Source organism: Capricornis sumatraensis, chromosome 8, assembly GCF_032405125.1.
Source record: "Capricornis sumatraensis isolate serow.1 chromosome 8, serow.2, whole genome shotgun sequence".
Lineage (NCBI taxonomy): Eukaryota > Metazoa > Chordata > Mammalia > Artiodactyla > Bovidae > Capricornis > Capricornis sumatraensis.
In genome coordinates, this window is record NC_091076.1 from 49,171,847 (window position 1) to 49,432,500 (window position 260,654).

The 260,654-nt window shown below is 41.4% G+C and overlaps 6 protein-coding genes and 10 non-coding genes across 22 annotated transcripts; 6 read left to right on the forward strand and 10 right to left on the reverse strand.

Annotated features, from left to right (window-relative positions):
* Positions 1–75,726: 75,726 nt before the first annotated feature.
* Positions 75,727–119,847, forward strand: CEP295 (centrosomal protein 295). The gene is made up of 29 exons (XM_068978911.1): positions 75,727–75,834; positions 76,477–76,677; positions 77,693–77,817; positions 78,655–78,748; positions 81,173–81,265; positions 86,126–86,266; positions 87,914–88,097; positions 88,350–88,517; positions 90,093–90,314; positions 92,259–92,351; positions 92,499–92,602; positions 94,113–94,250; positions 94,723–94,820; positions 95,043–98,472; positions 99,468–99,621; positions 99,764–99,907; positions 106,403–106,555; positions 109,893–109,993; positions 110,460–110,562; positions 110,935–111,183; positions 111,996–112,117; positions 112,881–113,055; positions 113,623–114,269; positions 114,897–115,037; positions 118,838–118,931; positions 119,022–119,192; positions 119,274–119,432; positions 119,538–119,590; positions 119,681–119,847. Exons 1-29 carry the CDS (start codon positions 75,727–75,729, stop codon positions 119,717–119,719), a joined length of 7,704 nt encoding a protein of 2,567 aa, XP_068835012.1. The 3' UTR covers positions 119,720–119,847.
* LOC138084906 (small nucleolar RNA U2-19) lies at positions 110,068–110,147 on the forward strand. Its single transcript, XR_011145306.1, has one exon. It is a non-coding gene; the product is annotated as a small nucleolar RNA U2-19 (small nucleolar RNA).
* On the forward strand, positions 110,301–110,372 carry LOC138084903 (small nucleolar RNA U2-30). Its single transcript, XR_011145304.1, has one exon. It is a non-coding gene; the product is annotated as a small nucleolar RNA U2-30 (small nucleolar RNA).
* Positions 119,414–131,343, reverse strand: TAF1D (TATA-box binding protein associated factor, RNA polymerase I subunit D). Of its 4 annotated transcripts, none has more exons than XR_011145209.1 (14): positions 131,255–131,343; positions 129,751–129,893; positions 128,812–129,196; positions 127,642–127,817; positions 125,379–125,436; positions 124,954–125,127; positions 124,176–124,232; positions 122,465–122,516; positions 122,231–122,252; positions 121,524–121,558; positions 120,874–120,920; positions 120,520–120,579; positions 120,095–120,131; positions 119,417–119,861 (listed from the first exon to the last, which is right to left on the reverse strand). XR_011145209.1 is itself a non-coding variant. In XM_068978912.1 (6 exons), exons 2-6 carry the CDS (start codon positions 129,807–129,809, stop codon positions 124,984–124,986), a joined length of 822 nt encoding a protein of 273 aa, XP_068835013.1. In that variant the 5' UTR covers positions 129,810–129,893; positions 131,255–131,343; the 3' UTR covers positions 124,241–124,983. The 4 variants fall into 4 exon arrangements, 1 of the variants encoding a protein (XP_068835013.1); XR_011145207.1 differs by having other exon boundaries at positions 122,217–122,252; XR_011145208.1 differs by having other exon boundaries at positions 119,414–119,861; positions 120,516–120,579; positions 121,524–122,252.
* On the reverse strand, positions 119,937–120,063 carry LOC138084889 (small nucleolar RNA SNORA25). The gene has a single exon (XR_011145292.1). It is a non-coding gene; the product is annotated as a small nucleolar RNA SNORA25 (small nucleolar RNA).
* On the reverse strand, positions 120,368–120,489 carry LOC138084899 (small nucleolar RNA SNORA32). The gene has a single exon (XR_011145300.1). It is a non-coding gene; the product is annotated as a small nucleolar RNA SNORA32 (small nucleolar RNA).
* On the reverse strand, positions 120,716–120,788 carry LOC138084887 (small nucleolar RNA Z40). The gene has a single exon (XR_011145290.1). It is a non-coding gene; the product is annotated as a small nucleolar RNA Z40 (small nucleolar RNA).
* On the reverse strand, positions 121,028–121,161 carry LOC138084890 (small nucleolar RNA SNORA1). Its single transcript, XR_011145293.1, has one exon. It is a non-coding gene; the product is annotated as a small nucleolar RNA SNORA1 (small nucleolar RNA).
* Positions 121,638–121,774, reverse strand: LOC138084888 (small nucleolar RNA SNORA8). Its single transcript, XR_011145291.1, has one exon. It is a non-coding gene; the product is annotated as a small nucleolar RNA SNORA8 (small nucleolar RNA).
* On the reverse strand, positions 122,349–122,419 carry LOC138084931 (small nucleolar RNA SNORD5). The gene has a single exon (XR_011145326.1). It is a non-coding gene; the product is annotated as a small nucleolar RNA SNORD5 (small nucleolar RNA).
* Positions 122,564–122,694, reverse strand: LOC138084901 (small nucleolar RNA SNORA18). The gene has a single exon (XR_011145302.1). It is a non-coding gene; the product is annotated as a small nucleolar RNA SNORA18 (small nucleolar RNA).
* LOC138084914 (small nucleolar RNA SNORA40) lies at positions 124,377–124,504 on the reverse strand. The gene has a single exon (XR_011145313.1). It is a non-coding gene; the product is annotated as a small nucleolar RNA SNORA40 (small nucleolar RNA).
* A 242-nt stretch (positions 131,344–131,585) lies between the features above and the next one.
* Positions 131,586–159,517, forward strand: C8H11orf54 (chromosome 8 C11orf54 homolog). Of its 3 annotated transcripts, XM_068976954.1 has the most exons (9): positions 131,586–131,712; positions 139,254–139,339; positions 140,848–140,946; positions 148,927–149,000; positions 149,180–149,281; positions 150,276–150,452; positions 151,594–151,743; positions 157,414–157,530; positions 158,401–159,517. In XM_068976954.1, the coding sequence occupies exons 2-9, from the start codon at positions 139,285–139,287 to the stop codon at positions 158,572–158,574; spliced, it is 948 nt and encodes a 315-aa protein (XP_068833055.1). In that variant the 5' UTR covers positions 131,586–131,712; positions 139,254–139,284; the 3' UTR covers positions 158,575–159,517. The 3 variants fall into 3 exon arrangements, with proteins under 3 accessions (XP_068833055.1, XP_068833056.1, XP_068833057.1); XM_068976955.1 differs by lacking the exon at positions 139,254–139,339 and having other exon boundaries at positions 131,600–131,712; XM_068976956.1 differs by lacking the exons at positions 131,586–131,712; positions 139,254–139,339; positions 148,927–149,000 and having other exon boundaries at positions 140,843–140,946.
* A 4,282-nt stretch (positions 159,518–163,799) lies between these two features.
* LOC138084560 (motile sperm domain-containing protein 1-like) lies at positions 163,800–164,539 on the forward strand. Of its 2 annotated transcripts, XM_068978900.1 has the most exons (2): positions 163,800–164,352; positions 164,506–164,539. In XM_068978900.1, exons 1-2 carry the CDS (start codon positions 163,907–163,909, stop codon positions 164,537–164,539), a joined length of 480 nt encoding a protein of 159 aa, XP_068835001.1. In that variant the 5' UTR covers positions 163,800–163,906. The 2 variants fall into 2 exon arrangements, with proteins under 2 accessions (XP_068835001.1, XP_068835000.1); XM_068978899.1 differs by having other exon boundaries at positions 163,800–164,539.
* A 9,903-nt stretch (positions 164,540–174,442) lies between these two features.
* Positions 174,443–203,075, forward strand: MED17 (mediator complex subunit 17). The gene is made up of 12 exons (XM_068977859.1): positions 174,443–174,801; positions 178,181–178,347; positions 179,055–179,274; positions 181,182–181,318; positions 181,407–181,491; positions 182,667–182,819; positions 184,373–184,503; positions 185,573–185,757; positions 196,600–196,737; positions 199,304–199,421; positions 201,073–201,232; positions 202,581–203,075. Exons 1-12 carry the CDS (start codon positions 174,552–174,554, stop codon positions 202,790–202,792), a joined length of 1,956 nt encoding a protein of 651 aa, XP_068833960.1. The 5' UTR covers positions 174,443–174,551; the 3' UTR covers positions 202,793–203,075.
* An 11,060-nt stretch (positions 203,076–214,135) lies between these two features.
* Positions 214,136–242,029, reverse strand: VSTM5 (V-set and transmembrane domain containing 5). Its single transcript, XM_068979129.1, has 4 exons — positions 241,939–242,029; positions 214,691–215,017; positions 214,454–214,594; positions 214,136–214,344 (listed from the first exon to the last, which is right to left on the reverse strand). The coding sequence occupies exons 1-4, from the start codon at positions 242,027–242,029 to the stop codon at positions 214,301–214,303; spliced, it is 603 nt and encodes a 200-aa protein (XP_068835230.1). The 3' UTR covers positions 214,136–214,300.
* Positions 242,030–260,654: the final 18,625 nt, after the last annotated feature.

Here is a 260,654-nt window from a genome sequence, read left to right on the forward strand (position 1 = left end):
TCTCATGACAAGGATCAAGATCAATAATCAGCTGTTGCACTCTACACACTAAGCCCAGATCTTTGCCTCAGAATCTTTTTTAACACAGTGCTCTAGGAAATCACTACAAATAAGATAAAATTGCCACTTGAGATGAAACTTACTTGCCCTATGAGGCAGAAGCTGCTTGTTGCCTATCCAATATATATCTTCTTCCTTAATGAGACATCCTTGTTTTTATTCAATAAAAGCAATATTTTTTCACCTCTTCTCTCTAATACTGGTCAGTGAGACTTAGTGGGAGATACTGTTTGGATGATGCCTCATAAGAAGGACAATTATCTGGAATTTTCTATTTTGCCATCCTTCCTCCTTTCTGGAATGAAACTGTGATGGCTGGAACTTTAGCAGCCATTATGATTTATGAGTTGACAATGAGGATAGATGCTAACACTAAGAATAAAGGAAAAGAGATAAAAGGAATCTTTTCTCGTGATGATTATACCAGCCTTTGATTGCCTACATCCATACTCTTATCTGTTTAAACTATTATTTTGTTTGTTTTCTCAATGCATGCTGCCAGTCTTAAGATTTGACCTGAAACAGTGGTATTTTAGAGGCACTGTAAAACTGTTTACTCAGCAACAATTACCAACTTCTTCTCATGTGTGTCCTCCTATTACATTCTATTTTAGAGGCTGGAAAGCAAAAAATATAAAGATCTATGTTCCTTCCTTGTAGCTGGGGACCATATGAAATGTCAGCCAGTTCTGACCATGAAAATCTAAGTAGAAATCTGCTGGTGATTTTTGGAAAAGCACTTCCTTTTTCTTCCCTCCTCTTTCTGTCCAGAATGCAAATATGTGGCTGAGGGGCTCAGGAGCCAACTTCAACCATGAAGCAATAAGCATGAGGACAAAAGATGCCAACAAGTTAGAGATGGCAGGATGGAAATATAGGAAGGGCCCGGGTCCCCTAGAGCATGGGCAATTACACAGGCCCTGGACTGCTTGTCTCTGAACCTCTAGTCATGTGGAAACAAAGGAGCCTTATTTGTTTAAGCCACTTTGGATGGGGTTGTTCTTATTTGTGGCTGAACATGTTCCTAACACCATCTCTACTCTAGCCCTTCACATCTCAGTTGAGACATCACCTCCACTGGAATCACCCCAAACCTTAGGTTGTATTGATTTCCTAGGGTATCCAGAGCAAATTATCATAAACTGAGTGGCTTAAACCAACATAAATTTATTCTCTCATGGTTCAAGAGGCCAGAAACTCAGGGTGTCAATGGGGCTGATTGATTCCCATTGACTCTCCTAGAGGCTCTGAAGGAGACGTCACCCCCCAGGCCTCTCTTCCAGCTTCTGGCTGCTCTGGCAATCCTGGTGTTCCTTGGCTAGAGCTGTATCATGCCAATCTCTGCTTCTGTCTTCACATGCCCTTCTTTCCTGTGCGTGTCTGTGTCCCTTCTCCTCTTCCTGTAAGGACACCAGCCACTGGATTTAGCGCTTACCCTAATCTAGTTTGACCTCATCTTAACTTGATCACATATGCAGAGACCCTATTTTCAAATAAGGTCACAGTCACAAGTACTGGCGGTTAGGACATATCTCTCAGGGGGACACAAGTCAAACTACTACTGTGATGATAGTAATTGCTTCCTTGGGGACCCTTGGTATTATAATACCACATACCACACTCAGCTCATTATATTGCAAACAGTGTTAAATTGGGGCTTCAGAACAGGTTATAGGTCCAGAGACCTCACCAATCATTTTGATGCCCTAGCCCCATTTTAAACCTCTCAATGACTCCACTTCTTTAACAGTAACAGGGAAATAAAAATACCTGCTCTGTCTATGGGCTTGATGTGAAAAGTCACTGAAATAATAGAGATGATGCAACTTTGAAAAACATAAAGATTTTTCAAGAAGTAAGGGCTTCTGGACTTCTTTTCCTTCTTCAATAGCATCATCATTATTTATCTCTGGTTTTCAAATTTCTAAGGATGAAAAGGAGAAGAAGAGTGAACTTGGGTAGCTGGGATTGATAAGTAAAAATAAGAAAAGGCTTAACTTGTTTTCCACTTGCAGAGGGTATCGCCAAAGGCAGCTTGGAGAGCGGGTCAGAGGAAAGCAGCAGAGGAAACAGGCTGGAGCTCTGGCTGGACCAGGGCTGAGTCTGACGGATGTGCCTCTGGGACAGAAGGCTGATGGGCCAGCAGGCCATTCACAAGCGTCCCAGGCAGTCTACATCCTCCAAATTCTCTCTCTCATACCCACCTGGACCTCACAGCCTCTTTTTCAATATTTATTTATTTATTTATTTGGCTGCAGTTAGTCTTAATTGTGGCATGTGGGATCTAGTTCTCTGCCAGGGATCAAACCCAGGGCCCCTACACTGAGAACTCGGAGTCTTAGCCAATGCACCACCAGGGAAGTCCCCTTGGTATCATTATTCAGGGGTTCTAAAAACATTAACTTTTTAAAACATAAGAAAAATATAGTAATTTAATAAAAGCACATGTTACCCTTATTTAGATTAAATACATATTAATATTTCACCATATTTAGCCCCCTAAATATGATCACAATTATGATACAAATCATAAAGAAACATTTGAAGACTTTTATATCCAAGGAGTGGTGGCTGCATGGGCGCAGGAGGACCTAGAGGAGCTATCCTGTGTTGAAGGTCAGAAGGGGTGGCAGTGAGGAGATACCCTTCATCAAAGGTAAGGAGCAGCAGCTGCAATTTGCTGGAGCAGCCATGAAGAGATACCCCATGCCCAAGGTAAGAGATACCCCACGCCCAAGGTAAGAGAAACCCAAGTAAGATGGTAGGTGCTGAAAGAGGGCATCAGAGGGCAGACATCCTGAAACCATACTCACAGAAAACTAGTCAATCTAATCACACTATGACAACAGCCTTGTCTAACTCAATGCAACTAAGCCATGCCCGCAGGGCAACCCAAGCCGGGTCATGGTGGAGAGGTCTGACAGAATGTGGTCCACTGGAGAAGGGAATGGCAAACCACTTCAGTATTCTTGCCTTGAGAACCCCATGAACAGTATGAAAAGGCAAAATGATAGGATACTGAAAGAGGAACTCCCCAGGTCAGTAGGTGCTACTGGAGATCAATGGAGAAATAACTCCAGAAAGAATGAAGGGATGGAGCCAAAGCAAAAACAATACCCAGCTGTGGATGTGACTGGTGATAGAAGCAAGGTCCAATGCTGTAAAGAGCAATATTGCATAGGAACCTGGAATGTCAGGTCCATGAATCAAGGCAAATTGGAAGTGGTCAAACAAGAGATGGCAAGAGTGAACATCAACATTCTAGGAATCAGCGAACTAAAATGGACTGGAATGGGTGAATTTAACTCAGATGACCATTATATCTACTACTGAGGACAGGAATCCCTTAGAAGACATGGAGTAGCCATCATGGCCAACAAAAGAGTCTGAAATGCAGTACTTGGATGCAATCTCAAAAACGACAGAATGATCTCTGTTCATTTCCAAGGCAAACCATTCAATATCACGGAAATCCAAGTCTATGCCCCAACAAGTAATGCTGAAGAAGCAGAAGTGGAATGGTTCTATGAAGACCTAAAGACCTTTTAGAACTAACACCCAAAAAAGGTGTCATTTTCATTATAGAGGACTGGAATGCAAAAGTAGGAAGTCAAGAAATACCTGGAGTAACAGGCAAATTTGGCCTTGGAATACAGAATGAAGCAGGGCAAAGACTAATAGAGTTTTGCCAGGAAAATGCCCTGGTCATAGCAAACACCCTTTTCCAACAACACAAGAGAAGACTCTACACATGGACATCACCAGATGGTCAACACCAAAATCAGACTGATTATACTCTTTGCAGCCAAAGATGGAGAAGCTCTATATAGTCAATAAAAACAAGACCAGGAGCTGACTGTGGCTCAGATCATGAACTCCTTATTACCAAATTAGACTGAAATTGAAGAAAGTAGGGGAAACTGCTAGACCATTCAGGTATGACCTAAATCAAAGCCCTTATGATTATACAGTGGAAGTGAGAAATAGATTTAAGGACCTAGATCTGATAGACAGAGTGCCTGATGAACTATGGAATGAAGTTCGTGACATTGTACAGGAGACAAGGATCCAGACCATTCCCATGGAAAAGAAATGCAAAAAAGCAAAATGGCTGTCTGAGGAGGCCTTACAAATAGCTGTGAAAAGAAGAGAAGTGAAAAGCAAAGGAGAAAAGGATAGATATAAGCATCTAAATGCAGAGCTCCAAAGAACAGCAAGAAGAGATAAGAAAGCCTTCTTCAATGATCAATGCAAAGAAATAGAGGAAAAGAACGGAATGGGAAAGACTAGAGATCTCTTCAAGAAAATTAGAGATACCAAGGGAACATTTCATGCAAAGATGGGCTCGATAAAGGACAGAAATGGTATGGACCTAACAGAAGCAGAAGATATTAAGAAGAGGTGGCAAGAACACACAGAAGAACTGTACAAAAAAGATCTTCATAACCTGGATAATCATGATGATGTGATCACTCATCTAGAGCCAGACATCCTGGAATGTGAAGTCAAGTGGGCCTTAGAAAGCATCACTATGAACAAAACTAGTGGAGGTGATGGAATTCCAGTTGAGCTATTTCAAATCCTGAAAGTTGATGCTGTGAAAGTGCTGCATTCAATATGCCAGCAAATTTGGAAAACTCAGCAGTGGCCACAGGACTGGAAAAGGTCAGTTTTCATTCCAATCCCAAAGAAAGGCAATGGCAAAGAATGCTCAAACTACTGCACAATTGCACTCATCTCACATGCTAGTAAAGTAATGCTCAAAATTCTCCAAGCCAGGCTTCAGCAATACGTGAACCGTGAACTTCCTGATGTTCAAGCTGGTTTTAGAAAAGGCAGAGGAACCAGAGATCAAATTGCCAACATCCGCTGGATCATGGAAAAACCAGGAGAGTTCCAGAAAAAACATCTATTTCTGCTTTATTGACTATGCCAAAGCCTTTGACTGTGTAGATCACAATAAACTGTGGACAATTCTGAGAGAGATGGGAATGCCAGACCACCTAACCTGCCTCTTGAGAAACCTATATGCAGGTCAGGAAGCAACAGTTAGAACTGGACATGGAACTACAGACTGGTTCCAAATAGGAAAAGAAGAACGTCAAGGCTGTATATTGTCACCCTGCTTATTTAACTCATATGCAGAGTACATCATGAAAAATGCTGGACTGGAAGAAACACACGCTGGAATCCAGATTCTGGGAGAAATATCAATAACCTCAGATATGCAGATGACACCACCCTTATGGCAGAAAGTGAGGTGAGGTGAGGTGAGGTGAAGTCACTCAGTCATGTCCGACTCTTTGAGACCCTGTGGACTATAACCTACTAGGCTTCTCCATCCATGGGATTCTCCAAGCAAGAATACAGGAGTGGATTGCCATTTCCTTCTCCAGGGGGTCTTCCTGACCCAGGGATCGAACCCGGGTCTCCCGCATTGGAGGCAGACACTTTAACCTCTGAGCCACCAGGGAAGTGAAGAGGAACTAAAAAGCCCCGTGATGAAAGTGAAAGAGGAGAGTGAAAAAGTTGACCTAAAGCTCAACATGCAGAAAACTAAGATCATGGCATCTGGTCCCATCACTTCATGGGAAATAGATGGGGAAACAGTGGGAACAGTGTCAGACTTCATTTTTGGGAGCTCCAAAATCACTGCAGATGGTGACTGCAGCCATGAAATTAAAAGACGCTTACTCCTTGGAAGAAAAGTTATGACCAACCTAGATAGTATATTCAAAAGCAGAGACATTACTTTGCCGACTAAGGTCCGTCTAGTCAAGGCTATGGTTTTCCTGTGGTCATGTATGGATGTGAGAGTTGAACTGTGAAGAAAGCTGAGCACCGAAGAATTGATGCTTTTGAACTGTGGTGTTGGAGAAGACTCTTGAGAGTCCCTTGGACTGCAAGGAGATCCAACCAGTCCATTCTGAAGGAGATCAGCCCTGGGATTTCTTTGGAAGGAATGATGCTAAAGCTGAAACTCCAGTACTTTGGCCACCTCATGCGAAGAGTTGACTTATTGGAAAAGACTCTGATGGTGGGAGGGATTGGGGGCAGGAGGAGAAGGGGACGACAGAGGATGAGATGGCTGGATGGCGTCACTGACTCGATGGACGTGAGTCTGAGTGAACTCTGGGGTTTGGTGATGGACAGGGAGGCCTGGTGTGCTGCGATTCATGGGGTCACAAAGAGTCAGACACGACTGAGCTACTGAACTAAACTGATGTACAATTCTATTTTCCTTCCTCGTTTCCATTGTTTTGAAGTTGGTCTGTATCCTCCTGTGCCTATTTTGTGTTTATCTACATTGGGCTATAGTTCAAGTGGTTGCAAAAGAGTTGGCCAAGACTTAGCAACAACAACAAAACAATATATGTAGGTAACTATATTTTTTTAAGTTCAGTATCATTTCCTATGTTTAAAACTTTTCATAAAAGCCATAATCCATTGTATATATTAAATTGTTTTTTATTTATTTTTAGCTGCACGAGTACTCTGTTGCTGTGTGTGGACTTTCTCTGGTTGCGGCAAGCAGGGGCCACTCCTTAGCTGCAGTGTGAGGGCTGTCCCTTCTCGAGAAGAGGTGGCTTCTCTTGCGGCAGAGCAGAGGCTCCAGGGCGCACAGGCTTCCGTAGCTGCCGCACACAGGTTCAGGGGCTGCAGCGCACAGGCTCGGTTACCCTGCGGCATGTGGAATCTTCCCAGATCGGGGATAGAACCCATGTCTCTTGCATTGGGAGGTGGATTCTTAACCACTGGACCACCAGGGAAGCCCTCCATACCTAGTTTTTTGTGCTTCCTTTTTTCATTCACTATGATTTTAAGATTTATCTATGTTGCTAAATATAAATCTAGTTTATTCATTTTAACTGATAATATGATTACATTATATGAATAAACCACAATTTATTTTTCTACTTCCCTGCTGAAGAGCAATTAGACTCTTTCTAATTTTTTACATCACGCTGTTTCAATGAATAACCTTCTGTTCCCCCTCATGCCTACATGAGTTTCTCTAGATCTACCAGTAACTCAAGTAGCGGGGTTATAAGGTATATACATCTTAAATTTCATAGATAGTCTACACTTCAATGTCATTTGAATTAACCATTTTCTTCAATATGGTTTGAATGTTTGTGTCTTTTTTAAGACATCCTTTTCTACACTTAATGTTCTGGAAACAGTCACGTCTCTTTTTTTTGGCCTGTTTACAAATAGGCCTTATATCCACTGGGTATTTATTTTTGTGTATGTTGTGGAGTAGGGATCGAATTTTGTACCTCTCCATCGAATGGCTGGTTATCTAGAGCCATCCTTTGAAGGGTCCATGTCTTTTTCTTTGACTCATACTCTACACTGTTGCTATACCCATTCTTCTACATGTGATTCTGTGTGTGGGTAGGGCTGAGCATCAACTCTCTGCTCTGCCCGCTCTGTCTATTTTGGCAGGAATACTACATTTTCAGGTTAAGATAGCTTCATAATAAGTCTTTATAGTTACAGAGCAAGTACTTTCTAAATGCTTCAAAAATCTCTTGACTCTTCTAAGTGCCTTTTAAGGAAAAAAAAAAAACTTAACTAGGTGATTGAAGGCTGACAACTTAAAGGAATAACATGTTTGATGGAACAGGCTTACCTAAAAACTCTTCAGCACCTTTTGTCACTGAGCAGAAAGCACATTTGGATCGAATCTCATCATCAGACACCTTCAGACAAGGAGAGGAGTCAAGGTGTCTGACTGGTGTGGCCTAGGCTGGCAAAGAGCTGAGGCAGGCCCTCCCAGATGATGAGGGGAGGGGAATGGCACACAGAGGCAGCGGCTCCATCTAGCATCTCCATGGCTTGCTGCAAGGAGCCCACATTTACAGAGTTTCTAAGCCCCAGTTTTGTAATATGTAAGATGGATATAACAATAGCACGCATTCAGAGTAGTATTCTAGAAGATAGAGATAATGCGTCTAACACCCTGCCTGGCATACACGAAAGGAGATGCTTAATGAAGAGTAGTTTCACTTTTTATCATTATTAATTACCATCAGTTTATCCAGCACCCATTCAGCAATACTGACAACCCTCAACTTCCTAGAATATATTTTCAAGCATCAGTTCAGGGTGCATTTTACCACTGTGGCAGACATCTCCAAAGAAAATTGCTCAGTCATGTCCAACTCTTTGCAGCTTCAAGGACTGTAGTCCCCCAGGCTCCTCTGACCACGGATTTCTCAGTCAAGAACACTGGAGTATGTACTAAGGGATCTTCCCGACCCAGGGATCGAACCTGAGCCTCCTGCATTGCAGGCAGACTCTTTACCATCTGAGCCACTGAGGAAGACACCCTGTCCTAATTGTGCGAAGATTCTTTTCCCACCAAGAGGTGAAGTCAGCTTCCCTTTACCTTGAATCTGGGCTGGTGATGACACTTGCATTGACCAGCAGAATATGGTGGAAGTGATGACACTGGGCCAGTGCTGGGCCTTTCCCTTAAGACTTTAAAAGGTCTGGCACTCGACTTTCATGCTTTTGGAAGCCAGTAGCCACGTTGTAAGGCAGTCCAGACTGCCTTCCTGGAGGATGAGCCTGTTGGAGAGACAGACTGCCGGGAGAACGGAGGTACCCGACTGACTGTCAGCACACCCTGACCCCAGACATGAGTGACAGGGGCCTTCGTGGACCTACACCAGCACATCTGCCAGCTGAATGCATTTGCTGGGTGACCCCGTGTGGGGCTGGAGAACTGCCCAGTCAGCCCACAGAACTGAGGAAAATAAGAAATCTCAGTTGCTTTAAGTAAGTTTTAGGGTGCTTTGTTACCCAGCAGTTTGTTGTTGTTGTTCAGTCCCTCAGTTGTGTCCAACTCTTTGCAGTCCCACGGACTACAGCATGCCACTGTGCCCCGTCCTTCACCATCTCCCAGAGTTTGCTCAAACTCATGTCTGTTGAGTCAGTAATGCAGCAATAGATGACAAATAATTGTAGACACAACAGCTTAAATACGATGGTTATATTCCCCCAATACTAGCAGGAAAGCCTGCTTAATCCATAAACGTGATACATTTGCACCGAGAAATAATAGAAAATTGGACAGATGATTCCAGAATACCTAAAAAATCCAAGGGGACCCTGGGTATTGACATGCAGATGAAGATAAGAATTCCCCATCAGAATCGGACAAAATAGAAAAGGACTCACTGTCTACCTGAAATCCTATTCTTTCCCCGGGGCAATCTGTGTTTTAAAAAGGAAAGAAGAGAGAAAGAATCATTAAAAACAACAACAACAACTTCAGTTCCAATCACTCTTCAAATTTAGGCAGAATGACTTTCACAGCCTCAGTCAAGTTTGTCAAAAAGTAATTTTCGACCTAATTTACTTTCACAAGATTCAGAGCTTTTCAGAGGCTGGAGGAAAAATCCCTTTCCGACAAGGGTGAGAATGCAACTGGCTTGCATCCAAGGTTCCCCTCCTTCTGGCTACTTTGTGGGTGTCAGAGGCACCAAGGACAGGCCCTGCTGAACCCAGTAGGTGCCCTGCTCCTAGGCTGCCTGGAGAAACCCTCCGTGGCAGGACTGGGAATCTACTTTTGATTCCCTGCCATCGTTGGTCTGTTAGCCCCGTGGTCACGATAGATTAGAACCAGAAATCCTGGTTTCTTGGGGGCTGTTACATAGCTAAGAATATGAAGAAACTTGATGTGGTTTCTTGTTTACACAGGGGTCAAATAGAGGTGGAAGAAGCTGAAAACCAATTTTGACTTCAGCTTTACTAACTAATTTACAACAATACAGGCAGATAAAAATCTTCCCAGAAAAAGAAAGCAGGCAAGTAAATTACTGTGGCTTTCTAAGTGATCTGTCATTTTTTACTTATCTCCCCTCTCTGTCTTTTTTTCTTTTTAAAAGCTGCTCCTTTGCCTCATTATTTCTGGATATAAATGAAAGACTTTTTGTTAGTAAATGGCCCTGAGTGAATGACACCATTTCCCAGCACGATATCTCTGTGTTTGGTGTCCCCTCCCCATACTTGTACACCCCCAACCTTTTCCTTTGTTTCCCAAATCCAATTGCAGGCTGTCATGAAGCATTAGTGATTTTTAATTACAGAGTCTAATTACCGTGATAGAAATGGTCATGCAGAGAATAAGTCGGGCATACATCAACATTCTCCAACCATTCCACTGGGCTTCTTTCCGTGCCTTCCTGGACTCCCTTATTTTCCATCAAGAAGATGGCTGAATCCCCTTGCAACTTCTGGAATTAAGATGCATAAATTATGGGTCCATACAGTCAAAGCTATGGTTTTTCCTGTAGTCATGTATGAATGTGAGAGTTGGACCATAAAGAAGGCTGAGTGTCGTAGAACTGATGCTTTCAAAGTGTGGTGTTGGAGAAGACTCTTGAGAGTCCCTTGGACTGCAAGGAGATCAAACCAATCAGTCCTAACTGTAATCAATCCTAAATATTCGTTGGAAGGACTGATGCTGAAGCTGAAGCTCCAATACTTTGGCCACCTGATGTGAAGACCCAACTCATTGAAAGAGACCCTGATGCTGGGAAAGATTGAAAGCAGGAAGAGAAGGGGGTGATAGAAGATGGGATGGTTGGATGGCATCACTGACTCAATGGGTATGAGCATGAGCAAACTCTGGGAGATGGTGAAGGACAGGCAAGCCTGGTGTGCTGCAGTCCATGGGGCCGCAAAGAGTTGGACGGGACTGAGCGACTGAACAACAGCAAACTATGGGTAGCTTTGACATAACAGAGAAGGAATGATCTTGGCAGCCTCTAAACTCAACCTGATCTTGGGAAGACTTGCTAAGTCCCAGGTTGGTTTGCCACAGAAAGAAACAAGGGGAGAGAATAACAGAGTTGAGAGGGCAGAATGGGCCCCCTGAATTGCCTTTGGTCATCACCTGTCACAGACTGGGCTGGACACTTTATCCATGTGTTTTTCACATCGATTTCACAATAGATCTCTGAGTTAGGTGGCTCTATCCCCATGTTGCTGCTGCTGCTGCTGCTAAGTCGCGTCACTCTTGTCCGACTCTGTGCGACCCCATAGATAGCAGCCCAACAGGCTCCTCTGTCCCTGGGATTCTCCAGGCAAGAACACTGGATTGGGTTGCCATTTCCTTCTCCAATGCATGAAAGTGAAAAGTGAAAGTGAAGTCGCTCAGTTGTGTCTGACTCTTAGTGACCCCATGGACTGTAGCCTACCAGGCTCCCCCGTCCATGGGATTCTCTAGGCAGGAGTACTGGAGTGGGGTGCCATTTTGCGCCTCCACCTGGAATCTCCCCTCTCTAACCATCTGGTCTTCTCTTTCTCCTCTGGGATCACTCAGTCATCACCTCAGAGCGCTTTTCCCTGACCTCCCTCCCCTGGGCTCCGAACTCTCACAGTAGCCAGCCAGTGGCTAAGGCTATTACAGCTGCTATTCTATTCTGTATGCTAATCATTTGTTTGCTTTCTAGTCAACCTCAACTAGATACCTGGAAGGAAGAATTTGATCTTATTCATCTTTGAGGTTCTCAAACTTAGCAACATGCCTGGCATAAGGTCTACACTTAGAAAATGGTTGTGGAATGAGCTGAATAAATTACCTCCCTCCCTTCCCACACACGCTCCATGGTAAAGAATTTGCCTGCCAATGCAGGAGACACAGGTTTGATCCCTGAGTTGGGAAGATCCGCTGGAGGAAGAAATAGCAACCCACTCCAGTGTTCTTGCAGGGAAGAGAGGGGACTGGTGGGCTGCAGTCCATGGGGTTGCAAAGCGTTGGGCAAGATTGAGCACGCAGGCACTAGACTCTGGGGGAGTGGGCGGGGGAGCGGCATGGAGCTTCTGCAGGTCCTTTCGATTTCCAAAGTCTTATCACAATAGCTTCTGTTTAAGTCTTTTTATTAAGGAGTCGGAGTATGCAGAGCATTGTGTCTGAAAAAAGGAGAGAGAGAAAAACTCATTACCCAAGTTTAAATTGATGTTAAAGGTCCCAGGGAATTTTCTGGCACACTCGGAAGAGAGGCATCCAGTGATACGCTGCGGATAAGAACCAGGGTTTGTCTTGATGTCTGTGTAGAGTGAATTAGCTGCTTGTGTAGACATCAGAGCAAGCCCATCCATTTCCAACCCATCTGCACCCCCGGGGGTCACTAGGACAAGGGGAACACAGCACCTCCTGTTGCCTTCCTTCAGAATACCGAGATTTCAGAACATGTTGAAAAATATCCAAGCTGAAAATTGAATCTCATCTTGTTTTGAGCAGAATTGTGTCTCTAATTTTCATGCAGACTGAGAGACCTCACGAAATGTGGGACCTTAGTTTCCTGACCAGGATTCAAACCTGTGTCCTCTGCCTTGGAAGGCAGGTTCTTAACCACTGGACCATCAGAGTTGGGAAGATCCCCTGGAGGAGGGAATGGCAACCCACTCCAGTATTCTTGCCTGAAGAATCCCATGGACAGAGGACCCTGGCAGGCTGTAGCCCACGGAGTCGCTAAGAGTAGGACACGACTGAGCTACAAAGCACAGCACAGTGTCTCTAATGGATGCATGTACAAGGCACGGCTGAGGCCCTTTCCAGTCCACTTGAAACTGTCACAGCATTGTTAATTAGCTACACTCCAATACAAAATAAAAAGTTTAATTAAAAAAAACAATAAAGGCAGCAGGATAACTAAAAAAGTAAAATTAATGATAATAAAGCACACAAAAAAACAGCACAACCATATGACATCTGGAAAAGGCAAAACAATGGAGATGATTAAAAGATCAAAGGTTTCCAGGTGTTAGGGAGAGGGAAGGAGGACTAAGTGGAGCACAGAGGGTTTTTAAGGCAATAGATGAAACAAGTCCATAAGATACTGTAATGATGGATATATGTCATTATGCATTTGTCCAGACCCACAGAATGTACAATACTGAGTGATCTCTAATGTAAGCTATGGACTTTGAGTAATATTGATGTGTCAATGCAGGTTCATATATTATAATGAATGTGTCATTCTAGCAGGGGATGTTGATAACAGGGGATGCTAGGTATGTACTGGGGCAGGTGATACATGGGAAATCACTGTATCTTTTACTCAATTTTGCTGTGAACCTAAAACTGCCCTGAAAACAAAATCTATTAGAAGAGCAAAAAAATAGTATTGTGTTCCTACCTCCACCCCCTACTCCCTACCCCAGAATTCATATGTTGAAAACCTAAGCTCCACTAGCCTCAGAATGTGACAGTTTTGGAGATTCTTCAAAGAACCATTTGAGTAAAAATGTGGTCCTATGAGTGGACAATCCAACATGTCCAGTGTTCTTGTAAGAAGAGATTTGGATGTTACAGAATCAACCCTGATGCTCACCACTTACAAAACCAACACTCACAAAAGGCAGAAAGGAAAGGTGCTTTCGATCAGAATGCTGGCAATCTGGGGTGGATTCAGCATCTCCCAAAAACCACATCTGAAGATTCTGCTCACTGTGAAAGGTTTTGAAGGGGAATAGGGAAGTCATCTCAGTTAATGGCGGGGGGGGGGGGGGTGTCAGACTCATCACCATTCCCCACTGTGTGCAGGCTTGTGTGCAGGCTTGTTGATTCCTTGTAATCTTCATCTAGATGTTATCTTGCTCACAGTTTGGTCACACAATTTGCTGGGGAGGTTACTGAAGGGGAAACTAGGAAAGAAATCTAGTCATCTGTTGATTACTTATTTTTCATTTCTATGTCCCTGATCTTACAGAAAGAACCGACAAGTTAGGCAAGGTATTGTGAGATTAAAAGATTTGAAATGTGCACTTGGGCCAGAAAAGAGGAGAGCATGGGGGTGCCTGGTTTAAAAGTTGGTTACAGTATAGCTTTGAGAGAGTGACAGGAAAGGGGGCCCCCCTGCCAAAGCTGATTTCCTACAAAGAGTCTCTTATAGGCTCATGCAAAGAGAGGACAACATGAAGACACAGAAAAAGACGGCAATCTATAAGCCAATGAAAGATACCTCAGAGGAAATCAACTCTGCTGACACCTCAGTCTCAGGCTTCCAAGGTTCAAATGGTAAGAAAATAAATTTCCCTTCTTTAAGCCACTCCGCCTGTGGTATTTTGTTATGGCTGTCCTTGCAAACTAACGCATCCCCAAAAGGGAAAACCAAAGGTGCATACTCAGTCACTCAGTTGTGTCTGACTCTTCAGGACTCCACAGACTGTGGCCTGCCAGGCTCCTCTGAACATGGGATTTTTCCAGGCAAGAATACTAGAGTGGGTTGCCATTTCCTACTCCAGGGGATCTTTCTAACCTGGAGATCAAACTCGCGTCTTCTGCATCTCCTTTATTGGCAGGCAGATTCTTTACCACTGCACCACCTGGGAAGCCCCCAAAACTGAACAAACAACTTCAGTTTTCAAGCCCTGACAAGATGTTTTTAGTGGCCCAGTGATAGATGGTCCAAATGGGTCCATTTCCTACCCCAAGAAGGCGTGGGAAAGGAACTTAGGGAGACTGGCAGAACTCTGCATGGTAGGATAATGTTCTACTTCTGTCACGGCCAGTGAAACATCAGTTAATAGTCCAAGAAAGAACCAGAATTTTATTCAAGGCAAACCAAGGATTATAACCAGGGAGACAGAAAGCTCCAAGGACTGTTCCACCCACTAGAGGTCAAAGCAGTCTTAATACGTGTTCTTTTTCCTTTTTTAAATATTTATTCTCTATTTTTTGGTTAGGCTGAGTCTTAGTTGCCGCATGTAGTCTCTCTGTTGCAGCACGAGGCTCCAGAGCACGTGTAGTTGAAGTTGGGTGGCTTAGTTGCCCCACTGGGCGTGGGATCTCAGCTCCTAGACCGTGATCAACTCGGTATTCCTGCACTGGAAGGTGGACTTTTAACCACTGGACCACGAAGGAAGCCCCTCACACACCTCCTTGAGACAAAGGGTTATACATCAGAATAACATACTGACAATTTGCATAGCCCAGACCTGCACGTACCAGGCACACAGTGGGTCACTGTGACCCCCTACAGCAGGGCTCCCCAACCTCTGGGCCTCAGACCAGCACCTCCTATCAGATCAGCAGCGGAATTAGATTAGAAATAAGGGGCACAGGACTTCCCTGATGGCTCAGTGGCAAAGAATCTGCCTGACAATGCAGGAGAGTGGGTTCCATCCCTGGTCCAAGATGATCCTGCTTGCTGGGGAGCAACTAAGCCTTGTGCCTCGACTCTTGAACCTGTGCCCTCAGGCCCAGGAGCCACAACACTGAGCCCATGCGCCACAGCTAGAAAAGCACACACAGCAGCAAAGACCCAGCAAATAAAATAATAATTTAAAACAAAGAAATAAAGTGCACAATAAATATAATGTGCTTGAATCATCCCCAACCATCCCCCACCCCAGCCAGTCTATGGAAAAACTGTCTTCCATGAAACAGATCCCTGGTGCTAAAAAGGTTGGGCCTTACAGGATTGAGAAAAGAGTGCTATCTCCTAAGAAATTAGCTTGCTGGCACCAGGAGAAAATTGCTCTTGCCAGTCAAGCAGGCATTCCTGTGTCCTCTAAAATGTCTGGTTAAGTGAACGCAGGTGCAGGATGCACACCAAAGAGGGACAGTGGTTCAAACGAGTAGAGAGAGAATTTATGTTCAAAGTTTTTCTAGTCCCGCTTTCAAATTAGTTTTATTTCATCGAGGGGCAAGAGTACTTCAGTGGACCATGTTGCAAGTTAGAAACACGTTTCCTCAATGTGGATTTAGATTGTAACGTGTGTGTTTGTGTATTGTTAGTGTGCCAGTGTGTCCAAGTGCCCTAATAGTTGTATCTAGGATCACTCAGGAAGCAACAGTTAGAATTGGACATGGAACAACAGACCGGTTCCAAATAGGAAAGGGAGTACCTCAAGGCTGTATATTGTCCCCCTGCTTATTTAACTTATATGCAGAGTACATCATGAGAAACGCTGGACTGGAAGAAACACACGCTGGAATCAAGACTGCTGGGAGAAATATCAATAACCTCAGATATGCAGACGATACCACCATTATGGCAGAAAGTGAAGAGAAACTAAAGAGCCTCTTGATGAAAGTGAAAGAGGAGAGCGAAAAAGTTGACCTAAAGCTCAAAATGCAGAAAACTAAGATCATGGCATCCAGTCCCATCACTTCATGGGAAATAGATGGGAAACAGTGGAAACACTGTCAGACTTTATTTTGGGGAGCTCCAAAATCACTTCAGATGGTGACTGCAGCCAGGAAATTAAAAGACGCTTACTCCTTGGAAGAAAAGTTATGACCAACCTAGATAGCATATTCAAAAGCAGAGACATTACTTTGCCGACTAAGTTCCATCTAGTCAAGGCTATGGTTTTTCCTGTGGTCATGTATGGATGTGAGAGTTGGACTGTGAAGAAGGCTGAGCACCCAAGAATTGATGCTTTTGAACTGTAGTGTTGGAGAAGACTCTTGAGAGTCCCTTGGACTGCAAGGAGATCCAACCAGTCCATTCTGAAGGAGATCAGCCCTGTGATTACTTTGGAAGGAATGATGGTAAAGCTGAAACTCCAGTACTTTGGCCACCTCATGCGAAGAGTTGACTCATTGGAGAAGACTCTGATGCTGGGAGGGGTTGGGGGCAGGAGGAGAAGGGGACGACAGAGGATGAGATGGCTGGATGGCATCACTGACTAGATGGACGTGAGTCTGAGTGAACTCCGGGAGTTGGTGATGGACAGGGAGGCCTGGTGTGCTGCGATTCATGGGGTCGCAAAGATCGGACATGACTGAGCGACTGAACTGAACTGAGGATCACTCAGAATGCTGAAGAGGCCCATGTGCACCTTGCCTCAGCTAAGAGACCTCAAAGGGGACTGCTGCTGCTGCTAAGTCGCTTCAGTCATGTCCGACTCTGTGCAACCCCAGAAACGGCAGCCCACCAGCCTCCCCCGACCCTGGGATTCTCCAGGCAAGAACACTGGAGTGGGTTGCCATTTCCCTCTCCAATGATGAAAGTGAAAAGTGAAAGTGAAGTCACTCAGTCGTGTCCAACTCTTAGCGACCCCATGGACTGCAGCCTACCATGCTCCTCCGTCCATGGGATTTTCCAGGCAAGAGTACTGGAGTGGGTTGTCATTACCTTCTCCTCAGTTCAGTTCAGTCGCTCAGTCATGTCCGACTCTTTGCGACCCCATGAATAGCAGCACACCAGGCCTCCCTGGCCATTACCAAATCCCGGAGTTCACTCAGACTCGCATCCATCGAGTCAGTGATGCCATCCAGCCATCTCATCCTCTGTCGTCCCCTTCTCCTCCTGCCCCCAATCCCTCCCAGCATCAAAGTCTTTTCCAATGAGTCAACTCTTCGCATCAGGTGGCCAAAGTACTGGAGTTTCAGCTTTACCATCATTCCTTCCAAAGAAATCCCAGGGCTGATCTCCTTCAGAATGGGCTGATTGGATCTCCTTGCAGTTCAAGTGACTCTCAAGAGTCTTCTCCAACACCACAGTTCAAAAGCATCAATTCTGAACTATTCTGTTAAGTTTGAGTTGTTGGTACAACTCAGAGACTTTATTAATGTTATTAATGGGATTTCTGTGTTCCCAGTGTTTAGGGCCAGAGAAATCTCTGTTAAAAAGAAACAACAGGAGCTTCATTGATGGTCTAGTGGTTAAGAATCTGCCCTCCACACAAAGACAGACATATAGATCAATGGAACAAAATAGAAAGCCCAGAGATAAATCCACACACATATGGACACCTTATCTTTGACAAAGGAGGCAAGAATATACAATGGAGTAAAGACAATCTCTTTAACAAGTGGTGCTGGGAAAACTGGTCAACCACTTGTAAAAGAATGAAACTAGATCACTTTCTAACACCGCACACAAAAATAAACTCAAAATGGATTAAAGATCTAAATGTAAGACCAGAAACTATAAAACTCCTAGAGGAGAATATAGGCAAAACACTCTCAGACATAAATCACAGCAGGATCCTCTATGATCCACCTCCCAGAATTCTGGAAATAAAAGCAAAAATAAACAAATGGGATCTAATTAAAATTAAAAGCTTCTGCACAACAAAGGAAAATATACGCAAGGTGAAAAGACAGCCTTCTGAATGGGAGAAAATAATAGCAAATGAAGCAACTGACAAACAACTAATCTCAAAAATATACAAGCAACTTATGCAGCTCAATTCCAGAAAAATAAACGACCCAATCAAAAAATGGGCCAAAGAACTAAATAGACATTTCTCCAAAGAAGACATACGGATGGCTAACAAACACATGAAAAGATGCTCAACATCACTCATTATCAGAGAAATGCAAATCAAAACCACAATGAGGTACCACTTCACACCAGTCAGAATGGCTGCGATCCAAAAATCTGCAAGCAATAAATGCTGGAGAGGGTGTGGAGAAAAGGGAACCCTCCTACACTGTTGGTGGGAATGCAAACTAGTACAGCCACTATGGAGAACAGTGTGGAGATTCCTTAAAAAATTGCAAATAGAACTACCTTATGACCCAGCAATCCCACTGCTGGGTATACACACCGAGGAAACCAGAATTGAAAGAGACACATGTACCCTAATGTTCATCGCAGCACTGTTTATAATAGCCAGGACATGGAAACAACCTAGATGTCCATCAGCAGATGAATGGATAAGAAAGCTGTGGTACATGTACACAATGGAGTATTACTCAGCCATTAAAAAGAATACATTTGAATCTGTTCTAATGAGATGGATGAAACTGGAGCCGATTATACAGAGTGAAGTAAGCCAGAAAGAAAAACACCAATACAGTATACTAACACATATATATGGAATTTAGAAAGATGGCAAAGACAACCCTGTATGCAAGACAGGAAAAAAGACACAGCGGTGTATAACGGACTTTTGGACTCAGAGAGAGAGGGAGAGGGTGGGATGATTTGGGAGAATGGCATTCTATCATGTATACTATCATGTAAGAATTGAATCGCCAGTCTATGTCTGACGCAGGATACAGCATGCTTGGGGCTGGTGCATGGGGATGACCCACAGAGATGTTATGGGGAGGGAGGTGGGAGGGGGTTTCATGTTTGGGAACACATGTAAGAATTAAAGATTTTAAAATTTAAAAAAATAATAAAATAAAATAAAGTTTAAAAAAAAAAAAAAAAAAGAATCTGCCCTCCAGTTCACGGGACACAGGTTCAGTCCCTGGTTGGGGAACTAAGATCCCACATGTCTCACAGCATGGCCAAAAAAAGCCAACAGGCCCATAATAAATGGAGGCTCTTTGACCCTGAGGGATAAGATGGGGAGGGAGGTGGGAAGGGGGTTCGGGATGGGGAACAGTTGTACACCCATGGCTGATTCATGTCAATGTATGGCAAAACCACTACAATATTGTAATTAGCCTCCAACTAAAATAAATAAATTAAAAACAATTTAAAAATTAAAAATTAAAAATTCATGATACACACACAAAAATAAAGTGCCACCCAACTTGCTAGTAAAAAAATAGTGATAATAATAAAGTAATTATTGATATATGTAAAAAAAAAAAAAAGAAGGAGTCTCTTGTGTTTAAGAGTCCAAGTCAGCCAACCAAACCAAGACATAATACCCAACCTAACCACAGCTACAATCTTCCCTTGAAATGTAACCTTTAACCAGTCTACTTGGAATTACCCCAGTTAGCACCAAATAGGCCCCTTCCATTCCCCTTTGGAGGGCAATTCTGCCTAAAACAATGCATTTGGGGCTAATAATTTCCCTTTTCTGCCCCTTTCCACCATTAGAAAACTTTTATTTTCTACCACTCATTGGAGCTCCTTCTTATTGCTAGATGGGATGTTGCCTGATTCATGAGTTGCTGAATAAAACCAATTCAATCTTCAAATTTCCTCAGTTGAACTTTTATTATTTAACACCCCCAAGGGTGGGGAGCAGAATTCCCACTGAAAGGTGATGGTCTGGTACACTCTGAGCTTCAGGGGAAAATGTCTCCTCCTGAGGACAGCAATCCTGCCTGGGAACTGGGTGTGCCCCTGGGGTTCCCCTACAAAGGTGAGTTTTGCTCGAGCTTCACCATTGATGTCAAGGACAGACACGTGGAGGGTTATCTTGAGGCCCCTTCCCCTCACCGACCCCCGTCTCCTTTCATTATCTTTCCCTCCAGTTACTCTGGCTCTTTGGTGAAGCCTGATACACCCATTCATTGGCCCTTGGGAGATGATGTTGTAGAAAGGGAAGGGTTTGGACAGTAAAGGGCATGTGAACACTGCCCACTTGTAGTCCTCAGTGATGCCCCACACAGGGGCAACATCCTATGGGAGGCCTAGACCCTGGATAAACCAAGAGCGAGGTGACCCACCTCAGAGCTGGGACGTGGTGAGCACAGGTGGCACTGGTGGTGTTCAGTCCCTAAGTCGCATCTGACTCTTTGAGACCCCATGGGCTGCAGCACCCCAGGCCTCCCTGTCCCTCGCTCTCTTCCTGGGGTTTGCTCATGCTCATGTCTATTGAATCTGTGATGCCATCCTCCTCTGCCGCCATCTTCTCCTTCAGGAGGACAGGTGAGCAACGTGGAAACGATGATCCCGGTGATTTGGGGGACTTCAGGGGAGGATCTTGATTTTGGGGTTATAAGTATGGGTTGCAGGTGTGAGAGAAAAAAAGAATTGTCCTAACAAGCCTTTTCAAAAGTGGACTGAAACTCCCTCCTAGCCCTCACTCCCTGAATGGAAAGAGCTAGACTTAAGGTGACTTGTTTCTCCTGGATGTCTGGCAGTCTACTGCCTGGATGTTTTCAGAACAGCTCTTTTCAGGAGAGGATGGAGGCCCCAGAAGCACATTGCTCCCCAGGACTTGTGCGTAAACCCTCACTCAGTCACAGGTGGCCAATGGGGTCCACCAGGTGCCCTTCTCTGAGGCCTGTCTGGATTCACTAATGCAAGATCCAGGACAGCATCCACTCCACAGACACCCAGCCATCTCCACAGCCCTGATCCTGACCATCCAGGAATTAGCAAAGATTTGCGCTGGCTTTCACTGTCCCCCTATTCTTTCTTTCCTCTTTCTATTGCTGTAAAACTGGGGTAAACTTGTGTAATGCTGGTACTCAATAAACCATATACTTTATGTCTTCCATTTTCAGGGAAAAGAGGCAAAGCACAGGTAAACAAGTTAAGATCAGAAATTTATTATTTTAATAATTTTTTCAGGGCACAAAAGAGGGCAGAAATAATACCTTACTTTACAAAGCCTGTGCTTAACAGAGTGCTTTCATATCTGTTAGCTCATGGTCTTCACTGTCTTCCAAGGTCAGATGTTGTCTCCATGTAATAATTAAGGAAACTGGGGTTCAGAGAAACTGACTGATTTGTGCAGGCCACGTGGTTGGAAACTGATAAACTGGGCCTCAAATCCAGCGATGTGATTCCACGTTCCACAGTCTTTAATATTATATGAGCATTGGTTGAGTACCTACTATGTGCCAGGCTTCCCACTGAAAGTGTGGCTTATTATCTCATTAAATTGTGCATACCTCTCATTACAAACAGAACCTTAAGGTCACATCCAAGATTAGCAGCATTCCAAGAGTGTGCCAGGGTAGCTCCCTATTCAGAAGCTTCTTTTCTGATGGCTCAGGGAAAAGAAACAATGCTAATTATCATGACTCCTGGGCTTTGAAAATCTATTCTGGGCATAGGATCTTAAAGTTGAACTTGAGTTTAGACTTCAAGAGTTCAGATCAGTGCTGTCCAGTGGAACTTTCTGTGATGATGGAAATGTCCTAAATCTGCAGTGTCTAATATAGTAACCACTAGCTCCACATGGCTGTTGAGCACTTGAGGTGTGGCCAATGTGACTGAGGACCCAAATGCTTAGATTTCATCTGTATATATTGCTTTAAATTTAAATAACCACACCTGACTAGTGGCTGCCATATTGGATAGCATAGGATTCTAGACTATCAAATCATGCCAGTTCAGTTCAGTTCAGTCGCTCAGTCGTGTCCAACTCATTGCGACCCCATGAACTGCAGCACGCCAGGCCTCCCTGTCCATCACCACCTCCTGGAGTTCACTCAAACTCATGTCCATCGAGTCGGTGATGCCATCCAGCCATCTCATCCTCTGTCGTCCCCTTCTCCTCCTGCCCTCAATCCCTCCCAGCATCAGGGTCTTTTCCAGTGAGTCAACTCTTCACATGAGGTGGGCAAATCATACCAACTTGGATTCAAATCTTAAATCTGTATGTAACAACTTCTCCAAGCATCTAAGTACCCTAAACTGAGCATAACAAGATCTGCTTAATAGAGACAATGGATGTAAAGTGTCCAGGAGAAAGCCTGGCACCTAGGAGGTGCTTTTTGTTTGTAAAGAGTTGCAATCTTCTGGTTAATGTCTTTAATCCCTGCCAGATGGTAAACTCTATGAAAGCAGTGACTCTATCTTATTACCATATGCATCCCTAGCAATTAGCACAGCCTGAGATAATAAAAATAAATTTTGGTGTTTCTTCCTTTAAAGTTCAACATTCAAAAAACTAAGATCATGGCATCCAGTCCCATCCCTTCATGGCAAATAGATGGGGAAACAGTGGAAACCATGGCTGAGTTTAATTTTGGGGGCTCCAAAATCACTGCAGATGGTGACTGCAGCCATGAAATTAAAAGACACTTACTCCTTGGAAGGAAAGTTATGACCAATCTAGACAGCATATTAAAAAGCAGAGACATTACTTTACCAACAAAAGTCCGTCTTGTCAAGGCTATGGTTTTCCCAGTAGTCATGAATGGATGTGAGAGTTGGACTATAAAGAAAGCTGAGTGCCAAAGAATTGATGCTTTTGAACTGTGGTGTTGGAGAAGACTCTTGAGAGTCCCTTGGACTGCAAGGAAATCAAACCAGTTCATCCTAAAGGAGATCAGTCCTGGGTATTCATTGCAAGGACTGATGCTGAAGCTGAAACTCCAATACTTTGCCCACCTGATGCAAAGAGCTGACTCATTTGAAAAGACCTTGATGTTGGGAAAGATTGAAGGCAGGAGGAGAAGTGAATGACAGAGGATGAGATGGTTGGATGGCATCACTGACTCAATGGATATGAGTTTGAGTAAACTCCGGGAGTTGGTCATGGACAGGGAGGCCTGTCTCGAAGAGTTGGACACGACTGAGTGACTGAACTGAGCTGAACTGAACTGAACTGTGGCTGCTGACTCAGGGTTCCTGAAACCCTTGTAATTAATTTCTTAAGTGTTAAGAACCCTGGTGGTTCAGAGGTTAAAGCATCTGCCTCCGATGCAGGAGACCCGGGTTTGATCCCTGGGTCAGGAAGATCCCCTGGAGAAGGAAATGGTAACCCACTCCAGTATTCTTGCCTAGAGAATTCCATGGACAGAGAAGCCTGGTAGAGAAGCCTGGTAGGCTATAGTCCACGGGGTCACAAAGAGTTGGACACGACTGAGTGACTTCACTTTCACTTTAAGAACCCTGGGGGCATATTTTGTTCTAGTATTTGGTGTCTGGCCCTGTCCTGACGTAGAGCCCCTAGATCCCACATGAATTCCTAAGGGAAAGGAGCAGAGCGCTGGGTCCATATTTTGCTCTAATGGGTGGGTTGACTCTGGGTGGGTTTCCAGATGGCTCCTGGTTGGGCACTGGTCACTAGAAAGATCAAGTCACAATTAGAAACTTGGAATTTTTAGCCCCTTCCCCTCTCTCCAGAGAGGGCAGAAAGGCTGGAAATGGAGGCAACAATAGACCGTGTTTACATGCACAAGCTTCATTAAAATCCCAGTTGCATAGGGGGCAGGGGACTTCCAGGCTGGGAACAGATCCATACCAGGAAGGGAACAAACCCCAGCTCCATGGAGACAGAAGCTCCTGTGCTCAAGGCCCTCCCTGACCTCACCCTTCCCACCTCTTCATCTGGTTGCTCAACTGTATGCTTTATCGCAGGCGTCCCCAAGCTACAGGCCACAGACTATTATCTCCTGTCAGATCAGCGGCAGCATTAGATTAGAAATAAAGTGCACAATAAACATAATGCACTTAACTCATCCCGAAACCATCTCTCCAACCCCAGTTGGTAGAAAAGTTGTTTTCTGTGAAATCAGCCTGTGGTGCTAAAAAGGTTGGGGACTGCTGCCTTTTCATATCCTTTAATAAACTGATAAATGTGCTTCTCTGAGTTCTGTGAGCTGATGTAACAAATTAATTGAACCTGAGGAGGGGACAAGGGACACTCCAATTAGTAACCAAGACCGATGGAAGCTGTGGATAAACTGGAGACCTACTACTTGTAATCAGCCTCTGAAGGAGGAGGGGAACATTCTTGGTGGCCTGAGCCCTTAGCTTGTAGGATTTGACACCATCTCCAGATGGAGAGGATTAGATATGGAGTTAACTTGTAGGATACCTGGCTGGTGTCTCAGAGAATCACTTGTTGACAGGGAAACCCCACATAGTTGGTGACCTGAGGCATCAGCTCAGCTCTGAGAAGGAAGACTCACTGGGAGAAGGGAAAATTGTAGGTTTTTCTAGTATATACAGTATACATAGTTGATTAGGCTTCCCAGGTGGTACCAGTGGTAGAGAATCTGCCTGCCAGTGCAAGACATAAGACATGCAGATTCAATCCCTGGGTCAGGAAGATCCCCTGGAGGAGGGCATGGCAACCCACTCCAGTGTTCTTGCCTGGAGAATCCCATGGACAGAGGAGCCTGGCGGGCTACAGTCTATTGGGTTGCAAAGAGTCAGACACGACTGAAGTGTCTTAGCTTGTGCCCCCTGCTCCACACACAGACACCAATGTCCAATAAATATTTCTTAAAAAGAATTGAACACAGGATGTTAAACTGGGGTGAAGCAAGGCCACTAAAGGGTGATTGGTGCCCTCTGTCTCTTTTGCCTTCAAAATGCATTTTTCCTGGGTTGCGCTCAAGGTAACACCATCTGCCAGTATCGGAAGGTATTACAAGAAACGATGCTATAAAATTTGCATTCCATTGTTGTAAAGATGAAGCTGAGGATGTTGTTCACTCTGTTATGGTAAACTGTGAGATTTTATGAGGATATTCAGGATAAATCTCTGCCTTAGTAGACTATCACTTCTTGAGTAGTCACATTCTCTTTAACTCATGACTTTCTCAACTATATAATGATGAAGCTTCCATGTTCACACTGGCTACCATAGGGTATCTGAAAAGTCTGGGAATCTAAGATAAACTTATTTTTAAACTGTGTGTTAGTCATTTTTAACTAATATGCTTACTAATATGGATATATGCCCAAAATAAACGCACCAAAATTTTTCAGATTGTTCACCTGAAAAAAATAGGAGAATAAATACGTTGTCATCCCTTTGTATTGAAACCTTTATTTTTGACACTCTGTTTCATATTTATTGCACATTTTTCAGATTAACGATTGGACCCACTGCTTAAAATTTAGAGGTACTTCATTTACAAAGATGTCTGGAGCTTAAGCATATTACTTGAAAAAGTAGTTGACTTACTGTATAAAAATAAGCTTCCTCTACATTTCCTGACTTTGCACCTGCTATGGAATGCTTGCCTCGGAACTGTGGGCCACTCATGCACTGCAAGTAGGATAGCCCCTGCTTGCAGAAACTGGAGAAAGCCTGCAGGCAGCAACAAGACCCAGGGCAGCCAGAAATAATTAATTAATTGATTGATTAATTAATTAATTAATTTCAAAAATTTTAAACTGTGGTCTGGCTTATCAAGGATTTTGCTGTTGTTCTTGTAAAGAACAGAAAACACTCAAAATCATTTTTATTGTAAAATGAAAGTATTTTATTATAAAATAAAATTTATAAAAATTATAAAGAAATAAAATATAATACATAGATAATTTATTATTTCATTACAACATAAATAAATATCAACCCTGTGGACTGTAGTCCACCAGGCTCCTCTGTCCATGGGATTTTCCAGGCAAGGATACTGGAATGAGTTGCCATTTCCTTCTCCAGGGAATCTTCCTGATCCAGGAATTGAACCTGTGTCTCCTGCATTGCAGATGGATTCGTTACTGCTGAGCCACTGTGTGTGAAGTCGCTCAGTCGTGTCCGACTCTTTGCGACCCTGTGGACTGTAGCCCGCCAGGCTCCTCTGTCTAGGAAAATCCAAATAAATAAATTTATAAAAATATAAATAAATAAGTTATTATTTTATGATGAAATAAATATCCACATAATCCACTCAAACTAACTAAACCAAGAAAGAAGAGTTTCTAGAAGGAAGTGGCACCACAGTGACACTGAGAACTGTCTCTGGAGAGTCTGATTAGCCCCGAACCCACAGCACTCTCCTGGCCCAATCAGCAGGGGCAGCAGAACAGGGTCCACCGCAGCACAAAGGTGGCTACAGCAAGAGAAAAGGGAAGAAGTGGCTGAGACTGATTTGTCCTTAAACGTTGTCTCCTCCATTCTCTGTTTAAGGCGTCCTCCCTCATAAACTATCTTCAATATTTTGGGGAAAAGATGGAAAAGAGAGGTGGCAGGAGGGACTGAGGATTTGGGGAAGCAATGATGCAATTATCATTTATTTAACAAATATGTACTGAATGCCTACAATGTAAAACTGTATAAGACATGGTCTTAGCAAACCCAGGCAAAACTTACTCTCAATGCCAACTTTGAAACAAGTCAAAGGTTACAGCACCTGCTCTTCAGTCTTCATCCTTTCAGGCCAGGATGATAAAAGCCAACATTTGCAGTGATAACTCAGGAAGCCCAAGAGCTTCTATTATCACAGAAAGATGAACTTCTATGTTCATAGGACTGTCTGAGGACAGAAAAATGTATTTGCTCATTTGGAAATATTTTCAACAAGATCTGGACAAAAGAGGCTTCATAGTTAATTTTAAGTTAACCTTCTAATAAGTAGAACATGCCACCCTCCATCTAAGCCCTTTCTGTAAAAGATCCATGTCAATGAGAGTAGATAAGTAAAGAGCTGGGGAAAAAAAAAAAAAACAGAAAGGGACTCCATGGAGGAACATCATTTGAGGGTAGATATAATCTGAGAAAATGCTGCCTGCATGGTTTGTAGATTCCTGTAAAGTGTGTGAAAGATAGGCCAAAATAGGGAAACATCAAACCGAGCCCACATTAGACTAAGAAACTTCAGGAAGATCTTCCAGGGAGCTGCTGTTTGGTAATTACAATGACAGATAACACACCAGATACTACTATGCTAGACACTCGGTATGCATGCAAACTAAATCGTTTCAGCCATGTCCAACTCTGCGACCCCATGGACTGTGGCCCACCAGGCTCCTCTGTCCATGGGATTCTCCAGGCAAGAATACTGGAGTGGGTTGCCATTTCCTTCTCCAGGGGATCTTCCTGACCCAGGAATTGAACCCGTGTCTCTTATGTCTCCTGCATTGGCAGGTACGTTCTTTACTGCTAGCACCACTAGGGTACAGGATCTTCTTTAAATAAGATATATATATATATATACATATACACACACACACACATACATATACACATATGCCTTGTATATAACTCTGGGAAGTAAGAGTTATTATCACTCTGAATTTATAGATGTGGAAACAGTCTCAGAGTGAATAAAGCCTTTTGATTTCTCAACCCAGTCTCTTTTTAAGAAATTTGCAGCCTAATTTAAAGTCTAAAGAGCAGAACATAACGTTGAAAGTATTTTAAGTAATTAGTTAGTAGTTGTCCAGAGACTCAATGCAGATAATTCTGCACTGGAAATAGATTTTGGCCCTAAATTAGTCATTTATCTAAGTGGGTTTTAATTCTACGATTTAAATCACCAACAAATTCCATCCAGACTCATGCAGAGTAGTCACCACCACTTATAAAAATCCATAAGGAGTCTGACTCATGAGTTTAGTTGTGGAACTCAGCCAAGAGGCTTTTTAACTCAAGCACACATTTGGTGGGGTAGTATAAACACATTGAGTCAAGACCAAATCTGACAACACAGAGGTCATCTATTAAAGAAAATCATTCAAAGATCACTGCAGAATTGTTTAAAATGACCATAAATCATGATGCAAATATTGCTGCTTATTATTGTTTTTATTATTGTCATTTAAAGTGAATGGCTTAGCAAACCATTTGTTTGTCTGGGGACACCCCAACTTGCCTCTAATAAGTTGACTTGATAAAATTAGTGAAATCAACTTTGATTGGTAAATATTCATGGTATGTGAAGAAGTATGATACATAACTCTTCTCTTTTAATTACATAAAAATGGATGCTTAGTTGTGTAAATACACAAATAAGACCTAGAAGGACACATCAAACAGTAAACTGCTTGTAATTATAGATGACTTTGTTTTTTGCTTTGTATTTTGGTTTCCTATTATGCACGTGTTAACTTTTAAGAAATAAATATTATTTTCAGAACCTTTTAAAAAATAAATTAATGAAATCAGACTATGCTGTAAAAACCAGGGCTGAGCGGCCCGGTGAGGGCTTCTCAGCAAAATCAACAATCAACAACAAGGTTGTGTAATGGACCAGGACAATGCATGTGGGACCCAGAAGGAATGAAGTTGCCTTTGGCAAGAATGTAAGATGAGGTAGTTTGGGAGCAACAAGAGAGGAAAAAGCACTTGTGTTTTTAGTCTTGCAGTCACCAACGTAGGTGACACTATCCCCGGTACCCTTTTACTTTTTTTATTAACTTTATTTTTTTTAACACCAAAAACATTTTGTATGGGGGTATAGCTTACTAACAATGATGTAATAGTTTCAGGTGAACAGTGAAGTGACTCAGCCACACATATACATGTATCCATTCTCCCCCAAACCCCGCCCCCATCCAGGCTGGCACATGACATTGAGTAGAGTTCCATGTGCTATAGAATAGGTTTTTGTTGGTTACCCTTTCACTTTCTAGTTGGGTATTTCCTCCTGGCCTTATAGGCCTTTGCTCCACTCTTAAACAGAAGGAAAGAGTCTTTCCATTTCTCTACCATTAACTCTTGAGCGTGTTACGCTCCTCTCTCTTGGCTCAGTTCAGTTCAGTTCAGTCGCTCAGTCTTGTCCGACTCTGCGACCCCATGAATCGCAGCACGCCAGGCCTCCCTTTCCATCACCGTCTCCCGGAGTTCACTCAGACTCGCGTCCATCCAGTCCGTAATGGCACCGTATTAGTGTGATTCGGCGTTACCTTGCTTCACCGTGGTCCGCCCACTAGTGGGCGCTCTGCCCCCCCATCACTAGGCCTGGCGTCCTGTAGGGTTCCTACTGCTCAAGTTCTCGCACCGGATGTGCCCCTACTTGTGAGCAGCTGGCAGACACGTCATCCGACTCGCTGTGACAGTCCTGGAGGTTGTCCCCAAAAAAGGATAAAAAAGAACATATTCAGTTAGTTTTTAATGCAGGCTCAAAGGACAAGGGGATATTATGAAACAGGTTTTCATAGGCTAGAACATTTAGAATATATAAGAAAATGGATATGGTGATGGCCCCTTAGGAGAGAAACCAAGACTGGATGGAGATGTATAAATCCTCTCAGACATTTTTGCTATTGTATCATTTTTAAAAAACAGGGTGTTTTTCTTAATGAAGTATAGTTGATTTACAATGCTATGTTAGTTTCACACGTTCAGTACAGTTCAGTCCCTCACTGTGTCCGATTCTTTGCAAACCCAGGGACTGCAGCATGCCAGGCTTCCCTGTCCATCACCAACTCCAAGAAGTGGAGGTGGAAGTCACTCACTCGTGTTCGACTCTTTGCGATCTCATGGATTGTCCATGGAATTCTCCAGGCGAGAATACTGGAGTGGGTAGCCTTTTCCTTCTCCAGGGGATCTTCCCAAACCAGGGATCAAACCCAGGGATCAAACCCAGGTCTCCCACACTGCAGGTGGATTCTTTACCAGCTGGCCCACCAACTCCTGGAGTTTACTCAAACTCATGTCCATTGAGTTCGTAAGGCCAACCAACCATCTCATCCTCTGTCGTCCCCTTCCCCTACCACCCTCAGTCTTTCCCAGCATCAGGGTCTTTTCAAATGAGTCAGTTCTTCGCATCAGGTGGAAAAAGTATTGAAGTTTCAGCCGCAGCATCAGTCCTTCCAATGAATATTCAGGATTGATTTCCTTGAGAATTGACTGGTTGGACCTCCTTGCAGTCCAAGGGACTCTCAAGAATCTTCTCCAACACCACAGTTCAAAAGCATCAATTCTTTGGCGTTCAGCTTTCTTTATAGTCCAGCTCTCACATCCATACATGACTACTGGAAAAACCATAGCTTTGACTAGATGGGCCTTTGTTGGCAAAGTAATGTCTCTGCTTTTTAATACGCTGTCTAGGTTGATCATAGCTTTTCCTCCAAGGAGCAAGCATCTTTTAATTTCATGGCTGCAGTCGCCATCTGAATGATTTTGGAGCCCAAAATAATAAAGTCTGTCACTGAAGTCTGTCAATAAAGTCTGTCAATAAACATTGTTCCCCCAACTATTTGCCATGAAGTGATGGGACCAGATGCCGTGATCTTAGCTTTTTGAACATTGAGTTTTAAGTCAGCCTTTTCACTCTTCTCTTTCACTTTCATCAAGAGGCTCTTTAGTTCTTCTTTGCTTTCTGCCATAAGGGTGGTGTCATCTGCATATCTGAGGTTATTGATATTTCTCCCGGCAATCTTGATTTCAGCTTGTGCTTCATCCAGCCAGGCATTTTGCATGATGTACTCTGCATATATGTTAAATAAGCAGGAAGATAATATACAGCCTTGATGTACTCCTTTCCCTATTTGGAACCAGTCAGTTGTTCCATGTCCAGTTCTAACTGTTGCTTCTTGACCTGCATACAGATTTCTCAGGAGGCAGGTCTGGTGGTCTGGTATTCCCATCTCTTGAAGGATTTTCCATAGTTTGTTGTGACACACAACAAAGGCTTTGGCATAGTCAATAAAGCAGAAGATGTTTTTCTGGAACTGTCTTGCATTTTCAGTAATCCAGTGGATGTTGGCAATTTGATCTCTGGTTCCTCTGCCTTTTCTAAATCCAGCTTGAACATCTGGAAGTTCACAGTTCACATATTGCTGAAGCCTGGCTTGGAGAATTTTGAGCATTACTTTACTAGCATGTGAGATGAGTGTAATTGTGTGGTAGTTTGAACACTCTTTGGCATTGACTTTCTTTGGGACTGGAATGAAAACTGACATTTTCCAGTCCTGTGGCCACTGCTGAGTTTTCCAAATTTGCTGGCATACTGAGTGCAGCACTTTCACAGCATCATCTTTTAGGATTTGAAATAGCTCAGCTGGAATTCCATCACCTCCACTAGCTTTGTTCATAGTGATGCTTCCTAAGGCCCACTTGACTACACATTCCAGGATGTCTGGCTCTAGGTGAGTGATCACACCATTGTGGTTATCAGGGTCATGAAGATCTTTTCTGTAAAGTTCTTCTGTGTCTTAATATCTTCTGCTTCCGTTAGGTCCATACAATTTCTGTCTTTTACTGAGCCCATCTTTGCATGAAATGTTCCCTGGGTATCTAGCTTCAGGTGTACAGCAAAGTTATTTAGTTATACATTTTTTCCATATTCTCTTCCATTATAGGTTTTATGAACCTGTGCTGTACAATAGGTTCTTGTTGCTTATTTTATAAGCAGTAAAGGAGGGCATGGCAACCCACTCCAGAGTTCTTGCCTGGAGAATCCCCATAAACAGAGGAGCCTTGTGGGCTACAGTCCATAGGGCTGCAAAGAATTGGACACGCCTGAGTGACTAAGCACAGCACAGCAGGGTGTGCATCTGTTAATCCTAAACTCCTGATTTATCCCTCCACCACTCTTCCCCTTTGGTAACTATTAGTTTGTTTCCAATGTCTGTGAGTCTGATTCTGTTTTGCATAGTAAATAAGTTCATTTGTATTGTTTTTTAGAGTCCACATATCAGAGGTATCATGTAATATTTGTCTCTCTCTGACTCACTTCACTTAGTTTGATAATCTCGAGGTCCATCCATGTTGCTTCCAATAGCAATATTTCAGTCTTTTTAGGCCTGAGCAATATTCCATTGCATAAATATACCACAGCTTCTTTATCTATTCAGCTGTTGATGGACACTTAAGTCACTTCCACATCTTTGCTATTGTAAACAGCACTGCAATGAACACTGAGGTGTATGTATCTTTTCAAGTCAGAGTTTTCTCCAGAGATATACCTGAGAGTGGGATTACAGCATCAAGTGGTGGCTCTGCTTGTAGTTTTTTAAGGACCTTCCATACTGTCCTCCATAATGGTTGTACCAATTTACATTCCCACCCACACTGTAGGAGGATTCCCTTTTCTCTGCACCCTCTCCAGCACTTATTTGTAGATTTAGTAGGTTTCAAAAGACCTAGAGAGTCACCTAATTAAAGATGAGACATAAACCTGATTTTTTAATGGAATCCTGGACAGCTGTTGACCCGCTTCTCCCACAGGCCTTACTGGAGTCCATGACTGAGAGGCAACCCGTTCTCCTTCTCTGACATCTGCCCTCAGCCTGAAGGTAGTCGGGGGCACGTGTCGCTAGTGTTCATATTTCTTCAGAGCCATTGCTCATGTGTCTTTAAATGAGAAACACTTCTTCAAAGCTCTTTCCCACCAGGCAGTAAACGCTAATCATATTTACCTTTATTGAGCTTTTACTGAACATATAGCGTTCTAAGTGCTCTGGATGCGTAATATAATTTTTTCCCATTTCAGGTGTCAGTGCTGTCATAAGAGAAGTCTTCCCTGGTGGCTCAGAAGGTAAAGAATCTGCCTGCAAACAGGAGACCTGAGTTTGATCCCTGGGTTGGGAAGATCCCCTGGAGAAGCGCAAGGCAAGCCACTCCAGTACTCTTGCCTGGAGAATCCCACAGACAGAGGAGCCTGGCAGGCGACAGTCCATGAGTTTGCAAAGCGTCAGATATGACTGAGCGACTGACACCTTCACTGTCACAGGTGCTTGCAGGGCTGCCGTGCGCTGATGCTGGGATTAGACCTAGCTTGTGTCTGAAGCCCACCCGCAATCCCACCCTCACTCTCCCCTCCTACCCCTGTGTCACCCCCCACAGCCACTGAAAAGACACGGTATCTGCAGCCACTCCTCACTGCATCCTCATCCTGGGGCTAAAGGAGGAAGCTAGCGAAGGCAGGTAGGGAAGCTTAGAAGGTCATTCTGGGGCTTCCCTGGTGCTCCAGGGGTTAAGAATTTGCCTTGCAATGCAAGGAACATCGGTTTCATCCCTGGTTGGGAAGATCCCACATACTGGGGGGCAACCAAGCCCAAGTTCTGTAACTAGAGAGTAGTCCCTGCTTGCTGCAACTAGAAAAACTCAGCACAGCCTCAAATGAATCAATAGAATTTTCACTAAAAAATGGTCACTCTAGGTAGGGACAAGGAGGACAATCTAAACCATCAGGAAAAAAAAAAAATAATCAGGAAGATCCAAGCTCTGACTCCTCTTCATTCTCTGTCACCACATCTTTCCCTCACACACACACACACACACACACACACACTCCTAAACATAAACACACACACTCACTCCTAAACATAAACACACACACACTCACTCCTAAACATAAACACACACACACACTCACCCCTAAACATAAACACACACACACACACACTCATTCACTCCTAAACATAATACACACACACACACACACTCACTCACTCCTAAACATAAACACACACACACTCCTAAACATAATACACACACACACACTCACTCACTCCTAAACATAAACACACACACACACTCCTAAACATAATACACACACACACTCACTCACTCCTAAACATAAACACACACACACACTCCTAAACATAATACACACACACACACTCACTCCTAAACATAAACACACACACACAGATACTCACTCCTAAACATAAACACACACACACACTCACTCCTAAACATAAACACACACACACTCTTGAACACACACACACACTAATGCTTGACAGTTTTGGATCCCACCGTTGAGAACTTTGTCTTCTAAGAACCTTAGGTTTTGGCTTTTCATTTCATCTTTTGTCAATAGCATCACTAGAAGAGTCATGAGCAGGGAAGTTAGAAGGACCTGCCTGGCGGGTGCCCGCTGAGTTGACAGAAAAGCAAGCCACTCTGTGGGGCAGCACAGTTCTCGAGGAGCAGGGCGTGGGGCTTGGCACAGCGGCCAGCTGCGGTGGGCGGGAACCCGAGAGAGAAGAGCGGGGCCACGGGCGCTCAGGAGGGCTGAGAGGGGAAGAGAGGATTTTTGTTTTCTGTTTTGAAATTTACAAAGCAGTCGTAGAAATGAGAAAGCTAATCATGTCCCTTCCCCTACCCCTGGCTGGTGCCTTTATGTCTTTGCAGTTTCCTACAGCCTGTATCCCAGGCAGAAAAGATGTTGTTTCAAGTTCTGACAGGGGACTGGCTTGAAAGAGGAATTCTGAAGGATTTAAATCACTTTCTGAATAAGGGAAAACTCAAACTGTCAACAGTTTCATATGTTTTTCTTATTTCCCCTCACTTTTCTTCTATTTTTTTTCTTTCATTTCTCTCCCTTGATACACCCCAATCTTTTCCTTTTTCCTGCCCTCCTTCCCTTTTTCCCCTTCTTCACAAAAACTATAAAGATGGAGCAGCCAATTAAGAGTGCTTCACGGTATCACAGCGTTTGGAGAATTAGGAAGAGTAAATGTCATGCCTCATTAGAAGATCGACAGCCCAGTGGGAAAATCCAAATAAAAGGCCTGGAGCAGAATTCCAGGAGCTGCTGGAGAACAGCTCATCAGCAATAGGATGAGGAGAGGCATATCTTTGGGGCTGGTTTTATAAAATCTGCTGCACTGACGGTGATTTTCACTGAGGTCAGCACCATAAGTACAGGGCCAAGCCTCCTTCAGTTCTCAGTAAATATTATCCCCTAGGACACTTTGGTGGAACATATCAGCAAAGTCTCTAGCATTATACACTGCTTTGCAAGCCAGTGTGACCCTTGCGTCAGAAGCATGGTCCAAAAAGGACGTGGGTAACTGTAGAGATGTCACTCGTATGTGTTTGCGCTTCCACGTGGACACCTCAGGGGGTCAGTAAAGAATGTTGTACTAGGAGTTGGATAAAGTAACTAATGCCTACTGTGTGTCCAACCTAGGTAGGTAAGCTTACAGCCCCTACCCTGGAAGCCTCCAAGTCTGCTGGGCGGGTAACACGAAAAAAAAAATTACATATACCTATGTATGTATGTACATATATATATATATACACACACACACATGCACAGAGATTAATCCAACAATAAGGCTAAGAATATATATGGAAGGATTTACTCTGCTTTAAAACATAGAAACAGCTTGCTAAGAATCTATAGCCTCTATTTTCCTTTCGCTAACCAGTGACTTTTCCTTCTCACCTCTCAGATGATATCTAGGCTCATCCACCCACCCAAATGTTGACCTTATTCCTGTCAAGACAGCTGCCAAGGGGAGGTGGGGGAATAAAAAGAAAGCCAGCTGCCAGGATTCCTCACCTCTCTGAACTCCTCGTCTGACCCTGACCTCGGCAGCAAAGAGGGTCATGGCTCTTTGTGATTCCCCAGCCCTCTCACTTTTAGCCTATTTCTGATCAGAAAATTAACCCATTTTCTCCCTGGCTCCTAGACTTCTGAGTCACCTGACTTCTGTCTGTTCCTGTCCACTGATATTCTATTCCCATGAGTCTTTGGCTCACCCTCACGCAGTGGTCTAGGTTAATGCCTAGACCCAAATGTTCCAGATTCTACCCTTCCCTTGGCCTGATGGAGTCCTACTTTGTGTCTTACTGAGTGGAAGGTCAAGACTCAGCATTCTTTCCCCAGTTGATTGAGCTACACTATAATAATGGGAAAACAGGGAAACAGTAGATTTCCTCTTGCTATGATGGATTAGCCTCACCTAGGTGAAGTGAACCAAACAGTGCCTGTAAGGCATGTGATCCAGAAGAGATCTCTGTGGCTCTAAGGGGCCAAATAAAGGGTCTCTATATCAGAGTGAGCCCCCTCCCCTTTCTCTTCATAAAGTGAACCCAGAGAACACCACAGAAGTTGTCAAGCATTATCACTACCTTGAAGAGCTCCAAAAAGTGCTGTAGCCAAACCCTCTCAGTGTCAGGAGGTACCAATAAGCTGGGTTTCTTGCAATCTGCTTCCTTGTGTGGCTCAGGTCTCAGGAGGAGGGAGCCGTGGAGAGCTAACAAAGTGCATGCCAGCTCCCTCCCTTCTCTTTCTCTTGATCAATAGCTATGAAACTACTGCTCTTATTTTTCAGGGGAGGCTGAGGAAATATTGTGAGTCTTCCTGCTGGATTAGACACCTCTAGGATGAAGGTACCAGCAACTTACTTATCTTCATACCCCTATCTTTAGGTCAGAACCTAACACAGAGTAACAGCTTGATTAATGTTTGATGAACATATGATTAGTCCCTGATCACTCACTTGGTAAAGAATCTGCCTGCAATGCAGGAGACCCTAGTTCGATTCCTAGATCAGGAAGATCTGCTGGAGAAGGGATAGGATACCCACTCCAGTATTTTTGGGCTTCAGTTGTGTCTCAACTGGTAAAAAAAATCAGCCTGCAATGCAGGAGACCTGGGTTCAATCCCTGGGTTAGGAAGATCCCCTGGGGAAGGGAAAGGCTATCCACTCCAGTATTCTGGCCTGGAGAACTCCATGGGCTGTATAGTCCAAGGGATTACAAAGAGTCAGACACGACTGAGTGACCATCACTTTCACGTTTACTCCATTTTGCATCTTGTAGTTAAATATTCTTTCAGTCAACAGTTCTTGAATTCAGTTCAAACATCATTCACAAAGGTTAAGGGACCTTCCTAAAATGTTGGCTTACAAGATCCAAAATGTTTAACTGAGGTAATGATTCTCCTTCTGCTTATGCAGCATATAATCTTTGGCTAAAAACAAATTCACCTGGACCCAGTCTAATCCAGATCTTAAGGTTTCCTTTCTCAAGGTTGGTGTCACTGAGCTACGATCTTTAATCTGATATTGAAAGGTTGGAGTCTCAGGTTCAAGGAAGGTTGAGAGCAACCAGTTGAAGGCAACAGACTAAGAATTTTGCATTGGGGAAAATTTCAAACATTGATGTAAAAATTGATACTGGGTTTTCTTCTAACATGGTCTGAATACTCATAGAGAGATGCAAGTCTCTCCCCACGCCTTTCCTCACAGGAATAATTCTGAAGCACTTAATTGTCATCTTAAGTAATAATGATAACTTGGACGTGGCTTTTGGAAGCAGTGCAAGTGCCCAGCAATCAATTTCCCTGAGACTGAAACCTATGCGATGTTGCATGTGCACACGGGGCTCACTGAGGACTAGAGGAGCCAGCAGCCAAGCCGAGGAGGAAAATGTTTCCCTCAATATACAAATCCGTTCTCCCAGAGACCATGCTAGGACTCAGGGAGTTAAGGTGTTTTTTAACCTCTTAAGTAGAGAAGGAAATGGCAACCCACTCCAGTATTCTTGCCTGGAAAACCCCATGGAGAGAGGAACCTGGCGGGCTACTATCCATGGGGTCATAGTCAGACCTGACTGAACGACTGAGCACGCAAACCTCTGAAGGGAGTGGCAGAGGATAAGACGGTTGGATGGCATCACAGACTCAATGGGCATGAGTTTGAGCAAGCTCTGGGAGCTAGTGAAGGACAGGGAAGCCTGTTGTGCTGCAGTCCATGGGGTCACAAAGAGTCAGACTCAACTCAGTGATTGAACAAAAACTTCTTGATAATCTCCCAGTTGCAAGGCTATCCCCTATACAGTCTGGCCTGAATGATCACAGCTGCTTGCCAATGCTTGACTGCTTCCTAGTGCAGACTGACTCCAGGTAAAACTGTGAAGGTGTCCAAGTTTGTCTCTGTGATCCCCCAGCCCAGCTTTCTGGGCCTTCCCCTCCCCACTCTGCCGCCTCCCTCTGACCAGTCACCTGGAGCTACAGGCTCTCGGGCACAAGTTCTCAAGAAAGGCTTGACATGGACATTTAAGTGACTAGACTCCCTCTTCTAAAAAGTGTTCACTGTGGAATGACAGTGTTTGTCCCTCCTAGCGTGCATTAGAGGGGTGGGGAGAGATGTGTGTGGATGGATGTAGTTCTTCCCCAGCACCCTCGCGTTCGGTGGATGTGTTTTGAGCACTTCGGGAAGGCAGGATAGTGCTGGGCAGGGACTCTCAGCCTTGACTACCTGTTAGGGTCTCATGGGAGGCTTTTGAAACATAATGATGTCTTGCCCTTTCTCCAGTCCAGGTAATCAGAATCTCAGTCAAGGCTTTTTTTCGTTTATTTCATATTCTTTTCCATTAAGTTTATAACAGGATTTTGACTGTATCAATAGTTCCCTACGCTGTACAGCAGGGCCATGTTTCTTGTCTGTTTTATAAATAGTAGTTTGTTTCTGCTAAGCCCAAACTCCTAATTTATCCCTCTGCCATCCCCTTGCCCCTTCAATAACCATGTTTGCTTTCTATGTCCGTGAGTCTGTTTTGTAAATAAGTTCATTTGAACCTTTTTCTTTTAGATTCTACATATAAGTGACATCATATGATATTTGTCTTTGTCTGACTTACTTCACTTAGTATGATACTGTCTGGGTCCATCCATGTTGCTGCAAATGTCAGCCAGGGTTTAGAACCATCAGCATGGCAGAACACATTTGGGCTTTGGCACTGACAGATACACGTGCTTCCCAGGTGGCGCTAGTGGTAAAGAACCTGCCTGTCAATGCAGGAGACAGGAGACCTAGGACCAATCCCTGGGTCAGGAATATCCACTGGAGGAGGGCACAGCAACCTACTCCACTATTCTTGCCTGGAGAATTCCATGCACAGAGGAGCCTGGTGGGCTACAGTCCATAGGATTGCAAAGAGTCAGACACAACTTAGCATGCATACACTTGACAGATACGGGTTCAGGTCCCATATCTGATACTTACAAGTTGTATGATTTTGCAAGAATTACTTAACGTTGGTATGTCTCAATGCCTTCCTCTGCCAAATGACATAATAATAGTGATACCAGTCCTACTGAGGTATCAGGCAGTTAGATGACCAACAGAGCACCTGACCCATAACAGGGATGCTGTAACTTCGGTTTCCTACCCCCTCTACCTGGTCTTGAACGAGGTACCAGAAATCGCACATACAAAGAACCAAGTACGACGACTATATCTATCGCTTCATAAATAGATACCTTTCTTTTTGACATATATATATATATATATATATATATATATATATATATATATATATATATATATTTCCTCTAGCAGTTCCCAAAACCTATTCCTGAGAACTGACTTCTCACTTCTGGAGGCACATTAGAATCACTCTAACAATTTTTTTAAATCCAGATGGATTTTGGCTCCATCCCAAAGATTCTGACTTAGTTGATCTGGGATAGGACCTGGACACCAGTATTTTTAAAAAGCTTCTGATGTGAGTATAGGGTTGAACAGATATCTTTCTAGAACAAAGACCGATATATTGTTGTGGAAAGAGCAATAAAAAAGTAGTCAAAAGACAGTTCTGCCTTCAAGATCTGCCCCTGCCAGTATGACCTTGGGCACATCACATAAGCTCTCCAAAACTGAAAATGAAGATAATATTATCTGGCTTAAAGCAGAGTCATAATGATCAGATAAGATAATATAAAATTAAAGTGCTTTTTAAACCATAAAGCACTGTGCAATTTTGGCTTATCATTCTGAAGATGACAGAGCCTGGGATTAGCGGCATGGTTGGCCTACAACCCTTCCCAAGATTGTCCTATGCCTAGGGGTGGGATGGAGAATTTGGACGTGAAATACAAATGAATATGGTGTTGACCATAACAAGAATTTTGCTTGCTTCCTACAAATGAGGAAAGAGAAATTTTTTCTCTAGGCCAAAAATCCATCAAACTTTAAGGCAAATAGAAACAGCAAATTTCTTGCCATCCCAAGCAACAATTTATGTGACAATGTAAACTGTTGGTGGGACTTTTTAAAACTTTTTATTTTGTGTTGGGGTATAGCCATAAAATAAACAATGTTTTTACAATTTCAGGTGAACAAGGAAGGGCCCAGCCATACATACACATGTATCCATTCTCCCCCAAACTTATATAGCATCCAGACCACCACACAACATTGAGCAGAGTTCCATGTGCTGTATAGTAGGTCCTTGTTGGTTATCCATTTTAAATATAGCAGTGTGTACATGTCAATTCCAAACTCCCTAACTGTCCCTTCCCCCCATCCCTGCCAACAACCATAAGTTCATTCTCCAAGTTTGTGAGTCTTTTTCTGCTTGGCAAGTTCATTTGTATCATTTCTTTTTAGATTCTACATATAAGGGATGCCATACAATATCTCTCCTTCTCTGTCTGACTTACTTCACTCAGTGTGACCGTCTCTAGGCCCATCCATGTTTGCTGCAAATGGCATTATTTCATTCTTTTCAATGGCTGGGTAATGTCCCACTGTATATGTTCACATCTTTAGCCATTCCTCTGTCAATGGACATTTACGTTGTTTCCATGTCTTAGCCATTGTATCAGTTCAGTTCAGTTCAGTCACTCAGTCATGTCCGACTCTTTGTGACCCCATGAATTGCAGCATGCCAGGCCTCCCTGTCCATCACCAAACCCGGAGTTCACTCAGACTCACGTCCATCGAGTCAGTGATGCCATCCAGCCATCTCATCCTCTGTCGTCCCCTTCTCGTCCTGCCCCCAATCCCTCCCAGCATCAGAGTCTTTTCCAGTGAGTCAACTCTTTGCATCAGGTGGAAAAAGTACTGGAGTTTCAGCTTCAGCATCATTTCCTCCAAAGAAATTCCAGGGCTGATCTCCTTCAGAATGGACTGGTTGGATCTCCTTGCAGTCCAAGGGACTCTCAAGAGTCTCCTCCAACACCACAGTTCAAAAGCATCAATTCTTCAGTGCTCAGCCTTCTTTACAGTCCAAATCTCACATCCACACATGACCACAGGAAAAACCATAGCCTTGACTAGACGGACCTTAGTCAGCAAAGTAATGTCTCCAGCTTTTAAATATGCTATCTAGGTTGGTCATAACTTTTTTTCCAAGGAGTAAGCGTCTTTTAATTTCATGGCTGCAGTCACCATCTGCAGTGATTTTGGAGCCCCCAAAAAACAAAATCTGACGGTTTCCACCGGTTCCCCATCTATTTCCCATGAAGTGATGGGACCAGATGCCATGATCTTCGTTTTCTGAATGTTGAGCTTTAAGCCAACTTTTTCACTCTCCTCTTTCACTTTTATCAAAAGGCTTTTTAGTTCCTCTTCATTTCTGCCATAAGGGTGGTGTCATCTGCATATCTGAGGTTATTGATATTTCTCCTGGCAGTCTTGATTCCAGCGTGTGTTTCTTCCAGTCCAGCGTTTCTCATGATGTACTCTGCATATAAGTTAAATAAGCAGGGTGACAATATACAGCCTTGACGTACTCCTTTTACTATTTGGAACCAGTCTGTTGTTCCATGTCGAGGTCTAACTGTTGCTTCTTGACTTGCATATAGGTTTCTCAAGAGGCAGGTTAGGTGGTCTTGTATTCCCATCTCTTTCAGAATTTTCCGCAGTTTATTGTGATCCACACAGTCAAAGGCTTTGGCATAGTCAATAAAGCAGAAATAGATGTTTTTCTGGAACTCTCTTGCTTTTTCCATGATCCAGCGGATGTTGGCAATTTGATCTCTGGTTCCTCTGCCTTTTCTAAAACCATCTTGAACATCAGGGAGTTCACGGTTCACATATTGCTGAAGCCTGCCTTGGTGAATTTTGAGCATTACTTTACTAGCATGTGAGATGAGTGCAATTGTGTGGTAGTTTGAGCATTCTTTGGCATTGCCTTTCTTTGGGATTGGAATGAAAACTGACTTTTCCAGTCCTGTGGCCACTGCTGAGTTTTCCAAATCTCCTGGCACATTGAGTGCAGCACTTTCACAGCATCATCTTTCAGGATTTGAAATAGCTCAGCTGGAATTCCATCACCTCCACTAGCTTTGTTCATAGTGATGCTTTCTAAGGCCCACTTGACTTCACATTCCAGAATGTCTGGCTCTAGATGAGTGATCTAGCCCTGTATACAGGGCTGCAATGAACATTGGAGTGCATATAGCCTTTTGAACCATGTTTTTCTCTGGATATATGTCCAGGAGTGAGATTGAAGGGTCATATGGTAGCTCTGTTTTTAGTTTTTTAAGGGGCCTCCATACTGTTCTCCATAACAGCCTACTAATTTACATTCAGTGGGAGGTATTTTTGAAATACAGTTTCCGCTTCCCAAATTTGTCTTCTTCCTACTCCTACAGTACTTTGTACTGACAGGTCTTCCAGGGAGACTGAAATAGTTCATTGTTTTAATCACGCATGTCCTGGGGATTGAGTATAATTTAACTGTTTGTGCAGTAGGATGCTAGGATATTGTCAAACCTTTAGCCCCTGGCGCTATAAATCAGTCTCAATGTCAGCCAAGGGAAGTGCTAGGGTGTGAGTTAGCCTTGTGTCCACAACTACCACTCATTACTTCCGTAATAAGAACATATAAAAAATAAATCTATTTATACACTGCTCTGCAGCAGATCTTACATATGAATCAAGGAAGCTTTACAAATGCTGCTCTGATTCTCTCACCCTTCAGTGTTCGGACACTCACGGCTGCCTGTGGCCACATGCTGGCCCAAGATTTCTTTAGACAGTGGTTCTCAGCCTGGGTCCCATCGCTTGAGAGTTTGGTAGAAATCAGATTCTCAGCCCTGGCTTCAGACTTAGTCATTCAGAATCTGCGTTTTCAGCTGCCTTTCCCACAAGTGATTCACATACATATTAAGGTCTGAGGAGCCCCCTTGACGGAGCCTCCCTTCAAATCCTCCCAGATCAAAGTGGCTGTTACTATTTCCCCATCACACAGAGGAAGCAGCTGAGACTCAGATGGAAGCATTTACTCAACTAGATCAGGACCACACAGCTAGTCCCTGAGAGACGGAGACCTAATCCCGCCGCCGCTCTGCTGGTTCCAAGAGCAGAGCACTGCCCCCCACCCCCAGCCCGTGATATTGCCCTTGCTGTAAGAGCTGTTGGTTTTTCTTTTTTAAGTGTCATTGAGGACACAGGGCCTGTAATTTATTTTATATTCTCTTCTGCACAAAACAGCTTCTCAGGGATTATTCTTAACAAATTAATTGCAAGAACAAATAAAACAGAAAAGTGATGAGAGGCACACCATCCAGAAAACAAGTGGAGAAAAGTCAGATTTCCACTGACAAGGACTTTTACAAGAAAGCCAGAGAAAAGCTTCAATCTCTGGATTTCTGGTAACCCTGGAAACCTGCACCTCTATAGAACAGGGATAAAAGTCCTCAAAAGACTAGGATGAAGATTAATAACATAATTAGGTAGAAGGCAGATGGAACCCTTTGAGAAGGAAGTCAATACCCACACAGATGCAGAAAACCAATATAGAAAGCAGTCCCTGTCCCTCCACCCCCAACCCCACTGCTGAGCTGGAGGAGGCCACACACCCCGGGCTCTGACTGATGACACCACCTCTACCATCTTGCACTTTGGCCCTGCCTGACCCAAATCCCAAGTGCCTGCAGTCCAGGTAGTGCCAGATGCTGAAAGAGCAGCACTACCTGAAGGGCATGCACCGGAATAGGTATGGGGAGACCAGCTGTGAGACCTTAGAAAAGTGACCTAATGTCTCTGAATCTCAGTTCCTGCATCCATTAAATGGGAGCAACAAACCTGCCCTGCCCTCATCTTGCACTTTTTAAGGATCAACTATATTAATCCATGGGCTTCCCAGGTGGGAATCCACCTGCTAAAGCAGGAGATACAGATTCGATCCCTGGGTCTGGAAGATTCCCTGGGAAAGGAAAGGGCAACCCACTCCAGTATTCTTGCCTGGAAAATCCAGTGGACAGAGGAGCCTGGCGGGCTGCAGTCCCTGGGGTCGCAAAGATACAACTTAGCGACTAACATGCTAATCTGTAAGAAAGTGCTTAAGAGATCATGATTTTCTTGTTGTGAAGCCTGATGCTATGTATGGAGTTATAATTACTAGCTTCTTCCTGGCCATGGCACTTGAAATTCAGTCTGGCTGGAAGTAGCCCTGTACTGTGCAGAAGCCAACAGCGTCCACGCTGCTTGAATTGTGTGTCAAGCTGGGTGCCAACAAATGAGGATGTGATAAACACAGGTCGTTTAGAAGGGACTGGGAATGATTCAGAAACGACCCCCCTAACAAAAAAGATCCTCCCCAGGCAAGCAATGCTGCCTGATATTCCACTATTATGGCACTATTTGTTTAGTCAAAATGTTTTCCTGGGAAAGCTTTGAAATGCAAATATTTCTGGAAAAGGTGAACCTGTTGACTGATTACAGTCTCTTATACTTTAGTATGAATTAGTCTATCTACAGATTCCTCAGGTATTGCTCTTAAGCAAAGTCCCCAAACAAGGGAACTGAATGGACATTTTGATAGTGGAGAAGAGAGAATGTTAGAGACAAGACCCCAGCTTGAGAGGGTCTACCCTGGGTCTACTCTACCCAGCAGGTCTGAGTGAGCACTGCAGGTCACATAAGAGGGCGCTGGGGGAGGGGGGCAAAGTGTCTCCAACTCGTGAGATGAACACTAAATACAGGAATGGTAGACAGTGCTGAACCAAACTCACTTTCTGCTTTTTCTCAAGGTCTAAAAGGCCAGTCATTAGATCCTGTTTTTCTCTCTCTGATCTGACTCCCTCTTTGCCTTTCCTTCTTTGAGCAGAGTATACCTTGCTATTGCTCTAGGTAGTGGAAAAACAAACAAAGCTAACAATCTTGATTACTGCTCATTGTAAATCATTATTTATCACAGACATGTTACTATCTACAAGTCTTTCCTAATTGCACCATCTTTTTGGGCTTCCCTGGTGGCTTAGATGTTAAAGAATCTGCCTACAATGCAGGAGACCTGGTTTGATCCCTGGGTCAGGAAGATCCCCTGGAGAAGGGAATGGCTACCCACTCCAGTATTCTTGCCTGAAGAGAAAGGAAGAGCCTGGCAGGCTACAGTCCATGGGGTTGCAAAGAGTTAGACGCGGACTAACACTTTCACTTTATCAAAAACCCTTTAAGGTGAGTTGGAGCTCTCTTTATACATCATGTTGCTGCTGCTGCTGCTAAGTTGCTTCAGTCGTGTCCGACTCTGTGCAACCCCACAGATGGCAGCCCACTGGGCTCTGCCATCCCTGGGATTCTCCAGGCAAGAACACTGGAGTGGGTTACCATGTCCTTCTCCAATGCATGAAAGTGAAAAGTGAAAGGGAAGTCGCTCAGTCGTGTCTGACTCTTAGCGACCCCATGGACTGCAGCCTACCAGGCTCCTCCGTCCATGGGAGTTTCCAGGCAAGAGTACTGGAGTGGGATGCCATTGCCTTCTCCGTATACATCATGTTACCACTAACATAACGTATAAAGGAAAAAAAAAATGTAAGGTTCTAAAAGGACCCTTTAAGGCTGTAGACATGGGAAATGTTCCAGAACCCATCACTTATGTAACAGCGTGCTGCCTCAGTTCCTCCAGGGTGATCCGTGTCTACAGAGCTGAAGATGAGACAGTGTGAGGGCAACTCTAATTTAGTCCAGCAAAATGTGTAGCTCACACTGCCCCGATGAACCCTAGTGAGTTCTGCTCCCCTGGCCTGCACATTCATCCAATTCATCCATGTGCCAGCCAGTCACAGGTCAGTGGATAAAAACACCCAGGGTATCTATGGTCACCCTTGGGTCACCCTTGCTGTGAGTTCCTGTGTTCCTCCAGTTTTGGTGGAGTCCAGCTTCACTGGTCTTCCCTGCTAATTCAGCCCCCACTTTTACCCATTGCACATGGCTTCTGATTTTAGATCCAAATATGTCCCCTAGAAGTCTTGACTCATCGTAGTAGACTGATATACTCATCACCAAAAATTCTGACCCTCCTCCCTGAGAGGATTATAAAAGTCTGTCCTGTTGAACTCCAGAGCAGCTGTGGGCCCCCTTGGCCAATGGGAAGCGGGCAGAAGTGACAGTAAGAACATAGTTTGCCATCTTTCTTTTCCTCTGTCTCATTGACCTGAAATATTCCCTGAAGAGGCTACTTCAGAAAACGACTTTCCCCTGGAGAACCTGGTTTCAGTATGGAGAATAAATTGGCAGCTGACTCGTTTGGGGACATAGGAGTGAGAAGTAAGTCTTATTATCATAAACATTGAAATTTGGTAGTCTTATTTGTTACTGTGTGTAGCATGTGCTAAGTCGCTTCAGTCGTGTCTGATCTGTGCGACCCTATGGACCATGGTCCACCAGGCTCCTCTGTCTGAGGGATTCTCCAGGCAAAAATACTGAAGTGGGTTGCCATTTCCTCCTCCAGAGGATCCTCCCAACCTAGGGAGCAAACCTGCATCTCATGCCTCCTCCACTGGCAAGCAGGTTCTTTACTGCTAGTGCCACCTGGGAAGCCCATAAGTTTTCCAGTAGTCCCAGAATTTTCCAGTAGTCATGTACAATGTGACATGACTCATTGGAGAAGCAGTCGAACCCTTCCCAGCCCAGGGATTGAACCTGTGTGTCCTGCATTGGCAGGCAGATTCTGATTCACATATCCTTGGATTCCTACCACTTTCACCAACTTCAGAAAAATAAACAGACTGACAGCCTGCTAAATTTAATTATAGCCCCAACATACCATGATGTTCAGAGTGGGAGGATAAACCCACCAGCCACGGTAATACAACATACTCAGGTGTTCTGTGACAACTCAGCCCCTGGAGAGAGCTGTGTGGTCTTGAGTCCCTTGATTTTGTCAGTGTTTCTGGGTTTAAGGCTCTAACAAAATCTCATCCCAGAATCTAGCAGCCTAGGGACTTCTCTGGGGGTCCAGTGATTAAGACTTCACACTTACAATGCATGGGGCAAGGGTTTGATACCTGGTCATGGAACTCAGATTTCACATGCTGCAGCCAAAAAGTAAAAATTAAAAACAACTCCCCCCCAAAGAAAAGTCCACACACACACACACACAAAAACCCAAGTCTAGCATCCTACATGATACCAGAGTCCCCTTTGGATAAACTAGGCATTAAAATCTGAGAAGGCTGGAGTGGAATTTCTTTACAGGGTCTCTTTCAGGCCTTACATGCCTTAGATGGAGGAATCACCCACCTAACCTTGCCCAGGCCATCTACGCACCTAGAAAGTTAAACTCTATCCAATACTATTGAATTTCTAAAACCTCAGCAGTAATCATTAGCGGTGTTACTCTCTCTGTCAAACTTTCTTCACATGCAGATTCTCCTTTCTTCTCTTTATCACCTTCTCGATGATGGAAATAAGGTGGCAAGGTCAAGAGAGCTCTGCTCTCCGGTCTGATAAACGTATTGATAGGGCCCAACTACGCCATGTTCCCCCACTGTGACCTCGGGAATGCCCGCACCACCTTGGGGCTTTCCTCCCTTGTCTGTGTGTCTGGAATAGCCATGCAGAGATGGTACTGCTGCGGGGAGTGGCCAACACAAGTAAATAGTGGTTTAAGGCTCTAACAAAATCTCATCCCAGAATCTAGCAGCCTAGGGGCTTCTCTGGGAGTCCAGTGATTAAGACTCCACACTTACAATGCATGGGGCAAGGGTTTGATACCGGGTCATGGAACTCAAATTTCACATGCTGCAGCCAAAAAGTAAAAATTAAAAACAACTCCCCCCCAAATCACGGCTGCTCACAGTTAGCACATTTCCCAGGGCCTGGATTTCTTGCTTATTGATGACATATAATTCCAGGAAGAAATATTAGGGAGAAGGATTTCCTTCATTAAGTGAATGTGCTGAACTTGTTTATTTTTGTTTTCCCTCGTATCCTCACCCAGCTCCTCCAGGAGATTGTGGTACCTTGAGGTTGGAAGCCATGATAGACTCAAATACCTATCAAATGGCCTGGTGTGTGATAAAGGCTCAATCAGTTCAGTTCAGTCACTTAGTCGTGTCTGACTCTTTGCCACCCCATGGACTGCAGCACACCAGGCTCCCCTGTCCATCACCAACTCCCAGAGCTCACTCAAATTCATGTCCATGAAGTCAGTGATGCTCAATACAGGCTATTAAAATAAAATATAGGCTATTAAATAAAACAATGAATGATTAGATTCAAAATAGGGGGTCAGAGAAAGACAGACATTACATGATATCACTTATACATCAGTTCAGTCGCTCAGTTATGTCTGACTCCGCGACCCCACAGATTGCAGCATGCCAGGCTTCCCTGTCCATCACCATCTCCCAGAGCTTGCACAAACTTATCTCCATCAAGTTGGTGATGCCATCCAACAATCTCATCCTCTGTCGTCCCCATCTCCTTCTGCCTTCAATCTTTTCCAGCATCAGGGTCTTTTCTGATGAGTCAGTTCTTCGCATCAGGTGGTCAGAGTTTTGGAGTTTCAGCTTCAGCATTAGTCCTTCCAAAGAGAATTGAGGATTGATTTCATTGAGAATTGATTGCTTGGATGTCCTTGCAGTCCAAGGGACTCTCAGGAGTCTTCTCCAACACCACAGTTCAAAAACATCAATTCTTCAGCACTCAGCTTTCTTTGTAGTCCAACTCTCACATCCATTCATGACTACTGGAAAAACCATAGTTTTGACTAGATGGACTTTTGTTGGCAAAGTAATGTCTCTGCTTCTTAATATACTGTCTAGGTTGGTCATACCTTTTCTTTCAAGAAGCAAGCATCTTTTAATTTCATGGCTGCAGTCACCATCTGCAGTGATTTTGAAGTCCCCCAAAATAAAGTCTCTCTTTCCATTGTTTCTCCATCTATTTGCCCTGAAGTGATGGGACTGGATGCCATGATCTTAGTTTTCTGAATGTTGAGTTTTAAGCCAACTTTTTCACTCTTCTCTTTCACTTTCATGAAGAGACTCTTTAGTTCACCTTAGCTTTCTGCCAAAAGGGTGGTGTCATCTGTGTATCTGAGGTTACACAGATGAGGTTAAATATTTCACTTATACCTGGAATCTTTAAAAATGATACAAATAAGCTTATTACAAATCAGACTTATAGACTTTGAAAACTTACTTATGGTTATCAAAGGGTGGAGACAAATTAGGAGTTTGGGATTAAGAGAAATGAACTACTCTCTCTAAAATAGATAAGCAGCAATGTCCTACCTCTATTCAATATTCTGTAATAATGTATATGGGAAAGGAACCTGACAAAGAATGGCTATATGAATATGTATAATGGAATCACTTTGCTGTATACATGAAACTAACACAATAAGTAAATCAACTATACTTTCATATAAAATAAATATCAAATTAAGAAAAAATTTTGTTGATTGGTGGGACTGTGTTCCCTCCCTGTTGTTTCAGCTGAGACCAAACTATGGTGGAGGTGATGAAGATAATGGCAACCTCCTTTAAAAGGTCCCATGCACACACTGCTGCACTCGGTGCCCCAGACCCTGCAGCAGGCCACCACCAACCCACGCCTCTGCCCGAGACTCCTGGACACTCACAGGCAAGTCTGGCTCAGTCTCTTGTGGCGTCACTGCTCCTTTCTCCTGGGTCCTGGTGCACACAAGGTTTTGTTTGTGTCTGCCAAGAGTCTGTTTTCCCAGTCCTGTGTAAGTTCTGTAATCAAATGCCACTGGTCTCCAAAGTCAAATTCCTGGGGGTTCCCAGTCCCTTTGCCAGATCCCTAGGTTGGGAAATCTGTTGTTCATTCTAGAACTTTCTTAATAGTGTGAGGATTTATTTGGTATAATTATTCATAGTTTGTGGGTCCAGCTGAGACCACCATAGTCTGGTCTCAGCTGAGACAACAGAGAGGGAACACAGCCCCACCCATCAACAGAAAATTGGATTAAAGATTATCTGAGCATGGCCCTGCCCATCAGGACAAGACTGACCCAGTTTCCCTCACAGTCAGTCTCTCCCATCAGGAAGCTTCCATAAGCTGCTTGTCCTTATCCATCAGAGGGCAGACAGAGGAAAACCACAATCACAAAAACTAATCAAACTGATCACATGGACCACAGCCTTATCTAACTCAACGAAATTATGAGCCATGCTGTGTAGGGCCACCCAAGACAGATGGGTCATGGTGGAGAATTCTGACAAAATATGGTTCACTGGGGAGGGCAATGGCAAACCACTTCAGTATTCTTGCCTTGAGAACCCCATGAACAGTATGAAAAGGCAAAAAATAAAACACTGAAAGATGAACTCCCCAGGTTGGTGGGTGCCCAGTATGCTACTAGAGATCAGTGGAGAAATAACTCCAGAAAGAAGGAAGAGATGGAAAAGTGAAAACAACAACCAGCTGTGGATATGACTGGTGACAGAAGGAAAGTCCGATGCTGTAAAGGGTAATATTGCAGAGGAACCTGGAACGTTAGGTCCATGAATCAAGGCAAATTCGAAGAGGTCAAGCAGGAAATGGCAGAGTGAATATCAACATTTTAGGAATCAGTGAACTAAAACGGACTGGAATGGGTGAAATTAACTCAGATGACCATTATATCTACTACTGTGGGCTAGAATCTCTTAGAAGAAACGGAGTAGTCATCATGATCAACAAAGGAGTCCAAAATGCAGTGTTTGGGTGCAGTCTCAAAAACGACAGAATGATCTGTCAGTTTCCAAGGCAAATTGTTGAATGTAACAGTAATCCAAGTCTATGCCCCAACCAATAACGCTGAAGAAGCTGAAGTTGAATGGTTCTATGAAGACCTACAAGACTTTTTAGAACTAACACCCAAAAAAGATGTCCTTTTCATTATAGGGGACTGGAATGCAAAAGTAGGAAATCAAGAGATACCTGGAGTAACAGGCAAAGTTAGCCTTGGAGTACAGAATGAACCAGGTCAAAGGCTAACAGAGTTTTGCCAAGAGAACTCATTTGTCATAGCAAAGACCCTCCTCCAACAATACAAGAGAAGACTCTCCACATGGACATCACCAGATGGTCAATACTGAAATCAAATTGATTATATTCTTTGCAGCCAAAGATGGAGAAGCTCTATACAGTTAGCAAAAACAAGACTGGGAGCTGACTGTGGCTCAGATCATGAACTCCTTACTGCCAAATTCAGACTTAAATTGAAGAAAATAGGGAAAACCACTAGACCATTCAGATATGACCTAAATCAAATCTCTTGTGATTATACAGTGGAAGTGAGAAACAAACAGATTCAAGGGTTTATATCTGATAGACAGAGTGCCTGAAGAATTATGGATGGAGATTCATGACATTATACAGGAGGCAGTGATCAAGACCATTCCTGAGAAAAAGAAATGCAAAAGAGCAAAATGGTAGTCTGAGGAGGTCTTATAAATAGCCAAGAAAAGAAGAGAAGCAAAAGGCAATGGAGGAAAGGAGAGATATACCCATCTGAATGCAGAGTTTCAAAGAATAGCAAGGAGAGATAAGAAAGCCTTCCTACATGAGCAATACAAAGAAATAGAGGAAAACAATAGAATGGGAAAGAGTAAAGATCTCTTCAAGAAAATTAGTGATACCAAGGGACCATTTCATGCAAAGATGGGCTCAATAAAGGACAGAAATGGTATGGACCTAACAGAAGCAGAAGAGATTAAGAAGAGGTGGCAACAATACACAGAAGAACTATACAAAAAATATCTTCACGACCCAGATAACCACAAAGTGTGATCACTCACCTAGAGCCAGACATCCTGGAATGTGAAGTCAAGCAGGCCTTAGGAAGCCTCACTATGAACAAAGCTAGTGGAGGTGATGGAATTCCAGCTGAGCTATTTCAAATCCTGAAAGATGATGCTGTGAAAGTGCTGCACTCAATATGCCAGCAAATTTGGAAAACTCAGCAGTGGCCACAGGAATGGAAAAGGTCAGTTTTCATTCCAATCCCAAAGAAAGGCAATGGCAAAGAATGCTCAAACTACCGCACAATTGCACTCATCTCACAAACTAGCAAATTCATGCTCAAAATTCTCCAAGCTAGGCTTCAACAGTATATGAACTGTGAACTTCCAGATGTTCAAGCTGGATTTAGAAAAGTCAGAGGGACCAGAGATCAAATTGCCAACATCTACTGGATCATTGAAAAAGCAAGAGAGTTCCAGAAAAACATCTACTGCTTTATTGACTAGGCCAAAGCCTTTGACTGTGTGGATCACAACAAACTATGAAAGATTCTTAAAGAGATGGGAATATCAGACCACTTTACCTGCTTCCTGAGAAATCTGTATGCAGATCGAGAAGCTACAGAACTAGACATGGAACAACAGACAGGTTCCAAATTGGGAAAGGAGTACATCAATGTTGTATATTATAACCTGCTTATTCAATTTATATGCAGAGTATATTTGTCAGATGCTGGGTTGGATGCAGAACAAGCTGGAATCAAAATTGCTGGGAGAAATATCAATAACCTGAGGTATGCAGATGACACTACCATTATGGCAGAAAGCGAAGAACTAAAGAGCCTCTTGATGAAAGTGAAAGAGGAGAGTGAAAACGTTGGCTTAAAACTTAAAATTCAGAAAACTAAGATTATGGCATCTGGTCCCATCACTTCATGGCAAATAGACAAGGAAGCAATGGAAACAGTGAGAGACTTTATTTTGGGGGCTCCAAAATCACTGCAGATGGTGACTGCAGCCATGAAATTAAAAGACGCTTGCTCCTTGGAAGAAAAGCTATGACCAATCTAGATAGTATATTAAAAAGCAGTGACATTACTTTGCCAACAAAGGTATGGTTTTTCCAGTAGTCATGAATGGATGTGAGAGTTGGACTATAAAGACAGCTGAGTGCCAACGGATTGATGCTTTTGAACTGTGGTGTTGTAGAAGACTCTTGAGAGTCCCTTGGACTGCAAGGAGATCCAAGCAATCAATCCTCAAAGAAATCAATCCTCAGTTCTCATTGGAAGGATTGATGCTGAAGCTGAAACTCCAAAACTTTGGCTACCTGATGTGAAGAACTGACTCATTGGAAAAGACCCTGATGCTGGGAAAGACTGATGCTGGTAGGGAAGGGGATGACAGAGGATGAGATGGCTGGATGGCATCCCCAACTGGATGGACATGAGTTTGAGTAAGCTCCGGAAATTGGTGATGGACAGGGAAGTCTGGCATACAGTAGTTCACGGGGTTGCAAAGAGTCGGACATGACTGAGTAACTGAACTGAATAAAAAATTTAATACAGAGTGTTACAAATAATTCACTACTATTTATTCTTTCCTATTCCTTTCTCTTAGTTCCCTTTCTGTTCATACATCTATCCTAGGTTCACTTGTAGCAGTGATCAAATAACAGGAATATGACTATTTACGTGTGTGTGTGTGTTACACTTGAGCTTTTGGAAGAAGAGCGTATTTCAAAAACACACCTATGTTAAAAAATGAACCCTGTTGAAATAAAATGGGAGACAAGAGCTGCCGCGTCTTGTGGCTGGTTATTTGTTCATCATTCTTTAACTCTGCCACACCCCAAGGGGTTCAGCAATGAACAAACGGATTCTGCTGTGCTGGCTGATTTTTATTGAGTTCAGGGTGTACACAATTTATTAGCAAGAGTTACAGCCATCCAGCGATCTAAATTATGCATAATAAAATTCTAAAAGGTAACCAACATCCCTGCCTGCATCCAGTTTTGTAGACTGTGAAAAATAACAAGCTTTTGGGTTTGTTTTTAAATTGATTCTGGGTCTTTCCCCTCCCTGGCCTCAGGATCTGTCTGGTACTCAATCAACCCTTATCCACCTGTGGTGGGACTCCTGAATGCTCTCTCTCAAAGTACTGGAGTGGATTCCAGGGGCTTCCAGGGAATCTGGGTCCAATGAGGTAGGGAAAGTCTTTATTACTATCAACCTAGTATGCATTTTGAAGTGCTTTGGAAATACAGGGTGGTTTCCTCCCCCAAAAGTACATTCAGAAAGCCTAGTAAAATAAGTGAAAAATAAACAACTAAAAATAAATAAAGTATAGTAAATGCTAGTGCTTCGCTAACTGTGCTCTGTGACTACTTGCCTCAAAATCCCTCAGATGAGTGAGTTAAAATGTTGATTTCTGGACTCTGCCACAGATGGGCTGCTGGTGGGAACGTAAATTGGTGCAGTCACTATGGAAAAGAGTATGGAGATTCCTCAAAAAGTTAAAAATAGAACTACCATACATTGTGTAAATTATGGATATTTACACAAAGAGAATGAAATACTAATTCAAAAAGATACAGGTACCCTTAAGGGCATTGCAGCATTATTTACAGTAGCTAAGATATGGAAGCAACGTAAGTGTCCATCAATAGGTGAATGGCTAAGGAAGATATATGGTGGTATACACACATATAAATATATATGTATAATGGAATATTAACCATAAAAAGAAAGAAATATTGCCATTTGCAACAAATGGATGAACCAAGAGGGTATTATGCTAAGTGAAATAAGTCAGACAGAGAAAGACAAATACTATATGATTTTATTTATATGTGGAATCAAAAAAACAAAACAAATGAACAAGCATAACAACACAGAAACAGAGTTATAAATACAGACAAACAGGTGGTTGCCAAAGGGGAGGGATAAAGGGAAAGGAAACAAATAGGTGGGGAAGATTGAGATGTACAAACTTCCATTTGCAAAATAAATGAGCCACAGATATTAAATGTATAGTGTGGGAAATACAGTCAATAACTGTGTAACATCTTTGTATAGTGACATATTGTAACTATATGTTGATACATATAACTATCACCACCAGACATCCTGGTGATCATTTTGAAACGTACAGAAATATTAAATCACTATGTTGTGTAACAGGAACTAATGATACGTCATTGTAGGTCAATTCTACTTCAAAAACAAACAAACTCCGATTTTGTGGTTACCAGTGGTGAGGTCCAGGGAAAGGAGGAATTGGGTGGAGACAGTCAAAAGGCACAAACTTCCAGCTATAAGATAAGTTAGCACCAGGGATGTTATGTGCCATGTGATACATATAATTAACATTGCTGTATGTTATGTATGAAAACTGTCAAAAGAGCAAATCCTGAGTTCTCATCACAAAGGAGAATACATTTTTTCCTGTTTAATTTTCTATCTATATGAGTGTTCACTAAAATTATTGTGATAGTTGGTAAGAATGTAAAATGATATAGCCACTATGGAAAACAATATGGAGTCTCCTTAAAAGACTAAAAATAGAACTACCCTATGACCCAGCAATCTCCCTATTGGACATATATCCAGAGAAAACCATAATTCAAAAGGACACATGCTCCCCAATGACATATACCCAGAGAAAACCATAGTTTAAAAGGACACATGCACCCCAACTTACAATAGCCAGGACATGGAAGCAGCCTAAATGCCCATCCCAGAAGAATGGATAAAGAAGATTTGGGTGACTTCCCTGGTGCTCCTATGGTTAAGAACCTGCCTTGCAATGTAGAGGATGAAGGTTCGATCTCGGGTGGGGAAGCTAAGATCCCACATGCTGTGGAGCAGCTAAGCCCACATGCCGCAACTAGAAACTTCAGGCACCACAAGAATGTTGCAGCACCACAGTTGCCACAATGAGCCACCACAACCAAATAATTAAAAAAATATTTTTTTAAAAAAGAAGATGTGGTACATATACACAATAAAATATTACTCAGCCATGAAAAGGAATGAAACTGTGTCATTTGCAGAGATGTGGATGAATCTAGAGAGTGTTACACAGAATGAAGTAAGTCAGAAAGAGAAAAAAAATATCATATATTAACATGTATATGTGGGTCTCTTGAAAGGTATAGATGAACTTATTTGCAAAGCAGAAATAGAGACATAGGGAATGAATGTATGGATACCAAGGAGGAAAGGGGTGGGTGGGAGGAATCAGGACATTGGGATTGACACAGATACACTACTGATTATTGTTGCTCAGTTGCTAAATCATGTTTGACTCTTTGCAGACCCCATGGACACGGATATTTTATATAAAATAGATAACTGCTGGGAACATACTTATAGCACAGGGAACTCTACTTATCCACTGTGGTGACTTAGTTCAGTTCTGTTCAGTTCAGTCGCTCAGTCGTGTCTGACTCTTTGCGACCCCATGAATTGCAGCACACCAAGCCTCCCTGTCCATCACCAACTCCCGGAGTTCACTCAGACTCACGTTCATCGAGTCAGTGATGCCATCCAGCCATCTCACCCTCTGTCATCCCCTTCTCCTCCTGCCCCCAATCCCTCCCAGCATCAAAGTCTTTTCTAATGAGTCAACTCTTTGCATGAGGTGGCCAAAGTACTGGAGTTTCAGCTTTAGCATCATTCCCTCCAAAGAAATCCCAGGGCTGATCTCCTTCAGAATGGACTGGTTGGATCTCCTTGCAGTTCAAGGGACTCTAAGCGGGAGGGAAATCCGAAAAGGATGGGGATACATGTATATGTATAGCTGGTTCATACATGCAGCAGAAGCTCACACAACATTGCAAAGCAACTATATGCTAATAAAATCAATAATAAATAAATTTATTGTGATAATCATTTCCTGATGTATGTAAGTCAAATCATTATCCTGCACACCTTATACAGTGCTATAACTTATGCACTGCTGTATGTCAACTATATATTTCAGCAAAACTAGAAGAAAAAATTGGCATGGCAAGTGTGGAAAGATGTAGAGAGTAGTGTTTTTTAAAGTTCTGATCATCCATTATATTCACTTGTGGAAGCCTGAAAGGATTAGTTGCTGAGTTGTTTCTGACTCTTTGCGACCCCATGGTCTGTAGGCCACCAGGCATCTCTGTCCATGGAACTCTCTAGGCAAGAGTACTGGAGTGGATAGCCATTTCCCTTCTCCAGGGGATCTTCCTGACTCAGAGAATGAACCCAGGTCTCCCACATTGCAGGCAGATTCTTTACCATCTGAGCCATCTGGAAAGTTCCTTATAATCACCTATGGTGGTTCAACAAATGCAGATGGTCTGGGCTCCCATGTCCAAAGATTTTGACTTTAGTATCTGTAAGGTGGAGCCCAAGAATTTATGTTGTTAAAATCCCAAAAGTGAGGCAGGGTTGAGAGCCATTGGATCTAAAGTAATTAATATATTGGATGAAATTTATTTTATAGCCACTGAGAAAATGTCAAAATGTATCCCAAGTATAAAACTTTTAATCACCATTGATGGTAAATGAATATTTATATCTTCCTCAAATTCATAATCCTTGAGGTGAGGGTATTTGAAAGTGGGCCTTTGGGAGATGATTGGCTCATAGGGGTGGAGCTCTCATGAGTTGGATTAGTGCCCTGAAAGAAGAGGCCCCAGAGAGCTCCTTTGCCCCCCTTCCACAGTGTGAGGACACAGCAGAAAAACAGGCATCTGTGAAGCAGAAGAAGAACTTCACCAGATAACAAATCTGCTGGCACCTTTATCTTGGACCCTCCAGCCTCCAGAACTGTGAGAAATAAATGTCTGTCATTTATAAGCCACCTAATCTATGGTTATTCAGAGCATCCTGAACGGACTGTAGTGTACTGGAATGGCCGTGAAAAGAGAAAAGAGAAAACTTTGGTCTGAACCCCGAGACAGCTCTGACCACTCATTATGGGGCCAGTCTCCATTGCTCTTCTGCCTCTTACTGCACAAAGAAAGAAGGGTTTCAAGAGGTGAACACCATGGGGAACCCAACTCCATCACTGACTAGAGGTAGGATCTCAGGCATAATAGTTTAACTGCCTGCTCCTCAAATACCTCAGCTATAAAATGGGGATGACATTTAGCCAAGGTATCTCATAAGGTTGTTACGAGAGTTAAATGAATACTTTAACACCCTGATACTCAAAGTATGGTCCATGGACCAGCAGTATCAGAATCACCTGAAAGTTTCCTTGAAAAGTAGAGTCTCAGAACCACTGAATAAGAATCTGCCTTTTAAGAAGACATCCCTCCCCACGATCCACCCAGTGATTCCTATATAAAGTTTGCAAAACACTGCTTTACAGCACCAAAAAAAATTGTAGGGAAGTATTATGAGGTGAAATAATCCTCGTCCTTAGAATCCTACAGTCTCATTGGAAAGGAACTAGCCTTATATTAAACATGAACAGTTAGAGATGGGGACAAAGCCAACAAAATCAGGTGCTAAGTCATGTCCACAGCTTTTCCATTCAAAAAAACAGCAGTAACAACATTATTTAACATTCTTTCTAGCTCTAATTATAATAATCAGTGCTCTCCAAATGTTTTCACAATCAAAAAACAAATAGTAATGATCTTTATATATCACAGTTATTGTGATAAAGGATAGGACTATTCAAAACCAGAGTCCATTGTGCACAGCCTCTGAGACTTAAATGAGCAGACAATCACTAAGGCATCTTGTGAAAATGCAGATTCTGAGATGAAGGCTGAAACTCAGCAGCTCCCAAAAGATACTGCTTATCCATGGACAATTATCTGAAGCATAAGAGTTGGGGGCTCAACCTCACCCAGGCACTGTACCAGCAGCCCGGTCCAGGAGGGAATAAAGACCTCAGGACACCTCAGCACATCTGCAGCACAATGAATGTGAACTGCCATCCTCACTCACATTGGGTGAGCTTGTCATTTATATTGGGACCAGTGTTGTTTCTGCCCCAGGGATATCTTTAGTGCCTGATGCACATAGGATGAGGGCAGATGGGGAGACACCTGCTTCTGTGTATAAATATAGCACCACTTTGTGTTGAGGCATATGTCAGCCAATACTACTTGCTGACAAGGAAAGGGAAATAGCTGATGATTAAATGGTCCTGCAAGCAAGGAAACCTGTCAAAGTAACACTTTCTGAGTCTCCAGAACTGTGTATGTAGTTCTGTTCCTTTGCAGGAGCAGAACTGTGTGAGCTCACAGCTTTCAGGAGCTATACAGTGTTCTTTTTCTGGGACCTGCTTTATGAATAGATGTTTAACAGCTGTAGTCAGTTTGTCCTTCCGTGAACTTCCTGGGGAACTGAGTTTGTGGCATTTTGCCTTGCTATAACATTCCTTTACCCAGATTCCTGGAACCACATGTCTGATGGGCCAGGTAGTCCTAAACCATTTCCTTCTACCTGGACCCATGATATAATACTTTGGTGGGAAATTTATCCACAAGAAAAGAATATACTTAATAGACATGTCCAAGAAAGCCTGAGCAAGCTCAATATAACCATATTCTTATTGGAGAAATAAGAAATCACCAGGGAAAAATGAATAAATCTGACTGCATAATACATTTTTAAATTTTCTTTTGCAAAAACACCAAAAATGAGGTTGAAAGACAAATGAAAAACTGGGAAAAATATTGTCAATTCAAACAAAGGTTGAATACACAAAGAACAAATCAATAAGGGAAATAATCATAACAGAAAGGCAGACAAAGAACTTAATCTGGGGATCCACACAAATAATGCATGTGCAAATGGTCAATAAGTCTATGCATAAAAACATGCAAATAACCCCAAAATGCAAATGAAAAGAAAATATTTTGCCTAAAAGATGACTAAAGATGAAAAGTATTGACAAAATCCCTTTTGGTGAGCATTGGTCAATAGCGCTGCTGACGGGAATATCAATTGTCAAATGTGTCAAATATGTCTTTAAAATTCATAACCTGGGAGTCAGCAGTCCCCCTCCTAGAAATCTACCTGGAGATCATTGCCCTGGAAAATGAATATTCATTCATTTGCCAGATTTGTATTGAGCCCTGATAGGTGCCAGGCATTAGATCAGGAGTTAGGGGTACACGGAGAACAAAACAAGTACAATGCTGGCCTTTACAGAACATACATTATAGTCATGGGAGACAAGCAACAAATAAATTGTGTGTGTGTGTGTGTGTGTGTGTGTGTAGGCATGCACACACGCAGTGATGATGGTAAGGACAATTTAGCAGAGTGAGGGCGATAGAAAACAGGATATGCTGTTCCCAACAGGGTGACTAGGAAAGCCTCACTTATAAAGAGACACTGAGCAGGGATTTGAAGATGATTCCAGGCAGAGGGTGGGGTCTGGGAGGCGATCAGTGACACTGAGCTGAGTGTGGGGTTGGGTAAAGTGGTGGAAGCCAAGGGCGTTGTGTCCTGAGACCACACAGGACCTTGTCAATCACTATGAAACCACTGGATTTGACTGTCAGGGAAACAGTCAGGGTTGGAGGGCTTTGAGCAGAGCAGTGGTGGTAGACGACTGGAGTTTATAAAGGTTCTCTGGCGGCTGGTGGAGAAAAGGCTGGAAGTGGAACCAAGCCTGAGCAGGAAGACCGCTTGGGGTGAGGTTACAGTAATCTAGGTGGGAACTAACAGGGGAGGGGGACACAAAGTGGTTGAGTGCTAGATATGTTTTGAAGGTAGAGCCAACAGGATTTCCTGAAGAGCAGATGTGAGTCATAAGAAAAATAAGGGAATCAAGGATGACTGAGATTTGGGGCTGAGAAGTTTGATATTTACTGGGGTCAGAAAGCTTGTAGGAAGAAGATGAAGTGAGGTCAGAGAGGTCAAGGCTTTCAACTTGTCAGGTTTGAGATGTCTATTAAATGTCAAAGCAGAACTGTCAGGAAGGCACTTGGCTATGAATCTGGAGTTCAGGAGGAAGTCTGGGCATACACATAAGTATTTAGTCCTGAGACCAAATGAGAGAGAAGAGGTTTACTATCTGGATACTGGGATGCTCCAAAATTTGGAGATCAGGAAGACGAGGAGAAACAAGCAAAGGGGACTACAGCCAATCAAATAGGAGGAAATCCAAGAAAGTGATTTCCTGGAAGGCAGGTGAAGCGTTCTGAAAAAGAGAGGAGTGGCCAATATGTCAAATGCTGCGAGAAAGATGAAGACGAAGGGTAACCATTGAGTTTGACATCATGACAGTCACAGTGACCTTGACAAGAGCTGTTTGTGGAGGACTGTGAGTGAAAACCTGATTTGAGAGAAAGTGAGTCTGACGAGTCTAAACAACTCTTTCAAGAATTTTAGGTGTCTGGGGGAACAAAGAAAAAAGACAAAGGAATTTAGGGAGATGAGATGGGATCCAGTTAACAAAAGAAGGGGGAGTTTTGGAGAGACGCAAACACAAAAAATTTGCTACAAAATTGTTCTAATGGAAAAAACTGAAAATTAATGAAAAGTTTATCAATAGGAACTGGATAAGTGATTTAAGGGGTCTAAATACAATAAAATAAAACACAACCATTAAAATTGATAGTTAATATTCTGTATTTACATGATAATGTACACATGTAGCTACACAGATGCATAAAAAAATCATAAAACCAAACAAAATAAAAACAATATCATAGGAGCCTAACTAAATATGGTTAAAAATGCTTTATCTAGACAATAAGATCTGAAGGCAGTTTTTGCTTTCTCCTTTAGATATTCTGTGTTGAATTTTTTTTTTTTAACGGTGAATATACATAATTTGTTTAAAGGTATTTTCTCCACTTACAGTGGCTAGCAGAGGACAGTGCCCAGCCCTGAAGCCCTCTTAGAGGCTTTGAACAGTAATTTACTGCTTAATTTCAGGCCCTTTTGAGACTCCCCCTCTTTTCCCATTGACCCCCTCCTTCACAAACATCAGTTCAAACTCGGTCTCTGTCACTTATTATTTACTTGCTTTAGAGCAACATATTTAACAAGTATGTCTCTTCCCTTGTCGTGATCTTAAAAATGTGCCTCAGAAGGCCATTGTGAGGCTCACAGAAGATGCTGTGGGTAAAATGCCTAGTAAGTTGCCTGGCTGCTGCTGCTGCTGCTAAGTCACTTCAGTCGTGTCCGACTCTGTGCGACCCCATGGACAGCAGCCCACCAGGCTCCGCCGTCCCTGGGATTCTCCAGGCAAGAACACTGGGGTGGGGTGCCATTGCCTTCTCCTATAACAGGCACTAAACACCAAGCTAGTATCACCCGGACGCTCCCTGTTTGCGGCCATAGGGCAAGTCCAGCTCGCGGCACACACAGAGAGGAGGAGGAGGACCGGCTCTTATCAGCAGCAGTTGCGCTGCCTTTGCTTTTTCCTATTTCTGATGACCTTCGTCCCTCTTCTCTTGTCTAATGGGGTTTGGGTGGGGGGTCGGAGGGTGGAAGGGACGTGAAACAAAAGTCCCCACAGCGTCGCAATGCCCCGCACGCATTTTAAATTTGAGCAGTCTGCCCTCTAGCGGTAGACATGATAATTTCCACCCCTTTCCCCTCAAGTGAAGTGAAGTCGCTCAGTCGTGCCCGACTCTTTGCGACCCCATGGACAGTGGCCTGCACCAAGCTCCACCGTCCATGGGATTTTCCAGGCAAGAGTACTGGAGTGGGTTGCCATTTCCTTCTCCAGGGAATCTTCCCGACCCAGGGATCGAACCCCGGTCTTCTGCATTGTAGACAGACGCTTTACAGTCTGAGCCACCAGGGAAGTCCCCTTTCCCCTCAAGTGGAGTTGAAACAGAAAATACCCATAAAGGCATAAAGGACAGCATCTGAGGTGTCGCCTCACCTCTCACTACTGGTCCTGCCGCCGCCATGTAAAGAGAGAAAAGTGACTAAAAGTTGCCCCATCGCTCACCTCCTTGTGTTAAGACTTTGAAGGTCCTTCTGAAAACGCACATCCGTGCCTTTGCCTGGGAGGAGTGGTCCGCCTGAGAATCCTTTAGTTTGAATGAAGCCAGCTTGAGGAATGAGACTCAGAGGGATGAGGTTAGGAAATTCCATGGAAAGTAAGCCCAAAAATGAGCCATGAAGGCGTCCCCTGGCTGTTCCAAATGTAAAGAACAGAAGACAAGATGTGTAATACAAGCACAAGCATTCCCATCTGTAGCATGGGCATGATGCTGATAATTCTGCTGTCAGCGAAACGCTTGCTAAACACAGATGATGTAATAGTTTCGTTATTTTAAGTCTCCCTGGACATAGCATGTTGGAACTGGTGTTGAAGGTGAAAATGGCGTATGTATGTAAAAAGACACCTTTGTTTTGACCTGGGCTAGATGACATCAGGGCATGAATTATGAAGTCATCAGGCTCTTTAGTAAAAGCTGCCGAGAGAGCGCAGGATGAGTAGACACCGAATGGAAGGTTTGAGGGAAGTTCCAGCTGCGGAGTTCTAACAGTGAAGTCACAGGAACAAAGGTGGAAGGGTAGGGAGAGAAAAGGGAGGGGGAGAGCACAGAGATTTGACATCTGGGAAAGGCTGTTGGAGATGAGAGACAACTCAGAGAAATAAGACAGGGGCTCTTCCTTTTTAAAAAACTTTTTGGTGTGGACCATTTAAAAAGTCTTTATTGAATTTGTTACAATACTGCTTCTGTTTTATGTTTTGGCCCCAAAGAATGTGGGATCTTAGTTCCCTGACCAGGAATTGAACCCATACCCCTGCATTGGAAGGCAAAGACTTTAACCACTGGCCCAACAGGGAGGTCCCCAAGGGGCTTTTTCTAAAGGAAAAAAGTCAATGAGTCCTCATGATCTAATCACCTCCCAAAGGCTCCACCTCCAAACACCACCACAGTGGAGGTTAGGATTTAGTATATGAATTTTCAGGGGACACAGCCATTCAGTTTATAGCTCACTGTCTGCTTGGTCATCTGACCACAGATGGGCTCTGCATCTTGTTTTTCTTTATTCTCATGGTCTAAATACTCTGGAGATGGGCATGGCAATCCACTCCAGTATTCTTGCCTAGAGAACCCCATGGACAGAGGCACCAGGTGGGCTACAGTCCATAGGGTCGCAAAGAGTCAGGCATGACTGAAGTGACAACACAAACACAAGAAAGAACCTGGTCATAGCAGGTGTTCATTAAATGCTGAGTTAATGCATATAACTGGGTAATACAATCATATCATGATATAATAGTTAACCTGTGTGACATCACTCTAGGTATAACATTTCATAGGTAGGAGAAAACGTTCTCCAGTAGGGGAGAAGACTTCATGAATGAGATAGGACGTAAGCTAGAAAAGGAAGATGTGATGTAGTCAAGTATGAAAAGCGCTTGCAACAACAGCGCCACGAGTGATGTGACGTGCCAAGCACGTTCTAAGGGCTTTACCCCGGGAGTCCATTCAATCCTCACTACAGCCTCGAAGGCAAGTGCTGACCCAGACCCCAAGCAGTCTGGCCTCAGGGTCTGCTCTCCTCCCCACCGGCCTGGGGACTCACAGAAGCCCCAACTCAGAGACAAGAAGGATCACAGCACATTGTGGTCCAGTTGAAGGATGACATGAAATAATGCTGGATGGATCAAAGCACCAACATCACAATAGCACCAACATCATAACAATCACATTTGCACAGTAACAGTACACTGGTGGTTTGCAAAGTGCAGCCAGATGCATCATTTTGTTTAACACTGACACAGTCCTGTGAGTTTGATATGGTGGATATTATTATTCCTATTTTACAAGAAAAAAAAAAAAGGCTCAACATGATTAGTGATAAACTAAAACCCTGAGCTCTGTTCTCTTCAGTGCCATATTTTGGAGGTTCTGGAAAGCTAGTAAGAGACATTAGTGTTGATGTAGTCTGTAAAGAGAAACACTGTAGGTTTCCAGCAGGGCAGGAATGCTTATAGAGGGCTGTTTGTCTCAAAGATTGTCCCATGCCACCACTTTCTAGAATGCTGAGGAGAAAAACAAGTCCAAATATGCAGAAATTGAAGCAAGCACAAATTTATTCTCTCAGCTGTGCTTGGCAGTATTATAGAAGTGCAGAATTCCCTTCAATATGCCTGTTTCACCACATTACAAGCATTTAAATAAAATATTTTACCCCATCAACACACAGTGACACCATATGCATTGTATTATCAATACACTGCTCCCTTTAAAATTGCTAGAATATCTTAAATTCCCACCTGTCTTCTTCCCAGTGCCAAAGATTTAGAGCTGGAGTTCCTCTCTCTGGAAAGCATAGAGTGCTTACTATATGTTCTGGGTCTCTGGGGTAGCAGATACATCAATTGTATCCTCAGGAGTCAATGTTTCCTTCTCTCTGCTAATTCTTTCTGCTAATCTGAGCCTCAAGAAACCCACAGACTTCTGATGGCTGCCTCACTAGTTCACCAGTTATGTGGCAGCCCCATTTTTGGCTCAGACAGAGCTCCGGCTGGGAATGAAAGCGTGTAAAGAACAAGCAGGCTGTTGCACTTAATGTGAAGTATTGTGAGAGCCTGTTCACATGTCTGCACTGCCTTTTTGAGGGTAGGATAGCATCTCTCTTGTGCATTTGTTGTATCCTCAATATCTGGTTTATCACTGTATCCTCAGCCAAAATGTTTGGTTGGCACTTAGTAATTGCTCAATGAATAGTCAATGAATGAATGAAAACAATGAAACCAAAATGGTTATAACTGGATGATTACTATCTTGGGGGGCATATGCCTCATGGCATATGGGATCTTAGTTTCCTGACCAGGGATTGAACCATGTCCCCTACGCTGGAAGGCAGAGCCTTCATCATTGGACCACCAGGAAGTCCCCAGACTTCCCTGTCTTTTTAAGTATATAACTCATAGTCTACACCCTCATTGCTTAATAAATATCAGTAATATTAATAAAAATCATATCAGCTGAAACAGATTTAAAAGATGAAAAAAATCAATTCATTTTCCTATTCTCCTCTCAATTTTCACTCTCCTTAAATAAATGGCCCAATTCCTCCCCACCTTCAGATCTACCCATACACATTTTAAAGAAATATTTATAGCTTTTAAAAGCCTTTCTGAGCCCATCTTTCCTCTCCTGCTGGGCACTCTTAATCTCACTTCTGTTAGTAGCTGTAAATTACCCTGAGATCCTATCACTTGTTAAGCCTTTTTGGTGTTTATGCCAGAGAGAGAGAAAGGCCAGTTGGCAGATGGCAGATGGAAATCTGATTACTTCTGTTCTTGCAATGATTCCCTTTCATCGGGACTTTATACACGAGAATTATTGAGGGTCCTCCCCCACCCCAACTTTAATGCCAATCTCTCGTACTGAATGTGGATAAAGATGAAGGGAACTCAGAGCAGTGAAATGGTTCCCCATCCAAGAAACATGCTAACTGCTCCAATCCTGAATGGCTTCCGTTGCAGCTTGAGGGACAGCACCGCATAGTGACTAGTCACACTAGCGCTGTTACTGCCTAGGGAAAATTCTTCTTCTTGATCGTTGCTTATTAATGTTCATTCCTAGTTAGGTAGCAACACTAGAAACTAAGCCTATACACCTAGCCCTAGGCCAACAGAGTACAAAGGGACCCAATTAAAAATTAAAAACTGAACACCAATAAACACATTTAAAAGGTGTTTTGTGTTTGTTTGGTTTGGTTTTGTCTCCTGCAGTCTGAAGTGAGTGTATTAAAATAAAAGCCACAAAAGGTTCAGTTTAGAATATGTTCCTATCCTTGGGTCAATCTCAACAGCAAAGGAGACAAATAGAGAACTGTGATTTGCCCAGTCTCGGTCACATGCCTACCCTTGTGGCCTGGAGGGCTGGGTCTGTAATGAGAAGAGGAGACAAAGGTGCTTATATATATAATAGCTTCTAATGTATGCCAACAAAGGTCTGTTTAGTCAAGGCTATGGTCTTTCCAGTAGTCATGTATGGATGTGAGAGTTGGACTGTGATGAAAGCTGAGCACTGATGAATTGATGCTTTTGAACTGTGGTGTTAGAGAAGACTCTTGAGAGTCCCTTGGACTGCAAGGAGATCCAACCAGTCCATCCTAAAGGAAAATAGTCCTGAATGTTCATTGGAAGGACTAATGTTGAAGTTGAAACTCTAATACTTTTGCCACCTGATGCAAAGAACTGACTTATTTGAAAAGACCCTGATGCTGGGAAAGATTGAGGGCAGGAGGAGAAGGGGACAACAGAGGGTGAGATGGTTGGATGACATCACTGACCCAATGGACATGAGTTTGAGTAAACTCCGGGAGTTGGTGATGGACAGGGAGGCTTGGTGTGCTGCAGTCCATGGGGTCGCAAAGAGTCGGACATGACTGAGTGACTGAACTGAATGTATCTAACATGGTTTTACTCGTGCTCTTTATGATTCATGACTTTGGGTTTCACAAGCAGCCTGTGAAGAGAGCAGGTCAAGTATTACTAAGGAAATGGTGGTGAATTAAAGATGGCTGCAAATTCTTTGTCGCTTCACTGGAAGATGACTTTTTCTCCTTCACTTGAACTTGGGTTGGTCCTATGATACTTAATCAAGACAGTGTGGCAAAACTTCCCATTTCTCAGCCTTGCCTTTAAAAGGATTTGCAGCTTTCACGTTCTTGCCCTGGAAATACTCGTTCTTTGGGCATTCTCTCTTGAATCTCAGCTAGTAAGAATTCCAACCCACATGGAGAGGCTGCTTGAAGGCACTGAGATATGTCTGGGACCTGGGACCCTTGGCTGCAGTGCTGAAATATTTGCCCCTGGACAAATACCTCCCTGAGCAACAAAATACAAAGAAACTGTATGGGACTAAAAATAACTGCGGGCATACACAGTTGGGGCAAAATTATGAACTGATGCAAAGAGACCAAAAAACCAAACTGTGATTTTCTTTTTAATATCTATACATTTATTTTTATTTGTTTAGCTGTGCTGGGTCTTGGTTGTGGTACATGGAATATTTGATCTTTGTTGAGGCACGTGGGATCTAGTTCCCTATCCAGGGATTGAACCCGGGCCCACTGTATTGTGAGCACAGAGTCTTAGCCACTGCACCACCAGGGAAGTCCCTGAACTGTCACTTTTGAAGAGCTTGGAGCAAAAGCAGAATACTGCACATGCCCTCTGCATGCAAGACCACAAAGTGCTGGGCAAACCACCTAAGCCATCCCTCTAGCCTGACTCCTACATGCACCCCTACCCTCATCCCCACATAAGGAACAAGCTCACCCTCCTTGAAGAGTAAGCAAGTAAGGGAACCAGTGGTTTGTTCTCACTCCACCCTGCTGCAGAAGGGACCCCAGGAGAGCTTTGCCTGAATTTCTTGTCTGGCCCCTGATAAGTTTAATTGATTGAGGAGGCCAAGAACCCTGGTTGGTAACAGCACTTCACTCAATAGTTCCAGCAAAGTTTCAGCTGACAATCAGAATCAATTGCTAGTCATAATGAGTGAGCCATTCCCGACACTCTGAGGTGGTCTGCTTGGCAATAGTAGAGAAATAAATCAGAAACCAAGGCTCATTGGCTTCATGTCCAACAGTTGGAAAGTCTCAGAGTTGTGACAGTAGACCAAACACTCTGATTCTAAGCCCACTGGGTTTTCTTTGATTCCTCACTGCCTCCTATCGAAAAAAATAAATAGCCTTAATTCAAAATCTCCAATTGTAAGATTTCTGCCCAGGATGCAGGTTGGGGAAGTGATGCATATAATTCATTTATTTATTCACTCATTCAACAAACATTTCAGAAGCTCAAAGTGGCAGGTGACTGAACAAAGTGCACTCCAGTTCTTGAGAATTCAGTCTAGTCAACACAGAGCCTAATAAACAGGTCGTTTCAATAAGAATTGATAAGTGCTATGATGGGGAATGTGCTTGGTGCTTTTGGAAAACACAGTGGGCACCAAAATTAGCCTAAAGCATGAAATAATGGGCACATCTTTTGTTCAGTGTGGGAGAGTACCTATAGGTCTGTGTTGAGGATGTTGAAGAGGTTTGTTTAGAATATGTACAATTATTAAGATAAATGTGATCATGGACAGGGAAGCATGAAGGAAGAATCCTAGTATTGGGGATAAATACTTGAATTCTAGTTTCGGTTTCACCTTTCCATGTTCTTTTGGCCAAGTCACCAAATTTCTCTGTAATGCAGCTTCTTTGTCTGTAAAACCAAGGTGGTTGTTGTTCAGTCACTCAGTCATGTCCACCTCTTTATGACCCCATGGACTGTAGCACACCAGGCTTCTTTCACTAGGTCACTTCCTTCTTCAGGTCCATTGAGTCAGTGATGCTATCTAACCATCTCACCCAAGGTTGGTCCCACTATTTCTTCTTTGTATACTTGACAATTCCTTTCTCCACTTACTTTTAAGTTTTGATGTTCCTCCGAGTTTGGTCCTTAGCTCATTGCTCTTCTCACTCTGTTAATTCTCCCTAAGTGATCTCATCCACTTTCATAGCTTTGGTTGTAACCCATATGGAAATGAAACCCGAGTCTATATGCTAGCCCAGTTCTGTGGACTGTCCACCGTTGTATTCCTCTGCTTACTGTACATCCTTCCCAGGCACGTGAAGCTGAACATGTTCAGAGCTGAGCTCATTGCCTTGCCCACTAAACTGACTCCCATTTCTATTTCTCCCTTGGTTATTGGCACTACCATCAGCAGTGTTCCACAAGCCTGTGAAGTTAATTTCATTCTCCCTTTTCCTTCAACCTTCTAAGCAATTGTTAACTACTGCTAATTTTGCCTCCTAAATATTTCTGGATATTGTCAAGATATCCCAGAAACAGATCAAATTTAAAATATTCAAAGCTTAACTTTCGACTTTCCCCTCCCAAACCTGATCTTCTTTCTGTGTATTCTAGGATAAAGTTATCCACATCCACTCAGTTGCCAAATAGAGAACTTCAGCATCACCATTTATTTCTCCCTCTTTTTTTGTCTTCCATAAGCAGAGAAACACCAATTCCGGATTTGCCTCTTAAATCTACCCACTTCTTTTCATTCTTGTTGTAATCATCTTTCATTTCCTGTAATAGAATTCTAATTGGTTTACGTGCCTTGTCTTAGTTTTAACTTGGAGAAGACTCTTGAGAGTCCCTTGGACTGCAAGGAGATCCAACTAGTCCATTCTGAAGGAGATCAGCCCTGGGTGTTCTTTGGAAGGAATGATACTAACGCTGAAACTCCAGTACTTTGGCCACCTCATGTGAAGAGTTGACTCATTGGAAAAGACTCTGATGCTGGGAGGGATTGGGGGCAGGAGGAAAGAGGACGACAGAGGATGAGATGGCTGGATGGCATCACCGACTCGGACGTGAGTTTTGAGTGAACTCTGGGAGTTGGTGATGGACAGGGAGGCCTGGTGTGCTGCTATTCATGGGGTCGCAAAGAGTCGGACACGACTGAGCGACTGAACTGAACTGACCTCTTCTCTACAATGAAGCCAGAGCTAATTATATCGGTAACTTCCCTCTCACCCACTCCCCATTTTGTAATGCTTTGATTCTTGGTATGTTTCACCCTCTAGACCAGCAGTTCCCGAACTTTTCAGCATCAGGGACTGGTTTCGCGGAAGACCTGTTTTCACAGACGGAGGAGAAGCATGGTTTCAGTAGGATTCAAGCCCTCCTATGAGGCTCTAACCCAGGGCTGACAGGAGACGGAGCTCAGGCTGTACTCCCAGGGGTGAGGGGCTGCCATAAACACAGATGCAGCTTGACTCCCTCACCGCCTGCCCACTTCCTGCTCTGCAGCTTGGTTCTTCACAGGCCACAAACCTGTTCGAGACCCCTGCTCTGGACTACAAAATTTAGCATGAGGCCGTAAGCCACTCACCCTGGTTTCCGCTACACCTAGCACATTGTGCTTGGCACATAATAGGGGCTCAGTAAATATGAACCAGCTCTCACTCCCTTTCTGATTGTAGGTTATCTACAGCGGATAAATCCTTGACATGTTCTAGATGGTGCGGCCCTCTGGAGGCACAGCATTACGATACGGTTCCCTGTTGAGTGAGTTGAAAACTATCAGAAAATAACTGCAGCGTGAGGAAAGTACCAAAAGAATTGTGTCCTCAGACAAGAAAGGCTGCAGCTCCCAAGGCGTCTTCATAAAGACGCTTGAGGCTGAAGCCACCCGGGTGGGCTGTGTTAAGTATCTTTCCCTTCCTGGACCTCCGTCTCAGATCTGTAAAGCGAGCCTGTCGGGAGACGTAAAGCAAGACCCCCGAGCCACCCCCAACACGAGAAATAATGGGCCCCACGTCGGGGCGGCGCGCGCCCCGGGAGCGGCTTCCGCCGCAGCCGTCCCGACGGCCCCCGGGGCGGGGCGGGGCTCGGCGCTTCCCGCGGCCCGACCGCGCCACTGGCGAGCGGTTTGAATGACGGAAGTGACGGCGCCTCGGAGATGGCCGCCTCGCTCACGCCCGAACGGCTGTTCGGAGGCAGCTGTGGCGCGGGCCGCCGGGCCTTCTGTGTCTGAGCCGCGATTCCTGAGGCCGGGCTCTCCTCTCCCGGGTGAGTGACGGAGGCCCCTGCCTCCCGACGGCCCCGAGCGTGCACTTCTCCGCGAGCCGGGGCGCCGGGGGTGTGCTGCGGCGGGGGGCGCACTCGGAGCGGCCCGCGGCTCTCCACAGAGGCCGGGCGCGAGGCCGGCGGGGCGCGCGTCCCTTCACGGGCTCGCCTGCGCCGTGTGGAGGCCGCCCCGGGGCCTTTGGCGCAGCCGGCCATGCGCGTTCCCGTGGGGTCGGGCCTCACGGGGGCCCTGAGCTTCCAAGGCCCGGCGGCCGGAAGGGTCTGCGGGGTCGCCACTGCAAAACTCCTGGGTGCGTCCTGCCCCCAGGTCACCCGCGGAGCGGCCTCCTGGGAGCCGTTTAAGAGCCCAGCTTGGAAATCGTTTCATGCAGAGAGCACGCTCTCTTGTGGTGTCTCGCCTTTAATTTCTTAGATACTAAGTCCTGCCGCAAACGTCTGCGTCGTAAAACAATGGGGAACGGTAGTCATTAAAATTTAGAGAGTATCTGGCAGTTTATATTTACTAAGACACACAATCAGAACGACCTGTTGGAGAAAATATTATGACTCCGCTTACATATTTCAAGGAAGTGAGACCAAAGTGATTTTAAGTGTCTTCCTGCTTCAAGTGGAATTGGGCCTTGAAGCCACATCTTCCTAATATAGGTGATTAAGAGGTGCCCGTTGCCATTTAATCCTCAGTACAGTCTTGCAAGATAAGTAGTATCACCTCTGTTATTTGTCAGTAACAGTACTTAGAATTTGAAAATCTGTATTGATATGAATAAGTACTAAAGTGAAGGAGATGGTGATGGACAGGGATGCCTGGCGTGCTGCGATTCATGGGGTCGCAAAGAGTCGGACACGACCGAGCAACTGAACTGAACTGAGGGAATGGGTGAAACTTCCTTACAGTAGGATTCCAGTTGGTAAGTGTAGAAGGAATAATGTAAGCAGAAAATACATTGTTTCAGGTAGTCATCAGTGAACACTAAATTTAGTTGGTAAATATGGTGGGGAACATGGTATTTACATAGCCTCAATCATCTCTCCACCAAATACTTTAAAAGAAATAGTGTCTATAGTGGGGGAACCTGTTAGGCACCTTCTTAATCAAGGGATCAAAACTCATTCTGGTGTGATGTGCTGAGAAGAGTAAGTCATGATTGCTGTGGTGGTCTTGCCAAAAATGCATAACCTCAGTCTAACTATAGGAAGGGATTAAACACATCCAGATAGAGGGACATTATGCAAAATAACTGGCTGGCATCTTTTTAAAATGTCAAGATGGTGGAAGGGGTGATGGGACTGAGGAACATCTCACGTTAGAGGAGCTGAAGGAGACAAAACAGCCTAGCCATTAGAACATGATTCACAGACCCTCAGCCCCTGTGTTCTGAAATCTGTTTACCTGGATGCCTCCCATAGACTGCTCCTGTTAATGACAGCATGGGGTGGATGTGAAGGCAGGCCTGTTCCTGAGACACATGGGATTTTGGCTTAAGGACTCCCCAGCAATCTTCCTGAAGCTTCCTTAGACTCTACAGTTTAAGGGTCATCTACCCAACTTTGCCTTCCTCCTTCACTCAGTGACAGATTTGCATGAAAGTCTGAAACACTACTAGCTTTCACCGGCTCCCTCCCCATTTTCCCTCACACAGGCATTTCCCCTAATAAAATCCTCGGAGGTTTCATCGCATTTTGGCATCTACTTATTTGAGGACCCAGAGTGACACAACAGTCAAAGGATATGTTTTCCTTGGCTTGGGACCTGGTCCAGAAAATGGACATTAGTGGGACAATTGATGAAATTTGAATAAGGTCTGTAGATGAGCTAAAAGTATTGTGCTAGTGTTAATTCCCTGGTTTTGGTTGTTGTACTGTGGTTGACATTTAGAGAAGCTGGGAATACTAAATCAGATTATTTCCAAACAAGTGTAAAAATTAAGATAATAATATACAAGAGAAAACAGTTATTCTGTCATATCTTAGGTAAAAATAACAAATGTATACTTGTTCCTGTAATCCTCTAGGAAAGGAAATTGAGGATTACAGGATTACTTGTTTTCTCTTTGTTTAGTTCTTGTCAATCCCCTCTTGCAAAAAATACTGGCTTAAACAAAATTTTCCTCACTCCCTATATTTTAGCATTTCAGAAAGTTAGGAGCCATATATAAGAAACACCAGATTCTTCTTTTATCTATCTGCTCTGCCAGTAGATATTGTCACTCAGGTCAAGTCCTTTAATCTAAGAGGCCTTTGATTCTTGTCTAAAATAGAGAATGATTGGTTGGCACTTTCACAGAGTACATTACCAAAGCCTTGTGAATATCAGCTGAGTGGGTTGCAGCTGGAAAAGATTTTTCACAGTAAGCAGTTATTCCTTTTGTCATCAGGTTGTAACAGTGACCACATATACCTATCTAGCACTTAATATGAGTTAACTCATTGAATGAGTCATTCATTCAGTCAACACACTGAAGGACCTACTTAGGAGCAAAGCAGTTTTTAGGCTCTGCACATACAACCATGAATAAGATCATTCCTGCCTTCTTTTTGATGGAGAGTTCAATGAAAAAGTTTTAGTTTCTATTTTTGTTTGTTCAGTTGATAAGTCATGTACCAACTCTTTTGCAACTGCATGGACTGTAGCCTGCTAAGCTCCTCTGGCCACGTGATTTTCCAGGCAAGAATAGCAAGAATACTGGAGTGGGTTGCCATTTCCTTCTCCAGGAGATCTTCCCAACCTAGGAATCGAACCCAGGTCTTTGCATTGAGAGGTAGATTCTTTACCACTGAGTCACCAGGGAAGCCCCTTAGTTCCTATTGCTGCTGCTAAGTCGTTTCAGTTGTGTCTGACTGTGCGACCCCATAGACGGCAGCCCACCAGGCTCCCCTGTCCCTGGGATTCTCTAGGCAAGAACACTGGAGTGGGTTGCCATTTCCTTCTCCAATGTATAGAAGTGAAAAGTGAAAGTGAAGTCGCTCAGTCGTGTCTGACTCTTAGCGACCCCATGGACTGCAGCCTACCAGGCTCCTCCGTCCATGGGGTTTTCCAGGCAAGAGTAGTGGAGTGGGGTGCCATTGCCTTCTCCGTAGTTCCTATTAGATAACCTCAAATTCTTCTGGCCACTATTTGTACACCTGAGTGAAAACAGTATTTATCCTTAATATGTGACATACTGCCTGGTGGTGGTTATTCGTGGTTAATTTGGATATTAAAAAAAAAACCAAAAACCAGAGCCTCTGTCCTTATTGTTAAGGAATCTAACTAGAAAGGGCAAGTTATTGATGAAAAACTAGAGGAAGGTAGTATCCAAGGCAGCATAGGTTAGTCCTCATATGAATGTGGGGGTAACATTTCTTATGCACAGGCAGGTGGAGCAAGAATCACTGGAGGGCAGTTTCACAGGGAAGTGCTGCTTAAACTGGTTGCAGAAGGGGATTCCCTGGTGGTTTAGTGATAAGGACTCTGCACTTCTATTGCCGGGGGCCCAGGTTGACCCCTGCTCAGGGAACTAGGATTCTCTCAAGCCAAGTGGGGCAACAACAACAACAAAAACTATCTTCAGAAAGATTTAAGTGTTCAGTTACCATATTTGCCTTCCTGGTCATTGTTAAGAGACTGATCTCAGATGAAATCATGGTATGTACTGATTTGAAGTGTCTAATTTTTGAAAATGGCAATAATGAGAACAAGGAGATACAGAATCATCTGGGGAGGGTTTTTAAATTTTATAAAAACTATAAATTCTTAAATTCTTTTGTTTTTTCCCTGCCAGACTTCCCCAAATTGGGGCATGTTATAACCTAGAGACGCGATTGAGAACACCTGAGTGTAAACAGGAGCAATAGAATCTTAAACCCTGGACTGAACCTAAAAATAGAACTTTGATCTAGGAGGAGTTTTGTTTAATGATTTCATTTAAAAATCACACCACCAATTACTGAAGAGTTGTTTTACTGTAGAGGGGTTAATGTGATTCCCTAAGAGACAGTGACACTTGTGATCATGTTATATGTCACAGACTAGGAGCTGAAGTACGAGCCAGGAGCCCTTGCAGTGCAGTAGTCTCGCTGGTTATGAACAAGTTATCAGAGTTCTAGTGTTAAACTGCAACTGTGAAGCATTCATTCTGCACTGACAGACCTTTTGAAATCTTTGTGGTTTTCTATATTTAAGCTGGGTAAACTCTAGAAATCTCAAGTAGGAGTTAGTCAGGTCCCAGATACTACAGGTAAATAATAATCTGCCACAGATGAGGAAGCATTTTTTCAAGTAATGCTTGAAATGGTTTACTCACCACTAAACTGCTTTCTCCCCATCTGAGAACTACCAATTTAAGTGCTGAATTAATGATTACTATTTATAAATAAGTTGAACTTAGTTTACTCAAATCATTTTATTTCATGTTTACAGCCCTTTAAAAAGTGTTCTAATCTTTACTGCCTTATTTTAATGTATATATTTTTTTAATGCAGAACCTTCATATTTAAAGTACTATATGAAAATGAAAAGAAAGGGAGTGAATGCTGGCAAGCTGAGATTGAGTCCTAATGAGGAAGCCTTCATTTTAAAGGAAGATTATGAAAGAAGACGAAAACTAAGATTGCTGCAGGTGAGATTTATTTGGAACATAGTGTCAACTTCTTTGTGTCCCCCAAATTATTAGTATTTTCTACATTGTAGTTATTGTTGTTAAGTCACTAAGTTGTGTCTGACTCTTTGAGGCCCATGGACTGTAGCCTGCCAGGCTTCTTTGTCCGTGGGGGTTTTCCAGGTAAGAATATTGGACTGGGTTGCTCTTTCTCCCGCATCGCCTGCATTAGTAGGTGGATTCTTTACCACTGAGCCACCAGGGAAGCCCATTTTTAACATTCAGTTCAGTTCAGTTCAGTCGCTCAGTCATATCTGACTCTTTGCAACCCCATGGACTGCAGCACGCAAGCCTTCCCTGTCCATCACCAACTCTTGGAGTTTGCTCAAATCACAGTGATAATGGCAGTCCCCTTAGGTCTCTGGGGAGGAAACATAATGGCTTATCAGGGAACTTTGTAATAAGTAGTCTTATTTTTGGTTTTTCCTCCATCACCTGGATTTTCTGCTTTAAATAGGCCTTATCTAATATCTTGTGAATATTCTGGAGAATTGATATATCTAATACCTGAATCGAATTCATTTAGGATCCTTTTTCCAAAGAGCTTTTCCAAAAAGTTGAAGTAAGCCTCTTTTCATATAATCTTAAATATTCATCCTTTAGGTCCGAGAACAAGAAAGAGATATTGCTTTACAGATAAGAGAAGATATAAAACAGAGGAGAAATCAGCAATTCGCTCGTTTGGCAGAGGAACTAAGGACAGAATGGGCGGAATCACAAACTCAGAAAATCAAAAACTTGGAAAAACTGTATTTGGCAAGTTTAAGAAATATGGGAGAGGGGCATCAACAAGCCAAAGAAAATGTAAGTGAGCACTAATTTGACTACCTGTCTGTGGTAATGATACTTGTTGAAAGTAGATTAATGTTATTAGACACTGATAAAAATGTTTTCATGTATAGAATTTGCTGTGGGCAGCCTGAATGTTTTTGTGAATTTAATATAACTTAAGAATCCTACTTGATTCATTTCCTATAAGAGTCATGTCAAGGGAAATCTGTTTTCTATGATGTTTAAGTTAACATTATTCTCTAACTTAGGGTTACCACAGGTGGGTGGTAAGGGATAATACATTAGGAGAATGGGATTAGCACACACACTACTATATATAAAATAGATAACCAACAATGACCTACTGCAGAGCACAGGAGACTGTACTCAATATTTCATAATAATCTACAAGGGAAAAGAATCCAAAAAAGAATAGCTGTGTATGTGTATGTATAACAGAATTGCTGGCTATGCTGTATACTGAAACTAACACAGCATTGTAAATCAAACTGTACTTCATAAAAAAAAGCAAACATTGTTCTTTTCCAGTCAATAACAACTGGGTAAACAAAATAGTAACCTTCAGAATTACAGGTTGTTACTCATTTCAGTCAGTTTGCACAAGTTCGGTGGATGAATTCAGATTTCTGATTTCATTATCACTCCTTCCTCATACCTCCAAAACGTGTAGTTACATGTGTATACACTTGAGGTCATCCTTTCACAAATGCAAAGTAGTACTTAACTCAGTATTTAAGACTATTCCCTGACCTTATTTTGTTTCTTCTGATTTATGGTTGGAAAATCCTAGATTGTGGTCCCAGAGATAGTCCCACAAAATAAACAAGGTGGATTCCAAGAACGCATGTCTTTGTTACCAAACTTTTAGTCAGGAAGACCTCTTTAAAGAATGTGTCAATCAAAATATTCTTGGTCCCTGGTTTTAGTTTGTGTTTATGATTTTTGCCCTGATAGAGTACCACACATATTATATATTTGCCACTTTAGTCTTGTTTAACATGACATTTTAAGTAATATTTGTTTTTAGGAGCCTGATTTAAATGCTCTGGCACACCGGGCAGCAGAAAGGAAAAAAAAGGCAGAAATGAGACACAAAGAGGCCCTGAAAGTACAGAAAAATCAAAAAGAAATGTTAATGAAACAAAAAACCTGGTAAAGTAATAGTAATTTTTATTGTATTCTCCACTGAAACTGATATGGCTGGAATTAAAGGGTACATTGTATACTTTTTTTTTTTTTTTTTTTGGAGAAGGAAATGGCAAACTACTCCATTACTCTTGCCTGGAAAATCCCATGGATGGAGGAGCCTGGTAGTCGACAGTCCATGGGGTCGCAAAGAGTCGGACATGACTGAGTGACTAAACTTTAAAACTAAAACTTCGATACTTTTTAAAAGTTATATAGTATACCCATGGTGTTTCTTAAACTTGGTTTAAAATAATGCAGTGAGGGGAGTACGTACTAACAGTGAACTTTCTTTTCTGTTCTGACTTTAGCAGCAGTTACTGAGTTTCTGAAGAAGTGTATTACTAGTTTAGAATGCAGGTCAACCAAAATCTGTCTGCCTCTGATATAAAAAGAAAAAAATCAGTGCAATTACCAACATTAAACGAGGTTATAGACTCTGCAAGTCATTGATGAGATTTTTGCATATTGTAAAAATGAAAGAACCTATTAGCTAGTCAGAAGTGGTCATTTTATACAGTGGCCCCTCTTTATCATTTTTAGGTTTTTTTAATTCTAAATTATTCTAAAGAACATTAGGTGTTTGCTGGGTCAGTCCACATTGTGGAGCTTTATGTCTAGTTACACCTCTTTTACTCTTTATTTTCTCACATGTGTATGCACTCTTTATTAAATAGCCTTTGAGCCTGTGGGATCAGGCTGTGAAGGATTTCTTAAGATTGTAGTGGCTTTTATATTTTTAACTTTGAGTTGTACTGTAACATTATTTGAGAGATTAATTTATGACATCTTTTATTTTTTAAGGCATATAAAAGCTCGAAAAGAAGCTCTGCTTGTGGAAAAGGAGAGATCTGCCAAAATCGCAAGTCTGCCACCCCCTCCTCCAGCTCTCTTTGAGGTGAATTACTCTGGGTGTGGGAGCTCGGATATAGTAATTCTTTGCTGTTAGAATTCAGTGCACATCCAAATGCCATTTGTTTGAACTTAGTTTTTAACTGTACAGGTAATACATATCTAAAATATTTTAAAATAATTCTAGATAGCATTTTACCCACAAACGCTTTAGTTTGTATCTCTGATGTTTAAGGACTTTACAGCGCAATACTAATATAATGTTGTTCCCAGTATAATCTGATACCCAGTCTGTGTTCAGTTTTCTCCAGTTGTCTCAAGAGATTTTTTGTTGTTGTTGTTTGAAAAACTGAAACCTTTTTTATTTTATTGGGAAAGAAAAGGATTATTTGCCCTAAAGACTTTCCCACATTCAAAATTTGGCTATTGTAAATAGTGACCATTTTATAGACACAGAAATTAGGTCCAGATAATAACTTCACATAAGATTATGTGAAATGGTGAGAAAAGTCTGTTTCTTTGTGAAAGTAAAATCTGTGATTTTGTGATTTGAAGCTTTAAAAAAAACAAACAACATTTAACTTATTAAGCAGAAATTAATTTTGAAAGGTATTGCTTCTCCTGCTCAGATTATCTTGTTGTGGTTATTAAAATAGCTCATTTGGATCATTATCAAAATTATATAGGTGTGTTTATCAAAAAAGTTAAACAGAAATTTTAAAAATACAAATACAGGATATATTATTTTGTTGTATAGACAAGAGTATTTTATGTATGTGTGATCAGCCTCAGTACCAGATAGTCTCATCTTAAGCCTCTGGTTTTGTCAGCCTTCCTACTTTTATGTTAGACATCTGCCATGTGACATTTGATCCAGTAAGATCCAAACAGAGAAGTCAGATTTCAGCCACTCCCCTGGTACCTTGTTAAAAGCCAGGCAGTATATTACCCATTTTTTAATTATTATTATTACTTTTGTCATAATTCATAATGTTTCTAACAAGCTGAAAGTGAAACTGGCTCAGTCTTGTCCAACTCTTTCTGACCCCATGGACTGTACAGTACATGGAATTCCCCAGGCAAGAATACTGGAGTGGGTAGCCATTCTCTTCTCCAGGGATCTTCCCAACCCAGGAATCAAACGCAGGTCCTCTGCATTGCAGGCAGATTCTTTACCATCTGAGCCATCTGGTAAGCCCTAACAAGGTCAAAATTTTAAACTGACCAAAACATTGTCTGTAAGTGATTTGGCAAATATGAATTATATGTTAAACTGTGGTGGTACTTTTTTCCCCAACATTTTTATTATGAAAAATTATTAAATACAGAGAAGAGTATAAGAAATAGCTTGTGTGTAGATTTCGTTTTGCATTATGTGTAGATTTCAAATGGTTGTGTATACATTTGAATATATAAATGTATACATTTGAATGTAGGTTTATAGGTTACATTTCACCCCATATACTTCAACGTACCTTTGCTAAGCATAAAAACATTCTCTTTTTTCTAACGAAGCTCTAGGTTTGTTTTTGTTTTTTAAATTTATTTATTTTTCATCGTGCTGGGTCTCTGTTGCAATGCGCGGGCTTGTCATCGTGGTGACTTCTCTTGTTGTGGAGCACCGGCTCTAGGTGCATGGGCTTCAGTAGTTACTGCTCATGGATCAGTAGTCACGGCTCCAGGCTCTGGAGCACAGCTTCAGTAGTGGTGGTACTCAAGCTTTGTTGCTCCGTGGCATATGAAATCTTCCCAGACCAGGAATTGAATGTATCTCCTGCATTAACAGGCAGATTTTTACCCACCATACCACCAGGGTCATCCAGGACATTCTCCTATGTGGCCACAATATCACACTAAGAAAAGTAACCAGGATCCAGTCTCTTGCTTCTGTTTGCTTTGTCTCTTCAAAGTAAAACATTCTCTCCCCAACCCTGGCCAACTTTTTATTTCAGAATTTTTGAATAGACTAGTTTCTTGTATTCTGTATTTGTCTGATTTGGTTATGTGGCTACAAGAGATCTCAATTATATTGGTAAATTTTTCTCTTTTCAATTTCCAAGTAATCTGGGAGATGATACTTAGCATCACAAGTATCTGTCATCCTTCTGCATTTATTCATTGGCCTACTTCCTTTAGACAAAAGAGAACTTTCTCTTATCAGTGATTATGAAACATCATAACCAAATGAGCAAACTTAAAATCAGTAATAAAGGCACACCTTGCCATTATGTGCCTCCTGATGTCATACAGTAAACTATAGAGCATCACCTATTCATTATTCTTACTGAAATATAATCTGACTTTTAAACCTAAATTCTGGATTAGTAGAAATACAGTGCATACTCTCATGAAGAAAAAAAAATAAAGAGTAACTGATTAAAATACAAAATTACTTTCTTCATTGGATCCTGCTTCAAATGAAAATGAATACTTTCAACTTTAACAGTCTATTTTCTGTTTCCTTTTTCAGAATGTTGAAGTAAAGAAAACGAATGTGAAGATGAACAGTTCTACCTACCATCATCTTTGTACTTTTGTGAATAGAGAGGTGGACACAAAGCAGGTGATTGACTTTTTTCATGACTCTCGCTTTATTATTTCTCTGTCCATTGAATTGAGTTATATATTGTTCTACATATATTGTTCTCAGATATCAAAATTTGAACAGCTCTACCAACTGTCTTAGGGTAATAGTGATTAAAAAATCTTTTAAATATGCTTTAAATTACAATGTCATGTTGAATGTGAATGGAATGTTGATATAATATGAATGAAAGGAATTGGCTACTTAAATGGATATATTTAATTTTCTTAACCGCAAAAGTTTTTTGACATAAAAATAATACATACTCTAGAAATTTGAAACTAGCTACATGTAAAACACTTAAGTTTTCATCATGAAAACATAATCGGTTAATACATTAATGGATTCATTATAGTATTTTTAATTAATACATTTTCATTATTTGTGTATAAACATATACACATGCTTTTTAAAATATGATTTTTAATAGCTATTTAAATATTTCATTATAGAGTTTATTTAACCATTCTATTGTGGAGGGTTTTTTTTTTTTTTGCTTTGTAAATAATGCAAACATAATCATCTTGTAGATTTTTTATAGCTTTAAAAAAAAAATTTGTTTATTTCCGGCTGCACTGGGTCTTCAGTATTGCCCATTGGCTTTCTCTAGTTGTGAAGAATGGGGGCTCCCCTCAGGTTGCAGTCCTCGGGCTTCTCATGGTGGTGGCCTCTGGTTATGGAGCGCGGGCTGTGTGGCCCGTGCACTTTAGTAGTTGTGGTGCATGGGCTTAGTTGCCTCACAGCATGTGGGATCTTCCTGGACCAGGGGTCAGACCGGTGTCCCCTGCATTGCAAGGTAGATTCTTAACCATAGGACCACCAATAAAGCCACGTTGTGTACATTTTGTCTATAGCTCTGATTGTATGTTTAAAATAAATGTCTAAAAGATAAATTATAGGTTCCACAGTGTATAACATTTTATCACAGATACTTGATATAGATCTTTAAATTTCCTTTTAAAAAGTGACTGCAACATATGAAAATGGCCATCTTACCATACCCATGGGCTTCCCTGGTGGCTTAGTGGTAAAGAATCCGCCTGCAATGCAGGAGACCCTGGTTTGATCCCTGGGTGGAGAAGATCCACTGGAGAAGGGAATGGCTACCCACTCCAGTATTCTGGCCTGGAGAATCCCATGGACAGAGAAGCCTGGCGGGCTATAGTTCTTAGGGTCGCAAAGGGTCAGACGCAGCTTAAGTGACCTAGCACCCACGCACATCATACCCTTGTCTGTAGGAAATGATATGGCTTAAAAGTTAATTGTCTGTGTTAAGAGTGACAAACAATTGTTACTCCTTGTTATAGTTGCTGTTTCTTTGTAACAGTGAATTTTCGCCTTTTTCATGTTAGATATATTTATCTACTAGATATATATATACTATTTCACAAGCATTCATGTGGAAGTTAGAATGCAACAAATTCTGTAATAGCAAGTGTTAATATTTGATCAAGACACAAGATGAGTATTACCATCATAAAGTTAACTTCTAAGAAAGGAATAAATCTTGAAGCTTGTTTAAAATTGTAAATACTATTATAACTTCAATACCTTATATTAGTATTAAACATATTTTATACTAAGATTGATGAAAGACATTTTTGTTTTTAGCTGTCATATAGGGTATCACTGATGGTGTCACAGTAAATTTTTAAACCTTTCTCTTTGACAGTAACTAAAAGACCTACCTTCCCTTCAATTTCTGGACTTGAAGATTAGATTAGTAGTTATAATGCAGTTTTATAAAAACTGTCCCGCAAACTAAAGCATTCTGATATTTTCTTCCTTACACCATCACTTAGGAAAAATCTGTCCATAAACCTTGGGTTTAAAATGTGATAGTGCAGTAATGTGCTTGATTACCCAGATAACAAGTCTCTGTATTTTCATCTGTATCTAAGCTTATTTCACATGTGCAATAATTTAGAATCTTTCTTTGAGCAGAATGATAGGATCTTTATAGGAGGTATCATATAAAAACTACTTGCATTCTTGGCATATATTTCAGGTACTCCTTCAGCTGCTTTCTCCAAATAAGCACTTTCATTTTGTTCAGTCAGTCTCTTAGCATGTGAGAGTTGCTATCATGTTTTGTTTGAATATCTTGATAAAGTAGTTCTACTTGATAGAGTCTCTTGTATGTTATAAAGTTTGTCTTTGACAGAATGATGACATTGACCTGCTATATTCCTATTTAGAGCCAGTTATTCTCTAAATTTTGTGCTACATTTACGTTCTGTACACACAAACAAAACTTCATATGCTTCAAATTCCTAAATTACTCCTGCTCTTCATCCTTTATATTAGTATTAAAAAGTTGTTTTATACTAAGGATGTTTTCATCTGATTTATTCCTTTGTCAATGACTGTACGCAGTACTTGTTGAAATGGATTTTTCATCCTAGAACTATTTTTCTAATCAGATCCGCTGTATTGGTTGCTGTAAGATCCAGAAATGTCAACAGACAGGCAGAAAAGATTTCCACCTGTATGTGTCTTGGGTGGAAGATGCAGAAGTAGCATATTTAATCACTTACTGTTTTGTGCATTGCAGGTTACAATTCATGGGAAAGGGGTTTTCGTAAACTTGTTTTCTAAAAAGTATTTTTGCTTTGGATTTACACTTTTGCATATTTCACATATATCTTTTGAGTTCAGCTGGTAAAAATAGAATCTTGCAATTATTTCAACCAGTACTTGTTTAAATTTTTAATTGAATTGACACAAAGTTTTAGCGGATTGTCTTCTTAAAGAAGATAGTGACTTGTAAAATCTTATTTTGACATTGAGTGGTCAGATTACATGGTAAAGAACCCATCTGCCAGAGCAGGAGATGTGAGTTTGATCCTAGGTCGGGAAGATCGCTTGAAGAAAGAAATGATAACCCACTCCAGTATTTTTGCCTGGAAAATTCCACAGAGGAGGCTAGCAGGCTATAGTCCAAAAGAGTTGGACACGGCTTAGCAATTGAACAGCTGCAGCAGCAGTCAGATTAAAACTTGTTTGGCATGTCTAATGTTTCTCTGACCCTTTATTGATACTCTTTATATATCTTATTATATCTGGACTCAGTCTGTTTATTATACATGTTGTGTGTTTTGAAGTTTTTCCTTCTCTTCAAATTTTGGTTTATCACAGTTGACATCAGTTCAGTTCAGTCGCTCAGTTGTGTCCGACTCTGCGACCCCATGAATCGCAGCACGCCAGGCCTCCGTGTCCATCACCATCTCCCGGAGTTCACTCAAACTCACGTCCATCGAGTCGGTGATGCCATCCAGCCATCTCATCCTCTGTCGTCCCCTTTTCCTCCTGCCCCCAATCCCTCCCAGCATCAGAGTCTTTTCCAGTGAGTCAACTCTTTGCATGAGGTGGCCAAAGTACTGGAGGTTCAGCTTTAGCATCATTCCTTCCAAAGAACACCCAGGACTGATCTCCTTTAGAATGGACTGGCTGGATCTCCCTGCAGTCCAAGGGACTCTCAAGAGTCTTCTCCAGCACCACAGTTCAAAAGCATCAATTCTTCGGCACATAGCTTTCTTCACAGTCCAACTCTCACATCCATACATGACCACTGGAAAAATCATAGCCTTGACTAGACAGTCCTTTGTTGGCAAAGTAATGTCTCTGCTTTTCAATATGCTATCTAAGTTGGTCATAACTTTTCTTCTGGCTTTTAATTCACCCTCACATGATGTGAAGAATTCTCAAATAACTTTTTTTCTTAAAAACTTCATGGCCTAAATGAAATGTTGCTCCTAAAATTCATTTTAATATTTTACATGTTAATACACTGAATAATTTTATAGAGGTTATAACTTTGATTTAATCTGACCTTTGTTAATAAGGATTTACATAAATATTTATTAGCTCAAAGGGAATATAATATTTTTCATACACTTATTTGGCCATTACACTCTTTCTTTCTTTCTTTCTTATTTTTTGGCTGCATGGAGCAGCTTGCAGGATCTTAATTTGCTAACCAGGGATCCAACCACATCCCCTGCAGTGGGAGGGCAGAGTCTTAACCAGTGGACTGCCAGGGAAGTCCTTACTCTTTCTTAATTCATTAGCTATTTCTTTACCTATTTTATCTCACTACTTGAGAGTTATAAATAATTTTAAATATGCGGTTAATAGCTTTTGTGGTTGTTATTTCATTAACTGATAGATTATCACCATGTAAAATATTTAAGATTTTTACTTAAAGTTATATTTGAAATGCTCACCTGTATTTGAAAGTGAATGTTTAGGTATAATAGGAAATCCTATTATACCATCCCCCCCCCAACACACATGCATACGTTTAATATTGCTATGTTAATGAAATAATGGCTCACTGTACAACCACATGATCATTGATTTGCACAAGTTCTAGGAAGCCAGAAATTATGTTAAAGAAGGTGTTTTGATTATTTGGCCTTCCCGAGGTGCAAGCCAAGCAGCAAATTTTGGCTGAAAACCAAAGGCAAATCTTAGTGCTAATGGCTTTCATGACCTTTGATGTTTGTGGTTTCTTAACTATTATTTGTTTACCTTTCAACACTGTTGTTTTAATAGAATTTCTTAATAAAAATATGATGGAGGAATTATTTGGATGAGTATAGTGTACTTTCCTTTAAAGTGAACAAGTTGTAAAACTGTTTACACTAACAATTTGACTTTTTTTCATACATACATGCTGTTGATAACTGTGGGCATTTAAAAATATAACTTGAAAAAATATATAGCTGGTTATCATTTGATATAAATAGAAAAACATGATTTTAGGGTTGTTTTGCATTTTAGTTACCACTTTGTTTCATACTTTATTTGTCTAAAATGTTATTGATTGACTGCTAGCCAGATCCTCATTTGGCTGCTGAAGAAGAAGCTAAAAGATTGGAAGAACTACAGAAGCAGGCAGCGCAAGAGAAGATGGAACAGAGTGAGAAGGCACATGCCCGGGGATTCCAAGCAATGAAAAAGATCCATTTGGCTCAAGTAAGCATTCAGTTCTGGCTGTGCCCATGGCTGATGGCCTTACTGATGGCACTGTAGGACTTAACTGATGGTAAATAGTCTCAAAGAACAGAGTCGTGGAGAATGGGAAAATACTATCTCTGATTCATGTTATTCGAAGTTTTCTGACTTGCTTTTACCTCCTCGTTTCAAATTCAGGTTGGGTGAAACTGTTCTCATTTTTCTTCTGAAATTTGTACTAATGATTATATTAAAAGTTTAATGTATTAATCAGTTTAAAAATAGCCCAAGAAGAAATTAATCACTTTTCTAGTTTAGCTATTTGAATTACATTTGTGCTCTGTGGATTTTCAGATTCAATTCATTAAATATTTACCAAACAAAGGACTTGTTGGCTTTGCAGAATATTGATTCAGAAATAGTCACAATCCTTGCTGTCAAGAAGCACTGAACTTTGTTGCAGAGCTGTGAAATATGTGTGGTGAAAGCTGGCTTTGTAGTTACAGCACTGCATCTGTTGTGCTTATTGTTCGATGTTTATTCTTGAAACAGCATAGAAATGAGTCCTCTTCTTAGAAGTCTGATTTTCTTTTCTGAATTTGACTAATACATTTGGATTTTTAAACATTCATCTGAAGAATGAGTTTTTATGCACTTCTATGGTAATTGGATGCCACAGAATTAGATTCCTTAAAGTTTGTATAATTTGTACTGAATTATGACTTCCTCCCTTAAATTTTTAGTTTTTATCACTGGGACTTCCCTGTTGGCTCAGACAGTAAAGAATCTGTCTGCAGTGCCAAAGACTGGGTTGGATCCCTGAGTCAGGAAGATCTGGAGAAGAGAATGGCTGCCCACTCCAGTAATCCTGCCTGGGAAGTTCCATGGAGAGAGACTACAGTCAAGTTATAATTATCATGATAATCATAACTTACCCCTAGTTTATAAAAGCTAAAAGATGAATTTCATCCAAGTTTTAATCTACAGGCAAAAAAACATGAAAAGTAGTATAAACTGAGCACATTCTTGCATAAATTAGTAGTGTTTAGTGGTTAAGAAAGTGGACTCCACAGTCAATCTTCCCAGGGTTTTCCTCCCTTCTTCACTACTTAGCTGTTTAATCACACGCATAGTGTGGAGTAACAGGAAGTATTTGTTAAGCCACAATGTCCCTGACTCTTGGTGCTCACTTGAGAATGGTGTCTGCTGCTGGCAGCATGGAGAGCTGAAACGAACTACATTACAGGAGCAGTGACACCTTCATCAGAGTGTAGCTTTGTGACCGTCCCCAGGAAGGAGACCTGACAGACGCGTTTGAAGCTTTGTGGCCTAACCAAAACCATCTTCTCATATTAGTTACCAGCATAATAGAGTTGACCCTTGAAGTGTGTGGGTCAGCTTACACCTGCATATTTTTTCGATGGTAAATACTGTGGTGCCGCATGGTCCATAGTTGGTTGAATCTGTGGATTTGAAAGAACTGTGGCTATGGAGGGCCAACTCGTAGTGTCTTGTGGCATTTGATCAAATGGTAAAGGAGGGGATGGAACTATAGCCCCTGCCTTCATGATTTTTCCACTTTTAATTTCCTTCATGATTTCCTCACTATTAATGTTACTATCCAGAGTGTGTGACTCAGTTGTTAATTATTTTCTTTATTCTTGGAAGAATCAAGAGAAACTAATGAAAGAACTCCAGCAGCTCCAGCAAGAGGACCTGGCACGCAGGAGACTGATGGTAGCACAGATGCCACCACAACTAGTGGAACTTCCATACAAACGCAGTGAAATGAAAGAAGATTGGCAGAGAGAACTAGAATTTGCCTTTGAAGACATGTACAATGCAGACAGAAGTAAGATATTTTCAGTAAACTTTCAAAGTTTCTTGGAAATGTTATTCAATATCATTAAAATGTTACTTATTAAATGTTTTTGTGGAAAAATACATTTATCTTGATGAAGCAGTTTTTGTTTTGAAAGGAGTTCTCATTTGAAAGAGGTGCCTATAATTTAGACTTGAAACTGTGATGATCTTTAAAATTTTATGTGCAAGTTCTTTTTAGTCATTTTGTAATGGAAACATGTCTGTGTATTTCTTTATTGAGAGGTGAAAGGAAACCTGATTTTGCACCTTGAACCAGAGCCTCTGCCTGCTGTGATTGATCAGATCCAAGATGAAGAACTGGACCTCTCAATGGAACACGAAAGTTTAGGGGAGACTGAAAACATTCCAATGACAGAAGCTGAAACAGTACATTCTAGTGAAGCAGACGGTAAAAACTTCTGACCTGAATATTGCTGTATTTTATAGGAAAAATGTTAATCGTTTGCCAGCAGTTAGGAAAGGCTGGTCTAATTTAACTATAAACAGTGCCTAATACTAATGGGAATGATGAGGGGAGGAAACTTCAGATTTTCATCACTAAAGATCCTTTTCATATACATAGGAGGAATGTTTTATATATATATATGTAGTCTGAAGATTTTTAGGTTACTTAGGTTATTTGATAAACTCAGTTCATTTGAAAGGTCAGCATTTTTTTGTTTTTGTGTTTTAGACTTTGTGCTTCTACTGTGCTTCTAGGCACTTCATGTATAATGATGAACAGCACAAACTTAGGTTTCTTCTAAACTTCATCTCTTGTCTCCACCTTCTGAATTTTTTCACTTGACAGTGTCTAACAGTACGTTTTTCATCTTCTCTTGCCTTGTCTTTCTGTCTTCCTCATGTTAATGATGATACCGCAATCTGCAGTAATCCAGGCCAGAGCTATGAGAGGCATCAATACCTCTAAAAAGACAAAGCTGTCTCTTACTACACATCTCCTTAGAGACCAAGTCTTCTTCCTTTTAACTTCTTTTCTCCCCATTCCTATGAGTATTGCCTTAGTTCAAAACCACTCAGACTTTCTTTTCATCTTCACCATACACTGTGGATAGGTAGTCCTTGGGGGTTTCTGTGGATCTCCTCTAAGACTCCTTGGGGTAGGGCTTTAGGCATTATCCCTGTTTCCTGTGTTCACACTGCTGTCCGAACAAAGTGTAAGGTTACTACGATTTGGCATAAATTTCAGAAAAATGGGTTCAGGGCTCAATTGCCATGAATTCCCCTTTAAACTTCATTTCTGGCCTCTGCAGAACCTTTTATTTTCTTGCAAACCTTATAGCACATATTTTGAAATCTTCCTGATACATTTTTAAGCTTGCTGCATGCCGATCATTGAAAAATACAGTTGACCCACGAACAAGGGGTTAGGGGTGCAAACCCTCCATATAGTCCAAATTCTGATGTAACTTGGGCCTCAGTATCCAGTATATCTGCAGATTCAACCAACCCTGGATCATGTAGTCCTGTGATAACATATTTATTTGAAAATAATCTGCAAATAAGTGGATCCCAGGTGGTGCTAGTGGTTAAAAATCTACCTGTTAGTGCAGGAGACGAAACAGATGTGGGTTCGATCCCTGGGTTGGGAAGATCCCCTAGAACATGGTATCCCACTCCACTGTTCTTGCCTGGAGAATCCCATGGACAGAGGAGCCTGGTGGGCTGCAGTCCATAAGGTTGCAAAGAGTCAGACATGACTGCAGTGACCTAGCATGCATGCACATGCAATTCAAATGCATGTTCATGGGTCAGCTGTAATTGAATTTTGGTGTCCTTATTTAAACTAAAGTTGAAAAAAATTATACCTGGTTACAAAATTGTGTTTAATTGTAAATACTGAGGAAAATACAGTTGTACTTTTGTTTTAACCAGTGGTAGTTGTGGTAACTAAGTGTAAAGATAGACTAATTTACCTTATTTGTAATAGGTGCTGAATAAATTTTATTTCCTTTTCTTTTAGTTCCCTCAGCAGTGAAGACCCACCAGATTCCTTCAGAAATTCTTTTTAAAAAATTATTAAATAAGATCCGAAGCCAAAAATCTCTCTGGACAATTAAATCCATGTCTGAAGAGGAAAGTGAAATGATTACAACTGTCAGTGAAGCTGAAAGTAAAGCCCTGACAGTTGAATCAGGACCAACTGTGAGTGAAGACAGAACATTATCCTCTGGGCAGGAACAAGGTAGTTTTCTCCAGTCTCATATAGTAAATAAACCCTTTCCAAGTTGTTCAAAGATAAGCTTATTTCTGAAAAATCAAAGAACAGAGGTCAAAAGGAAGAAAAATGTTTCAAAGCCCATAATGCTGCCACTTACAGGCAGTGAGTGTTAGAAACCTTACTGAATCCCATTCCAGAGCACTTTCAGTGTAGTGAATTATTCATAGATATGTTTCGAAAGACATTGATGAACCAGAACTAGCCTGTTCCTTATGTTGAGATGTACAGGCTGTTTCTAATGTTTCTTATTACTTTTTTTGCGCTGTAATGAGCATCATTTTAGCAAAGTCTTTGCCTACATCTTTTATTATTTCCATAGGAACAAAGGAAAATAATTCTTGAATCAAAGGATATGAACACATTAACAGTTTTGAATGTACAGTATTGTGTGTTTATTTTACTTTCCCACCAGAGATTTGGTTTCTTGTTATTTTTTTTAAAAAAGTTTTGGTAGATAAATAGGCTATTTAAATATATTCCCAGAAGTTACTAAAATCAAACCAGTAGTATTTCCTTGAATTACATACTAGCAAACAAGAATCACGATATCACTCTTCTCTGATTTGCTTTTTGTCTTTGAGTTTTATCTTCTAGATTTTTTTTTAAACAAAGTAATTGGATTTATGTGGAAATGTTTTGCTGCCAGCCTTCTTAAAGAAGTGCTTAAAGAAGTGCCTTGTACATAAAAGGTGCTCAGTTCGTATTTATTAACTTAATTGACCTGCTTAAAGCAAAGAGAGAGAAGTTTGGAAGTCAGACATATGATATTCAAGCACACGGGCATGGAATAACTCTTAGTGGAAAGAATTCAATGAGAAAAGGGCTTATAAGACATCCAAGGAACTCAGGCATTTAGAAGATGTCTAGAGAAGGGGCAAGCAGTAAAAAGGAGTGAGGAGTAGGAGAGAGAATATGGCATTGGCATTTAATACAAGGCGACACTTTCATCTTTAATCCATAACCAAGTAATTTTGGGAAAGGGCCTGGGTAGTAATCTTTCTCTAGCCTCATTTGACTGCATTCTTCCCCTTATCTGAACCAAGTGTTGTTTTTTTTTTTTTTTTTTTTAATCCTCACAGGGTCCTTAATGTCTGCTGACCTGTCTGGAAAGGTCTCTTGTCCATCTCACACTCTTTACCTGGTTGATTCTTCCTTACCTTTCTAATGCCCACTTAAGTGCCATTTCCTAAGGGAAATCTCATCTGAGCTCCTAGTCTAATTCAGATTTGTCTGAAATACTCTCTTGTATAACCCCTCTTTTTTTTTCTTATATAGTACTTAGCACTGTTTTTAATTTTATAATTTTTTTCTAAGATGATTATATAACGTTCCACTCCCACCTGCCACATAAAACCCACTTGGAGGCCTTTCCTTCCTAAGCAGGTACACGTGCATGCAGCGCATACGTACGTGCTGCATGATTGTGTGGGTGATACTCCGTGCAGTTTCTGGCTACCTTGATACGATCAGCGTATGCTGCTTTAACTTAACTTTCTGCTCTGGTTTCATAGATAATAAAAATCCTAATATCTAAGTATGTTGAAGATACATTTAAGTTTCTTCAGCTGTTTTCTTTTTATACTTCGGTACCTTACTTCCTCTATTCTTTTTATGCTTTCCCATTGTGTTTGAAACTGTTGTAAGCCTGTCTTTTAAGTCAGTTGTCTTTCATCTTTTCCTTTTTTGTTTACAATTTTAGTCTTACATCTTCTTGTATCTTCTTTATTTTCTTTTTGTGTTTGACTTGAGTTTATCAGATAAAATATGTGATCATCTGGAAGGTGGCTGGATCTTAACTAAATAAGACATTCAGGTGGACCAGTGATAATCTGAATGTAGATTTTTGTTACATTGTTCAGATTTAATTTTGACAGTGATAATGTGTTAATAATAATATATCTGTTACAGTTGTTGAAAGTGACATGCTAACAATTGACTCTGGACCACTTACAAGTGAAGATAAACCACTTTCATTTAGTACAGGCTCTGAAAAGGAACAAGGTATTTCTTTTTTTACATTCTTAAACGAACTTAATTCATCACATCTTTTTCCTAATAAAATTACATGTAATAAATGAACAAAGGACATTACAGTTGTGTTAAATTCTAAATTAGTGAAACTAATTTTTGCTTTGGGAATTCTCTTAGAAATGAAGACCACTCAGCCTATCATAGCTGTAGCTCCAAGTTCAGTTCTACTTCATCCTCAGGAAGAAGCAGTCAGAGTTAGAATGGCAGTGAGGCAGAAACAGGTAATTTGAAATTTTTATTTTTAAGTTTCTTTCTTCCCCTGGGTACTATAGTTTTGTTTAACCAGTGAGATTTGTCTTAAAATCTGGCTACTTTTGATATTGTTTCTTCTATCTTACACATTCATTTGATAAAGGCAGAGATTGTCTTTTTTAAAAGTCAATTTACCCTACATAGTTTCTTGTACAATGCCTTATATATAGTAAGTACTCAATAAATATTTGTTGAATAACTGAGTCCCTGTCATGATATTAAACATTTGGGCTTTGTGATCACAACAGTTTTTTTGAAAGGCTGTTTTTCAAAGAAAAAATTTTAATTCAGCTTCTGTAACTATAATATTGGGCCCTTCTACTTTAATGAAGAATTTTTCTTACTACAAATTAACTTGATAGAGGCTAATTGTTACTAAGCCAATCAGTTTATAGTCATAGCTTTTATAAAAATGCATCTGAGGGTTGATAATCTTATGAGCCATTGTTTTTTCTCAGATAAATGGTTTCTAATCTGTGTTGTAAAGCAGTATTTTCTAATAGATTCTTCCACAGTAATGGAAATATTCTATATCTTTGTCAAGTATGGTAATTTTTAGCTATGTGGGCTGTTGAATATGAGTAGTGCAACTGAAAAACTGAATTTAAAATTTTGTTTTGTATTGCTCTAAGTTTTAATCGTCACATGTAGCTAGTGACTACTATATTGAAGAAAGGTAAAGATAGGAACTCAGCTATAGTCACTCTTGCTTGATGAAGAATAGGTAGTATCAGGTTGAGACATTTTAAATTTTGAAAATTAGATGATTTCTAGCAGAAGTGTGCCACCTAATAAAGCTTCACATAGATTCCCTTTTCTGTTTATTTGTTGTTTCTTATGTATGTTTCAAGGACTAGAAGTTGTTGGATTTAGCAGTCAACCAGTTAGACTAGTCCTTGTCCTCATGAATCGTAGTTACTTTAACATAGATGTTTTTATTTCTTGGATTTGTGTGTGTGTGTTGGTATAATTTTAGAGTTTATCATCCTCTGCCATTGTCTTCCCATCTGTTTCATGCCTGACAGTAAAGACCGAATGTTGCTCAGTGTACTATTACTTAGCTTCTAGATAACTGCACCCTTTTACAAGTATGTCTAAGAAATCAAAGTGTTGTGGAGGTCTTGATATTTAATTTCTTAGGCATTATCCTTACCGAGAACAAGACAAGAGCTAAAGGTGTTAACAGAATTTGCTACTTCTCTGGAGGTGGTGCTTCAGTGGTGATCAAGGTTTCCCTGTGCTCTCAGGAAATAGAAATAGTTAATATGTTTATTTTAAAATTCTCTCCCTTCTCCTTTCCCCTTTCTCCATCTTGCTCCCTTCCTCCCTCTGGCAGTGGCAGTAACAGATAAAATATCACCACTTTCTTCTTGGAGAATTGGTACTCTTGGGGATGAGACCTACTACTTTTCAGTGTAATGCATGTAAACTTTGGTATGAGTTTGTTGTTAATAGATCAGTAGTATTTTTGTTACTTAGATAATGGAAATAGAAGAACAGAAGCAAAAGCAGTTGGAATTGCTTGAACAGATTGAGCAACAGAAGTTAAGATTAGAAACTGATTGCTTCAGAGCTCAGCTGGAAGAAGAAAAAAGAAAAACAGCTCAACAGACTGGGGTAGGATGCAGGAAATCTCATCCCTATGTAGATTGTTGGAGGATAAGAACAGTCAATCTTAGTGTTCAGAAAAGCAAAACGCCTTTCTAATTTGTTTGATTATCTTTTTTAAATTATATATGTATATGTTTATACAAACCTGATTGATATATATATATATGTATATACATATAAGTAAGTTTATACAAACCTGATGACTTTCATCTTTCAGTTTCTAGACAGTGCTGATACGATGACCATGACTTGTATGCAGTGTGTGTGTTGAGCTTTTGAACTTCCTTGACACTAAGCAAGAGTGACAGATTACTTCATTTCTCAACAGTGGACGTGCCAGTCTTTTTTATTTAAAAAAAAAAAAAAGGCTATATGGAACTATATGGAAGTTTACAATTATAGAACTTCAGTTTATGTAAAATACTCTAGTACTTGTTTCTGTATTTGCCTTTTGATTAGCAGCTTTATCTTGTACTAGGTCAGCACTGCTCCAGCATCATACACCATACATTCTGATGAAGATAGGCACAGACAGATGATTCGTATTTATCAACAACAGCTATTACAGCAAAACAGGTATTAATTAGGGTACAGTTTTTATGTGATATTGTATGGGTACATTTTCAGGGTGTATTAATTGGTGTATATGAAGATCTTACCACGATTCCCTTTAGAACTATGACATGTGGATTTCTCGATTATGGCCACCCCTAGATTGAATGTAATGTATAAATACTTGAGAATGTAGGTTGTTTTTGTTTTCATCAAAAAGGAGTAACTTTTGTTTGTTTTGGGTAGGTTTCACAAGCAGTCTGTTGAAACAGCCAGGAAACGATTACTCGAATATCAGACAATGTTAAGAGGAAAGTACCCGTCCATGTCAGCTATACCAGTGATACCTGGTTCTGTTACATCAGTGCCACCACCAAAATCTGAAAGACCCAGTGTTCCATCAGAACATGAGGATCAAGGTCAGAGACCCAAGCTGAGTCCTAACAAACAACCTGTGCAGATCTCCAAATTAGAGCAACATTCTCAGGTTTCAAGCCAAAATTGCTTTCCACAAAGACAGGTAGAAACAACTGAAGTATTAGTCACTTCAGATGTTTTAGCCAAGCAAGCTTTGGAATCGCAAGAACACCAAAAGCAGCTCTCACAGACTGAAGTACAACAGAGAGACTACAAATTGGTTGCTACAGATTCTCAAATGCTTTCAAGGGCTTTATCACATGATAAGCCACTGACAGTACAGGATGCTAGAGAAAGAGCTGAAACATCTGGGGCAAGAGCTTTTCAAAGTTTAGACTCCCAGCAAGTGTTCTCAGAGAACAATGAAAGTGTATCTTCTAAGTTAATTGAACCATCTTCATTCCTACCATTGGTAGCTGAGCATTCTTTCAGTTCTCTGCCTACTAAAGTCGAGTCTGGAGAAATCCAGCAACCCTTTTCAACTGTGAGCAAAGGTATAGTTTCTGTAAGCCATTCTGTAGCTGGCCAAATGCAGGATAAGTCTTTGCCATTCTCAGAAAATATCATAGCCCAGCAAAGTAATTTGAAGGCTCTCCAAAAACAGTTAGACCTACAGAAGGAAGTTCTTCGGACAAGACAGGAAGCTCAGGAACAATTGCTTTTGTGTAAACAGAAAGAGTTAGAAGGGCAAACTGGCCTTTCTATATTCCTTCCATTAATACCTCTGAATTCATTTGCTTCACTGCCTTCAGCCCAAGCTGAGTCAAGGAGAATCCAGGAATCTTCTCCAACCAAGAAAGAGACTGGAGTTTCCTCAGGCCATCCTGGGGTCCCACAGCTTCAGGATAGGCTTAATTTTAAATTTTTCCAAGAACAGTTAAAAGCGCAGAGGGACAGCCTTCAGGCTAGGCGGGAAGCCCAGGAAGTATTATGTGTGCATAAACAGAATGAGTTGGATGGGAGAGTATGGGCTGAACAGACTGGGTCCTCTTCTCTCCCATCTCAAGTAGCTCAGCATACATTTACTTCACTGCCTTCTGCTGGTCCTCAGTCTGGAAAAATCCAGGACCAGTATTCATCTAAGACTGAGAAGGAGCATCCCTCAATCCAGACTGAAATGCCTGCATCTCAGGATGGGTCTTTAGGTTTCCCACAACAGTTCCAACCTTTGCATGATTGTTTGAAGTTGCTCCAAGAGCAGCTGATTACACAGAGGGATGCTCTCCAGGCCAGGCATGAAGCCCAAGTGGAATTACTTTCACGTACACAAAGGGATTTGGAAGATGCTAAGTCTGTGCAGATGAGTTCTTCATTCCTGCCAGTGGTCACTCAACATTCACTTGCTTCACAAGTTTCAGCTAAAACTGAGCCTAGGGGAATTCAGAACTTTTATTTCTCTGAGAGGGATAGTGTTATTCCCTCAAGTAATTTGGTAATGCCAGCATTTCAGGATGCATCTCTTAGTTCTCCGCAGTATAGTCTGCCACAGCAGGAAAATTTAACAGCACTCCACAATCAGTCACACCTTCAGAGGGTAATATTTGGTGATAAACAAGAAACTCAGGAATTTGTACACAAACAAAGTGAATTAGAAAAAAATTTCCCTTTTGAACAGACTGGCACCTCTTTGTCTCAGGGAGCTGAATCTGAAAGATGCCAGGAATACATGTCATTCAGGAGTGACAGTACTGTTCCCTTGAGCCACTGGAAGATCCCAAGATCTCAGGAAAGACTTCTGGGATTTTCAAGACATACACAACCTCTGCAAGGTAATTTGGAAGGACAGCAAGAACAGTTAGACAGAGAAGAGGAGGCCCTTCAGTTCAGCCAGAGATCCCAAGGGAATATATCTTCTGAACAGACTTGCCCCTCGTTCACATCCCGGTTACGGCAGCTCTCTCTCACTTCGTTGCCTTCTGCTGAATCTTGGGAACCTCTTTCAGCAGAGAGTGAGAGTAGAACTTCTTCAAGCCGTTTTCAGATCCCAGCATTGCAGGATAGACTTTGGAAGTTATCACAGCTTATCCAGCCTCAGCAAGATAACCTGAAGTCACTCCAAGAACAGTTAGCTACACAGAGGGAAGCCATCATTCAGTCTAAACAGGAAGCTCAGCAAGAATTTCTTTTGCACAAACAGGGTGAGTGGAAGGGGAGAGTGTCTCCTGAGCAGGTTGGCACTTCCTCCTTCCTACTCCAAGTTATACAGCCTCCTTTTGCTCCATTACCTCCTAGTGAAGCTGGTAGAATCCAAGAATCTTGTTCAACTAAGAGTGATAATGTAGTCTCCTCGGGTCATTCTGAGATACCAAGGTTGCCTGATAGACTTTTAGGTTTACCACAGCCTGTTTTGCCTCAACAAGATTATCCAGTCACATTTCAGCAAGAACTTTTGTATGCCCAGACAAACCCTCTTCCATGTAGTGAGAAAATCCAAAGAGAGTTGGTTTTGCCCAGACAGTACACACTTGAGGGAAAGTCACCTGAGCATTTTCTCCAACCTCACCATGGTGATTTAAAGCCCTGTCAACGGCAGTTAGATGTACAAAGGGAAGCCCAAGAAGAATTCCTTTTGCAAACACTAAATAAATTGGAAGAAAGGGTCTCAGCTGAGCAGACCAGCGCCTCTTCATCCTTATCCCATGTAGCACTGCCTGTTGCTGACTCTGAAGGAATGCCAAAGTGTTTTCTAGCCAGAAGTGACCTTGCTGTTTCCTCAAGTCATCCTGAGATTCTGAGACCTCAGGAGAGGCCTTTGCATTTATCCCAGGCTGTTCTGCCTCAGCAAGACCATGTGTCCACACAGTTGGGCTTCCACAGTGAAGTGCTGCGTTTTAGTGAAAAGGCCCAGGAAGAACTGCTTAGAGGCAATCAGACAAAACTGCTTGAAGGTGATGCTTCTGGGCAGCCTGTTCCCTCTTTGCTTCTATCCAAGGAAAGAGAACATTCGTTTATTCCACTACCTTTTGCTGAGGCAAAATCTCAAAGCATTTGTGAATTGTATTCAGACAAGACTGAATGTGCAGCTCCCTCTAGTGCTTCCGTGTGCCCAAGACCTCAGGATAGAATTTTGAGCTTTTCACAACCCATCTTTGCTCAGCGAGATAACTGGGGACTTCAGAAGCAGTTGGAGCTACAAAAAGAAGCTCTGCATTTTAGTCAGAAAGCCCAAGAGGTATTGCCTGTACAGACACAGACAGCCTTGCAACAGCAGACACAGAAACATTGGGAGACTCTGAAGGATTTCTTCAAAGACAGCCAGGTATGTATTAATCTTGAATATCTAAGAAACATCACCAGTAACCCGATGACTCAGGTAACTCAGCCAAACTAAATACTTGTTTTACTCCTAGGCTGAAATAAGTTCTTAGTTATTGAGAATAAGTGGTTTGAACTTAACTGGGCTTTAATTTTCTACCTTAAATAACACAGGAATTAAAACATAAAAATTCATCTGCCTAGTATGGTGTTTATGAGGTTAATGGTTATTTGAAACCCAACTAATTTCAGCCAGTAGTTTGATACAACCAAATGCAAACATCATTAAAAATGTAGGCTGTGTTTTAAAGTTTTGTTATAAAGAGTTTGGAGCTTACCACAAGATTAAATTGTAAAATAACTAGTTAGCAGAATTTCTCTTAGGCAAATAGCAGACTTTGTGCTTTCTCTATAGCACTTTGTTGACATTTGTATAGAATCAAAATGAGTACCGTCTTTTTCTTTAATTGACAATACTAACACCTGGTATAAAAGTGGTGTGATTTTAGGCTGATGAGCATTTGGACCTGCTGCTTGTGACTGAATTGTTGAGAGGACTCTGGTTTCTGTTTATAGTTTCTCTATATGGGAGACAGTAGATCCCCCTATATATGAATGTGTCTATTGTCTTTTAAAAGACTGTTTCCTAAATTTATGAGTTAGCTTGAACAGAATTCTACAGATCCTTTGATGCTCAGGAGAAGTTTGAATTCATGAGAATGTGAGGTCTGGGGATACTCAAATCCAATCTCAAAAGGTGCAGTGGAGGCTGTTCTTGAGGTTCAAGGCTGTGACTGCTTGTTCTTTTCAGTGGAATTACTACCCTTTCAATATTAGAAGTACTTCTCATTTTTTTAATCTATAGATAAATTTGTAATGTGGTTGGAGCTGTTTGTTTGCTTGAGGTACTTATTGAAGAAAGGAGATACAAATCTAGTAACTTCTTCACATGATCCTTCATCCTGTGTCATCCTCACCCTCATCTATCCTCTTTTTCAGGAAAGTAAGCCCACAGTTGAAAATGATTTTGAAACCCAGAAGCTCAAAGAATGGCTTCCTCATCTCCACTATCAAGAAAACATTGGTCCTGCAGACAGGAGCAACTGTGATGATGATCAGCTCCTTTCAGAAGGTAGTAATGCCAAACAAAGTGGTAAGATACTAATAATTGCATTCTGTTACACTCATTATCCTGATGTTGATTCTTTCCTTTCACCTCCTGCACTTGCTAGTTGAAGAAGTTCATTGTGTTAACGGATCTGTATTGTGCCCAACTTTGTCTTTTGACTTGATAGGCGTGCATCAGGACAAAGAACTGAGTAGGAAATCCTCAAAACCACCTGTAGCAAAAATAAGAGGTGGATTGGACTTGAACCAACATGAACTTAGTGCCATACAAGAGGTAGAATCACCAACAAGTGGCAGAACTTCTATACTAGGTAAAAAGATGGTTTGATAAAATGATTTTTTAATAGTTTGCTAGTTTTCTATAGTTATTTCAGGATGCTAAATATTTTGTGGCTGTTGAAGAAACCTAGACTATGAGTACTCATGAAGGGGAAAAAGTGGTTTATATAAACAGTATTTAAAACGTGGACTTAAAGAAATACATCATTAGGTAACTAAATTCTTTATACATGGGAGAAAGCAATTTATTGTAGACAAAAATTCTTTGTCTCCTTATTCTGACATTCTTGCTTCCCTCTGCTGCTTGCTGCTGCTGCTAAGTCGCTTCAGTCGTATCCGACTCTGTGCGACCCCATAGACGGTAGCCCCCCAGGCTCCGCTGTCCCTGGGATTCTCCAGGCAAGAACACTGGAGTGGGTTGCCATTTCCTTCTCCTCTGGTTCCTTCCTAAACCAGTTTCTTTAGGATATAACTTTTTTCTTTTTTTTTCCCTCTCTCTCTTTTCCCGTACTGCTTTTTCACCTCAGTACCTTCACTGCTCTTTTCCTGTATCTTTCACAGGATAATTATGGTGTTTAAAATCCTGGCTCTAAGGACTGTTAGAACATGTATATTTCTTTTCTGTGCTTCTTCAGAGATCTGGAAAAATTTCTTACGTTGATCCTTAATAAAAGTTTTATTTTCGTTTTATAGTTGTTTTTAGATTTTACACTCAACCAGATAGTTTTATTGATCAAATTTATCCAAGCAGACTCTTTGAAGGGGGAAAATAAGCTTTGTTAATAGAAAGGTACAAGGAAGTTTACTATTGATACTAGCTATTTAGGTCTTGTGAAAGTTGCTCAGTCATGTCCGACTCTTTGCAACCCCATGGACTGTATAGTCCCTGAAATTGTCCAGGCCAGAATACTGGAGTGGGTAGCCTTTCCCTTCTCTAGGGGATCTTCCCAACCCAGGGATTGAACCCACGTCTCCCGCATTGCCGGCGGATTCTTTACCAGCTGAGCCTCAAGGGAAGCCCATTTAGGTCTTAAGCCATAAAATATTGTACTTTTGTTTCTGGCTAAAAGAGTTTAAGAAGGTAGAAATTCTGAATAACTCTTAAGAGTCATTCCATATTTTGTTTTCTTCTTATGTCTTATGGAAATTATAACGTAAAGTAAGTGTTCTGTTTATTAGTAGGCTTTGGAAGCTTTGCTTCATTTTGCACTATTTGGTAAACACAACTATTCAGGAATAGAATGGTGATTTCCCTGATTCAGATTGAGCATTGGGAATTTCTCACCATTGATTCCTATAAATTAATGAGTTGTGTTTGAGATTGCAAAAATGTCGTTTTGCTTAGAAGGGAAAGCTGTATATTCCGTCACCTACACCTCCTTACCCTTTAGCCCTTTTTCAATGAAAAGTACCCGATGTAAGTCTTGACAGTTTCCTTGTCTATACCTCTCCAACACCCAACAGATTACCAGTTCTTTTCAATTCTAGATGATCGACTCTGTTTGCATTCCCACTGCCATTTCTAGTTGATTCACTTGTTTCCATTCCCACAACTCCCCTTTTAATTCAGGCTGTCATTTCCTTCTTGAAAGACTGCTGCAAACCCCCATGTCTCCCTGTTTCTAGCCTAGCATTACTTTCATTCATTTTTCCATGATGTACTCAGAGTAATTTGCCTCTATTGCCCTGTGTTTAAAACTCTTCGGTAGTTTCCCCTTGGCTGGAGGGTGAGTCTAAACTAAGTCTTAAGTCGCTAGGTTCATCCACCAGGGCCTTCATAGTCTTGCTCCCTCCCTTCAGGGTTGAGTTTGGTGCCACTTTGTGGCATAAACTTTGCCTGGACTATCATGTGACCTTCTCGTGTGCTCTTTGGGAGCTTTCATCATAGCCTTTATCACACTTCTTTGGGAAGTAATTTAATCACATAATTAAAGGCAACTAGTGCTAAAAGATTACAGCATGAAACAGCATTTCTTCTTGCCCCTACACACCCCTCACCCCTTAATCCTACTCACCAGACACAGTCACTGTTCAAGCCTCCTTGGTGGTGCTTCTTGTATTTGCTTCTTTAGATGGCAGTGGATTTTAGTAAAAACTAAGCGAAATACTAAACACCACTAAAATAATTTGAGATCACATTTTCTCTATTTGTGGGAACACCTTTCTTTAAGTAGGAAATTAAATGATACATTCTTTTTTTAATTGAAGGATAATTGCTTTACAGAATTTTCTTGTTTTCTGTCAAACCTCAACCTGAATCAGCCATAGGCACACATATATCCCCTCCCCCCTGAACATCCCCCCACCACCTTCCCCCATATCCCACGCCTCCAGGTTGACAAAGAGCCCGTTTGTTTCTTAGCCATACAGCAAATTCCTGTTGGCCATCCACCCCACATATGATAATGTAAGTTTCCATATTTCTCTTTGCATACATCTCACCCTCTCCTCCCCTCTCCCCATGTCCATGAATCTATTCTCTATGTCTGTTTCTCCACTGCCACCCTATAAGTAAATTCTTCAGTACCATTTTTCTAGATTCCATATATATGCGTTAGAGTACAATATTTTATCTTTCTTTTTCTGACTTACTTCACTCCGTATAATAGGTTCTAGCTTCATCCATCTCATTAGAACTGACCTGAAGGTGTTCCTTTTTATGGCTGAGTGATACTCCATTGTGTATATGCACCACAACTCCTTTATCCATTCATCTGTTGATGGACATCTAGGTTGCTTCCATGGTCTAGCTATTGAAAATAGTGCTGCAATGAAAAATGGGATACATGTGTCTTTCAGTTTTGGTCTCCTCAGGGTATATGCCTCGGAGTGGGATTACTGGGTCATTGGTGGTTTTATTCCTAGTTTTTTAAGGAATCTCCATACCATCGTCCATAGTGGCTGTACAGTTTAATCCCCACCAACAGTGCAAGAGTGTTCCCTTCTCTCCACACCCTCTCCAGCATTTATTGTTTGTAGACTTTTTGATGAGGGCCATTCTGACTGGTGTGAGGTGATATCTTCTTGTCGTTTCAATTTGCATTTCTCTAATAATGAGCAGTATTGAGCATCTTTTCATGTGTTTGTTAGCCATCTGTATGTCTTCTTTGGAGAAATTTCTGTTTAGGTCTTTTTCCCACTTTTTGATTGCTTATTTGTTTTTCTGGTAGTGAGTTGTATGAGCTGCTTGTATATTTTGGAAATAACTCCTTTATTAGTTGCTTCATTTGCTGTTATTTTCTCCCATTCTGAGGGTTGTCTTTTCACCTTGCCTATAGTTTCCTTTGCTGTCCAAAAGCTTTTAAGTTTAATCAGGTCCCACTTGTTTACTTTCGTTTTTATTTCCATTACTCTAGGAGATGGGTGGGTCATAGAGGATCTTGCTTTATGTCACCAAGTGCTCTGCCTATGTTTTCCTGTAAGAGTTTTACAGTTTCTAGTCTTACATTTAGGTCTTTAATCCATTTTGAGTTTATCTTTGTGTATGGTGTTAGGAAGTGTTTTAATTTCATTCTTTATATGTAGCTGTCCAGTTTTCTCAGCACCATTTATTGAAGAGGCTATCTTTGCCCCGTTGTATATTCTTGCCTCTTTGTCAAATATAAGGTACCCGTAGGTTGATGGGTTTATTTCTGGGCTTTCTATCTTATTCTGTTGGTCTGTGTTTCTGTTTTTGGGCCAGTACCATACTGTCTTGATAACGGTAGCTTTGTAGTATACCCTGAAGTCAGGAAGGTTGATTCCTCCAGTTCCACTCTTTTTTCTCAAGACTGCTTTGGCTGTTCAGGGTCTTGTGTTTCCATATGAATTGTGAAATTTTTTGTTCTAGTTCTGTGAAAAATGCCATTGGTAATTTGATAAGGAGTGCATTGAATCTGTAGATTGTGTTTGGTAGTATAGTCATTTTCACAGCATTGATTCTTCCTATACAGGAACATGGAATATCTCTCCATCTGTTTGTCATCTTTGAAGTCTTTCATTAGTGTCTTATAATTTTCTGTGCACAGTTCTTTTGTCTCCTTAGGTAAGTTTATTCCTAGATATTTAATTCTTTTTGTTGCAGCAGTGAATGGGATTCCTTAGTTTCTCTTTCTGATATTTCATTGTTAGTATATAGAAATGCAAGTGATTTCTGTGTGTTGATTTTGTATCCTGCAACTTTGCTAAATTCACTGATTAGCTCTAGTAATTTTCTGATACTATCTTTAGGGTTTTCTATGTACACTATCTTGTCATCTGCAGACTGAGAACTTTACTTCTTCCTTTCTGCTCTGGATTCATTTTATTTCTTTTTCTTCTCTGATTGCTGTAGCTAGGACTTCCAGAACTATGTTGAATAATAGTGGGGAAAGTGGGTACATAATCTTTTTTTATTAATATATTTCTACTTTTATTTGTAGATAATGTGTCTGTTTGTAAAAATAGTTTCATTTAATATTTGTCACCTTTTGTAGTTTCATACTTTGTGAATACTATCCCTTGTCTTTGAAAACAGAGCTTCTGAAACTGTCTTTGAAGGACCAGGGTGTTCTCTATTCCTTTCAGACCAATATTTTGTTAAGTTACAGACCATGTAGTTGAATGTCAAAGCAATGTTATACTGGTATTAAAGTTTCAAAATGTTTAGTCTTCCCCCCAAAAAAAGATATACAGGATATATATAGTTATTAAATTTCATAGAGTTGGGAAGCCATTAGGGGAAAAGTCTTTAAAAGCCTCCTTAGGTGGGTGACGATAAAGTTGAGAAAATCTGAGCTAAATTTCTTCTCTGTAGTTTATTTATTTTGCCTTTGCCTTCTAAGAGCATTGTCTCAGCTTTTTAACTAATATTTCTTAGAAATTTTTATATTGGCTCTCAAAGTATAGTCTCTAAAAGCTTGTCCTCTTTTCTGTTTCTTTTCATAGCATCCTGCTCTTGTTCCATGGATGCAGGATACTACCTACACTGAATATTTATAGGATTTTGTTTGTTCAGGTTCCTGTATTTTCTGTCTGGGTCCTTCCTTGTTTGTTTGTTTTTCTCCTGTGTGAAATTTTAGAATTTTTAAAATCTAAAATCTTGCTTATTTCAGTGGAACACTGAATGGCTAATTGGAAATTCTATAGGTGGGGACCTTATTTACTTCTGGATTTCATTGAAAAGGTGGCTTTTCATTGAGGACTGTCCACTTAGTACCTGTGGTTATTTTACCTGAGCAATTTACAATTTAGTTTCTTCAAAGAAAGATCCTCTAGCTTTGATACAAGCCTGGCTATTGGTGCTTATGGAGGCAGACCTGAGGGACCTGAGAAGAGGATGTAGACTTTCTTTCAATACCCCTGATTTCCTTATGCCATTCTTTTTCTTCCCTGCACCCTTGCCCCATTCTGTGCCTGTTCCCCCTGATTCAGAGTGTAGCTGTGGCCACATTGCTAAGAGGATAGCGGGAAATCCATCAGGGTCTCCCCACATAGGCATGAATCCTGTCAGCTGTGGCGCTGGTGCTTTTCCCCTTAGAAGGTGACCCTTTGACACTTCTGCAGTTTGAGGGTCTGCGATAAATTTGATCACAGATCTGTAGCATTCCATTTCTCCAGAGAATAAACCCTTCGTCTTCCCTGGGGATGATGTTGAGAGACAGGAATCTCCAGTGATGGGAGGGCTCTTTTACAAGTACATGTTTTTAAACCTTCTACCTGCTTTCAGTTCCCTAATACACACCTTTATTTTGTAATACATCTTGCCTCTTAATTCTCAAGTTTTTCTGGAGTTGCCTCCAGTAAATTAGCTTCTACTTCTGAGTGTCTCCCATTCCTTTGTTTCATAAGTGTTTATTTCAGTCATAAATATTAATAAGTACTTTGAAAATCACCCTCAGGTAGACACCATCCAGGTCAGGAATTGGAATGTAAGAGAACTCCATAAACTCTTCCTTTGTACTCTTGATATTAACTCTTCTTTCTCAACATCATCCCCAGGGAAGACGAAAGGTTTATTCTCTGGAGAAATGGAATGCTTACACACTGTGATCAGATTTATCGCAGACCCTCAAACTGCAAAAGTGTCAAAGGGTCATCTTCTAAGGGGAAAAGCACCAGCGCCACAGCTGACAGGATTCATGCCTGTGTGGGGAGACCCCGATGGATTTCCGGCTATCCTCTTAGCCATGTGGCCACAGCTACACTCTGAATCAGGGGGAACAGGCACAGAATGGGGCAAGGGTGCAGGGAAGAAAAAGAATGGCATAAGGAAATCAGGGTAAACACCTGAATTGGTCCCTTATACCACAGATTAGCTGTGGCAGTTTTTGAATTTTACATTATGAATACATATTATACCTTTACAATATTAATGGTTAGTAAGTTCTCCAGGCATATTAAAAACTTAGTAAAATTGAAGTAAAACAATGTAAAGGCTGTGTGAAAGTTAAGCAGTTACTTTTTCTTGATACATTGATCAAACCTTTAAGAGTTTAGATTTTTACCCTTTTTAGTTTCAAGAAACATAGGTTTCTAACATTCAGTAAGTCAGTTTTTTTTCCTCCCAGGTAAACCTGATTTTTGTCAAGACAGAGACCCCCTGAGGGTCTCAATAAGCCGAGAACAAAGTTTTCTTGGGAGCCCTCTGGACCGTGATCCATTTGGTTGTCTTCACCCAGTTGCTCAGGAGAACATCTGTGGTGATGACTCTGATAAAGCAGGTGAGAGAGAAAGGAATCGAAAGTGGAATTGCTGTGCACAAAAGTATGTGGGCAGAAGATAATTATTGTAGCGTTGCATGTAATGAAAAATGGTAAATAACTTCAGTAAAACTGCAGTTTTGTGAAAGTGTTAAATGAGAGGAGAAAAGTCTGTTCATGCATTTGAAAACTGTCTGAAATAAGAATCAGTGTGTTAGTACAGGTTAACCCTTGTTGGAGATTGGGTTTCACTGTCTATTTCCTATGTTTACATACTGTAAAATTTTTTCCCATAAGAAGCCTATATTCCATAAGCAAAAAGTTGAATAAGGAAAGTGAAGCTTATTTAGATAATAAGTAATTTTACATCTTTGGCATTCTAAATGAGCTGCTTTATGTTTAGTTTTAAATGCTGAAAAGTATTAAAGAACAAGTTACAAGGAAAAAAACTTTAAATGACTAAAATCTGCCACTCAAAGACAACTGATGTTAATTTTCTTGCTTTTGAATTTATGCATGTTTATAACAGGCTGTTTTTTATGTGTAATATTGACCCTACAAAGCATAGTTCCAGTACTGCTTTATTACTTCTAAAGTATCTTTTTAAAAGTTGCCTTTTTCTAACCAGATTTCTTCTTATTTTAGCTATCACTTAACACTTGGATAACTGTTAACCTTAGTTGTATCTAGTGTTTAATAGAATGAGAAAAGAGCGAGACCTATTTTCTATATAGGAGTTTATAGAGAAATTGACTTCAGTATCTCCTTTTTAAATTGGAGATTGAAATAACTACAGATATAACTTCCGATGAATTATAGTTTTTGAAATTTTGAAATAAAACTATTAGCATTTTTTTTAGATTTAGCCAGTGAATACTTAAGGGCTTCCCTGATAACTCAATTGGTAAAGAATCCATCTGCAATGCAGGAGACCTGGGTTTGATTCCTGGGTCTGGAAGATCCGCTGGAGAAGGGATAGGCTACCCACTCTGGTATTCTTTGCTTCCCTGGTGGCTCAGCTGGTAAAGAATCTGCCTGCAATGTGGGAGACCTGGGTTCAGTCCCTGGGTTGGGAAGATCCCCTGGAGAAGGGAAAGGCTACTCACTGCAGTATTCTGACCTGGAGAATTCCATGGACTGTATAGTCCATCAGATCGCAGAGTTGGACATGACTGAGTGACATTCACTCACTCACTCAGTGAATACTCAGATTCCTTTTTATTCTACCTGTCAATGTCCTCTAGCCAAAGACTACCAGAGGACACACCTACACAAGAAAGCTGTGTGCTTTGACTTGCTGCAGTGAGAGAGCATACACACCATGGGGAACCAAAAGTGAGTTAGTGACAGGGTATCAGAAAGGACTTACTGTAAGACTTGGGCTTTTATTAGGTGATTTTGGGGAGGGTTCAAGGAAATAGGGATTTGCTTATTTTAGTATTGGATACTATCAGGAAGCAACTGTGATTCTATTATTGGATACCTACAAAATTCCTATCTAGGAGGTAGGAATAATGGAGTTAGGCTAAGTAAAGCTGTAATTGGTTAAGCAGCAGTCAGTCACGTCAGCCAGAATAAGGAGATGGTTGTTTTTGTGGTTTGGACAGTATTCATGGTTTTGTCTATGTTCAGACATGAGAACTGATGGTCTGATTTTTGTGTTGACCCATCAGTCACAGAGTGTGGCCTTCTCCAATATTTGTATTCTATAACACTGTACCTGTTTACCAGGAGAACTCCAAGGCATAGCCAGTAGTGCCAGGTCTGCTCCTGGCTGTCAGAGGCTGCTTGTCTCTTTCTCACAATCATCCTGAGGTGGTATTGTTTCTACCTTGGAAGGGAGGGTCTTAGTGTTGTTACTGTCTTTTCCCTCCCTACCGCTTGATTCAGGTCATCACCTCACCTTGGTTTCTCAGCTTTTTAGGTGGTACTCCCTAGCTTTGCACTCTGTACCCTTTGCTTTTGTAGGAAAGCAGGAAATGGTGCTTTGCTTCTCAGGAAAGCAGAAAATGTTGCCTTCCTGTAGCAATATGGGAAGATTAATCTCTTTAAGGCATTGCTTTAATGATGTAACTTCCCCTTTTTAGGAACCTCTCACTGTGTCCCTGTTAAATCAGTGAGCTGTTTTCAAACCAGTGATACTTCTCTTCCAGTTACTTTCAGGGACCTGTCCATTGAATTCTTCAACATCTTAAGTAACTTGACCTTGCTTCTCTCTCTCTCATTTTTATTTTTCAATTCTTATCACTACCCAAATGCTACCCTGGGCCACCCATCTCTAGGGGAATCTTTGGTTTGTTATAGATAATAACAGTTATAGAATTCTGATTCTGAATGAAAAATCCCTAACTTCTCATCTCAAAACTGGCTTTTGAGATGAGCTGCTTAAAAAAAAAACTTCTATTAAGTTTCTTACTTTCTTCACTTAAAATCTTAGTGTATATAGAAGCAACCAAGTAACAGTTTAATGGTTAAATTATGTCACAATATTTTTAATTCAACTAGGAGTCAAAAAATGTATTTAAAAACAAATTATATTTAAATATAATATTTTCTGTAGTTTTACTAAATTATCTATAATATAGATATCATTTTATGAATATTTATCTACACACATATGTAGATGCATATGTGCCTGGGATATGTGACCTCTTAGAAAACATTTCTTACATACACACTTAAGAAACATTTAATTAGCATGATCTCTTAATATCATGGTGATAATGAGATGAAAATTTTATTTTATATTTGGTGGAACAGTTTTAATTTTATTCTGTTTCAGAGCCACAGATGACATATGCTTTGGCCAGCTTTCTCACAAATGTTGGCTATTGAGAGTAAGAAAAAAACTAACTCAGAATACCCAGATTACTAATGGTGAGATAGTATAATTTGTATGTGTTTTTAGTATGTCAAATGTAATTAGGAATGATAATTCATAGTAAAGGCAGTACATGCTCCTGTGATTTTAGACAGCACTGCAAGTTATGAAGAAGTCAAATTTCTCCTTGTTCTACCACTGGTTGCACTTTCTTTAATGTACATTTTTCTCAACTTTGAGATGAAAGTTGTACTTATGATTGAATATTCTTGCTTCTTTACTTAAAATGATGATAGAAGCATTTCCAATCACACTGGCTCTTTTTTAAAGGGTTTTTATTCATAGAATAATAACAACTACAATTTTTCATGAAAAAGTACATGTGCTAGCTATAAATATTATTAATGAATAATAACATGAATTTTTTTTCTTCTTAGTCAAAAAAAGAAAATTGTAGGAAAGCAGGAAATTATGCCTTCTGGTGCTAAGAATTTGATTTGTCATAATCCATTCCTTCCTCCTCCCTCCCCCTTTTAGTCAAAGTCAGGGAGGCTGTGGTTGAGAATTATGCAGTATTAAGCTATGCCGTGGAGAGAGAAGGCCATACGTACCTGGATCCAAATGTTAAGGTTAGTAATGTCTTGATGTGCCCTGCATCATTAGAGCTGCTTGGCTTCGTCTGTGTTCTCTGAGATCTGCTCTTACTGAAGTGGATCAGTGATGAAAGTAGCCAAATCTGAGCATCAGAAGACCACTCAGTGTACCTGATGCATGATCTCTATAGTTCTGAGAAGCAAAAGAATAATTTAAAATAAGGGGTGTGAAGGGGTGTGTGTGTGTGTGTATAGGTGACTGGATAATTAAGGGGCTGGTGGGTAAGTGAGATACTGGTGAGTAAGTGAGAGTTGCTTGTGGGTGTGCTTGTATGAAAGGCTGATGAGTTCTGAGCAATGATGAAAAGATTTTACTGCGGAACTTTATATAACTATGAAGGTTTCTACACTTGATCTGAGCTCAGAATTAATAACTTCTACTGTTGGCAATTTGGGTTTTTTCTAGCTATTTCTTTCTACACAGTGACCTAATGTTCTCCTTAATTTTTAGGCTGAAACACAAGAAATTTATCATGAGCCATTATCTTCAGTAACTGTTTCCACTGGGAGTTTTTTAAGTTATGAAAACAAAGATTTAAGCCTTACAGAGCCAGGTATGAGTATCAAAACGTTTATAAACAAATTGAAAGTCAAACACCAATTGAGTTGCAGTACAGTGATGAGAGCTAACCTTGTTTTTCAGAATGTGCTGAGAGGGATTGTTTTTTAAATCTCAAAAGTAAAGTAATCATGCCTTTAGAATATTGGACAGTATGATATTCTGAACATGTCTGGAAGTCACAGTGATGCTCTATCAATCTCCAGTAGCACATTGAGCAGGGTCTGCTAATATCGGTGGGAACTACCAAGCACGTTTCTTGGTTGTACTGATTCCTTATCAATGTATGTTGCTATGTCTGTCTGCTAAAATCTGTCTCAAAGGAAGTACCCAGCCATTAAGTATTTTCATTAAACCCCATTTTCAGAGTCATTCCCAGAGCATGTGGACCATAGGGAACAAGAACCTCCTGCTGGTAAAGAACAGGAAACAAATGTTTTAAGTTCTAGAGTTCCTTCAACACAAGATATTTTTCAAAGACAGGACTCTCAGGACGTCCATAAACCTCTTTTATGTGCAGTGGAAACACTGACATCTGGTCAGACACACGTTCAACAGATGAGAGACAAGTACATTAATGAAACAAATTTGATGACTGAAAAAACAGACTTTCGGGGTAAGTTTTATTTAAAAGTACGACTTTTTAAATAAATATGTCTATGTAAACTAAGTGTTCTTCATTTTTAACCTATCATCCTTTTTAGTTGGGAGAAGTTGGGAGCTTTGTATTTTGATGGCTTGCTGTAGCAATTATAACGTGGAAAACACTGAGGAGGGCACTTAGTGAAAGGAGCTCTGGAATCAGACTGAAGACCATGTGGAAGAGATGAGCAGGTCTTCCTTTACCTTTGCAAAGTTACCTACAGCAGTGGAGGCAGTACTGCCTGTATTGAGCACATAAACTTAAGTCATACAGACCCTTGACTGTTGCCTGAGACCACAGGTAGCTTACTCTTCATCTTCTGTAGAAGAGGTGTTGGAAATAATACACATAAAGTGAAATAATACACATGAAGTTCAGTGTCTGGCCCATGGTAGCACTCAGTATAGTGAGCTTTTCTTAAGTAATTGATCCCCAAATGACCTGAGAGTAACAAAGCTTATTGTAGCAAAGCAGTGACCCTAATGGCATCTTATTCCTAAACCCCCTAAAGACTTTGAGGCTAGTAGAAATGGAAACTTAAATTTGTCAAAGGGTTTGGAAACCCCCCACCCCCCACTTTTGCATCAGAAATAATGATAGGGCTTAATTTGACAGTATCTGCTGGTAATGAGAAGAATGGAAATAATTTTGTTGAGTTGCAGTTACCTTAAAATAACCTTTATGAATATGTCTTAGTACTCCTTTTCTAGGCTTTACTTTTAAGATAAATGTCTTTGTCTTTTTCTTTTTCCTTAAAATTCCAACAGTTGACTTTGACTTTCCAGAATTGGAGCACAGTTTTCCAAATCTGCATCGTCAGCTATTTAAACCCTTAGAACCACATCCAGATTTTGATTTGTTATCATGTTTCTCTGGGATTTCTCAAGACAGCAAAGACTTTAACCAGGTAAAGTAGATGCTTCTTAGCAGTGAATTTCAAAACACAGTCTGTCTTTTCTTCTGTTAGAACAGAAGAATGATTCTTAGCCTTGGCTGCCAACTAAAATCATCTGGTGAGCTTTTAGCTACCAGTGCCCAGACTGTGGCAGTGGTGGTTTGGTCGCTAAGTCGTGTCCGACTCTTGCGACCCTGTGGACTGTAGCCTGCCAGGCTCAGACTATACCTCTGACCAGTTAAATCAGAAAATCTAGGAATGGTCAGATAAAATGGTTACAATGTGGAACCAAGATTGAAAATAGGTGCATTAGAATTTGGTCCCAACAGCTTTATTTCTAGGTATTTTTTATGGGTCATTCCATAAAAACTTGAGAACATTTTAATCGTTAGTTTTCAGGGTTTTTTGGGGGGAGTTACTTTGATGGAATTTAGTCTTAGTCAGGTAAATAGAATGTTGTAAAATTTTGAAAGTCGCCTCCTACAGAGTAAAGGAGCTAAGATTCAAACGTGGGTCTTTCTGTTTCCAGGCAACTCTGCATAGTTCCTGCTTATCAGAAAATGATTGTCATGTTCTGAACTGTGTCTTGTTAGTTAATACAGTTTGTTTTCTAAATAAAAAGTCTTTCCCATATTTCCTAAAGTGAAAGAATTGGGTTTGAATAAGCAAGTTGTTAATATGATAGTGAAATGGTAATTAAGGAAATGCAATAGCAAAGAAACATGAGGATTTGTTGATGCAACTGGTAACACAGCCTTTCCCTGTTTCCCATCAGAGGTCAGGTTCTTCCTGTGAAAGCCTCCGTGCTACTCCATCCCCCAAAAGTATGGCTTCTTTTACAGCACTGAGGAGGGCCAGCCTGCATTCTTCTAATACCAGTCTGAACCAGCAGCCTGACCCTATCTTGGCTTGTGACACAGCTCAGAGTTTTGCTGCAGAAGATATTGAGGGTATGCAGAAGTTCGGGAAAGTTAAATAAAGCTCAACAGTTTCTCATGGTTGTTCATATCATTTTTCCTTGGAAATTGTGCCTAGTAGCTCTTGGTTTGTCTCCACTTACACCCTTATTCCTTTTAAGGGTAGTAAGTGCTGCCGCTTGTTCAGCTTCCCTACCTCAGCTCTTACAGTTAAAGTATCCTTCTAAAACTTTTTATACAAATTATGTGTGTGTGTGTATATATATGTACACATATCACAACATACCCATCTGTGAGATATGAATGTGTTAGTCTGTCTTTCAGTTATAAAGTCAATATTCTGTTATGGGGGGAAAGTCCTCATTGTGTCTAATAGCTATATTTCCTTTATTAAATATTATAGGAGAAAATCCATGGTGTGAGCAGTAATTATTTGAAAATCAGTGACCATCCTTTAGCTTCCTATTCTTGTTTGTGTACCTCAGTTTTTGTTTCTGAACTTTATTAGTAACCTGGCTTTATTTATAATTTTCTCAGAAATTGTTAGAGACTATATCCAAGTTTTACAACACCTAATTATGATCAACTGATCTCTTACAGGGTCTGAACAATCTTTTCGACAACTTCAACCAGAATATTCTTCACAGGAAGGGAGCCAGCATGCCGATCAACCAAGCGTTTTTAGCATTGAAGCGAGAGCTTCCCAAAATGTGGAAAATCAGAACTGTTGGACTGAACAAAATGAACTGTTACAAAACGAGCAAAAAAGTGTTCATTTCCAGCTCTCAGTAGGAAATTTGCAAAGTTTGGTCTTCGGTTCATCTGGCGAGGCTGATGTATTTCATCAGTTAAATCTACAGCATAGCACTACATGTGGTTCTACCTCTAGTGAGTGGTCAATAAAAGACCAACCAGAAGAAGGCAGAAAAGAAAGACTGGGCTTTGAAAAACTATCAGAAAGACTTGATACAGTGTTACAAGGTCAAGGACTCACTGATGATAAAAAAGAAACCTGTGATTTAAATCCACAGGTAGAGGAAATTGACTCTCATTTATGTGTAAGGACGGTAGAGATGGGAACTTCAATTCAAATACCATATTCACTCACTGTTCAGAATGAAAAATGTCTTCAAGACTCAACTATGGCAGGAATTCCAACAATCGTAGAAAACCCATCTCAACTTGGACAATCAGAGCTCTTTGTAAATTCTGGATCATTTTCATTACAGAGATCTGTTCCAGTCTGGGTAAGTGAAATCTGTGCTGTATACTTGAATTCATTTTCAGGAAAGACTTTGAAAATAAAATTGCAGGACATGCAACAAAGCTACTTTTTCCCATTCCTATCTGAGATAGTCTCATAATCACTGGAAATCTCCAGTGAAATGCTGAAATGACAAATTTTTTAACTTGACCTCCTTCTGAATTTTACATCTCTCTCTTTCCAATTTACATTTCTCTTCTCCAGCTTACTTGAAAAATTGTAGCTAAGCCTGTGCTTCAGCAGTCACCTAAACATAGCTTTTACCTTCTAGTACTGTTTGTCCTGCCATGGGTAAGCAGAAAATAAGGTGTTTTGGTCACCTTTTGGATTTTCTTGTATTCTTGTTAAGTATTAAAGGTTGTTCTCTTACAAAGGATGCTCTAGCATCCTACATTTGGCTGCAGCCCAGTAGCTAGCCACTGCTCCATTTAGGTAGGATGCAGACTCTGATGCTGTACAGCCCCTACTCAGTCTGGCCACCTAGTCCTGTGAGCGTTTGGCTTTATAATGCAGAGTAGATCTTCTCTGGTGTCAGTAGTTGAACAACCTGTTCTTCTATAATGTACATTATTTTTTCCCTTCTGAATGTGGTTTCCCTTTTGTTACACAGGAAACAGAGTCTGGCCATGGTATAATGGAAGAACCAGAACTTACATTGACAAGCACCAGTGATATCAGTATTGCTGAAATGGATTTTGCAAACTTAACTCTAGAAGAAAAGAGAGAAGATGAGGCAAAGAGCTGTTTTCAGGTAAATTTCACAGCTCTCATTAATAAACCTCAATTATATAGCAACCTATTGTTGAAATTTAGGGGGTAAGGGTATTTTTACTTTGCTTTGTACATGACATTTCTTCTTACAGTATCACTGTATGAATGTGCTCACAATAGAAAACTGACAGTGGGTAAGCTGATAGGACTACTGCTGCTGGTGCTTAGCCTACAGTCATGTCTCCCTCTGAGCGACTCCCACCAGGCTCCTCTGTCCTTGAGGACAGACTCTTCTGTCCAGGCAAGAATACTGGAGTGGGTAGCCTATCCCATCTCCACGTAAACTTCCTAACCCAACAATCGAACCAGGGTCTCCTGCATTGCAGGCAGATTCATCACCAGCTGAGCTATGAGGGAAGCACATGGTAGAAAACAGTGTTAACAAAGTGCTATTCAGTTTAGTCACTCAGTCATATCTGACTTTGTGACCCCAAGGACTGCAGGATGCCGGGCTTCCTTGTCCATCACCAACTCCTGGAGCTTGCTCAAGCTCATGCCCATTGAGTTGGTGATGCCATAAAACTAACTTGTCCTCTGTCATCCCCGTCTCCAGCCTTCAGTCTTTCCCAGCATCAGTCTTTTCCAGTGAGTCTGTTCTTTGCATCAGGTGGCCAAAGTAGTGGAGCTTCAGCATCAGTCCACCCAATGAATATTCAGGACTGATTTCCTTTAAGATTGGATCTTAAATGCAGTCTTAAATGGTTGGATCTCCTTGCAGTCCAAGGGATTCTCAAGAGTCTTCCCCAACACCACAGTACAAAAGCATCAATTCTTCAGCTTTCTTTGTAGTCCAATTCTCGCATCCATACATTACCAGAAAAAAACATAGCCTTGACGAGATGGACCTTTGTTGGCAAAATAATGTCTCTGCTTTTTAATATGCTGTCTAGGTTGGTCATAGCTTTTCTTCCAAGGAGCAAGCATCTTTTTAATTTCATGGCTGCAGTTAACCATCCACAGGGATTTTGGAACCCAAGAAAATAAAAGTCTGTTTCCATTGTTTCCCCATCTATTTCCCATTAAGTGATAGGACTAGATGCCATGATCTTTGTTTTTTGAATGTTGAGTTTTAAAACAGCTTTTTCACTCTCCTCTTTCACCCTCATCAAGAAGCTCTTCATATCCTCTTCACTTTCTGCCATAAGGGTGGTGTCATCTGCACATCTAAAGTTTTTGATATTTCTCCTGGCAATCCTTGATTCCAGCTCGTGCTTCATCTAGACTGGCATTTCACATGATGTACTCTGCATATAAATTAAATAAGCAGGGTAACAATATACAGCCTTGACGTACTCCTTTCCCAATTTGGAACCAGTCCATTGTTCCATGTCCAGTTCTAACTTAATTCTCAGGAGGCAGATTAGGTGGTGTGGTATTCCCATCTCTTGAAGAATTTTACACAAGTTTGTTGTGATCCACACAGTCAAAGGCTTTGGCAGTCAATAAAGCAGATATTTTTCTGGAGCTCTTTTTTCTATGATCCAGTGAAGTGAAGTTGCTCAGTCGTGTCCGATTCTTTGCGACCCCATGAATTGTAGCCTGTCAGGCTCCTCTGTCCATGGGATTTTCCAGGCAAGAATACTGGAGTGGGTTGCCATTTCCTTCTCCAGTGGATGTTGGCAGTTTGACCGTTGGCTCCTCTGCCTTTTCTAAATCTAGCTTAAACATCTGGAAGTTCTCTGTTCATGTACTGTTAAAGCCTTGCTTGGAGAATTTTGAGCATTACTTTGCTAGCATGAGATGAGTGCAATTGTGCTGTAGTTTGAACATTCTTTGGCATTGCCTTTCTTTAGGATTGGAATGGAAATTGACCATTTCCAGTCCTGTGTCCACTGCTGAGCTTCCCAAATTTGCTGGTGTATTGAGTGCAGCACTTTAACAGCATCATCTTTTAGGATTTGAAATAGCTCAACCTGGAATTCCATCACCTCCACTAGCTTTGTTTGTGATGCTTCCTATGGCCCACTTGACTTTGCACTCCAGGATGGTTGGCTGTAGGTGAGTGATCATGTTATTGTGGTTATCTGGATCATGAAGGTCTATTTCATACAGCTCTTCTATGTATCCTTGCCACCTTTTCTTAACTATCTTCTGCTTCTATTAGGTCCATACCGTTTCTGTCCTCTATTGTGCCCATCTTTGCACGAAATGTTCCTTTGGTATCTGTAATTTTCTTGAAGAGATCTCTGGTCTTTTCCATTCTATTGGTTTCATCTGTTCCTTTGATCTTTGGAACTCTGCATTCAGATGAGTATATCTTTCCTTTTCTCCTTTGCCTTTCTCTTTTCTTCTCTGTAAGGCCCCCTCAGACAGCCATTTTGCTTTTTTGCATTTTTCTTCAGGATGGTCTTGATCACTGCCTCCCATGCAGTGTCCTATAGTTTTTTTAGGCACTCTATCGGATCTAATCCCTTGAATCTATTTGTCACTTCCACTGTATAATTGTTAAGGATTTGATTTAGTGGTTTCTAGTGATGTTTCCTACTTCCTTAAGTCTGAATTTGGCAATAAGGACTTCATGATCTGAGCTCGTCTTTGTTTTTGCTGACTGTATAGAGTTGCTCCATCTTCGCCTACAAATATAATCAGTCTGATTTTGGTATTGACCATCTGGCGATGTCCATGTGTAGAGTCATCTCCTGTGTAGGATTAGGGTTGGAAGAGTGTGTTTGCTGTGGTGGTGGTGGTTGTTTAGTTACTAAGAAAGTGAAGTTGCTCAGTCATGTCCGACCCCATGGACTGTAGCCTACCAGGCTCCTCCGTCCATGGGATTCTCCAGGCAGGAACTGGGATGGGTTGCCATTTCCTTCTCCAAGGGATCTTCCCAACCCAAGAATTGAACCCAGGTCTCCTGCATTGCAGGAGCTATGAGGGAAGTTTCCTGTGTACTCTGCTTCATTTGGTAGTCCAAAATGAAACGTGCCCATTACTCCACTTATCTCTTGACTTCCTACTTTTGCATTCCCTGTGATGAAAAGGACATCTTTTTTGGGTGTTAGTTCTAGAAGGTCTTGTAAGTCATAGAACTATTCAACTTCAGCTTCTTTGCCGTTGCTGTTTGGGGCATAGACTTGAATTACTGTGATAATGGTTTGCCTTTGGAAACAAGTAGAGATCACTGTTGTTTGAGACTGCACCCAAATACTGCATTTCCGACTCCTGTTGACTATGAGGGCTTCTTCTAAGAGAGATAATGGTCATCTAAGTTATATACACCCATTCCAGTCAATTTTAATCCATCTAGATTCCTGTTCACTCTTGCTATCTCCTATTTGACCACTTTCAATTTATCTTGATTCATGGACCTAACATTACAGGTTCTTCTGCAGTATTATTCTTTACAGCATTGGACCATCACCAGCCACATCCTATGTTTTCACTTTGGCTCCATCTCTTTTGCTGACCTGAGGAGTTCCATCTTTCAGTGTTGTATTGTCTTTTCATACTGTTTATGGGGTTCGCAGTGCTTCTCCAGTGGGCCACGTGTCCTCAGAACTCTCCACCATGACCTGTCTTGGACAGTTTCATTGAGCCTTTCATCCTCAAGGCTGTAGTCCATGTGAGTTAGTTAGTGGCTGGATAACAATTTAGTTATTGCTTTGTAAGTTATCCTTTACATTTTTCAGTTCTTGCTTGGCTCATCCTTTCAGTTTTTGAAGGTCAACTCAGAATAACTTTAGGACTGAATTTTCTAGAAAGGCAGTTGCAAAAGAACTACAGTAAAGTCTATAAAAGTCTTCTCTGAAGTGGTAAAGTCTTCTATGACTTTCTTGCAATTAGGTGAGTGAATTTCTGCCTCTTCTGTCAGAAACAGAAAACTCAGATTATCCAGCTATGTCAGAACATCCACTGGAGAAACCAACTGTGTCTGCAGGTATGTGCCTCAGATTGTTGAACCCACACCCATTCATGAGAACTTGAATTTGTGTACTGCTGACATACTTTTTAAAAATATTTTAAACAGAAACCTTCTCAAGGTGTACAGCTGCACCGGAGAGCTTACAAGAAGCATTCATAAAAAGAAAAAAGGCATTTATAGAGAGATCCTCACAGAGACATAAAGAGATAAAGGACAAAGTTCATGCCTCTGGAAATTCTCAAACCAAAACAATAACGGAGAAAACTACAGGTATCTGTTATCAAAAATTATGTATTTACTTAGTGGTTTTACTCAGTGGCATTATGTATTTTACTCCGTGGCTTGTTCTCCACTCAGGTTCCTTTGTGAGTCACTTAAAGGGTATGAGTAAAGTTAGGGTGTCTCTCCCTGAAGATATAAAGACTGCAACCACCCCATACACACAAAAGGACACTAGGGTATGTATATGGATTTATATATATTTGATAGACAAAGGAATGGCAACCCACTTCATGGGCAAATCCCTTATCTACAGCTCATGGGGTTGCATAGTCAGATGCAACTTTAGTGACTATACATGTATCTGTCTTTAATTCCATACAAATTTCTTATAGATTAGAGCAAAGCAAGATGCACATGCCCAAAACAGAGCAAGGACAAAAGAATTTCATAAGGTAAGCAGCATCCCATACATACCCCCAACTTTTCATGTCTAAGGCACATTCAGAGCCTGATATTAATAACTGATATTATTTCCTCCACAGAAAACATTAGAGAAGCTTCGAGCCAGAAATATATGCTGACTTTCTGCACAAAGGTTTCTTTTTATTCATAACATAGGCCAAGTTATTTAAGTCAATAAATTTTTAACAATTTTCACACTTCCTGCATCTTTGCACTGCCAGTCACCATAGCTCCTCCATAGTTGCCATCTTCAAGATAGCCCTGAAGAAGAGTAGATATTGGTTAAATTTGGAAGACATTTACACTTTCCCACATCACCAGTCATGGATATGAGTAGCTTGTATCTCCATCAGGAAAACATAGCACTATCAAGTGACTATTATATCCAATGGAGAATTCAATCTTTGGTCACAGCGTTAAGGACTCCAGGATTTGGTCCTATCAGCCCTCTTTGAAATGACCTACAAAAATTATTTTCTCTAATGTGTACATACCTTTCAAAAAGTTCTGCTCAATCCACAGCTGTGATGCCTGTATAACAGAAATATTAAAGGTTTCATTTTCAGAGATGCCCATGTAAAGTTCTGAAGCCAGCTTCCCCAGTAATAAACTAGAAAACAACTCCAGAAATCTAGGCATAGACTGTGTTCAATGCTAGGCATAGACTAGCAATGTCTGGGTATTATAAAACCTAATTAGAAAAATGGTTGTGTTCTATTTATACTAGAATGGTGCTGACCTTCACAAGTTGTTAATTAAGGCTAATAAAATGTTCCCAACAGGCTGAATGCTAACAAAGTAGCAGGAAGAAAAACCTAGTTGGGATTTGTTTTATGGTCATGTCCACAGCAAATGAGAAACTGCATTCTAAAAGCCTTGGTAATGACCATGAAAACCTGACATAAAACAAATTACTTGCCACAGTTGTTTTAGTTGGGCCTCTTAGATCTTCAGTGGAGTTCACTTCAAAGTTTGCCACCTACAGAAAAGGATTTTAACAATAACTGAGACTGATTCAGTTCCACTTTCATTCATAGCTAAACTTTGTTGCAAAACAAATGTTCTCAGGCAACTTTAATCTTAGAGCTTTCATGTTTTAAGATATAGTTTAATACAGATGTTCAGAAAGGCTGTTTTCACTCAGCCCATTCAGAGCAGTTGAACAATTTGCCCATCATCATAACATCACTGAAAAAACAGTAAAACCCCTAATAGGCTGTTTAACGTCTACTTTTTTTCATTAAATACAAGGAGGGGAAAATGAAAATCTTACTTGTAATCTTCCAGATCCAATTTCCTCAAGCAGTTTACTATAGGATCCTAGAAGTAAAATATAGCAAGTACTTTGGTTTTATTCCTTCATCTTTCCTAATACTGAAAAGCCATACTATATCCAATTTTTACTCATGAGCCTAGCAAAAAAAAAAAAATGTTACAGGTCTCATTGTCACCACTGCAATAAAATTACAGTGATGGAAGCAAAACCTGTGTTCTCAATGTAGCCACATTAACAGTTTCATGGACCCCATGAACAAGTGCCCATTTGCAGTAGAATGAGGCTTTGTAAGTAAGTTTCCCAAGCTAAGAGAATGTGCAGAAGGCTGCTTCTGCACCACCTGTACAGCTCCAATACTCTTGCCTGGAAAATCCCATGGATGGAGAAGGCCAGTAGGCTAAAGTCCATGGGGTTGCTAAGAGTTGGAAACAACTGAGCACACTTTTCGTTTTCATGCATTGGAGAAGGAAATGGCAACCCACTCCAGTGTTCTTGCCAGGGGGAGCCTGGTGGGCTGCCATTTACGGGGTCACAGTCAGACATGACTGAAGTGGCTTAGCAGCAGCACCTGTATAGAAGTTCCACTTTGCTAAGCATGCTATTAGTATGGAAAGCTGCTAAAAGCAACAAAGTGAAAAGTGAAATACCTGTTTAGGGTCAGGAGATGGGATCTGTCTAGTTTCTGACAACCGTAGGAAAAAAAAAGTATTAGTTACTATTGAAGATTATGTCAAACTGAACAGCATAAGAAACTACAAGGATACTGTATCAGTAGAAATACCAGGTCTAACATGCACAAAGCAAAAAAACCAACGATGCCAGATACTGAATTTATATCGCACTGTCTTTTGAACAGCCAGCAGGAACAAACTGCTGAATGCAGATACCATGCAGTGCAATTATGACTGAACTGGAACCACCCCAACCTCATTCTGTAATGATACTATCTGAGAAATTTACTTTCACACACCTGTAAAATTTTTGTAACATGTGAAATAATTTTCTCCTATTTGTCATTACAGCAAGACAACTACATTAACTCTTACCTATAAAACTTTCACATAGGAAACTATCCAATCATACTTGATATTTACGTGTTAGTTTAACAAAGTATGCAAGGGACTAGGGCATTTCCATGCCCTACACATGCTGTGTCTTCATTTTTTTTTCCAATTCTGTAAGTACAAATATTACAGCAAATTTTTGGCCAAAATCTTGCTAATTCTGTTTTACACCTAAACAACTAGCAGTCACAACAGTAATGGAATGCCATACTCAAAATTTCATTGTCGTCAGAACTTCTGAATCCTACTTGAATAGAAATTAAATACTCTACTTACCTCTAGAAACTTACCAAGTTCAAATCATATTAATTCCTGCAGATACCAAATAAAAGACTATGGGTTAATTACTCATGATTAAAAAACAAAAACCTAAAATATATGCTTATTTAAATGTTTTGTTATACTCAGCTCTATCAGAATTGAGTTTTAGTTCATATCTGTATCATTCAGCAGTTGAACATTAAATTCATCATCTGAACCGGAATGGTAACCCCACTCCAAATTAGTCACTAACTAAAACTTACCCAAGTTATCACACCCTAAAACTTGACAGAGATCAATGGGATGTGCCAATACCTAAGATTAAAAAAAAAATGTTAGGTTTTTCATAGTTTAATTGGCAGCTATGTCTTGTAGTTCTTTCCCACAGATCTAACAGGTAGTTCTATGAGTAAAGGAAACTACAGAGTTACTCTGTGAGGCGTTTCCAACGACGTAGGTTTATAGAAAAAGCCCCATCGGGATAGACCTCAACTGTTAATCAGTTTAATTATCATACTATGAATTAATCACATGACATGTATTTTTAAATCAATGCTTAGGAAAGATAGTACAAAGTACCAAGTAGTTATTACAGCTGAACCAAAACATAATACATACGTAAATTTAAGCTTGATTATTAAGAACCTCATTACTACGATGTGTTTAACCTATGCAGTGCCCAGATTACTACAAAACTGTTTAAATGAATTTTTGGCTTTAAATTGAGAACTAAAATGTAAAATATTTTCTCATTGATAACAATTATGAAAATACAGAAAAATGTTAATATGCCTGATGTTCTGACCATTTGGGGATCACGAGGACAAATTTGGCATTTGTATATCATTCAGATTTATGAAATTATGTTTCCTGTATAGTCATTTCTAGCATTACACTATTAAATTTTCTACTTCATTTTAGTATATGCATCCCTTAAAAAATAGTGGGACTTCCCTGGTGATTTACTGGCTAAGACTCAGCACTTCTGCTGCAGGGGGTGTGGGTTCTGCTCAACATCACTATTACAGAAATGCAAATCAAAACTATAATCAAGTACCATCTCACATTGGTGAGAATGGCCATCATTTAAGAGTCTACAAATAAATGCCGGACAGGGTGTTGGAGAAAAAAAGGAACCTTCTCTTACATTGTTGGTGGGAATGCAGATTGGTACTGCCACTACAGTAGAGCTACCATACGAGGAGCAATCCCATGCCAAGAAAAACATGGTTGGAAAGGATACCTGCACCTGTGTTCACTACAGCACTATTCCAAGATACGGAACCAACATAAATGTCCACTGAGAGATGAACTGAACTGAGATGAAAAGATGTGTGGGAGGGGTGTATGAAAATGGTGACATTTGTAGCAACATGGATGGACCCAGCAATATACAAAGCAAGCTAAGTCTGAAATAGGTATCACTTATATGTGGGATCTTAACTACCACACAAATGAACACATCTATGAAACAAACAGATAAGAACTTGTGGTTGGACAGGAGGTGGGGGTGTGGGGGAGCCATGGACTGGGAACGTTGGATTAGCAGATACAAATTCATAAGATAAACAAGGGCTTACTATATAGCACAGGGAATTAATATTCTGTGATAGATCATAAAAGGAAAATTACATAACTGAGTCACTTTGCTGTACAGTAGAAATTAGCATTGTAAATCAGCTATACTTCAATAAAATTTTTAAAATAAATTGTATAGGAGGTGTTAGGAGATTAAAAATTCATATGCTTGAAGAGGGAATATCCAAGATTCTGATAGCTTATAGTTCTGGGACCCTTTCCTGAAAGCAAATCCTGGCACAATGTCACTATAAAACGTGCCAATTCTGAGATTCATTGTCTGAAATTACATGATGAATAGAAATTTAAAGTTGGCAAAAATGCCTTTCAAAAATTAAACCTCTGGAGAACTTCTGACAATGTTATCACATTTACACAAATCTGAACCAAACTCACCTAAAGCATTAGACATATCTTTGCAAAATCCAGACACTGTATTCCGAAGATAAAAGCCTAAAAAAAGAAGCCCATCTTTGTTTTATGTCAACATGAAAACTGAGTACTAGGATCAATACAGCTGGTAATTCAGAAGCTTGTTTAACTTTACAGCCCTGGAAGCAATCTTTATGCTCATCAATACACACCCATTTTATGGATCATGTTCCTTCTTATCTGTATCAAAACTCATACTGAACAATGAGTTGTGGGTTGCAAAAGAGGATTTACTTTCGCACTTGTTTGTTAAGTCTTTGTCCACAAATTAAACAAAACCAAACACAAGTGCTACTGTAAAATACATTATATACAGTGGTGATGAAAATGATATTTGAAATACAGGTAATTAGGAAGGGAAAATTATTATAGTACTCAGCATTTCACACTAAACTCGTCTAAGTAGAACAAAAACAGGAAGTTGCAGGTCCCCTAAGGTGAAAAAAAAACTTGTTTATGCAAACTTTTCAAGATTACAATCTGCTCTTTGATTCAGTGCTCAAATGGTACCTTTAAGTTCTCTTACCTAGAAATAAACAATCATAGGCAAAAACAGTAGGGACTTTTATTATTTGTCAAGTCAATCTCTGCAGTAACAGCTTCAATTTTTTCTACATAATTTTTCTTATTACTTCAAGAGTTTCACAAATCTGTTTAAGTATTCTTTATTTTCTTACAGGGTTGTTTTTTTCCAAGGCTGGCAATATATAGACACTTTTATCTTCGCTTTTATTCTGTTTACCTTGTCTGGTATTTATAATCCTCTCTCTCTTCAGGCCATTTTGTCCTCTGTCCAGTGTTTAGATTTTGATACTCTCTTTTTAAGCAAAGCAGTTTCTTCAGTATATTCCTCTTGATCCAAATATACATTCTTCTTCTTTGGAAATTCAGAGCTTATTATGAAATAACTATTCTCCTGCATGAGAAATATTCGTAAAACATATGACCAATTTCACTGCACTAGTATTTACATATAACTAGGTTACTTAACCTGAAAATTACATTTGGATTTTTTTAAATTTGATATCCTAGTAACAATAAAACACATTAAAACTTACAATACTACTGACACAGTACTGCTAATTGATGTTCTCAGTTATCTACACGATAAAAATCTCCCTTTGTCAACTCCTGCCCTCCCAAAATGAAATGGAATATGTCACTTACCACCAACTTAATATCACATTCATCATGTTCAGGGTTTGCTGCAGTCTCCTCCTCTGCTCTGTCATATTAAAAACATCATCACTCAGTTGACAATAAATTCATAGCATACTGTTATGACATACAACTGAACCAGGAATACCAGTTGATCATCACTATTAAATATATTTAAGTATGAATACTTATTAAGTAACATGGAATGAGGTTTGTGACATTGTACAGGAGACAGGGATCAAGACCATCCCCATGGAAAAGAAATGCAAAACAGCAAAATGGCTGTCTGGGGAGGCCTTATAAATAGCTATGAAAAGATAAGCGAAAAGCAAAGGAGAAAAAGATAGAAGCATCTGAATGCAGAGTTCCAAAGAATAGCAAGGAGAGATAAGAAAGCCTTCTTCAGCGATCAATGCAAAGAAATAGAGGAAAAGAACAGAATGGGAAAGACTAGAGATCTCTTCAAGAAAACTAGATACCAAGGGAACATTTCATGCAAAGATGGGCTCGATAAAGGACAGAAATGGTATGGACCTAACAGAAGCAGAAGCTATTAAGAGGTGGCAAGAATACACGGAAGAACTGTACAGAAAAGATCTTCAGGACAGATAATCATGGTGATGTGATCACTAATCTAGAGCCAGACATCTTGGAAAGTGAAGTCAAGTGGGCCTTAGAAAGCATCACTACGAACAAAGCTAGTGGAGGTGATGGAATTCCAGTTGAGCTCTTTCAAATCCTGAGAGATGATGCTGTGAAAGTGCTGCACTCAATATGCCAGCAAATTTGGAAAACTCAGCAGTGGCCACAGGACTGGAAAAGGTCAGTTTTCATTCCAATCCCAAAGAAAGGCAATGCCAAAGAATGCTCAAACTACCCCACAATCGCACTCATCTCACATGCTAGTAAAGTAATGCTCAAAATTCTCCAAGCCAGGCTTCAGCAATACGTGAACTGTGAACTCCCTGATGTTCAAGCTGGTTTTAGAACAGGCAGAGGAACCAGAGATCAAATTGCCAACATTCGCTGGATCATGGAAAATTCAAGAGAGTTCCAGAAAAACATCTATTTCTGCTTTATTGACTTCTGCCTTTGACTGTGTGGATCACAATAAACTGTGGGAAATTCTGAGAGAGATGGGAATACAAGACCACCTGACCTGCCTCTTGAGAAATCTGTATGCAGGTCAGCAAGCAAGTTAGAACTGGACATGGAACAACAGACTGGTTCCAAATAGAAAAAGGAGTACGTCAAGGCTGTATATTTTCACCCTGCTTATTTAACTTCTATGCAGAGTACACCATGAGAAACACTGGACTGGAAGAAACACAAGCTGGAATCAAGATGGCCGGGAGAAGTATCAATAACCTCAGATATGCAGATGACACCACCCTTATGGCAGAGAGTGAAAAGAACTAAAGAGCCTCTTGGTGAAAGTGAAAGAGAAGAGTGAAAAAGTTGGCTTCAAACTCAACATTCAGAAAACTAAGATCATGGCATCTGGTCCCATCACTTCATGGCAAATAGATGAGGAAACATGGAAACAGTGACAGACTTTTATTCTCTTGGGCTCCAAAATCACTGCAGATGGTGACTGCAGCCATGAAATGAAAAGACGCTTACTCCTTGGAAGAAAAGCCATGACCAACCTAGAGAGCATATTAAAAAGCAGAGATGTTACTTTGTCAATAAAGGTCAGTCTAGTCAAAGCTATGGTTTTTCCAACAGTTACGTATGGATGTGAGTGTTGGACCATAAAGAAAGCTGAGCACTGAAAAACGCTTTTGAACTGTGGTGTTGGAGAAGACTCTTGAGAGTCCCTTAGACTGCTAGGAGATCCAACCAGTCAATCCTGAAAGAAATCAGCCCTAAATATTCCTTGGAAGGACCGATGCTCAAGCTGAAACTCCAATACTTTCGCCACCTGATGTAAAGAACCAACTCCTTGGACAAGACCCTGATGCTGAGAAAGATTAAAGGCAGGAGAATGGGACAACAGAGGATGAGATGGTTGGATGGCATCACCGACTGGAGAGACATGAGTTTGAGTCAACTCCAGGAGCTGGTGACGGACAGGGAAGCCAGGCATGCTGCAGTCCATGGAGTCCCAAAGAGTCAGACATGACTGAGCGACTAAACTGAACATTTAATATGAATTTTAAACATTAAAACTATTAAATCAAAATCTAAACAAACTGATAGTATAATGTGGAGCAACATGAAAATTTAAAAGCATACTAATGTTCAAAGTTGTTCCAATGTCTGAACTTACGCTGACTCTTCAATAGGAGAGAGAGATCCATCATCATCCAAGTATCTGTATCTTCGACTATCAAGGTCTTCTTTTTCTAAATCTTCAGCAACATTCATCTGTTTCAAGGATTCCTTGAGGTAGTATTCATACTTCAGTTTTTCAAGGTAGTTAAAAAATCCTCTTGCCACTGCTTGCTATATACCAGAACATCCTGTTGTAAGTCACGGACTTGGAAAAAAATTTTTTTCTGCCACAGCTTAGCAGATAGATGCTTATGTTCTAAAATAACAAGGAGGCTCTAACTCTGCCATATGGTGATCACCTCTATCAAACAAACACTGCTTATAAAAAGAATTCACTTTTCTACCAAGCGAGTTACCAAAGTTGGTACACCAAGAAAAACAAGCACAAATCTTATATATGGTTTGGATGCTTCTAAAGATTTTTTTTTTAATGCAAACTGAAAGGTCTGTTTTAGTCACTTTTAAACATAAAAGGTTAATTACTAATCCTTTCCAATAAATCAGATTTTAGAACAAGTGACTACAAATTCTGCTGCTGCTGCTAAGTCACTTCAGTTGTGTCCGACTCTGTGCGACCCCACAGACGGTAGCCCACCAGGCGCCCCCGTCCCTGGGATTCTCCAGGCAAGAACACTGGAGTGGGTTGCCATTTCCTTCTCCAATGTATGAAAGTGAAAGGTGAAAGTGAAGTTGCTCAGTCGTGTCCGACAAATTATGTAGTCACTTAAAATTCAAATATTTGAGTCTACTGCTATGAACTGGCTGATCTGTCAGGTGATTCTGTCAGAAATGAAATCTACTAAAGCCACTGAACACAAAAGTCAGGTGTGGGTTTGACTTAGGTTATAGTAAAATAACTAGACATTATTTGAGTTTTAGGAATGATGTTTAAAACCTGTTTGGGTAAGAGCAAGGTACAAAAACGTCCTTGGATTTACATGCAGATATATCCACCCAAAATACCAGTAAAGATTACATCCAGAAGCCCAAGTCAACTTTGAACTGAAGGATGGAGGTGGCATTTAAGTGGCAGTATAGTCAGGATAAAGAAGTATTATCAAAGTTGCAAATTGCATGTTCCAGGTGTTACCTAAATTCTAAAAGTGACCAACAACTCATTTCACACATTTAAACTATGTATGAGCATATATAAATAATGACTCACCTCAAAGGTTAAAATTTTTCTCCAAGGTAATGGTTTTCTTCCATTTTCTGATTCTAAAAATGGGAAACCAGGTCTTTTGTCTTTAAATTGTTTCTCAGTAATTTTTGAGTATCTAGTGGTTCTCCTTCCTTTTGGTCTTCCCACTGATCTTCCCGTTGGCTTGTATTTCCTCTTTTTACGTTTATGTTTCTTATTTTTGAATCTTTCAAAAATAGCCTTTAAAGTCAGTGGTCTTGGCTCTATAGATGAGTCACTAGATGTCTCTGTTGCCTGAGTACTTTTGGGTATGTGAACGAATTTTCTAATAGTGTTTCTTTGCCTCCGTTTAGGTGGGACAGGAACACACTGAGTTTTAAATAAGCTGCTACCAGAGGAAGAGTCGTCACTAGAAAACAGGGAAAGATTAATCGCACCCTCTCAAATTACTGAATGTTTATTACCGGTAATGTTTTTAAAATCAAAGCAGGAAAACATGCTTAGAATAATTTCTTAAAAGATGGGCTCAGTACTAACAAACTGAAGTGGGCCATAATGCCACTGCCGTGGTGATCTTCCTTTATGTAAGTTCCATAAAGGCATCCTGTTCACTGCTAGATCCTAAATGAAACAGGACAAAGCCTCCTCTAAATAAAACAAAAGTATCTTACTAGAGACGTATCTGATATGAATATACTAGAAATGCTCATGTGATTTATCAGTGAGATCAATGATTTAGACTAGATACCTTTCATCCAGCATCTTTGCTAATGTGAAATAAGAACAAATTGATTTTAAAGCAAAACTAATACCCATCTTCTTAGTTCAAAAACTTCAAAGGCCTGTCCAAACCAAGTTTTCCTTTTCTGTTCCAATTCTTATGCCTTCCCAGTAATTCAAATACAGTAAATATTACCATCCAGTCTCTTATCCAGGAAAAATCTTTTTTTTAAAGGCACTTACCTTTGATTCTCAGTTTCCACAGCTAAATCAGATGCCGTTGTATAGTTAAGAGAATCCATTCTTGATCCAAGTCCCTCTCAAATTATCTTTTGCTTTCAATAGATTTCTGACCATATAAAATCTGGTAAATGTGGTGTAGTTTCCTTGAACAAATTAATGCCAACAGTTAGTAATCAGAGTAATGCAAATTTTGATGTAGCTGTGTTATGTAAATAATATGTAAATTAAGGCCATATCACTGACAAAGCCTTTAATATTTTCTGGTAGTAACCGTAAATTCAGATCAATTCTAAAATCTAGAGATTTGATTCACGGGTTGTTTCAGTTTTGCCTCCTTCATCTGTCCAATGGAGTAAGATTCCAGAAGAGTAGGTAATTTCCAACAGTATAAAGGAACTTTCCCAACAGGAAAAAATGTAACTTTAACCCTTAGCCATAGTAATGTACAATGAAGAGTATCAGTGTTCAACAGAAGTTAACTACTATGTGTGGCCCAGTATAGCAGGGAAAATAATCATTAGGTCTTACTACCTCAATCCAAACTCCTGGTCTGGGATTTACTATTAGGGTATTAAAAGTTCTAAATTCTCCAAATTCTCAATAAAAGGCTTGCAGATAATGCCCGTTGTCTTTTTTTCATTTCCATGGATACAGTGTTTTGGGCAAAATTTTTTAAAGGATAATAATGTCTTTTACTTCTCAACCTCCCTTAGAGAGGATGCCATCATTCTCCCACTGTTCGTTTTTAGCGTTTTAAGAGCGACATATTTCAAATACAGGAAGACAATAGGTCACAAAGATCTCAAGCTTTGCAAAATCTAAGTCATGAAGTGAAGTCGCTCAGTAGTGTCTGACTCTTTACGACTGTAGCCTCCCAGGCTCCTCCGTCCATGGGATTTTCCAGGCAAAAATACTGGAGTGGGTTGCCATTCCCTTCTCCAGATCTTCCCAACCCAGGGATTGAATCCGGGTCTCCGGCTTTGTAGGCAGATGCTTAAGTGGATCCAATTGCAGCGATGGGTATTATCAAAACTAAAGCTAACACAAATCTTTTCCGGAATTTGGAAAGCAATCCTGTGGAAGTACTCTGCTGACCGGACCACGCGGCCGCGAACAACTCGCCCTTGCGCGATCCTGGGGCAAGCGTCTCCAGGAGGCACCTACGTCGAGCGAGGATGGCATCAGCAACGGCTACCTCGCACTCAGCCGCCATTTAGAGAATAAGCATTGTTTCATGCTCCATTTTAACATCCACTTCACGGGCCACGCTCGGGCCACGGTCGCAGCACAGCCCTAGGCCCGCAGTCCACAACCACCGCGTGCCTCCGCCATCAGGGCTCGACCCCCGAGGCTGGACCCCAACCCCGCCCCGCCCCACAGGGCCCGGGAAAAACCACAAGGCGACCCCTCCGCCGACCCCAAGTCCCGGACGCCAGTGTCCTTTCCGACCGAGGGGGACCTTCGGTCCTTTCCTTTCCACCAGAGACAGATGGCGTATACCAACCTGCGCCGGCTCGGCACGGGCCTCTGCTGCGGACAGCAACCTACCCGACCATAGCACTTCGAAAGAAAGACTGCAGACAACCGCCGCCGCCGCCGCCGCGCGGGAGGAAAGGCTGGGCGCGCCGCGCGCCCAAGCTAATAGTGGGGCGGAAGTCTCGCGATAACAACTGGGCTCCGGGATGAACGGGAGAGCTGGGAGGTGGCGTGACGCGGGCGCCATGTTTATTCCCGCGAGGGGAGGTCCGATTCCAGTGGGCGGATTTGGACGCCCTAACCCTACAGAGGCGGAGTTGAGTGAGGTCAGAGCAGGCGTCTGATGCAGGCTTGTCTAACCGACTGCTGCTGCTAAGTCACTTCAGTCGTGTCCGACTCTGTGTGACCCCGATAGACGGCAGCCCACCAGGCTCCCGCGTCCCTGGGATTCTCCAGGCAAGAACACTGGAGTGGGTTGCCATTTCCGTAAGTGGAATAGCCTGGGACGTTTAGGCCAACGTTTCGGGAATAAATTGTGGGGTCAGGCGGGTGGAATGCACGTGAACTGCAAGGAAACAGGCACTCCGCCTGACTTGCTCCCAGTGGCCTCACCTCTGCTGAGGTTTCCTATAACTGTCCAGAGTCACCGCGGGTCTTATGGGGGATGTGCGAGTGTGTGTCTCTGGCCAGGTGTGTTTTGTCGTGTTGTGTCCGCTTTTACCTTCAGAAATCGCTTCTCCGTTAACTTGTGAGAGGATCGTACCTTGACTGTGACTCAAAATGTGTAACCTTTGTACTGGAAGCCTCTGTTACGCAACTACTCCCAGCTTCCCGCTCCACCTTCGAACTATCCTCCCTCAGAACGAAGGGTCAGCCTCCCAGGAGTTGATTAACAGATCACAGGAGACACCCGCGGCTGATTTTTGTTGTTTGTTTTCTCAGTTCCCTAAATGGTTCAGTTCAGTTCAGTTCAGTTCACTCAGTTGTGTCTGACTCTGCGAATCGCAGCACGGCAGGCCTCCCTGTCCATCACCATCTCCCGGAGTTCACCCAAACCCATGTCCATCCAGTCGGTGATGCCATCCAACCATCTCATCCTCTGTCGTCCTCTTCTCCTCCTGCCTTCAATCTTTCCCAGCATCAGGGTCTTTTCAAATGAGTCAGCTCTTCGCATCAGGTGGCCAAAGTATTGGAGTTTCAGCTTCTACATCAGTCCTTCCAATGAACACCCAGGACTGATTTCCTTTAAGATGGACTGGTTGGATCTCCTTGCAGTCCAAGGGACTCTCAAGAGTTTTCTCCAACACCACAGTTCAAAAGCATCAATTCTTCAGCACTCAGCTTTCTTTATAGTCCAACTCTCACATCCATACATAACCACTGGAAAAACCATAGCCTTGACTAGATGGACCTTTCTTGGCAAAGTAATGTTTCTGCTTTTTAATATGCTGTCTGAGTTGGTCATAACTTTCCTTCCAAGGATTTCATGGCTGCAGTCACTATCTGCAGTGATTTTGGAGCCCAGAAAAATAAAGTCAGCCACTGTTTCCACTGTTTCCTGAATGGTTACTGTGTAAAAAGCTAAAAGTTTAAACTAGTTTAGTTTTGATGTTTTTAGTTTTTCCCAAAGTACTTACAAAAAGGAATGAGCTGAAAAAAAATTTTTTTAATTAAAAATTTAAAAAAAAAGGAATGATCTGGCTTGATCTCTAGTCCAACTCTTTGCGAACCCACGGACTGTATAGCAGCAGGCTCCTCTGTCCATGGGATTTTCCAGTCAAGAAAACTGGAGTCAGTTGCCATTTCCTCCTCCAGGGTATCTTCCTGACCCAGGAATCAAATCCTCAGCTTCTTGTATCATATAATAAAACCAGGAAAGCAGTCTAGTCTTATTTTGTGGATAGTGTCATGTTGGGATGAAATAGATCTGGAAGGTAATCTAGCCTCTTTACTCAATTTTGCTCTAAATGTTGAACAATTCCAGGCACAGATAGTCAAGTCTTGTAGGGTTTGTGAAGTACAGTAAGTTCCAGAACAGGGATTGCACGCCTTATCCCTTGCCATATTTCCAGAGTGCACTTGCCTCTAACTTGTGAGGCTCAGTACCAAATGAAAATGCAGTGTCCCTTGTTCAAAATGCAATGGGAAAGTGCCATTAAAGCTACTAAGATATAAGCTGTCTCATTTCTTCTGTAGTATCTTTTTCAACTTGTCATGATATTTTAACTAATAGCATTAATTTGCTATTATTAAGGGCATTATTAATCATGCTATTTTATTATTAATCACTAATTATATTATTAATGGTAGCATTAATTTACTCTTTATTGTTGAGAAATTAAAACGTTAATTCATTAGCATGAGATTTGCCAGTCTATATTGTGTAATACCAGTTTTAAATACAAACATAAGATTTAGCTTATACGTAGAATCACTGAAATTTCAGTTTGTATTTTGTAGTTCATACAGGCTTATGTATTTTGTTCTCATTCTAACACTGAACAAAACTAACACCCTGGTTTTTATTTCACTTCTTGATGACACTTCTGTATTTATTTTACTTCTTGATGCGTGCTCATTCTACCGACTCCATGGAATCCAGGGAATTTGATTCTCAGTGAACTCTCTTGGATTGTGGGTCCAACAGGATTTTACATTCACGGGACTTAAATAATTTATGTGAATGGAAGCAAGAATTTGTTGCCAAAATCTTGACTCTCTGTGCACTGATGCCAAAGGACTTAAATGATTTATATGAATGGGAAGCAAGAATTTGTTGCCAAAATATTGACTCTCTGTGCACTGATGCCAACCAGAAACATGGAGACAGTTAGGGTGAAGGAAATAGAGGCTTGCTTTCTTTGGCAGGCATAGAGGGAACACAGTAGGCTAGTGCCTCAAGAACTGTGCTTCTCTCCCTGGGTATTAGGGAGAGGTTATGCTCCACTCCCTGGAGAAGGGAATGGCAACCCACTCCAGTATTCTTGCCTAGAGAATTCCATGGACAGAGGAGCCGAGTGGGCTACAGTCATGGGGTTGCAATGAGTCTGACTGAGTGACTAACACACAGTGTAGTCAAGTCAGGAGTATGTGACTTGTTATATCATGGCAATAGCAGTCTTGCATTCTTCTTCTGCAAAGTTTCAAAAAGGGTGGGGTTCCTGACAAGATTAGGGTGTATGCAACTGAGACCCAACTCATCCAAATAAATATTTTAGAAAAAAATAAAAATAAAATGACATTTGCTTTCCATTTTAGAATAAATATTTTAATTCTGTATGGTAGCCATTTATTTTAATTATTATCACCAAGTAAACTGTTCCTGGATACAGAGAATTAAAGTTTTGGCTATCATCTGATATATATATATATCATTTAATAATGCTATATTTGCTAAATAAAGTTAAATTTAAATTAAAATATTTAAATGTCACTATATCTTATTTCCAAGTATTTATAAGTGTGTTAATGTATATGTATAAATATTCTATATTGTAAAAGGAAACAATGTTAAAAAATAAATGATGGGCAAGAAAAAAAATTTTTTTGCACTTTAAAAATTTTGTTTATTTTTTAGTTTGTTTATTTTAATTGGAGGCTAATTACTTTGCAGTGTTGTGGTAGTTTTTGCCACACAGTGACATGAATCAGCCAGGAGTGTACATGTGTCCCTCCTCCAGAACCCCGCCCCCCCCCCCCCCCCGCCCGCTTCCCTCCCCATCCCATCCCTCAGGGTTGTCCTAGTGCACCGGCTTTGAGTGCCCTGTTTCATGCCTGGAAATTGGACTGGTGATCTGTTTACACATGATAATATACATGTTTCAATGCCATTCTCTCAAATCATCCCACCCTCGCCTTCTCCACAGAGTCCAAAAGTCTGTTCTGTATATCTCTTTTGCTGTCTCACATATAAGGTTGTTGTTACCATCTTTGTAAATTCCATATATATGTGTTAATATACTGTATTGGTGTTTTTCTTTCTGACTTACTTCACGTGTACCCCCAATGTTCATTGCAGCACTGTTTATAACAGTTAAGACATAGAAACAACCTAGATATCCGTTGGCAGATGAATGGATAAGAAAGTTGTAGTACATATACACAATGGAATATTACTCGGCTATTAAAAAGAACACATTTGAATCAATTCTAATGAGGTGGGTGAAACTGGAGCCTATTATACAGAGAAAAATAATTTGTAAAACAAAAGAAAAACAAAAAAAATTTGTAAATGTGTATAAGATGATGGTACTTCCCTGGAGGTATAGTGGTTAAGAGTCCATGCTTCCACTGTAGGGGGCTTGAGTTCTATCCCTGGTCAGGGAACTAAGATTCTGTGGCTTGTTCATGTGTGCTAAGTCACTTAAGTTGTGTCTGACTCTTTGTGACCCCATGGACTATAGCCTGCCAGGCTCCTCCGTCCATGAAATTCTCCAGGCAAGAATACTGGAGTGGGTTGCCATGCACTTCTCCAGGTGATCTTCCCAACCCGGGGATCGAACCCATGTCTCTTGTGTCTCCTGCATTTATTGACAGGCAGGTTCTTTACCACTAGCACCACGTGGGAAGCCCTTGCATGAAGTGTATACAAGATTGTATGTACTTTCTTTCTTTGTATGTTTTTCTGTCCATCTGAAATTATTTCAAAAGTTAAAATGGCTTATTCCTAAACAATTATAGTTTATTTCAATTTGAAAATATATTTCAGGGAATTCCCTGGAGGTCCACAGGCTTCCCAGGTGGCACTAAAGGTAAAGAATTCACCTGCCAATGCAGGAGACACCAGCACGTGTCAGAGATTCACGTTTGATCCCTGGGTCAGGAAGATTCCTCTGAAAGAGGAAATGGCAACCCACTCCAGTATTCTAGCCTGGAAAATTCCATGGACAGAGGAGCCTAGTGGGCTACAGTCCACAGGGTCACAGAAGAGTCAAACATGACTGAGCATGCACGCACCTAACCACCACCCTGGAGGTCCAGTGGTTAGGACTCCAAGCTTCCCTTTCACTGCTGAAAAGGGCATCAAACCTGAGCCCTTTTCAGGGAACTAAGATTCTGCAAGTGGCATGTTGCTGCCAAAAAGAATATATTTGAGGTAATTAAAATATGATGGTATAGGGTTTGGGGCCCAGTATCAACAGTTTACATTTTATTTGGGAGACCAAATTATGCATATTAAGTAAATAAAGGGCTTCCCTGGTAAACTTAGTAAAGAATCTGCCTACACTGCGAGAGACCAGGTTCCTTCCCTGGGTAGGCAAGATCCCCTGAAGAAGGGAATGGCAACCCACTCCAGTATTCTTGCCTGGAGAATCCCATGGACAGAGGAACAGGGTAATAAATTTTGGTATTTGATCAAGTACTAAAGAAGTGTCGGGTCTTAAATATATGTTTGTGAAGGATGTGGTGTTTGAAACTATTGTCATAACTAGAAATCCAGTTTCTAAGAAAATTATGAATCTTTGGAAAATTAAAAAAAAATTTGGAAGAGTATTTCAAATGTTTCGAAAGGACCACCTTTCACTTAGTAAGTAATGATATGTCAGACATTATTCAGATTAATGAGTATTCATAAACAATTTTAATGAGAAATCCAACAGTGTTCTTAGAAACACCCTTAAGAGTTTTGTCTTTATTCCTTGCTGTGATTGGCCTAAAGTGGGATTTCTCCACCCACCTAGTATTACTTTTGTTTGTTTGTGCTTTTTGGCTCACATTTTATTTAACTCTGTCTGCTTGCGCACCTCATCACCTGTACACTTGAGGTAAGGTACTAATCTCTGCATAAATGTCTAGTTATTGTAAAATAGTTAGCATATATTTTTTAAAAATCAAATTCTACTTCATTAGTTATCAGTATAATTGAGCATAACTGAACATTAAAGTTGTTTACCAAAAAAGTTTATTTGTAAATGAAATGATTTGAATATCAAAAGCTAATCATTTGTAGAAATTTCCATTTCTCAGTAATTTAAATTTTCTCTTGTAAAAGTGATAGTGTAAGAAACTCATGTAATTTTTAGCCTAATTGTCAAATACAGAATAGAAAACACAAGTAAATGATCTATTATAGAAGTACCTGAGCATCCTACAACCAACTGTTATTCTACAACCACTTAAACACTCATAAACCTTAGCAACTAACTACCTTGGCTTCAGCATCTATCTTCCTTAAACCAACTGTTAGAAAGCTGCATGTTCAGTCGAGGTACATGACTGGAGAAAAATGAATCATGTGCCCTCTTGGTTTGGTATTCCTTTTGTCTATTTAAATGTCAGCTATTTAAGGTGTTAGTATTAAAAGAGGTTACTTGGACATTTCTCACTCCGATTATTAAATTCTAAAAGCTGTGATTACCTTTCTGTGAGGACAGACACCTAAATGCCCTTTTGCCTTCCTTACATAACTGAACTCTTTCATTTCCAGAGCTTTAGATGTTCATGCTTGGTGCACTGTGAACTCTTGCAACCATTAAGCTACACTTGCTTTATCTTGTAAATCCTCATGAAACCTCACAACTCAGGTTGGGACGTGAACCCACTGTCTTTTGAGATCACACACTCAGGACTTAATGAAGCTCAAGTCTTTAGGTCTTATCTAAAGAAAGTATTCAGTGAGAGACAAAGTGATAGGAAGTAGATTTATTTACAGAGACATTTCAAAAATACACAGAAGAACTGCACAAAAAAGATCTTCATGACCCAGATAACCACAATGATGTGATCACTCACCTACAGCCAGAGATCCTGGAATGCGAAGTCAAGTGGGCCTTAGGAAGCATCACTGCAAACAAAGCTAGTGGAGATGATGGAATTCCAATTGAGCTATTTCAAATCCTAAAAGGTGATGCTGTGAAAGTGCTACACTCAATATGCTAGCAAATTTGGAAAACTCAGCAGTGGCCACAGGACTGGAAAAGGTCAGTTTTCATTCCAGTCCCAAAGAAAGGCAATGCCAAAGAATGTTCAAACTACTGCACAGTTGCACTCATCTCACACTCTACACTAGCAAAGTAGCGCTCAAAATTCTTCAAGTGAGGCTTCAACAGTACATGAACCGTGAACTTCCAGATGTTCAAGCTGGATTTAGAAAAGGCAGAGGAACCAGACATCAAATTGCCAACATCTGTTGGATCATTGAAAAAGCAAGAGTTCGAGAAAAACATCTAATTTTGCTTTACTGACTATGCTAAAGCCTTTGACTGTGGATCACAACAAACTGTGGAAAATTCTTCAAGAGATGGGCATACCAGACCGCCTGACCTGCCTCTTGAGAAATCTGTATGCAGGTCAAGAAGCAACAGTTAGAACTGGACATGGAACAACAGGATGGTTCCAAATCGGGAAAGGAGTAAATCAAGGCTGTATATTGTCACCCTGCTTATTTAACTTATATGCAGAGTACATCATGAGAAACGCTGGGCTGGTAGAAGCACAAGCTGGAATCAAGATTGCCGGGAGAAATATCAATAACCTCAGATATGCAGATGACACCACCCTTATGGCAGAAAGCGAAGAACTAAAGAGCCTCTTGATAAAAGTGAAAGAAGAAAGTGAAAAAGTTGGCTTAAAACTCAACATTCAGTGATGGACAGGGAAGCCCGGCATGCTGCAGTCCATGGGGTTGCAGAGTCAGACACGACTGAGCAACTGAACTGAACTAATTTCGTAAACAGAATGCCGTCCGTCTCAAAAAGCACGACGGCCTTGGAGAAGAGATGGACAGTGTGGGCCAGCTCAGAAAGCTAGAGGTCCCAAAATGTAGGATGGTTAGTATTTATGAGCTGGGTAACTTCATAGGCTAACAAGTGGGAGGATTAATCCAACTATTTGGGGCAGAGATTTTCAGGAATTGGGCCACCACCCACTTTTTGGCCTTCTATGGTTATGGTGCTTATGGGTGTGCCATTTAGATGCTAATGTTTTACAACGAGGCTCAAGGTCTACTGGAAGTTGAATCTTTTGCCATCTTGGACTTAGTTGGTTCAGACTAGTTTTTCCCCAACAGCTATGTTATTCTTTTAAAGGTTGTGCCTTGTCCCCTAAGGAAGAAAGAAGATGGCTTGTGCTGAATATTCTTTTCATGTGCCAAGTCTAGAGGAGCTTGTTGGAGGTAAATACTATACTGAGTCTTTTTTATTATCCTAAGGGAAAAAAATAAAACATTCTGAGATATGAGAGTCCAAATCTCTGCCTCTCAAAAAAACCTAAATTCACCATTCAAATAGTCTTGATGAGATATTAACTTTACAGAATGAAAATGAATATGATAATCCAAGATTTAAATGTATGTGGTGCCCAAAGAGTACACAGTTTTGCTTTATTAACTTTTTACCAGTTGCAGTACTCTTGAAATAATCTACTGTGATACATTAATCATGTTCCCAATCTACTACTTTTTCCCCCCTCTCCTGATATGACAGACTGCCAGTGAACCTTGCTTAGTTTTTTCTGTCTGTGTATATTTTTAGGTATCTCACCTTATTTGAACAAGAATTTAAGGAGTGTCAGAGGATTAATTCAAGGGAAGGGATCTACTAATAAGTAAGAAAAAGAAAGTGAAGCCAGGAGAGAGAAGGAATATATATAAATATATATATTTGTATAAAATCATGACAGATTCAAGTTGATGTTTGGCAGAAACCAACACAACATTGTAAAGCAATTTTCTTCCAATTAAAAAATAAATAGATCCAACATGCCTCAACTAAGACCTGTTGCAGTCAAATAAATAAATATTTTTTAAAAAAAAAGACTCTGGAGGGGTGCACAGATCCTTGATCGGGGAACTAAGATCGCACATACCACCCAGCATGGCCAAATAATAAACTTTTTAAAAAAAGGTATAAACTGTTTCCAGTATCCCAGAAGACTCTTCACACTTTCTTAGTCAATATCACTTTCCCAGGAAGTGACCATTGTTCTGACTTGTGTGACTTTAGATTAGTTTTCTTTGTTTGAAATGCAGATAAGTAAAGTCATATAGCACATACTTTCATGTCCTTTTTTGCTAAACATTTTGCCTGTAAACATTAATGAAGGTGTTGCATGTAATTGCTTACTTTCTAGCAGTTTAAATATTTACATTTCAATTCCTGGAATGCTTTCCCTAAAAGAAAATGAGTGCAGTGTTTATCTGCAGTGGTTTGTAATCACTACAGCTTACAGTGGTACTTATGAAAATATTTATGCATAGTAGTATTCATATCTTATGATTAATTATGTGTCTAATTATGTGTCTAAATAAGTTCATTAGCAAGATTGTTCCCCCCCTTTTTGTTTTCTATGATTTTTTTGGCAGCACAGCATGCAGGAGCACCCCCTTCAGCAGAAGCATGGGGTCTTAACTGCTGGCCCCCAAGGCTCCTTTTAAATTACTCAAGTTTAGGGACTTCCTGGCACTCCAGAGGGTAAGACTCCTTGCTTCCACTGCAGGTGGCAAAAATTCCATCCCTGTTCTGGAACTAAGATCCCACATGCTGGGCGGTGCAGCCAGAAATTAAAAAAAAAATTTTACACAAGTTTAGGTTGGAAATAGGACACACAAAAAAATCGGGGGAAGACTTGATCTGTGATGGCAAATTTCTACCTAATGTTAACCCTTTCTCTTGTCTTCTTTAGTTCTGCAGAAGGGGCTAATGGATAACTTTGCTGAAGTCCACGTCTCTGTAGTTGACTGCCCTGATTTAACTAAGGAGCCATTTACCTTTCCTGTAAAAGGTAAGCAATCTTTGCAATTAGCTTTTCCTTTTCAGACCAAATCTTTTCCTGAACCCAAAATTATTTTTAAGGATTATCTTAAATTATCTCTAGATAAAGGATATTGCCCCAACTTTTAGATTAAATTGTGCGTCATTTCTGTGTTTTCTAATATTGGTCAAATTTCATTTTATACCTTTGTAGGAAAATATGGTGTTTTATATACTTCTGTAACTTTCATAGGTTATATAATAGCTATTCAGTAGGCTAGCATCTGAATATCACATGAAAATTTTATTTTTAATTGTTCAAGTGACTGTTATGGAAACTTACTATAATTTTTATGTTTCATTTATTCAATATCTGAAGGCTTTTAAGAAAAAGCCTTGTATTTATTTGAATCATCTATTAAATATTTACATCCCTTCAACAAATTTATCAACTGATTACCAATGTTCAAAGTGAGGAGGGACATTAATAATGATGCTGAAACAGCCTCTGTATAGCAGCGTCAAATTGACTCTCAGAGACAAAGAGTTTTCCATGAAGTAGAAAAGAATAGCTTTATTACTTTGCCAGGCAAAGAGGGACATAGCAGACTAATGCTCTCAAAACTGTGGGTCCCAAACTGAAGTGGGGGTTTGGGGAGTCTTAGGGAGGAGTTAGTCATGGGGAGGGGTTTCTCATAAGGATCAGGGTACTCGCAAGGCTTGCATTTGTTCAGTATAGAGATCGTCTCGGGCGGTCCCATGATCTGTGGTTCTCAAGGTTATTGAACTGTAACTTTCTCTTTGGAGTGAAGAATGTTTCATCAAGTAGTTAACATCTCCCATTTGGTGGGGGTTTTAGTTCTGCAGAAGAGCTCAAGAATACTGTTCTGTATGTCCCTTACTGGAAGGACCCATTCAAAAAGACCCTGATGCTGGGAAAGATTGAAGGCGGGAGGAGAAGGGGATGACAGAGGATGAGGTGGTTGGATGGCATCACCGACTCGATGGACATGAGTTTGAGCAAAGTCCAGGAGTTGATGGACAGGAAGACCTGGCGTGCTGCAATCCAAGGGATCACAAAGAGTCAGACATGACTGAGCGACTGAACTGAACTGGTATCACTTAAGGAATAACCTGCCCCAAGGCTACACTGTTTATTTTGGCTGCTCTGGGCCTTCGTTGCTGCTCGTGAAATCATCACCGTGGCATATGGACTCTTGGTTGTGGAATACGTATAGTTCCCCGACCATGGATTAAATCTGGGTCCCCTGCATTGGGAATGTGGAGTCTTCACCACTGGACCATGAGGGAAGTCCCCTTAAAATATAATTTTAGCTAAAGCCCTCCACCCCCACAAAAAAAAAAAAACAAAAAACGACTTTTAAAGGGCTAAGTCATTACAGACTAATATAGAAACTTAATCCAATCCAGACATTGGCCCCAGTTCTAGCCCTTGCCTTACCATTAATTCCATTGCCTTTATGTTACCAACTATATCAAGTCATACTTGGTTATGACAGTATTAGAAACACAAGTAGGGAACTCCTCAGCAATCCAGTGGTTAGGACTCCTAGTCAGGGAACTCAGATACCATAAGCCAAGTGGCACAGCCAGAAAAACAACAAAAAAGGAAAAAAACACAGGTAGTTAGAATAGGACAGGGGTCCTAGCTACTTTTAGGTTGGCCAAAAGATTCGTTTGGTTTTTTCCTTAAGATGGCTCTAATAGCACTTAGTTGCCTTTAGCTTCATTCATACAGTTTTGTTAGATTATATTGTGACAGCTGTCATATCAGCATACGTTTTTTAAAAACTTACTAAATGATAAGTTTTGTGTAACCATTTTATTTTTTTTAATATAAATTCATTCATTTTAATTGGAGGTTAATTACTTTACAATATTGTATCGGTTTTGCCATACATCAACATGAATCCGCCACAGGTATACATGTGTTCCCCATCCTGAAACCCCTCCCTCCTCCCTCCCCGTACCATCCCTCTGGGTCCTCCCAGTGCACCAGCCCCAAGCACCCAGTATCATGCATCGAACCTGGACTGGTGATTCGTTACATATATACTATGATACATGTTTCAATGCCATTCTCCCAAATCATCCCACCCTCTCTGTCTCCCCCAGAGTCCAAAAGACTGTTCTGTACATCTGTGTCTCTTTTGCTGTCTTGCATACAGGGTTATTGTTACCATCTTAAAAACCATTTTAATATTGAAGCTAGAAGAAAAAAAGCAACATTTTCAGCATATTATGCTTTTATTACTTGAGGAAAGGTAAAAACACAGTTTCAGTTTCAGTTCAGTTGCTCAGTCGTGTCCAACTCTTTGCGACCCCATGAATCGCAGCACACCAGGCCTCCCTGTTTATCACCATCTCCCCGAGTTCACTCAGACTCAGGTCCATCGAGACCGTGATGCCGTTCAGCCATCTCATCCTCGGTCGTCGCCTTCTCCTCCTGCACCCAATCCCCCCAGCATCAGAGTCTTTTCCAGTGAGTCAACTCTTCTCATAAGGTGGCCAAAGTACTGGAATTTCAGCTTTTGCATCATTCTTTCCAAAGAAATCCCAGGGTTGACCTCCTTCAGAATGGACTGGTTGGATCTCCTTGCAGACCAAGGGACTCTCAAGAGTCTTCTCTAACACCACAGTTCAAAAGCACCAATTCTTCGGCGCTCAGCTTTCTTCACAGTCCAACTCTCACATCCATACATGACTACTGGAAAAACCATAGCCTTGGCTAGACAGACCTTAGTCGGCAAAGTAATGTCTCTGCTTTTGAATATGCTATCTAGGTTGGTCATAACTTTTCTTCCAAGGAGTAAGCGTCTTTTAATTTCATGGCTGCAGTCACCATCTGCAATGATTTTGGAGCCCAGAAAAATAAAGTCTGACACTGTTTCCACTGTTTCCCCATCTATTTCCCATGAAGTGATGGAACCAGATGCCATGATCTTCGTTTTCTGAATGTTGAGCTTTAAGCCAACTTTTTCACTCTCCTCCTTCACTTTCATCAAAAGGCTTTTTAGCTCCTCTTCACTTTCTGCCATAAGAGTGGTGTCATCTGCATATCTGAGGTTATTGATATTTCTCCCGGCAATCTTGATTCCAGCTTTTGTTTCTTCCAGTCCAGCGTTTCTCATGGTGTACTCTGCATAGAAGTTAAATAAGCAGGGTGACAATATACAGCCTTGATGTACTCCTTTTCCTATTTGGAACCAGCCTGTTGTTCCATGTCCAGTTCTAACTGTTGCTTCCTGACCTACATATAGGTTTTCAAGAGGCAGGTCAGGTGGTCTGGTATTCCCATCTCTTTCAGAATTTTCCACAGTTTATTGTGATCCACACAGTCAAAGGCTTTGGCATAGTCAATAAAGCAGAAATAGATGTTTTTCTGGAACTCTCTTGCTATTTCCATGATCCAGCAGATGTTGGCAATTTGATCTCTGGTTCCTCTGCCGTTTCCAAAACCAGCTTGAACATCAGGGAGTTCATGGTTCACGTATTGCTGAAGCCTGGCTTGGAGAATTTTGAGCATTACTTTACTAGCATGTGAGATGAGTGCGATTGTGCGGTAGTTTGAGCATTCTTTGGCATTGCCTTTCTTTGGGATTGGAATGAAAACTGACCTTTTCCAGTCCTGTGGCCACTGCTGAGTTTTCCAAATTTGCTGGCATATTGAGTGCAGCACTTTCACAGCATCATCTTTCAGGATTTGAAAGAGCTCAACTGGAATTCCATCACCTCCACTAGCTTTGTTCGTAGTGATGCTTTCTAAGGCCCACTTGACTTCACTTTCCAAGATGTCTGGCTCTAGATGAGTAATCACATCATCATGATTATCTGCATCGTGAAGATCTTTTCTGTACAGTTCTTCCGTGTATTCGTGCCACCTCTTCTTAATATCTTCTGCCTCTCTTAGGTCCATACCATTTCTGTCCTTTATCAAGCCCATCTTTGCATGAAATGTTCCCTTGGTATCTCTAATTTTCTTGAAGAGATCTCTAGTCTTTCCCATTCTGTTCTTTTCCTCGATTTCTTTGCATTGATCACTGAAGAAGGCTTTCTTATCTCTTCTTGCTATTCTTTGAAACTCTGCATTCAGATGCTTATATCTTTCCTTTTCTCCTTTGCTTTTCACCTCTCTTCTTTTCACAGCTATTGGCAAGGCCTCCCCAGACAGCCATTTTGCTTTTTTGCATTTCTTTTCCATGGGGATGGTCTTGATCCCTGTCTCCTGTACAATGTCACGAACCTCATTCCATTGTTCATCAGGCACTCTATCTATCAGATCTAGTCCCTTAAATCTATTTCTCACTTCCACTGTATAATCATAAGGGATTTGATTAAAGTCATAACTGAATGGTCTAGCGGTTTTCCGTACTTCAATTTAAGTCTGAATTTGGCAATAAGGAGTTCATGATCTGAGCTACACTCAGCTCCTGGTCTTGTTCTTGTTGACTGTACAGAGGTTCTCCATCTTTGGCTGCATAGAATATCATCAGTCTGATTTCGGTGTTGACCATCTGGTGATGTCCATGTGTAGAGTCTTCTCTTGTGTTGTTGGAAGAGGGTGTTTGCTATGACCAGTGCATTTTCTTGGCAAAACTCTATTAGTCTTTGCCCTGCTTCATTCCACATTTGAAGGCCAAATTTGCCTGTTACTCCAGGTGTTTCTTGACTTTTGAAACCCCAAAAAAGATTTGTGCAATGTATGGAGAAAGTGCTGTGACTGAACAAACGTGTCTAAAGTGGTTTGTGAAGTTTTCTGCTGAAGATATACTGGATGATGCTCCATGGTCGAGTAGACCAGTTGAAATTGATAGCTATCAAATTGAGACATTCAGTTCAGTTCAGTTCAGTCACTCAGTTGTGTCTGACTCTTTGCAGCCCCATGAATTGCAGCACGCCAGGCCTCCCTGTCCACCACCAACTCCAGGAGTTCACTCAAACTCACGTCCATCAAGACCGTAATGCCATCCAGCCATCTCATCCTCGGTCGTCCCCTTCTCCTCCTGCCCTCAATCCCTCCCAGCATCAGAGGCTTTTCCATTGTGTCACCTCTTTGCATGAGGTGGCCAAAGTACTGGAGTTTCAGCTTTAGCATCATTCCTTCCAAAGAACACCCAGGGTTGATCTCCTTTAGTATGAACTGGTTGGATCTCCTTGCAGACCAAGGGACTCTCAAGAGTCTTCTCTAACACCACAGTTCAAAAGCACCAATTCTTCGGTGCTCAGCCTTCTTCACAGTCCAACTCTCACATCCATACATGACTACTGGAAAAACCATAACCTTGACTAGATGGACCTTAGTCGGCAAAGTAATGTCTCTGCTTTTGAATATGCTATCTAGGTTGGTCATAACTTTCCTTCCAAGGAGTAAGCGTCTTTTAATTTCATGGCTGCAGTCACCATCTGCAATGATTTTGGAGCCCAAAAAAATAAAGTCTGACACTGTTTCCACTGTTTCCCCATCTATTTCCCATGAAGTGATGGCACTGGATACCATGATCTTCGTTTTCTGAATGTTGAGCTTTAAGCCAACTTTTTCACTCTCCTCTTTCACTTTCATCAAGAGGCTTTATAGTTCCTCTTCACTTTCTGCCATAAGAGTGGTGTCATCTGCGTATCTGAGGTTATTGATATTTCTCCCGGCAATCTTGATTCCAGCTTGTTCTTCTACCAGCCCAGTGTTTCTCATGATGTACTCTGCATAGAAGTTAAATAAGCAGGGTGACAATATACAGCCTTGACGTACTCCTTTTCCTATTTGGAACCAGCCTGTTGTTCCATGTCCAGTTCTAACTGTTGCTTCCTGACCTACATATAGGTTTTCAAGAGGCAGGTCAGGTGGTCTGGTATTCCCATCTCTTTCAGAATTTTCCACAGTTTATTGTGATCCACACAGTCAAAGGCTTTGGCATAGTCAATAAAGCAGAAATAGATGTTTTTCTGGAGCTCTCTTGCTATTTCCATGATCCAGCAGATGTTGGCAATTTGATCTCTGGTTCCTCTGCCGTTTCCAAAACCAGCTTGAACATCTGGAAGTTCATGGTTCACGTATTGCTGAAACCTGGCTTGGAGAATTTTGAGCATTACTTTACTAGCATGTGAGATGAGTGCGATTGTGCGGTAGTTTGAGCATTCTTTGGCATTGCCTTTCTTTGGGATTGGAATGAAAACTGACCTTTTCCAGTCCTGTGGCCACTGCTGAGTTTTCCAAATTTGCTGGCGTATTGAGTGCAGCACTTTCACAGCATCATCTTTCAGGATTTGAAATAGCTCAACTGGAATTCCATCGAGTTATACCATGCAAGAGATTGCTGACACACTCAAAATATCCAGTGCTGAAAATCATTTGCAGCAGCTTGGTTATATTCATTGCTTTGACATTTGGGTTCCACATAAGTTAAGTAGAGAAAACCTTCTTGACTATATTTCCACATGCAATTCCCTGCTTAAATAACATGAAAACATTCTTTAAAAAAAAAATTGTGATGGGTGAAGAAAAGTGAATACTGTACAATAATGTGGAATGGAAGCGATTGTGGGGTAAGTGAAATGAACCACCACCTACCACACCAAAGGCTGGATTTCACCCAGAGAAGGTGATGTTATGAATATGGAGAGATTGGAAGGGAGTCCATTCTACTATGAGCACCTTCTGGAAAATCAAACAATTTAATTCCAAAAAGTACTGTTCCCAATTAGACCAGCTGAAAGCAGCACTTGATGAAAAGTGTCCAGAATTAGTCAACAGAAAATGCATAATCCTGCATAATACAAGGCTACATGTTTCTTTGATGACCAGGCAAAATCTGTTTTAGCTTGACTGGGAAATTCTAATTCATCTGCCATATTCACCAGACATTGTACCTTTGGATGTCCATTTATTTCAGTCTTTACAAGATTTTCTTCATGGAAAAAATTTCAGTTCCCTAAAAGACTGTTAAAGGCACTGAGAACAGTTCTTTGCTCAAAAAAATAGAAAGTGTTGGGAAGATGGAATTATGAAGTTACCTGAATAATGGCAGAAGGCAGTGGAACAAAATGGTGAATACTTTGTTCAATAAAATTCTAGGTGAAAATGAAAAATGTGTGTTTTATTTTTACTTGAAAAACTGAAGGACATTTTTGGCCAACCCAATACAGATTCTGACCCCTGCTATTTGTAAAATGATGAGAATGGAAAACTTACATACTCTTTAAAAATATATATATATATAGTTGATTTACGATGTTGTGACAATCTCTGCTATACAGCAAAGTGACTCAGTTATACACATATATACCTTCTTTTTTTATATTTTCCATTATGGTTTATCACAGGATATAGAGTAAATTGTGTATACTCTCTTAAAAAATATTTATTTATTCATTCATTTATTTCGCTGCACTAGGTCTTAGTTGTGGCATGCAGAATCTTTAGTTGCAGCATATGGGATCTAGTTCCCTGACCAAGGATTGAACTCAGGCCCCCTGCATTGGGAGCTCAGAATCTTAGCCACTGGATCACCAGGGAAGCCCCAAAAGTTATTGTTGTTCAGTCGCTCAGTTGTATCCAACTCTTGGCAATCCCATGGACCTTATACAGCATGCCAGGCTTCCTTGTCCATCACTGCCTCCTGGAGTTGACTCAAACTCATGTCCGTTGAGTTGGTGATACCATCCAACCATCTCGCCCTCTGTCGTCCCCTTCTCCTCTTGCCCTCAATCTTCCCCAGCATCAGGGTCTTTTCCATTGAATTGGGTACTCAAATCAAGTGGCCAAAGTATTGGAGCTTCAGCATCAGTCCTTCCAATGAATATTAAGGGTTGATTTCCTTTAGGATAGACTAGTTTGATCTCCTTGCTGTCCAAGGGACTCTCAGGAGTCTTCTCTAGCACTATACTTTGAAAGCATCAATTCTTCTAAAAGATACATACTCTTAATAAGTGTTTTCTGGTATTTTATACTTAGATGTAGATGTTCACCTATTTTTAAGGTATATTTTCTTTTTAGGCATCTGTGGAAAAACTAGAATTGCAGAAGTAGGAGGTGTGCCTTACTTACTGCCTCTTGTAAATAAAAAAAAAGTAAGTGTATTTTTACTTTTCACATTCACATGAAGATTATGGAAACTGATTCCTATTTTTATTCTTAGAAGATCCACTGACCAATGTGACAAGCAAATGTTAATGGACTCAGTAACAAAAAGTAAACCTGGGAATTTACGTAAGTCAGTTTTAAATAATATGCTGTTTCTCTTACTTAGGTTTATGATTTAAATAAGATTGCAAAAGACATCCAGCTTCCTGGAGCTTTTATTCTTGGAGCAGGAGCAGGCCCATTTCAGACTCTTGGATTCAATTCTGAGGTCAGCATATTATCATATGTTATATATAATATCTAATATATATTATATATTAATATAATTATTTTAATTTATTGATTTGAGACTTTGTTTGCCTTTTTCCTTTTACTGCCTTATCAGAAATCTTGTCTTCTGAATGAATTGTAAATGGTTGATATCATACCTCTCTACAGATTTGATACTGATTGATACTGATTTAGAGTATAGAACATGCTACAGTTAGTTGAACTGAAATGGAGCACGAATCTCTAATTTAGATTTTCTGAAGATATACATTCAGTCATAGATGAGTCTATCAAAGGTCCTGCTGTGATTTGCCGAGGACTCTGGACTGTGAAAGATTTTGGTCCATACACATCAGAGGATTCCTAGCTTCTCTGACCTTGGCTAGTTCAAAGACAGCTTTCATTCAGAAGATGCATGAAATGTTTAATGACCTAGCCAACTCCCTCCTTCAGACTAATAGTAGGGATCTAGCCCAGTAGTATGATTATTATTTATAAAAGGTAATCTCCATCACTGTGTATGTCAACACATTTCCAACATAAAAATATCAGTGCTTCTTCACATCTCATGAACAGAGAGTGAATAACCTCCTCAGTTTGCATATTCTCTCTCACTGCCTCTTGCAGATGTGACTGTTAGTTAATAATCATACAAGTCCTTTTACAGAAACATTAATATAAATTTCCTAGTGTTCAAGATAGAAAAAGTTAAAAATTTTAAATGAGAAATTTTAAAGCAAATGTCACAATCTCATAGAAACACCATAATACTGTAAACATTTTATAAAATGTTTTTTCCAGTTTATTGATATTTGTAAATCTTTAACATTTTAATCTAACATTAAATATTCTGTTTTTCATGTTTTATTATTAGCTCTTGAAATAAAATGTCTTAAAGTCTAGGGCAAAATATTTTGTCACATTTTCAAGATATTCTGTTTTGCATAGAAATTCTAGGATTGACTAAATACCTTATTTACTTTTCTTTTCAGTTTATGCTACTTGTTCAGGCAGAAAATGAACACAAACCTCCTGTGAATGGAAGTTACTTTGCTCGTGTTAACCCTGCAGATGGAGGGTGTCTACTAGAGAAATACAGTGAGAAATATCATGATTTTGGGTGTGCGTTACTGGCTAATCTTTTTGCCAGTGAAGGCCAACCTGGGAAGGTGATTTTGTTCATAAATGCAGTATTCTCCAAAATTTCTCAGAGAGCTAAAAATCTGAATGCTTATTGCTACTGTAATTTTCTTAAGAAAATCCAAAGCTACCCAAGTCAAAGCTCTTTAAATAATCCAGTTATGAAAGATTCAGAAAGTACTGCAGGCAGAGTGAAAGTCTCATTTAAAACTAAGGTTAAGAATAATACAATAAACAATAGCCTTTTTCCAAGGAACTAAAAGGTAATAGGATATTCTTGTGGGGAGTGAGTTAGTCAAATAGATGAACCATGCAGCTGAAGTAGATAATGTCTGCCTACAGTTAGTACATATGTAACTTGCTCATTCCTGACTGATCAGACATTGATTGAGATAGCTAGAAATGATGGGATTATATTATAGAGTATAGAAATTATAGAAAGAAGAGATAAAGAAAATTAATGCCCCACTTCATATTTATTTCCTGTTAGTACCAAAAAAAAAAAAAAAGATTTCATATTCCAAAATTGTAATGATGGTCACACAGCTCTATAAATATACTGAAAGCCATTGAATTGTTTACTTTAAATAGGTGGATTGTATGGTATGTGAATTGTATCCCCAATAAAGCTGTTTTTTTTTTTTTTAAGATGATTTCAGTTTTAGCAGTTGTGAGAACTCAGATTTTGTAAAGAGATAACTACTTCAGCCACTTTGAGAAATGAGGTGGTGAAGCAAAAATACCTACTAAGGTGGGGGTAACAGAAGTCCAGAATTTTAAAGGAAATAAGAAAATATAGTCATTTCTCCTCTCTAGTTATCAGAAATTAATCTCTTAAATCAAATAATTTTCAGTCTTATACCATATTGACATATAAGTCTCAAGAGTTCAGTGTTGAATATAGCTATAAATTTATAAAATTAAGCTATAACTCCTTTCTCAGTCTAAGAAAGCATGAATAAGACATTATTAGAGTAAATGATATATATCATATATATATATTATTAAGACTTAGAGGACTGAGACAATTCTGCTAATATCTGGGTGCTCAAAACAAACAATTGAATATTTGCTTGATGGCACTGAATTATATAATGTTTCACTTTGGTAGTTATTTGCATAATATTTTACAGCTTAGAACAATGGTATGTATATTTATATTCTCTCTAGGTCATTGAGGTGAAAGTCAAAAGAAGAACTGGAAAACTTAACTTTGTGACATGTATGAGGCAGACTCTTGAAAAACATTATGGAGATAAGCCTGTGGGAATGGGAGGTGCTTTCATAATTCAGAAGGGAAAAGTGAAGACTCACATTATGGTAAAGGCCTCTGCACGTGTGTGTGTGTGTGCGTGTGTGTGTGTGTGCATGTGCTTAAGATTGTAGGAGATTTTAATATACATTGAGAATTTAACCTTTAAAGACTTTCTGAACAGATCCTTTTACTGTGATCATATTACCTTAAAATTTAAATGACAAAGAATACTGTAAAGCATGTTATATGATAAGGTCCTGCTAGAGTCCTTTCTTCATGTTAATAATATTAGAACTTTCTTCTTAGTTTCAAAGATCAAGATAGCTGTGAGTATAAGCCTTGAAAGTGCAAGTGAAAGTTGATCAGTTGTGTCTGACTCTTTGTGACCCCTTGGAATATATAGTCCATGGAATTCTCCAGGCCAGAATACTGGAGAGGGTAGCCTTTCCCTTCCCCAGGGGATCTTCCCAACCCAGGGATTGAACCCAGGTCTCCTGCATTGCAGGTGGATTCTTTACCAGCTGAGCCACAAAGGAAGCCCAAGAATACTGGAGTAGCCTTTTCCGTCTCCAGAGGATCTTCCCAACCCAGGAATCGGACTGGGGTCTCCTGCATTGCAGGCGGATTCTTTACCAACTGAGTTATCAGGGAAGCCCAAAGTTAATTTGGAGTCAGGCTCTCCTGCCCTGACGCCACCCCAGCCTTAGAAACTGATCATTTCCATTGCTAGAATCCCAACCTCAGTAAATTGAGTTTACTGTTAAGATGGTTGTCAAAATAAAGATGGTTGTGGTTTTAGGGAAAAAATTCATTATGAAAATTATAATTTTATATGATGCTGTAAAAGTGCTACACTCAATGTGTCAGCAAATTTGGAAAACTAAGCAGTGGCCACAGCGCTGGAAAAGGTCATGTTTCATTCCAATCCCAAAGAATGTTCAAACTACTACACAATTGCACTCATCTCACATGCTAGCAAAGTAATGCTCAAAATTCTCCAAGCCAGGCTTCAACAGTACATGAACCGTGAACTTCCAGATATTCAAGCTGGATTTAGAAAAAGCAGAGGAACCAGAGATCAAATTGCCAACACCTGCTGGATCATGGAAAAAGCAAGAGAGTTCCAGAAAAACATCTACTTCTGCTTTATTGACTATGCCAAAGCCTTTGACTGTGTGGACCACAACAAACTATGGAAAATTCTTAAAGAGATGGGAATACCTGACCACTTGACCTGCCTCTTGAGAAATCTGTATCCAGGTCAGGAAGCAACAATTAGAACTGGACATAGAAAAACAGACTGGTTCCAGATCGAGAAAGGAGTATGTCAAGGCTGTATATTGTCACCCTGCTTATTTGACTTATATGCAGAATACATCATGACAAATGCTGGGCTGGATGAAGCACAAGCTGGAATCAAGGTTTCTGGGAGAAGTATCAATAACCTCAGATATGCAGATGACACCACCCTTATGGCAGAAAGTGAAGAACTAAAGAGCCTCTTGATGAAAGTGAAAGAGGAGAGTGAAAAAGTTGGCTTGAAGTTCAACATTCAGAAAACTAAGATCATGGCATCTAATCCCATCACTTCATGGCAAGTAGATGGGGAAACAGTGGAAGCAGTGAGAGACTATTTTTTTGGGCTCCAAAATCACTGCAGATGGTGACTGCAGCCATGAAATTAAAAGATGCTTACTCCTTGGAAGAAAAGTTATGACTAACCTAGACAGCATATTAAACAGCAGAGACATGATTTTTCCAGCAAAGGTCCGTCTATTCAAAGCTGTGGTTTTTCGAGTAGTCATGTATGGATAGGAGAGTTGGACTATAAAGAAAGCTGAGCGCCGAAGAATTGATGCTTTTAAGCTGTGGTGTTGGAGAAGACTCTTGAGAGTCCCTTGGACTATAAGGAGATCCAACCAGTCCATCCTAAAGGAAACCAGTCCTGAATATTCATTGGAAGGACTGATGCTGAAGCTGAAGCTCCAGTACTTTGACCACCTGATGTGAAGAACTAACTCATTAGGAAAGACCCTGATGCTGGGAAAGATTGAAGGCAGGAGGAGAAGGGGATGACAGAGGATGAGATGGTTGGATGGCATCACTGACTCAATGGACATGAGATTGAGTAAACTCTGGGAGTTGGTGATGGACAGAGAGGCCTGGAGTGCCATAGTCCATGGGGTCGCAAAGAGTCAGACACGACTGAGTGACTGAACTGAACTGAACTGGACTAACTGTAAAAAAATATATATACATATTTATAAGATATTAATGATGAAATACCATATGAGGACAAACCAGGTCATCTAGGATTTTCAAAAATAATTTTTAGGACTTCCCTGATGGTCCAGTGGTTAAGTATCCACTTGCCATTGCAGGGGACACAAATTCTATCCCTGGTTCTGGAAGATCCCACATGCCACAGGGCAGCTAAGTCCACGAGCCACAACTACTGAGCCCACACACTCTAGAGCCCATGCTCTGCTACAAGGGAAGCCATTGCAAATGGGAGGCCCACACACCACAGCTGGAGAATGGCCCTTGCTTTCAGCAACTAGAGAAAGCCCTCATGTAGCAACAAAGACCCAACACAGCCAAAAATACACAAAAAAGTTATTTAAAAATAATAATTTTTGGTAGGTGAGTGAATGAAGTGTCATTGTTGTTCATTCCCAAGTCATTTCAGGCTCTCTGTGATCCCATGGACTGCAGGACGTTAGGCTCCTCTGTCCTCTATTTCCCGGAGTTTGCTCAAATTCATGTCCATTGAGTCAATGATGAACAAAATGTAAAAGTGTTAGCACTTTAATGTTGTTTTGTTTTAACAATGAAGCTGTCACAAAATATATTGTTTTAAAGTTTTTAGTCTGATAAATTTAAATGGCAAACCAGCTGATCTCCCATATAAAAACATATTGTGAAACTACTTAATTACTTTTCCAAATTATTTACAACAAAATTATAGGTCAATCCATTTGTAAATACCAAATGATTATAGGATTTTTTAAAAATTAAGTAAACAATACTTCACTACAAACTGTATTTAACATGATATACATCAGATCTTTAAACTTACTCATCTTACAACTGAAAGTCTGTACCCATTGATCAGCATCTCCTCATTTCACTCCCATCCTACCTCAGCCTCTGACAACCACCACTCTACTGTTTCTCTAAACTGGACTTTTTTAGATTCCACATACAAGTGATATCACCCAGTATTTGTCTGCAACTGGCTTATTTCACTCAGTATAGTATCCTCCAAGTTCATCTGCTGCTGCTGCTAAATCACTTCATTCGTGCCCAACTCTGTGTGATCCCATAGACGGCAGCCCACCAGGCTCCCCCGTCCCTGGGATTCTCCAGGCAAGAACACTGGAGTGGGTTGCCATTTCCTTCTCCAGTGTATGAAAGTGAAAGGTGAAAGTTCATCTACATTGTTACAAATGGTGGGATTTCCTGCTTTTTAAAGCCTGAATGATATTTCATATATATCACAACTAGAAAGATAGGTAATAATTTTTTTGTCCATTCATCCATTATTGTTGTTATTGTTTAGTTGCTAAGTTGTGTCTAACTCTTTGGCACCCCATGGACTGTAGCATACCAGGCTCCTCTGTCCTGCACTGTCTCCGAGAATTTACTCCAATTCGTGTCCATTGAGTTGGTGATGCCATCCAACCATCTCAGTGTCTGTCGCCCCCTTCTCCTTCCCTTGGTCTTTCCCAGCATTAGGGTCTTTTCCAGTGAGTTGTCTCTTCGTATGAGGTAGCCAAAGTACTGGAGCTTCAGCTTCAACATCAGTCCTTCCAATGAATATTCAGGGTTGATTTCCTTTAGGATTGACTGATTTGATCTCCTTGCAGTCCAAGGGACTCTGAAGAGTCTTCCCCAACACCACAGTTTGAAAGCATCAATTCTTCGGTGCTCAGCCTTCTTTATGGTCCAATTCTCACATCCATACATGACTACTGGAAAAACTATAGCTTTGGCTATATGGATTTTTGTCAGCAAAGTTGTATCACTGCTTTTTAATGCTCTGTCTAGGTTGGTCATAGCTTTTCTTTCAAGGAGCAAGCGTCTTTTAATTTCCTGGCTGCATTCATACATTGACAGACACTTAGGTTGTGTTTCCCAGTCTTGGCTATCATGAATAATGCTACAGTGAACATAGGAGTCCAGATATGTCTTCAAGATGGTGATTTCATTTACTTTGGATATATACCTAGAAGTAGAATTGCTTGATCATATGGTAGTTTTGTTTTTAATTTTTTGCGGAACTTCCATAATGGTTATACCAGTATACATTCCGACTAGCAGTGTATAAGGGTTGTCTTTTCTCTACATCCTCACCAACACTTTATCTCTTGTCTTTTTGGTAACAGCTGTCTTCACTAAAATGAGCTGACGTCTCATGGTTTTGATTTGCATTTACCAAATGAATAGAGATATTGAGTGCTTCTTCATATACCTGTTGCCCATTTGTATGTCTTCTTTGGAAAAAATGTCTAATTCGGTTCTTTGATCATTAAAAAAAATTTTTTTTGCTCGTGAATTACTTATATATTTTAGATATTAACCCCTTATCAGATATATGGTTTGCAGATATTTTCTCCCATTCCATAGGTTGCCTTTTCATTTTGTTGACTGTTTTCTTTGCTGTACAAAAGCTTTTTAGCTTAATGTAATCCCACTTGTTTTCCTTTTGTTACCTGTACTTTTGATGCCAAGTCTAAAAAGTCAAATCCAATGTCTTAAAACTTTCTCCTGATGTTTTCTTCTAAAAGTCTTTATAGCTTTAGCTCTTATATTTAGGCGTTTTATCCATTTTTAGTTTTTGTATCTGGTATGAAGTAAAGGGTCTAACTTCACTTTTTTGCATATGGACATCAGTTTTCCAAGCATTGTTTGTTAAAACGATAGTCCTTTCCCACTGAATGGTCATGGCATCCTTGTCAGAAACCATTTGAGCATATATGCAAGGATTTACTTCTGGGATCTCTTCTGTTCCATTGATCTGTATGCCTGTCTTTTTTTGATTACTACAGCTGTAGTAAGCTTGATATCAGGAAATGTGAGACTTCCAACTTTCTTCTTCTTTTTCAAGACTGTTTTGACAATTTGAGGCCCCTGGAGATTCCATATGAAGTTTTTGGTGGTTTTTTCTGTTTCTGCAAAAACACCATTGGAATTTTGATAGGAATTGCAGTGAATCTGTAGATCATATTTGATAGTATTGACATGTCAACAATATTACATTGTCCAATCCATGAGCACAAGATGCCTTTCCATTTATTGGAGTCTTAAAATTCATTTCAGCAATGCTTTGCACTTTTCAGTGTACAAGTCTTTAGCCTCCTTAAGTGTATTCCTCAATATTTTATTCTTTTTGATGCTTATACTCCACTTTCAATGCCATGCTTTTTTTTTTCCATCTAGCAATAGCAATAATAACATTTAAGACTGGGATGAGGATATGCTCATAGGAAAGCTGAGAAGCTATGAAAAATAAAAATACAGCAATAGACTCCTTTATTTATTCACTCATATCTTTCAGTGTGTACACACTGGTTGGCAGTCCTTTTGAAAACTAGGGTATATGAATCTCCTGGTGCCAAAAATAGCAGTAGAATGTATAAGAAAGCTTAAAGCTTTTAACAATGAAATTATATGTAAATTTTTAGCTCAGTAATATTCAGTATGTTTACATGTTTAATGTCCTTTTATTGTAGCCTGCAGAATTTTCTTCCTGTCCATTGAACTCTGATGAAGACGTGAATAAATGGTTGCGTTTTTATGAGATGAAGGCTCCTTTGGTTTGTCTGCCAGTTTTTGTCTCCAGAGACCCCGTAAGTCTATGTCTGTCTTTTACATTGCAAGATATTACAGTGGTAATGCTTGATTTTTAGAATATTTGTTTAGAATAATTAAGCTCTTTTTGTGTTCTTAATTAAAAACTAGGATAGTTTCTAGAATTACCTTGAAAGGTATGGAAGCAAGTAGCTGACTACTTAAGATCTAGGCAAGGTAGATTTTACCTTTGGAGAATTGAAGCCACAAACATTTTAAATAGCATCCAAAGTTATGTTATTAAATAGTAGAATCAGGACAGGATTCAGATCTATTTGCTGTTCTTCATACTATTCATTATATTCTAATTTTCTACCCTTGGAAAATAAATATAGACTAATTCCCAAATATCTACCACTGTACTGACTAGCTATATCTTTTGAACTAGTGATTACATGTCTAGGAATTAATCACTAAATATATGCTTACATGATAAAATGATTAGTGAAAAGGGTTATTCATGACATCATTGTTGTAATAGCAGAAGAGCTGGAAATAATCTAAATCTCATTTGGAAAGAATTAGGAGGCTCTCATGATCTGAAAGCTATATTGTTAATTTAAGAAAAACAACATACAGCATAGTAGATGCAGAATACTACCTATGAGTAATAAAAAAATAGATCTTTCTGGAAGGATATAGAAGATACTGCTTACTGTGGTTGCCTTTAAGGAAAGGAGTGGTAATGGCAGGAGTTGGAAAGATACATTTTACTGAATATAAACTTTTGCACCCTCTGAGTTTTGATTCATGTGACTGTATTACCTACCCAAAAAAATTACTGTAGCCTAAATTAAAAAGATCTCCTATTGCCTAAGTTCTATGCAGAATAATTGGAAGACTAACAGATGGCTTCTCTGCTATTCTAGGGGTTTGATTTGCGGTTGGAGCACACTCATTGTTTCAGTCATCATGGAGAAGGTGGACACTACCATTATGACACCACCCCAGATATAGTAGAGTACCTCGGATACTTCTTACCTGCTGAGTTTCTCTATCGCATTGACCAACCAAAAGAGACCCATTCATTTGGGCGAGATTAAATCATCTGGTACTTGTTTAGAAAAAGTAATAATTAACTAAGGTTAATTGATTGATTAACTCATTAATTGATACTAATATAAAGTCTAATAGAAATGATCTCACTACTTAAGCCCTATTTTGGGGGCCTTTGAAATGAAAGTTATGTTAACATTGGGTTCTGTGTTGTTTCACAGATTTATCTGAGAGGGACTATTGGGAACACAATACACATAATGGAGATGTTCTTCATTATTTTTATTCTAAAAATCATTCTTATGTTTATAATTAAGTATAAACATGATTAAGAATCAAGTGATTATTTCTACTAGCTAATAGTAATTTACATTCGTATAACATTATTCAGTTTTTCAAATTAGTCTCAAAACTGCTAAGTGGATGTTTCTGGGTATTAGAAAAATCAGTGTTGGAATATTGATTATTGTTAAATCTTTCTACTGAATTTTAAAAATCCATTGTAGAAGTCAGAGTACACTTTTTTTTCATGAAATAAGGTGGTCAGAGGGAGCACCGTTACTTCTTTTGGTGAAGTGAACCATAATTAGAAGTTTGCAGTTTGCCTTTCACAAATGTCAGTTGTAAGCAGTTTGTATCTTGTTGGTTATTTGCAAGAAGAGAAGGGGGAAAAAAGCATCAAAATATAACTTTGAAGTGTGTATAATTTATAAATGAAGCTGTTGCTAAATATGACTACTGTCCTTTGTGAAATACAAAATTATACTTTACCAATTATAATGGTTGAGATTTTCCTCAGTGTTTTTCTATAATAATCATTTGCCAAAAACAACTCTCTAATCTTATAATACCAACACTACAGATTTAGGAGCTTTTTGGTACTAAGCATATAATAAATCATCAGGAAATATGTTTTGATTGTCTTTCAATGTTAACTATAATGTGTCCTATGAGTATAAATCCCTAAATATTACTTTTAAGTAAATACTACTCTGTAACAAAAAAATGAATAAAAATTTTATATTCATAATATGACACTGTGTTTCTATTTTTTAATTTTTATTTGTGTATTTAGCTGTGTTGTCTTAGTTGAGGCACTGGAAATCAATCTTCATTGTGGCATGGCAGATCTTTGGTTGCAGCCTGAGAACTCTGGGCTGTGGCATGTGGAATATGCTTCCTCCACTAGGGATCCGACCCAGGCCCCCTGCACTAGGAGCCTGGAATCTTAGCTGCTGCACCACCAGAGAGTCCCTGTATTTCGTATTAATACCTTCAGTTCAGTTCATTTCAGTCGCTCAGTCGTGTCCGACTCTTTGCGACCCCATGGACTATAGCTTGCCAGGCCTCCCTGTCCATCACCAACACCCAGAGTCTACTCAAACTCATGTCCATCGAGTTGATGATGCCATCCAGCCATCTCATCCTCTGTCGTCCCGTTCTCCTCCTGCCCCCAATCCCTCCCAGCATCAGAGTCTTTTCCAATGTGTCAGCTCTTCACATGAGGTGGCCAAAGTATTGAAGTTTCAGCTTTAGCATCATTCTTTCCAAAGAACACCCAGGACTGGTCTCCTTTAGTATGGACTGGTTGGATCTCCTTGCAGTCCAAGGGACTCTCAAGAGTCTTCTCCAACACCACAGTTCAATAGCATTAATTCTTCAGCACTCAGCTTTCTTCACAGTCCAACTCTCACATCCATACATGACCACAGGAAAAACCATAGCCTTGACTAGATGGACCTTTGTTGGCAAAGTAATGTCTCTGCTTTTGAATATGCTATCTAGGTTGGTCATAACTTTCCTTCCAAGGAGTAAGTGTCTTTTAATTTCATGGCTGCAGTCACCATCTGCTGTGATTTTGGAGCCCAGAAAAATAAAGTCTGACACTGTTTCCACTGTTTCCCCATCTATTTCCCATGAAGTGATGGCACTGGATGCCATGATCTTCGTTTTCTGAATGTTGAGCTTTAAGCCAACTTATTCACTCTCCTCTTTCACTTTCATCAAGAGGCTTTATAGTTCCTCTTCACTTTCTGCCATAAGGGTGGTATCATCTGCATATCTGAGGTTATTGATATTTCTCCCAGCAATCTTGATTCCAGCTTGTGCTTCCTCCAGCCCAGCGTTTCTCATGATGTACTCTGCATGTAAGTTAAATAAGCAGGGTGACAATATACAGCCTTGACATACTCCTTTTCCTATTTGGAACCAGTCTGTTGTTCCATGTCCAGGTCTAACTGTTGCTTCCTGACCTGCATATAGGTTTCTCAAGAGGCAGGTCAGGTGGTCTGGTATTTCCATCTCTTACCTCCAGACAAAAATAATGTTAGTATTGTTTTGTTTAATAACTACGTACTGAATGAACAACATAGCCTATCCTCTGGAAATGTAGGCTCCATGGCAGGGGCTTTGATCACCACTATACACTGTGCCTTTAACAGAATCTGCCCAAAGTAGACACTCAGTAAATATGTGTTGAATGAATGAATGGGTGAATGATTATGACAGATACTTCACTAGATGCTGGGATTGATCATTCAGTCCTTAACATGGTAGGAGAAGGCAAATAAGCAAATACATATTATATCAGGTGGTCGTACTCTGAAGAAAAATGAAAGGCTGAAGGAGGATCTGTTCTGTTGTGGGTATCCCACGCTGAGAAAAGGTGAACTCCACACCCAGCTCAGTCGCTGAGAATGATGAAGTCACACATACCAAGGGGGTCCAAAAGACTTCATGATTCCCATAATGAGGCTTTCTGGAGTAGCAGGGCAGCTCCCAGGCAAGTCCGAAAACAGCCTGTGAGAACAGGGAGAGAAGACTGGCTTGGGGGTTTTATAATGGTTAGCAGGTCGGGTCAGGGTGATGGTTGTGCATGCAGTTTGAATTTTCCACAGGTGTCAAAGCAAGAAGGAGTCAGGCTTTTTTTTTTTTTAATAATAATTTTATTTGTTTTATTAGTTAGTTTTGGCTGTGCTGGGTCTTCATTGCTGTGCGGGCTTTTCTCTAGTTGTGGCGAGCAGGGGCTACTCTCCAGTTGCAGTGTGTGGCTTCTCGTCGCGGTGGCTTCTCTTGTGCCGCACAGGCTCTGGGGCACTCAAGCTTACGTAGTTGCGCACGTGGTGGGCCCAGGAGCTGCAGCTGCAGGGCCCTAGTGCACAGGCTCAGCAGTTGCGGTGCACAGGCTTAGTTGTTCTGCGGCATGTGGGATCCTCCCAGACCAGGGATCGAACTCGTGTCTCCCTCATTGGCAGGATGATTCTTTATCACTGAGCCACTCGGGGAAGCCCACAGCCAGGATTTCTTATCACACAAACGTGGGGCAGAAGGGGAGGAAGGATTGGGGTAAGGCTTAATATCTGTCAGCAATCAAACATTAGAAGTGGAATCAGACTCTTACACATTTTATAGAGAGGGATCAGGGAAAGCTGCTGATAAAGAGACATTTGAGCCAAGTCCTGAAGAAATGAGAGAGTGAGCCATGAGGTTATTTGGAGAAACATCCTTTCTGGCAGATTTAAAGGTTCAGCCAGAAAAGAACTTGGTAGTTTCAAGAAACCACAAAGAGGCCATTGTGAACAAGGTAGGATCACCTGAACTCCATGAAGCTAACATCTAGTGCATATTCTGAGAAGCAATTTTTAAAATGCTAGCTAGATATAGGTATTTGCAAAATTATGTTAATACCATATTCACTTTAGGAATGTGACAAGGATGCCCAATATCATTAACTATTGGAGTTTCAACCAGGAAAAAAGACAAGAAAGAAGAAGTATAACAACTGAAAAGGAAGCAAAAAATCAGTTTTTCAGCAGAAAACTTGGTTGACCTCTTGAAAAACGCAAGAGAATCTATAGTTATATTATCAGACTGAGTTCAAAGAGGTTCCTAAATATAAATATTATTGTTGTTCAGTCGCTCAGTCATGTCTGATTCTTTGCAACCCTATGGACTGTAGCCTGCCAGGCACCTCTGCCCATGGAGATTTCCAGGCAAGAGTACTGGAGTGGGTTGCCATTTCCTTCTCCAGGGGATCTTCCTGACCCAGAGACTGAACCCATGGCTTCTGCATTGGCAGGTAGAGTCTTTACCACTGAGCCACCAGGGAAGTCCAAATATAAATATTATTCAGCCATAAAAAAGATGAAATATTACCATTTGCAGCAACATGGATAGACCTACAGAATATCATAGTATGTAAAATAAGTCAGAGAAAGACAAATATTAAATATCACTTAAATGTGGAATCTAAAAAGTAATACAAAAATCTATATACAAAACAGGGACAGACTCATAGACAGAAAACATACAGTTATTTACCAAAAGGGAAAGGGAGTTGGGGTGGGGTGGGGGAGTGTGGGGACGGATATGGGCTTCCCAGGCGGTACTAATGGTAAAGAACCCACTTGCCAGTGCAGAAGATGTAAGAGACAGGGTTCGATCCCTGGGTGGGGAAGAGCATGGCATCCCTGGCAGAGGAAATGGCAATCCAGTCCAGTATTCTTGCCTGGAGAATCCCATGGACAGAGGAGCCTGGCAGGTTACATTCCGTAGCATTGCACAAAGTCAGTCAGGACTGAAACGACTTAGCACACACACATAAAGTAGATAAGCAACAAGAATTTACTGTATAACAAACGGAACTATAATGGAAAATAATCTGAGAAAAAAATGTATATAACTAAATCACTTTGCTGTACACCTGAGACTAATACAATATTGTATATATACTTTAGAAATAAAGTTTCTAAATGTAAAAATCAATATACAGTAATGAGTTGTATTTCTGCATACCAACAAAAAAAATGGTTAAATATATAAATTTGGAAGGAATTCCCTGGCAGGCCAGTGGTTAGGACTCCACGCTCTCAGTGCCAATGGCCTAGGTTTGATCCCTAGTTGAAGAACTAAGATCTGGCAGTGGTGCTGCCAAAACAAAAAAGTGTATTTGAAAAAGATACCAATTTCATGTTACTAAAAGTACACAGCAGTATTTTTGTTTAAAAAAATTACATGTAACCTTTATGGAGAAAATTATAAAATTGTTGAAAATGCAAAGAAATAAAAACAAACAGTTACATCTAGGAAGACATAATCTCTAGAAGTGTCAGTTCTTTTCAAATCTATAAATTCAATGTCAGTCTAGTCCCAGTAGGGCTTTTGATAGAACCTCACCAGTTCATTTAAAAATATATGGGAACGGTGCAGCCTAGAGATGCTGACAAAGGACCAGAGGGAGCAATTGCAGCTGCTTTCCGAGGAGCCGGTGTTGCCGGGATTGCCAAAATGCTTTGGAGTTTTTAACTGATTTTTAAGAAAAACCCCAAATAAATTTGAGACTGTAAAAACCGACGCCTCAGCGAGGGGGATTTAGTGCCAATGCATCAACAAAAAAGAGAGCCAGAGTTAGTGGAAGGAAATCTTCCTGTCTTTGTGTTTCCCACAGAGCTACTGTTTTATGCAGATGACCAGTCAACACATAAGCAAGTGTTGACACTCTATAATCCCTATGAGTTTGCCTTGAAGTTCAAAGTTTTGTGTACTACTCCAAATAAGTATGTTGTCGTTGACGCTGCAGGTGCAGTAAAGCCTCAGTGTTGTATGGATATTGTAATTCATCATAGAGATGTCCGATCCTGTCACTATGGCGTAATAGACAAATTCCGTCTCCAAGTTTCCGAGCAAAGCCAGAGGAAGGCTTTAGGAAGGAAAGAGGTTGTGGCTACTCTTCTCCTGTCCGCAAAAGAACAACAAAAGGAAGAGGAGGACAAAAGAATAAAAGAACATTTAACTGAAAGTTTATTTTTTGAGCAGTCGTTTCAACCAGAAAACAGAACTGTCTCCTCAGGACCTAGTTTACTGACTGTCTTCCTGGCAGTGGTGTGTATTACAGCTCTGATGCTTCCCACGCTGGGGGATGTGGTGCCTCTCTACCTCCACTTAAGTGTGAATCAAAAATTAGTGGCTGCTTATATCTTAGGTCTTATCACAATGGCTATATTTAGAACATGAACAAGGAGTTCAGTTGACTTCTGAAGTACATTTATCTTGAAAATATGAATGTGGACTGCCTTTTATCTCTATTTCACCCCCATTAACATGCTACAAACTATTGAATGATTTACAATCATTTCAAATGTATAATATATATTTTAAATTACTCTATAATTTTATTCCAAGGACTCCAGCACATTATGTTACAGATTGCAAGGAGGCTTCTGAGTGACACTTAGGAAATTGTTTGAAGAAATTCTTTTTACATCTAAGCCACCCATGCAAAAGACTTAATTATGACATTTGTTATTTTCTCATCCTTTTTCTAATTCACTTTGATTGTTGCAGTCATGTGTCCTTCAAAGTTAAAGGCCTAAAAGAGCAAACTGACCAGCCTAAAAGTAAAAGTACATTTACTTCCTAGGTACGAACATCAATGTTCCTATGTAAACTATGCCTTGTCCTCTATCATTATAAACAGTTGCCATGGTGTTTCTAAAATACGAGTTTTACAGTTAATATGTAGAGAGTAATAAAAAGCATAAAGTACTGAGGGATCATGCTTATCTTAGTCTCTCACAGAAGACATATTTAATTCATTTGATGAACTGCAGAATAGGTTGTGGTCCAGCCACCAAGGAGTAGGGTGACCATTCTATTTGGTCTAAGAATTCTAAAGGAAGGTAGACATTTGTTTAGTTACTTGGTACACCCTAGCTTTACCTCTGGATAATGCTTTATGGTAATGGGAGGAAAATCACTTGTCTTTTCTCCATAGCCCTCTGCCTGACTGTAAGGTACTAGCCCAGATTGGGGCTACCAATGCCAGGTGGTTTATGTGGAGATGATTTTTCACCTTTAAACTCTAAGCCAAGTATCAACATAAAAAATCCTTGATATCTGTCTATTTCATACCAGTCACTGAGACATTTTTAAAGTTGTATTTATAAGTTTGTATTTATTATTAAAACAACTTTACCAAAAAAGTCCCCTAAAGCACAACTATTTACATTTCTTTATAGCCTCTTCTGATCTCTAACATATATATGCAGTTTTAACTGTTAGTGTTGTAGTAATTGATCTTTTGACTTAGGATTTTTACCTGAGAGCACAATGCATTGAGTCTCTTGAAAATCATGTTCCAGATCTTTTTACAGAATGAATTTATGCACTGTTACTGTAGTATTCTCAAGGATAAACACAAGATATATGCCTGATGTTGGTTTTTGCAAGAAACAGTACTTTGCTTCTAAAGTCAAAGCTTTTATGTATACATTTTCATAGAAAATTTTCATTGTTTAACCATTTGGGGAGCATAAATGATTAAATGGATCATGTCTGTACATTGTGTAATGACTAAAAAGCACATAAATGTAATCTATTTTGAACTTTGTAAAAAAAAAAAATTACCCTTGTGTTTGAAGTGAAGTCGCTCAGTTGTGTCTGACTCTTTGCTTCCCCATGGACTGTAGCCTGCCAGGCTCCTCTGTCCATGGCATCTCCCAGGCAAGAATACTGGAGTGGGTTACCATTTTCCTTCTCCAGGGGATCTTCCCAACCCAGGGATTGAACCCAGGTCTCCCGCATTGTAGGCAGACGCTTTACCATCTGAGCCACCAGGGAAGTCTGTGTTTGAAGGTTATCCTTGTTTCTCTGTCCATCTCAAATCGTGTGTATGTGTGTGAGTGCAGGTGCACGTGCGCGCCTGTGTGCGTGTGATCACACATTGTAAAGAACAGAAATTACTTTAAAAAATAAAAGAAAATGGAGACCTGAAAAAAAAAAAAATATGGGAAAGCAAAGGGCCAAGATAAGCAAAGACAATTTTCAAGATAGCAAGGTCAGGTTTATTTGAAAGATAGCAACATCTTTAAACTTACTATTTAAGTAAGACAGTGTGGTTTCAGTACAGTGAGGACAGTCAAACCAAGAGCAGAAGCAGGTCCTCACATGTGCAGATGCTTGATTTTTCTGACACAGCAGATCGATAGGGAAAGGAGAATGTGTCCACAGGGTGCTGGCACACCCAGTCATTAATGTGGAGAAACCAAACCGGATTGAACTCAATGCCTGGCAAATTAAAGACCTACAGGTGAACAAGAAAACTTTTAAAGTTTTAGAAGAAAATATGGGAGGTATCTTTATGACCTAAGGGCATGAAAAAATTTTCTAAACAACATAAGGCACAGACTATGTAAAAGATAAACAAATCTGATCTGACAACATTAAAATGTAACAGATGGTCAAATGTAATGGTCAAATGATAATTTAGGAAGAAAACAAATCACAGACTAGGAGGACATATTTTCAAAATACAGCTGATAAAATTCATGATGTGAAGAACTGACTCCTTGGAGAAGAGCCTGATGCTAGGAAAGATTGAAGGCAGGAGAAGGGGACAACAGAGGATGAGATGGTTGGATGGCATCACTGACTCGATGGACATGAGTTTGAGTAGACTCCGGGAGTTGGTGATGGACAGGGAAGCCTGGCGTGCTGCAGTCCATGGGGTCACAAAGAGTCCGACTTAACCGAGTGACTGAACTGAACTGAACTATTCAGGATGCATTAACATCTATACGTCAATAAGGAAAAGAGGAACTTCTAGTAGAAAAATAGGCTGAAATTACGAACTGGTATTTGGCAGAAAAACCGATGGCCACTGGCTGCACTCAGTCTTGTTTGCGGTGGTGTGCATGTGGGATCGTTACCCAACCAGGCATCGAACCCTGGCCTCCTGCACTGGGAGTGCCGAGTTTTAGCACTGCACCACCAGGGAAGTCCCCAGTGGTCCCTGTTAAATTTAAGATTTCTATTTCCAGTAATAATAGATTAGATAATTCAGATGAATCATCTCACCAAAGATAATTTTAAAAGCTTCAAAACATAAAACGTATCTTCTTGAAGGTGCTGAAGAGTTAACAAGAAAGGCCAGTATCTGGGAGAGAATGGAAGCCCAGCTAACCTTCAGGACATAAAGAATCTTCAAGTATGAGTGATTACTGTTGTAAGCCTGTGACTTTTGGGATGCTTTGTTACATAGCAGTAGGTGACTAACTTTAAAAATAAATACAAAGAAATGACAAGGAGTGGTTATTTCTAGGAGGAAGGGAGAAGTGAGCTAGGAAGAGCACAAAGGAGCTTCAACTATATCAGTAGTCGTTATTAAGCTGGGTGTGAAAACACAGGTGTTTGTTGTTATCTTCTTTTTGACAAATATAAAGTTAAGGACATAGTATTGTGAATCTCTTTTTTAGAAGTATTTTCTTTTGTACTTAATTTTCCACACATTTTCTTAAAATATTTTTCAGTTTATACTAAAGAATTATGGTGATTTGTAATTAATATTAAATTACTTTCAAATTAAATACTTCCCTTTTGTTTTTTTTTTCTTTTGTTTTCTTGACTGCATTAGAATTTTTTCTGACACTTTGCTATCTTATTCTTATATATGACTTTTTTCCCGAAGGAGTTATCCTTTGCATGTTCAGTGGCCTGCATTTATGACATGTGGTAAGTGGTAGACAGTAATAGGGAGAGAGGACTATGCTGGGTAAAAATATTTTATTTGCCTTTAGAAAGGCTGATAAAATGTCAATGACAATATATTATGTGATGTTTTCCTATGAAATGTACTGGAATATCTGTTTTAAGTAAGAATGGGTCATGATATACCAATGGATCTTAGATATTACTGAATTCCTATGGGACAAATTATGAATGAAATGACAAGTCAGCTTTTTAAGTGTCTGTCCTGATGTGGTGACATAAAAACTCAAAAGAAGTGTAGATAAAGGGTGAAGAGGATTTGGCCCTGAAAGAAGAGGATTAATAAGCAGGGGGTTCTATATGCAGTGAGTGAGAACAGTGAAGCGTGAAACAGCACAGCCACTAAGAACCTGTTCTAACAAAGCTGTGAGGGGGATTGAGTTACTTAGGCATTACAGCCCTTGGGAGAAGTGAAGTGTCCTACAAACCCGCCGGGTGGGGAGTTCTAGATTTGCCTTAAGGACCTGAGCTGATAAACCCTGCAATATTAAAGCAGTTCTAGAGTGTATTAGCTGCAGTTCTATTCTCAGGCTGCTTCCTATCAGATTTCTTATGGCATGGGGGCGGGAGCAGGGAATTGTCCTCTGAAAGGGTCCGGAGCCTCTTCCCCTGATGACTGTGTGAAAACCGCCTTTCCCTTTCCATTGGTGCTCTCCAAAGAGGGGTGCAAGAACCTCAGCAACTGCAAAGGACATCCCAAGTGGTGCAGGAATATTAGAATGCCTTTACATATTTTATTTCATCCTTTTAATTTCTATTTTTGCATACATTTCTGAAGTTACATTCTGTTAGGGGTTTCAGCTAAAAAGTTTTGTGATTTTCAGTTCAAAGAGCTTGGAGATCAGATAAATAAACATCACCTTTCCAAACCTAAAATAAGAACACAATCTGACACTATAAAGGCAATTATGTGACTAAAGTAATAAAATATTAGATAGAGTTCTCTACAGAAAATCTGGCATATTCATTCATTAGCCAAATACATGGTTAGTATTCCTGGAACTTCTACCTATGGCCCATTTCTCTTGAAATGTCCCATCTGTCTGAAACATTGTGTTTTTCTGAAGTGTGTTAAGTGTGGCAAGAAAAACTAATTTCTTTAAGTTTACAATAATGCTTGGGTTGGGGTTCCTCAGTGGCTCAGTGGTAAAGGATCTGCCTGCAATGCAGGAGATGTGGGTTTGATCCCTAGGTTTAAACTTACCCTCCAGGGAAGATGCCCGAAGGAGGTCATGGCAACTCACTCCAGTACTCTTGCCAGGAAAATCCGCATGGACAGAGGAGCCTGGCCGGCTACAGTCCATGGGGCTGCAGAGTTGGACACAACTGAAGTGACTTAGCATGCAAGCAGAGCTTCGGTTAGTTACATTAACAATTTAATATGTGCCACTAGAACAGATACCTAAAAGCAGACACTCAGTTGCTTTTGATTTTAAAAGCCCAGCTTCCTTTTAGATTCTCTGTGAAGCCTCTGTATGTCATGTTCTATTGCTCATTCAATGTCAATTTAACGAACATCATCCACATGCCAAGCACTGTACCAGGGATACAGGATCAGACACTGACTGACATATGAACAAATAGTTAAAATAGGGTAAGTCCTATTAGTATTACTCTGTAATGTATTGTACATTATAGAGGAAACTTCATCTCACAAACACAAATATAAATTTACTAAACACATGAATTTCTGGTGCTGGCCAAGATGGAATAAGCCCACAGCAGCCTAGTTCTTCAACAATTACAAAATACAAAACTTTGGACAAAATGCAGACAGCAACTCCCAGAAGACTGTTGAAAATTAAACCATTTTGACTGAACGGTTGAAGAAGGAAGTCCAGACTTGAAAAATGAACAATACTGATGACGAGTTTCCTGATTTTTCTCTCCTCTTTTATCCGAGGCAGACTGGGTCACAGAACAATGCAACGGGCATGGACAGCAAAAACTCCCAACATGAACGTGAAGTCGCTCAGTCGTGTCCGACTCTTTGTGACCCCATGGACTGTAGCCTACCAGGCTCCTCTGTCCATGGGATTTTCCAGGCAATAGTACTGGAGTGGATTGCCATTTCCTTCTCCAAGGGATCTTTCCAGGCCAGGGATCGAACCCAGGTCTCCTGCATCATAGACAGACGCTTTACTGTCTGAGTAAACCAGGGAAGTCCAAAAACTCCCAAGAGACAGTTCATTTTGGCTAGAGAAGCAGGAAAGAGGGGCCCAGCAGGCCACAGTGTGAAAGTCTCCATTTTTCTCTTGTTCCTCTTCTATCTCTTGGCTCTGCCCAAAGGCTTTACCCCAGTGCAGTCAGAGCAGCACCGCTGCATCGGTGGTTTTAGTGGAGCTGTTACCTAAAAGAGCAAGAGAAAAATGATTCCAGAGGAATCAGGAAATGGACTTCTTGGGGTCCCATTTTTCTGTCTCTTTTCTCTTGGTGCTTCAAGAGTAATTTACAGCCTGGGATATTAAGAGGGCACTATAACTAAGAAAAACTGGTATTTGTGGAAAGAAGCAGGAAAAGAGGTGCTATTCACAATATTCCCTTATTAGACTTTTCTTTTTAAAATTAGCCTTTTAATGTCTGTAAGAATTTTGAAAGTGTATCCCAAGTTATCTTACATTCTGTTCTGTTCTGTGTTTTGGATTTTTTCATTGACCAAACTTTGAGTTCACTAATCTTGTTCTGTGCTATGTCAGATCTCTTAGTAAACCTGTCTTGTGCTAAGTCACTTCAGTCGTTTCCAATTCTTTGCAACCCCATGGATGCACCACCAAGCTCTTCTGTCCATGGGATTCTCCAGGCAAGAATACTGGAGTGGGTTGCCATGCCCTCCTCCAGGGGATTTCATGACCCAGGGATCAAACTCAAGTCTTTTTAGGTCTCCTGTATTTGGCAGGTGGGTTCTTTACCGAAGTACCACCATATTAGATATTAATTTCAGTTACTTTGGAGATGTCCCTGGTGGTCCAATGGTTGAGTCTTCACCTTCCAGAGCAGGGGGGTGTGGGTTCAGCCCCAAGTTGGGGAGCTAAAATCTCACATGGCTCGTGACCAAAAAACCAGAACATAATCTTGGCCAAAAAATCAGAAGATAAAAACACAAGCAATATTGTAACAAAATCAATAAAGACTTTAAGAATAACCCATAGCAAATAAATAAATAAATAAATAAAACATTATTTTTAGTCCAGAATGTATATTTTGATTCTTTTTTTAATAGACAAATTTTTCTATTGAAACCCCATTTTTCATTCATTTTGTCCATTTTCCTCTATTTTCTTTAACATACTAATCTGTTAAAGTTCTTCCCTCCCATCTCCAGTGTTTTGATTATCCATGAATATGTTCCTGACTATGAGTTTTTGTTTTTGGTTTCAGCCACTATTTCACGACTTACTACTACTAAATTAATTTTCCAGCAGTGAGGATTTCCACTTTTGTTAGGCAGATGAAAGACTGATTGTAATCAGAGATCCAGCTGGGGTGGGGCCGAGTTTCCTTTTAAATAAAATTCAGGCCACATTTGAATGCAATCTCTCCCTCTTAGGTCCTGAAAGATGATAGGGGGTGCAGTTCTTCTCTTTGGAAGATCTGAGTTCCATGAACCCTCAAAATCTGACAAATATACTTCCCTCTAAGCAGATCTTAGTTTCATATGTATCCGAATGTGCAGAACACTTCACTGTTTTACTTTGTGTGTGTGTGTTTTTAAACTTAATTATAATTTTATTTGCGCTAGGTCTTCCTTGCTGCTATTGGGCTTCCTTGCTTCAGAGACTGGGGGCTATTCTCTAGTTGTGGTGTGTGGGCTTCTCATTGTTGTGGCTTCTCTTTTTGAAGAGCACAGGCTCTAGGGCATGGGCTTCAGTAATTGCAGTTTGGGGGTTCAGTAGTTGTGGCTCTCAGGCTCTAGAGCACAGGCTCAGTAGTTGTGAAGCATGTACTTAGTTGCTCTGTGGCATGTAGAATCTTCCTGAACCAGGGATCAAACTCATGTCCCCTGCATTGGCAGGAGGATTCTTAAGCATTGCACCACCAGGGAAGTGGGCTTTCCTGGTGGCTCAGAGGTTAAAGCCTCTGCCTGCAATGGGGGAGATCTGGGTTCGATCCCTGGGTTGGGAAGATCTCCTGGAGAAGGAAATGGCAACCCACTCCAGTGTTCTTGCCTGGGAAATCCCATGGACGCAGGAGCCTGGTGGCCTACAGTCCACGGACTCGACTGAGCGACTTCACTTTTACCAGGGAAGTTCCAAGACTTCACCGTTTTTCACACTTAGCTCATTAATCCATTTGGAATTTATTTTTATTTAGGATTTGACATAAGGGTGCAACTGTATTATTTTCCATATGTGATAGGTTGTTGGTCCTGCTCCTCCCATTATCCACACCCTTTTCTCTGTAAGTCTTCAGGTTCTGCAACTAAAAAGGCTGAATATAAGTCCTCTCCCATCCTTGACTTTTGGCTTTGGCCATAGTACTCGTGGATTTTAGATATATAATGGAAGCAAAGCTTAGATCTTATATCGCTACCGTTTCCATGAAAAGAACATATCCTGACCAGCTTGCTAGTACAATAAAAGACATATGGCACAAACGCTTCCGAGTAATCTGTAGATCTATAACTGGAGTTAGAACTGTTGCAGGAATGGGGATCCTTTCCAGGGCCTGAAACTGGGCTGTCTAACACTCAGAAATGAATTGTCCGAGGAGACACACATGCTGACAAAGCAAGAGATTTTATTGGGAAAGGGCAGCCGGGTGGAGAGCAATAGGGTAAGGGAACCCAGGAGAACAGCTCTGCCACATGGCTTGCAGTCTCGGGTTTTATGGTGGTGGGATTAATTTCTGGGTTGTCCTTAGCCAACCATTCTGATTCAGAGTCTTTCCTGGTGGTGCACACCTTGTTCAGCCAAGATGGATGCCAGAGAGGAGGATTGTGGGAGGTGGTTGGAGATGTGATGTCTCCTTTTGACCTTTCTCGGACTTTTCCTATTGGTGGTGGCTTATTAGTTCCCTGTTCCTTAGCAGGACCTCCTGTCCTAAAACAACTCATGCAAATGGTTACTATGGTGCCTGGCCAGGGTGGGCGGTTTGAATCAGTGTGCTTCCCCTAACAGAATCAACCAGCTGAGCCCAGCCTAGATCAAGGGATCCTCAGGTCCAGTCCAGCTGAGACAGCAGTTGCCGCAGGCAAACTGCAGAAGTATGAGCACCTTATAAAGATTAAATGAAAAATATGTTTAACACACTTAGCACAGTTACTGGCACAAATAGACTCCATGATAAATATTAATCAAATTTTGAAACAAGGTATTAAAACCTTTTACAAACTTATGTATAAAGAGTAAGCACAGTAATTCTCAAACATGATTGTCCAGCAATATCAGTTGAGCTTGCAAAAATGGGTTCCTCCAGGAAATGGCAATCCACTCCAGCACTCTTGCCTGGAAAAGCCCATGGACAGAGGAGCCTGATAGGCTACAGTCCATGGGGTCGCAGAGTCGTACACGACTGAGCTTCACTTTCGCTTTCACTTGAAAATTCACAGAACCCCCCCAACACACACATGTATTGCTTAGGCAGGCTGATACCATGGCAACCGTATTTTCCTAAGTACCTTAGAAAACTTTAAAACGTAAACGCTTAAACTTTGCACAAAACTTGGAAAGGCCGTGATAAATGATATACATAATTCCTTTAAATAGTTTTGTAACAAAAGAACTCCTTATCCCCCTTCATAATTCCCAGTGGAAATACTACTGATGAGATACTTTCTTAGGAACTCGGAGACTTAAGTTACATCACTGCTTGTTAACCGTACACATATTACTTTCAGTCAGGCATGAAATTAATATTATGCGTATATTACATGCCTGAGATTGTTGCCATCCTAGAGTTTAGATTATGCAGTATAATTTTATAAATTTTATAACTGTGCTTTAAACACAATTCATTGTTTTCCTCAAACTACGCCCTTATTTTATAACTCTTTAGACTTGTCTGATGAGATTATACAAGTCTTCAGATTCGTCGTTTCTAAGATGCAGGGACCCATTCATCTCCTTTTCCCTATCCGTTTTCGGCCGACTTCTTTCTGCCTTCCTCTATCTCTTTCCAACAAGCAACAGTTAAAACGGAGGAAGACCGCAGGGATCCCGCCTGCGGGCGGCCGGCCACGCCTTTCACAGACCGAGAAGCTCTTCCGCGCCCCGCAGCGGGATTTAACCCAGGCGCGCGGCCGGAAGTGTGGGCCCCGCGCCGGCCGCTTTCCTCCCGCGAGACTGCGAGCAGGGCCGGGGTGAGGGCCAGGGCCTGCGGTGCATTGTGGGAAAGCGTCCAGTGTGGCCTTTGTTTCCGGACCTGGAGCCGCGCTAAGTCTCCTCGGGCGCTTCCGCTGCGCCGTGGTCCTGGGTGCCCTGAAGCACTCCCACTCCCTCCCTCGGTTGTAGCCCGGTGCGGGCGCCGAGCCGACGCCGCCAGCATGTCTGGGGTGCGCGCTGTGCGGATCAGCATCGAGTCGGCTTGCGAGAAGCAGGTCCAGGAGGTGGGCCTGGATGGCACCGAGACGTACCTGCAGCCTCTGTCCATGTCTCAGAACCTGGCGCGCCTGGCCCAGCGGATCGACTTCAGCCAGGGCTCCGGCTCCGAGGAGGAGGAGACAGCGGGCGCCGAGGGCGACGCGCAGGATTGGGCGGGCGCGGGGTCCAGTGCTGACCAGGACGACGAGGAAGGTGAGGCCGCGGGCGCACGTGGACATGGCCGCGTGGGGCGGCGGCGTCCGGACACTTGGGCGCTGCTTGCCTCAGTCCTCGTTTCTGCGCAGGTTTCCTTGAGAGACAGCGTGTGAGACCCTGTCGCTAGGGGAGTGTTTGGGTTTTCATTTCAGTTCAGTTGCTCAATAGTGTCTGACTCTTTGCGACCCCATGAATCGCAGCACGCCAGGCCTCCCTGTCCATCACCAACTCCCGGAGTCCACCCAAACCCATGTCCATTGAGTCCGTGATGTCATCCAGCCATCTCATCCTCTCTTGTCCCCTTCTCCTCCTGCCCTCAATCTTTCCTTCAAATGAGTCAGCTCTTTGCATCAGGTGGCCAAAGTATTGGAGTTTCAGCTTCAACATCAGTCCTTCCAATGAACACCCAGGACTGATCTCCTTTCTTTAGGGTGGACTGGCTGGATCTCCTTGCAGTCCAAGGGACTCTCAAGAGTCTTCTCCAACACCACAGTTAAAAGCATCAGTTCTTCGGCACTCAGCTTTATTAATAGGTCCAACTCTCACATCCATACATGACCACAGGAAAAACCATAGCCTTGACTAGACGGACGTTTGTTGGCAAAGTAATGTCTGTGCTTTTTAATATGCTCTCTAAGTTGGTCATAACTTTCCTTCCACGGAGTAAGTGTCTTTTAATTTCATGGCTGCAGTCACCATCTGCTGTGATTTCGGAGCCCAGAAAAATTAAGTCAGCCATTGTTTCCACTGTTTCCCCATCTATTTGCCATGAAGTGATGGGACTGGATGCCATGATCTTAGTTTTCTGAATGTTGAGCTGTAAACCAGCTTTTTCACTCCTCCTTCACTTTCATCAAGAGGCGCTGTAGTTCTTCTTCACTTTCTGCCATAAGGGTGGTGTCATATGCATATCTGAGGTTATTGATATTTCTCCTGGCAATCTTGATTCCAGCTTCTGCTTCCTCCAGCCCAGCGTTTCTCATGATGTATTCTGCATATAAGTTAAATCAGCAGGATGACAGTATACAGCCTTGACATATTCCTTTTCCTATTTGGAACCAGTCTGTTGTTCTATGCCCAGTTCTAACTGTTGCTTCCTGAGCCGCATACAGGTAGCATCGCTAATGTGGCACCCTGGTAGGAGCCCTCGAGTTCGCGTCTCGGTTCTGCCGTGTATTAGCTATGTGACTTTGAACTAATCACTTCGTTTCCATGTGCAAGATGCATGATGTTACTAACTCCTACTGAGAGGAGATTATATTGACAGGAGGATGTGATAAGTCCTAGGAGATAGGCAGAGGCCAAATCACGTAGATCCAGTCAGTCAGGGTAAGCATTTGGCTTTTATTAGAAGGACAGCTGAAAGCTTTTGAAAGATTTCAAGTAGACAGATGATTTTGTTTACAGAAGATCACGCTGGATGCTATATATATATATATATATATATATATAGTAAATGGATTATAAGGAAAATAAAACTAGTTATAGAAAAAGTATGAGTGGTTTTGGATTCTTATTGTCGAAAATTAAAAAAATCTAGCAGTTCTTGATTTAGTTATGTGAACAGACACTGTAAATCGGAATTTAAAGATAGCATTTCAAGCCAGCTGTGTTAGGACAATTAGAGATCCATTTGGTAAATACTACCTCAGAACTCACACAGAAATATTTCCACAAGGATTGAAATGAAGATGAAGAGAATAAGGTAAATTATTGGAAAGAAGTTATAATCATGTCACTTTGGCACTAGGAAAGACCTTCTTTTTCTCTCCCCCGCCCCCGCTAATGTTTATTTACTTTTTTAGCTGGGCTGGATCTTAGTTGTATGTGGGATTTAGTTCCCTGACTAGGGATCAAACCCAAGCCCCCTGCATTGGAAATACAGAGTCTTAGCTATTGGCCCACCAGGGAAATCCCAGGAGAGACCTTCTTAAACAAGATAGGAAACAGATCTTACGAAAGAAAAGATAGGTGTATTAATTGCATAAAATTTAAAAATAGTAATGGAAAAAGATGCCACAGACAAAGTAAAAAGATAAATGACAGGCTGGGGAAAGTATATACAACACATATGACACACAAATGGTTAATATCCCTGATAGGCCAAAACTGGCATTGTTGGAACCAGTCTATGTGCCCATCACACAGAAATAGTTAAACTTATTGCACATTGTTCAGTTATTATTTTTGGCCACATTGCACAGCTTGCAGGGATGTTAGTTTCCCTGCTGCTACTGCTGCTAAGCCGCTTCAATTGTGTCCGACTCTGCGCGACCCCATAGACGGCAGCCCGCCAGGTTCCACCGTCACTGGGACTCTCCAGGCAAGAACACTGGAGTGGGTTGCCATTTCCTTCTCCAATGCATGAAAGTGAAAAGTGAAAGTGAAGTTGCTCAGTCTTGTCCGACTCTTGGCGACCCCATGGGCTACAGCCTACCAGGCTCCTCCGTCCATGGGATTTTCCAGACAAGAGTACTGGAGTGGGGTGCCATTGCCTTCTAGTTCCCCTACCAGGGATCAAAGCTGGGCCCCCTGCAGAGGAACAGCAGAGTCCTAACCACTGGACTGCCAGAGAATTCTTGAATTTACTGTATATCTATGCTTCAGACCTGCCTGAGCGATTGAGAACACAGTGCATGCTCCAGAATATCTTATAGTGTTAAAAGAATGGAGTAGATCTATATTCTGATGTGAAGGTGTCTTTAGGACATATTGAGGGCCAGGGGAAGCAAGTAAGGGGAAATTGGGAGTATATGTATATAAATACATTAAAAATTTGGATGAGGATACCCCAACAGTTATTAGTGATTGCCTCTCAGGAGGAGAGAGAATTAGGGGTGGGGAATAGAGGAAAACTTTCACTTTTTACTCTATATTTCTGTTGTTTGAACTCTATGGTGAGGATCTATACGTGAAATTTAATTCCTAAAAGTGATTAAGAGATTGGAAGAGAATAGTGTTTACTATCAGAATGCTGCCATTATAGGTCATTTGTAGTTTTGTATTTTTCTATGTATTGAAAATTCTCGACAATTAATTCTTAAGGTTTTAAAAGCTGGAAGAAAAAAAGGTTATTAAGAAGGCTTGCTTAGATTTTAAAAGATTTGAATGCCTACTGTCATGCTGTAATGTTAGATTTAACTTAGGAAATTAGAAACCATATTTGTTTTGCCATTGTAGGAATGCCAACTTAAATGTTAACAAAGATTCTAGAAAGGGTGGAGTGAATGGGATAAAAGGGAACAATTTGAAATAGAATTCATTATTTTTTCTTTTAGTCCTTTTTCCTTGTTTTTTTTTTTTTTTTTAGTACTTTTGAATCTCTGAGTTTTTTATAACTAATATCTGGGTATTTATTTTTTCTTTCACTTTTTAGGATTGGTGAAATTTCAACCCTCCCTTTGGCCTTGGGATTCAGTGAGGAACAATTTGAGAAGTGCCCTGACAGAGATGTGTGTTCTCTATGATGTTCTCAGTATTGTTAGGGATAAAAAATTTATGACTCTTGATCCTGTCTCTCAGGATGCACTTCCTCCAAAACAGGTATTTGTGGGCTTTGATTGAATAGTGGTGCCATTTTATTAAGTCTCAATACCATCTTTTAGGCTGTCTATTGTTTCCTTTTCCTTAGATGCAAAATGAAGTCCACATGAAGTTTTAAAGACTGTCGTAAGCTCTCCAGAAACACAAAATTAGGTTCTGTAATGTGATCAGAAATTGTGACATTTTTATGAACCTTTATTATTTTGATTCTTATGCAGCCAGAAAACTTCTAATAAACTTGGCTTTTTGGAATTGATAGTGCATGGATTGATAGTGACTATGGATATTTATGTATGTATATATAATACATAGGCTTTGATTTCTCATCAGTTTTTCAATTATAGACTTTTCTTTGAAGTATAAATGAGTGCTTTGAAAGGGTGTTCTTGTGGGTGATATGGAGAGTGCCATACATAAAGAGAGGAATGGCAGTGCAGAGAGGGGAACCTAACCTAGGCTGGGCCAGGTTTATGCAGTGTTAAGTTCTGATGGTGTAGTGTTTTAGTTTAGCATAAGTCTATTATCAAGTGACCAAAGAAATGGGTTAAGGTTATTATTCTTTTCAACATTATGTGCTTTTCTCCCTTCTCCTTGCTTTTCTTTTTTAATTTTCCCTTGAGTAGGTATTTTATTATTGAGGAAATGTATCATTTAAAAAAATCATTTAAAAATAATACAGCCCTACACTTCTGGATTGTTTCTGATAGAATCCTCAGACGTTGCAGTTAATATCTAAAAAGAAGTCACTTGCTGGAGCAGCACAGATCCTGCTGAAGGGGGCAGAGAGACTGACAAAATCAGTCACTGAAAACCAAGAAAATAAGCTACAAAGAGACTTCAACTCTGAGCTTTTGAGATTGAGGCAACACTGGAAGCTTAGAAAAGTTGGAGATAAAATTCTTGGAGATCTGAGCTACAGAAGTGCAGGTATAGATAACTGTTAAAAAAACTCTGCTTTTTAACAATAGTTTGTTAAAAACTATAAATGTTGATTTTTTATAATAATATTCTCAATTACGTGTTACATTTTGAAGTTTTAATTTCTGTACACATAAGCCTGAAAAAACTCAAATTATTCTCATCATAGCCTTATATGTGTGTATAGGTTCAGTCGTGTCTGACTCTTTGCAACCCCAAGGACTATATAGCCCACCAGGCTCCTCTGTCCATGAAATTTTCCAGGCAAGAATATTGGAATGGGTTGCCATTTCTTACTCCAGGGGATCTTCCTGACCCAGGGATCGAATCTGCATTTCCTGCGTCTCCTGCATTGGCAGGCAGGTTCTTTACCACTGGTGCCACCTGGGAAGTCAGCTATATATAATCTGAAAAAATTTTAGGTTCATTTAACAGCAAGTTCAGAGATAGAGTTTATGTGCGAACACACCCTGAGCCATAATTGACGTTTTAGTCAGAAATAGGAGGCGGGACTGGACTCCTCAGTTGGGGACTTTGATCAATCCCTTAAACACTGAGCATAAAAGAAAAAAAGAAACATTTCTATTCTTTCTTATTCTGTTTTTCTTGCTTAAGTCTGGTAAGCTGTTTTTAACTCCTGGGTAAAGAGATATAATGGTGAAAACACTTCACCTTTTTTTCCATTCAGCCAGGGCTGCAACCCTAACTTAAGGAATATATTTTGTTGGAGTATATAACAAAGTTGGATGTTTTGACTTCACATCTTCTGGTATAAATTCTTTGTTGCTGAGCTATAATATGTAATAGCAGGTTTCTCAAAGCAATTGTGGCAATGTCTTTAAGCTGCCGAACTGTATTCAGAGGAGCTATACAGTAAAAGTTTACAAGATTAACAGCTCAATGGGGTAAAAGCTCTTGAGTGTCAAGGGATAAAAAAAGGAAGGAGCCCTGGCTGTAATCACTGAGATAACAGTAGTGGAGTGATATTTGAAAAGGATTCATTTTCCAGAGCAAGCCATGAGTATCTTCAAATTAAAGGAATATAATTTGAAGTGGTTAACTCAAGGACCTGCATGCCTTAGTATGATGTGAATTGGAAACTTTTGAGTTCTAATGGTAAAGTTCTATCAAAAGATGAATTAAGATGACAAAGACATTTTTACATTTTAATAGATAGTTTATAGAAGCAGTACTTTTCTGGCTCTGGACATTGTAAGCTCGTCTCAACAAATAATTATGCATAAGAACTTTAGCTAAAACGGTTACTTCTGTTATAAGAGGATTTGATTAAATTCTGTTTCTAATTGCAAGAAAATCTTGAGCAGCAGTTACATTCATCTATGCCCGCCTCAGGTAATTCAGCAGCCCAGGGCAGCTATCTTAAACTTACGCACTACATACAAAGACATCACATAAAGTCTAGGAGTTGGTTGACAAAAAGTGGTGTACATGCTATCTTTTTGTCCTCTTGTTGAATTCAGAATCCTTCAATCTCAACCTTATTACAGAGGCTGAGCTCCAGAAGTGTTTAGCCTCCAAGGTTTAAATATGTATAAGTAGATTATATTACTTATATTACTGTGACTATAGATATATATATATCTAGTCTAGAATTATATTCATTTTATCAAAACTCCATTGGAATAAAACAGATTGGATAGCCTGTGGAGTCCTTATAATGACACCATTAGACTAAGACATGTTTTTTTTTAAGGTAAATAGCTGTTTTCTCCTGCTTCCTTTCTTCTTTTTGTTTACCATGCCTTTTCCTCCCCACTCCCCTGAAACACATATTTTTGGTGGGAACTTAATGTATACGTCACGATAGGTAGGTGAGATATTATTATATACTCAGTAATTTCTGTTGAATAAACATGTTAACTGTTTTGATTTTCCTCTTTTTAATATCCCATTAGGGTCTCTGTTTCCCCATCATGGTACATTTGAAGTAATAAAGAATACAGATATTGATCTAGACAAGAAGATACCTGAAGATTACTGTCCCCTTGATGTCCAGATTCCTAGTGATTTAGAAGGGTCTGCATATATCAGGGTATTTGTCTAAGTATTTTTCAAGTAATTTCTTATTAATAGCCTAGAAGCTACTTAGCTAACATATTTTTGTTATTATTTTCACATAGGTTTCAATTCAAAAACAGGCTCCAGACATAGGTGACCTTGGCACAGTTAACCTCTTCAAACGACCTTTGCCTAAATCCAAACCAGGTATAGTTCTGTTCTCTAACTTCTGGTCTTGTCTGCCCTGACTAAAAGTAAATATAGTTAGGAAAAATAGGTACTTTAAATAAGAGCAATTGGAAATATGACTTTATAATTTGTTAATCAATTATTTTTTATAATAATTTTTATTATAATTTGTTAATCAATTATGACCAATGCTATCTAAGCATATTCAAAAGCAGAGATATTACTTGGCCGACTGAGGTCCGTCTAGTCAAGGCTATGGTTTTTCCAGTAGTCATGTATGGATGTGAGAGTTGGACTGTGAAGAAGGCTGAGCGCTGAAGAATTGATGCTTTTGAACTGTGGTGTTGGAGAAGACTCTTGAGAGTCCCATGGACTGCAACGAGATCCAGCCAGTCCATTCTGAAGATCAACCCTGAGATTTCTTTGGAAGGAATGGTGCTAAAGCTGAAACTCTAGTACTTTGGCCACCTCATGCGAAGAGTTGACTCATTGGAAAAGACTTTGATGCTTGGAGGGATTGGGGGCAGGAGGAGAAGGGGACGACCGAGGATGAGATGGCTGGATGGCATCACTGACTCAATGGACATGAATCTGAGTGAACTCCGGGAGTTGGTGATGGACAGGGAGGCCTGGCGTGCTGCGATTCATGGGGTCGCAAAGAGTCGGACACGACTGAGCGACTGAACTGAACTGAATCAGTTATTAGTGAATAGCTGTGCAGTCCTTTTGTTTTTTGGCCACACCATGCACCTTGTGGAATTTTAGTTCTTTGACCAGGAATTGAACACAGGCCCTCAGCAGTGAGGGTGCAGAATCCTCAGGACAGGATCACGAAGGAATTCCTGTGTAGTCATTTTTGAAAGGTTGAACTTATTTACCAGTTCTCTCTGTGTAGAAGAAGTAAAAAATTCTATATTTTGGAAGGGGTATGCTGTAATACATAGTTTTCTGAATTTTTGTTGTATGTTGATCATCATTTAAGCTAGTTAATGCCTAAGATAGGTAATTAAGGGACTTCCCTGGTGGTTCAGTATTTGGGAACACAGATTGGATCCCTGGTCAGGGAACTAGGATCCCACATGCCATAGGGTAGCTAGGCCCAAGAGCTGCAGTGAAGACCTAGTGTAACACAAATCTTAAAAAAGTAATAACAAATAGGTAATTACTATATATGCATGTTCCCTGTCTTTCAGGTTCCCCACATTGGCAGACAAAATTAGAAGCAGCACAAAATGTTCTCTTATGTAAAGAAATTTTTGCACAGCTCTCCCGGGAAGCTGTTCAAATTAAATCACAGATCCCTCACATTGTGGTGAAAAATCAGATTATCTCTCAGCCCTTCCCAAGTAAGTGCAGCCTACCCTTTTGAGTGATAATTAAAACTTTGTGATTTGGGGGCCAGGACAAAGAGGGTAGCAGTTTGGGTGTGTTGAAGGAATGGTAACAGCAGAGAAGTAGTGTACAGCCTCTAATAACAGCCGTAACAGCCAGCGAAGTGTGCAGCCCAGTCTGCACTGCTGACTGTTCTGTGTCCTCAGTGGTGTCACTCCTGGCTTTAAACAATACCTGTTAAAGTTTGCCCTAGCAAACCTGTTATTAGGTAACGGTTGCTTTGAGGTGTCTATGCCAACACTATTTGTAGAAGATTTCCTAAGGTCCTCTTATTATCTAGATGATATGTCAATTAGAAAATGCTTAATTTAAAAAAATTTTTTAATTTTTTATTGAGGTATAGTTGATGTATAAGTTTCAGGTATACAACAGTGATTTACAATCTTTAAAAGTTGTATTCCATTTATAGTTATAAAATAAAGATCCTTGTAACTTATTTTATACATAGTTTTTACTTCTAAAAGTTTTTAAAATAACATTTATTTCTTAAAAGTTAAGATGTACATAATAGGAAACCAAAAAAAATACAAGAAGCAAAAAACTCATTCATAATCACAAGTAGTTTTACCATTTGATGTGTCCTTCAAGGTCTTTTGTGTATTCTTAATCCTCTGCCCCTATGTTGCCCCTCCCTGCTTCCCTCTTCCCACTAGTAACCAGTAGTTTGTTCTCTGTGTCTGTGTGTCTGTTTCTTTTTTGTTATATTCACTAATTTGTTTTATTTTTTAGAATCCATTTGTAAGTGATACCATGCAGCATTTGTCTTTCTCTAATTTCATTTAGCATAATACTCTCTAAGTCTATTCATATTGTTGCATATGACAAAATGTCATTTTTTATGACTAAGTACTTTATTATATTTATATATACTGCATCTTTTTTATCCACTCATCTGTTGCTTCCATACCTTGGCAATTGTGTATACTTCTGTGAACATTGGGGTCAAGTATCTTTTTCAGTTACTGTTTCTATTTATAAAATGCTTAATTATCCATAATATCCTAAATGTGTGGAAATTGGATTTAAAATATTTTTCAGAAGCAGTTAGATTTAACAAGAGATCAATTTTTAATTAGCTCCACTTGTTTTTTTACATAAATTCTGAGTATCTTAGATTTTGTTAAGAGAATGGGTTTCTGGAGTGAAAAATTTCATCCTGATTCTCATGGGAACAGGGAAGGTCTTCGAGTCAGTAATACCAGTTATTAACTCTGTTTTATTTTTTAATTTAAAATCTAGAAGTAACAAATTACAGTTTCTGTTCACCTGTCTTTAGCCATAGCTGAAGGTCAGCAGCCACATTGTAAGTCAATAGAAATTGAATACATGGTAGTTTATCATATTCGTGGGTAGTCATTTTGGTTTAAAAATGTTAATCACAAAAGCCTCCTCTTTGAGTTCAGAATGTATTTTTTGAAAATGGGCTGTGGTAATACTTAATGAAAATGGTTTGTGCTTTTCCATATTATAAGTTATTTATGTCTGTCCTACTTATTTTTATAAATAGGCTTGCAGTTATCTATTTCTTTGTGCCATTCTTCAAATGATAAGAAATCCCCAAAATCTGCTACCGAGAAGCAAAGTCCAGAGGACCATCTTTATGTTCTAGAGCATAATTTGCATCTACTGATTAGAGAGGTAATGGAGTAAATGTTTTCTTTGCATTGTGGTAAGTGTACGTACAGCAGTGAAAGTACACAACCTTCTCACTGCTGAGTCCTCATTATTCATAAAGCAATGACATTCACTAGTAGTGCTGTGAAAGATCTTGTTATGGGCTCAGGGAACACAGAGAATATGAATATAGTCTCTGTGGCCAAGTATAGCTTCTATTCTACTGCAAGTTTTATAGAGAGGTGTAAGAAACGCATGCTAAAGGTTGATTCTGATTGGGTAATCGGAAAATGTCTTGCCAGTGCCTGTGAACAGGATTACTTGAATTATTTCAGGATACATTCTACTTACAGGTCATTTAGAACTGTCTTGAGAATCTTTTAATAGGAATATATATTCCAGCTGCCCATGTCTCACCCCCAGATCTGGTCTGTGATGGTGCAAGGATCAGTGTTTTTTAATATTCCTAAGGGGTTCTGTTGTACTCAGGTTTTAGAATCTCTAATCCAGGATATAGTAGAATAACTATCTACTGATTGCATGTGTTCTGTCAGTGGGACTTACTGAAGAATATTTATTTTTGTTTTTTATAAAAGTTTTAACATAAAAACCAACGACAGCTGGAGAGAGACCCTTTCCTTTACCAACACATTTAGCCTAGTAGATGTTAGGAGAAGGCAATGGCACCCCACTCCAGTACTCTTGCCTGGAAAATCCAATGGATGGAGGAGCCTGGTAGGCTGCAGTCCATGGGGTCACTAAGAGTCAGAAACGACTGAGCAACTTCACTTTCACTTTTAACTTTCATGCATTGGAGAAGGAAATGGCAACCCACTCCAGCGTTCTTGCCTGGAGAATCCCAGGGACAGGGGAGCCTGGTGAGCTGCCGTCTATGGGGTTGTACAGAGTCGGACACGACTGAAGCGACTTGGCAGCAGTAGATGTTAACATGTTAGCTGTGTGCCTAGACTACCTTTATATGTGCTTCCAATCCATTACTTTCATGTTTCCAAACTGTGAGCCATGATTTGATCGAACATTGTGTAGTCAATATGTGGGTACTGGCTGTTGAAAATGGCTGTTCTTGTTACAGTTTCATAAACAGACATTGAGTTCCATTATGATGCCACATCCAGCAAGTGCACCTTTCGGCCACAAGAGAATGAGACTTTCTGGTCCTCAAGCTTTTGATAAAAATGAAATTAATTCAATACAGTCAAGTGAAGGGCTTCTGGAAAAAATAATTAAACAAGCAAAGCATATATTTCTGAGGAGTAGGTAAGGACAAAGTTACTATCTTTCTTTGAAACTGCAGTCCTTTTTTCTTTCTGTTACCTTATGTACATTATTTTTGGCATACTTTAGTCTTTTTCCCAGGGAGAGGGAGGTGACTGCAGTATAAGAGTTTATGATTGTAGATGGCCCTGTCAAGTTTGGGGAAGCCTTAGATCTATTGCCCATGTAACTTTTTTGTTTCCAACACTTGGCATTAAAGTTTTGAAAGACAGCTGAGTAGGAAAGTGCCTTGGAACACCAAACTTTCTACGATAACCCATCCATGAGCTACTTTTCCTGAACTGGTTGAAACCTTTTTTGAAGCTTTCCATATATTTTTCGGTTGTCCCGCATTTTTAGGATTTTGGAAGGCACTCTCCTATATGTTGACTTATTTAATACTTAGCTGTGGGTCGGGTCGTGTTAGCACATTTTTCACTGATGGTAAAACTGGGATTCAGAGAAGTTGTTCCACTTGCTCAAGGTTATACAACTAAAAGATTAGCAAAGTCAGTCTTCAGGCCTAACTTCAAAGCTCATTTTTGTTCTTTTTTAAAAAATTTATTTATTTTAGTTGGAGGCTAATTACTTTACAACATTGTAGTGGTTTTGCCATACATTGACATGAATCTGCCATGGGTGTACATGTGTCCCCCATCCTGAACCCCCCTCCCACCTTCCTCCCCATCCTAACCCTCAGGGTTGTCCCAGTGCACTGGCTTTGAGTGCCCTGTTTCATGCATCTCAATTGGACTGGTGATCTATCTCACATACGGTAATATACATGTTTCAGTGCCATTGTATCAAATCATCCCACTCTCGCCTTCTGCCACAGAGTCCAAAAGACTATTTTATACATCTGCGTCTCTTTTGCTGTCTTGCATATAGCGTCATTACCATCTTTCTAAATTACATATATATGCGTTAATGTACTGTTTTGGTCTTTTTCTTTCTGACTTACTTCACTCCGTATAGTAAGCTCCAACTTCATCCACATCATTAGAACTGATTCAGATACATTCTTTTTAAGAGCTGACTAATATTCCATTCTGTATGCGTACCACAACTTTCTTAACCATTCGTCTGCTGATGGACATCTAGGTTGCTTCCATGTCCTGGCTGCGATTGTAAACAGTGCTGCGATGAACATTGAGGTACACGTCTCTTTCAATTCTGGTTTCCTTGCTGTGTATGCCCAGCAGTGGAATTGTTGGGTCATATGGCAGTTCTGTTTCCCGTTTTTTAAGGAATCTCCACACTGTTCTCCATAGTGGCTGTACTAGTTTGCATTCCCACCAACAGTGTAAGAGGGTTCCCTTTTCTCCACACCCTCTCCAGCATTTATTGCTTGTACACTTTTGGATAGCAGCCATTCTGACTGCTGTGAAATGATACCTCATTGTGGTTTTGATTTGCATTTCTTTGATAATGAGTGATGTTGAATATCTTTTCATGTGTTTGTTAGCCATCTGTAGGTTGTCTTTGGAGAAATGTCTGTTTATTTCTTTGGCCCAATTTTTGATTGGGTTATTCATTTTTCTAGTGTTGAGCTGCATGAGCTGCTTGCATATTTTTGAGATTAATTCTCTGTCAGTTGCTTCGTTTGCTATTATTTTCTCCCATTCTGAAGGCTGTCTTTTCACCTTGCTTAGTTACCTTCGTTGTGCAAAAGCTTTTAAGTCTAATTAGGTCCCATTTGTTTTTGCTTTTATTCCCATTACTCTGGGAGGTGGGTCATAAAGGATCCTGCTGTGATTTATGTCAGAGAATGTTTTGCCTATGTTCTCCTCTAGGAGTTTTATAGTTTACATTTAGATCTTTAATCCATTTTGAGTTTATTTTTGTGTATTGTGTTAGAAAGTGTTCTAGTTTCATTCTTTTACAAGTGGCTGACAAGTTTTCCCAGCACCACTTGTTAAAGAGATTGTCTTTTCTCCATTGTATATTCTTGCCTTCTTTGTCAAAGATAAGGTGTCCATAGGTGCGTGGATTTATCTCTGGGCTTTCTATTTTGTTCCATTGATCTATATTTCTGTCTTTGTGCCAGTACCATACTATCTTGATGACTGTGGCTTTGTAGTAGAGTCTGAAGTCAGGCAGGTTGATTCCTCCAGTTCCTCCAGTTGATTATTCGAGGTTTTTTGTATTACCATACAGATGTTGAAATTATTTGTTCTAGTTCTGTGAAAGATACTGTTAGTAGTTTGATAGGGATTGCATTGAATCTGTAGATTGCTTTGGGTAGTATACTCATTTACATTGATTCTTCCAATCCATGAACTTAGTATATTTCTCCATCTATTTGTGTCATCTTTGATTTTCTTTTATCAGTGTTTTATAGTTTTCTGTATATAGGTCTTTTGTTTCTTTAGGTAGATTTAGTCCTAAGTATTTTATTCTTTTTGTTGCAATGGTGAATGGAATTGTTTCCTTAATTTCTCTTTCTGTTTTCTCATTGTTAGTGTATAGTAATGCAGGGGATTTCTGTGTATTAACTTTATATCCTACTACTTGACTATATTCATTGATTAACTCTAGTAATTTTCTGGTAGAGTCTTTAGGGTTTTCTATGTAGAGAATCATGTCACCTGCAAACTGTGAGTTTTACTTCTTATTTTCCAATCTTGATTCCTTTTATTTCTTTTTTTTCTCTGATTGCTGTGGCTAAAACTTCCAAAACCATGTTGAATAGTAGTGGTGAGTGGGCACCCTTGTCTTGTTCCTGACTTTAGGGAAAATGCTTTCAGTTTTTCACCATTGAGGATAATGTTTGCTGTGGGTTTATCATATATGACTTTTATTATGTTGAAGTATGTCCTTTTATGCCTGCTTTTGGAGGGTTTTTATCATAAATGGATGTTGAATTTTGTCAAAAGCTTTCTCTGCACCTATTGAGATAATCATATAGTTTTCATCTTTCAATTTGTTAATCTGGTGTATCATGTTGATTGATTTGCGGATATTGAAGAATCTTTGCTTCCCTGGGATAAAGCCCACTTGATCATGATGTATGATCTTTTTAATATGTTGTTGGATTCTGTTTGCTAGATTTTTGTTGAGGATTTTTGCATCTATGTTCATCAGTGATATTGGCCTGTAGTTTTCTGTTTTTGTGGCATCTTTGCCTGGCTTTGGTATTAGGGTGATGGTGGCCTCATAGAATGAGTTTGGCAGTTTACCTTCCTCTGCAATTTTCTGGAAGAGTTTGAGTAGGATAGGTGTTAGCTCTTCTCTAAATATTTGGTAGAATTCAGCTGTGAAGCCAGCTGGTCCTGGGCTTTTGTTTGTTGGAATATTTTTGATTACAGTTTCAATTTCCGTGCTTGTGATAGATCTGTTAAGATTTTCTATTTCTTCCTGGTTCAGTTTTGGAAGGTTATACTTTTCTAAGAATTAGTCCATTTCTTCCAGGTTGTCCATTTTATTGTCATATAGTTGCTGATAGTAGTCTCTTATGATCCTTTGCATTTCTGTGTTGTCTGTTGTGATTTCTCCATTTTCATTTCAAGTTTTGTTGATTTGATTCTTGTTGCTTTTTTGCTTGATGAGTCTGGCTAATAGTTTGTCTATTTTATCTTCTCAAAAAACTAGCTTTTAGTTTTGATTTTTGCTATAGTCTCCTTTATTTCTTTTTGTTTTATTTCTGCCCTAATTTTTATGATTTCTTTCCTTCTACTAACCCTGGGGTTCTTCATTTCTTGTTTTTCAAGTTGCTTTAGGTGTAAAGTTAGGTTATTTATTTGATTTTTCTCTTATTTCTTGAGGTAAGCTTGTGTTGCTATGAACCTCCCCAGAACACTGCTTTTACTGAATCCCATAAGTTTTGGTTTGTCGTGTTTTCATTTGTTTGTATCCATATTTTGATTTCTTCTGTGATTGTTGTTTATTCAGCAGCATGTTGTTCAGCCTCCATATGTTGAGATTTTCAATAGTTTATCTTCTGTAATTGACATCTAATCTTACTGCATTGTCTAATCTTACCGCATTATGGTCAGAAAATATGCTTGGAATGATTTCAGTTTTTTTGAATTTACCAAGGCTAGATTTATGGCCAGGATGTGATCTAACCTGGAGAATGTTCCGTTTGCCCTTGAGAAAAAGGTGAAATTCATTGTTTTGAGGTGAAATGTCCTATAGATATCAATTATGTCTAACTGTATCCATTGTATCATTTAAAGTTTGTAATTCCTTGCTAATTTTCTGTTTGGTTGATCTATCCATAGATGTGAGTGGGGTATTAAAGTCTCCCACTATTATTGTTAATTTCTCCTTTCATACTTGTTAGCATTTGCCTTATCTATTCTGGTGCTCCCATGTTGGGTGCATATATATTTATAATTGTTTTATCTTCTTCTTAGATTGATCCTTTGATCACTGTGTACTGTCCTTCTTTGTCTCTTTTCACGGCCTTTATTTCAAAGTCTATTTTATCTGATATGAGTATTGCTACTCCTGCTTTCTTTTGGTCTCCATTTGCGTGGAATATCTTTTTCCAGTCCTTCATTTTCAGTTTGTACGTGTCCCTTGGTTTGAGGTGGGTCTCTTGTAGACAGCATATATGAGGGTCTTGTTTTATATCCATTCAGCCAGTCTTTGTCTTTTGGTTGGGACATTCAACCCATTTACATTTAAGGTAATTATTGAAAAGTATGATCCTGTTGTCATTTACTTTGTTGTTTTGGGTTTGAGTTTATACACCTTTTCTGTGTGTATGGAAGGTTTCCTGTCTAGAGAAGATCCTTTAGCATTTGTTGAAGAGCTGGTTTGGTGGTGCTGAATTCTCTCAGCTTTTGCTTATCTGTAAAGCTTTTGATTTCTCCTTCATATTTGAATGAGATCCTTGCTGGGTATAGTAATCTGAGTTGTAGGTTTTCTGTTTCATCACGTTGAATATGTCCTGCTATTCCCTTCTGGCCTGAAGCATTTCTATTGAAAGAAGAGTTGTTATCCTTATGGGGATCTCCTTGTGTATTGTTGCTTTTATCTTACTGCTTTTAATATTTGTTCTTTGTGTTTGATCTTCGTTAGTATGGTTAATATTTGTCTTGCAGTGTTGGGCCTTGGGTTTATCCTGTTTGGGACTCTCTGGGTTTCTTGGACTTGGGTGGCTATTTCCTGCCCCATTTTAGGTAATTTTTCAACTATTATCTCCTCAAGTATTTTATCATGGCCTTTCTTTTTGTCTTCTTGTTTTGGGACTCCTATGATTTGAATGTTGGGGTATTTAACATTGTCCCAGAGGTCTCTGAGGTTGTCTTCATTTCTTTTCTCTTTTCCTCTCTGCTTCATTTATTTCCACTATTCTATCTTCCATCTTACTTATACTATCTTATGCCTCAGTTATTCTACTGTTTGTTACCTCCAGATTGCTTTTGATCTCAGTTATTGTGTTATTCATTATTGGTTGACTCTTTTTTATTTCTTCTAGGTCCTTGTTAAACATTTCCTGCATCTTCTCAATCCTTGTCTCTAGTCTATCTGTAACTCCATTTTGTTTTCAAGATTTTGGATCATTTTCACTATCATTATTCTGACTTCTTTTTCAGGTAGACTCCCTATCTCCTCCTTTTTTGTTTGGTTTGGTATGGATTTATCATGTTCCTTTACCTGCTGAATATTTCTCTGCCTTTTCATTTTGTTTAGATTGCTGTGTTTGGGGTACCCTTTCTGTAGGCTGGAAGTTTGTGGTTTCTCTTTATTGTGGAGGTTCCTCCCTGTGGGTGGGGTTGGATGAGTGGCTTGCCAAGGTTTCCTGGTTAGGTAAGCTTGTGTCTGTGTTCTGTTGGGTGGAGCTGGATCTCTTCTCTCTGAAGTGCAATGAAGGGTCCAGTAGTGTGTTTTGGGGCATCAGTGGGTTTGGCATGGTTTTGGGCAGCCTGTCTTTTAATGCTCAGGATTGTGTTCCTGCTTTGCTGGAGAATTAGTGTGGTGTGTCTTGCTCTGGTATTTGTTGGTTCTTGGGTGGAGCTTGGTTTCTGTGTCTGTATGGATGCTTTTGGATGAGCTCTTGTCTATTAGTGTTCCCTGGGATCAGGAGTTCTCAGGATTTGGATTTAAGCCTCCTGCCTCTGGCTTTCAGTCTTATTCTTACAGTAGCCTCAAGACTTATCCATCCATACAGCGCAGATGATAAAACATCTCAGTTAATGGTGAAGAAATTCACACTGAGGGACACCCAGAGAGGTTCACAGAGTTACATGGAGAAGAGAAGAGGGAAGAGCAAGATAGAGGTGACCAGGAAGAGAAGAGGGGGAATCAAAAGGGGCGAGAGCAATCTAGCCAGTAATCAATTCCCTATGTGCTCTCCACAGTGTGGAACACTCAGAGAGGTTCACGGAGTTACATGGAGAAGAGATGGGGGAGGGAGGAGATAGAGGTGACCAGGAGGAGAAAAGGGAGCGTCAAAAGGGGAGAGAGTAATTAAGCCAGTAATCATATCCGTAACTGAAAATGGATACTGGAGATTAGATTCTTAAAGGTAAAAATTGATAACAAATACCAGAAAGCCAAGATTAAAAATCTAGAGTAGAGAATAGAGTCTCAAAAATACAATATTAAAAATACAAAACAAAGTCAATCACAAAAATTATAAAAAATATTTGTATGAAATTTGCTTTAAAAATAGGGTCTTTTTTTTTTGCAAGGTAATAGTAGGTTATAAAAATGAAAATTAAAGGAGCAATAAAGAACTTTAAAAAAAATTGTAAAGGGATAATAGTAAAAATATATCTAGGAATTTCTCTGGAGCTGTTGTGGGCAGTGTGGGGTCAGTTTGGTTTCAGATAGTTCCTTGTTTCATACTGTACTTCTCAAGGTCTATAGGCCCCCTCCAATTCTTAGTTAACTATAGGGTTTTAATCTGTTGCACCTGTGACTTCCAGAGCAGTTCCCTCTTCTTCATTTCATTTGGCTTCCTCTGTTTGCAAGTCTCTTCAGTGCCTAATTTCTGCCCTGAAACAAGGGGGTGAAGGTGGTCCATTATTTAGGCTGACTTGTTCAGTTGTGCTGTGGGGAGGGAGGAACACTGCAAGCAAATACCACTGGCGTATGTGGGGAGTACTCACAGTGTGTGGACCACAGTGAGTTTGCCCTGACTCATGGCATTTGCTTTATGGGTCTACACTGCTCAGGCTCCAGGGTCCTCTGCAGGGCACTGTCCAAAATGGGCCCTGCGTTTTGTGCACTTTCCACATCTAAGCTGCTCAGGTTCTCAGGTACTTCACGAGGGCACAGACTTGGTTGGGCCTGCATTTTGTGCCCTTCCCAGGTCCGAGCAGCTCTGGCAACCAGGTGCTTGGTGAGCACACTCCCCCAGGTGGATCATGTGTCTTAATCACCTCCCCGGTCCTGGACACTTGGTTTCCTGGGTGTGCTGTGTATATCCTCTGGTGAGCTAATCTCAGGCTGCAACCCTTCTGGCAGGTGTCAGCCATCCAGGACACCAGGAGGACATGGTTAGCAACTAGGAGCCTGCTCACAATTTGGTCAAGGATGCCAGGCCCTGGGGCTGAGATTGCCCCTTGGCTTCTGGCTCTGACTGTCGCCTACCTGCCCCTTTGCCTCTGGCGGAGGGAGGAGCTGGTCTGCAGCCGGCCAGCTCTCCTTTGGTGATCCCTCAGTTCTTTGTTCTGTGAGCGGGCCAGGCTGCACCTTAGGTTAGAGCCCGTGCCTCCCTGTCCAGTCCCTGCTCCTGGTGGCGGAGGCGAGTGTCTGGGAGGCTTCTCCGCTGGGAGTTGCAGTTAGGTGTGTATTCTATGGGTTTTTTTTTTTTTTTTCTTGCGGTTGTGTTGCCCTCTGACATTCCAAAACTCCCCACATACCCGCTGGTGAGAAGGTTTCCTGCTGTTTGGAAACTTCTCCTCCTTCACGACTCCCCCCACAAGACAGGTCTCTGTCCCTAACTCTTTTGTCTCTTTGTCTTTTATATTTTGTCCTGCCTCCTTTTGAAGTGAATGGGCTGCCTTTCTGGGTGCCTGGTGTCTTCTGCCAGCATTCAGAAATTGTTTTGTGGAAGTTGCTTAGCATTCAGATGATCCTTTGATGAATTTATGGGGGAGAAAGTGGTTTCCCCATCCTATTCCTCGACCATCTTGGGACCACCCTCTCATTTTCTTTCTTCTATACATCATTTACTAAAGAACTTGGTGTGATAGGACCTAAACAAAGTCTTTTCCAAATGCCACAGGGTACTCTTCTGTTTCATTATTGGCACTTAGTAAAGAGGTCTGTTTACTTCTTTCAGTGATTTTGCCTTGATTGTACTCAACAGGTGAGGGCACACTGTTTTTGTGGATGACATTTTACTTTGAATTTTATTTTTCCTGTTAATACAGTCATAGCTTTATTTGTCATGGTTTTATATTAGTCTTTGGTCTCAGGATGGAAACTTTCAGTGAAATGAATTAGGAAGACATGTTGAGACAACAGCATGATACATTGAAAGGAGTACGGAATTCAGGATGAAAGATACACTTCAGCCAGAGTTCAGCCACTTGCTGAGTAATTTGGGGCAAGTTAAGGCAATGGCAACCCACTCCAGTACTCTTGCTTGGGAAATCCCATGGATGGAGGAGTCTGGTAGGCTACAGTCCATGGGGTCATGAAGAGTCAGAGATGACTGAGCAACTTCACTTTCACTTTTCACTTTCATGCATTGGAGAAGGAAATGGCAACCCACTCCAATATGCTTGCCTGGAGAATCCCAGGGACGGGAGCCTGGTGGGCTGCCGTCTATGGGGTTTCACAGAGTTGGACACGACTGACGTGACTTAATTAGCAGCAGCACTTAATATCTAATCCTCTCTCAATTGGGGTTAAAGGGCTCTGGTCAAATTGAATAGTGGATACACAGGTTCCTTATAAACAGTAGGGTTAGGGTTAGATGACTGTTACTTTCCATCTGTACATTTCAAGTATAAAAGCTATTAATTAATTTGACTATGTTGTTAATGTTGCAAATTTCTGATTAACCATTAAGTTAAATATTCCCTGAAATAAATGAGGGGCATGGGAAAAGTTATCTTTAAAACCATTTTGTTTCAGAATTGGTCTTCCCTGGTGGCTCAGGCAGTAAAGAATCTGCCTGCCTGCAATGCAGGAGACCTGGGTTAGATTCCTGGTCGGGAAAATCCCCTGGAGAAGGGAATGGCTACCTACTCCAGTATTCTTGCCTGGAGAATTCCATGGACAGAGGAGCCTGGCGGGCTACAGTCCATGCAACCATGGGGTCTCAGAGAGTCAGACGTGAGTGAGCAGCTAATGAGTTTCAGAATAGTAGTTGTAATCCTGGAAGCAGCAAAACTTTAAAAAATGTTCCCTTTTCTCCCCTTAGGTATAGAAATAATGTTCTAAATGTATCGACCCATCTGTGTAATTCCATACAGTTAACATTCATATATTTTTACATACATCTGACCATTGAACAACACAGGATTTAGGGGTACTGACCCTCTGTATTGAAAATCCAGGTATAAGTTATGCTCGGCCACCAAACAGGCAGTTCCTCCATTTCCCAGATTTTCCATTCCTGGATTCAAGCAACCATGAATTATGCAGTGTTACAGTAATTATTTTGTGAAAAAGATTCTCTTGTAAGTGTACAGATGCAGTTCAGACCCGTTGTTCATGGGTCAACAGTATATGTGTCAGGGCATTTTTTTTTTTTTTAAGTAAATATGGTATCATAAAATTTTATACCCTCCCTTCAAGGATATTTTAATAGCTATGTGATAGCCCATTGTGTGAATATTCCATGATTTCTTTTACTAATTCTCAATTGCTATGTATCTTTTTCTAATTTGTTGATATATGTTAATACTGAGATGAAAACTCTCACAAATTTTTCTGCTGTAAAAATTTTTGGAGCACTGCCAGGGAAACAAATCACAGAAGAAAGGAAAGTTAAAAGTGGACTGAAAGAAATTAGTACTAGAGCAGAAGCAGGATACCAGAACATATAAAAATTGATATAAAAATCCCTTGTCCTCAGTAGCTATTCTCATTTCTTCCATTTCCTCATGCCTTTTCCTTCTCTAGCCGATACAGTGCTAATATCAGATTTTAGACACTGAGGATCTCAGTAGTTTGGTTGATTTACGTAATTTATGCTTTGTTTATAGGCAGTGGCTGTTCACTAGTGTGTATAAAATGTAAAGGAAAGATTATTGACTCTGGAGTTAGACTTCCAGGTTTTGTGCCCCAAACAGCTTCAAACTTTGGGCAAGTCACTAAACATTGCTAAACTGCTTTTGTTCCTTCTGAAAAATGGAGGTAATAATAGTAGTGTCTACTTTTGTTGTTTGTAAGGTTAAAGTCATGAAAGCACTTATTACAGTATTTGGTACATAATAATCACTTGATAAATCTTATTTCTCACTATACTTATCTTTCTTGGGATATAGGTTTTAATTGTGCAGTAAATCTCTCTAGCTTTTCTTGAAAATACTAATTCCATGACAGTAATAGTTCTCAAGTGTAGGTATGTCCCAAGTTATTTGTTACCAGGGATCAAATACTGATATTTATGAATAATTTATATTCTTTTTAGAGATTAGATTAGTACCCTAGAAGTATGCCTTTCACTTGTGTTCTGGTAAGATTTTCTGAGTGGCAGAAAACAAATGGAATTAAAAGGAAATCAGTGTGGCCTGAGAATGTGTTGTGATGTGAAGTTGACAACCAGTACATCAGAGCTACATCTGACTTTTCTTTCAAATCTTTGCTTTTCAAATAGTGGTATTTTCAGAAAGTCACCATCTGTTTTCAAATAGCCATAAAACTGATAAGCAGTTTATCACATTATTTTATATGGTGACTATAAAAACTTGAACTTCTTTTCTTTAAAAGGACTGCTGCAACCATCGACAGCTTAGCAAGTCGCATTGAAGATCCTCAGATACAGGCTCATTGGTCAAATATTAATGATGTTTATGAATCTAGTGTGAAAGTCTTAATCACATCCCAAGGCTATGAACAGATATGCAAGTAAGTATTGAAAAGAAGTTGTTTAATACATTAAGTTGCTTTTTATGTATTGATGTTTGAAGAATGATTACATCAAGATTTTGGGTTTTATTTGATAGGGAAGCATAACATTCCAGTACATTATTTGAGCTGTAGAGTGTTTTTAAAAGTAAGAGATAAGGACTTCCATGGCCATCCAGTGGTTAAGACTCCATGGTTCCTCTGCATGGGTCATGGGTTCTGTCCTTGGTTAGAGAACTAAGATCCCACATGCCACATGGTGAGGTCAAAATATACAGGGAAATAGAAAATGACAGGTAAGAATGTCGAAAATAGTCTCTAATCGTCTCTAGTCACAGAGACTATTTACATAGTCTCTATGTAAATGCCGCATATTTGAGCTATGGTCAGGAGTGAACCCCAGCACTGAGTGGAAAGCTTCCATGCTTCCTCAGACTCTGATCCACTTCAGTTCTTGCCTGGAGGCCATGGCCAGTCTCAGGTATTTGAAGTGAAGGGGGTCGTTTATATTAGAGCCCATAGTTTCCGTAATGTTTAGCCTAAAACAACCTCTGTGTCTATTCCAGTTCAAGATTGTGCCCTTAATGACTTCTGTCCCCAGCATTCCTGGAGGAGCTGTCTGCTTGATTTACGTTCATAAATCACAGGTTAATACACAGATAGTAGACTGGTTGTTTTCAGTAGTGGGATGTTGGTGAAGGTGGTCAAAAGGTACAAACTTACAGCACTAAGGAGAGGAAAAGAAAAAATTGATCAACTTGGAATTGTTTGCATCTACAACTAAGATGAAACAACTGTGGGATTATGGGCATTGAGTCCAGCATACACCTTTTAAACTTCTGTGAAGAGAAGTCAGTGTCAGGACAGGAGAGAAAGTGGAAGGAAGTACAGAATGTCCTTACCTACCTTCTGTAGCTGGTAGGGTCATCTTACACTTTTTAAAATTGAAAGTAGTTCTCTTTCTTAGAACCAACCCCAACTTCCTGTCGTTGAACATTTTAGTTGGATGCCAGAACAATGATTTGTACTTGTGCAACCGTGTCTATAGGATAAAGTCCTCCAAGTGTAATTGCTGTGTAAAAAGATGAGGACATTTAAGATTTTCATTATTGTTACCGATTTGGTTTTCTTTCTTCTTCCTTTTTAAAAATTCTTTCTTTCTTTGGCTGTGTTGGGTCTTAGTTGTGGCACTTGGGGCCTTTGTGCGGCATGTAGGACCCTTCTGTGGTGGTGCTGGTGGTGTGCAAGGTTCTCTCCAGTTGTGGTGCGTGGGGTCAGTTGCCCCACAGCATGTGGGATTTTAGTTCCCTGACCAAGGATTGAACCCCAGTTCCCTACATTGGAGGAAGGATTCTTAACCACTGGACCACCAGGGAAGTCCTCTGATTTGCTTTTCAGAGTAATTGCCACATGTATGCGCCCACCAATAGTGATACAACTTTCTTTTTCCTTATACCTTTGTTTAAAAAAGAAGATTCAGAAATGTGGTTAGATTTATAAGTCTTTTTCTTCTTTAAGCCTTGTGAATTTTGCTTTTTTTCCCTTCAAAAGAAATGTACAAACTTTAATTCATCAAAATTACAGTTTTATATAGTTACCAAAATGTTTTTTATTCTTAAATATTTGCTGTAAAAGCAAAGTTAGGAAAAAAGAGGTACTATCAGATGTGGAAAGCTATAATGCTGTTTTTTTTTGCATTTGTTCACCTGGATTATTTGAGGAGTTTTGTGTTTCTTGTACATATCATACGCTAAAAATTTCTGAACTGACTTGGAAGAGATTTGTGACCTGTATATATATATTCGTTGGCTATTTTATGAGTTTGTTTGACCTAAGCTGAGTTAGTAGAGCATACGTATTTTGACTTGTTAGCTGATTATTTCAGAAGAGAGTGAAAAGTTAACCGTTTTTCCTTTCTGTATGAGAATTTGACCTTTGGCTAACTCTCACTCTAATTACCTAGTCACTTGATAAGGAAAGATGTCATGTGTGTTACTAGGCAACACTGCTTATGGCAAAAATGATCCCCAGTTGGTAAAATGGTTCTGGACTGGGAGAAATTACAATCCCTTGGTGGGGGCAGCTTTGGATGTCCCAGGGTGGGGTGAGTGTTATCAGTGGGCCGAGTCTCCTGCGGGGACCCTGGAACCCGGGTCTGTGAAGCTGTTGCAAGAGCGCATGGCTCCTGTGAGGACCCAGGTTTTTGGGTCAGGGCAGGCCTCACACGCTCTCAGTGCACATCTCTTCTTATTTAACACAGGTGTGTGGCTGCTGTGTTGACAGCCTCAGGGCCCTCAGGAGAAGAGGAGCAGGGGCTGTTGGCAGGGTGACAAGCTGTGCTTCCTGCCCCGCATCCTTCTGAGTAGACTGGTGGTCCGTGACCTATGGTGTCAGTAGTTTAATGGGAGTCTGATAGTTTTCACTGAACCTGAGGAAACTCTTCCCCCCATGGGTCTTGGTGTAGATTATCAGAACTGTTGTATTGTTTTTCTTTGCTCTAAAGGTTCTTGACATTTGTATAAGGTAATTTTGGACATTTCTGATTTAGTGTATCTTGTCTATAAAGGTCCATTCAGCTGCAGTTGAATATTGGAGTTGAGCAGATCCGGGTCGTGCACAGAGATGGGAGGGTGATCACACTGTCTCATGAGGGCCAGGAGCTTCAGGACTTCCTTCTGTCCCAGGTAACACAGCTCCTGAGCCCCTTCCACTCTACCCGTTGAAAGAACAATGCCGATAAGAAGTAACATTATTTTTTAAAAGCCGTTTCTTCCTGCCAACTAATTTCTAGTGCAGAGCTTCCCGGGTAGCTCAGTTGTAAAGAACTCGTCTGCCAGTGCAGGAGACACAAAAAGATGCAGGTTTGATCCTGGATCAGGAAGATCTGCTGGAGCAGGGCATGGCAACTCTTCTTGCCTGGAGGGTCCCCATGGACAGAAGAGCTTAGAGCGCAACAGTCCAGGGGGTCACAGAGAGTCTGAAACAACTGAGTGACTAAACAATGATTTCTAGTGCACATTTTGCCACCTTTTGGCTAATTGAAAATGTTGATAAACTGTCCTAGGTTTGTTTCAGCTGTTAGTTTGTATTTAAGATGCGTGACCAGTTCTGAGACTACCAAACTTTTAAAATTTCTCCTGTTAGCTGAGATTTACAACACCTCCAGGACCACGTGAAAGTGAAGTATTAATCCAAGAAAACCAGAGAAAGGACGATCAAATACAAAACTATAGTATCCATTCTCCATTATGATGAATGGAACACTTTATGCATAAGCCCTAGGACAGCATTCCTCATAGTAAGGGACAGTATGGAAAGCGTTGAGTTCTAGTACCAGCTATACCACAGACTTGCTTTGTGACACTGGGCAAGTTTTTTGACCTTTTTTCCTTTCATCTATAAAGTAAGAACAATATTTTTCCTACCTTCTTCATGGAGTTGTGATGATCCATTGAAATACTGACTTATGGGATAAACGGTCGGTTTTTGAAATGCTGATATATCTTTCACATGAAACACATATTTATATTTTGCAGAAATTTTTACAAAAATACTGACCCTCTTCATCCTAGAAGCAGTAATCTGTTATACTGATTGGCCTCTATGGTGCCTTTATTTAAAGGGCATTTGTGATGTATGGCAGCTCTTGGTTGATTGTACCTAAAATAGCTTTGGTTAGCTTAAGAACACGTGCAGAAGTGTAATAAAAGCCTTTTAAAGAACTTCCAGAATTGCTAAGAAGTCTAGAGAATAAGGCTTGCGAATGGCTCAGGATCAAAGGAAGCTGGATGTGAGAGCCACGGTCAGGCGGGGCCCCTGCTGCTGTATCCCAGCACCACCACCCTCCTTGTCGGTGGCAGGTGCACTCTTTATTGCCCTGTGCATCAGTCAGGTCTCTCAGGGTGGTTTCAGGGTGGTCTCTTTACTAAGGATCAATACAAAAGCTGTTAGTGTGACAGCCTCCCAGAACAAACTAGGTTGGAGAGTGGACTTGACGGGGCCAGTGGAAGATACTCAGCTACTCTGCTGTTTGAATGTTCCTCCAGACCCAGTGATCCAGGTGGGAGGCTCCAGCTGGCCAAGTTCAGCCTGTGGGCTGTGTTCCCACTGCCAGTGTACAGGAAAGCAAGTATCAGGCTATTTTAGCTTCTGCAGTGGAAGGTGGGATCTTGTTCCCTTGCCCCCAACAGAGGAGAATTCCTGAAACATAAGATAGCATTCCTTTGCTAGGCAGTGAAAACTCCAATGAAAGTTCACTTTACAGCCATGATGTCAAGTTACTGCCAAGTAAATACCTGTTCTGATTGTCAGTGAAGTTTCCTTTTTCATTTACAGATGTCACAGCATCAGGTGCACGCAGTTCAGCAGCTAGCCAAGGTTATGGGCTGGCAGGTCCTGAGCTTCAGTAATCACGTGGGACTGGGGCCTGTAGAGAGCATTGGCAATGCCTCTGCCATAACCGTGGCCTCCCCAAACGGTGACTATGCTATCTCAGGTACTTTCTACTTCTCTGAATGTAAAGAGACCTTTGGGAGTTTGGCCTTTTCATTTAGCTTTAGTAGTTACCATACATAAGAGTAACTTACCTCTATAGTAGGTGAGTTCCTTTATTAATTACGTTGAGTGTTTATCTCATCATAGCTATTATTCAGAGCAACAGGTTATTTTAAAGTAGTTATAAAATATGTTTTTCTTGGCAACACATTTTCCTAGGAGATTATCTGAAAAATGCCATCAGCATTATTACTCCTGCCTTAATGAGGACTCACTTTCACTGCTGTGGACCCAGGTTCAGTCCCTGGTCATCTAAGATCCCACATGCTGCATGATGGGGCCAAAAATTTTTTTTTAAGTTTATAAATATACTGCTGCAAATGTGCAAGAAGAATAGTATCTGATCCTAAAGATGGTCAAGGGATAGAACAGAGAGGTGTTTTGTGAAGCACCTGCCATGAATGGGGCACTTGGATAGGCATGTATACATTTTGTCTTGTTGAAAATTATATATTGTTTCAGTGTGATCTTCTTTAATACTTGCTCTAAATATTTGAAAGAGTAGGTAGTTAGACATTCTTCCCCACAGGATCACAGCTTGTGAATCTGTAGGCTTAATCATTGCAAGACCATTATTGATAAGAATTTCTAAATACCTTTCTTCTTGCCTGAGTTATAAAACCTCATTAAAACCTGAAGTTCATATTCAGAATAATCTTTCATCCATCCTTTCCAGTTCTGATTTTGAACATTTGACTTTCATCACATTGTGGGTGTATATTAACTAAGTTGTTAAATGATTAGGTTATCAAGTATTTTAGGGAAAAAAATGATGTTCTGAAAATATATAGAACATGTGATTTTCCTAAACTAGCACTCATCTTTGCCACATTTTTATATTACAAACATTAATTCATAAATATTTTTACCAGCCTAGTATCTATAAGGGGCTTTCCAGGTGGCACAGTGGTAAAGACTCTGCTTGCCAGTGCAGGAGATGCAGGAGACTTGAGTTTGATCCCTGGGTTGGGAAGATCTCCTGGAGCAGGAAATGGCAACCTACTCCAGTATTCTTGTCTGGAAAACTATACATGGATAGAGGAGCCTGGCTGGCTACAGTCCATGGGGTTGCAAAGAGTCAGACACTACTGAGCACATGCACAAATACACACAGTATCTATAAATTAGTAAATTTTATTTTAGCATATTGAACCTGAAAAGTATTTTTAAATAAGCACTTTCAAGTTGGTAGACAAGGCTTTTTATGCTCATGGAAAGTGAAGTTGTGTGATCTTTGTTGTTTCTAGCTTGAAAAATGAACATATTGATATTTTGGTTTCGCTCCACAGTTCGTAATGGCCCTGAAAGTGGCAGCAAGATTATGGTTCAGTTTCCCCGTAACCAATGTAAAGACCTTCCAAAAAGTGATGTTTTACAAGATAGCAAGTGGAATCATCTTCGTGGGCCATTCAAAGAAGTTCAGTGGAATAAAATGGAAGGCCGAAACTTTGTTTATAAAATGGAGCTGCTTATGTCTGCACTTAGTCCTTGTCTACTGTGATTTTTTTTCTGGACCAGTTTCCAGATTTTTTTTTCCCCAGAGAAGTTTCCAGAAACTTTAAGGAATGTTTGCAGATCAACAATAAGCACAAAGAAGAGGAATCTTCTAAAGAAATATTGTTTTTAAAAAATAATAATTAGCAAATGTTTGCTTGGCATTTTGAAACCTTTCACTTTATAAGTGACAAGTGCTTTAAAATGCAAAAGTTTATGTACAGTTATAGGGTATACAAACATGGAGAGATGTACTTTTTTTATGCAGTTGACTTGAAATATTACTAACATGGATTGACATTAGCTTTTTAAAATAATCCCTTTGATGTTGACATCAAATAAAGATTATGGTTAAAAATTCCAGACACTCTGAACTCTTAACCTAAATGAATTATGTCATATCATTCCACTGTTCGTTATTGCTTAAGAATATTTAAACACTGTTAAGACCCAGCTTTCATGCAGGAATTCCCTCACAATGAGAGGAGCAGATCCTTTCTCCTAAGTGCAACAAAGTACTTTCCAACCAGTGGAGCCTGTCCTGCCCGCCCCACTGCTGCTATTGCTGCTGCTGCTACTAAGTCACTTCAGTCGTGTCCGACTCTGTGTGACCCCATAGAAGGCAGCCCACCAGGCTCCCCCATCCCTGGGATTCTCCAGGCAAGAACACTGGAGTGGGTTGCCACTTCCTTGTCCAATGCATGAAAGTGAAAAGTGAAAGTGAAGTCACTCAGTCGTGTCCGGCAGTCCATGGGGTCACTAAGAGCCCTCCCCACTAGACCTATTAAAACCAGCTCTTGTGTTAGTGGATAAAGTACTTTTCCCTCTGATTGTCTTCGTTACGCATGCCTGGGTCTCAGTCCGCTGAGAAATTCCTTAGAGCTCCACCTGAAGGCTTAGAAGGCAGATAGTATTGTATCTTTAGGGTTTCTTCCATTTCTCCTTGGTCTTTTTTCCCACTTGAATGACCTCATTTGCCTTGCTCTGCTCCTGCCTTACCCTGACCTTGGCAGTCCCCAGCCTCAGCCAGCAACCCTGGATTGCTTCTTCTCATTAAAGATTTGTTCCATCTTATTTCACTAGGTCTCTGCATTTTCCCAGGAAAAGTACTAATGGATTAATGGAATACATTTTGCAAAGAACAGATAACATGAATTTAGAAATAGTGCCCCAGCCCTAAAATGTGTCTGAAGAACTTCCCTTAATAAGAAATTTGGGCTTATGGGCCTTTTGGTGCCACTAAAAATAATCTGTAAGTAATCTGTAGTTTCCTTATGAGGAAGGCTTTCAATTTTTAAAAGATGGGTATCTTAATAATTTATGACTGAAGTAATTAGAAATCCTTTGTATTTCTCTTTTAAAAGATAAGTGGAGCTTGTAAGCCATGAAATACCATAACACTTTTGTGTTTTTGTGTGCTTTTTGCCTCCTCTGATGAAGCTTCTGCATCTTTCTATCCATGGAAATTAAAAGATTAATATAAATCTGCAAGTATTTTAAAATTTTCCAGTGCTTCCTAAGTTATGGTGTCCCAAAAGTTGCTTTGCAAAGTATAGGAAGCTAATCTGTACATATCTCCTCACATAAGGAGTCTTTTATGAAGGCTCAAACTACAGTACAGTGAATCTCAAACTTTCAGCAAAGGACTAGTTTTTATTATTTTTTTCATTTCCATCCTTTGCTGATTGGTACTTTTGGTAAAATACAGTAAAGTGATTTATTGGGGGGACTTCCCTGGTGGTCCAGTGGTTAAGAATCATTCAGGGGATGTGGGTTCAATCCCTGGTCAGGGAACTAAGATCCCACATCCCTAGGGGCAGCTAAGCTCATGTGTCTCCACTGCGGAGGAGCCTGTGTGCCACAGCTGAGCCCATGTACTCTAGAGCCTGTTGGTCACTACAAGAGAAACCCACATGCCACAACTGGGAGAGAAGCCCGTGAGCCCCAACTAGAACCTAGTGTGGCCAAATATATCTATATAATAAATTTATTAAAAATTGAATTACTAAAAAAAAAAATCGAATTACTAGACAAATCTAAAAAGATACAAAATGAAAGCCCCCTCTTTATTATAGTGGACATAAATTGAATGTCAAATATAAAAATGTTTGAATGTTTTATTTTGTTTCTATGATGATCTTGTCATAAACCAGTAAAAGGACCAGTCTTGGAGTAGAACGGATGAGAATATGTGCATAATTACCACCCACTCACGTATACTTTGTCGGAATGGACGGGTGATCAAAGGCCTTCCTTGCCCCATTGTTCTAAGGCATGTTCAGAGATCAGTCACTTCCTGTCTGAGAGGAGTGGAAGCTAAGGTAAGCATGGGAAAGTGGCTGGCAGATCAGTTGTGGTGGTGGCAGTGGTTCAACCTGAGTTACCCACAGTTGGAAGGATGTGCTGTGGCCTTTGGGAGAGAGGTTGGAGAAAACCAATTAGCCCCTCACCAAGTGTTTAACAGTTGGCGAAAGAGCTGTGTTGGAATGTTGGCTCTACTTCTGCTTAGCTGTGTGCTTGGCAGTGTTACCCTCTCTGAAGCTGTTTCCATAAAATAGGAAGAAGGAATGCCTCTGCTAACTACAAGGCTGGTTCAAAGGCTTAGTTATGGTTGGTGATAGATACTAAATCCTAAGATGTGCATATGTAAAACATGAAGCAACTGTAAAAACCCAGCTAATTATGAGGCAGGAGGCAGATGCAACCCCCTCCCCTGCCAGGGTAAAGTAATTTGAGAGTCATTCCCTTTTGACTGAAACTCCCAAGATGAGAGCAGCTCGATGATTGAGGGAGGAGGCTGGGCCTTGCCCAGACTATATACTTCTCGTTCACAAAGTCAGAAGACTTCCCCGGACCACACGTGCACAGAAAGGCTCCTTGCAAGCCAAGGGGGTTACAATGTCAAGGGATGCTCTGCCCAAATGCCTTTGTGGTAGGATCCATCTTGGCTAAGAGATGTGTACACACAAAAGGATCCTCAGATATACCAGATAGGAACTGTGAATGAGGCAAATCAAAATGATTGGCCAAGGGAAAATTGTAAGAAATACCTCATATAAGTGATTTAAACTGCCATGAGGGTGCAACTCAGGGACTCTCCATTTGAGTCTGCCTGTGTGTCTATCCACAGGTGCTGTACTCTTTTTTCCTCCTAATAACTACTTCATTTGCTTCACTACTTTCTTTGTGGAAATTCCTTTCTGCAAAGCCTCAGGGCCAGAGCCCTTGTCACTGACCACTGATGTAGTGGCTAGGTTAGGTGCTTGCACTGCTGCGACCCAGCCTTGACCTCTGGCTGGGAACCCAAGCCCTGCTTCAAGCCATTGCAGGCCGAGGCCACCCAAAAGCAATGAGAAGTTGGAAAAAAAAATTTTACTCATCAGTAGGAGAAGGTGTTTTAGATGTTTTAGCATGTCCTGTATAAAAAATTTCCAGATGGTGAAGATAGTGAGCACATTTATGGGTGGAAGATTTAGTTTTTCCATGTCCATTGTTAAAGCCGATCTTTCTGGTTGACCTCTCCTCACACCTTCTGCCTTGGTCTTTCATTGAGTTTCACTTTCCTACTCCTGCTCTTTGTTGATGCCTTAAATACTTGGAGCTAAAGTCAGCTCTCTTTATATCTCACTTTAGGATGGGAATGAAAAACAGTTCACCACAGAGAAAGCTCTCATGTTTTCAAAGCAGCAAGCACAGTAACACAGTTCAGTTCACTTCAGTTGAGTCCACCTCTTTGCAACCCCATGGGTTGCAGCATGCCAGGCCTCCCTGTCCATCACCAACTCCCGGAGTCCACCCAAACACATGTCCATCGAGTCCGTGATGCCATCCAGCCATCTCATCCTCTGTCTTTCCCTTTTCCTCCTGCCCTCAGTCTTTCCCAGTATCAGGATCTTTTCAAATGAGTCAGCTCTTTTCATCAGGTGGCCAAAGTATTGGAGTTTCAGCTTCAGCATCAATCCTTCCAGTGAACACCCAGGGCTGATCTCCTTTAGGATGGACTGGTTGGATCTCTCTGCAGTCCAAGGGACTCTCAAGAGTCTTCTCCAACACCACAGTTCAAAAGCATCAGTTGTTCAGCACTCAGCTTTCTTTATAGTCCAACTCTCACATCCATACATGACCACTGGAAAAAACAGTAACGCAAGTGGTACTCAAAAGTCAGTGACCGCTACTGGGTTTTTGCCCTGAAGTTTGCTGTTAACTATCTGCAAGGTCACTTCCAGAAATTTGTTTATAGTCATACTTCATAAAGATCATTGTTTAAGGATTATTCAGGAAGTCTGTAAATCTGAAAAACTGAGACCAATGTAAACACTGGAAAGAATGACTAAAATTATGGTACAGGGTTCCCAAATGCAGGCACTCGTTTGTACTTCTCTAAAAGTTGAGCCTGAATGACTGAAGAGTTTTCCTACTCCTGATGTTCTGACTTGCCTTGTTTATGCACCAGAGAAACTTCCATGTTATGCTATTTTCCTTTCCTTATTTAGTGATTGTGAACTATTGTTTCAGGCTATACTTGGCTTGAAATCTGGTAGATGAGGGGGAGAAGTTTGAGGTAGAAAAGTAACATACAATCTGGAAAACTTCCTGATGACTTAGCAATACACCAAGATGAGGCCAGTGGCAGGATCTCTTCTTCCCCTCAATTCGATTCATGGCCTCTCTTGTAACCTCTACACATAGTCCCATCCCGATCCCCTTGAGACCCAAAGAGAGAGCTGTGGTCTGTGGTAACCAGCCACAGAAATCATACATTTATCCTCTAACTTCACCATCAGATTTCTTTGTCAGAACACCATGAAATCAAAGTGAAGAGTCCTGATAATTTCATGCTGACCAGGAATTCTAATTGGCATTTGTATATCATTGTTGAATAAAAACAGAAAACTAAATTATTATTAAATAAGTTCACTTTAGTGAGAAAAAGTCCTTCAAACTGTGAGGTACCTTAGCATATTTATAGATAGAATTTCCTGAACAACCAGTGGTCTGTTGTATCAAATGGACCTATGGCTGCACTTGATAAGGTCAAATCTGAAGCTAAATCCTTTGATTTTACATTAGTAGTGATCTTTCTCTCTCTTCCAACACTCAGTCTTTGCTAAATTTTACAGAAACCCCACCAATATTAGAAAACATTAAAAAAAGACAGACAACCCGATCAAAATATAGGCAGAAGACCTAAATAAATTTAAAATAAAATGTACCAATGGCCAACAGGCACATGAAAAGATGCCCACCATCACTAATTATTAGAGAAATGCAAATCAAAACTAGAATGAGGTATCACCGCACACCAGTCAGAGTGGCCATCATCAAAAAGTTTACAAGTAACGCTGGAGAGTGTGGAGAAAAGAAAAGCCTCCTATGCTGTTGATGGGAATGTAAATTGGGGCAGCCAATGGAAATTATGAAGGACAGTATAGAGGTTTCTTAAAAAACTAAAAATACCATATGAATACATATATCTGGAGAAAATGATAATCTGAAGACACTTGCACCTCAGTGTTCATTGCAGCACTATTTGCAATAGCAAAGACATGCAAGCAACTTACGTGTCCATCAACAGGTGAATAGATGAAGAAGCTACAGTATAGCCACACACACACAACACACTGGAATATTCGTCATAAAAAAAGAATGAAATAATGCTATTTGCAGCAACATGGAAGGACCTAAAGACAATACTAAGTGAAAAAGGACAAAAGACAAATATCATAAACGTGGACTCAATGATACAAATGAACTTATTAAAAAGAAAGCAAGAACAAAAAGACAACAACAAACATATACATACCACTATATATAAAATAGGTAATAACAAGGACTTACTGGATAGCACAGGAAACTATAATATCTTGCAATACCCTATTTATTGTAGAAAACAATCTGAAAAAGGATGTGTGTGTGTGTGTGTGTGTGTGTGTGTGTAAACTAACACAGCATTGTAAATCACCTATATTTCAAAAAAAGTTTTTTAATCTTACAAAAAATTGAATTTCCTAAGAGGAAGCGATTCATAGATGATAGTTGAACACCTTGGTTAACAAGAGGAGGCCATCTTGGCTGAAGGAACAAGTCTGATGTAATTGATTGCCCAAGATATTTATTTTTGTATATACCACTTGAAATAAAAATTCTTAAGTGAATGAACAATTATAATGTACCCATGCTATGAATTACATTGTGGAGGCAGTAAGAATATTTAGGAATAGGTAGAGACATGAAATAATGCCCAAGAAACATTAAAGGAGAATAAGCAAGTTGTAAGGTAATGTGTATAATAGAATCCCACTTGGCCTAAAAAGAGAATAGTGTAAATATGCATATTGTAGTATGTGTATATATAGATAGACAGATATATTCATATATAGCAGGTCTAGAAGGATACACTGAAGTTTATTGAGTAGGACTGAATTTTTCTTTATATATGAACTTCAATATCATTTTAATTTTAAAGGATTTATCTCCTTTGTGAACACCTACCTAATGTGTAAAAGTTAGTGGAGACATCACAAGTGAAATCTAATTTTAAAAATTATACAAATGTACTTATTTATTAAACAGAAACAGACTCACAGATCTCACACTGATGGTTACCAAAGGGGAAATGTAGAGGGAAGGGATAAATTAGGAGATGGAGATTAACATACACACTACTATATATAAATTACGAATAAGAACCTACTGTACAGCACAGCTGCTGCTGCTGAGTCACTTCAGTCGTGTCCGGCTGTGTGACCCATAGATGGCAGCTCACCAGGCTCCCCTGTCCCTGGGATTCTCCAGGCCAGAACACTGCAGTGGGTTGCCATTTCCTTCTCCAAAGCATGAAAGTGAAAAGTGAAAATGAAGTTGCTCAGTCTTGTCCGGCTGTTCGTGACCCCATGGACTTCAGCCTACCAGGCTCCTCCGTCCATGGGACTTTCCAGGTAAGAGTACTGGAGTGGGGTGCCATTGCCTTCCCCGGTACAGCACAGGGAACTTATCAATATTCTGTACTGTATATGGGAAAAGAATCTGAGAAAGAACAGATGTATATATATATTGGCTTCCCTGGTGGCTCAGATGGTAAAGAATCTGCCTGCAGTGCAGGAGACCTGGGTTGGGAAGATCCCCTGGAGGAGGGCATGGCAACCCACTCCAGTATTGTTGCCTGGAGAATTCCATGGACCGAAGAGCCTGGTGGTTTACAGTCCATGGGGTCAGAAAGAGTTGGACACGACTGAAGTGACTAAGCACGCACGTGTGTGCATGCACACATACACACTCACTGGTGAGACTCTGCCTGCCAATGCAGGAGACTAGAGTTCAATCCCTGGGTCAGAGAGATGCCCTGGAGAAGGAAATGGCAATCTGCTCCAGTGTTCTTGCCTGGGAAATCCCATGGACAGAGGAGCCTGGCGAGCTACAGTCCATGGGGTCACAAAGAGTCAGACAACTGTGTGTGTGTGTGTGTGTGTGTGTAACTGATACATAACAGATTCACTTTGTTGTACACCTGAAACCAACTGAACATTGTAAATCAACTACTGAGTCAATTCCTAGGCAGATAGACAAGTCTGGGGTCCCTGAGGAGAGAGGGGTCTGGGGTTCTCGAGGAGGAGACAGGGATCTGGAATTCTCAAGGAGGAGGAAAGGACAAACTTTTTTCCCTCTACATTCCTTAGTCTTAGTCACATAAAACGTTTTTATCTATAAGCCCAGAATTGATGATTACACAACAAACAACTCAGTTTAAACTCTGTACTAAGGGTTATATAACAACAATGTATCCTGCTTGAGGACAGTTTCTCCTTCCTGAAAACCTGGCTAATCCTGTTCTCTCAAAATATAAATTATGGGAGTGGGAGTGGGTCTAGTAACATCTTTACAACCTTGAGACACTGTTTTGATTTATTGTAATAACTAATTAAAAAGTATATAACTCCCTGCTTAGACTAGCAAGGGGGCACTCTCCATCCCCCTTCTGGTGTCTATGTCAGAAGCTTTCTCTGTGCCTTTTTATACTTTAATAAAACTCTGCTATACAAAAGCTCTTGAGTGGTCAAGCCTGGTCCCTGGTCCCGAAGCTAAATCTCCGAAGATCACAAATCTGATATCGTTCACTGTAAGTTATCACTACACTACACTACAATAAAAAGTTTATTTTAACTGAAAAGCAGTATAAATAGTGGACGCAGTAACTGTGTTCCGAAGGGTTGGAAAAGCTTACAGTGGGGACGGGTGATGGATGTGCAGACAGGCGCACGTGCTGGAGATTCACGTTGTTCCTTATCAGAAGCTGAGCTGTGGATAGACACTACCCGTAATCACAAGGACATACTCTGCTTTCAGCAAACTAGAAGCATCTGAATCTTCCCTGGAAACTGGGCAGAAGAAACAAAAGACATATAAAGGCTGATGATGGAGACAGGGTTTTCGTTCACCCAATGGCCCTGCAGTTTCACTCCATCACATTTGACTCCTCGTGGTTCCATCTCCTAGCATTCGAGTCTGCCACCTCTTCTCTGCCCTTAGTACAGACATCTAGCCTTTCTGAACCCAATCCTCTCTCAGGCCTTGTCTCTGCATCCCTGAACTGAGCCAGACATGCTGATAACCTTCCTATCTCTCACTGCCTGGGCTCCTCAGCTGTGTGTGGTTCGATTTCAAATCAGAGGGAGCATGCAGTCCCGCGGGGTGTTTGGCATCTCCCTTGACTCCAGAGGACCGAGGTTCTCTTGCAGCAATCCTTGCCCACCTGGAACACCATGAAATGAGAGAGAAGCGTACACGCTTCTGGGTTTTTGAGATCACAGTCTCAGACGGGACATTCTGTCCACAGGGCACGTATGTTCTGTCCCGCGTCCTATGCACTGTTGACTGGGTGATACACCCGCCACATCCTCGATTTGGCCCCTTCCAAAAGCCGGAAGGGCTCTACTGAATTGTAAGTAACATTCTGGAAGCAAGAGCTTCAAATTAGTCTGGTTATAACGCAGGGGAGAATAATGGTGTTTTTCTGACTTGCTGAAGAATATTTATGGTTAGAATCAGTGTGATTAATTGCACTGTCATTTAAAACTTTGCCAGGCCCCTGGCTCTGGCTGAGGGTTTTGCTTGTCTGCAGCCGACGGAAACCTCTTCTAGGCCTCTGAGTTCTCCGCAGGGATAGGCTCACAAATAAAGGATCGGGGCTTTATTTTTAGGTTTTATTTCAGCCTTTAAAAGTTTATTTTTTTTCACAGCTTGAAACATAACTTACAGTTTAACATGTTCAGTGGCTAAACCTCTATGATTTAATATTTTCTTTTTTGGAAAATAGAACTCCCAGGCTCAAGAATCAAGAACTTTCCACAGGAATATTCAAACTGGGGGAGCTTTCAAAGTGCAAAATAGAGACATGGAAAGCTGAAGGAACAACCTTTGATGAAGATTTGGGGTGGGGGAGCAAATTTAATTTATATCTGGATTGGTACATCTCGCTGGGTATTCTTTTCAGCTTCTCCTTTTATACGAAGATTTCCACCCTTGACTTCTGAGAAGCTGAGAGGCAGAGTTCTGGAAAGCAGGTAAGGTGTCAAGAGGACAGAGGTTCTGGGAGCTAACTAGATTTAATCCGATTTCCTGCTGATGGGCTTGCTGTGTGAAAAAGGGACAGTCAGGTTGATCCTTTCTGGCATGTCTCATCCTGCTTCCTCATGGTGCTGGAGACCAGTACAAGAAACCCATCCTCCATGGTGGAGGTCTGGTTCCACTGGCTGCTGCATGGGGAAAGGGCACAGGTGTGTCTGTGTACACCTCTGTGACCGAGAGGCGGCCTGAGGTGACCCATGTCTGTCATGCACTTGGGCTACAAATCAGTCATGCAGATTAGCTGCTCTCTGGCATTCTGAATCAAGTAATGCCTCTGGATCGGTGATAGCTCCCGTAACCCCAGAAGATTCTTTGCTGTAACCCTGGAGACAGTATGTAGGCAAAAGCCTCATACTGATGTCTCCAGACAACTTTCTGGAAGTGATATGGACACTTGGGACTTCGAGGGAGGGAGAAGAGAATGTTCTAGGTCTCCTTCATGTGTGAATGGGTGAATCTGCAGTTGAGGGCTGGGGACACAGCTAATAAGGTCAAATTCCACCAATAAATGGAATGGTACCTTTGACTTGTAGCTAAGAATGTTGGAGAGAAAGAGGAGAACGGAAGATAAATTCAGGCCTGCTTTAGAGCTTGCTGAAAGGAGGCTGGCACGGAGAGATACAGGTACCCACGGTGGCCAGTGACTTCGGAGGCTAAGGCCCGGGGCCAGCTGTGGCCCATCCCCAGTGGCACGTGAAGCCCCAGCACTCCAGGGTGCTTGACTTTCTCCAGGACCCGGCACAGCGCTCATTGTGTCCTAGGCTCTGGAAGATTCTTCACAGCTTCCTTTAATTGCTCGGAGTGCTCTGTGCTACTGTGGGCTTTGCTTGATACTTTGAGGGTGAGGTAGGCGAGGGCCAGGTGTTCCCCAACCCGCTGGGAGCCAGTGAGGCCCTGGCGTGCTAGGAAGTGTGAGTGACTGAGGGAGTAGGTTTGAAGCCCACAGTGACTTTCCTGCCCATCCTGCAGCCGCAGCCTTCACACAGGTGGTGTCCCCAGCTTGTCATGGGGCCACCTGCGTGGAGATGAGCTGCTCTCCTCACAGTGGCCTCCCCTGGGGCCTCAGGAGGGAAAGTCTAATTCACGCTGGAGTGAGAGAGGAAAAGAAAGGCAATTCTCTCCCTGTCCCTTGTTCCCAATGGTGGTCCCCCCAGAATAAATTTAGCTCTTCTCCCTAAAGCTCCAAGCCACAGGGAGGAGGGGGTGCTCTCCCTGCTCTGAGAGGTGCTCACAGCAGTCCCCACAGGAGAAGCTGGAGGCGGCCACAGGCAGAGAAGACCAGAGCACAGAGAGCATGTTACAGCGCTGCACGCTTGGTCTGGAAACACTCCCGCCTCTGCTATGGGGCTTCTTGATGGCTCAGGAGGTAAAGAACCCATCTGCAAGGCAAGGAGCCACAGGAGACACGGGTTGGATCCCTGGGTTGGGAATACCCCCTGGAGGAGGAAATGGCAACCCTCTGCAGTGTTCTTGCCTGGAGAATCCCATGGGCAGAGGAGCCTGGTGGGCTACAGTCCATGGGGTCACAGAGTCAGAAACGACTGAGCACAAGCACACGGGCATGGGGACCCCTCCAGTGCCCCCCACCCCACCAAGCAGAGTGCAGTGAGGAAGCAGACTGGACACTGGGCCGCCGTGGCCCCATGGCTGAGCACAGCGCCAGCTCACAGCCCTGCCCTCCTCCTCGTTGACCTCCACGCCACTGGGACTGATGTGGTCCAATCCAGAGTCCAGCTCCAGGCAGTCAGCTTCATCAACATGCAGCTACCCCAGCAGCAACGTGTGGCTATGGCAGAACAAAAGGCTCGGGCAGTACTGGCCATGTGTGTTCCTTTCGTTGGAAAAGCACATCTTCCTCTTGAGGTAGGAATGTCACTGGCTCTGGCCTTGGCTAACACTCTACTTCCTGCAGCTCAATCTCCTCTGTTGTGCTTTCTGCAAAGCAAAAGACACACTGACTGTGAGTTGCCACTCAGCTGGGGGTGCTTTCTTGGTAAGAAGAAGGTAACATGGGCATCAATTATCACAAGGCCCAGAGAATTACCTTTGAGTTTGTGTCTTCTCTTCCTTTGGAATTTATAGGCACACTTATTACAAACCCACATTAGGCTGATCAGCAGTGCAGCCACAGCAACAAGAAAAGCAAGGAAGACAGCGACAAAGTGGAGGTCTTCATAGAGGATCTCTACAGGTGGGGGGCAGATAACATCTCTTAATATCAAGTTGGCCTCCCACACACTCCAATTTTCTAGAGGCACCAGGGCCCCCGGGAGCATCTCACCTGAGACGTGCAACACGATGGTGCCAAACCGGCTGCTCCCCAGGCGCTCGGTCACCGTGATGATGTAGGAGCCGGAGTCCCGCACACCCACGCTGAAGAGCTGGATGGAACCATTGTCGAAGGTGCACACCCTGTCCTTGTGGCTCTGGGAGATGTTGGCTTGAGTCCCCGGTTTCCACTCCACAATCTTCTGCACTCCCCAGCTGGACGTGTACTTCCATTCGATGGTGGGGATCCCATGGCAGGAGTAGTCAACCGAGAGCAGGATGTCCTCTTCCACCGTGGCGTTGATGGCTGGCTGGGGAATGTACAGTGATACGCCCTGACCTGTGGGATGGAGTGCTAGATGTGGGGCCACTTACATGGGCTAGCAGGGAAGTCAACTTCTATCCTGCATTCGTTTACTTAGCAAGTATTTACTGAGTGCCTATTACATGTCAGGGGCTTCCCAGGTGGCGCTAGTGGTAAAGAACCCGCCTGCCAATGCAGGAGACATAAGAGACATGGGTTCGATCCCTGGATTGGGAAGATGGCCTGGAGGAGAGCATACCAACCCACTCCAATATTCCTGCCTGGAGAGTCCCATGGACAGAGGAGCCTGGTGGGCTACATACAGTCCATAGGGTCAAAAAGAATTGGACACAACTGAAGCAAATTAGCACTCATTACATGTCAGGCTCTCTTCTGGGTTCTGATGCTGACACTACAGAGGTGAATATTATGGACTGAATGTTTATAGTCCCCTTCCCCCCAATTTCTATGTTGAAGCCCTTCCCTGCCCCACCCAGGTGGCTATATTTGGAAGTGGTGTCTCTAAGGAGGAATTAGGGTTAAATGAGGTCATAAGTGTGGGGCCCTGCTCCAGTAGGATTAGTGGTTTGGCTTTTTGGGGTTTTTCTTGCCACGCCACATGATATGTGGAATCTCAGCTCCTCAACTAGGGGTCAAACACACTCCCTATACTGAAAATTGTGGAATCTTAACCACTGGGCCACCAGGAAAGTCCTTAGGGATTAGTGTCTTTATAAGAACAGTCTCTCATATGGAGGAAGGACCATTTGAGGTCACAGTGAGAAGGCAGATGTCTGCAAGCCAGGAAGAGAACTCTCCTTGGAAACCAAACCATGCCAGAACCTTAATCTGGGACTTCACAGCCTCCAAACTGTGTGAAAATAAATGTGTTGCTTAAACTCCCCAGTCTGCCATATTTTGTTATGGCATCCCAAGCTAGAACACTGAACAAAGCACAAGGTTATCACTCACTATTTCCTAGAGCTTCCATTGTATGAGGGAGACATACAAGAGTTAAATAAACACACAAAATCACTTTATAAGTGCTTTAAAGATAATGAAACAGGTAGGTGGTGATGGAGGTGGTACACAGCATTAGACAGGATGGTCAGAGAGAACCTCTCTGTGGAAATGAACTAGAGCCAAGGGACAGAGAGGAAAAGGAGGCAACCATGTGAAGACATGCATTTCAGGCAGAGAAGGCAACTGAAAGACTGAAGTGAGAGTGAACTGGCATGTCTGAGGGGCAGAAGGAAGGCCAGAATGCAGAGCGCAGGGAGCCGGGGGGAGTTCAGAAGGTGAGGCTGCAGGGCTGGGCGGGACTTGGGTCGTGATGTGAGAGTCAGGGTGATGGGAAGCCGTAAGAAGGCTGAGAAAGGTGACATTCTCCACCGAGCTTGAGAAAGCCCACCATGGAGAACGTCTGGGGGTGAGGGAGCCAGTGTGGAGGCAGGAAGAACAGTCAGGCGGCTGCCACAGTGGCTACAAATGGAGACAGCCTTGAAAAGAGTGAGGGGGTCTGACTTAGGATGTGTGTGGGAGCAGAGGACAGAACCTGCTGATTACAGCTGTGGGGTGAGCAAGGCAAAGAGGCATCAAGCAGAGACTTCTACGTGAGTGTGCAGATGAAAAGCTGAGCCACTGGCTAGGATGGTACATGTCATGATACATTTATTAAGTAGGTGCCAGGCACAGGCCCTGTGCTAACTGCTTCACACACCACTGTGTCTTTAAAGCATCACACAACCCCCTGCAATTCTATCCAGGCTGTAACAAACTCCAGCACCAACAGGATTCACTAGCTGGTTTAAGTTCACCCTGCAAGGCTGAGATTCTCACAAAGGTCGCCAACTCCAAAGCTCAAATATTTAACCTCTATGCTCCAGTCAAAGGTCAGTGGTCGCCAGTGGAGGGCACAGAATGTGACAAACCTGTGCCAGCCCCCTCTCCCTGCCAACCACACACACACAGAACGGCCAGGGCTGGTTGGAGAGGGGGTAGGGCAGGATTCGGGCTTGGAGCCCATGCCTGGGTTTCCACCTCCACTTCCTGTTTAAGTCCTTTACTTGTTGGGTGCCTGGTCACCTCAGGGCTCCTGCTGTGTGGGTGCAGGTGACCACATCTGTCACTTTTCTCATTGTCCTCTCCTATCCCCACAATATGGGCTTCCCCAGTGGCTCAGGGGTAAAGAATCTGCCTGCAATGCAGGAGACACAGGAGATTCAGGTTCTGTCCCTGGATCAGGAAGATCGCCTGGAATAGGAAATGGCAACCTATTTCAGTATTCTTGCCTAGAGAATCCCATGGTCAGAGGAGCCTGGTGGGCTCATGGGGTCCATGGAGTCACAAAGAGTTGGACACGATTGAAGCAACTTAGTACATGCACATGTATCTGCAGAATATCCTATTACCATTTCTCTCCTAAATTTTTGCTAAGTGGCTGGGGATAATCCAATAGGTTCTACGCTGAAAAACTGGGAGGTAATAATGGCTTTTAAGAATTACAGCTGCCAAGTAACAAAAATATATTTTCTCCCCAACTTCATTTTTAAAAATGTTAAACTCACAGAAAGGTTGAAAGACAAGTATAATTAATATCCATGCACCCTCTACTAAGTTCACCAATTACTAACATTTTACCACATTTGCTTTCTCTCTCTCTGGTAGGAAACAGAGGTTAAGTTTCAGGTCAGCCCTTGGAGGGTAGGAAGTAAAAGTGCTTTCTTCAACTCAGTATTCCCTGTACCCAGCATAACGCCTGACACCCAGCAATTGGCCAATAAATGTTTGTTGAATGAGTAAGTGAACAACTAATAATTATGTGAACAAGGAGGTGAGCCTTGTTGAAATGGTCTCATAGAAATGTTGCTGCTTGGGTGGTTCAGCTTTCCTGGTGGTCAGTGGCAAAAAATCTGTCTGCAATGCAAGAGACACGTATTTAATCCCTGGGTCAGGAAGATCCCCTGGAGAAGGAAATGGTAACCCAACTCCAGTATTCTTGCCTGGAGAATCCCATGGACAGAGAAGCCTGGTGGGCTACAGTCCATGGGGTCACAAAAGACATGACTTAGCAACTAAACAGCAACAACAAACAAGTTTCTACACACACAGAAAAAAAGTGAAGTGTGTTAGTCGCTCGGTCATGTCCAACTCTTGTTGGCCCCATAGACTATAGCCTGCCAGGCTCCTCTCTCCATGAGATTCTCCAGGCAAGAATACTGGAGAGGGTTGCCATTTCCTTCTCCAGGGCATATTCCAGACCCAGGGATTAAACTCAGGTCTCCCGCATTGCAGGCAGATTCTTTACCATCTGAGCCACCAGGGAAGCACTTTAATAGGGACCTCGGGAACCTCCATTTCGAGTCTTTCAGTTACTTTGGCTCAAGAAACAGCAAAACTGAAAAACAAAAATAGTAAGCCCAAGTATTTCAGATGCTGACACAGCTGCAAACTGGCCAACTGGTTAGTTTCTGTATTTTCTTTTGATCAGAGAAACCTTCTCCTAATCTGACAAATGAATCAGGCATTTAATTAGGTTTTAAGAACAAAGAGTTCCTCCTCTTCCTGATACATAGAATCAGGAATGAACTGTCTATGGCAAAGATTAATAGGAAAATTAATAGTTCTAAGCATTTAAAGGCAAACTGTTTGTCAATTGTTTAAAAAGTTGAATTAATGAGTAACCACCCCTGCACCATATGCCAAAATCATTCCAGAACAAGTCCAGAGGAACTGAGTGGCCAGGCCAACATTCAGACCTGGATGTTCTATTCAACGTTCTACTCAAGGAAGCTGATGCAGTAAATCAGATTTCACTTGTAAAATGGATGCCAGGCAGCCATGAACAAGAATGAATTTTGTGTGGGCCAAGGAAGATACCTATGACATGGTATTCAGTTAAAAAGTAAATTTATAGGCCTTCCCTGATGGTTCAGTCGTTAGGAACCCGCCAGCCAAAGCAGGGAACACGGTTTCATCCCTGATCTGAAAGAGTCTGTATGCCTTAAGGCACCTACGCCTGAGTACCACAACTACGGAAGCCCGCGTGCTCTCGAGCCTGGCCCCACACCAAGAGAAGCCACAGCGACGAGAAGCCAGCGTACCACACCTCTAGAAAGCCTGTAGGCATCACTGAAGGCCCAGCACAGCCAAAAAAATGTTCTTTTATATTTGCAAAACAGTATGCTATGATCTTATTTACATATGAGTAAATATGTGCTAATATGTATATATTCTGTATAGAAAAATGTTGGAGTAATATGTGCTCTATTAATAGGGAGTGTGCATTAGAGATTGGATGGCAACAGAAAATTTAAGTTATACATTTATATCATTTTGAATTTTCACACTAATTAAACTGATAATTAAAAAAATGTTTAAGAAATCTTTTAAAGTTCTCCTGATTAGACCAATCTGGTGAGCAAAGTTTAAAAGTTTACCTTGCTCTTCATATTTACTCGAATGCTTTATGGAGAGAAGAACTAAATTCTACCAATTTCCAAGATAGATGCAGATGCTTCCTTTAAGGAAGAGGTCATGAACTGAAGACATCAGCAGGACAGAAGTCACTGGAACCTGAACCAAAGGGCTTCCTGAAAACCTGACTTCCTAGAGCTGCTGACACCCACTGGAGACCAGTCAAAGAGAAAGTACCAGGCAAGTGCCACCAGCTACCGAGCAGCAGGCTGGAAAATAACACTCAGGATGGGTCCTTACTCCTTTTCCTACAAGTAAATTACAGAGGTAGTGATTCACTGCCTTTAAAAATTGATTATTTAAGGATATATTCCCTTAAATATATCCTCCTTGTGAGAAAGCCAAGCCAAATCACAATAAAGGATAATACGGTTTAGTATTTGGGCCACAGTTTCGGGAGACAGGAATTAATGGGGAGATACATATTACCCGTTATGGAGGATATACCTTAATCAGCACAACTCATTTTCACCTCACTTATCTAGAAAGCCACCTATCCAGTCTGTGTGATCATCAGGAGAGACCCAGGAAACAAGCATCATCGTCATGAGCCTCCTTATCAAGACTGTATGCAGCTAAGGGGCCTCCCCAGTGGCTCAGTGGTAAAGAATCCACCTGCCAGTGCAGGACCCATGGGTTTGATCCCTGATCCAGGAAGATCCCACATGCCTTGGAGCAACCAAGTCAGTGGGTCACACAACTATTGAGCCTCTGCTCTGGTGTCTGGAGCCACCGAGCCCATGTGCCTGGAGCCTGCACTCCACAACAGAAGCCACTGCAATGAGAAGCCCGTGCAGCAGTGGAGAGCCAGCACAACTGAAACTAACTAACTGAATACAAATAAATAAAATTACATTAAAAAAAGACTGTATGCAGCTAAACTATTAGTCAGAAAGCCAAGTCTCAGAGTCCTAACTTGGAAGGACTGGAGCAGGGTGCTGGAGTGATGAGTCCCGTCACAGAGGGGTCATTCCAGGTGTGGTGAGGTGTGGTGGAGACACCTGGTGTGGGTGGGTCTACAGCGGCTCACCCTGGGGACCTCATAGCTGTGAGACCTGCAGACAGAGCCTTCACTGCTGAGAGCCTCTCTTCCTCTGCTGTGGAATGAGGACTGGAACACCCCCAGGGGAGGGCTGCAAGGATGAGGCAACCCAGCACGTGCAAGGCCCAGCCGGACTCAGCACGCAGAGCCTGCCCAGGGCCTGCAGCCCCTCATCCCCTCCCCATCAGTGGGTCACTGGCCTTGAGTGACCAAGACTCCTGGTTTGCCCAGGGCTGCAAGTTTTCCCAGGTTCAAGAGCTTCAGGGCTAAAATCAGGATGGTCATGGGCAAAACAGAACAGCCGGTCACCCTATCTGAGATTCACAGAAACACTGAAGAATAAACCAGACAAACAGCAGCTGGTTCCTGAGGCACTCACGGGGCTTGACAGTGGGCACAGAGGCAGCTTTAGGTAGGCAGGACAGAGCCATTCTGCCCTGTGCTCTCTCGGCCGTGCTGAGCTGCGGAGTGTGGGCTCCAGGTGCGATGGTTCAGTACCTGTGGTGCTGGGCTTCTCTAGCTGAAGGCTTGGGCTTAGCCGCCCTGCAGCATGTGGGCTCTCAGTTCATGACCAGGGGTCAAATCCTCATCCCTGGCATTGGGAGGCAGGTTCGCAACCACTGGACCACCAGCTAAGTCCCAAGTCATTCTTCCTCAACCCTCTGTCTTCCAAAGGCATCTCCACAGCTCAGCAATCTCATTGCATCTCCTTTTTAGTGATCAAGCCCAGCCCTGCACTCCCCAGTCCCCCTCCACAGCAGGGCACTGGCTCATGGGTGTTGGCTGGAGGAAAGTATACCATCATCCCCATTTTAAAGAAGCGGAAAGTCACTGAGGCTAAGTAATTTGTGCAATATCACAGTCAGAGCAGAGATGGAAATCCAGGGTACTCTTCAACTGTCCCGGTAATAAGCCAGGATATTTGCAGGAGCTGGGAAGAGGCAAGACATCATTAAAGCTGAGGCTTGAAGACTAAGATTTTGAAAGGGAATAAGGGCAATCCCAGCTGAGAAAACAGCCCACCTAGAGGGGCACGATGGGTGCTTATGTTTGAGGCTTGGTGAATGGGAAGCACAGACGAGCTGTACCACGAGGAATCTGTCACAGGCTGGGATCAACTGCATGTGTTACTGCAGGCAGTGAGGCCCCAGGATGGTGTTCAAGAGGAAGCGTGTGCTCAGTTGCTCATTCATGTCTGACTCTCTGCAGCTCCCTGGACTGTAGCCCACCAGGCTCCTCTGTCCATGGGGTTCTCCAGGCAAGAATACTGGAGCAGGTTGCCACCTCCTCCTCCAGGGGATCTTTCCAACCCAGGAACTGAGTCTGCATCTCTTATGTCTCTTGCACTGGCAGGAAAATTCTTTACCAACTAGTGCCATCTGCAAGACATATCTAAACTGGGCTTCAGAAGGGGCAATCTGGCTGCAGAATCCACGATCTTATCATCTGTGCACCTCACCTGCACTGCCCTGGGCCCACCACATGTTCCTGACCTATGCACCTTCAGGAGAACTCATGGCTGGAGCCCAGTTGGGAGTACCCTGCAATGCTGAGTGTGGACAGACCTGGGCCCGCCACTGACCAGGACTGGGGAGAGAGCAGTGAGGGTGGGGTAGGAAGTGAATACACGCAGGGCAGAGCTGCCTTGGACAGGTCTCTGCTGGGATAACTCATTTCCAGTTCATTTCAGAAATACTAGTGCCCAGCGGAGGGCCCAGCACTTCGTAGTTGCTCACAATATACTCATAGGAAAGAACAAATAAAGGATACATAAACACACATGCCCTGCTGCTTGAACTGCTGCCCATTGGGAACAAGAACAGGAAAGTGTGGGGTTGGACCTGTGCTGAGGAGGCAACAGTTCTGATTGAGGGAGGTCCTGACAAGACTCCTTTCCCAACTAGAGTCAAATAGCTAAGACGAGAAATAGCACAATTTTAAGCTGGAACTAAGATATGCTTGTCCCCTTCATTCTTGAAACAAGCAAGTCTGGAGTTTAAGAAACATAGCTTCATGAGGAGCCAACACAGCAACCCCAAATACTGGCTTTCTGGTTTAGATGCCATGAATGGTGTTAATGATTGACATCCACACATAATTTATAGGGTACCTATCCCTCCTGTTAGCTCAGGTAGTAATTCCTCAGCTTGGTGCCTGATTACTCAGAGACCAAAGCTCAGCTCCTCCCTGAGGGAGCTCCTCCCATCCCCTTGACATTGCTATATAATGGCCTTAGGAAGTCACCCAGATGTCAGCCAAGCCCAAACAAAAGAGATGCAAGCTGAGATCAAGGCTGGCAGGCTGCTTTCCTTCAGGTTTCTGTATTTGTACCCCAACCAGAAATATCACTCCAAAACAGCAAGGACCACCATTTCTAGTTGCAACACTCGTTAAGTATTACCTGTCATATACATTTATCACAGTCCATTGAAACCTAGGCTGGGAAAGCTGATTGACTTGGCTGCTATCAGACTAGGAACAGTGAGAAAGTTTGATAACATGTTGTCAGGAGTGTGTAGAAGTTATACTGAATCATTACTGTGGTGATTATAAGTGGGCGTGACCTGCTTGAAGGGCAATATGGTGAAACCTATAGAAATATTAAATAGCACATACCTTTTGACCCAGAAATTCTATTTCTAGGAAATTATCCTACAAGTAGTAAGGGCACAAAGATGCAAAGATACAAGTGCAGATATTGTCACTGAGGCATAGTACAGTCAAATGCAGTAGCAAAATACTGGTGACAATGTATGTGTTAGCTGGTAAGGAACCAGCAGAGGAAAACTGTTTCTTACTCCATCAAGAATGCTTCTGACACTTACTACCAGAAGTTAGTGCAGATCCCACAGGTTAAGGGCTCAGTCTCACAAGACTGCTCCCCACTTCAGACACCAATCACAAGTCCAAGTTTCTATACTTCTGACCAACTGGGTATAAATTGGAGGTTTCCATGGTTCATCAGGTTTGATAATTTGCTAGAACATCTCACAGAACTCAGGAAAGCACTTTACTTACTATGAGCACTTTATTATAAAGGACACAACTCAGGAACAGCCACACAGAAAAGATACCACAGGGCAAGGTATGTAGGAGGGACGTGGAGTTCTCATATATCCTCTCTGGCCACACCACTCTCCCAGCATCTACATCTGTTCACCAGCACAGAAGCTCTCCTCTTCCAACTTATTCAGTTAGTGTTTTAGGGGGAGGTCCCATGACATGCTTCTCTGGTGGCTCAGATGGTAAAGCATCTGCCTACAATGCAGGAGAACTAGGTTTGATCCCTAGGTTGGGAAGATCCTCTGGAGAAGGAAGTGGCAACCCACTCCAGTATTCTTGCCTGGAAAATCCCATGAATGAAGAGCATGATAAGTTACAGTCCCTGGGGTCACAAAGAGTTAGACATGACTGAGCAACTTTCACTTTGACATGAGCATGATTAAATCATGGCCATTAGTGATTAACTTAATCCCCAGGGTTTTTTCCTTCAGGGGTAGGGGCTAAAAGTTCAGGTTTTCCTTTTTTTTTTTTTTTAAATTATTATTTACGGCTCAGCTGGGTTTTTGTTGCTGTGCGGGCTTTTCTCTAGCTGTGGTGAGCAGGGGGCTACTCTCTAGTTGTGGTAAGCAGGCTTCTCATTGTGGTGGCTTCTCTTGCTGTGGAGCACAGGCTTTAGTAGCTGCAGCACATGGGCTTAGTAGTTGCAGCTTCCAGGCTCTAGAGCACAGGTTCAATAGTGGTGGCACATGGGTTTACTTGCTCTGTAGCATGTGAGATCTTTCTGAATCATGGGTTGAACCCGTGTCTCCTGCATTGGCAGATGGCTTCTTTACCACTGAGCCACCAGGGAAGCCTTGAAAGTTCCAACTTTCTAATCCCTGCCAGTGAGCCCTCATCTTCCAAGAGTCACATCATTAATAAACAAACAAACAAAAAAAGCATTCATGACTCTGGAGAATCCAAGGGTCTTAGAAGCTTATATGTCAGGAACCAGAGAATGGTCCTGGGACTTTCCTGTTGGTCCAGTGGTTAAGATCCTGTACACCCACTGCAGGGGCCATGGGTCTGATCCCTGGTCATGGAAGTAAGATCTTGCATGCCACAAGGTGCAGCCAAAAAAAAAAAAAAGTTTCTACCACTGATATCACCCAGGAAATTACTAGGTTTTCGGGAATCAGGAGCAGAAAACAAATACATATTTCCTATTATGTCACAACTGATTAAGTACATCATTAATATTCATACTTTGGAATATTACACCAGTACTTTAAAAATGAGATAGATCTGTAAGCATTGATATTAGATTATCTCAAAAATAATGAAAAAGCACAGAGCAGAACAGTGTGTACAAACTGTTCTATTTGAGTAAACTAATGATATGTATATGTGCATGTGTGCACACACACAGATATGCACATTTATGCATAACATGCACAAAATATCTCCCAAGGGTATTCTAAATATCAGGTGTCTTTGGTTGTCTTCAGGGAAAGGACTGGGTGTCTGGGATGGGAGAAAACTTTACATTTCACTTTATATCCTTTTGAACAGTTAGAATGTTTTAGTGAGTAAGAGTATTATTTAAATAAAAACAATAAATAAACAAAATGCAAGCCAAGATTGGGTCAGAGTCCCAGATTTTTCACATTTGAAAATGTTGGCAATTCACATTTATATTAATACAATTGACAAAGTACTTCACAAGCACTATCTCAACCTGTGAGGCAGGCAGGGGATTAGGGTAAAGGAGCCATGCTTTTTGCTTCACAGGTATTTGGTTATTTGATCACTAAATATATGCACTCAACACAGGAGCACCTAAATATAAAGCAAATATGAACAGACATAAATGGATAAATTGACAGTAAATATATATACTTACTTACTTATATATACTATATATATATATATATGTATATATATATATACAGTAATAAGTATAGTAGGGTGCTTTAAAACCCTACTACAGCAATAGACAGATCATCCAGACAGAAAAGCAATAAGGAAACACTGGCTTTAAATGACACATTAGACCAGAGGGACTTAATAGATATATAAATAATATTCCACCTCAAGGCAGCAGAATACACATCTTTTCAAGCGCACACAGAACATTCTCCAGGATAGATCATATGCTAGGCCACAAAACAAGTCCCAGGTAATTTAAGAAAAGTGAAATCCTATCAAGTATCTTTTCTGGTACAACGCTATGCCACTGGAAATCAACAACATGTGAAAAACACAGCAAATATCACAAGCACATGAAGGCTAAACAATACACTACTAAACAACCAATGGTTCACTGAAGAAATCAAAGAAATAAAAGAAATACCTGGAAACCAAAAAAGAGAAAAAAAGAAAACATAATGATCCATATTCTATGAGTTGCAGCAAAGGCAATTCTAAGAGGAAAGTTTATAGGGATACAAACTTACCTCAGGAAACAGAAAAAAAAAATCTCAAATCAACAATGAAAATAAAAAAACTCAAATCAACAACCTAACCTTGTACCAAAAGGAATTGGAAAAAGAATAACAACTCTCTCCCAAATTAGAAGGAAAAAAATCATAAAGAACAGAGCAGGAATAGAGACTAAAAAAAAAGGAAAAAAATGAAACTAAGAGCTGGTTCTTTAAACAGACAAACAAAATTGATAAACCATTAGATAGAGTCATCAAGAAAAGAAAGAGAGGGCCCAAATCAATGAAGTCAAAAATGGAAAAGAAATTACAACTGACACTTCAGAAATATAAAGGCTCATATGAGATTACTACTAACAATTATATACCAACAAAATGGATAATCTAGAAGAAATGGACAAATTCTTAGAAACATACAATCAAGATTGAGACAAGAAGAAATAGAAAATATAAACAGAGCAATTAGCAGTAATGATGCTGAATTACTAATTTAAAAAACTCTCAACAAACAGAAGTCCAGAACCAGGTGAATTCTACCAAACATTTAAAGAAGAATTAACATCTAGCCTTCTGAAAATATTCCAAAAAACTGCAAATGAACAAAGTCTTCTGAATTTATTCTACTAGGCAAGCACCATCATCATATCAAAGCCAGACAAAGATACCACAAAAAAAGAAAACAGGCCAATATCAGTGATGAAGAACACAGATGCAAAATTCCTCAAAAAAAAAAAGAAAAAGAAAAAAAAAACCTAGCAAACCAAATCCAGCAATACATTAAAACAATCATACACCACGATCAAGTGTGATTTATCCCAGGGATATAAGAACAGTTCAACATTAGAAAATCAGTATGACAGACCACATTAATAAGTTGAAGAATAAAATATGATCATCTCAATAGATGCAGAAAAAGCTTTTGACAAAATTCAACATTCATTTATTATAAAAATCTCTAGAAAGTGGGCATAGAGGGAACATACCTGACCATAAAAGGGTCATACATACATAAAAAAGGTCATATATGATGAAATCACAAATAAAATCATACTCAATGATGAAAAATTGATAGCATTTCCTCTAAGATAAGGAATAGGACAAGGATGTCCACTCTTGCCACTTTTATTAAATATACTATTGTAAGTCCTAGTGACAGCAATCAGAGAAGAAAAAGAAATAAAAGGAATCAAAATTGGAAAGGATGAAGTAGAACTGTGACTGTTTGCAAAAGATGTGATACTATACATAGAAAATCCTAAAGATGCCATCAAGAAAATTATAGAGCTCATTAATGAATCTGATAAGATTGCACGTACAAAATTGATACACAGAAATCTGTTGCAATTCTATACACTAACAACAACCTATCAGAGAAAAATTAAGGAAACAATCCTATTAAGTATCTTTTAATATATATCATGATGGGAAATACATGGGGAAACAGTAGAGATATGTCAGACTTTATTTTTTTGGGCTCCAAAATCACTGCAGATGGTGATTGCAGCCATGAAATTAAAAGATGCTTACTCCTTGGAAGAAAGGTTATGACCAACCTAGATAGTATATTCAAAAGCAGAGACATTACTTTGCCGACTAAGGTCCGTCTAGTCAAGGCTATGGTTTTTCCTGTGGTCATGTATGGATGTGAGAGTTGGACTGTGAAGAAGGCTGAGCGCTGAAGAATTGATGCGTTTGAACTGTGGTGTTGGAGAAGACTCTTGAGAGTCCCTTGGACTGCAAGGAGATCCAACCAGTCCATTCTGAAGGAGATCAACCCTGGGATTTCTTTGGAAGGAATGATGCTAAAGCTGAAGCTCCAGTACTTTGGCCACCTCATGCGAACAGTTGACTCATTGGAAAACAGTTGACTCTGATGCTGGGAGGGATTGGGGGCAGGAGGAGAAGGGGACGACCCAGGATGAGATGGCTGGATGGCATCACGGACTCGATGGACGTGAGTCTGGGTGAACTCCGGGAGATAGTGATGGACAGGGAGGTCTGGCATGTTGCGATTCATGGGGTCACAAAGAGTCAGACACGACTGAGCGACTGAACTGAACTGAACTGAAGATGGACTGAAAGAGCTAATATTGTTAAAATGTCCATACTATATAAAGCAATCTACATATTCAATGCAATGCCTATCAAAACAATGGCAGTTTTCCCAGAACTATAACAAATAATTTAAAAATTGGTTCAGTTCAGTTCAGTTCAGTCACTCAGTCGTGTCTGATTCTTTGCAACCTCATGGACTGCAGCACACCAGGCTTCCCTGTCCATCACCAACTCCCGGAATTTACTCAAACTCATATCCATCGAGTCGGTGATACCATCCAACCATCTCATCCTCTGTCATCCCTGTCTCCTCCTGCCTTCAATCTTTCCCAGCATCAGGGTCTCTTCAAATGAACCAGTTCTTCACATCAGGTGGCCAAAGTATTGGAGTTTCAGATTCAACATCAGTCCTTCCAGTGAATATTCAGGAGTGATTTCCTTTAGGATAGACTGGTTAGATCTCCCTGCTGTCCAAGGGACTCTCAAGAGTCTTCTCCAACACCACAGCTCAAAATCATCAATTTGTATGAAAACTCAAAAGACCCTGAAGAGCCAAAACAATCTTGAGAAAGAGGACCAAAACTGGAAGTATCATGCACCCTGATTTTAAACTATAGTACAAAGCTACAGTAATCAAAACAAGTGTAGTACTGGCACAGAAATAGACACAAAGATTAACAGAACAGCATCAAGAGCTCAGAAATAAAACCATGCAACTATGGTCAATGAAGAAAAGGCTGTCTCTTAAGAAAATGGTGCTGGAAAAACTGGACAGATACGTGTGAAATTAGAACATTTTCTCACATCATACACAAAAATAAGCTCAAAATGTATTAAAGACCTAAAGATAAGACCTGAAACTATAAAACTCCTGAAAGAAAACATAGGCAGAACACTCTGACATAAATTGTAGCAACATTTTTTAAAATCTAAGGTAAAGTAAACAAAAATAAACAAATAGGATCTAATCAAACTTAAAAACTTTTGCACAGCAAAGAAAACCATTGACAAAGTAAAAGGACAACCTACTGAATGGGAGAAAATATTTGCAAATGATATAACCAATAAGGGGTTAATATTCAAAATGTATAAACGGTTCATACAACTCACTATAAAAAGAAAACCCAATGAATCCAATTAAAAAGTATACAGAAGACTTGAATAGACATTTTTCCAGAGAAGACAGGCAGATGGCTAACAGGCCCATGAAAATCAGATGCTCAACACGGCTAATCAGGGAAATGCAAATCAGAACCAAAATGAGCTACCACCTCACACCTGTCAAATGGCCCTCATCAAAAACTACAAATAAATATTGGTGAGATGTGGAGCAAAGGGGACCCTTGTACAGTGTTGGTGGGAATGTCAATTGGTAGAGCCATTATCTAAAACAGCATGGTGGTTCCTCAAAAAACTAAAAATAGAATCACTATATGAACCAGCAATTCTACTCCTGGGTATGCATCCAAAAAAACAATAACACTAATATGAAAAAATATGTGTACCCCAATGTTCACTGAAGCATTATTTGCAATAGTCAAGATATGCAAGCAACCTAAGTGTCTATCAACGGATGAATGGATAAAGAAGATGTGATATAAATGCACAGTTTATATTGAAAAATACTTAGCCCTGAAAAAGAATGAAAATTTGCCATTTGGGACAACATGGATGAACTTGGAAAGTATTATGTTTAGTGAAATAAGTAAGACAAAGAAAGACAAATACTGTATGTTATCACTTATATATGGACTCTAAAACATTACACCAACTAGCAAATATAACAAAACAGAAATAGACTCACAGATACAGAGAATAAACTAGAGGTTATTGTGGGAAGAAGAAAGTGGGGAGAGGCAAGATGGGGTAGGGGAGTATGAGATACAACTACTATTATGAAATAAATAAGCTACAAGAATATATTATATGGCACTGGGAATACATCCAATATTTTAAACTGTAATTGGAATATAATCTCTAAAAGTTTTGAATCATAATACCTAAAACTAATCAGGTATACCTCAATTTAAAAGATAGTCTGTGATCAGAATGTTTTAGAGCAGAATCTTATTAAACCAGCAGTACATTTATTCATTAAAAAAAAAAAAGAAAGAAAAAGATGAGGCATGATATGTGTCCAAGTTTCTGCCGAGTAGAAGATCAGAGCTGGGACTGGAGCCCAGCCCTCCCTTCACCACTCCACAGCTCTCCAATTTCCCAACATAGCACATCACTCAGTGCTGGTACAGACTTGGGAGGCAGATGTGACAAGAAGCAGGAGTCTAGGCCTGGGCTTTCTGAGACAGGAGCTGCACATCACAGTACCTACTGAGCATTTGAAATTAGCCAGTCTGAAATGAGGTGTGCTCTAAATGTTAAATGCACACCAGATTTGGGAGACTTTGAAGATTCTGTTTAATGTATTAAAATATGTTAAACAAAATGTAAAATAGATCATTAATAATTTTTGTATTGATTATATATTGAAATAATAATTTAGACATTAGGTAAAACAAAATATATTGTTAAAATTAATCATGCCTGTTTCTTTTTTAAGGTAACCACTGGAAAATTTAGAATGACATACGTGGCTTGTGTGTGTGTGGCTCACATTATACTTTTTTTGGATACCACTGGTTTAGACCATCACTCCTCCACCCTCTCCAGAAAATTCCTATACCTTTGAGTTTGGTCCATCCTCGTCAATGTAAGCGCTTTGTTCCCCTCAGACTTTCCTTTTCATTCTTCCAACAGGCAGAAATCTGCCGTGAGGTCCGGCATCAGCCCCCATGCCTCCAGCACCCTCATCTACAAGAACCTCCTCCCTTTCCTTGGCCAAGATTCCTCAAACTCTAGCAGCCTCTCTCTTTTCATCATCTGTGCCTGAAAACCTTCACCCTGGTTCAACTGTTCTTCACTTCCTCTCTGCCCAGATCTGAGGCCTGAGCAGTTAACATGGCGGCACAAAGTCCACAGCAGACAGTCTCCAGAGCAACGGAGCACAGTGTACCCTTGAGATGGTCCTCCAGACTGTCTTACTGTACTTCTCGTGTAAATTCACTCCTTCTTTCTTTATGATTATTCTGAGCAATTTCCCCCAATCTCTCCAGACCTCCAAATTCCTCCTCATTCCCAGCAGATAACCTTGTCCATCTGGAACACTGCAGAGCACCCTTTCCTGCTTGAAACGCCCAGTGGCTCCTGGGCCACTGTATTCACCCGGGTCTCTTCTCAGTTCCATCTCTGACTGCAGAGTGGAAATGCTGCCCTTCTTTCCAGATGCCCAGAAGGCACACCTGTCTGTGGGGGCAGAGGGTGGCAGCGGAGTGCAAGATGCTGGTTGGGGAAGCCCCAGAATCTGAAGACCCCAGTCTTGTTTTGGCTGCGCCATGCCCTATCTGGGTGACTGTGCAAATCTCCTCCCTCTCTGAGTCATCCTTTCCTCATTTGTAACTAAGGATCATCATGGCGTGGCTTCAGTGCTTCAGTCTTTTAAAAAGCCCATACACATGTGAATGAGAGCGCTTGAGCACCAGGAACAATCCCAAGGGCGCAGAGGAGCTCCCTTTGGTGATTTTTCATCCAGACTTAATCCAGTCTTCTCTCATTCAACAAGCATTTGGGAAGGAAGTGAAAGGGTCTAACCCTGATGGAGCACCAACCCAGAGTCACACATGCCACACGCAAGTCCACCATTCGCTACTTGGCTAACCAACTACTCTGCATCCAAACAGCACCACCCAACCTTTTCTCAGAGCCCCCCAGAGAAGGCCCTGCAAATCCACTTCCCCAGCCACAGGAGGCTGGACCAAGGTGAACCACCTGATCTAATCTAGTTATTATCAATCTGTGAATATCAGACCATTTGGGGAAGTTTTTAAAAAGCCTACCTTGGACTTGTGAGTTCAGAATTTTTAGGGGTGAGACCAAAGCCTCTGTGCTTTTTAAAAGTCCCTATGTGATCCCAGCGTGCAGCCAAAACTGAAAACCACTGAACGAATCCACACTAAAGGCTTAGCAGCTGAAGTGCAGACCCAATTGGGCATTAACAATGCCTAAACCAAAAGAATGAAGGGCCATTGTGTGAAAAGGAATGCTTGAGACCCCGTGACAGCCTTTCAGCAAGATTTCTGGGGGAAATGGACTCTTTCTGGCATCAGTCAAATTTGATTGTATCCAGTCCTATTTCTAGACATGCTTGGGGTTAGGAAGGAGGAACAGGTGAGCTAAGCAACTTCCTTTGCCTCCTTCACTCCCTGCAACTCTGTAAAGCAAAGGTTCTCTATGTTTGTGTGCAGGCTAAGTCTCTTCCGACTCTTTGCGACTCTATGTTCTGTAGCCTGCTAGACTCCTCTGCCCATGGGATTCTCCAGGCAAGAGTACTGAAATGGGCTGCCATTTCCTCCTTCAGGGGATCTTCCCGACTCAAGGATCAAACCTGCATCCCCTGAGGCTCCTGCATTGGCAGGAGTATTCTTTACCACTGAACCACCTGGGAAGTCTGAATGAAGTTTAAGGGAGGCAATACATATAAGGAGCTTATCAGAGTTTCTAAGATTTGGTGACCATTCAATAATATTAAAGTGAATATTATTTTCTTTACAGATAATTTCTCTTTTATTAAAGAGAATTCTTTGAAGATGCTTATTGAGGTGGTGAGCTCCCCATAGTCAGGGGTATGTAAGCAGAAGCTAGCATTGTACCAGGGACTGAGGCAGTAAAGCTGAGGCTGGGAGCTGGAGTGTTGAGTGAAGGAGGCTCATTCTTTCAGCTCAAATTGCATAACAGGTTTAGAACTTGAATCAGCATTTGTAATTCTGTGATTCACTTGCAGAAGTGTGGCAAGAATTGGGTGACCTGAATTTCCTCCCTGTGGAATTCCTTCTGGAATCTTTTTAACTTAAGCAAGAGCCATCCTTGCTGGAAAGCTGAACACTTTTTGGGACAGCCACAGGCTACAGTCACATCACTGCTGTGTTTCTACTTGGAGGTTAAGAAAGCCAGGTATGGTGGAGGTGGCTAAGGGCAGGAGGCCTGCCCCTGCCCAGTCTTAGAGAGTGAGGTGCCCCTGGGTTTACCCTCTGCAGAGCTGGGCTGCAGGACTTACGGTGGGCCTGGGAAACTGGGAGGGAGGCGCCTCCTCAGACACTTCTGTGGAAACGTGTGTGCAACAGGAGCATGAAGGCGGAGATGAGGCTCTGACCTCCAACAGTTCTTCTGGGAGGACTTCCCAGGATGCCTGAAGGCACTTGGGAGATGGGTGCAGAGTGAGCAAAAGACAGTTCACACGCATGAGTGACTGGGTACCGCAGTGAGAGTACACAGCTTCTCCTTCAGTGAGACTGAGGGCCAGCCCTTCTCAAGCCCACAGGTCCTTAAACATGACTTCTTCCAGGGAGCTTTATGCAGTCTCTCAGCACCAGGGGCTCCAGCTCCAGGTTCCCAGAGCTCCGTGTTCCTCTCTTAACCCAGTCCGTTGGTTGTAATTTCTCTTTTTTTGGCCGCGTCACACGGCCATCCTTCCCCGTTCAGGGATCGATCCCGCCCCCTGCAGTGGAAGTGCAGTCTCGATCACTGGGCCACCAGGGAAATCCCCCGCTGTAATTCCTCTTGATTAACGGTCCATCCTCCTAGTTCAACTGTCAGCTACGAACCCAGGGGGCTAGTCTACCTTCTTTTCTATGGGATCCCCAAGGCCTGGTACAGTACCTGGCACTGTAGGCTTCCCATAAACACATGATGAAAGAATGAAGGTCTTTAGGCAAGTCCCTCAATCTCTCTGAGCCTTAGTTTCCCCATCTATGAAATGGGGACTAATAGTCCCCATTGGCAGGATTACTATGAAGAGGGCTTCCCAGGTGGCATTAGTGGTAAAGAACCTGCCTGCCAATGCAGAAGACATAAGAGACACAGGTTCAATCCCTGGGTTGGGAAGATCCCCTGGAGGAGGGCATGGCAACCCACTCCAGTATTCTTGCCTGGAGAATCCCCATGGACAGAGGAGACTCTTGGGCTATACAGTCAATGGGGTCGCAAAGAGTAGGACATGACTGAAGTGACTTGGTATGCATGCAAGCATGCATGGAAGGCAGCAGTTAATGTGCTTGGCACAAAGCATGTGATCGACAAACAGTCACAGGTATCGTTGTCTCATTGTCAAAAAACAATTGTAAATCCTTGCGAGGTACTGGCTTTTCTTCTCTTCGTTGGCTGGAGGCTATTGTTAGTAATCTCTCTAAACCCACCTGGCTGTGTCTCCTCTGAAAGACCCAAGAAACCTGGCCTCACCCTCCTTTTCCTGCCCCATCGCCCAAGACTAGTCACCTCTCCCTACTTGCTGTTGCACAGACTGTGGCCCACTCCCCGCTGCGGCCTCTCCTCTGTAACTTGGCTCACATCACCCTCCCCGTTCTCAGGTTTCTGCTCACTGGAAGGGTCCATCTTGAATGTCCCCTCCTCTACCAGGCCCAAACAGCCTGCACGGTGCAGCTCCCAGCGGGCTTTCCATTCAGGCTCAGAGAGGGAGTGCCCATTCCCCCACTGGAAGGAGCAGGCGAGCACACAGTCCGGTCCGGATTGCCGGCACCCAGGCAGGGTACGACGTGATGGACGGTTCACTCAGACTGAGGTGCTCGAGCTGAGCTGACAGTCTAGCTGCATAAAGGAACCAGTTCTTGTTGAAGGACCCTGGCTGCCCATCCCAGAGAACGTGGAGGGCTTGCTTGATGGTGAGAGGAGAGAGAGGGTCTGGTGCCCCGTTTCTGGGCACTGGCTTTCAAAAGGAATGTGCCCCAGCCCCACAGTGAGCCTGGGCTGGGAACCCTGCCACAGGGCCGACAGCACGCCGCGGGGAGCCCCACGGGGTCCCCGGCAGGGTCCGCTGTGGAGGACTCACATCCCCGTCCTGACCCCTGGCGCTGCTGTAAGCCTATCAGAGGAACTACTCTTGGCACCTAAGATCCAAGACTTTCCCAATTCCATTTCTCTAGACAATTTATCAGATTGAATATGAAGAAACTGTCCAAGGCTGAAAAACCTCATTTAACTAAGGCACTGCCACCGGCTACTGGCCTCAAGGGCAAGAAGACGGTGTTGCCATGTCTGTGCTCATTATTCCTCTTGCTCAGAACCTGTTCCTCCCTCCTTATCTGGCTTCCTCCTACTATGACTTCGAGGCTGCTGCTTCAAGAAGCCTTCTTCTAGCTCTCAGCTGAATGTGTCTCTCATACTCCCCGAGCATCTGACCACTGAACGTCCAGGTGGGACCCGACCCTCCCCGCTGGGTCATGTGATCCCAGCTGCAGGGACCGTGCCGGGTGTCCCTGGCCCCTGGCATAGTGCCCCTTCCTCACTAGGTGCTCAGGAACCATTTACTAAACCAAAGCAAACTTCAAAGAGAAACATTCTTGTCTCCTGACCTAAGCCTGGTGGCAGAATGTCCATGGGGTTGTCAGGATTAAACTACCAGTAAGGGAGAAGCGAGACTCTCCTGCACACAGTGGTAGATGTTCTGAGAATGGAAGATGGGAGAGAGGCACACACTTCCTGCCAGGCTGTTTCCTTGAGACAAGAAGGAGCGGGGTAGGTGTCTGTAGGTCTTACCAGCCTTCCAAGAGGTTCTTAGATGCAGCCCCGATTGAGAACCATGAACCCAGCCCACCCTCCTGGCCCTGTGCGCTCAGAGAAGGAAGGTGACCTAATATACAGGGCTTGCCGCCAGCACTGGGACCAGACCTCGGGCCCTGCCCTTTCCAGCAGGGGACTTATGGGATGCTCCAGAGCCGTGGGGTTCCTCTGGGGTACAGATGGTATCAGCCTGAGCTGCCCCCAGGGATGTGCCTCCACAGAGGCAGGCCATTGAGCTTCCTGGACCACAGTGAGCAGCAGGAATATTCTGTGCTCGCTTGATGGTCTGGCGTGTCCCTTTAGGGCTGACTGGTGCCTTCCCAGCCTGGCAAACCAGTTATAGAAGAAAATCATTGCCCAACATCGTACTTGCCAACTGTGCCTCTCTCCTATTCCCATTTCTGCCAGATAGATAAATACTTTCTTAACCCAAGCCTGTGTCCTAGGAAAAACCCAGGTGCAGGCAGATGAGGGTCCTCAGAGCACAGGCTAAGGGGGTGCAGGGTCAGTGGGTCTCAGATGGGGGACCAGTTAAATCCCCAGTAAGTGCTTACTGAGGCAACACCCTTACTGCTTCTGTCACTTAGCATGCCCAGACTGTGTCAGGCACCATGAGGGTCTGTCCTCCTAGCTTCTGAGCACCTGCTGTATGCCTGGAGCTCTCTTCTCCACCCCGTCTTGCTGTATGCACTTGCTCATCCTACAAGACTCAACCTCAGCTTCTCCATCCCACCCTCCACGGAGGAGGATGCTTCCTGCCGACTGTGACCGACAAGCAACACGCGTTCTCTTCAGAAGAACTCAACTTCAGTCCAGGCCACAGAGATTATAGCAAAGCTACTGATTTATAATATGCATCGTGAGTTTAGATACATCAGAGTACTAAAAGGAAAGAAAGCCTGAGAGCAGATGGAAGAAATAAGTGGCCTGAAGCCCCGGGGACGATGGAGAGAGGAAGGTCTCCTGACTGCAGCCCTTTCCCAGCCCAGCGCAGCGTAGCCTCAGGACTCTCTTGAAAACCAGGGATGAAGCCGTTAGGGTGACTTTCTGGTGATGCTGCCCCTCCCTCAATAACTTCAGTGTAAGCCCCAGGCATTTCTGAGCACCACCCCCAGGGGAAGCGTGAGGAGAGGGCACCCGTCAGCCTGGCTCGCCTTCCACACGATGTCACATCAGCAGCGCCACATTCACCCCGTATCAGGGCTCTGCTCTCCCCATGGGAAGGGCTGCCAGGCACAAGATGCCATGTCCCTCAGGATGGGCTAGCTAAGAAGAATGGATAGGACATACGTATAGTATTAATAGTTGAGAGGCATGAGCAAGATCTCAGCTATCAATGTGGACAGAGCTGAAAAAAAGATTGCTATAAAAAGTAAGCTGCTGAGTAACAAGCATAGTATGATTCCATTTTCACTGCATTTTTTAAAAGCATACCCGAGCACCATTCTTGTGGGTGGGTATGTTTATTGATTCATGTTGATGTATGGCAAAACCAATACAATATTGTAAAGTAAAAAATAATAAAAATAAATAAAAAGGGGACGTAAACAAACAAAAAAAGACCACTGTCTATAAATCAGAGAGAGCCCACACCTCATTCGTCGGTTTCGCCTGGGTCAGTGGAGTGCACCTTACGTGCTCAGTAACAATACTCGCGTGCCAACACGGAGGGCCAAGCAGGTGCCAGCGGGGCCATATCCTGCGGTGATGGATCCTGGGGTCTCCCCAGGGATTCTCCCTAGGCTGGCTCTCCCTTCCCGCCCACCCCACGCCACCTCCAGCTAAGCCAGAACCTTGGCTCCACGCAGCTGTGGCCGCCCCGGCCTCCCCACTGGTCCCCAGGCTGAGCCCCGGCCCCAGCTGCCCCTCCGTTCTCCTGGGCTCTGGCCAGGAGAGACTCAGCAGGGCCAGCTCCTCCACCCCGGCTCCACCCTGGGAAAGCAGGGATGTGAAATAGTTGTGTGTATGTTCATGTGTGCATGTGTGTGAGTGGGTGTGGGTGTGTGCTAGGGGAGCAGGCTGCTTTTTAGAAACTGGGGTTGAAATGCAGGTAGCAAGCTAGCTTGGCTCAGGCCACCAACGAAATTGTTCTACTTAACAACAGGGCCTACTATATAGGTTTATATCCTAGGGTAAACCACAGTGGAAAAGAATATTAAAAAAAGAATGTATATATGTGTATAACTGATTATCACTTTGCTGTATGGCAGAAATTAACACAACATTGTAAATCAACTGTACTTCAATTAAAAACAGCCAACCAACAACGAAAAAACCCAAGGAGTTCCTACTCGAGTCTTGGATCGTCCGCGTCCAGATGAGCAGGGCACTGATCCTCAGAGGCCTGATGGCTAACTTCTGGTGCTGAGAGCTGAGACCGGAGATGAACAAGGTCCTGGAAAAGCACTCCACCTGGCCAGGTGCAGGAGACCTGCCAGCTTTCAGGGCTTTTAAGGCCCTGTCTTAGTCAGCTTGAGCTGCTATAACAAAATATCGTGAACCAGGGCCCCAAACAACAGATACTTACTCCTCACAGTTGTGGAGGCTGGAAAGTCCAAGGTCAAGGTGCCAACAGACTCAGTTCTTGCTGAGGGCCCTCTTCCTGGCTTGTAGACGGGCACCTTCCTGCTGAACCATCATATGCAGCGAGCGGGATCAGTGGTCTCTCTCCTTAGAGAGGTACCACCCCCTCACAGAAGTCCTGCCCTCGTGACTTCAACTCTAAACTTAATTGCCCCCTCAAGGCCCCACCTCCACATATCATTATATTGGGAGTTAGGGCTTCAACATAATGGCTTTCTTGGGGGACAGAAACATTTAGTCCATAACATTCTGTCCCTGGTCCCCCAAAATTCATGCAATGAATTCCTGCAAGAATAATAATAAAAAAAAGACAGTAGAGCAGAATGCCCTCTCCAAAGCAGGTGGGCCTCACCCAATCTGCTGAATGCCTGAATAAAGAGTTGAGTAAGAAATAAAAAAAATTAATTCCATCCCAACAGTTCCAAAAGTTAATTCATTTCTCCTTCAACTCTAAAGTCTCATCTATAATAAATCAGACTGGGTAAGACTTGAGGTATGATTCTTCTTGAAAGAAAATTATTCTCCAGCTGAAAACCTGTGAAACCAGCTAAGTTATGTGCTTCCAAAATGCAGTGGAACAAGCATAGGATATACACTCTCATTGCAAAGAAGGAGCGATCAGAAGGAAGAAAGGAGTGACAGGTCCCAGGTGAGTCCAAAACCTAGCAAGGTAAATCCATTAGCCCTTAAGGCTCACCCATAATCCTCTGTGGTGCTAGGCTCTGCCTTCAGGACCCACTGACGCAGGGGTCACCTCACCCCTGCAGCTCCACTGGATATCCCCAGAAACCCCAGGGGGCTCAGCAAAGCCTCCGCTTTGCCTGTTGAAACCAATACCCCGCCCCGCTCCCCTCACATTTGAAACCAAGGAGATAACTCTGATGCTGGCTGAATTGCCTTCATTCTTTTCTTATCCTGAAAAACAGCATACACAGCTAGACAGTGATACACCCATCAAGTCCGATGGCCTCCCCTCACTTCCCTCTGTCTTCACCCCTGCAGTTACACTGGAGTTGTTCCTTCTTGGGGGCTGATTAGGCCCATGGTTCACACCCAGGCTAATCTTATCAAACAGTGGTTGGTCACAGTCTCTGTGCTCTCTTCTGAACATGCTCTTTTTTTAATAATATAGACAGGTTGACAGTTTTCCACATCTTTAAGTTTCTGTTCCTTTTTGCTTAAGAATTCCTTCTTCAAGTCATTTTCTCTTCTTGCATTTTACTCTAAGCAGACAGGAGGAACCAAGCTGATCCTTCAACACTTCGCTTAAGAATCTCCTCAGTTAATTATCTAATTTCATCATTTCCAAGCTCCACCTTCAACGGGAACTCTGGAACATGAACACAGCTCAGCCAAGTTCTTTGCCACTTTCTAACAAAGATCACCTTTTCCTTATTGTTCAACAATTTGTTCCTCATCTCCATCCGAAACCTCACCAGAACGGCCCTCAGAGTCTGTATTTCCAGCATGGACTTCAAAACTTGTCCAGCTTCTACCCATTACTCAGTTCCAAAGGTGCTTCTACATTTTGGGGGTATTTACGACATCAGCACTTTTTACTTCTGTCTTAGTCAGCTTAGACTGCTGTAACAAAATACTATTGACTGGGCAGCTTAAGGAGCATAGCTCTGGAGGCTGAGACAGCCAAGATCAAGGTCCTGGCAGATTTGGAGGACTCTTCTTCCCTGCAGACAGCTGCTGTCTCGCTGCGTCCTCCCGAGGCAGCAAGACAGGAGGGGCTCTCCGGTGTCTCTTCCTCCCTGTCAGGGGATCGTAACATCATGACCTCCTCTAAACCTAATGCCTCCCAAAGGCTCCACATCCAGATACCATCACTTTGTGGGTTAGGGTTTCAACATGGGAATTTTGTGGACACAAGCATTTGGTCCATAACAGTCTCATTCACAGAGAAAAGGCTTCACATGCAGGGTGTGTGTGTGTGTGTGTGTGTGTGTGTGTGTGTGTGTGTGTATGTGTGTGTGTGAGCTTGTGGCACGTGCTTTCATGCAGGCTTCAGTGTCAGTGATGCGTATCTGGCTTTCTGGGTGGAGGCTTTGGGCAGAGGCTGCAGAAGAAGAGAGTGGAGGGAGCTGGTGAGAGGGTGGAGCCCCTCTCCCCACATCATGGGGGCTAGCCTGGAAACGTAGCCCCCATCAGGCAGGGACACAGGGCAGAGGCTGGCTGGCACTGGGCAAGTGCTAGGGACCTGCCTTCCTGCAGTTTACAGCTCTGCAGAAGTCGCTCCTCAATGGAGAACAGCAAAACGGTCACCTTTCCTCCTGGTTTTGCGTGTATTTCCTCTTCATCTAGGATGCCCTGTGTCCCATTGTCCCATTCCTGGGCGGCTCTGTCTACCTGTCACTGGGTAGGCACAGCTCCCTTTGGGAATCTTGGTCTAATTCCCCACCTCTGGGTTCTGAGCCTCTAGAGCTTCCAGAACTTTGGCACTCCCTCCTCTCAGGACTGGCCACTCCCAGCCAGCACTCTTGTTTGCTTGTCTGACGGCAACACTGTGAACCACAGAATCTCCAGTACCACTGCTGCCTGCTTCCTGGAAGCAGAGGGGGCCGTGAATGAGTGAGTGAATAAACGAAATCCGCACTGTTGTGAACGGCTGACCCCTGAACGTCAGGGACAGCTGTACAGATGTTACGTGAGAATGTCTGGTTGGAAACACGTTGGAGGGGTGCAAAATGATAGGAAAGGTCACTGCGACGCCAGACGCACCCACTCATCTCATGGACTAACCTACTTCCTGCTCCACAGACAGCCAGAGGCGCACGGTCTCTACCAGTCTTTGTGGGTTCCTGAGATTCGCAGCCTTCGAAGCTGGGCTGTAGCTGGAGAGGTGTAAAGGTCAACCGTGCCACATTAACCCGGGTTTAAATACTAACTCTATGACTGCCTGGTGGCGACAGCTGTGCCTCAGTTTCCTCACTTGTGAAATAGGCATGAGAGCGGCACTTTTTGATTCCCTTTGCTGTATAGCAGAAACTAACACAACACTGTAACGCAACTACACTCCAATGAAAATTAAGGGAAAATCAGAAGAGTGGCACTTTGTACATAGAGTTGCTCTGAGGATTCAATGATAGACGTGCCGTCAAGCGCTGGGGACAGTAAGCGCAAAGGCGCTTAGTAAGCAGCGGCTCTTCTAGAGGTCCTCCCCCGCCCGCGGCCCTGCGCTGGTCATTCTGGAAACCTCGGATGACTAATCTGTAAAATGGGAGTGATCAAAAGGGGAATGACTAAATGAGAAGGTGCAGCTACCCTCTGATCTGTGGTCTGGGTCACTGGGATCCAGCCATCTGAACCCTGCGCCCGGGGCAGACCGGTGAGGGCCATCCCCAGCCCAAGGAGTTCAGACCCCGACCCCGGCCCCGACCCCCTTTCCTCTTTGAGAGGGTCTGCTGGGAGTTCCTCTAAGAGGTGGGGGGCCTAAAGCACCAGGGATCAGCGCTGGGGACACGAGAAGGCGCGGAGGGAGAGGGGGTCCCCACATCAGGGGCGGGGCGCGCGTGCGCCGGGATCAAGGATGCCAGGGCCGCAGCCGGGTTATTCCAAGAAAAAGGAATACAGAACGCAGAGGCGGAGGGGCCACTGGCAGCCGGCTCTCCCCCGGCGGCTTCCGGCTCCGATCGCACTCGGGGCCGCTCCCCGCTCCAGGCCGCGCCCCGCCCCGCTGGCCGGTGGCCGCGACCCCTACCCAGGATGGTCCGCCCCCCGCCCGGCCCTGCCCGGCCCGCGCTTACTCTGCAGACAGCGGGCGGCGGCCACGCAGAGGGCGAGGACTCCCAGCGAGAGGCCGCGGCTCCGCGTCCTTCCGCCCGGCGGCGGCCTCATGAGCGCGCCCGCCGTGCCGGCCGCCCCGCACCGGCGTCCCGGGCGCGAAGGCGCGGCCCGCGCGCGCCCCGCCTCTTCGGCTGCGTCTTGCCGGCCCCGGGGGCAGATGCCGAGAACTGCCGGTGCTCCGGTTGAACCAGTTCCCAGGGAGCGGGCGAGGAAGAGGAGCGAGGAGGGAGGGAGGGAGGGAGGAGAGGAATGCACACACTCGGGGGTAAATCATAGCAAATCATGTAGTCTTCAGTTCACACCCACTTTACTGGTGTTGATTCAGGATTCAGCTGGGCGGCAAGGGAGGGAGACTATTAGCTGTTGCCTGAGGACCGAGAGGGACCATCTAATGGCTCCATTGAAACGAGAAGGCTTTCAGAAAAGTGAAATGACAGTCTGGAATGAAAGGGATGAGAAGAGGATGAGGGAGCCTCAGGCTACTCTGGGTTGAGCCGTTAGGCAGTGGTGATAGTTGTCCACCAGGTACCATCCATGCATCTCAACACCATCCATCCATCCACCCATCATCCATCCATCCACCCATCCTCAGTCCATCCACCCATCTATTTATCCAGCCACCATCCATACCTCCATTCATCCATGCATCCGAGATGTGTTCAGAGAGCCTATTTATTTGCATAGGGCTTAACACATGGTAAATACTCATAAAACACTGATGGAATGAAGCTGGGCACTGTGCTAAAGGCTGGGAATACAACCATGAACAATATAGAAGTCCTTAGAAATCCTAGCAAGAGGTAGGGGCTAGAAAAACAAACCACTGCTGTACAGAGCATGTGTATCTTTGATGAGGGTGGCCCAGGAGGCTACACAGACTCAGATTCTAATGTGCAGCCAGAGTGGAAAACCACTGCTTTAGGTTAGTTAGAAGCTTCTTGTGCCATATTTAAAGACACTCTGATCTGAATCTATCAGATCCTTTACTTAGAGTAGGATTTCATAGAGGGGAGGAGCATGATAGCATGAGCTCATTTAAGCCATGATTATATCTGCTGATAGACTCTACACATGGTCATCACCAAATGGTCAACACCAAAATCAGATTGATTATATTCTTTGCAGCCAAAGATGGAGAAGCTCTATACAGTCAACAAAAACAAGACCAGGAGCTGACTGTGGCTCAGATCATGAACTCCTTATTACCAAATTCAGACTGAAATTGAAGAAAGTAGGGAAAACCACTAGACCATTCAGGTATGACCTAAATCAAAGCCCTTATGATTATACAGTGGAAGTGAGAAATAGATTTAAGGGCCTAGATCTGATAGACAGAGTGCCTGATGAACTATGGAATGAGGTTCGTGACACTGTACAGGAGACAGGGATCAAGACCATCCCCATGGAAAAGAAATGCAAAACAGCAAAATGGCTGTCTGGGGAGGCCTTACAAATAGCTGTGAAAAGAAGAGAGGTGAAAAGCAAAGGAGAAAAGGAAAGATATAAGCATCTGAATGCAGAGTTCCAAAGAACAGCAAGAAGAGATAATAGAGCCTTCTTCAGTGAGCAATGCAAAGAAATAGAGGAAAAGAACAGAATGGGAAAGACTAGAGATCTCTTCAAGAAAATTAGAGATACCAAGGGAACATTTCATGCAAAGATGGGCTTGATCAAGGACAGAAATGGTATGGACCTAACAGAAGCAGAAGATATTAAGAAGAGGTGGCAAGAACACACAGAAGAACTGTACAAAAAAGATCTTCATGACCTGGATAATCACGGTGGTGTGATCACACGTCTAGAGCCAGACATCTTGTAATGTGAAGTCAAGTGGGCCTTAGGAAGCATCACTATGAACAAAGCTAGTGGAGGTGATGGAATTCCAGTTGAGCTATTTTAAATCCTGAAAGATGATGCTGTGAAAGTGCTGCACTCAATATGCCAGCAAATTTGGAAAACTCAGCAGTGGCCACAGGACTGGAAAAGGTCAGTTTTCATTCCAATCCCAAAGAAAGGCAATGCCAAAGAATGCTCAAACTACTGCACAACTGCACTCATCTCACATGCTAGTAAAGTAATGCTCAAAATTCTCCAAGCCAGGCTTCAGCAATACGTGAACCGTGAAATTCCTGATGTTCAAGCTGGTTTTAGAACAGGCAGAGGAACCAGAGATCAAGTTGCCAACATCTGCTGGATCATGGAAAAAGCAAGATAATTCCAGAAAAACATCTATTTCTGCTTTCTTGACTATGCCAAAGCATTTGACTCTGTGGATCACAATAAACTGTGGAAAATTCAGAGAGGGATGGGAATACCAGACCACCTGACCTGCCTCTTGAGAAATCTGTATGCAGGTCAGGAAGCAACAATTAGAACTGGACATGGAACAACAGACTGGTTCCAAATAGGAAAAGGAGTATGTCAAGGGTGTATATTGTCACCCTGCTTATTTAACTTATATGCAGAGTATTGGAGAAGGAAATGGCAACCCACTCCAGTATTCTTGCCTGGAGAATCCCATGGATGGAGGAGCCTGGTGGGCTACAGTCCACGGGGTCACAAAGAGTCGGGCACCACTGAGCGACTTCACTTATGCAGAGTACATCATGAGAAACGCTGGACTGGAAGAAGCACAAGCTGGAATCAAGATTGCTGGGAGAAATATCAATAACCTCAGATATGCAGATGACACCACCCTTATGGCAGGAAGTGAAGAGGAACTAAAAAGCCTCTTGATGAAAGTGAAAGAGGAGAGCGAAAAAGTTGGCTTAAAGCTCAATATTCAGAAAACGAAGATCATGGCATCCGGTCCCATCACTTCATGGGAAATAGATGGGGAAACAGTGAAAACAATGTCAGACTTTATTTTTCTGGGCTCCAAAATCACTGCAGATGGTGACTGCAGCCATGAAATTAAAAGACGCTTACTCCTTGGAAGGAAAGTTATGACCAACCTAGATAGCATATTCAAAAGCAGAGACATTAGTTAGCCAACTAAGGTTTGTCTAGTCAAGGCTATGGGTTTTCCAGTAGTCATGTATGAATGTGAGAGTTGGACTGTGAAGAAAGCTGAGCACTGAAGAATTGATGCTTTTGAACTGAGGTGTTGGAGAAGACTCTTGAGAGTCCCATGGACTGCAAGGAGATCCAACCAGTCCATTCTGAAGGAGATCAGCCCTGGGGTTTCTTTGGAAGGAATGATGCTAAAGCTAAAACTCCAGTACTTTGGCCACCTCATGCAAAGAGTTGACTCATTGGAATAGACTTTGATCCTGGGAGGGATTTGGGGCAGGAGGAGAAGGGGACAACAGAGGATGAGATGGCTGGATGGTGTCACTGACTCGATGGGTGTGAGTCTGAATGAACTCCGGGAGTTGGTGATGGACACGGAGGCCTGGTGTGCTGCGATTCATGGGGTCGCAGAGTTGGACACGACTGAGTGACTGAACTGAACTGATCTGCTGTTTCATTTTTTCATTCTCTCTGTCCATCCCTCCTTCCTTCCCTTCCTTTCTTTTTACAATTATTAGTTTGGTGCCTAAAAGGTCCCAGGTATGGCGATAAATCTGGTTGAGGCAGAGAGGAAGAATAGGGGAGAAAACTAGAAAAGCATGTTGGGACTAAGATTTGAGAGGTCTATGTACTGATACTGGAGGATTTTTTGGTGGCTCAGTGGTAAAGAGTCTGCCTGCAATGCAAGAGATGCAGGAGATGTGGGTTTGACCCCTGGGTCAGGAAGATCCCCTGGAGGAGGGCAAGGCAACACACTCCAATATTCTGGCCTGGAGAATCCTATGAACAGAGAAGCCTAGTGGGCTACAGTTGGTAGCCAAACAGTCAGACATGGCTGAAGAGACTCGGCACACACACATACTAATACTGAGGATGCTTGTTTTTTTCTATAAGGATATAATTCAAGATACATAGTGAGTATGAAATGTAGTCTTCTCCTTTGCAATCTTTGACATATACTTTCTCCCTCAGGTATTTGGTAATTCTTCTCACCAATCAACCACTTGGTTTAAAAAGAAAACTCACCAGAGTTTATTTCCTCAAAACCTTAATAGCTATTCTTCACTTCCAATGGAAGCAAATGATGTGTGTTTATAGTGACCTAGCTTTATGACAGCCATATATCCTCAAACAAGTCTCATGTTCAGAGACAGTTCTGATTTTTATTTTATTTTTTTATTAATTACTTTATTTATTTTACTTTAGAATATTGTATTGGTTTTGCCATACATTGACTTGAATCCATCATGGGTGTACATGTGCTCGCCATCCTGAACCCCCCTCCCACTTTCCTCCCCATCTCATCCCTCTGGGTCATCCCAGTGCACCAGCCCTGAGCACGCTGTATCCTGCATCAAACCTGGACTGGCGATTCATTTCACATATGATATTTTACATGATTCAATGCCATTCTCCCATATCATCCCACCCTCGCCCTCTCCCACAGAGTCCAAAACACTCCAATACATCTGTGTCTCTTTTGCTGTCTCGCATATAGGGTTATTGTTACCTCCTTTCTAAATTCCATATATATGTGTTGGTATACTGTATTGGTGTTTTTCTTTCTGGCTTACTTCACTCTGTACAATAGGCTCCAGTTTCATCCACCTCATTAGAACTGATTCAAATGTATTCTTTTTAATGGCTGAGTCATGTCCCATTGTGTATATGTACCACAGCTTTCTTATCCATTCATCTGCTGATGGACATCTAGGTTGCTTCCACATCCTGGCTATTATAAACAGTGCTGTGATGAACATTGGGATACACATGTCTCTTTTGATTCTGGTTTCCTCAGTGTGTATGCCCAGAAGTTGGATTGCTGGGTCATATGGCAGTTCTATTTCCAGTTTGTTAAGGAATCTCCACACTGTTCTCCATAGTGGCTGTACTAGTTTGCATTCCCACAAACAATGTAAGAGGGTTCTCTTTTCTCCATACCCTCTCCAGGATTTATTGCTTGTAGACTTTTGGATAGCAGACATTCTGACTGGTGTGAAATGGTACCTCATTGTGGCTTTGATTTGCATTTCTCTGGTAATGAGTGATGTTGAGCATCTTTTCATGTGTTTGTTAGCCATCTGTATGTCTTTGGGGAAATATCTGTTTAGTTCTTTGGCCCACTTTTTGATTGGGTCATTTATTTTTCTGGAATTGAGCTCCAGGTGTTGCTTGTATATTTTTGAGATTAATTCTTTGTCCATTGCTTCATTTGCTATTATTTTCTCCCATTCTGAAGGCTGTCTCTTCACCTTGCTTATAGTTTCCTTTGTTGTGCAGGAGCTTTTAATTTTAATTAGGTCCCATTTGTTTATTTTTGCTTTTATTTCCAATATTCTGAGAGGTGGGTCATAGAGGATCCTGCTGTGGTTTATGTCGGAGAGTGTTTTGCCTATGTTCTCCTCTAGGAGTTTAATAGTTTTTGGTCTTACATTTAGATCTTTAATCCATTTTGAGTTTATTTTTGTGTACGGTGTTAGAAGCTGTTCTAGTTTCATTCTTTTACAAGTGGTTAACCAGTTTTCCCAGCACCACTTGTTAAAGAGATTGTCTCTTCTCCATTGTATATTCTTGCCTCCTTTGTCAAAGATAAGGTGTCCATAAGTGCATGGATTTATCTATGGGCTTTCTGTTTTGTTCTATTGATCTATTTTCTGTCTTTGTGCCAGTACCATATTGTCTTGATGACTGTGACTTTGTAGTAGAGCCTGAAGTCAGGTAGGTTGATTCTTCCAGTTCCATTCTTCTTTCTCAAGATTGCTTTGGCTATTTGAGGTTTTTTGCATTTCCATACAAATTGTGAAATTATTTTATTTCTCTGAAAAATACCGTTGGTAGCTTGATAGGAATTGCATTGAATCTATAGATTGCTTTGGGTAGTGTACTTGTTTTTACTATATTGATTCTTTTGATCCATAAACACGGTATACTTCTCCATCTATTAGTGTCCTGTTTGATTTCTTTCACCAGTGTTTTATAGTTTTCTATATAGGTCTTTTGTTTCTTTAGGTAGATATATTCTTAAGTATTGTATTCTTTTTGTTACAATGGTGAATGGAATTGTTTCCTTAATTTCTCTTTTTGTTTTCTCATTGTTAGTGTATAGGAATGCAAGGGATTTCTGTGTGTTGATTTTATACCCTGCAACTTTACTATATTCATTGATTAGCTCTAGTAATTTTCTTGTGGAGTCTTTAGGGTTTCCTATGTGAGGATCATGTCACCTGCAAACAGTGAGAGTTTTACTTCTTCTTTTCCAATCTGGATTCCTTTTATTTCTCTTTCTGTTCTGATTACTGTGGCCAAAACTTTCAAAACTATGTTGAATAGTAGTGGTGAGAGTGGGCACCCTTGTCTTGTTCCTGACTTTAGGGGAAATGCTTTCAGTTTGTCACGATTGAGGATAATGTTTGCTGAGGGTTTGTCACATAAAGCTTTTATTATGTTGAGGTATATTCCTTCTATTCCTGCTTTCTGGAGAGTTTTTTTTTTAGTCATAAATGGATGTTGAATTTTGTCAAAGGCTTTTTCTGCATCTTTTGAAGTAATCCTATGGCATTTATTTTTCAATTTGTTAATGTGGTGTATTACATTGATTGATTTGCAGATATTGAAGAATGTTTGCATCCCTGGGATAAAGCCCACTTGGGCATGATATATGATGTTTTTAATATGTTGTTGGATTCTGTTTGCTCGCATTTTGTTAAGGATTTTTGCATTTATGTTAATCAGTGATATTGGCCAGTAGTTTTGTTTTGTTTAGTTTTGTTTTGTTTTTGTGGCATCTGTGTCAGGTTTTGGTACTAGGGTGATGGTGGCCTCATAGAATGAGTTTGGAAGTTTACCTTCCTCTTCAATTTTCTGGAAAAGTTTGAGTTGAATAGGTGTTAGTTCTCTAAATTTTTGGTAGAATTCAGCTGTGAAGCCATCTGGTCCTGGGCTTTTGTTTGTTGGATTAGTTCCGATTACAGTTTCAATTTCCATGCTTGTGATAGATTTGTTAAGATTTTCTATTTCTTCCTGGCTCAATTTTGGAAAGTTGTACTTTTCTAAGAATTTGTCCATTTCTTCCACGTTGTCCATTTTATTTGCATGTAGTTGCTGATAATAGTCTCTTATGATCCTTTGTATTTGTGTGTTGTCTGTTGTGGTCTCTCCATTTTCATTTCTAATTTTGTTGATTTGATTTTTCTCCCTTTGTTTTTGATGAATCTGGCTAATGGTTTGTCAATTTTATTTATCTTCTCTAAGAACCAGCTTTTCGTTGTGTTGATTTTTGCTATGGTCTCTTTTGTTTCTTTTGCATTTATTTCTGCCCGAATTTTGAAGATTTCTTTCCTTCTACTAACCCTGGGTTTCGTAATTTCTTCCTTTTCAAGTTGCTTTAGGTGTAGATTTAGGTTATTTATTTGACTTTTTTCTTGTTTCTAGAGGTAAGCCTGTATTATTATGAACCTTCCTGTTAGTACTGGTTTTACAGTGTCCCATAGGTTTTGGGTTGTTGTGTTTTCATTTTCATTCATTTCTATGCATAGTTTGATTTCTTCTGTGATTTGTTGTTTATTCAGCAGCGTTTTGTTCAGCCTCCATATGTTGGGATTTTCAATAGTTTTTCTCCTGTAATTGACATCTAATCTTACTGCATTGTGGTCAGAAAAGATGCTTGAAATGATTTCAACTTTTTTGAATTTACCAAGGCTAGATTTATGGCCTAGGATGTGATCTATCCTGGAGAAGGTTCCGTGAGCACTTGAGAAAAAGGTGAAATTCATTGTTTTGGGGTGAAATGTCCTCTAGATATCAATTAGGTCTAACTGGTCTATTGTATCATTTAAAGTTTGTGTTTCCCTGTTAATTTTCTGTTTACTTGATCTATCCATAGGTGTGAGTAGGGTATTAAAGTCTCCCACTATTATTGTGTTATTGTTAATTTCACCTTTCATATTTGCTAGCATTTGTCTTACATATTGCGGTGCTCCTATATTGGGTCCACATATATTTATGATTGTTATCTTCTTGGATTGATCCTTTGATCATTATGTAGTGTCCATCTTTGGCTCTTTTCACAGCCTTTGTTTTAAAGTCTATTTTGTCTGATATGAGTATTGCTACTCCTGGTTTCTTTTGGTCTCTATTTGCATGAAATATCTTTTTCCAATCCTCAGTTTCAGTCTGTATATGTCTGTTGGAGATTACGAGTGAAATGACATAAAACAAGACACACACACACAAGAGACAGACGATACACACACTCCGGACAGAGGAACAGAACTGCGCAAACTATTTGCACTTTATTATTATAAAGCCCCCCTAGGCAGAATTCCAGACTGCATGAATAAGCCTTTTCAGTACAGAGCAGGTGCATACATGTTATCGTACAGCAAGAAGGAGTGAAATTCCGGCCTACTGCAGAGTCTGTCCAGAGCCCTTATCACAGGAAGAAAATGTTCCCTCGTTTGCAAGGGACCATTAGTCTCAAGGATGTGTCCATCTCTTTGGCAGAACATTTTGTTTGTAAGCAGCACATCTCCACTTTCCCTATTGTGGCCGCATTAACCCTTCAATGTCCCTTGTTTCGAGGCGGATCTCTTGTAGACAACATATATAGGGGTCTTGTTTTTGTATCCATTCAGCCAGTCTTTGTCCTTTGGTTGGGGCATTCAACCCATTTACATTAAAGGTAATTATTGATAAGTATGATCCCATTGCCATTTACTTTATTGTTTTGAGTTTGAGCTTATACACCCTTTCTGTGTTTCCTGTCTAAAGAGTATCCTTTAGCATCTGTTGGAGAGCTGGTTTGGTGGTGCTAAGTTCACTGAGCTTTTGCTTGTCTGTAAAGTTTTTGATTTCTCCTTCATATTTGAATGAGTTCCTTGCTGGGTACAGTAATCTTGGCTGTAGGTTTTTCTCTTTCATCACTTTAAGTATGTCCTGCCATTCCTCCTGGCCTGAAGAGTTTCTATTGAAAGATCAGCTGTTACCCTTATGGGAATCCCCTTGTGTGTTATTTGTTATTTTTCCCTTGCTGCTTTTAATGTTTGTTCTTTGTGTTTGATCTTTGTTAAATTGATTAATATGTTTCTTGGGGGTGTTTCGCCTTGGGTTTATCCTTTTGGGGACTCTCTGGGTTTCTTAGACTTGGGTGATTATTTCCTTACCCATTTTAGGGAAGTTTTCAACTATTATCTTCTCAAGAATTTTCTCATAGTCTTTCTTTTTGTCTTCTTCTTCTGGGACTCCTATGATTCAAATGTTGGGGTTTTTCACATTGTCCCAGAGGTTTCTGAGGTTGTCCTCATTTCTTTTAATTCTTTTTTCTTTTTTCCTCTCTGTTTCATTTATTTCTACCATTCTGTCTTCTACCTCACTTATCCTATCTTCTGCCTCCGTTATTCTAGTTGGTTCCCTCCAAAGTGTTTTTGATCTCATTTATTGCATTATTTATTATACATTGACTCTTTTGTATTTCTTCTAGGTCCTTGTTAAACCTTTCTTGCATCTTCTCGATCCTTGTCTCCAGGCTATTTATCTGTAACTCCAATTTGTTTTCAAGATTTTGGATCATTTTCACTATCATTGTTCGGAATTCTTTATCAGATAGATTCCCTATCTCTTCCTCTTTTGTTTGGTTTGGTGGGCATTTATCCTGTTCCTTTACGTGCTGGGTATTTATCTGCCTTTTCATCTTGTTTATATTGGTGTGTTTTGGGTGGCCTTTCTGTATTCTTGCAGTTGGCGGTTCCTTTTTTTTCAGGAGGTTCCTCGCTGTGGGTGGGATTGGATGGGTGGCTTGTCAAGGTTTTCTGTTTAGGGAAGCTTGTTTGGGTGTTCTGGTGGGTGGGGCTAGATTTCTTCTTTCTGAAGTGCAATGAAATGTCCAGTAATAAGTTCTGAGATATCAATGGATTTGGTGTGACTTTGATCAGCCTGTATATTGAGGCTCAGGGTTGTGTTCCTGTTTTGCTGGAGAATTTGCATGGTATGTCTTGCTCTGGAGCTTGTTGGCCCTTGGGTGGTGCTTGGTTTCAGTGTAGGTATGGAGGCATTTGATGAGCTCCTATAGATTAATGTTCCCTGGATTCAGGAGTTCTCCAGTGTTCTCAGGGTTTGGACTTAAGCCTCCTGACTGTTTTTCAGTCTTATTCTTACAGTAGGCTCAAGACTTCTCCATCTGTACAAAACCCATGATAAAACATCTAGGTTAATGATAAAAAGTTTCTCCACCATGAGAGGTACACAGAGTTACATGGAGAAGAGAAGAGGGAGGAGGGAGATAGAGGTGACCAGGAGGAGAAGAGGGGGAATCAAAAGGTGAGAGAGAAAGCTAACCAGTAATCACTTCCCTATGTGTTCTCCACAGTCTGGATCCCTCAGAGATGTTCATGGAGTTACACAGAGAGGAGAATAAAAGAGGGAGGAAGGAGACAGAAGTGGCCAGGAGGATAAAAGGGGGGATCAAAAGGAGAGAGACAGATCCAGGCAGTAATCAGTTCCCTAAGTGTTCTCCACAGCCCGGAACAAACAAAGAGATTCATCTAGTTGGGTAGAGAAGAATAGGGGGAGGGAGGAGATAGAGGCAACCTGGTGGAGAAAAAGGAGAGTCAAAAGGGGGAGAGAGCAATCAGGTCAGTGATCTCACTCCCAAGTAAAAATGGGTACTGAAGATTGGATTCTTAAAGGTACAAAGTTGATCACAAATACCAAAAAGCAAAGATTAAAAATCTTGAGTAGAGGTTAGATTCTCAAAGATACAATATTAAAAAAAAAACAAAAAACACACAACCCCCCCCCCACAAACTCACAGAAATTATCATATATATATATGTATATATATGTGTATATATATATATATTAGGGTCAGTCTTTTTTTTTTTTTTTTGCAAGGTAATAATGGGTTATAAAAATGAAAATTAAAGGAATAATGAGGTCTTAAAAATAACAAAAAATTTTTTTAATTTTAAAGATGATATAGTAAAGTTGCAGGATATAAAATTGACACACAGAAATCCCTTGCATTCCTATACACTAACAACAAGAAAACAGAAAGAGGAAATTAAGGAAAAAAATTCCATTCACCACTGCAACGAAAAGAATTAAATACTTAAGGATATATCTACCTAACAAAACAAAAGACCTATATATAGAAAACTATAAAACACTGGTGAAAGAAATCAAAGAGGACACTAATAGATGGAGAAATATACCATGTGCATGGATTGGAAGAATCAATATTGTGAAAATGAGTATACTACCCAAAGCAATCTATAGATTCAATGCAATCCCTATTAAGCTATCAACGGTATTTTTTCACAGAACTAGAACAAATAATTTCACAATTTGTATGGAAATACAAAAAATCTTGAAGAGCCAAAACAATCTTGAGAAAGAAGTATGGAACTGGAGTAATCAACCTGCCTGACTTCAGGCTCTACTACAAAGCTACAGTCATCAAGAAAGTATGGTACTGGCACAAAGAGAGAAATATAGATCAATGGAACAAAATAAAGAGCCCAGAGATAAATCCACACACCTACAAACACCGTATCTTTGACAAAGGAGGCAAGAATATACAATGGAGAAAAGACAATCTCTTTAACAATTGGTGCTGGGAAAACTGGTCAACCACTTGTAAAAGAATGAAACTAGAACACATTTTAACACCATACACAAAAATAAACTCAAAATGGATTAAAGGTCTAAATGTAAGACCAAAAACTATTAAACTCCTAGAGGAAAACATAGGCAAAACACTCTCTGGCATACATCACAGCAGGATCCTCTATGACCCCCCTCCAGAGTATTGGAAATGAAAGCAAAAATAAACAAATGGGACCTAATTAAACTTAAAAACTTCTGCACAACAAAGGAAACTATAAGCAAGGTGAAGAGACAGCCTTCAGAATGGGAGAAAATAATAGCAAATGAAGCAACGGACAAAGAATTAATCTCAAAAATATACAAGCAACTCCTGGAGCTCAATTCCAGAAAAATAAATGACCCAATCAAAAAGTGGGCCAAAGAACTACACAGACATTTCTCCAAAGACAACCTACAGATGGCTAACAAACACATGAAAAGATATTCAACATCACTCATTACCAGAGAAATGCAAATCAAAACCACAATGAGGTATCATTTCACAGCAGTCAGAATGGCTGCGATCCAAAACTCTACAAGCAATAAATGCTGGAGAGGGTGTGGAGAAAAGGGAACCCTCTTACACTGTTGGTGGGAATGCAAACTAGTACAGCCACTATCGAGAACAGTGTGGAGATTCCTTAACAAACTGGAAATAGAACTGCCATATGACCCAGCAATCCCACTGCTGGGCATACATACCAAAGAAACCAGAATTGAAAGAGACACGTGTACCCCAGTGTTCATCACAGCACTGTTTATAATAGCCAGGACATGGAAGCAACCTAGATGTCCATCAGCAGATGAATGAATAAGAAATCTGTGGTACATATACATAATGGAGTATTACTCAGCCATTAAAAAGAATACATTTGAATCAATTCTAATGAAGTGGATGAAACTGGAGCCTATTGTACAGAGCGAAGTAAGCCAGAAAGAAAAACACCAATACAGGATACTAACTCATATATATGGAATTTAGAAAGATGGTAACGATAACCCTATATGCGAGACAGCAAAAGAGACACAGATGTATAGAACAGTCTTTTGGACTCTGTGGGAGGGGGTGAGGCTGGGATGATTTGGGATAATGGCATTGAAACATGTTTATTATCATATGTGAAGTGGATTGCCAGTACAGGTTGATCTATGATACAAGGTGCTTGGGACTGATGTACTGGGATGACTCAGAGGGATGGGATGGGGAGGGAGCGGGGAGGGGGGTTCAGGATGGGGAACACATGTATACCCATGGTGAATTCATGTCAGTGTAAGTCAAAACCACTACAATATTGTAAAGTAATTAGCCTCCAATTAAAATAAATAAATTTATATTAAAAAATAAAATAAAAATGATAATAGTAAAAATATATCTAAGACTTTCTCTGGAGCTCTTTGGGACAGTGTGGGGTCAGTTCACTTTCAGATAGTTCCCTGGTCCGGTTTGTACTTCTCACGGTCTATAGGCCCTTTCCTATGTTCAGTTCAGTTCAGTTCAGTCGCTCAGTCATGTCTGACTCTTTGCGACCCCATGAATTGCAGCACGTCAGACCTCCCTGTCCATCACCAACTCCCGAAGTTCACTCAAACTTAGGTCCATCGAGTCGGCGATGTCATCCATCCATCTCATCCTCCATTGTCCCCTTTTCCTCCTGCCCCCAATCCCTCCCAGCATCAGAGTCTTTTCCAGTGAGTCAACTCTTCACATGAGGTGGCCAAAGTACTGGAGTTTTAGCTTTAGCATCATTCCTTCCAAAGAACACTCAGGATTGATCTTCTTTAGAATGGACTGGTTGGATCTCCTTGCAGTCCATGGGACTCTCAAGAGTCTTCTCCAACACCACAGTTCAAAAGCATCAATTCTTTGGTGCTCAGCTTTCTTCACAGTCCAACTCTCACATCCATCATGACTACTGGAAAAACCATAGCCTTGACTAGACAGACCTTTGTTGGCCAAGTAATGTCCTGCTTTTGAATATGCTATCTATGTTGGTCATAACTTTCCTTCCAAGGAGTAAGCGTCTTTTAATTTCATGGCTGCAATCACCACTGCAGTGATTTTGGAGCCCCCCAAAATAAAGTCTGACATTGTTTCCACTGTTTCCACATCTATTTGCCTTCCTATGTAGTCGGTGCTAACTACAGGGTTTTAATCTATTGCACCTGTCACTTCCAAAGCAGTTCCCTCTGTTTATGTTAGCTTCTTCTGTTTGCTGGTCTCTTCAGTATCTAATTTCTGCCCTGGCACAAGGCAGGCTCGCTTGTTCAGTCGTGCTTTAGGGAGGGAGGAACACTGCAAACAAATATCACTGGCGTGTGTTCACAGTGATTCAGCCACACTGGGTTTGCTCCCACTCACTGTGCTTTCCCAGTCTACGCTGCTCAGATGCTAGGTTGCTCTGCCGGGAACTGTCTGATGTGGGCCTTGGTTTGCATGCACTTCCCAGGTCTAAGCTGCTCAGGTTCAGGTTCTCAGGAATTCCACAAAGGCGCAGACTTGGTTGGGCCTGCGTTTTGTGCCCATCCGAGGTCCGAACAGTTCAGGTGACCAGGTCCTTTGTGCACGTAATTGCCCCCAGTTGAAGACTGCAACTTATTCCCTCCCCCGTCCGAGCCGCTCAGTTTTCTGGGTGTACAACGGGTGCACCTTCTCTCTTCTGGGAAGCTGGTCTCTGGCTGCAACCCTCTCGTCGGATGTCGACCTTCCAGAATCCCAAGAAGTCTTGGTTAGCAACAAAGTCTGCTTGCAGTTTGCTATAGGATGCTTCTCTGGGGCCGTGATTGCCCCCTTCCAGCTCTGGCTGCCTTGGCCTGCCTGTCTCCAGCGGGGGATGGGCTGGTCCACAGCTGGCTAAATCTGCTCAGTCCTTTTCTCTGTGAGCGTGTCTGGGAGTGGTGAGGGCTTTTCGCGGGATCACGGGATAGCTATCCCACAGTCTGCGTTGCTATCTCAAGCTAGTTCCCTCAGATTGCCCTCAGGGCATTCAGGCCCAGTCCTTATCCTAAGCAATGTCACCTGCTCCTCCCTGTCCCTCCCTTGCTTGCTAGTGGGGGCTGCAAGCATCTGGGCTATTGCACCGCTGAGAGTTGCTGTTGGGCACATAATCTGTGGGTTTTAATTATTTATTTATTTTTCCTCCCAGTTATTTTGCCCTCTGAGATTCCAACGCTTGCCACAGACCTGCGGGAGAGAGTGTTTCCTGGTGTTTGGAAACTTATCTCGTTTTTAAGACTCCCTTCTCAGGACGGATCTCCGTCCCTACTTCTTTTGTCTCTCTTTTTATCTTTTATATTTTTTCCTACCTCCTTTCAAAGACAATGGGCTGCTTTTCTGGGTGCCTGATGTCCTCTGCCAGCATTCAGAAGTTGTTCTGTGGAATTTGCTTGGTGCTCAAATGTTCTTTCGATGAATTTGTGGGAGAGAAAGTGGTCTCCCCGTCCTATTTTTCCACCATCTTAGGACTGCCTCCAGTTCTGATATTTAATATGCTATCCTGTTTTTCCTGTAAGGACATATGAATTTGTGAGACTCTGAAAAATTGGTCATCACATTCAGATAACCTGTAAGTTCTGCAGTTTGTTTGTTTTTTGGTCTCCTTTGAAAATATGCATGTTGTTTATTGTGTACATGGTGTTAGGGTGCCAGGCAGGTGGTTGAACTGGGAGGGAATTGTGTTGAATGCTGCAGTATGAAAGACCTGTACAAATCTTTATTAAAACTGGTTGCTCTGAGCTGAGCTTTTATGGTGTCTTAAGGCCCTAAGCTGAGTTGATACGTATTCCCCATGTCACCCTGCAGCCCCATGTAGGCCAAGACTTCTAAGATGGTAGATCCAAAATGAAATTCCTTTCCGCCCTTGAACTTGGCTGGTCCAAACTGCCTGTACCACACAGCCTGTGTTAGTCTCTATGACAAGGAGTTGTGGAGTTGTGGTGCAGACAAGCCTTGTTCGCTATTAGTTTATGGTCCCCCTTAGGGATGAGTACCAAAACTTAATCTCTTAATATCCCTTCTACATGATAATAGTGCTTCTGGGGAGCACACTGGGTAAGAACTCTGGCTCTGGAGTCAGACAGATGCAGGAAAAGCCCAGCTTTTCCACTTCTAGCTGTGTGACCTCAGGCTGTTTAGCATTTCTTTCCAGCAGTTTGCTTCTCTGTAAAATGGGATTCTGATATTCCTACTCAGTAATGCTGCTGGGAGAGTCAAATAAAACACAATTGCAAAGTAGGATGGTTGCAGGGGAACCCCTGATTCATGTCAGTTATTATCACAGCATCTAGCATCCAGTGCTGTGATAATAGGTGCTTGGCAACTGAACACATTTCTCTGGTGGGTTAATGCTTTTTAGTCTTGATCTCTAAGACTATACTTCTTGTCAGGGGAGGGTGTAATTTTCTTGGTTCTGTCTTGCCACAGCAAAAGTTTGAAGTGACAGATGGACCAGTGTTACAGCTCAGTGTTACAGCTCAGTTTTATTTGTCAAGCAAAGGAAAATACATCCTCAAGGAGTGAGGATGGGCTGACCCAAAAGTCGCAAAGAGAAGGGAGGCAAGAGGCTCAATTTTGGCTCTTCCTTTTCTGTTTTTTTTCTCCTCCCCCTGAGCCTGCCCTATGTAAAACTGGGCTAGCCAGGAGAGGTGTTTGCTTCACCTGCGGTTCTCACTCCGGCCCTTGGACTTTTCTTTCTTCTATTTTCGTGGGCTTTTCCCTTCTTTGTCTTTTAGCCACCACCATTCTGGACTCCTTTTTCCTATTCTAACTACCTAACACTTCTCAAAGGCAGAGATTTTTCCTTCCACATCTCTGGCCTGTCTCTTCCTGCACAGTGCCCAGTATAAAGAAGGTGTTCAACAGATATGTGGTGGATGGCAAAAGTCTAATCCTAATTTAGCTGTTCTATTACAGAAATGATTTCATATCTCTGGGTCTCAGTTTCTTCATTGGTAAAAATAAAGTACAATGTCTGGAGCAGACGCCATGTGCTTGATTCTAGAATATAATCTGTAGAACGTTTTCAGTCAAATATAACAAAACAAACAAATAGATTAGAAAAACAAACAAATAACAGCTTTCCTGAATTAGCTAGCATTTTTGAGCTAGTTGACTAGCAGGATCTGACATCATCGTTAGGGACCAGGATGAGCTGGATATCTCATATACAGGATGGGAACTGAGCTAGTTAAGTTTGATTTCAATAAAAGTCAATGAAACAGCCACAAAGTCAGGGCACAATGAAGGAAATTAAAGCAGACATGATGGGTACTTTCGTTAAGACTCTGCTCCTAATGCAGGGCTCTCAACTTTGAGCTCTGATTAGAGGAATAGATCCCACATACTGCAATTAAGGGTTCACATGCTGCAACTAAAAATCCTGTGAATCACAACTGAAGGTTCAGAATGCCAAAACTAAGATCCAGTATTGCCAAACAAAGTAAATAAACTAATTAATTAATAAAAAATAAAACTTAAAAAATATAATAGGTATAATGAAAACTTAGTAGTCATATTTTAAAAATCATAGTTTGCCATCATTTTAAAAAAATTAAGGTGACCTATATGCCATGTTGTATGGATCTACTGCCATTTGTGTATTCATTAGCCATTTAGGTTATTTTCAGGGTTTGCCTATTGACGTCAGTCAGTTTCATTATCTTCACTGCATTGTCACTGCCTGAAATTACTTTCTTCATCTGTTGGGTGGTGTTTGCCTCCTCTCTTCTCCCCTAGCTGAAACCTCTTCCAGTTCTCCATTTTTTCTATAGGGTTGCCATCCCTGGGGAGAAGGCACTGGTGGCCCACTGCAGTATCTTGCCTGGAAAATCACATGGTCAGAGGAGCCTTGTAGGCTGTAGTCCATGGGGTCGTGAAAGGTTGTTGTTGAATCACGACGCCGGGATTCTTGGCCCCTGGAGGAGAAGAATTCAATCCGTGGCCAGAGACAAGGCTTGATCGCTCAGAGCTTTTGTGTAATAAAGTTTTATTAAAGTATAAAGTAAATAGAGAAAGCTTCTGACATAGGCATCAGAAAGGGGCAGAAAGATTACCCCCCTGCTAGTCTTCAGCTGGATGTATATAGTCACTAGCAGTCTGTTAATGAAAGAAAGGAATGTCTTAAAACTCAGAATGGCACTAGGCCCCTCACCCATAAGATGCATTTTGTGATAATCTTGGCACCAAATGGTTCATCTTGGGCCATAAAATGATTAACTTGAATCTTGAAGAAGGGCAGATCACCATACAAATAGTTTCATTTACATAGATTAGAGGAATAATATCTGAGTATAACATACTGGTTTATCAAGTAGGTTCTGAGCCAAAAGGCGGAACGGACTTGAAGACAGAGTTTGGGGTAAATACATAGTACTTTAGCATCAGTTCAGTTCAGTTCAGTTCAGTCGCTCAGTCATGTCCGACTCTTTGTGACCCCATGAATTGCAGCACGCCAGGCCTCCCTGTCCATCACCAACTCCCAGAGTTCACTCAGACTCACATCCATCAAGTCAGTGATGCCATCCAGCCATCTCATCCTCTGTCGTCCCCTTCTCCTCCTGCCCCCAATCCCTCCCAGCATCAGAGTCTTTTCCAATGAGTCAACACTTCGCATGAGGTGGCCAAAGTAGTGGCGTTTCAGCTTTAGCATCATTCCTTCCAAAGAAATCCCAGGGCTGATCTCCTTCAGAATGGACTAGTTGGATCTCCTTGCAGTCCAAGGGACTCTCAAGAGTCATCTCCAACACCACAGTTCAAAAGCATCAATTCTTCGGTGCTCAGCCTTCTTCACAATCCAACTCTCACATCCATACATGACTACTGGAAAAACCATAGCCTTGACTAGCTTAAGATAAACATTTCCATAAGAAAAAAGCATTGGTTATCTCTAGGTTTGAGAATAGTTAACTTCAGGTGAAACCAGGTGTCATGGCAACACAGAATTTTAAGAGAAACCTCCTTTTAAATTTGTATAGAGAAGGAAAAAATATCACTAGTTTGTTTCTTCCTGCTGCTTAAGAGAGACAAAAA

Coding starts and splice junctions, on each gene's coding strand:
- CEP295 (XM_068978911.1), top strand. CDS start 75,727: ATGAAAAGAAAGGGAGTGAATGCTGGCAAGCTGAGATTGAGTCCTAAT. Junction 77,818..78,654: donor TTAATGAAACAAAAAACCTG/GTAAAGTAATAG, acceptor TTATTTTTTAAG/GCATATAAAAGCTCGAAAAG. Junction 92,603..94,112: donor TGGCAGTGAGGCAGAAACAG/GTAATTTGAAAT, acceptor TTTGTTACTTAG/ATAATGGAAATAGAAGAACA.
- TAF1D (XM_068978912.1), bottom strand. CDS start 129,809: ATGGATTCTCTTAACTATACAACGGCATCTGATTTAGCTGTGGAAACT. Junction 127,818..128,811: donor GAAAAATTTTAACCTTTGAG/GTGAGTCATTAT, acceptor TCTGGTATATAG/CAAGCAGTGGCAAGAGGATT. Junction 125,128..125,378: donor AATGTGATATTAAGTTGGTG/GTAAGTGACATA, acceptor TTTCTCATGCAG/GAGAATAGTTATTTCATAAT.
- C8H11orf54 (XM_068976954.1), top strand. CDS start 139,285: ATGGCTTGTGCTGAATATTCTTTTCATGTGCCAAGTCTAGAGGAGCTT. Junction 151,744..157,413: donor AAGTGAAGACTCACATTATG/GTAAAGGCCTCT, acceptor CTTTTATTGTAG/CCTGCAGAATTTTCTTCCTG. Junction 157,531..158,400: donor TTTTTGTCTCCAGAGACCCC/GTAAGTCTATGT, acceptor CTGCTATTCTAG/GGGTTTGATTTGCGGTTGGA.
- LOC138084560 (XM_068978899.1), top strand. CDS start 163,907: ATGCATCAACAAAAAAGAGAGCCAGAGTTAGTGGAAGGAAATCTTCCT.
- MED17 (XM_068977859.1), top strand. CDS start 174,552: ATGTCTGGGGTGCGCGCTGTGCGGATCAGCATCGAGTCGGCTTGCGAG. Junction 174,802..178,180: donor TGACCAGGACGACGAGGAAG/GTGAGGCCGCGG, acceptor TTCACTTTTTAG/GATTGGTGAAATTTCAACCC. Junction 181,492..182,666: donor TTTGCCTAAATCCAAACCAG/GTATAGTTCTGT, acceptor CCTGTCTTTCAG/GTTCCCCACATTGGCAGACA.
- VSTM5 (XM_068979129.1), bottom strand. CDS start 242,029: ATGAGGCCGCCGCCGGGCGGAAGGACGCGGAGCCGCGGCCTCTCGCTG. Junction 215,018..241,938: donor CGCCGCCCGCTGTCTGCAGA/GTAAGCGCGGGC, acceptor TCCATCCCACAG/GTCAGGGCGTATCACTGTAC. Junction 214,595..214,690: donor CATCGTGTTGCACGTCTCAG/GTGAGATGCTCC, acceptor CCCCACCTGTAG/AGATCCTCTATGAAGACCTC.